General features: G+C 39.6%; 1 protein-coding gene and 1 pseudogene across 2 annotated transcripts; both read left to right on the top strand.

Moving 5' to 3' along the window:
* Positions 1–49,973: 49,973 nt before the first annotated feature.
* On the top strand, positions 49,974–187,145 carry ALDH1A2 (aldehyde dehydrogenase 1 family member A2). 2 transcript variants are annotated; one of them, XM_004056256.5, is made up of 13 exons: positions 49,974–50,590; positions 101,981–102,085; positions 102,264–102,404; positions 105,479–105,608; positions 121,047–121,108; positions 123,120–123,248; positions 123,375–123,488; positions 152,196–152,298; positions 153,952–154,136; positions 155,859–156,023; positions 156,723–156,880; positions 157,173–157,247; positions 162,730–164,590. In XM_004056256.5, the coding sequence occupies exons 1-13, from the start codon at positions 50,474–50,476 to the stop codon at positions 162,800–162,802; spliced, it is 1,557 nt and encodes a 518-aa protein (XP_004056304.1). In that variant the 5' UTR covers positions 49,974–50,473; the 3' UTR covers positions 162,803–164,590. The 2 variants fall into 2 exon arrangements, with proteins under 2 accessions (XP_004056304.1, XP_055219108.1); XM_055363133.2 differs by lacking the exon at positions 162,730–164,590 and adding an exon at positions 186,867–187,145 and having other exon boundaries at positions 50,214–50,590.
* LOC101141978 (calponin-2-like) lies at positions 135,350–136,280 on the top strand (annotated as a pseudogene).
* Positions 187,146–266,063: the final 78,918 nt, after the last annotated feature.

Raw genomic sequence — 266,063 nt, 5'->3', positions numbered from 1 at the left:
CAGAGAAGCCAAATTACTCTTGGAATCTTGGAAAACATGGATTACAATGGAGGGAATGGCTGCCTTAACAACTCACTGTTATTACTGAACTGCTCCTTCCATCCACAGACAGGTTCCCTTCAAGAAAGGACTTGCTTCCCATTCCACTCTCAGGGATTCTGTCTCCAGGTTCCAGACCCTACTGAACTTGATGACTCCATCTGGTGGCTCTATTTCATACTCCCTTTTCCTCAGCCAGGTTTTCACCTTTGAGTCCATCTGCTTTGGGATTGATATTTCTTTAGATGGTTCCTAGTTCTCAACCTGACTTTCACTCCTGGCTTCTGTCCTTCAGATAACTCTTGGAAATTGTCCCCATCCATTCTGACATCTAGCCCAGCAACCAGAATCTTTATGTGTCAGAAACCCTAGCACCCTCACTCCTATCACTCTGTTCCAGAAAAGATTCAGACAGTAACCTGATTGATGTACCTATTTCTACTGTGGGGATCTATCTATGGAAGGAACCAGAACATTGTGTTCTTTGGTCATGACTCCATCACCTGAGTGGTGCTGGAGACCATTTCCTTTCTCGTGAGAGAGAGAAGAGTATAGGGTTGAGTTCAAAAACCCCCAAATTAGAGGGCTTGGGTTTCTATTAGTATTTCTCTTTCAATACTTAATAGCTATGAACCTTGAGCAAGCTATTAACTGCTTTGCGCCTCAGTTTCCTTACAGGACATATGAATATAATAATAGTTCATACCTCATGGGACTCTTCTGAGGAGTAAATGAATTATTTCATATAACACAGTCCATATGACAAACAGGAAGGACATAATACCTGTGACTCTTCTTTGTCTATACTTTTTCTAGATTCCAAGCAACCCCTTTTCTTTATGACAGCACCATGACCTCAGACATTTCACAATACTATGGAGTGGGTTATAGTTTCAGAGTAACACCCCCTTGATCTGATGTGGAAGTAGATTAGATCAGACTAGAGTAGATAGAATGTTATTGTGGAGCAGCACAATCGTATTGTGTAACATCTCCAAGACATACTGCCTAGCAGCTGTCTTATCAAGGGACAACAGCCACTTCTTACTGAGCAATTTTTTATGTGTCAAGTACTGCGCAAATTGCTTTATGAATATTGTTTTGTAATCTTTTATGTGATGGTCAATCAGGTGTGGCCCCAAGAGGAGATACAGGAGAGGCTCAGGTAAGAAAACAAAGTTTATTATACTCACAGATCCTAGAGACAAGAGGCACGGCAGGCCATGCTACCCCACAAAGTGCTACATATAAGGGAAAGACACTAGGGTGGTCGGGAGGCAGGTGACAGCAGCAAGGAGAGGGTTTAGGTCTTTTTTTTTTTTTTTGAGATGAGTTCCTGCTCTGTCACCCAGGCTGGAGTGCAGTGGCATGATCAAAGTTCACTGCAGTGTCCAACTCCTGGGTTCAAGCAATCCTCTCACCTCAGCCTCCCTCATAGTTGGGATTACAGTCACGAGCCACCACACCCTGCCAATTTTTAATTTTTTGTAGAGACCTTATGGAGGCAAGGTCTCACTACATTGCCCAGGCTGCTCTCAAACTCCTGGGCTCAAGTGATCCTCCCACCTTGGCCTCCCAAAGTGTTGGGATTACAGGGGTGAGCCACCACAGCCCTAAATAAAGGTTTAGGACTGTTTTGAGATTTCCAAAGGAAAGGAAAGTCGGGACAGGGTGTACAGTTTAGCATTGGTTATTTTGATAATTTCAGTGGGCTTTAGGCTATACGGATGGTTGTGAGTTGCCTGGCACCTGGTCTTGGGATGATTAAGGCAGAGAAATCTTGCTTCTTGGGGTGTGTGGACCAGATAGAGAAGGTATGGCTCTGGATTGGTTAGTATATCAAAGACATGCTCCTACGTGAGCCATTTGTTAATCTTTAAGAATTGTCTAGCCCTGGGGGAGCAGTCTCTGCTCAGCTAGAAAGGTTTTCTTAAGATACCAAAAAGTCATAAATATGGAAAATCAAAAAAAATTTACAATACAAATATTACCACACATAATCTTGGCAATATCTTTGTAATGAAAGATTTTGTTATTGCAATTCTAAAGATAAGAAAACTAGACTTCCGGGCATTAGGACATTTGCCTGGGTGGCAGTAACTGGAGGAGTCCTGATTTGAATCGAGGTCTTCCTGGTTCTATGTTGGGAAAAGCTGAGTGTTGGGAGAAGCTGAGGCAGGGCTTGCATGTCTGACATAATGTAAAAGAGTCTTGGAACACATCTGGGGTCCAGGGTCTAAAACGCTTTGTGGCCTTTGGAACACCAAACTCTGTGCTAAAGGGTGGAAGGCTGCCCTGACACACCGTAATCTAAGCCCAGGGCATAAAACCCCTCGTGGCTTGGATAGAATCCAGGGCTCGTGACTCTGGAATGTGTCTAGACTTGCTGGCTCCTTGCTCCTTGCTCTCCCAGGATTGCTTGTATCTTGAGTTAAAAGAACCTGCTCTCCACTATCTCAAGTAGCAGAGCATATGCTAAACCATCACAGCTGTAAATCATGTGCTTAATGCAACGCTCCCTTTCAACCCCACATTCTCACCACCTGTTTCTTTGTTTGATCACCAATAAATAGTCTGAGCTTCCAGAACTCGGGGCTTTGCAGCCTCCACACTCGTGATGGCCCGCTGGTCCCACTTTCTCTCTCAAACTGTCTTTTCTTATTTCTTTAATTCTGCCGGACTTCGTCACCCCCACGACCTGGTGTTGGGTCCAATCACCCCAACAGTTCTACAGCTCATACTTTTCTCCAGAATGTTCTATTTTTTTTGCACAAAATTTAGAGTGACCCTTTCCTTAAACTGTCTACATATTGTAGGGGTACCTTTTTATAGACTCCTAAAATAATGACATAGACCTCGTTGTCCATTATCAAGTTAAACCAGATATCTGGAATTTCCTGGGACAGCCCTGGTTGTATCTTTTCACATTATGCTGTCCTGCACTTTGTTTATTTATTTTACTTCTGTTGTTTGTTGTTATTTTGGCCCCAATTCTGAGTCAATTAACTATATTTTTCCATCTTAACATCCCTCTGGCTGAAGACCAACTTACCAGTCTTCCTAGGAACTGAACTGATCCTGGGGTTGAACCTCAGGTAGCAGTCAATTATTATATTGATTAGAGGAATTGGCGGGTACAGATTGGGGGCATCATCCTCATGCCCACCTCTGTGGCATCCATGATGATCCATTTCCAGTCCCTTCCCTGGCTCTACTCAATTTCTTGCTGGGGGAACTGTACCCCAAGCTCTGTTCTTGGCCTCTCTCTTGCTCATTCTCTCACGTTTCTTTTCAAGCCCGAGCTCTAGCCTCTGGTTTGCCTCACACAAGTGTTCTGCTTGGGGGTTCTAGGTCCTGAGATGAACTGAAGACCTCGAATGGTAGCTTCTGTATCACAGGCTGTACCCCACATTTTTCCCTGCAAACTTTCTTGTCTTCTTACCTTCTCCATCTCTTGTTGACATAACCTATTCTCTTGGTCTCCCAGGTTTGAAATCTTGGAGTCAGCTTTAATGTAGCCCTGTCCTTAGACTGCAAATTTAGCCCTCTACCGTAATACCTCTTAGATTTACACTGTCTTTTCCTGTCTTACTGATACAGCCCTAAACCTTTTTATTACATGTGTTAAGTATGAAAATAACCTGTCAACTCCAGGGTTTATTAACCTGGGAACTAAACACCCTCTATAAGGTCCACAGATGAGCTTTAGTGGGACTATAAAATCCCTGAAAATATTTTTTAAATTCTTGTGTGTTTGTGTACATACACGTATTTCTTGTGTCAAATAATACTTTCCATCAGCCTCTTAAAGGGGCTTGTATCAGTTTCTTAGTACCACCATAACAATCACTAAAAATTTAATGGTTTAAAACAACATAAATTTTTTCTCCTACAGTTCTGGAGGACAGAAGTCTAAAATCAAAGCTTTGGGAGGGCTTCACTCCTTCTGGAGGCTTCCATTTCTTTGCCTTTCCCAGCTTCCAGATACCACCAGCATTTGTCGGCCTGTGGTCCCCTCCTTGCACTAGTCCAGCCCTCGCTTATGTCGTTACATTGCCTACTCACTCTGACCTCCTGTCTCTCTCTGATAAAGACCCTTGTGATTACATTGGCCCCACTCAGGTAATCCAGGATAGTCTCCCCATCTTGAGATCCCTAACATTTGCAAAGTCCCCTTTGCCACGTACCGTAACACTAATGGGTTCCAGGAATTAGAATGTGAATGTCTTTGGGAGGCCATTATTCAATCTACCTCAGCAGTCAGTGCCCCAAATATGTTGCGAGCCACTGGCTTAACTGGTTTCTTTAACAATCCAGAAAATTATTTCTCTAATGTCACTCTTATCCCGGCATTCTCCTGCTACATTTACAATGTCTTCTCTTACCTATCAGATCAATCCACTCTCTGCACCAAGCATTAAGGGCCATCAGCCAATGAGACCCACTTTATCTCTCCAATGTCATCCCCAACATTCCCCAGCTGGGACATTCTAAGTCATTCCCCTGAAAATGCATTGTCACTCTTAACTCTACACCTGTTCACACTGTTGCCCTGCCAAGAATGCTCTCTTATCTCACTCCTCTCCACCAGTGTAATTTCCTCCCTTTTATCAAAGACTTTCTTCTGCGTAATTTATCATTCATAATGTTTTCCTTTATGAAGTCTTAGGGTTATTACTGACTGGTACTATAATCACTTATTATTTTGAATCATCCTCTTGCTGAGGGTGAGTCAATACTCTGAGGAAAAAAGCTTCTTATACAGTCCTTGGAACACCTAAAGGATCTTACGAATGGATAATTCCTTTTCGTCTGTTTCATCTTTTCTCAGAAAACAATTATCTACGTCAAAACACATTGTGTCCTTCATTCTGGCCCTTCCTCCACCATCTGATAATAGCTGTTCTGAAATACGGTCCACCATGTGACCTGCACAAAGAAAAAAAACGTTGAATGGGACAAAAATTTTTTAAAGTATTCAACTAAAAATATTAACTTTATTTCAACTCTTGATATTTAAAAGCCTGAAAGATATTTTGCAGGTATTTTCCCTCATAAAAGACTGAAAATGGCATAACTTAGAAGGCTTTAGAAAGTGAGATTAGGACTGCGTGTGGTGGCTCACACGTGTAATCCCAGCACTTTGGGAGTCCAAGACAGGTGGATTGCTTGAGCTCAGGAGTTCCAGACCAACCTGGGCAACATGGCAAAACCCTGTTCTCTGCCAAAAATACAAAAATTAGCCAGGCATGGTGGTATGCACCTATGGTCCCAGCTACTTGGGAGGCTGAGGTGGGAGGATTGCTGGAGCCTAGGAAGTTGAGGCTGAAGTGAGTGTGATTGTGCCACTGCACTCCAGGCTCAGCAATAAAGCGAGATCCTGTCTCAATAAGTAAGTAAGTAAGTAAGTAAGTAAGTAAGTAAGTAAGTAAATAAATAAATAAATAGATAAATAAAGTGAGATTATTTAGCCTATGGTACAGACGGAAAGTGCTGTTTATTTATAGTGAGCTGGAAATACACTCCATCTGTCTTTTCCGCTTCCCATCAATTGGGGATGGGCTTGGCAAACATGCCTCAACAACTTCTCATGAGTTTCTCTTTAGAATCCTGGGGAAAGTCTGTGATTAATAATAGGATCCTTCTACGCTCACCTTCTCCATTTGCTTCTCCCTTTGGCCCCAATTGCAAATTGTCTTATTGTCTCTCTTCTGGGAACCGAATTTCTTTTGTGACTCTATTTTCAATGGTTCATTCTTTTATATCTCCTTTCCTACCTGCATCTCTGGGACAAGAGAAAGAGACCAACTTACCTGAGTCCTCACTGTTTGCTCAACCCTCATTCCTTTGAATTCCAAACTCTTTGGCCACATTGTCCTTCACCTTTTCTAATTTCTGTCATGCTGTGGTCACGGTCCTTATATGAATGTCCCAAGAGCACCTCAACTCATTCATATAGGAGTTCACCCTCCTTCCTGTAAAGCCTTTTCTTCCTCCTGTATCCCCATCTCCCTAAATGGCATCACCATGACACAGTCATTTCATCCAGACATATCTTTAAACTCTTCTCTCTCCTGCAACCCTCGTATGCAATCCATTAACATGTTCTCTCAATCCTCCATTATTCTTCTAGAATGTTTCTCTTCTCTTCAGCCCCACTGCCACAGATATAATCTGGGCTCTCGGACTGTCTTGCATGATTTAGTACAAAGTTTCCTAATGAACCCTCTGGTCTTGTTCTGCTCCAGCCTGTCCTCCACACTGTTGGAAGACTGACTCACCAAAGTGCAGACTGGATCATAAAAGTCTTCTGTTGTCATCCTCCCTGCCCACTCCCCTCAGCTCAGTTGTGAGTTTGTGTCTCAGTTGAGAGATTAGGTCAAGTAGGACAGAGTGGAGTCTATGGGTGACTTTTCTTGGGAACCTTTCCCAATCCTTTCCAAGTAGAATACACCACTTCCTCCATTGTACCTCCTCCCACACGTACACTGTATATTCTCCTACCATAGCACTCACAATACTACAATACTCTATTTGTTCACATGGCTGTCTCTGCCTTCTAGAAGAAAACCTCTTGAAAGCAAGGACTACATAGAAAATAGTGTCTATGCCCTGTCCTACATCCCATGCTGACTTCTGAGCTTTTCTGCAACTGCAGATGATAGTTACAGAGCATGCAGATGATAGTTACAGAGATAGTTACACCTTCCTAGCTTAAGTGTGGGTCCACCTGCTTTGCTGGTTGAGGGCTTTCTCCAATGCCATGGGAACTTACTCTGCGCAGCTGCAGAGCAACTCAGAAGTGCCAAGAATGTATTGCTTCCAGGACAAATCTCAACCAATGAGAGACAGAAATCTGTGGGAAAATACTGCAGCTTCTTGGCCCTTGTTAAGACCATTTTGAGGCATGATTTCTTAGAGGATAACCAGAGGAACTGAGCCCCAGTTGTCCACAACAACACACTCATTAATGCATCGTTTGCTAGCTTTTATCCCTTCCCTCTCTTGATTTCCCCACTCCTCCTCCTGTGCTTCCTGGGAGCACCTCCTGAATAAACTAACTACACCCTAACACTTGTCTCAATATCTAAGTTAGTGGAGATTCCAAGCTAAGACAGACAATTTCTTATTCATCTTTTGGTACATTTTAAATGCTTAATAATAGTTGATCTATAGACAAAGGAATACAGTAATGAGGGGTGTAATGATTCCAGAAGCCAGATGGCAAGTTGTCTTAGAGTCAGGGCTGGTGAGCTGGGTTGGAACAGTGGGAAGTCAACAGAACTGCCCAAAATTTAACAAGTAGTCAGAAAGAGGCTAGGGACAGAGACTGTACAGAAGACAGTTCGGGCAAAAATCTGAAAAATGAACCAATAGACAAATTAGTTGGATAGTTGAAGATTAGTATGAACCACAGGGTTCTATTTAGACTGGAAGGGGTGGGGATCACTGTTGGAATGATTTCTTTGAGCAACAAGGCAGAGCAGGGCACAGTGTGAGACAAGGTCTCTTGTTTATAACTGATGCTACATGCATTCCACAGCTTACAACCTCAACCTTCATGAATTGCTCCACTCATCTTTCTAGGCTCATATCTCATCATTTCTCCTAAGAACCATGCTCTCAGTCCCTGTACATCTATAGTTAAACGTATGGTATCTAACTATGTTCTATTATCTCAAGCTTCCACTCTTTTGCAACATGTGATTTCCTTGGCTTAGAAGAGACTTCCCCAACTCAATCAACCTAGCTAACTTACAATTGTCCTTCAAAGCTCAGCTCTAATATTATCTCTTCCAGAAAGTTTTTCCTGTTCTCTTCCCCACTATCTCACAAAACTAGGCAATGCTCTTCTTGCACACATAGTACCTGTGTACAGAGCCGAGTGTGCCCTGATTGTGGTCTGCTTCTCTGTCTCCTTCACTAAACTGTTCTCTTTCTTGGGAACTTCACACAAAATCTAACACATTTGGAATGTTTAACACAGAGGATTCTGGATAAATGGCAGTAGCAGTGGCAGGATAGCTTTTGTCTTCCTAAATCACCACATAAAAATAGAGAGTGGGCCAGGCGTGGTGGCTCATGCCTGTAATCCCAGCACTATGGGAGGCCAAGGTGGGTGGATCACTTGAGGTCAGGAGTTCAAGACCAGCCTGACCAACATGGTGAAACCTTGTCTCTACTAAAAATACAAAAATTAGCTAGGCGGGATGGTGCATGCCTATAATCCCAGATACTTGGGAGGCTGAGGCAGGAGAATTCCTTGAACCGGGAGGCAGAGGTTGCAGTGAGTTGAGATTGTACTACTGCACTCCAGCTTGGGCAGCAGAGTGAGACTCTGTCTGAAACAAACAAACAAACAAACAAACAAACAAACACAGAGTGCCTAGCCAGCAAAACCAAAAACTCATGATCAACAGTTATAACAAAACTGAGTGACAACATCTCCCCCGACCCCCAAAATATAAACAGGTGGAATAAGCCACTAACTGCTACAAAGCTTGAGTCTTATGTGCTTCTGTCAGGGAGGAAGCAGAAAGAAGCAAGAAGGCATCAAAACTTGAAAAGAGAAAAACCCTGAATCAGTCAACAGATATCCAACAGAAAACATGGGAGAAGAGGGATATGAAGCCAGCAGCTAACACTGGGAAAGTTCAGATCATCTCTAATAATAGGTGAGTGCAGGGGGCCCATGGTGAGGGCCTAGGGGACAGGGGAAGTCCAGCCCCTCATAAACTCTCCAAACTGACCCATCAGGGCTCCCTTCCCGTTTAAGTTCTGACTCCAGGAGAAAGTGCTAGGAGTGGAATCAAAATAGAGATGAAGGTTCGGATAAAAATGAGTGGGAGGAACAGAACCAAAATATCCCAGAATGCAAGCCTTTAAATATTTTTTAACACTACCTGAAAACAGCAAGAAGGAGCTTTGTGAAGTTTAAAGAGCTAACTGAACTTCCTTCTTCTAAATGTTCATGAAAAGAAAGTTGGCCAATCAAATTCACATAAAAATTAATAACAGAAAACTACCGAGGTCAAATTCTATACAAAATTTGTATAAGAAAATGAGATACCCATTTATTAGAAAGGGGGAGATAGCAACTTGACAACGGAGGAAATAATGTAATTGTGGAGGTAAGGAGTAATGCATACTTGAGCCAGTGATATAGGGTCAGAATTGAAAAACTGGAAATGTAAGAGGCATTGGAGAAATATAATTTCTAGGATCTAAGAGAAGGACTATATTTGGAAGACTAAGTGGATTTTAAATCTCTCTCAGGTAGGTAATGTGTGATAGGAAGGGTTGTAGTGTTGTCTAGAGAATTTTCCTTTTCTCTTTGAGATAAGGCCTTGCTTTGTCACCCATGCAACCTCAGCCTCCCAAGCAGCTGGAAATACAGGTGCGGGCCACCATGCCCGGCTAATTTTTTAAAAAATGTTTGTAGAGATGGAGTCTCTGTTTGTTGCTCAGGCTGGTCTTGAACCCCTGGGCTCATGTGATCCTACTGCCTTGACCTCCCAAAGGGCTGAGGTTACAGGCATGAACCATTGCACCTGACATAGAGAAGTTTCTATGTGCCAGGTACTTGCCTTAAACATGTAATTAATATTTTGAAATTCAAATGCAATAAAAATGGTATAGTATATGTAAATAATAATAGATGTATTTATTGATATATGTAAATTTTCTATTCTAATAAATTTTAAATTATTGTAAGATTATTGCAAAAATAATACATAAACATATTAAAGTACTTAATTCATTAATTCAGTTAATTTTCACAACAGCCTTAGGAAGTAGATGCTACCATTCTCTCTACTTTATGGATTATAAATCTAAGGGTAAGGAAGTTAATTCATTTGCCCATAGTCACCCAGAAAACAAGTTGAAGAGCTGGATTTGAACGCAGGTAGTTTTACTACAGAGTCCAAAGAATGACATCTGGAACAATTAATTAATAGTTCTGTGATCTCTGGCAATTGTAGTGCTAAGTCTCACTTTTCTCATTATTTTTATAAAGTGGGAATAAGAATCCATACATTTTGTGGAAATAATGAAATGAGAAATTGCAGGAAAAGCAGTGCTCACAATCTGTTTGTTTAGGTCTCCCTGCCAGACTCAGAAAAAAAGTTCTGCAGACCCCTGGTGTTCCTTTGCCTGATACCTCTTCCCCTCTCTTTTTCATCTATTTAAAGTCTACCTGCCCTTCCACATTATTTTCTTAAAGCTTCCTTGACTACACAAGCACTAAATTATTTATTTCTCAGAAAATACAGATCTTAGAGTTTGTGAAGAATTTAGAACCAAATACTTTGATACTTCTGTATATTAATCCCTTTTTCTGCATGATTCAAACTTATCAGAGCAGTGCCATATATTGAGCACAACATGATAAATAGAGCCAGGTTTCACACGTGCTCTGTAATGAATGCACAGTCCTGCTGCTAATCAGCTATCTGATTGTGATCATGTACCAAATAAGTTTCAGTTTCTTCATCAATAAAGTTAGAATAAAAACCAATGCCTTGATGCAAATAAGTTTTATAAAGTATAAATTGATATGCAAATGTCAGGTCATGACTAAATGCTGATAACTTATCAAAAATGTTAAAAATGAGGCTGGGAGCGGTGGCTCATGCCTGTAATCCCAGCACTTTGGGAGGCTGAAGGGGGGTGGATTGCTTGAGCCCAGCATTTTGAGACCAAACTGGGCATGGTGAAACTTCATCTCTCCAAAAAAATAAATAAATAAATAAATTAGCCAGCCATAATGGCACACGACTATAGTCCCAGGTACTCAGGAGGTTGAGGTGAGAGGGTCACATGGGCCCAGGAGGTTGGGGCTGCAGTGAGCCGGGATTGTGCCACTGCACTCCAGGCTGGGTGATCAAGCAAGACCCTGTTTCAAAACAAAACAAAACAAAAAACTAAAAACGTTTGTTAGTGAAAAAGATGAAAGAAGGATCTCTGAAAATTGTCTCCTCTGTAAAAGCAAGATGAACAGTGGCAAAGATGGTCAGAATCAGCTTCTTTCAGGACTCTAAAAATTAACAAGATTTGCAGCAATTCAGGTAAGCATTTATTTAAGAAAAATGGACAAATCTCAGTAAGAGCAGGAGGCTTTGTGGCATTTTAATTTGGATGATTTTCATCCCCCTTAACAGCTGTGTGATAGTCTTAAAAACCAACAGTCCACAATGATGGTAAAAAGCAGCACCTGGTGGCCACTAGAGATGGGAGAATGGGGTTCTTCAAAATCCCATTCCCAGAAAATTGTTATTTGATTTTTTCTGTGGTTTTCTGGCTAACTTTGATGCTCTTTACAAGCAAGAAATAAAGATAAAAGTGGAGTTATAACTTTTAGGGTGAATGTTAAAGGCACGCCACCAACAAACATACAGAGCCCCTAGGCAAAGACTGGGAGACTTACTGGTTCCAGGCATCTCTAAGGAAGTTTATTTCCAAACAATGGCTGGCCTCTAAGATAACTAAGCAGAGACTTCAGGTGGCCATACACAACAAATAATATGGACTTTACAGAATTAGTTCAGAAAGGTTATCAAACAAAAAATAAATATTGACGAGGGGAGATAATCTGGTTTCCAGAATTTTCACATTATGTTATTTTAAATGTCCAGTTTGCAACAAAAAATTATTGAACATGAAAAAAAAAAATCAAGAAAGTATGGCATATAAATGGGGGATAGAAAAGGAACTAATAGAAACTTTTCCTTAAGGAAGCCCAAACATTAGCCTTACCGGTCCAAGACTTTGAATCAGCTATTTAAAATATATCCAAAGGACTAAAAGGCAACAATGTCTAAAGAACTAAAAGAAAATGCGAAATGACATCTTACCAAATAGAGAATATTGATGAATATAGGAATGATAAAAAGAAACCAAATAGAAATTCTGGAGTTACAAATTACAATAACTGAAATGAAAAATTTACCTGGAAGAATCAACAGCATATTTGAGCAGATGGACAAGGCAGTGAACTCAGAGATAAATCAATTGAGATTATCCAGTGTGAGCAACAGAAAGAAAAAAAATGAAGAAAAATGAACAAAGCCTCAGAAACCAGTGGACACAATCAAGCATACCAACATACACATAACAGGAAGTCAAGGAGAGAAGGAGAAAAAGGGGCAGAGAGAATATTTAAATAAATAATGTCTATAAACTTCTCAAATTTGTTGAAAACTATTAATATATGCATCAGAGAAGTTCAACAAAGTCCAAGTAGGATAAACTCAAAGAGATCCACATCTAGACACATAATTAAACTGTCAAAAGACAAAGACAAAGAAAGCAGCAAGACACAAGTGACTCATGGTGTCCAAGTGAGTCTCAAAAAGATTGATGGCTGATTTCTCATCAGAAACCAGGGAGGCCAAAAGGCAATGGAATGACATATTGAAAATTCTAAAAGAAAAAAAAATCTCTATCAACTAAGAATTCTTTATCTGGCAAAAATATCCTTCAAAAATGAAGAAAAAATTAAGATATATCCAGATAAACAAAAACTGAGAATTTGTTGTTAGAAGTTATGCCCTACAAGATACACTAAAGGGAATCTTGAATACTAAAATGGACAGATACTAGATAGTAATATCAATCCACATGAAGAAATAAGAAACGTTTATAAAGTCAACTAAATAGGAAAATATAAAAGGCAGTATAGATATATTTTTTGTTTGTAACTCATTTTTTTCCTATCTGGTTTTTAAAGGCAGCTGCATAAATCAATAATTACAAATCCATGTTAATGGGCATATAACATATGCATATGTAATTTCTGTGACAATAACAGCACAAAAAAGAGAGAAGAGAATAAAGCTATACATGAACAAAATTTTTTGTTTGCTAATAAAATTATATTGGTATTAATCTGAACATTATTGTTATAAATTATGATGTTAATTGTAATCCCTAGGACAATCACTAAAAAATAATTTTAAAATATAGCATGAGGGAATTAAAATGGTACAATGAAAAATATCTACTTAACACAAAAGTAGGAAGTAATGGAGGGATAAAGAAAGAAAAGAAGGCATAAGACATACAGAAAACAAATAGCAAAATGGCAGACATGAATCTTATCAGTAATTACATTAAAGGTAAATAGATTAAGCAGTCCAATCAGAAGGCAGAGATTGGCAGAATAAATTAAAATAAAACATGAACCGTGTGCTGTCTACAGGAGATATACTTTAGATTCAAAGTCACAGATAGGTTGAAAGTAAAAGAATGAAAAAAGATACACCATGCAAATAGTAATAAAAACAGAGCTGAAGCAACTATACTAACATCAGATGCAATGCACTGAATGTTTATGTTCCCTTCAAATTCATATGTTGAAATCCTAACCCCGAAGGTGATGGTATCAAGAGGTGGGGCCTCTGAGAGTTATTAGAGCATGAGGGTAGCATCTTCATGAATGCAATCAATGCCCTTATAAAAGAGACAACAGAAAGAAACCCCTCACCTTTTCCACTATGTGAAGACCCAACAAGAAGTCAGTTTTCCATTTTCAAACCAAGAAGTAGACTCTCTGCAGACACTGAATCTGCTGGTGCCTTGATCTTGGACTTCCCAGCCTCTAGAACTGTGAGAAATAGATTTCTATTGTTTATATGCTACCTAGTTTTGAAATTTGCAGATACTAGGATGAAATCACTTTTTTGTTAGAGCCCCCCGCAAAAAAACAAAGCCAGGAGAGCATGAAGGGGGAGAATTAATGCTTGCATGTCTAAGGTAAAGTCTGTTTCAACAACTTTATACAATGACCCCACAAAAAATTATTTCTTTAGGGCTGTGGAAATTTAGATAAGATGCTCTCAAAAGAACACCTGCCCAGTAACAGCATCTCCACTAATGAACTGACACCAAACTCTGCATTTGAGTATTCAAAAGCAATAAACTGTGTTTCCAAGCAGTTTATGTGAACTTCCCTTTTTGCTAATCAAAGTTTTTCTTTACTCTCCCCTCTTCAGACATATATGGGCTTGGCATAGCTGTGCATCTTATAATCCTCATTCTAATTCTCAAATAAATTCAACATATTTGTAGACATTTTTCTCTGGTGTTTTTTGTTTGTTTGGTTGTTTTTTTTGGTTCACACAGTCTAGGACAATATATTATAGTGGTCTAAAAGGACTAAGACATTAGAGAAATTAGACTTTAAGGAAAACTTGTTGCTGGAGATAAAGAAGGATACTTTACAATGATGAAATTATCAATCCATCAATAAGACATAACAAGTATAAGCACATATGTATTTAGCAGTAGAGTCCCAAAATGAATTAAGAAAAACTGACAGAATTCAAGAGAGAGATACACATTTCAACAATAATATTTGAGGATATCAGTACCTCACCTTCAATAATGGATATAACAACTAGACAGAAATCACCAAGGAAATAAAAGACTTAAACAACACTATGAACTAACTAGAACTAACGAACATCTATAGAACACTCAACCTAACAACAGACTACGTGTTCTTTTCAACTGGACATGGAACATTGTACAGGATAGACACTATCTCACGTCACAAAACAAGTCAGAATAAATTTAAAATGACTGAAAGCACACAACAAAATATGCTCATCAAACACATTGGAATGAAATTAGAAATCAGTAATATAAAATATTTGGGGAATTCACAAAAATTGTGGATCAAACATACTTCTTTTTAAAATTTGCAACTTTTATTTTAGATCAAGGGGGAATAAGTCTAGGTTTGTTACAGGGGCGTATTGCATGTTGCTGAGGTTTGGGGCATGGATGATCCTGAACTCAGGTAGAGAGCATAGTGCCTGATAGGTAGTTTTTAGCCAATTTCCCCCTTCTTCCCTTCCCCCAATAGTCTCCAGTGTCTATTTCTCCCATCTTTATGTCCATGTGTACTCAATATTTAGCTCCATTTATAAGTGAGAACATGCAATAGTTGGATCTTCAACAAAGCTGACAAAAATGAGTGATGGGGAAAGGACTCTGTATTCAATAAATGGTGCTGGGATAAGTGGCTAGCCATATGCAGAAGAATGAATCAGGACCCCTACCTTTCACCATACACGAAAAATAAGTCAAAATGAATTAAAAATTTAAATATAAGACCTTAAATTATAAAAATCCTAGAAGAAAACCTAGGAAATACCCTTCTCAATATCATCCTTGGCAAAGAATTTATGCTTAAGTCCCCAAAAGCAGTTACAACAAAAACAAAAATTGACAAATGAGACCTAATTAAACTAAGGAGCTCTGCACAGCAAAAGAAACTATAGGCAGAGTAAACAGACAACCTACAGAACGAGAGAGAATATTCACAAACTATGCATCTAACAAAGGTCTAATATCCAGAATCTATAAGCAACTTAAATAAATCAACAAGGAAAAAAACAAATAATCCTACTTTTAAAAATGGTCAAAGGACATGGACAGACACTTTTCAAAAGAAGACAGACAAGTGGCAACAAAACACATTTAAAAAATGGACATCGATACTAGTCATCAGAGAAGTGAAAATCAAAACCACAATGAGATACCATCTCTCATACCGGTCAGAATGACTATTATTAAAAAGTCAAAAAAAAAAAACCAGATGCTGGCGAGGCTATGGAGAAAAGGGAATGCTTATACACTGTTGGTGGTAATGTAAATTAGTTCAGTCACTGTGGAAACTAGTTTGGAGATTTCTCAAAGAACTAAAAACAGAACTACCACTGGATCCAGGAATCCCAGTGCTGGGTATATATACAAAGGAAAATAAATTGTCTACCAAAAAGACATGCACATGTATGTTCATCACAGAGCTATTCACAATAAATAGCAAAGACATGAAATAAACCTCGGTGGATGAAGAAAATGCAATACACACACACACACACACACACACACACACCATGTATGTGTATATTTATATATACACATACACATACCATGGATACCATGGAATACAACACAACCATAAAAAAGACCAAAATCATGTCTGTTGCAGCAACATATATGCAGCTGGCAGCTATTATCCTAAACAATACACTTCTCAATAATCAATGGGTCAAAGAAGAAATCACAGGGATGTTGGAAAACACTTTGAGATGAAGGAAAACCAAAACACAACATTAAACTTATGGAATGCAGTGAAAACAGAGGAACTTATAATTACAAATATCAACATTTAAAAAGGAGAAAGCCTTCAAATGAATAATTTAACTTTCCATCTTAAGAAATTAGAAAAAGAAGATCAAACCAAACATGAAACAAATGCAAGGAAGGAAATAATAAAGATTAGAGCAAAATAAATGAAATGGAGAATAGCAAAACTAGAGAAAATCTATGAAACCCAAAGTTGGTTCTTGGAAAAAAAATCAATAAAATTGACAAACCATTAAGAAGAATGACCAAGAGAAAGAATCAAATTACTAAAATCAGGATGAAAATATTATTACTGATCTCACAGAAATAAAAGTATTTTAATATTATGATCAGTCGTGTGCCAATTAATTAGGTAACTTAAATAAAATGAACAAATTCCTGGAATGACACAAACTACCAAAACTTATTCATAAAGAAATAGTAAATTTGAATAGATCTGTAACAAATAGAGATTGAGTTAGGAAAAAACAAACAAAACAAAACAAAACAAAACAAAACCTCCCACTAAGAACCAGATAGCTTCATTAGTGAATTCTACAAAGCATTTAAGGAAGATTAACACCAATCTTTCACCAACTCTTCTAAAAAATAAAAGAGGAGGGAAGATTTCTCAAGTCATTTTATGACACCAATATTATCCTGATACCAAAACCACACAAAGACATCAAGAAAAAAAAAAACTATGGACTAATATCCCTTAGGAATATAGACACAAAACTCCTCAACAAGTGCTAGCATGTTAAGTCCAGAAACATATGAAAAGGATTTATCTCAGGAATACAAGGTAGCTTAAAATATTAAAATCAATCAATGTAAAGAACCATGCTAATAGAATAAAAGATCCAAAAAGCTCAATATTATCTCAGTAGAGGCAGAAAAAGCATTTGATAAAATCTAACATAATAAAAATCTTTGACATTTTATAATAAAAGCACTCAACAAACAAGGAACAGAAGGGACAGTTATCAATTTGATAAAGGACATCCCTGAAAAACCCACAGCTAACATCATACTTAATGGTGAAAGACTACTTAGTTTTTCCTTCTAAGTTCAGGAATAAGACAAAATGTCTACTCTTGCCACTTCTATTCAACAGTGTACTGGACAGTCTAGCCAGAATAACCAGGCAAGAAAAAGAAATAAAAGGCATCCAGATTGTAAAAGAAAAAGCAAAACTCTCTTTATTCACAGATAATATGATCTTGTACATGGAAAAGTTAATGGATTATGCACTGAAAAAATCTATTAAAACAAATTCAGCAAGTATAAAGAATGTAAGATCAACATTAAAAATCAGTTGTGGCCAGGCAAGGTGGCTCACGCCTGTAATCCCAGCACTTTGGGAGGCCGAGGCAGGCAGATCACGAGGTCGGGAGATCGAGACCATCCTGGCTAACACGGTGAAACCTGGTCTCTACTAAAAATACAAAAAAAAGTAGTTGGGCGTGGTGGCGGGCACCTGTAGTCCCAGCTACTCAGGAGACTGAGGCAGGAGAATGATGTGAACCTGGGAGGTGGAGCTTGCAGTGAGCCAAGATGGTACCACTGCACTCCAGCCTGGGCAACAGAGTGACACTCCGTCTCGAAAAAACAAAAAAATCGGTTGTATTTCTGTATATAAACTATGAACAATTTGATGATGAAAAAGAATTCAATTTACAATAGCATCAAAATAATTAAGTGCTTGGGAATAAATTTAACAAGCAAGCTCAAGACTTGCATACTGAAAACAACAAAACACCATTAAAACAAACTAAAGACCCAGATAAATAGGAGAAACATTCTACGTTCATAAATTAAAAGATATAACATTAAGATGGCAATACTCCCTGAATTGATCTACAGATTCAGCACAATCCCTATCAATATCCAGGTTTTTTTGAACAAAATTTACAAGCCAATTCTAAAATTCACATGATAATGCAAGTGACCCAAAATAGGCAACACCATTTTGAAAAAGAACAAAGTTGGAGGACTCGCATTTCTAAACTTCAAAACTTATTTCAAATCTACAGTAATCAAGATAGCATGGGATAAAGATAGATAAATGGGGGCTAAGGATAAGGATAAGATACATAAATCAGTGGAAAAGAATTGAGATTCTAGAAATAAGCACATATATCATGGCCAATTGATTTTTAACAAGGATGTAAAGACGATTGAATGGAGGAAAGAACAGGCTTTTCAACAAATGGTGCTGAGACAATCGGATATCCACATGCAAAAAATGAAGTTAGATTCCTACCTCACTTTGCATACAAAATGAGTGATAGACCTTAATATAAGACCTAAAACTATAATAATCTTGGAAGAGAACATAGGTGTAAATCTTCCTGACCTTGGATTTTGGACAATGATTTCTGTGATATAATAGCAAAAGCACAATAGACAAAAGAAAAATAGATAAATGTCACCAAAATTAAAAGTTTTTTGTATCAAAGAACACTATCAAGAAAGTGAAAAGACAACTCACAGAATGAGAGAAAATACTTGAAAATGTTATATCTAATAAGGATTTAATATCCAGAATATATAAATAACTCTTACAAATCATCATTAAAAAGGTAACCCAATTTAAGAGTCTGCAAAGTATTTGAACAGATCTTTCTCTAAGGAAAATATACAAATGGCTAATCAATGAAAAGGTGCTCAACATCATTGTTAGAGAAATGCAAATCAAGACCACAATGAGTTGTCATTTTACTAGCATTAAGAGGATGATATAGTTTGGCTGTGTCCCTACCTAAATCTCATCTTAAATTGTAGTTCCCATAATCCCCATGTGTTATGGGAGGGACTCAGTGGGAGGTAATTGAATCACGGGGGGCAGTTACCCTCATGCTGCTGTTCTTGTGATAATGAGGGAGTTCTCACAAGATCTGATGGTTTTATAAGGGGCTTTTCCTCCTTTTTCTTGGCACTTCTCCTTGCTGCCGCCATGTGAAGAATGATGCGTTTGCTTCCCCTTCCATTGTGATTATAAGTTTCCTGAGGCCTCCCCAGCCCTGCAGTACTGTGGGCCAATTAAGTCTCTTTCCTTTCTAAATCACCCAGTCTCGGGTATGTCTTTATTAGCAACTTGAGAATGAACTAATACAGATGGCTATAATCACAAAAATGGGTAATAATAAGTGTTAACAAAGATATGGGGAAATTGGAGCCTTCAAACATTGCTGGTGGAAGCCAAATGATGCAGCCCTTTTGGAAAACAGTCTGGAAATTCCTCAATAACTTAAACATAGAGTTACCATATGACCTGACCATTCCGCATCCAGGTCTGTACCCAAAACAATTGAAAGTATACATCCACACACAAATTTGTACACAAATATTTAAAGGAACATTATTCATAATAGCTGAAAAGTGGAAACAACCCAAATGCCCATCAATGGAAAATGGATAAACAAAATGTGGTATAGTCATACAAAAAAAAGTATTCAGCAATAACGGATGGATGAACCTCAAAAACATTAAGCGAAGTGAAAGAAACCAGTCACAAAAAGCCACATGTTGTATGATTCCATTGATATGAAATATCTATAATAGGTAAATCCATAGAGACAGGAAGCAGATCAGGGGACAGGGAAGAGGAATGTGAGTTGATTCTAATGTGTACACATTTCTTTTAAGAGTGATGAAAATGTTTGGAAATTAAGGAGTGGTGACAGTTGCACAATTTTGGGAATATACTAAAAATAACTACATTCTATACTTTAAAAGAGTGAACTTTATGTTATGTGAATTATATCTCAGTTTAAAAAAAAATACTTGTTGATGGATGGCTTAGATCACCCATTACTAATTAATTCATTTCCAAATATGTGTCCCTGAATGTCCAAAGGCACCTTGAATGTCTCTGTTCCAATGGAAAAAGTGCCTGTTGTATAGCCTGCCTTTAGAATATCTCTGAGATCAGAACCTCCCTCCCCTCTCTCTGTGAGTTTCAAGTCAATGTCTGCTCAGATGTGCAACCAAGGTAAGCCCAAAATGAATACAGAGTAATTGGACTGGCTGCTATGGGAACACTGATTGCCCAGGGTCAGATATAGGTGGGGAGAAACACATTAAGCGCTTGGTTTGGGAGTGTGCTGCAAGTCCAGTACACACCTGTGGCTCCAGCAGTCAGGAAACCTTGTCCCAGAGGCACCTTCCTGTCAGAGCAGGGCAGGAGACAACAAGCCAAAACAAAGTCCAAAACATCGCTTTACTAAGGAAGGCTAGAAGCCAGAACAATCAAAGAAAAAACACTTAGGTAAATACAGAACATGAGGGAAGGACCTGAAATGAGGGATGTGGACAGATGTACTAAAAACCAAATGTTATTTACCACGGGAAAAGTACAAAGAACACTAAGTTTAGAGTGGAGAACCTCTCTTACTATTAATTTTGAGTAGTCTTAGGCAGTCCACACTGAGCCTCAGTTTTTTCATTCTGAATTGGAGAGGCTGGATTAAATGATCCCTGAGAATTCTTTTAGACTTTCATTACTAAATTACAGGGCATAGACATGAGAGCTAGACAGCTTGGGTTCAGGTTGTGACTCTTCCACTTACTTACATGTGTGACCTTGGAAAAGTCACTTAACTTATCTGTGCCTCAGTTTCTTATCTATAAAATGGTAATGGTTATAACACCTATAATTGTTGTGAAGAATAATTAAATAAATCTAGGTAAAGCACTTAAAATAATGCCTGGCACACAGTACGTACTGGGCACATATTAGGTATTGTTAATTACCTTCTGCAGTTCTACAGGATTACCCTGCCAGAATTAAAGTAGCACTGAGGACAACTCACCTTCTAGTGTGTTTCTTTCTGAGGCGTACTGCAAAGAAGGTATATGAAAGATAAAGGGGAAATCTCTGTTCCCAAAGCACCATGCTGAGAGAGGACCCTACATCCTTGCATGGAGGAAGAGAAGTCAGGGATTCATTATTTGACTTGGAGAAATATCTTAAATCGGTGTAATTTTTTTTTTTTGAGACAGAGTCTTGCCCTATCACCCAGGCTGGAGTGCAGTGGGGCAATCTTGGCTCACTGACAGCTCCGCCCCCTGGTTCACACCATTCTCCTGCCTCAGCCTCCCGAGTAGCTGGGACTACAGGAGCCCACCACTACACCTGGCTAATTTTTTGTATTTTTAGTAGAGACAGGGTTTCACCATGTTAGCCAGGATGGTCTCGATCTCCTGACCTCATGATCTGCCTGCCTCGGCCTCCCTAAGTGCTGGGATTACAGGCATGAGCCACCACACCCGGCCAAATCAGTGTCATTTTGCTAATAGTTCTATGATGTTGCCTAATTATTTTAAGAAGCCAATTACCAATAGACAGAAAATTTGATTATAGTAGGAAACATGCTAAGTGAAATGAGGTATGAAAAAAAGGTCTCATTTCAGGGCCTAAGAGTTAAAAAAGAGAAAGATGTCTTTGTATATGGAAAATGAGGGAATCATATCCAGCCTTTTTGATCATAGCCTCAATGTTCTTGAATTGGCCCTGATTTTGTTAGTTATGTCATTTCTGACCATGGTTTGAGATCTGAGTCCTACATTCGGTTTGAGATCTGAGTCCTACATTCTGGCTTCTTCCACAAAATGGTGAACTGTTCTATTCATGAACATATCAAAAGGAATAGAAGCCCTTGTTATAAAGATATTATGATATCCTTCTTGGATTGAGAAACAGAAAGATCTCAATGACATTATTATAAACCTCAGAATTAAGAAGAAAATAGAAGAGGCTTAAGAAGGAAACAAATGTATCCTATGTCTAGAATACTGTCTTTAGGAATAAATTTTGCTTAGGAAGAAAAGAACGTATTATTTGAAAGGACTTGACTTGCATCCAGTCTTTTTGGGGACTGATGTGATACAATTTGGGTACCTTCTCTAAGAAAAAGAATACAAAATTAATGCCCCAAAGTGTTTAACTTTGATGGGGTCCAATTGATCAGTCTTTTCCTTTATGGTGTTGTATATCTTGTTTAAGAACTCCTTCTCAAACTTTGAGGTCATTCCTCTATACAATCTTCTTAGATTTTATAATTTTGATCATTAGGTTTTTAATCATCTAGTATTGATTTTTATGTCTGGTATAGGATAGGAGTTGAATTTCGTTTTTCCCCATCTGGACAGTAATTGTTTCAGCCTCATTTGTTTTCCCACTGCTCTGCAGTGCCCCTCTGTCATTCTTCACGTAGAGGTGTTTCTGTGCTCTATAGTCATTTCCAGTTGTCTGTTTCTTTATCCCTAAACAAATACTACACCAACTCAATTACTATGGCTTTATAATAAATCTTGACTTGTTGTCAAGCAAGTCCTCCCATCTTGTTCATCCTCAAGAGTATCTTTGACTTCCTGGGTGCTTTGCATCTCCGGATACATTTTTAGAATCAGCCCCTCAAGTTCCACATAAATACTTACTGGGATTTTTATTGGAATTTCAAGAATATGTTAACCATGTGGGGCAAATTAGCATCTTTACAGTATTGTCTTCCAAAGCATGAACATAAAATATCTCTCATTTAAATGTCTACTTTAAAATCCTTCAATAAAGTCTTATAAATCTTCCTGAAGTGGTCCTATGGAATTTTTACTTAAATTATTCTTAGTCATTTGATATTTTCAGATAACTAATGGTATCATTTTAAGCATTTTTAATTTTCTATTTGTTGCTAATCTATGGAAATATAGTTGATTTTGTATCTATCAACCTTATTAAGTCTAATATTTTAATCATAGGTTCTTTTGGATTTTATGTGCCCAAACATAATACCTATGAATAAGTAACTTTCAAACCCTTGTACATTTTATTTCTTTTTCTTGATTAGTGTACTGCTAGGCCCACAGAAGCCACCTTTTTTTGCTAATCGTCTTAAAGAGAAAGCTTTAACTATTTCACCATTAAGTATAATGTTGGCTCTAGGTACTTTTTAAAAAATAGATACACTTTTTAAGATTAAGAAAATTTCCTTTTATTCCTCATTTGCTAAATTTTTATGATGAATGGATGTTAACATTTATTAAACACTTTGTGCAGCTACTGAGATCGTCATATGATTTTTCTTTAATAAGTTAAGATGATAACTTTCATTATACCATTTACTAATTTTAAGTTAGACTTACATTCTCAGGAAAGCTCAACTCATAATTCTTTGAATATACTGCTATATTAAGTTTGCTAATATTGTATCTAGAATTTTTGAAACTATATTCATTGGTGAAATTGCCCTGTAATTTTGCACTTTTGTAATATGGTTTGGGGATTTTGGCATTAAATTTACAAGCTCAGAAAATGAGTCTTTGTCATTTTCTGGAAGAGTCTTTTCCTTGAATGTTATGCAGCATTAGCCATGGGCCTGGAGTTTTCTTTGAAATCATTTTTCTTAACTACTCATTTAATTTCTTTAGTGGCCTAGCAACGTTCAGATTTCTATTTCTTCTTAAGTCAGTTTTGGCAATTTGTGGGGTTTTTTAAAGATATTTATCCACTTTATCTACATTTTCAAATGTATTGCAATAAAGTCATGTATAACATATTCTGACTCTTTAAAACCTGCAGCAACTGGAGAGATAAAATTTTTATTATTCCTGGTATTAGTTATTTGCATCTTCTCTCTTTTTTCTTAATTAATTGCATTAATGGTTTGTCAATTTTATTCATCTTTTCAAAGATTAATCTTTTGTTTTTGCTGACTCTATTGTATGTTTATTTTCTATTTCATTAATGTCTGCTCCAATCTATACTATTTATTTCCTTCTATTTTATTTGGGTTTAATTTGTATACATTTAAAATATTTCTTAAGAAAGATGCTCTCTATATAGTTCCAGAGCCTCTCCGTTTCCTGGTAGCTTCACTGGGTGGGTTCCTCACATGGTCTTTCTAGCAGGAGAACTGCACATTTTAAATGGAGTCTCAGAGCTTCAAAAGATGGAAAAGCAGAAGTTTCCAGGCCTTATTTAAACTTGCTCCCAGAGCTGGCACAGCGTCACTTACACTGCATTTTCTTGAATATAGAATCAGAAAGCCAGGGCAGATGCAAAGGGAGGGGAATAGCTCTACCTCTCAATGAAATGAGTGGTAGCTCATTTGTGATTACCTTCAGTTTATCACATTTCTCATGCATGTATTTTGCTGCACATGTACATGTTATTCTCTTGTGTATATACTCATACTCAATATATCCAATGATAAGGTATTTGTTTATTTAACTCTATTAAATTAGACTAAACTATTCTCCAAAGTGTTGTATTAATTTATACCATTAATAATGTTTCAGTTCCTATTGATCAACATCCTTACCAACACTTGATAGGATCAGTCTTTTTTCATTTCAGCCTTTTGGGTGAATATGTAGTAGTTTGACTGTGGTTTCAGTTTACATTTCCCTGATTACTAATGAGGCTGATTCTCTTCCCATACGTTAATTAGCGATTTGGGTTTCCTTTTTTGTGAAACGTCTTTTCAAGTCTGTGACTCAATTTTTGTTAGATGGTCTGTCTTTACATTTATTTGTATAAGTTCTTGATACATCTGGATATGAGCTTTTACCAGTTATGTATGTTCTAAATATCATCTTTTTATTTTGTGGCTTACCGATGCACTGTCTTCATTGTGTCTCTTCTGATGAAAAGTTCTTGGTGCTAGTGTATTTCCATTTATTCATCTTTATAATTAATGCTTTTTGCCCACATTTAAATAGTCTTTCCCAACCCTAATATCATGAAAATGAGAAGATTTTTTATATTATCTTCTCATACCTTATTGATTTAACTTACACATTTAAATCTGCAAACAACCTGGAGTTAATTTCATGTGTAATGTGAGATATTTTTCATCCCATGTGGATATCTATTTGACTTAGCACTGTGTATTGAAGAAAGTGTTGTTTCCCTCATTGCTTTGTCATAAACCAAATGTCCATACAGTTATTGATCTGTTATGGTTAGACCATTCTCTTCCATTCTTATGTTGGCATATCCTTGTATCAAGACCACAATGCCTTCATCCTGTAGTTTTAAGTAAGTCTTGATAACTGGTACAATAAGAATTTAATGTCGTAAATTTCTTTGTAGGTACAGTTTTAGTTCATCCAAAATTTTTTATAACACGTATTTTTAGTTATAGGTTAGTTCTATTATTTACTATTTTTCATTATGATTTTATTTGATCCATGAGTTGTGTAGAGGGGTATTTCAAATATTAAAATGTAGGAAATTTTTAAAGTTATTTTTGTGTTAATTGCAGAGATTCATTACTCTCTGGTCAAAAAGCATGATCATAATATATCTCATTTAAATTTGTTAAAGCATCAATGTGTATTCTCCAAATAACCTACTGATTTTTTTTTTCTGGATCTATCAATCTGAGAAATTGAGAGTTGTAAGAGAGTTGTGTCAAAATCTCTCACCGTGATGGTGGCTTTATCTATTTATCTTCATGGTTTTGTTAATTTTTACTGCATGTGCATTGAAGCCTTACTTGTACATATAATTTTGGAAATATTATTTTCCCGATGAAATGAACTATTTGTTGGTTAAGGTATTTTACTCTGGCTTTTTTTTAAAAGTCCGTTTTGTGTGACATTCTTCTCAGCTAAAATCCCAGCTTCCCTTTGATATTTCTCTGACCTTTTTTGACAATTTAAAAAATAATGATTATCTTTCCACAATTCTTGGAAAATTCTCAGCCAATATTGCCTCTTTCCAGCTCTCTCTCTTATCCTTTTATGAAATGCCAATCAAACATGTGTTAGTCCTTCACTTTCTAAGCCCGTCTTTTTATCCCTTTCACACACTGCATCTTTTTGACTCTCTAAACTACAGTCAGGAAATTTTCTTTGATTCTATCTTCAAGTTTACTAATTCTCTCTTGATCTATGTCTAATCTATTATTTAAACATCAAATATTGAATTTTTATTTTCAATTATTATATTTCTTTTCCAAAATTTTATTTGATTTTTTTTCTGCTTGGTTATATATATATAATAGTATTTTTAATTAGTAGTATTTTTAATAGGTAGCACGTTTTAATTAGTATGTTTTTTTATATATATGAAACCAAGGTATGTATGTATGTGTGTGTGTATATACACTTATACCTACCTATAGGTATATATATACACAGATACATACACACACACCTACCTATTCCATGCAACTGGAATGTGTGTGTGTGTTTATATGCACACTCAGAAAATATTATATACATAGTATCATATATATATGCCATTCACCACATAACAATGTTTTGGTCAACAGTGAACCATATATACAATGATAATCCCTTATATTTTGGTATGTTTTCTTTTCATTTTCATTTGTTTAATTTCCATGTGTTTGTGTATTTTTTGAGTTTCCTTGTTATTGATTCTAGTTTTATTCCAATGTGGTCAGAAAAGATACTTGATATAATTTGTACTTTTATGGCAATTTGTTGATCTTGTCTTGTGGCCTAAGGTACGGTCTATTCTGGAGAATGTTCCGTGTGCTGATGAGAAGAATATGTATTCTGCAGCAGTTGAGTGAAATGTTCTATGAACATTTGTTAGAACTACTGGGTGTAGTGTGTAGTTTATCTCCAATATTTCTTTGTTGATTTTCTGTCTGGATGATCTGTCCATTACTGAGACTGGGGTGTTGAAGTCACCTACTAATATTGTATCATAGCCTATCTCTCTTTTTAGATTTATTAGCGTTTGCTTTATACAATTGGGGCCTCCTGTGTTGAGGGCATATGTATTTATACTTGTTATACCCTCTTGCTGAATTGACCCTTTATCATTATATAGTAACCTTCCTGTGTTTCTTTTGGTAGCCTTTGATTTGTAGCCTATTTTATCTGATATAAGTATAGCTACTTCTGCTCATTTTTTGGTTTCCAGTTGCATGGAATATCTTTTTCTGCCCTGTAACTTTCAGTCTATGCATGCCTTTCTAGATGAAGTGAGTTTCCTGTGGACAGCATATAGTTGGGTTTTGTTTCCACATTAACTGTGTCTTTTAACTGGAGAATTGATAAGCAAAGACTTACTTACTATTGCCATTTTGTTGCTTGTTTTCTGGTGGTTTTGCAGCTCCTCTTTTTCTTTGTTTCTTACTCTCTTCTTCTGTGGTTAAGCAATTTTCTCTGGTAGTATGTTTTAATTTATTCCTTTATTATTTCCAGTGAATCTATTACATGTTTTTGCATTGTGGTTACCATGATGCTTACAAACCCATGTACTTTCGTATTGCCTACACACAAGGATATCCTCCCACATGTATACACTATAACCATCAAAATCAGGACATTAACACCAATACATTACTACTGTCTAATCCTCAGGCCCCATTCAAATTTCACCACTTGTCTCAATAATGAATTTTATAACAAAAGAAGCCATTCTAGAATCACGTGATACATCGAATTGTCACGCTTTCTTAGTCTCCTTCAAATGGGAACAGTTTCTTAGTCCTTTCTGGCGTTTCTTGATCTTGACACTTTTTAACATTACAAGCCAATTATTTTGTAGAATGTCTCTCAATTTGTGTTTGTCTGATGCCTTTTCATGGTTCAATTCAGCAAGGACACAATAAATGAGGCAAGATTCTCAGGCTAAGGGTGGAAAGTGAGCTCAAGAACACAGGTGGAAAGACGAGCCCCAGTCCCAAAGAATGGTTTTCTTAGGAGATGAAAGCTATAAATAAGATTTTAAAAATAAATGTTGAGACTGATTACAGGGAAGTTAGAGGAGCTTGTGTCCCGTGGCCTCATTCTTCATGGCCAAGCTTCCTGAAAGACAACTCTGCCTCCACTTCCTCTTCACCCATGCACTCCCGCCCCCACCAATTTAAAGAAGCAATTCTCTCTTTAAAGGTCACCAAGGAATTTATGATTGTAAAATTCCATAGCCTTTTCTCGGTATTCATCCTTCTTGACCTTCCTGCAATAACCACATTATTTTTTTTCTTTAAACAGCTATATTGAGATAAGATTGAGATAACATATTTTTTCTTTAAACAGCTATATTGAGATAAGATTCACATATTATCCAGTTTATCAAGTAAAGTGTACAATTTAATGCCTTTTAGTATACCTATAGAATTGTGCATTCATCACCACAATCTATTTTAGAACACTTCATGGAAACACTGCTGTCCTTAGCTTCCAGTCCCCAATTCCTCCACCTGCTCCCCAGCCCTTCCCAACCACTAATCTACTTTCTGTCTCTATGGAACATTTTATACAAAGGAATCGTATAATATGTGGTCTTTTGTGACTGGTTTCTTTGACTTAACATAATGTTTTCAAGCCTCATTCATATTGCAGTATGTATCAATCCTTCATCTTTTTATGGCTAAATAATATTCCATTGTATAGCTATACCATATTTGTTTATCCAGTCATCACTCAATGGACATCTGAGTTGTTTTCACTTTTTGGCTATTGCAAACCGTGATATTTCTGTTCATGTTAAAATTATTCCTTCTTTTGGTGTTGACGCCATTGTATGTCATCTCACTTTAATGATTTTCTGACAACTTTTGAGGAAAGAAAGAAAGAATGAATGAAAACTAGCTGACCAGCCTGATATTCAGAAATCTGCATAATATGGATTCATTTTTCTCTTATCTCTGTTACATATTCCCTTAATTAGAGGCAAACCATATTCAGTGATTTGAAGTGTCTGAATTTTTAGATGTTTTTTCCATTTGCCATTCTTGCCAAAGATATCTTTTCATCTTTCATGGACTAAAATATCATACCAAATATTTGAGACCTATTTCAAATGCTACCAATAACTTTTCCATAATCCTTCTAAACTAACTTTTACTAAATGTTTATGTTCTTTGTTTCTGCTACTGCTGTACTCTCTTTCCTACCAAACAGTTAGTCCTTGAGGGCATGGATTATGTCTTCCCTTTGTGTGTCTAAAGCCCCTTGCAAAGTTGATCTATTTGAAATAGGGACCCAATAAATACTTCGAAACTTCTAGGGGAAATCGTATAAATTGACTCAATGTTTCAAAAGAATATCTAGATAATTGGGGGAAAGCTATTTGGGGATTCTGACTTATACAGAATCTGAAACTTCAGTTTTCTTTAAGTTAAGGCACGACCACAGAAAAGATGATTATTGTCTTCTGAATAATTCCTATTATATTCCATTTGAGGTAATGACTCATTGTTTTAAATATACTGTGACTCAACACTAATTCTAAGTCAGTATCTATATACATGAAGCAAATGGTGAGTGACTTAAAAAAATAATTGATTCACTAGACTTAGGGGCACATAATTTCCAAAATGGTATTTTTATTGAAAATAAACAACAGCAACAACAAACCAATACAGCTACATACAGCAGGTAATGTAAAGTCAGGGAGTTCTATAGTCAACTGAATGGAACTACCACCAAGGTCATGCATGATATGCCTGGGTTTGTGGCAGAGAAAGATTTCTAAGACTGATTTTAAAATAGTAAAAAATGCATCATTATTCATCCACAAAAGATCGCTAACTATAACACCACTTATGAGGTATTCTGGCCTATAAAATTTGAACATAAATCTCTAATCAAGACTCTAGATCAAACACCCATTTTACATGAAATACAGAAGATAGAGGAACAATTGAAACAAAACTGTAAGTAATCAGCTAAATCCTGAATGTAAACATTCCATAACACAAATAACGTTTTTGTTTTTGAACAAATCAATGTTATAAAGAAAATAACAAGAGATTGAGGAGTATTTCAAATCAAAAAAACTTACAAGAGGTATAACAATAAATGCAATATGTGAACCTTGTTTGGATTCGAATTCCAAAACATTGACTATAGAAAGACACCTTTAAGACAACAGAGAACATTTGCATATGGACTGGGTTATAGATTATATTAAGGAATTCCTTTTAATTATTTTAGATGAAATAATGTTCTGGTGGTAAGTTGGAGATACATACTAAAGTTTTAACATGAGACATAGCTTAATTTTTAGAATTTACTTTAAAATACTGCAGAAAAAGCCCAGGCGTGGTGGCTCACGCCTGTAATCTCAGCACTTTGGGAGGCTGAGGCGGGTGGATCACGAGGTCAGGAGTTCAAGACCAGCCTGGCCAACATGGTGAAACCCCATCTCTGCTAAAACTACAAAAATTAGCCAGGCATGGTGGCAGGTGCCTGTAATCCCAGCTACTGGGGAGGCTGAGGCAGGAGAATCGCTTGAACCCGGGCAGCAGAGGTTGCAGTGAGCCGAGATCATGCCACTGCACTCTAGACTGGGTGACAGAGAGAGACTCTGTCTCAAAAAAAAAAAAAAATACTGTAGAAAAACAGTGAAGAGAGGTAAAATGCATTTGGTAAACTGTTGACAAGTGTTAAAGCTGGGTAATGGGTACACTGGGATTTATTATAATTTCACTCTTCTTTTGAGTGTGTTTGAAATTTACCATAATATAAAGTTTTCTTTAAAAAAAGATTACTAGTATGAGAAATTTGGATTTAAGTGAAATATGCCAAGTACTTACTATGGGTGAGATCCTGTGCTAGGTGTAACATTTTTATACATGATACTTTACATAATTTTCAGTATAATCCTGGGAGGGAGATATTTCTCTCCCCATTTTATATATGAGGAAGCCAAGGCTCAGAGAGATTAAAGAATTTACGTGGGGTCACAGAGTTGGTCAACAGTGGAATTAGAATGCAGTCCGCCCCAATGACTCTAAATCCAAAGCTCACAGCTACATCACAGCTATTTCATAATTTTATCAATAATCTGAACATGATTTTAGCCAGATAAATTAAACTCATTATTTTCTTATGTTATTACAGGGAGATAGATCAGAAAAGAGGAAATGAAAAAATTGAGGGATGCACTTCTTTCTATAAGTGGATAAAAATCTTACAAAGAATAAAAAAGTGAAAAAGTAGCAAGTATTACTGATCAAAAGGGACATCAACTTTTGGAAAGGAAAATGTTTTAAGGTAAATAGTAGGACAAGAATGTGTGAAGTTGGTGAATTTTGGGGAAACTTAGAGGAAATCAGATAAGATCATTTTGAAGATTGCTGATAATGAACTGCACTACCCCGTTGCCCTAGTTACACAGCCTCTCCTTACATTATTAATATGTTAGTGAGAAAAGCCACTTGCAAATTAGGTAAAACTTTACTAGGGGCCAACCAACATGTTATCAAGCTACCTCCACCTTGGGAAAGGTCTAGGGAGGGGTTTCAGAAGATTTATGCTGTAGACAAAAGATGAGGTCAAAAGAAGATGTACTTGGTTTGTAAATAAAACGAACAATACCATACCAGCAAGTCTGAGAATGATTTGGTTGCGCGGTTCTGCCAGACCTTCCACTAATGCAGTCATAATCACTTTAAATAAGCTTAGTATTTGTGAATCCACCTTATCCCATAGGCTAAAAATAGACCACTGCTGCATGGGAAGCAATTCCAGCATTGGAACACTTTCTCCTGGTATACCCTTTGAATTAAGTTAGGTTATCAATAGCTGATAAAAGTTCCTTTGTGTAACTTTAGGCCATTAATAACTAATAACCAGTGTTAGTCTCCTGCCTTAATTGCTAACCCTGCTGATGGCTGCTACCAAGGAGAGTCAAGCCCCCAAAGGTGTTACGACAGGCAGAGGTCTGAGTAATAGAATGATTAGAGTCAGCTGATTAAGCCCACCGCAGGAGTTTGTACCATTATATAAACTTTCTTGCACATGTCAGAGCTGACAGATGGAGAAGATATGAATCAAGGCTTTCCTTGCTCTGTCATCCCATTCTTAGCCATTCCTTCCAATCTTCTTCCTTTTCTTTCTGTTCAGGTACTCTAATGACTGCCTTGAAAGAGTCAACTTATAGACATTTTCAAGTTAAATGATCAGAACCCTATGAAGTGAAACCATAGGCTGGGCGTGGTGGCTCGTGTCTGTAATCCCAACACTTTAGGAAGCTGAAATGGGAGGAATGCTTGAGGCCAGGAGTTTGAGACCAGCTTGGGAACATAGCAATCATCCTGTCTTTGCAATTCTTCTTTAAATTAGCTGGGCATGGTGATGCATTCCTGTAGTCCCAGCCATTCGGGAGGCTGAGATGGGAGGATCACTTGAGCCCAGGAGTTCAAGGTTACTAGGAGCTATGATTGCATCACTACACTCCAGCCTGAGCAACAGAGCAAGACCCTAAAAATAAAATAAAACCGCAGAAAACATACTGATTACCTTTGGTATTTTCCAGCAGATCCACTTTCTGGGTCCCCCCTGGTTATACGTTGCATATATGCATATAGGACAATGACAAGTTGCACAGGTGTCCTTCAGGGCTGGCTCTACTTTTCACTTATCTTCCCCTAGAACTCAGCAATCCAGCCAAAAAGACAAGAGGATTTTACGGGTCACCATATTTCAACCAGGTGTCTATGCAAATCTCCTCCTGCCACAGACAATATCCTTGGGTGATCCTAGGAAATTATATAACATTAGTGAAAGATCACAGCTCCCACCCAGTAGACACATCAAGATAAAATAGGCTAAATAGACATGTCTGGACTGAATTGTGCCCTTCCCTTCACCTTAGTTCATGTGTTGAAATCCTAACCCCTCTATCTCAGAATGTAACTGTGTTTGGAGACAAGACTTTTAAAGGAGTGATTGAATTAAAATGAGGCCCTTAGGGTCGCCCTAATCCAATCTGACTGGTCTCCTTATAAGAAGAAGAAATCTCGGCATACAGAGAAATACCAGGGATGTACATGACCAGAGCAAAGGCCACGTGAAGAGGCACAAGATGGCAGCCATCTGCAAGCCAATGAAATAAGCCTCAAAAGCAGCCAACCTAGCCAACACCTTGATCTTGGACTTCTAGCATGCAGAATTATGAGAAAATAAATTTCTGTTGTTAAGCTGTCCAGACTATGGTATTTTGTTATGGAAGCCCTAGCAAATTAGTACAAGTCATCACTTATTTTGCCTAGTGACCATGATGATCAAAGAGAGAAAGAGAGTCTTCAAGTATTCAAGCATCAGACAATGGGAACCCTTAAATCTTGATTGGAAAATTAGGCTATAAAAGAAAAAAAACACTTACATATATATATATCCACACATACATATACACATAAATGTGTGGTATTAAATTGCCATACTGATTCCGTAATTATTTCTTTATTTAATTTAATTTTATTTATTATTATTATTTGAGACAGAGTCTCGCTTTGTCGCCCAGGCTGGAGTGCAGTGGTGCAATCTCCACTCACTGCAACCTCCACCTCCTGGGTTCAAGAGATTCTCCTGTGTCAGCCACCCAATTAGTTGGGATTACAGGTGCCCACCACCATGCCTGGCTAATTTTTGTATTTTTAGTAGAGACAGGGTTTCACCATGTTGGCTGGGCTGGTCTGGAACTCCTGATCTCAGATGATCTGCCTGCCTCGGCCTCCCAAAGTGCTGGGATTACAGGTGTGAGCCCCCGTGCCCAGCCCATAATTATTTATTTACTGCTGTTAGTTCTCTGGAATTGTGGTAATAACAACAACAACAACAATAATAATGTCTAATGCTTAAATCACATTTACTATGTGCCAACTACTATATCCACTTATTTAACCTAAAAGAGAGAGACAGAGAGAAATAGGCACTAGTATTATCCACATTTAAAAAGCAAAGGAACTAAAGCATAGGGAGGTTAAATAATTGCTCCAGGTCACAGAACTAACAAGTGGCAGAGTTAGAATCTGAGCCCAAATACTTGGTTCCGGAATCTGGGTTGTTAAGCATCACGACACCCTGCCAAGTTTTCACGACCTAGTAGAGAAGGATTGAGATCTGGGGTAGACCCTTGCACAGGACTAGCGAAAGCCTGCCCATATTAAAAGAATTAGCAGTTAAGATCTGAACAGTCACCCAACCGTTAGAATATGATTAGTCAGTATGTCACTTTGTGGATAAAAAACAAATGCAATGATTATAACTGTGCAGTTTGCCTTTAATTACTGTCTCTGTAAAGCTATGGCCTAAATCCACCACATTTTCTGGCATATAGCAAAAAGAATTCTGAATTGGAAAGTCAAAATATCTAGCCTCAAGGCCCTGATTTATCATTATGAGCCACTTAACCTTGAGGATGTCACTTAACTTAGATTGGGGAAGGTTGTCTTAACTGTAAAATGAAAATAAAAAATAAGACTGTGGACTTGATGTGAGGATTGAGTAAGATAATGAGTAAGATTCTAGTAGAGAGAAATTGCTCAATAAATTCCAGAAAAGTTGAATAAAACATCCTACTAAGATGAAAAAGAATGCATGACAATGAATTAATATTTTATTGCCAAGGATTCTTAAATTTAGAGATGAGTCTAATATTTGGTAGGAAGAATAAAACATAAATGAGGTGGAGGAAAAATTTAAATCATTTTCTTTTTGGCCTGCATCACTTTCCTAAATATCCCTTAGATGTTTGCACTCTACCATGTATACCAGACAATTGGTAGCAATTAAAGAGTCCTGCTCTAGGTGGTGAAGGCTATCATACAATTAACACTACTTTATGCAACTAAATCATTTGTGTTAATAAATACATGGTTATTCCTTCAGTATTTACAGTCATCTTTGGTGTCAAATAGTATGCAGTAATGTCAAAGGCATGTGAACCAGAACAGCTCCATCTTGAATAGGAGCTGGGTAAAATAAGGCTGAAACCTACTGGGCTGCATTCCCAGACGGTTAAGGCATTCTAAATCACAGGTTAAGATAGGAGGTCAGCACAAAACACAGGTCATAAAGACCTTGCTGGTAAAACAGGTTGCAGTAAAGGAGCCAGCCAAAACCCACCAAAACCAAGATGGCTACGAGAGTGACCTCTGGTCGTCCTCGCTACTGCCCTCCCACCAGCACCACGACAGTTTACAAATACCATCACAATGTCAGGAACTTACCCTATATGGTCTAAAAAGGGGAGGCATAAATAATCCACTGCTTGTTTAGCATATCATCAAAAAATAACCATAAAAATGAACAACCAGCAGCCCTCGGGGCTGCTTTGTCTATAGAGTAGCCAGTCTTTTATTCATTTACTTTCTTAATAAACCTGCTTTCACTTTGCACTGCAGACTTGCCCTGAATTCTTTCTTGCGTGAGATCCAAGAACCTTCTCTTGGGGTCTGAATCGGGACCCCTGTCCTGTAACAGTGTTAACTATACTATAGAACCCCAGGACTAAGGTTCCCTCTGAACCCGGATGCTGATGAGCTAGATGAAGCAGAAAGTCTAGATAATGAGAATGACATCATGACCTTCAAACGTGGAGAGAAGAAAAGGAGAAAGAAACCGATTAAGAGGAGCAGGATTTTTGCCACTGGACATCACTAGGGAGGAATGAGGGCATCAATAGACAATAGACTCTGAAAGTCTAGGATCTGGATATAAGGGAGCAGAAGAAAAGGATGATTCTCCACAGTGGGGAGAGGTACAGAATCAGCTCAAGCATTTTGCCTCTTACTTTTTGGTTACATGAAAGTAAAAGAGTTCCAAAACAAAACTGAAATTAAGAAAATATTCCTTAAAAATGGAAATTGCTTTCCTGCCCTACCATCCCTCCTGCATGGCCTGGATAACTCTGACAGCCTCCTCGTGGTTTTCCCAGCCCCTAAGCAGCCCTTCCCCCACCACCTATTTCCATATTGCACCAGGTCTGTCTTTCTCATTTGCAATTCGTAGGCCATTCCCTGATAAAAAAACAAACAAACAAACAAACAAAAAACACCTTCACTGGTTCCTCAATGTTTCTTAGTTTTAATTTATAAAGAAAAAAAATTATTTCTCCCAGCAAGCAACTCCTTGACATGACTTGTATCTGTTATCTTATTACTGTGTAAAAAATTACCCCCATAGTTAGTGGCTTCAAACAGCCATAGTCACTTATTATCTCTCATGTTTACTGTGGGTAGACATTAGGGCAGAATACAGCAGGGCTGACTTGTTACTGCTCTGCGATGTCTGAAGCCCTGCAAGAAGACCTCACCTCTAGATGAAGGAATGTAAGCTCCATACTGTGGGATGGAATGTGTATCCATGAGGCCATCTTTGGAAAATACAGTCTGTTACATTACTTACTTACCAGCCTACCTTTTAAGCATCATTTCCATCTATTCTTTACCGTTCATTCTACTCTCTTTCCATATGGATCTTCTCGTTGTTTTTTTTTTCTTTGAACATGATAAACTTTTCCAAGTTTCTGTTCCCTTGTATATGCGGCTTCCTTCACCCTGTTAACACCCAAGTGAAAACCTTCTTATGCTTCAAGTTCAAATTCAATTGTAGCTTCTCTGTAGGGCCTCTTCCTGGCCCAGAGGTTAACTATGCCCTCCCCTAGGCTCCTATCTATGTTATGGATATCTCCATCATACCGTGTTATCTCTTAGAATTCTTATCCTCACCAGACTGTGGGCAACTTAAAGGGAAGGACCAGGCCTTGTTCATTTTTCTACGAATTCCCGTTATTCTCTCCTGAATGCCAAATATTTAATACAGTGCTTTATACAGGTACTGCTCATTAAATGTGTGTTGAATGGCTGAACAAAATTTTAAGGCAATCTTTGGAAAAATATAATTTCAAGGGCAAGTTGAGATTCTTGGTCTCCTATTACAAATGTTTTTTCACTGCTACTGTTATCTGAAATACTTTATTCTTTTAGACCTTATATTAATACTTAAGACAGAGTGGGGGGAAAGGCTGGAGAGAACAAATACTGAGCCCAGCAAAACAGTTTTCAGTCAAAGTATGGATGACAACCGCAGAGACATTTCTATGGCTCTAGGGAAGAAAGGGCTGAGCACAGGAGACTCTGGGGGAAGAAGAGGCGAGGCCACTCATGAGGGGAGATAGAAAGCAAAAAGGGAAGGCTGGAAGCACCAGGGATAAGTACTGCTGGGCTCACAAATTTGCCCTTAGGCAGATCTTGTTCATCTTCAGCTGTCTCTGGACAAACAGAAGCTGGATGCAAGAGTACCCCAGGCTCTGCTTGATCCTGGTTCCTCAGTGGCCACACAGTCCAGGATTTTCCTCCCCTCTCCTTCCTATTTTCCTTCCCACTGCTCAAGAGTTGCAGCTGTTGTGGCCCCATAGGGCTGAAGGAGTGGGAGGGAGGCACTCCACTGCCGGGATCCCACACTCCCAGGAGCCCCAGGGTGAATCTCAGATGGGGCTCTGTCACAGACACCAGTGAGATGATAAGGTCTGCAGTTTCATCCACAGCTATTCTGCCTTCCAGTCTCTCCATTCGGATTCTGGCCCTTATTTTCTGGAATTCTGTAACTGATATGTCTCCCAGGATCTGAGTTTCCTCATCTGTCATAAAAGGTGATGGGCTCCATCAGTGCTTCCCCAAATTGCCTGAGCAAAGTGATCCCCTGGGGGATTTCAAGTCATTAAAGACACGGAATCCTGGGCCCTTCCTTGGAGACTGATCCAGCAGGCCCAGGAGGAACCTGGGGATCTCTTTCATTTGCGAGTGATGACATAAGTTTGGGAAAGCCTGGAAAAGATGACCTCTAAGTCCCTGGTTAGACTTGATCGAATCAGCTGCTTTCAAATTTTCTCTTTTGGCACCATAAAGGGTGGACTGAAGTCAGTCAAGTCCAGAAGCAGTAAGAACAAATTATTCCAATAGTCCAGACATCCTTTTCTCCTATCAGTGGCTCAGAGCATTCTTGTTTCTCTTATCCCACAGGAACTGATCTGGTGCCATTTAACTTTAACTGAAATTCATTCTCATCAGTACATAACTTTGCAGAGCTGCATATGCTACTCAAGAGATGCAGAGGACCACAGCCAAGGCAGTAGTATTGGAGAGAAGGGACTCCATAGGGGGAATGATAGTGAAACAGAAGATGCAGGACTTGATAAGGAGAGGGTTAACAGAGACCACTTTTCTTGCAGGGTGTTATAGCCACTGCAGTGTGAGTGAGTACCTTCAGGCGTATCACAACCCTTTCTTTTTCATCACCTTCTTCCTCTTCCTATAGTTCTAGGAATTTCTCCCATGCCTAAGGATCCTTTGATTTCATGCACAGACCTTTTGGAACTTTTTCTGCTTTTACCTAGCTGTTTACAATGTTGAATGACAGTGACTTACACATCACACTTCTCTAGGACTTGCTACCGTCTAACACCTGTAATACTACAGTGTAAACAGGAGACAGAGAGAGCATGTGAACTGATTTGCTCTAGCTCCCCCTTCTGCCTAAACAAATTTCTTAGCTTGTTATCTGGGCTGGCTTATGTCCTAGGTTTTCCTCCACAGGTGTGCCACACTGTAGCCAAACTTTTCTTTTCCAAAATTTGACCCAGTCTTCCAACCAATACACTAGTCTTGCCTATGCCCCTTCCTCTCTATCATGCAGGTCCAGGTAAATGCCTTCTGATCCCCATGGGGACATACCACTTTCTCTTTTGGCTCTCCATAGCACTGCACATCTATTTAGGGCAAAGACCATCATTGTGTTCCCTGCTGGCCTGCACAGAGAGCTCCTTGATGTGAAACAATGGTTTATGCATCTTTATACTTCGCATTCTCTAACAGTGCTGTGGTTGTTTTTGTTGGATGATGAAGATGTAATGTAATAATAATTTCTCACTTATCCTACACCTTCTTTAGCTCAACTGTGCCCTGATTCTTTATTCCACAGTTTTGTGAATAGCTTTGCAACATAGATATTTTCCTTTCATAGTTAAAAAAAAGATCCTCTAATATAAGCTTTTGCATATTCTTATGGAAATATGCTGATATTAACATTGACATTTTATATTGGGAAATGACAATTTCTCTTGGGAAGTTGGGGATGTTTACAGTGGTTCAACATACTGAGTAAGAGAATAACTAGGAATTGAGTTTTGGTTTCCTGGGTCCTGATCCAGTGTCAATTATTTAATAAGGTAAACAAACAAAAAATTATTGAGATACAGAAAAATCAATAACATTGATACAGCCTGTTAACAATACATGAAAACCACTTAAAAATGAAGATCCAATTAATGTGCTGAGTTCAAATTCAAACATGTTTCTGGAACTACTTTGCATATCTTTTCAGAGAGAACTTAAAAAATATTGTTGGCCCTCCTTATCCATGGATTCTGCATCTGTGGATTCAGCCAACCTTGAATGGAAAATATTCTGCAGAACAAAAAAGGATGGTTGTGTCTGTCTTGTCTTGTCTTGTCTTTTCTTTTTTCTTTTCTTGAGACAGGATCTCACTCCGTTGCCCAGGCTGGAGGTGCAGTGGCACACTCACGGCTCATCGCAGCCTCAACCTCCTGGGCCCAAGTGATCCTCCCACCTCAGGCTCCCTGGTAGTTGGGATTGCAGGCATACCCACTATGCTTGGCTAATTTGTGTATTTTTGGTAGAGACAGGGTTTGCCATGTTGCCCAGGCTGGTGTCTGTTTTTTCTTGTCATTATTCCCTAAACAATATAGTAAAACAACTCTTTACATAGCACTTACATTGGGTTAGGTATTATAAGGAATCTAAAGATGATTTCAAGTATACAGGAGGATGTGCAAAGGTTTTATGCAAATACTATGCTAATTTCTATCAGGGACTTGAGCATCCATGAATTTTGGTATCACTGGTCCTGGAACCAGTCCCCTATGGATACCTAGGGACAACTGTATGCAGGAAGGTTATTATAGGACAGTCAACAAAGGAAAACAGTGCAAACTGATTATTTCTGAAAAGGTACACGGAATCAGGATACAGAGAAACATCAGTCTCTTGAGCCTACAATGAAAAGCAACTCCTTTTATCTAGGCCTACTCCTAATATTTGTGGGAAAAAAAAACAAATGGAGACGCAGAAACCAGACATTTAAATATTTTACCATCTTAAACTACACTTAAAAACTGTTAAATATAATGTCCTCTTCTGCTTTGACAAATAGAGCTTCATGTTGGCAAAATGTTTAAATATGTAAAGCTATACTTTTTACTTGACGGAAAACAAAATATCAAGACTGCTGAATTTAATTATGACTGTGTATGTCCTATTGTTCTGCTGATGTGCCAGCAATGTTAGGGTAAGTAACAAAATAAACATATACGTAACTCATAAATTACATATTTATTTGATAAAATGCAATTGTTGCATTTATTTAATCAAATCACAATATTGTTATAATCAAGGTTTTCACATAGTTTGATGATATTGACAGTAATACTTTAAAGGATCTTTAAAAAATGAATTATATTTGAAGTATACAAATATGAATATATTTTCATCAGCAATGTGAATTAATTAAAAATAGAAACATTATATTATTTCTCTTATAGTTTTTAAAGTTATTTTTTCTAAAATATTTAAAATTTTTATTAAAATTAAAAGGCAAAATAGAAATGAAAATTAATGATTATCAAACTTTTAAATACAATTATTAAAATCTGTTATTTATTCAGTTTTTTAAAATGTAAGTATTTCTTTTAAACATTTTTATAAGAATAGAACTATTAGCAATTCTAGAGTTTAATGTGTAACCCAGTTGCCAATGTAAAAGGTCAAATTCATACGTTATGCCTAGATCTACATATATAAAAATGTAAGAATATTTTATTGTTTAATATTGCAGAATATTCTTCAGTCACCACACAGAGCTATTGAGAAGACCATGTTAATTTGAGACTACCCCAGAAACCATCAACTAAAACACAAAGAGAAGCAAGAAAATCTAGACACTCAGCATGGCATCTCTGAGAAACAGTTCTCCCACTCTGGAAGAATTGGGTACATTCATGCTATCTGAGAGGAAGGACGTGATAAGTTCATTAATGTGTCTTTCACCTTCGTACTCGCACTGCTCAAATGGTGACACCCCACACTCTAATGATGCCAGCTGCTTGACACACTGATCTTCCCAGTATTCCCTGCAAAGGATGCTGTCTTTCTTTTTCTGAACACAGGACCAGAGATGAGGAAGAGCACTTCCTTGGGACCTCAACAGTGTTAGTTATGACACTGATTGTTTAGGGTTAGAGATGATGCACACATCTGAAACAGCCTGTGTCAGATCGCAAGTGACAGAGGGTCCCATGTATTCCTTATTAAATTTGCTTTTTGTGTATTTATAACTGCAGGGCCCTTTATGGCATGAGTACCAGGGCGGATACACTTCCTACTCAGGTGCTACTACTTATACCTTCCTCTGCCAGTCCCCCTGAGCATACCAGGTGCCATGATTTTTGTCTTTTGTTTTCATTTCCTGTGCTCCTTACTTCTAGTGAGAGCAGCATGGGGAAGATTTACTGACATGTGTACTTTTTTTTTTTTATAGATAGATACTGAAAAGGGTAAAACACAGTTAAAAGACAGTAAATCTAATCTTGTGGGCATAGGTGTATTTGTAAAGTTTATTATGACAATCAAATTGCAAATTTCTTCAGCCATAAGAAGAATTTATGTTTTCTTTTTCATAACCCCAGGGTATCTAGCCAGTGCTAAGCACATAAGAGGCCCTCAATATCAAACACATGAATATAGCAGTAATTCATATTTTAGAATGTTTGATAAAGTGCACTTGACACAAGGATATTGGCACTTTGCATCTGTATAATGCACGGCAAGAAATGTAGTCTTTTTATAATCCAAGTGTCACCTTGAACGTAAGGAGTGTAAAAATCAACAACAACAAACTTTTCATGCCTCAGTAGAGTAGCACATACACGACCTCAAATCCTCTTTCTGTCACATTGCAGACATCAAGCCAAAGTGACTTGTTCAACTCCTGTTTTGATGTCGAAGATATCACATACTTTGAAAATGATTTCTGATTATTTTCCCCATAGTCTTGCCATCTTTAAAAATAGTTTTTCAAGTGAATTCTAGCTCTCACCCACCTTTCCTGAAGTGGGTGGCTTTTTATAATTAATAAAAATGACTATTTCTTTATAACCAGAGAAATAAAATGCCAGAATTTTAATAACTGATTATATTACATAAATTCATTTTAGATCTCTGAATTATCTAGATTCCAAAAATCACTGACCATAGAACATTAAATTATTGAAAGTATGTCTGGACATATCTTTAAATCATGAAATCAAGTGAGTTTTGGAGTGATCCTAAGGTATACTGAACATTTTGTTTAGTTTGTGATATTAATTTTCTCATTTAGTTTTTTTCTCAAGCATTTGTTATGAAAAACACAAGTTAGGAAAAACTCCATAATCTGGAGTGACCATCTAGATTTGTACATTTTTATACTAAAAAATGTCTTCAGATGTGTTTTTTTTTTTCTTTGCAATTTTGAATTTCATATTCCTCTACAAGGGCAGGTTTCTCTGGACAGCATATTGACTTTCCTATCTTGGCAGGTCCGTAAAACTCCTTAAGAGCAGTACTCAGTACTCAATACTCAATAGAGCAGTACTCAATAGTACTCAGAAATGTTAAAACGGAAAATTCAAGCTATTTAAGTTATAGAACAGACTCCTTTCTTCAGAGCAGAAAAGTTTCAGTCATTTCAACTGGCAGGCAGATGTTGCCCTAGTGCTGCCTCCATATTCATTAGCCCATAATGAATCTATTAATTGAATATGTAAGTTTGGCTAATTAGATGTAAGACATTACTTCAGATTTAAAGGGTAATAATAAAAAATTTAAACTGCAACACCAGATCAAGCATTTAAGAGTTGATAAATGTGAACTGGAAAGTGCACAATTCCAATATAAATTAGCTAATTGCCTCTGTTAATTTAGGTGAAATACATTAGCAGAAAGGTCAATCCATTTGAGGCTGGATGTGTTTTTCAAATACTAAATTAAAAACAGCAAATCAAAGAGCACTACGAAGTGGGAAGGCACAGAATCCATTTGCCCAATCCAGAGGTTTAGAGTGGATTCAAGTAATCCCACATGGTTAACCTTCTGGGGGTTAAATAGTGGTTCTCAAACCAGGCTGTGCCTTACTAGACATCAGAAAGTTTGTTTAAAATATCAATCCCTTAGGCTCCCTCTTAAACTAATTGAAATCTCTGGAGGCGCGACCAGGCATCCGTATTTTGTAAAGCTCCCTAAATTACAATGGGAACCTGGTTTGAAAACCACCGGTCTATTCCATGACTGTCTGATCCCCTGACTAAACAACAGTAGGTGGCAACACCTCTCTACAGTAGGTGTGTATGCACTAGAGACATGACATAGTGTTATATATAATGCTCTTAATGGAAAAAAAATAAGCTGCCCTTGTTTTCACCTCTATTATCTCTTCTGGCTAGGTCTATACCAAAGGGTATTATACTTGAGATCATATAACTCGAATTTGGGAAGTGGGAGGTAATCTCAGCTCCAAGTATTTGCTTTTGGAAATTCCAGTTTTACAAATTGCTAATTTGGTAGATACCATCAGTTACCTTTACACTAAAAAATGTCAAAGAAGTTCTTTGTTGGGCTATGTTCTGGCAAATGTTCTCTTCATCTTTTGTGTCACATGTTCTTCGGGGCACTTAGAAGATTATAAATGCCCATGGGAGGCCCCCCCAAAAATATTTGTGCGTGGGTTGTGTGTGGGTTGTGAATGGGCTGTCCCCTTTTAGACATCCTCTTTCACTCTCATTCTACACTGGATATTCTGACTTCTTTCCTGTCTCATATGATCTGTGAATATTTTCACAGATTTGGTTACTGTCATTCCACCCTCACTGTGAATTTGAGGGTAGGGATGTGCCACAAACTTCCGTTGTGTTCTTCATAGACTCTTTGTCAATGCTTGGCACATAGTATATGCTCAATGAATATTTGTTCAATTGAACTTAGATGACTGACAGAGAAAAAAAATCCAGGTTTAGGAACTGCAGTCAGGAAAACACAGATGCTCTGAAAGTGGGATTATACAGCCTGAAGCAAGACCCCTCCTTGCCATTTGGTGGTAGATGTCCAAATTGCGTACCTATTCCAGCCCTAAATGCCTCCCAGTTTTACTCTATGCCTTTCACACAGCAAACCGTTTGGTTGAGACAAAAGAGGCTGCCATGCCTCCTCTGTTGTCAGGACATCTAAAGTGTTCCTCGTTATCTTTTCAGTGGCCCATTTCAGCATGTAAAAAGAGAGAGACAGTTCACTTAGCCTCATTTTCTAATGAATATAAATACAGATCCCTGCCCCGAATAGTGCCAAAGTTCATGTGAGGATTCCTTATGTCCAAAGATCCTGTGAGTTGAGTGGCTGTATAAGCGCAGATGCACTTGGGGAGGAAGCTTAGGAATCGGAGGGTCGTATTAACATACGTATCAGTATGTTTTGCATCAGTATTAGGCTGATGCAAAAGTAATTGAGGCCTTTGCCACTACTTTTAAATGGCAAAACTCGCAATTACTTTTGCACCAACCTAATAATAACAGGAGTTATTTGTAGAATTGACGGATTTTAGAAGGGTAAAAGGAAAAAGGAAAGCTAAGAAATGTGAAATAAAGAAAAAAGCAGAGAACTTAGTTACACGCCAAGTACTTAACTGAGCGAGAAGAGAAATAAAATCTGGAATCTGTCTATTAATAATTCTTCCTCACCCACATGATAAAAACAGTAGCTTCCAATCTGAGACACACTCATGCAACTTCCTCTGTGACAGAGTGCTCTGAACACTATGTGAGTGGGACCATAGTGTTCTCAGTATTGCACTTTCTACGGTAAATTTGGCTAAGAAACACTTTTGTTCTTTTCCTGTAAGTCAAAAGAAGGTCCTCCTAAACTAACTAAAATCTAAAATTTGTCTGACTCTAGGAGATTTTTTTTCTCCAGACAAATTCAAATTAAATGATAACATCTCTTAAGGATTTCTCACCAGTATCAGATAGAAATACACTGAATCCAAGCTATTTGAATGGACAATACTCACTTGCACATACACACCATCAGCTGCAGGGGGCGCCAATGCCTTTTCCCTCAGGCCCTTCAGAAAAGGCGGTGTAGCTGGAATTTTAATTTCTTCCTGTCTGTTAAGTGTGATTATTGATGAAGTACTGCGCTCATCCCAGTACCCAAATTGAAGCTTCTCGAACATATACGAAATGGAACTGGGCTTTACAACAAAGGCAAATCTAGTTCCCATGTTTAAAATAGTCTCCTGGGGTCCCTGAAAAGTAGAGGGTATATTTTAAAAGAAAAGAACTGTGTTTTGTATCAAAACATAGTTTTTTGAGTCATAACCAATTAGGACTCTACTCCCTGCAACTCCAAATACCTCTTCTCATAGAATATAGTGACCAGAGGCCACATAAAGAAATGAGGAACTTAATATCTAGAGAATTTTTATGGTTAATAAATACCACAGTCTCAGCCTCTTTTCTTCTGGATGTTAGAAGGAAAAGGATAATTAAATGAGAGTTTAGATCTCACATAAAAAGTTAATATACAGGTTAAATAAAAATATAAGTGGATTTATTTTATAGAAGTTTTCATAATGGGTCCCAAATACTTCATTAAGCATTTCTGGATAAAAATATGTAAAGCTCTTTATAAGCTTTTGTTAATAAATTAAATACCATTTCTCTATAAATATATTTTGCATTAAGCTTTCCTGTTAGAGTTTTCAGGAAACATTTCAAATAAAGTGGCCAGGCATATCCCATTTGAGATGAATGAGATCATTAGGAAACACTTATATCTGAAATAAGCACTGAGATCATTCTGCATACAACCTAAGGGCCCTAATTTTTTAAATATTTCAAACAATGTGCCTCTTTCAAATCATTAGATGTAGAGACATTTAAGGAACTGATTCAATTAGCCCAGAAGAGGGGAATGCTATAATGTGTGATTTATTTTTGAAGATAAATTAAAATGTAAGTGTATCTGTTAGGAAAGGTAGGCTGTCATCATGGTCAGTAATGGGAACAGGAAAGCAATTAAGCAGGGCCACCTGAGGCTGAAATAGCCCCTAAACATAGAAACTTGACATTCAAGCTGGACATTCGGTTACTGTCAAAATCAAGTGCATCTTCTTTGAGAGGGATCTTTGAGCTGCATTTAGTTCCCTTCATTGATTTCTAAAAACTAGTTCTCAACTTAACAAATACTTTCCTCCCCTTAACTGCAACTAACAAGAAACCTAAATTGTTTTGGTTTCATAACTTAAAGCCAAACTTCACATAAAGCTGATGCCTTAAAATTACAGCTTTGCATTCTATTATTTAGGTGAGGAAATATGAGGCAAGAATTTATTTTTCTCCTCTGCAACTCCAGGATATTGGCTCCACCAGGCCTAATAAATTGTTTTCATAAGGAAATAAATACAGCATGCTGCTGCTTAGGTTCCCTTATGCAAGGGGTTTCAAACAAGATGTATCCTAAGCAATAAATAATTACAGAATGGGGGGGGTGGGAGGAGAAACACTGTAAAGGTGGGAAAAAAACAGTTTCTTAGCCAAATTGGGGGGAAAAGGCTGAAATTCAAATTGTTAGAAATCTGAAGGTAGTTGACTGTCTTTTTATTTTTAGAGACAGGGTCTCACTCCATCACCCAGGCTGGAGTGCAGTAGCATGATCATAGCTCACCATAACCTTGAACTCCTGCTTCAAGCGATTCTCCTCCTTCAGCCTCCTGAGTAGCTAGGGCTATAGGAATGCACCACCACGCCTGGATACTTTTTTTTTTTTTTGGTAGAGGCAGGGTCTTGCTATGTTGTCCAGACTGGTCTTGAACTCCTAGCCTCAAGCAATCCTCCCACCTTGGCCTAATTACGGGTGTAAACCACCACATCTGGCCAAAGACTGTCTTCTTAACTATTGCGAAATCTGTAGAGGATATGAGAAAACACTAAAACAAGATGATAAAAGAAAGAGAAGAGGAAATAAGAATGTGAGAAGAGGTGTTAAGGCAGCCTTGAAAGTAATAGCCATGTAAATCTTACAAACTGAAACCAAGAAGATGAACACCAAAGAAGCATTTATAATTCACTGTTCTTTTCTGCTAAATCTTGTCCCTACCTTGATTTAAAAAGCTTGAACAACAGCCGGGCATGGTGGCTCATGCCTGTAATCCCAGCACTTTGGGAGTCCGAGGAGGGTGGATCAGTTAAGGTCAAGAGTTCGAGACCAGTCTGGCCAACATGGTGAAACTCCATCTCCACTAAAAATACAAAAATTAGCTAGGCATGGTGGTGGGTGCCTGTAATCCTAGCTATTCAGGAGGCAGAAGCAGGAGAATCGCTTGAACCCAGGAGGCAGAGGTTGCAGTGAGCCGTGATCATGCCATTGCACTCCAGCCTTGGTGACAGTCTCAAAAAAAAAAAAGGGGGGGCTTGAACAAAAAGTGGCTGCTGTCACGAGCTGAATATAGACAAAATATATATATTTTTTGGCCAGATACAGTGGCTGACACCTGTAATCCCAGCACTTTGGGAGGCCGAGGTGGGTGAATCATGAGGTCAGGCATTCGAGATCAGCCTGGCTGACATAGTGAAATCCTGTCTCTACTAAAAACACAAAAAATTAGCTGGGCGTGGTGGCAGATGCCTGTAATCCCAGCTACTCGGGAGGCTGAGGCAGCAGAATCGGTTGAACCTGGGAGGCGGAGGTTGCAGTGAGCCGAGATCACACCATTGCACTCCAGCCTGGATGACAGTGCGAGACTCTGTCTCAAAAAAAAAAAAAAAAAAAAAAACAAAAAAAAACACCGATGGGGAAAAGCAAAACGAAATTTAAGATCAAGAGGAGAAAATGTTCTTTAATCAGGGAGTGAAGGAAGTTACTTTCACTTACGGTGGAAGTTGTCAAAAGTGCTCTGTCTTTTGCTCAAATCAACCAACAAAAATTCTTATTAAATAGTTATTATGTGTTCTACGCTGTTTTAGGAACTGAGGAAGGCACAAGGGAAACAGGCTGGAGTGCAAGATCTCCTCTCACTACAACCTCCGCCTCCTGGGTTCAAGCGATTCTCCTGCCTTAGCCTCCCGAGTAGTTAGAATTACACGCACCTGCCACCAGGCCCAGCTAATTTTTGTATTTTTAGTAGAGATGGGGTTTCACCATGTTGGTTAGGCTGGTCTTGAACTCCTGACCTCAAGTGATCCACCCGCCTCGGCCTCCCAAACTGCTGGGATTACAGGCGTGAGGCACCGTGCCCAGCCTCTATACCTTTTCTATAGTGTTCTTTTTGCTCTTGTTGAAGCCTCCCTTCTCCTTTAAGACCCAGTCAAAGGTCAACTTTCCCAGGGAGTAGGCGTCCTCCTTGGCGGAGCACTCAACTCATGTTGTTATGGCTCTTTTTCATGTTTTCCCCACAGCCTCTCATAACTAGTGATAAGTTTTTCCACAGGTATCACTGTTCCCCCTTGCTGGAACCTTCTCTTTCTCCCCAATGAACTCTAAGATTTTACTTTTTTATTTCTCAATTGTATCTCTAACCTTCTAAGGCTTTGATAAAAGTATATCTTATGAGCATACACTGTTATTAAGTCATAATTTTTGGCCATAGAAATTCCCTGAGTAGAGATCCCTCAACAGCCCAAGCTAAGGTTTGTAGTTTCTCCATGAAAACAATTCACCCAGGTCACTTTGGGTTCTGAGAGGCTGGAACTTATTTCTATAAACCTAATACTAAAATGAAATATTTTTGTCTGTTTTCACTATTGCTTAGCATCTGAGCGCTGAGCATTAGGCAGTTTTAGTTACTGAAAGTATCTAAGGAAAGATGTTTTCTGGCTGATGCTTAATGTTTTCTTAACGCCCAAGAAATGGGACTCCAGCGGCTCTAAAAATGGCATTTAAGATGAGAATCAGGCCGGGCGCAGTGGCTCATGCCTATAATCCCAGCACTTTGGGAGGCTGAGGTGGTAAGGTCACTTGAGCCCAGTTCAAGATCACAGTGAGCTGTGATGGTGCCACTGCATTCCAGCCTGAGTGAAGGAGTGAGACCCTGTCTCTTCAAACAAAACAAAAAGATGAGAATCAAAGTGTTGCTTGGTAGTGTAGCAAAACCGTTTATCAACACTGTAGGCCCCTGTCAAGCTTACATTTGGAGTGAGGAGTAAGGAAGGGAAGGGACTTATGCAGGTCTTTCCATGCGGCCTTGATTTAGTCCACGGAGTCCAAAGCCCATTCTGAGGCAGGGTCTCTAGGTTCTTGGTTTACACCTGCAGGCTGATCCACAGACTAGAGGGCAGCTTGTTAGACTTTGGAAACACTTAGTTTAGGGGGGAGATGGAAACTCAATCCCAAAGGGACAGTAAAATGAGCCTAAGGTCTGGCGGGACGATAGGTCTTAGCGTGTAAGGAACAACAGAAAAACAAAATAGTGTTTCTGTGGGTGTGCTGGGTGAGGAGGGGAAACAGCCGGAAGAGAGGATCCGAGAAGAACTAAAGGAGCCCACGAAGCATGCAGCTCCTCGGAGGAGCCGGGGATGATCACGGCCCATATCCTCCCGCCACAGCGCAAGCCGCCCGGGCGGTCCCGGCCGGCAGAGGGCAGCAACTGGGCGGGCGACGCCTGGCAAGGGCCGCCCCGCGCTGACCCGCTCGCAGGGATCCTCATTCTGAGCGCGAGGCGAGGGGGGACTCGCACCCACCGCCACCTCTCCCTGACCCTCTGGCCACCATGCACCTCGGCCGGGCTGAGGGGAGTCGGGGGGTCGGGGGAGAGGGCGTAGCTGCCGAGAGCCTGGCGCCCCTGCCCGGAGGAGGACAACGGAGGACGCCCTCCCGGGTCTCCGGAAAGGAAGGGGGACGGGGTTCGGTGGGCCCTGGGACAGGGATGGGAGGGAACGTGGGCGACCTGGGAGCCGCCCTCCGCAGCCTCGACTTTCCCGGCCTCTCTCTACTCCGAAGCAGCACCTGGCCGCTCCGGTCCCCGCCAGCCCCTGCCAGCTCAGCTTCCGGGGGGCCACGACCCCCACTCGACTTCGGCCGCTGTGCGCCTCCCGCCGACTCTGACCCAGGGACCCGGAGACCAAGTCCGGCTGGCCGAGGCCCACGGGCCGCGGCGCAAGTTCACGCTCCCACCGTCGAGGACTGTGGAGGCGGCGTGGGCTGGTCCCTGCGGCCGGGGGGCGGGAGCGCCGGGCGGACTTGACCGTGGGCGCCAAGCGTCCCGGCCGCGCGGCGCGGGCTTTATGTAAATGGCGGCTGCGCCGGGCGTCCTAGGTAGGATGGACCAGCCCCCCGCGCCTCGGCCCTCACGTCCAATAAGAAGAGCCCCAGCTTGACACCTGCCTATATACAGGCGAGCGCGCCCCCGGGCCGCGGACCGCGCGCACAGCCCGCACTGTCCCACGCCGCGGGCTAGGGATACCCGGCCCGCCACCATGACTTCCAGCAAGATAGAGATGCCCGGCGAGGTGAAGGCCGACCCCGCCGCCCTCATGGCGTCCCTGCACCTCCTGCCGTCGCCCACGCCCAATCTCGAAATCAAGTACACCAAGGTAAGCGGCCGCCCAGCGCCCGTCATCCACGGAGACTTTCTAGAACCTTCTTCGGTCTCCCCGATCTCTTCAGCGGGTGAGGGCGGCGGGACGGGGCCGGGGTCGTCGGGGCCAGCCTGTCATCCCTGCGCAGCAGAGGGACCCCCTGCCTGTCTTCGGGACTGGGGCGTTTGAAGCCCCGCCGTGGTCTGAGGACGCCCTGGGGACTTGCCCAAACCCGAAGCGCAGCGCTGAGGGGCGGCCGTCAACGGCTCCCGTCCTGGACTCAGGCTGGTTTCTGTGCGATTCTCGCGGTCCCGATTGCCGCGGGGAAGGCGTCGGAACCGCTTAGTATCCTCAGATGGAGGCCGGGGTTCCCCGTCAGCTTGGCCACGCAGCCTGGCCGTCGCCTCTCGGTCCTCCGCCTTCCGGGCCCCTCGGTTGCTGGTCCCAATCAGGTCCTCCACAGCCCGGAGGGTGCTGAGGGGCTTTCCCGTAAGAAATTGTCAAGACACCAGCGCTCTGGCCGGTTTGACAAATTTCACGGAAACCTGACTGATAAGTACAGTAACTCCAACGTCAGCGTTTCATGTGAATTTTGTAGGCAGTGTCAGTTTCCCTGGGAAACTTAAAAAGTTTTAATATTTGTTAGCATGTTCGGTTTTGAACTGAAGAACTTACTTTTTTTTTTATAACGAACGTTGACATCTTGTGTTTGCCAAGCAGGATTTTTGTTGTTGCATCGCCTAAAAAAGAATATGCGTCTTCTACCTAATATAAAATGAATTTACTTTCCACAAATTCGACATAGGAAAAAAAAATGATCGATTACAAACGTAGGGGTATTGTAATGTTACAACATTTTGAGGGAGGTGGTGAGAGAGAGATGGGATTCAAAACCACGTTTCTTGGAGTTCATTTTGTAGTTCTCTGGTTTGATTTTCTAGTCCTTTCGGTACATTTCTACACCTAACTTCTCCCAATTAACGCAAACGCATAGACGCACATGCATATGGTTAAAGGTTGATTAAAGATGTATTCCATCGTGCTTTTTTACAACATAAATTTTGTAGAGAAGTAAATTGTTTGCATCTGGCTTAGTGGTTGAACGAGATATACAAGAAACAACATCAGAATATTGAGATTTTACTTGCATTGAGTTTTAGGTTACAAATCAGGGCGATTTGTGTTTTGAATGTCGATTTAGATGGATTTAATGTACCTGCTAGCTTTTTTAGATGGTGTGACAAATTTTTCAAAGCCGTTTTAATGAGAGGTCGTTAATGGTTATAACCTTTTAGGCATTGTTTGCATAACAATAGTGCCAATGTGTGGCACTTGTCTGGGTTTAGGAACGAGCAGGGAAAGCATGCAGCTTAGAAGTTTTGTTTTATGAGGGTCTCTAACCTCTTCAGGCTCTTTTTAAAGGTCTTAAAATGGAAGATCTATACAGGAGAAAACACCTAACCCTCAGATTTGGGAAGGTTTGATTTTAGTCTTATTTTTGATGGGATTTTTCTAACAGCCTCTGAAAGAAATTTTAGGTATGCAATAGGTACGTTTTTCAGAATTTAATTTGGAAGCTCTTCCAGTTCTCTTACTCCCTAACTACCCACTCTCTCTTTTCTCTCTTGTTCTCCCCCAGTAGGAAAGACAACTGATTTATAGCTAATTGGAGCCTTTAATGTGGAGTCTTTTAGCTCGGGGAACTTTTATCCAGTATCCACTTTCCCACTTAATACAAAGAAAAACAATCAGAAATGAAATAATGGATTGTAACTTGATTCTTTAATTTGTGGGGAGGAGGTACCTTATTTTTGCCTTGACAAACAACCCTCATAAACACTGAGTAACACTAATCTAAAGGCGAGCTCTTTCCACAAAAACTTGTAAAATCAAGTATCTGTGAGCATTCCCAGCAGTTTTCCTCCTCAGCTCTTTAGTGAGACTTCTAAATTTTCTAAGACAAGCATAGTGGACAAGCAGTATTTTTTTTTAAACGTGAAGAGCAGAAGCTGCTCTTTTGGTATCCCAGGGTAATGATTTTTTTACTTAAAGGAAAAATAAGATTAATAGTGAGTTTTTTAAAAACGAACATGACCAGAAGTGAGGGAAATTATATTAGCAATTTCAAACAGAAGAGTGAACAAGATAGAATGGACAGTCCTTTAGCATAGTGATACCATATTCGATAGGGGATTTTAAAAGGGTAATGGCTACAGAAGTATTACACTTTAGGGCGTGTTAAATATCACATTTGAAAGAAGCACAATATTTGCATCAGAAAATGACGCTTACTATAAGACAATATGTTATTGTTTTTTGTCTTGCTAAACATCTTTAGTGAAGGGTATGACTTTCTGTATGATTTTTCAGTGTGATATTGGGACCCACATAAAGTCACTACTTAAAATAAATGACCAGACTTTGAGAATTTCAAGTAATGTGCACTTAGAAAACGTTGTACTTGTGATCTTGTATTTTTCTGTATTTTTGCTCCAACTTCCTCCTCCTTCTAGAAGTATTTCACATTTTTAATAAAGGGAATGGGGGAGATGACCAGAATTAAAAGTTACTGCCTTTGCCTGCTAGAGGTCCAGTGGAAATGCTCCAGAATTAAAGTTCATTCCCTAAGGATGTTGAAAGGGCTAAAGTCATGGTTTTGTATGGACTTTTAGGCAGTTACATTCCATTTTTTAAAATACGCTTACCACTCTGAAATTCTAGTATCCATATTATACCAATGATCAATGGCAATACCATTTTTGGAACATGTCTATTTGTATTTCCCTAATACAGCAAGCTGGACCCCAAGTTTTAAAAGTGATCCCTTATGAAGGAATGTGCTTTTTAAAACAGATGGTGTTAGTCAAGGAGGAGTGAAAACTAACATGAAGTATTGAGGGGACCAATTTGGTACCAAGAGAATGCGCTCTCCTTTGCTTGTATCCTAAGAAGACTGCATTCTGATTGCCTTGAGCGATGTGTTTATGAATTTAAAATTTTCTGAGTTGTCTATTTTATTAGTCTGACTTTTATAATTTTGTGTAGCTGATATTATAGGAATACACACATTACAAAATCAAGGCTCAGCACTTTACTGACCGCCCCTGACTGCAGGGGATATCTCTTAACAGATTCCCAGGTCTTTGGAAACTTGTCCTCTGTATTCCACTTCCACCTTCTTACTTGGCTCTATCTTCTCTTCTGGCTGTACCTGTCTCTCCTTTCCTTCCTCCCTCCCCCAGATCGTTGTGCTGTCTTTCTCTTGGTCACTTTTTCAGTGAGAGTTTATGCCCATAACTAACAGTAACAAAGAGTTATGTTTTTTTTTCTGCATCTGATATTATATGGAGCTGAAACACAGGGAGGAAGGGGGTATTTATCACATAATGACCTGCTAAAATAGAAGAGGCAAAAAGGCAATCAACTTAAAACTCAGAGCTAATGTGCATTGTGAGACTAGATTTGTCTTTTTATTTATTCATTTAAACTTCTGTTTTCTGGGGTCGATTTCAGTTAAATTCAAAAGGCATTTGAGTGGCCATGTTCCTAACAAGGGTGCTTTTCACTGTGTTAGACTGGAAACATCTGCCTTCTGGGAGATTAGGGTCTTATTAAAAAGTTTGTGTGCCAAAAATTGGTTGTTAGTACAGCAGTAGTTCAGTTGATCAATGGAATAATAATGATGATTATAATTATAATGCCACTTACATTTTTATAGGGCCTAATGGTTTGCCTAGCAGTTTCATATATATCTTGTTTGATCCTGCAAAACCTTTTGAAGGAGAGAGAGTAGAAATAAATAGAATAATTCATAAGAAAGTCATTGGCCTTGACTTTAAAAAAATTGATAGTTTTTATCACCATACACTTTTTCTAACGGTCTGTGGCACGTTGTTTTTTCGTCGTTTTGTTAAGTTTTTTTTTTTTCTTTTGGAGGGAAGGAGTTTAAATCTTTATTTTTTTGTGTTGCTTCTCTCGCAACCATGGAGAAAATATGAACTAGTCTACCCCTCTTAAGAAGGAGCTATCTTTTGTGACTTTTGATTCTAATACTTTAAATGGCTATTTTTGATTTTTCTATGAGATTTTTTTTTTAATCTGGGGCAAGATTCTTGCCTATGCCAGGAATAATTTCTTAAAAGATAGGTGTGGATCTAGATCCTTCCAAACCTTTACTCAAGATTGTCTGTTTTGGTCATAAATTGTCAGTCAAACTACATGTTAATAGAGGACTTCAGGGTTTTTTTAAAAATATTTTTTCATAACTATGTGGCTTTTTGGTGTTCGTATCATCTCCATTTAACACAGGGAAGCTGGACAATTTCATCACAGGACTTGAATTAGATAATTCTCCTGGGGTCCTGCCCTGATCCCTTCCACTACATGGGCCTATGTTACCATGTGGAATTATCATTTGCTGAGGGACTCCTCGTTCTTTATTTCTATAAAATGATGAATGATAGTTTTTCTATTTCAGAGTAGAGGATTCTCTGAGGAGACTGTTTTGTGAGGTCTGACTTCCTCATAGCCAGGCTTAAGAAAGGCAAATCATGCATAGTTAGTTCTCTGTTGCATCAATGAAGCACAATGATTTAACGATGACAAAATCAGTAAATATCCCAAGTCCCATCACCCAGAGTTATCAGTTCTGAGTCTTTCTTAGTTGGACAATAAAATACAAATACTGATTGGAGTTTTTGTCTCTTTAGTTACCTTAGTGACAGTATCAGGGGTCAGCAAACTGTGGACTGTCTGCTTGGTTTTATAAATAAAGTTTTATTGGAACACAACTGCACTCATTCAGTTATATACTGTCTGTGGCAGCTTTCTGACTATAATGGCAGAGCCACAGAAACCATATAGCCCACATTTTAGAAAAAACTTGCATGCCCTTCCTTCATTTGGAAAAAGAGAGACTCTGAGTTAAAATAGGCCTTTGATCAAATCCTGGTCAGAAAGGTACTTATCAGCTATGTGGACAGTTACATTTATTTGACACATAGTGCCTGATATGATGCCAGGTCCTAGGGATGCAACAGCACAAAAAAAAAAAAAAAGATATGTGTGGCATCTTAAAGAGTTTCTTCACTGAGTTTCAATTTCTGCATTTGTCATCATTGAGATAATAGTATCTACTTTATGGGGTTAAAAGGACTAAATGAAAAGTGTGTTAAAGTAAGTGGCATATAATGATAGCCAAAATTCTATTGCATTTTTGCAAAGTGATGACTATATATATATATTTAGAGATCTGAATTAATGGAAACCAATTTTAAGGAAGATCAGAATTATGTGATCAAATGGCCAGGCGCAGTGGCTCATGTAATCCCAGCACTTTGGGAGGCTGAGGCGGGTGGATCACCTGAAGCCAGGAGTTTGACACCAACCTGGCCAATCATGGTGAAACCCCATCTCTACTAAAAATACAAAATTAGCTGTGTGGTGGTACACGCCTGTAATTCCAGCTTCTTGGAAGGCTGAGGCAGGAGAATCACTTGAACCCAGGAGGCAGAGGTTGCAATAAGCTCAGATCACGCCATTGCACTCCAGCCTGGGCGACAAGAGTGAAACTTCATCTCAAAAAAATTATATGATCAACAAAGTTTTATAAAACAGGTCTGTTTTATGTATTCTTTTAATTATTTTTATTACATTTATTATGTGCATTACTCATAAGAGTTCAATATTCTGGGTAGCTATGGAATCCTCCTTATATATTTACACTGTGTTTTTACCAAATGGGATTCCTGTGAGGGTTTTCCACCAAGGTCTTGTCTTTACTAAAAAAGTTACTAAAGCATTTTCTCTGACAGTATTTTAATGATAAAATTAGATATCTTGACATTTGTGCCAAAATATAGCATGAATATGCTTCAATATGCCCGATTAGCTGAGCCTAAACTCCAGGTTGCAAATAGACGTTTCTGGTATTTTAAGTAGTTAGGATAAAAATACTGACAGGATATTGATACATAAATGTGGGAAGTATGCAGCATACAAGGACATTCTCAGAAGGTAGATACTTTTTGACAGTGGGAAGGTATCTTACTTTATATAATTTAAAAACGAAGAAACTTTTACTAGTCCTGACTGTCCAAGATAACATATGGAATTTTGAGAGCATTTTCCAGGAGCAGTCACCTTCCAGAAAGTAAAAGCACCAGGAAGTGGCTATTTTGAAAGCCCTCCTAGCATTTCTTTAATTTCTTTATTGACTGTGACAGGTAATTTCAAAGCCATTCATTTCCCCCCAAACACCAAATCTAATTCACGTAGAGGTGTTTGTTGTAATGTCACCTGGGTTAATTTTTAATTGCCTTTAATTGTATCTTTGAGATCTATTTCATTTAACCTTTTAAATATATGAGATTATGCACATTGGGAATTACTTATCACTGGTATTTCTCTATTGTCTGCCTTTAAGATTGAGTTATGTTTAAATTGTTTTCCTTCAAAATCTTAGAGCTTATTTACAGCATGTTTATTTACAACAAGTCTCTGTTGGATCACATGATGAAAACACTTCCAGGCTTTGAAAATTCCAGTTGGAATAATAATTGGGTGATTTCACCACCTAGACTTCTGCTGGACTCTAAACAACACTTCCCTGGGGCTAAACGTGGGGATTAATTGACCTCTGTAGAATGTGGTTAAAAATTAGTATGTCTGCGTGTGAACTTTCTAATTTTTATTATAGAATTAAGCCTTTCTTTTACTCCAGTTCAGCTCTGTTACCTCCAGAAGTAGTTACCTGCTCTGTTTCCCTTCCTCATCACTATCTGACCTTTGGAGAGCCAAAGTAGTGTTTCTTTATCACTACAACTCTGGAAAGAGAAAACCTTTTGTTTAGGTCAAACTGGAAACACCTGTTTCTTATCTAGAAGAATTTAGCATATCACGAATCTGAAAACTCTTACCAATCTTGATTATACATTTTTCAAAATATTAAAAAGTTATATTTTAATATATTTTATTTTACATTATTTTCATCCATCTATTCATTGGACTTCCAATTTCAAGTCCAGTGACTCTTAGGTTTTTTTTTTTTTGAATATCATTTCTAGTGATTCCTTAAAGATTAAACAGTCAGAAAGTGGTATAGGTTGTGTGACTCTTCCCACAAGAAGAATGGAATTACCTCCCAGTAAATGAATCTGGCGAAATATTGTGAGTTTAGGAAACGCACTAATTATTTAGCAAGCCCACGAGATATGCAAAAATAACCTACTTCCCCTTTTCCCCACCTGTCACTCCTAACACTCATATATCAGATTTCCAGACTGAGATGTGTGTGATAGTGGCACGATTTCAGGTGGGAAGTAGGAGGGGAAGGCTTTGCCTGGGAAGGTGAAATTATGAAATGCCTATATGAATTTATAGAGAACAACTGAAAGTCTTATTTCTCTAGGTGTGAAAATTGGACTTGCTGACAGAATCCTTTTTGGGAGAAGATGAAGAATCAGTGTGAGACTGTTTGGTTAAAATCCCCAATAAAACTGAAACTGGTGAATTCTGCCTTATCTATGTTTTACAGTTTGATAATATAATTGTATTATTTAATTTTATTATAAAATTTAATTTTAATTTTTATTATCTCAGGGTCATTTTTATTTTTGGCTGTAGCCAGAGCTACTCTTGTGCTTCCCTGAATTTATGTATTCATTTGTGTATTTAACATTTATTAAGGCCTTTTGTGTATAAAGCATTGTGAGTCACTCTGGCAGAGAAAGATATATAGGTGTGGCCCCTGCTCTGAAGAGGCGGTAGAGGATTCCCATTTGGGTGTGGAGTGGGGTGATGCACACAGTAGCTATTGTTCATGATAGAAGATGCTAAATGTTTGAGATGAATGAGGATTCAGAAGATAAAGAGATGTTTCCAGCTCAGCAGAAGAACAGCACACTATTGCCAGACATATTTGACAGAAAATGAATAGCTTTAATCATACAGAAAAGTAAAGCAGTAATATAACAAATGTGTGTACCTGTACCTAGATTTGTTAGTTCTTAATGTTTTGCAGTATTTGCTTCTAATTTTTTAAAAGGAATAAATTGAAGCCCCCATTTCTTTCTCTTTCTCTTCCTTTGTCAGAGGCATTTATCTTCCCTATAGGTATATGTATCCATAAATAATATATGCTGCTGTTTTGCATGGTAACATCTTTTATATAAATGTTTTATATATATGTACCATATATATATATCCTTCTGTAATTTGATTAGCTTGTTAAACATATGTTCAGTATTCATCCATGTTGTTGGATGTACTTATAATTAATTCATTGTAATTGTTGCAGAGTATTCCATTCTTTGAATATATCCTAATTTTTAGTTTCCGCTCTTGACATTTGTGATACATCCAGCATTTTGTTATTGCAGTAATGCTGCATTGGACATTCCTGAACATGTCTCCTCATATACCTGGTGAGAGAGCATCTAGGATGTATACCTAAAAGTGATATTGCTGGCTCATGGAGTATATGTATCTACAACTTAATTAGGGATTGCCAAATTTCTGTCCAACATGGTTATACTAGTTTCCACCACCAGTATATTCCCAGTATGTACACCTCCAGTATATCCCACCAGCAGTGTGTCAGAGTTCCCATTAGTCTACATTTTCACCTATACTTCAGATTCTCATACTTATTAAATTTTGCTAACCTGGTAAGTGTGAAATGGCATCTCATTGCTACTTTGATTTGTGTTTCCTTGATTTCTTGTGAGATTGAGCATCGTTTCATGTTGGCCATTTGGTTTTCCTCCTTTGGCTAATTTATCATTTGCTCATTTTTCTATGTTGTGTATTTACTGATTTGTTGTCAGTTTTTATAAATGTATTCAGGATTATAATTTTTATCAGTTATTTACTATGCAAACATTTTCTTTCCTCTTGTAACTTTCCCTCTTCTTTCTTTTTCTTGTGTAACTGTCATACAGTTTTAAATGCAAAGGAAGAAGGATTTTTCCTTTAGAGTCCTGTTTCAGAAATCCATTCTTATTCCAGATTTTTCAAGGCATTCTTTTTGTAGTCTTCTGAAAGTTTATTTTTGCTTTTTGCATTTCTGTCTTTACCTCCTAGAATTGGTAATTGCTTATGCATGGGGACAATAATAAAGACAAATGATGTAGCATTGGAAAGTCGAACAATATTGATGTTTAAATAATTTTTAAAAATTGTATTCCTTGAAGTCTTGGAATCAGATTAGGAAGTCTAGAATGTGTGGTCTTCTCTGTAATGGGAAAATAGGAGAAACTGGTTCTACTTTGATTGATGGTTTTAATACATACTAGTTTCCCTAAACTAAGAACAGTGCTGTGTTCCACAAACTTACCTCTAGGCGGCCACTGTATAAAACTCTAGGGTAACATGATTATTATAACTTATTCATGTCAAGACTTAATTTCCCTACCTTTCTTACATTATCTAGAACAGAATAAGTACCTAAATGTTAGCTGTGGTTGTACTCTTGCTCATGTGCGCTCGCGCTGTGTCTCTCACACACATAAAACACTCATTTTTGAAGGGTCAAGATAAATTGATGAATTATTTACTCTGTGCTGCTGATAGATTTGGAGAAAACATGGATAGGTAGCAAATAATTTAAAAAGAATTTCTAAAAGAAAGACCTTTTTTTGAATAACTCTACATTATTCAAGAATAATATACTTCATCCTGTTAGTGAAGAGAATTTAAATTATTCCTAAGCACCAGGTCTGAAAATAACATTACTTCTTATTTTGTTAACATTTTAACTTAAGTTCTAAACCCAAAGCTGGTGTATATATTTACCTTTGTGTTTGAATTTCATCAGTGATTTGGTTCATACATGTGTATCTCTAATTTTAAAGAAAATATTGTGGAAGTGTGAAATTCTCCAACCTTAAAACTAAAACTACCCCTTTTGTGTATATACTTACATATAATACCTGACAATTTTGGCTACACACTTATTTATTGATAATGTATATTCTCTGAGCATTCATATTACTTATTTGCACTTCTCAGTGGTACAATTTTTGCATGGTATTATATTTTTCTGTGTAACTCCCTACTTCTAAACTGTACTAGATTATAAACTCTTATTTATCATGGTGTTTCTGAAGTACCTAGCTCAATGTCTAACAATGTAGAAACTTCAAGAATGTTTTCTTAGTGAATACTTGTTATATTTTAATAGCTACGGCTTTTATTATTAATACTACAATATTCAAAGTACTTTTCACATATGATTACACTAAATTCTTGGGGCAACACTACGATGTGGATATTATATTAATATCTTCATTTTATAAGTGAGAAAATCAAGCTTATTAAAGTTAGTTTTTTCAGGCTGAATAGCAATAGTGGGTGGCAATTCCAGGACTCAATACTCCTCCTTCCCTACTCGTAACAATAAGGACAAACATAATAACCACTACAAAGACAATACAATTTGGACTATTAACCTAAAGCCTTGCTGAGTGTTTTATAGGAAACCCCAAGCCCAGTTCCTGAACTACAAATCCCATATTTCATTCAGATCCTAGGTCTAATTCCACTCAGTATTGTCCACAGCTATCATAAGCAACAATTCCAACCAGACAAAAATGGGAGTATGAATTAAAAAAAAAAAAGGGAGAGAATTGATACAATTCGACACTTTAGGTATACATCACTTGGGAATATGTGATTATTTAGGTTATGATAAAGAACGATGTTTTTCTATCCTCATTGGTTGTGTAGTCACACACTGCCCTTAATAACACCTGTTTATTTGATCTGTTTTGTTTGCATTCAAACAGTGTTTTCCTTTTTTATGGCTGTTAAGATTGACTTGGGAGTGAGGATGTGTGAGGCTATTGAGGATAATATATTTTACATTCTTTCTAATGCTTTCTGTGCCCCAGTGGGCCATCATTTTGTGTAACTGGGCTATAATTTCTGTGAGAGAGATGCTTGCCAGAAAGAGTTGGGTGGGTATGTTCCATCTTGTCTCTTATGAGCAATCATCTTACTAAGGCTTAATTACTATCAGATCCCTCTGTTACCTGTAATCTCAGTGGGGAGGCAGAATAGAGGAATTCATGCAGTACTCAAACTTTTAGTTTCAGCAACACAAAGGGGTGGCATGTGGGGTGCACAATTAATGTTTCATTATAAATGATTGAAAAATCCTCTCTAAAGAAGCTGCTGAAAGGTTGTGTCCTTTAAGCCAGATCTTGCAATCTCCAGATTTCTCTGACTTCACTTTTAGAGAGAACAGATCTTTTTTACTTCCCAAACTTACGCCTTTTCTCTCCTTTTTTATTCCTCCCCTTTTGTGCTTCTCTTCTGCTTCCCTTGGTGTTTCTCTTAGGACAGGCACTTGATGACTCTTATTTCTTGTTTAGACTCATTTACCTGTTTTCATGAAATGGTTAGTTATGCCTGGGAACCTTTGTAGTTGGCTGTCCCAGCTGTTGGCCTAAATGGTCCTTTGGGAGACCAGAAGCAATGAACCTGGAATAACCACGTTTGACTTCTGGGAGCCCTCCTGAGAATTTAGTAATTACTTAATGGATTGAATTGGCGACATATACTATTCCAGATAACAGCCTGGGTTGCATTAAATTAACCTTCACAAATGGGTATTTATTGGTGTACTCTTAAAAGACTACACGTGTTGGCTGTAATTGCTCTTCCACGTTTCTCCATGCTGATAGGTATTTGTACTGAGTGAAAAATTTCTGAGATTAAAGCCTGGGTGGTAGTTGTAGCCATTTAGTGATGTGTGTCATTGTGTTCAGCACATTGAGCATAAATCCTGTCTTGTAAACAGCAGGGAGACTAATGAGGTTTGCCCACATTCTGGTATCATTACCAGGAATTCCAACAGAGAAAAAGAGAGGGCGTAGAAAAGAAGTACACAAAACAGTGATTTTTGGAACTCTTGATGATCTGATTTAAGGAGAAAGATTATTGCTCAGCATTTAGTATAGGCATGTATGCACAAATAGGGGTACATAAAGTACACTTAGCCAAAAAACAAACCAAACATTTTGCTTTCACTGAATGCTTGCAAAGTCACTAACTTATTGCTACAGAGATGAGGGTCTTATTTATGAGTGTCTGTAATTTTGAGTGGTGTAAAGGGGACAACTGTTGAAATAATGCAGCTGTTAAAATGATAGCATGCTTTTTGCTTTTTTGAAACACTTCATAATTTCAGTGAACTAAAATGCCACACCAATTTTAGTTTTACAATTTTTGGAGTATTTCTGCTGTCATTTTCAGTAATAGGCACACATGACTTCAGAACACAAAAATCTCTGAGAAGAAGCATTTTAAATGTGGCATTTTAGGTTTATTTCAAACTTTATTATTACTGTTAAGTACTGTGTGTTTTATAATGTCACTCCAAGGGATCCAATTACTGTTTAATTTGTAGACTAATTTTTTTCTTGGACTTAAATTTTTATGAGAGCCGATATCATGGCTGCCTTGACACAGAGTGTGGTCCATACATCTTCGTGTTTGATGAATGAATAAATGAATACATACTAGACAATAAATTGTCTGATTTCATTTGCAGAGTCATAAATAGTTAAAATGCCAGGACTAGAAAGTGAATTCCAAGGTAAAGTGTTTTGAAACAAATTTCTTTCATGTGCTTCCTTTAAAGAAGGTATACACACATCCACTTTGGAAAACTCTTCTGCTTCATTCCCACGCATTTACCCCTTCCTTTGAAATGGAAACCTTTCAGAGTACCTTGCAGAGCAATGAACAAGGCAATGGACAGGGCATTAGAAGACCCATGTTCTGACCCCAGCTCTGTCACTTATGTATGTTCACTTAACAGTTTCTTGGATATGCAGGCATTGAATAAATACTTATTGAATTAGCGAATGAACAAAATAACTTGATCATTTATTATCTACTGTATAATGGGACCTGGAAATATGAAAATGCTTTGTGATACTGGGTACGCCACTTAAATTTCCTGGTAACAGGAAGCAGAGGTTGCAGTGAGCCGAGATTGCGCCACTGCACTGCAGCCTGGGCGACAGAGCAAGACTCCCTCTCAAAAAATAAAAAATAAATCCTGGTAACAGCTTTATTACTTATAAAATGAGAGACCAGAATGAGATGCTTATTAATTAATCCACCTACTTTTTAAAAGTGTTGGATTAGAAAAGCTGTAAGATTTCTTTACCCCACCCTGACTAATTAGAACTCTACTTTCCTGGGCCCAGAACTTGGGATTATGGGCATCTGAAAGACAATACTGAACTGCTTGCATATTTAGTTGTGGTCTTTTTAGGGCCGAAAATTTGCACTTAAACAATTTTGTTGAAAATAGTGTCTCAACAACGTACCCATAGTTACCAAAGAGTAGTCCACAGAAATCCCTGTTAATGATTCTCGTTATATAAATGAGTGGCTAGCAGTGTCATAAAGATCCAGCGGAAATCAAAATGTTTCATATTTGCTAAGGACTTACCATACTAGAAATTAGAGCAATGACTCCCAAGAGACTTCCTCCTCTGAGTCTTGGTGAAAATTGATTTTAATACTTTGTAATAGTAGTAGGCAGAACATATTTGTTGTCATTTCTCCTCCAGACCATTTGAGCAGCTTTCCTGCCAAGCTAAGCTCATGAAAACCATGGAGGGTGAGGAACCGTGGTGGCAAGGGAACTTGTCAGAAGCTTACAGCTTTTCACTTGAGTCTAATAGAGACTTAGCACTTTGCAGGTCAGTGCCACTGCTATTTGTCTCTGACCTAAGAGATCTGGAGTTCTTCACATCAAAACCACATCTTGCTGAGCAGAGATCAAACGTAGGAAGGTACAAATTCTGCCAGTGATTTATCATGCCAGGGAGAGTGATCAGGCCATATGGGGCCACTGCAAATGAAGTTGACATTCTGGCAGTTTCTCATATAGGCCTCTCATGTAGTTATGGCTAGTTTTTTTTGTAGAGGAATTCCGGGTCAAGTGGCAGCTTTCAGTGGTATTTCTTAGCAGAACTGACCTCCAACATGAGGTTTATTTCAAAATGAAGTCCTAGCAAGAGTTTTCTAACGTTGTATTTAAATGGCAAATAGGGATCTTGACCAAATTTGAGCTTTTCATTTGTCTCCTTTCCTCTTTTTTTCTTTTCTGGGAAGTTGCCTATCTAAAAAAATAAAAAGAGAAAATGAAGATGTACAAAAATTTCTCACAATGTTAGATGTGATTTTAAAATGAACTCTATAAATTATGCACAATTAGGCTTATTAGTTTATCATCACAGTTTATTAAGTCAAGGTCCTTTAGGAATGACTTACTGCAAATAATATTATCTAGTTCCTGGGGTAAGAGGAAGCATCACATTTAAGGAATAATTTAATTCTTTAAATACGATTATTTGCTAAGATCTGAGTCAAGTGCAAACCTTTTCATTTGACAGAAAAAAATTCAATAATTCTTCTTTAATTGTTTATATCAACAGATATGTAAAAATGACTGTGCTACATAAAATTCAGCTTTTTGTTTACTGTCACAAGCAAATGTTTAGTCTCCTGTGGAGAAATCACTCATTTATTGGTTCAAAGGCTTCTTCAACCTTAGGATATGCATTGGGGTGTTCGAGCCCTTCCTTGCACAGATGTTTGCTTTGCAGCATAAATGAAAGATGATATTCACATTTAAACATAGTGGTTTGAGACATTAACTTCTAATTCAACTGAAGATGCTAGTTGCTACTTTTGGTTTTACTTTTTTTGTGATGAGAAAAATTTCCTTAGTTGAAATAGGCTTTAGTGACTAGAACTAGGTCTTAACCCGTGTATCAAATTCACTTGATTTGTTGAATTATCACTTTATCTGTTAATAAGCTGGAAATTAATATTCCGGTTGATGAAGTACTTTGCCTCTGCAGGGAGCAAGTCTAAGTGCAATAATGAAATGGAATTTGTCTTAGGTTTCACTTACCATTCTTGGAACACATACAACATCCATGAAAACATGGTAGGATTGTCAGATAAAATACATGATTTTTAGTGAAATTTGAAGATTAAGTAAATAATGAATTAGTTTTTTTAGTATCAGTATACCCTATGATTTCCCATACTTAAACTGAAATTTTATTTACTGTTTTTCTGAAATTCATATTTAATTATATTTTTATTTGCTAAAACGGGCAGCTCTAAACTGTTAGAGAAATCATTGGTGATTTTTATCTGTGACCAGTTAATAAACATCATTTTAATGTAAAATTAACTGGCATTAAAAGCAAAAACCAAGGAATTCTTTAAAACTGGTGCACTGGAATAATGAAGAGCACAGTAGAAAGACTTTTTTTTTAACCCTAGCAATACTATTGAATAAATAGGGAAACTAAGCCCATTGTAAAAACAGCTTAATCTCCTAAATGAATTGCTCCAACCTTCTAATTCAAAATCATACAAACAAAAACATTGAGATAAGCTGGGTGCTTTTTCAAATGGGGACCCCCGTGGCTTTGAAAATAAACACTTCAGCCCCCTTCCCCCTCAAGACCCACACTCACACCCACTAGCCTTTCTGAAGTCTTCCATTTGCAAATGAACAGGCTGAATTCTGAGAAAGACAGAAGACTAATTGAACCTAGGGAAGATAGGCAGAGGAACATTTGTTTCCAAACAGAAGACAAAAAGAAATCATGTTACATTCTCAGTTTTCAAGACAGCGGGGTACATAAAAGCCATTTCTCTTGAGTTTTCTTCTCTCAAAGTACATTTCCCACACCGCTGTTCAGACCCTCTCAGGGCCAGGTAGCCTTACCATGTTTGATCCAGCCTGCATTAGCCTGTCTCCATGGCAGTGTCAGAAGTGGGTAGCGATCAGACATTTGGGGAGACCAGTTAATGTGTTGAATGGCCTTCACCATCTTTACCTCTTTCCCCACCCTATCTGTCTCTGCTGGTTTGGCAAAGGGGTCTTAGTAGCAACAGAGAATAAGTGAACGAATACTCAAACAGAACAAGGAGTGACTAACTTTTTAAGAGTACTCATAAATTGCCTTGAATTGATTGCTTATATTCAGAATGAGAATGAATAAAAAGTCTCAGTGCATACTATGTTAGGCTTTTCAGTAATTCAATATCTTATTTAATCCTTACAACCACTCAATAAAGTGGTTTTTATTATCTTATTGTACAAATGAGAAAATTGAGCCACAGAAAGTTTAAATGACACATCTAAGTCACACCATCTAGCAATCTTTGTACACGTAGGAATATGACCCATTAAGAAATCATGTGAGAGGAATAGAGGCACAACTGGATCTTAGGACACCTTCATCAAATTTTTGTGGTTAAAGAAGATTTGGTATATTCCTAACATGGAAAACTCTTCAGCAGTGAAAAGAACCAAACCACAAGATACATTCAACAACATGGATAAATTGTAAAATACGCTGAGTGAAAGAACAGAAAAGGGTACTTACTATGTGATTCCATTCATATGAAATTCTAGAAAAGGCAAAATAATCTATAGTGGCAGAAAGCAGATCAGTGGTGGTTTGGAATGTGAGGGTCAGGGTGGGTAAGAGGGAGGGATTACAAAGGGAAACAAGGAAATTCGTGGGGTGGCGTGGGGAATGGATATATTCATTATCTTGACTGTGGGGATGGGTGTACATATGCTAAAACTCATCAGATACATACATCTTATTATTATACCTTAACAAAGTATTAAGATTTTAAACATTTAAAAAATAGAGTCCAAGAAGACCTTCATGAGACTCAGCTCAGGTGTTAGTCATACGTGTCATTTGATTAAGGGAGACTGGGAAAATTGGACATTTTAGATCTGTTGTGGGAGTATCCTGCTGTAACCCATGGAATCCTGAGTCAAATAGAACACTAGGTCTGCATCATAGGTCCCTGTAATTCCCCTGGACCCTTTAATCTGAATGACCCAAAATAACACTGAATATCTCAAGCAGCATCATTCTGGGAAAGGGGCAGATCCCCCATCCATACTTCCCTTCTCAATTCATTTGGATCCAGCCTTGTCCATCAAAGGCTGACCAAACTGTCCTCTGGGGAACACGACTAGTGACCTTTTGTCTCTGTAGTCTCATCAGTGTCCTTTCACTTTCAGAAGCAGACCTTGAGGTTAGATGGATATGTGAGAAGCTAGGTGGATCTTGGCTACCTAACTGTTAAAGTCCTAAGTTATTTCCATTTACAACATTAACACAGTTTGTGTAATCATTGAACATTAGTACAATGTGTTGGGCATAGAACACTTACTTTAAAATACCCAGCTGCTTACTCTGGCACAATCACTTTCTATTAGTATTTTAAAGCTGTTTTTAAAATGTTACCTTTAGTTTTACTTTTTTTTTGACCTTGTACTGTCTGAATACTTGAGCAGTCTATTTAGCAGCCTTTTCTAGTGAAGACTTCTCCTTTTTCCTGACTTTCAGCTTAGGACTCAGCATAAGTGGGGTTCAGGGTCTGCAATATTGGGTCCATTATTTAAAACTGTTAATTGATTTAAAATTATAATTGATAAATTAGTCCTTCTCAAAGCAAGCTTTCTAAAACCATGCTTTTTGCTAGTAAAAGATTACACTTCTTGAACAAAGCCCATGTCCCTATAATATCAAAACATTGACTTTAAAGTGAAAAATGCAATCAATCATCTAGGTGTTTTTTCTATACAATGCCATTTGGGTGTTTTTTTCACTTTTTAGCCAGATGTTTTGGCGTGAAGCAAAGCGAATGAATAATGGAAGTCAACAGAACCACTCTTGTTCTAACTATATAACCATTTCAGGAAGAAGTTTTTTCCCCCTCTCTAAATGATCTGAGCACTTGCCTTATTGTTTTACTCTGTATAGGTAGACTCTTAATTAGAAGTAAAATAAGGTGGGGCTATTTTTTTCAAAGTTAAAAATATTACCTTTGATTATAATGTTTAAAGGACACCAGCCTTACAGAGTGCCATACTGAGATGATCATCAATACAGTTTTTTAAATGTTCTATAGGTAAATGATAGTGCTGCCATTTTTTTGGTTGTTCTTAAATCTCTTTAAAGTAGAAACAGTGGGACAATCATGTAAAAGGAGATAACTACCATTAAGTCCTCAAACTACTTCCTTATATTGTTTAACTAAACTTTTTCATATAAATCAATCTGGATATTGATTTGCTGTCTGGTACTCTCTTATGAGGAATGAAAACAGTTTAATGGCAAGTTGAGTAAAATTTAACTCTCCAAGGTACAATCTACTGCAGAGTTTTAATACAAATCATTTGAAGCATTTACTATTAAAAAAACAAAACGTTTTATTACTGAAATAAAACATGGCAGCTTTATGTCAAAGATTCACTGAGGATAGGAAATTATTTACACCTAACTCCTATCAATACCTGCTGCTTTGAGAATTCCTCAGGCTTTAGATTCCCCAATTAGAAAATCCATGGCAGCCTGCCTATATAGTTATGGCCATGTTGCTGTGGGCTGACAAGTGCGATAAGCCTAGTTTGTCCTCTCTTGTTTTCCTGTTGCAAAAGTGGCCAAGCAAGGCAGGCTGTATGGCTAGTAAGTTTCACTGTTTTGAATCTTTATCCAGCTAACTGTTGAGATGTATACAGCAACTTAAAGCAACTTTTAGAAGAATCTGATGCTGTTGACAGCCAATCTTAATTTCTTATCCCAGCCCCACTTCTTTTTCTAGAAACATGATTTACTATATCCTTTGAGCACCTACTGCATTTTAAGTGCTGTTAAGATGTGGGGGAAACCAAATGAAGCCAGCAGACCTTTCTTCAAGAACTTAGGGAAGAGAGAAACTCCCATTTTAAGCAGCTATACTTCAGGCACATTTCACATTTTATCTCACTAATTGTGCAATAGCTCTGTAAGGCAGACAGGTCTTATTTCTGTTTTTACAGAGGAGGAAACAAAGCTCAGAGAGTTTAATAGCTTGCTCAGGATTTACGCAAGTGGCAAAAGGCAGACTGGCGTTAAAATGGAGATCTTTCAACTCTACCTCCCCCATTCTAGGTTGTTCTATGAGGAAGATGAAGGAATACATAAAAGATTAATCACCTCAATCTTTAACGAATTTCTTGATTTTTCTTTACTTTGTTTTACATACATAGATATGACCCTTGTAACATTTAACCATCAAGCTTGAGTAAATTAAGCAACTCTACACCTGTCTTGGGGGAACAGACTTGCTTGTTACCTTGCTATCCTGATGATCTCTTTTGAAAAGTAAAATTGTATAAACCAGCGGAGTCACTTTTAATTGGCTTTTAAAAAGCCGAACTTTATGATCTTTACTGTTTTAACACAGGAATACAACCATCTGCACCATTCACATGTCAGACTACCTTCCTTGGAGACCGTGAGATATCTATTCCTTTGTGGTTTGGGAAGGGACATTTCTTATTGGCAGAAAGCCTTTGTTGCAGGGAGTATTGTCCTTATTAGAGTTCTTAAAAGCATTCTACTAGGAAGGTGAAATTGCTGAGATAAGAAAATATATGACATTTCCTGCCGTGGTGCCCAGAATCTAAGACGCTTTGAAATATTGACAAAAGGAAATTGTACTTACAGATTTTTTTCAAATGCATGTGTGGAGTGTCTCTAATAAAGTACCATTATGAATTTTTATTTTAATTCCCTTAGGTGGAAGAAGAAATTGTGGGCCAAACAGCAGTGACCATATTCTTTTTTAATTATACTTTAAGTTCTAGGGTACATGTGCAGAACATGCATTTTTGTTACATAGGTATACACGTACCATACTTAGCCCCCCATCCCCTGACAGGTCCGGGTGTGTGGTGTTCCCCATCCTGTGTCCACGTGTTCTCATTGTTCAGTTCCTGCTTACGAGTGAGAATATGCGGTGTTTGGTTTTCTGTTCTTGTGTTAGTTTGCTGAGATTGATGGTTTCCAGCTTCATCCATGTCCCTGCAAAGGACATGAACTCATCCTTTTTTATGGCTGCATAGTATTCCATGGTGTATATGTTTCACATTTTCTTTATCCAGTCTATCATTGATGGACATTTGGGTTGGTTCCAAGTCTTTGCTATTGTGAATAGTGCTGCAATAAACATACGTGTGCATGTGTCTTTATAGTAGCATGATTTATAATCCTTTGGGTATATACCTAGTAATGGGATCACTGGGTGAAATGGTATTTCTAGTTCTAGATCCTTGAGGAGTTGACACACTGTCTCCCACAATGGTTGAACTAATTTACACTCCAACCAACAGTGTAAAAGCGCTCCTGTTTCTCCACATCCTCTCCAGCATCTATTGTTTCTTGACTTTTTAATGATTGCCGTTCTAACTGGTGTGAGATAGTATCTCTTTGTGGCTTTGATTTGCATTTCTCTAATGACCAGTGATGAGCATTTTTTCATATGTTTGTTGGCTGCATAAATGTCTTCTTTCGAGAAGTGTCTGTGCATATGCTTTGCCCACTTTTTAATGGGGTTGTTTTTTTCTTGTAGATTTGTTGAAGTTGTTTGTAGATTCTGGATATTAGCCCTTTGAGCAGTGACTATTTTATAAAGACTTTGGCATTTGATGTGCTTTTCTTTTTCAGTCTGGGATACCGAGATTCTACAGAGAAGGGAACATATGAAAAAGGACTCACTTTGTTGCCATGAAATTGTAACCAGCTCCTAAATCAGTTAGCTTGGCCATTCCCTTTTCCCTCTGCTCATCCAAAACCAGCCCTCCTCTGGGAAGTAATTATGATAAGGATTGGTTTTGAGGTCCTCTTCCTGAATCCTCAAATTTAGTCCTGTTGGTTGTAAGAGCACAAAGCTATTCCTTAATATGCCTAGGAAAATAATTTTCTATTTGAGGATTGTAATAGTCTGGTTGTTGACTGTCCTCTGGCAGAAGTTTCTGCTTCTGCACCTGGGAAGACTGCAGACAGTGTCCCAGGACCTCATCTCTAAGTAGTGTTTCATTAGGAATATAAATCAACAGTTTCCCTAACATATTTTGCTTTCGGGAAAGAAAATGAAAAATTATTTTACTGGCACCTGTGTTGATTGTGCTGAAGTAAAACGACTCAAACAAAATTCCTTGTGCTGAACAGTGTCTAAGAAGCATCATGATACAGGAATAGAAAACCAAACACTGCATGTTCTCACTCATAAATGGGAGTTGAACAATGAGAACCCATGGACACAGGGGAGGGGAACATCACACACTGGGGCATGTTGGTGGGTGGGGGACAGGAGAGGGAGAGCATTAGGACAAATACCTAATGTACACAGGATTTAAAACCTAGATGACAGGTTGATAGGTGCAGCAAACCACCATGGCACATGTATACCCTATGTAACAAACGCACACATTCTGTACATGTATCCCAGAACTTAAAATAAATTAAAAAGAAGCATCATGATAGAGATGCAGCAAGGATCGCTCGGATCTGGTCAGCCATCAAGTCCTCTTTTCAAATAGACATCAGCAAAAATTAAATTTAGAAAAAGCACTGAGGTGGGAATCAGGATATGGGGGGTTCATTCTTTATTCTGCCACAAACCGGGGGTATGTGGCCTTGGTCAAGCCGTTGGACTTCTTTTGACAAGTTTATTTATCTAACACTTGGATTTGCAGAGATTATATCTAAGACCCTGTACAGCTCTGTGAATCTGTCTCTTCCTAACCAAAGGAGCCTCTACTATGTTTAGACCGAGAAAAAGATTCTCATTCATTAGAGCATTTTAAAATAGTGCTTTAATAGGACTTGGCTGTTAAAGTATGATCTTGGTGTACTGAATAATTTCACAACAGGAAACTAAAACCGTTTTTTGGCAGGGAGGGAGGGTTTCCAGCTGTTCTTGATGATGACTTGGCATAGGTTTAAAAATGTTTGTTGTAGGACTCTTTTCCACCTGAATCTCACCATTTCAAATGATGTCTTTGTAGTGTATTCATTGTGTGTTAAAATATTAGACATAATTGGAAAAGAAGGCAGTCACATTTGAGAATGCAGAGGGCGTACTCTGCAGCAGTCATGGAGATTCTGTTATTCAAATGGCTATGAAATGTTAACATACACTCTTTAGAGAAGGAACAAATCAAACCTATGTTATCACAGAACTTCTGATAAACTTTCTTATTGAGCGCCCACTGGTGGCCACATGTGTTCTATATCCACTAACCCAGATGTACAGAATATTAGAACTCAAGGGTTGTAAGGGATGGCAATAGATTTAATAACAGATGACATCTTCCATTAGATTGATAGTAGCTTTCTGAAGTGCCGTATTGAAAAGTATTCAGAAAAGTCTAGCTGGAAAGTGTCATGATTCATTATTAATGTCTGTCAAGAGCCTGGAAACAAGATTTGTATCATAAGTGCCATGGTTAGCCTTCCTTCAGTCACCAAGTCTGGTACCCTCATAGACAAAGAAATTGAGGGCTAGAGAAGCTGAGTGACTTGCCACATACTTAGCATGAAACCAGGACTAAAACACAAGCAACTTCACCTCTTCCTTTTCCTCCTCCTCCTGTGCTGTAGAAGAAAATAAGACTTTTATAATTTTATCCCCTTATAAATAAGCCCCTAATGCACAGTCAGTTTAAATGACAAACTATAAAATGACATCATTGATAGTGGCCAGGTGAGAAGACTGCAATTCAATTTGGCCTTTCAGACTACAGGTCACTCAGGAGAACTCCAGTGTTATGATCCAGTGCCCCAGAGAAAAGCAGTTCCTTGTGAACCACCTTCGTTTGCAAGGGCTTTAGCAGGATACCAGTGGCACTGCATCCTTTTTAGTAAATACGTCCATAGTCTTGGTGACCACAGTGTCTTTATCTAGAATCATGTTCTGGATGAAAACTATTTGTCTTAACTTCAATTCAGACAAGAAAAATGTAGGAAGCCTACAATGTAAATGAGATGGTATTCACTGTAGATTGAGAGACAGCTTTTCTGGGACATGAGATGAAAGTGATTCTAGGATTTCAAGAAACTTGACTCCTGGAATCCAAAACATACATTGTTTTGCTTTTAGCTGGAAGAAACAATGTACGTTTTTAATTCATACTTGCTTCTTATGTAATATCAATACTTATGAAACATTTATTGAGTATCTACTATTTTACTGTTCCTTGTGTAGATGTAGGTTATACAGAAGTAAAGATGACATGGTGGCATAGTATTTGTTCTTAAGGAGCAAGCAGTCCAGTGGGAGGTTTAGGTAAAGTATTACAGGACAGTATGATAGGTAGGTATATGTCAGAGGACCTGCAGTTAGCTCTGTATGAAGGGATTTAGGAAGGCTTTACCAAGAGGTCGTATTTGAACTCAGTTTTGAAAGATGACTAAGATTTTACTGTCCTGTCAATTAAAGAAGGGAGGAAACAGTATGTTCAAATATCCTGACTCATAAAAGTTCATCTCATGTTTAGAAATTGGTAGTTTTAATATAGGATTTGAGAGGGGGTTGGGACTTCTACAGTCTGAATGTTTGTGTCTCGCCAAAAATCATATGTTCAAATCCTAATACAGTAGTCCCTCCACCCCATTCATGGTTTTGCTTTCCACAGTCAGGTGAGTACAGTATAGTAAAATATTTTGAGAGACATCACGTTTACATAACTTACTACGACATGGTGTTGCAGTTCACTTCATTACTAGTTGTTAATCTCTTACTGTTCCTATTTACAAACTAAACTTGATCCTAGGTATGTATGTATAGGAGAAAAACATAGTATGTATTACTGTACCAGTAGTTTGTTACCATCTGCGGTTTCAGGCATCCACTGGGAGTCTTGGAACATATCCCCCATGGACAAAGGAGGACTGCTATACAAAGGTGATAGTATTAGGAGATGAGAACTTTGGGAATTGATTAGGTCATGAGGGCAGAGCCCTCATGAGTGGGATTAGTGTCCTTGTAAAAGAGGCCTGAGAGAGCTAGCTTGTCCATTCTACCATGTGAGGAAACGGCAAGAGTGCACCATCTATGAACCAAAAAGTGGGCCCTCACCAGACACTGAATCTGCCAGTGCCTTGATCTAGAAATTCCCGGCTTCCAGGACTATGAGAAATAAGTTTCTGTTGTTTGTAAGCCACAAAGTTTATGGTATTTTGTTATAGAAGCTTGAATGAACTAAGCGAGGGAGAGACTTAGATCCACAGATTTTAAGTTATCATGCTCCTCATTTTATGGCGCATGTAACACACTGATCTGTGCAACTTCTCTGGTTTCCCCCACAGGTTCTCACTCCAATCTATATTTGGATATGGACATATTATTGATGGAAAACACAGTGTTATTTTTTCTCTATATGTTTTATTTACATAAATGGTGGTGTTGTATAAATGTTATGCAGGCATAGATACTTGGTGATGAGTGTCCAGAGATGAGACTGGAGAGATTGTTTGGGATCAGATTATAAAGGAATCTAACCCTTTGGAAAGAAACACATTTGATTAATTTATTTTGAAATGGTACAGATGGCCACTTGAAGGTCATGCGGCATGAAGGAAGTTGCTCCAGGGCACCACCCTGTTTCACATACTAGTATCTAGGACTGAGGTTAAGGTGCTAGACTATTTAGATTTTGAATCCTCCTCTACTGTGTTCGTAACTGGGGGGAAGTTTATTTTAGTTTTTGTGCCTGACTTTCCTAATCTATAAACAGGACAAACATGACTGCCTACTTCATATGGTGGATGTGAAGATTAAATGAGTTAATATGTGTAAAAAGTGTCTAGAGCCCGTAAATAGTAAGCACGCAAATGTTAACATTTATTATTATTCTCTTGCTCAATTTGGTTTTCAATTCTGACTTTATAGTAAGTTTCTTATTTATATTATCTCTACTACCTTTGGCCCAATAGAATATAGATCTTTAATTTAAAGTTACATCTTAGCAGAGGAGAGGGGGAACAACCATAGATGTTGAGAGGAAAGGTTCAAGTTTTTTGCCCTGTCAATTATTTGTGGTGTGAAGTTGGATTTACATCGTAAACTTTAGCTTATTCCTCTAGACAGGAAATAATGCCTACATCGTAGATTTGTTATCTAGATGAAATGAAATGGTGAAAGTTCACAGTATGTAGTGGGCCCCTCATAACGTTAGTTGTATCTGAATTACTTATTGAATGTGTGTTATCCATGTACTTTGGGTTAGAGGAAATTCCGCTCCCTAGATTATCTGTCTGCAGGTTGTTTTGTGATTCATGGTATAGTTGGACCTGAGTAAACGTGTTCTATTAGCACAGCTCTTGAGAAAGAATGCACTTATCAAACAATTCTGCCTCTTTAGCTGTGGATTCAGAGAGCCAGTGCTTTCTCTGATGAAGGCCACTTCGTCAGAATATGCAGAGAGGTGTTCTGTTGGCTTCTGTCAGGCAGGTGTGGTTGCTTTGGCTGGAATTCTTTAAGACACACAAATTGCCTCTCTGATATTTTATACAATCAGAATATAAAATATATTATCTTTGGAGCATATTTATAGTAGGTATTCACTAAATGCTTGTGAATGTTGTTCCCAAATTTTATTATTAGAACCGTGACTGTGTTGATTTCCCCCACCAAGGTACTGAACACTTATTTCAAGGGCAGGGGGCTGATTATTATTTATTTTTTCATATCTTCCAATGCCTAGCACAGTGCCTACCATATAATAGGTGACTAAGAAATGATTGCAAATAAAGGAAGAATTAATGACTTCTAGGGAGCTAGGACAAACATGCCAACTTCCTCTCCTTTTGCATGTGACTCCCCTCCCTTTTGGTTCTCTTCTTTTCTCTTTTCAGCTCCTCCCTTCCTCTTAATAATCAATGTTGTGAGTCACTTAACTAGCCCTAACTCACCTTTTTAGAAGACAATATTTCTTTCTTCACAGAAATGAAAGGTGACATGTCTCTATTATACAGAAATGGCCTCAGCAACTTCTGGAAAAACTCTAGTGGTTAATCAGTCACTTTTTATTTAAATATATATGCTCAATGCTGAATTACATTGTAAAACTCCCAAGCTGATTTATGGTCTCAGCCTGCCTTAATTAACATCGATTCCAGGGGGATAGTAAATGGGAATGGCCTTCACAATTGAGGTTGAACAATGAACTCTCTGGGTGTTGTCCAATTTGTAACATGATTTACATGGAAGCAAGCCCTTCCTTTCCCGGGGTTATCCCTTTTTCATCTGGTGTTTAGGACGGGTTATATATAATCCATAGATAGGAACATTTGCTGTCAAATACTTTTGCTGATTTAGAGCTAGACCACAGAATGGTCACTATTAATAAAGAAGGAGAAAAAAACTAATCTGAGACTTTGCAGGGATTCCAGGTTTTTGCTATGTGTCATCGCTTGTCCAGTCTGTGGCGGTTTTATGAAGTGGCCATAATGAAAGTCAGATTAAATGCACAGGATATATACATTTAATCAACAGCCATTGGAGTCTGTGGTGCTGGAAGAGTTATAAGAGCCCCATGAATGCAAATTTATTGCAAAAGAATTCAAGGGGTGGGGGAATGAATGTCTGCTGAATGGTACTACCTGACACAGGACACCAAAAAACTTTCCAGAGTGAATGATTTAAGTGTAAGGTTTGGCTTGTAAAGCTGCCAGCTGCTTGGTTTCAAAACTTGAAACATTTCCAAAACATTGGATGAGGCACTTTATATGTGCACTAGAGTAAATACTCTGGTTTTACTGCCAATTTAAATGTGCTCAGTTTACAGTAATGAGCTTGTATAGGCATTACCTTGTTTATAGAAAGTGGAACAGGAAGAAATGAACATTAACCATTACCAGTAGCAATTCCCATTGCCTTCTACCACAATATTGATGGCAAGTTTAATTTCTTCCAATTTGGGACTGTGTCACAACTGACATTGGTGTGTATTTGGCTTTAATGTCATGTTGCTTCAGCAGAGGAACACATGCTGTGATTCAGCTTGCCTCTGTCAAGGCTGATCAGACCAGTTAGTTGTTTCTTACTGTTTTTCCTAAAACAGATGTCAAGAGACAGATATGGGAATTCTGGGACAGTAGAATAGGTAGGTACCCTGATTACACATAACTGGGTCTGTTTTAGCCAAGTCTGTTTTCTACAAATGGATCACTCATGGGAGCCATTTATTTTCCCTTAAAAATTATTTGGGTGTGTTTTTATGCTGTACATGAAAGCAGTGGCCTCTGTCTCTTGGGATGACTGGCACAGAAATATCCTTATCCCTGGGATAAGTATATTTGACTCCTTGGATCATCTACTAGAGATAGGAAGATACTTAGACTGAAAGACATAATTTACTTGGCCTGGAGAAGAAAGAAAATACAGAAATTTAAGGAGACTCCAGCAAATACAATGCCTAGAAGAGAGAAGACACTGAGTAAATACTGTTGAAAGAGATAAGAAAGGAAGGGAAGGAAGTAGGGAGGGAGGGGAAGAGGGTGTTAGTAGGAAGAGACCAGGGAAACCCATAGCTTAAGAGAAATATCCCATGATTTCAGAGATGTAGATTTCAAGAGGCAGGAAGATAGAGAAAAAAAGAAGGGGAAGGCCTCACGGGGGAAAACTGAGTTTAGCAGATGTTAGCAAACTTGGACAGAGACACATTAATCTCAAGGGAGATAGATTACGATGTGTGTTACTAAAAAAACACAAAGTGTATCTTTTTGAGTTCAACTGATATCAAAGTCCTTTTTATACATTGTCTAGGTGGATCAAAGACTGCTGGTTGCCAGGGACCTCTTATCTTTATTTCTGCTTTAATTTGCATGGCTTACTAGAACCTTTTGGCCTAAGTACACATATAGGGATGATGCTACCCAAGGAATTGCACACTTCCAGACAGTACAATTTCTTCTGCATTGTGTGGGATACTAGCTAAATGCAGAAATTGACCAAAACCAAAAGCATAATCTAGGTCTGCAAATAGAATTATGATGCACAAGAATGTGAATATCACATTTATTTCTTCATGTCATGGGCTGTCCGTGTTTTCAGGCTGGTCTTGCTTTAATGGTTTTTCTAACAATACTTTCTTGATGAAAAAAAATAAAGCTAGTTATTCAACATTGAATAGTTTAAGTATTGAATGCCTAAATTTTGAAGTTTCATGGGAGATGAGTTCCACTTCTTTCTCTTAGCCCTGTCAGTATTTATTTTCCTTGGCTTTTAAAAGTCTCTTCTTGCTGTTTCCTCTACAGTATTTTTCACTCCATTTTATAACTGTCCTTCCTAAATGTGTGGTTAATTTATAACATACCTTAAAAATTCTTTCTCTTTTCTCATAATTCTTTTTTTCTCTTTTCTAAGGTCTTCTTTCTATGACTCTGTCGACTACCTATATGAGTTTTCTGATTTATTTACTCTCATTCTTTGTGATTTGGGGGCCTTGGTGCTTGAATACATATTCTACTTACTTTGAGGACAGTGCTGTGGTAGAGGCTGTTGTTAAGAATCCAAGGGGCACCTTCATCATTTGAGCTTTTGGTAGAAGGGGAGAAAAGCTAAATGTCCATTTCTTTCTTCTTTGTTACACTTCTTAAACCAGGGTATCAGATAATCTTCTGAGAGGAGCTAAAGTTAAAGAAGGGCTGATCAGGTCAGCTGAATAATTCTACTGAGGATAGAGTTTCTTTCTTGTACTTTCCCCATTCCCTACTCCAGGTCTTCTTCCTAATTATTTCTTATTTCCCCAAAGTGTTTTTCTAACATGTCAGCCACACAGATTTCTCTTTTCTCTGAAGCAAACTCCTTCACTGCTTATCTGTACTATCCATCTTGGCACTAAATCACAGTGTCTTACGTTATTTAACTTTCCTTAGAGTAATCTTGTCATTGAAGCATTGTTATAAGCTCCAGAGTACACGTCTTCTGTGGATTTTCAGTCGTACTTACAATTTCATGCTCAGAAGAGGCCTTTAGTAAATATTTTGCAATGTCTTCTGTGAAGTCAAATTTCTGCTCAGGTATTCTTTTCCTTCTTAGTTCCAACTGGTGCTGTTCATGTTATGTCAATCTGTTTCACCGGAGGATGTGGGAGGGAGTTGCGCAGGTCCCTTAATTTTAAAAAGTGGTTGCATTTCAACTAAGAGCCATAACTCTTCTTTAGACATTTCTTTAGACTATTATTTTTAAATTTATGTATTTTAAAAGGTTAATAGTTGCTGCCAAAAGTTGCTGCCCAGTGTCTTTCTGTCATTATGCATCTAGATCTTGGATAAATATGTGTATGAACATGAATATGTGTTTGTGTGTATATGTGTGTGCATAATTAAATTTTATTTTCCAGTAATGTGTTGATAGTGTATTGATTATATATTGATCTTGTATCCTGGGACTTTGTGCTAAATTTGTACTTCTAGCAATTTTTGTAGATTTTTTAGGAATTTCTACATGGACAGTAATGTCATCTAAAAATATAGTATTACTTCTTTTATTTTAAAACTTTGGCCTCCTATTTATTTCATATTATAATAGCAAATGTTATTACACTATTAAATAGAAGTAGTAAGAGCTATCCTTGCATACATTATTTTTTAATGTATTGATTAATTAAAAGAACAGTGATCTAGAAATTGATAGGGAGCTAAAGGAAAATGCAAAAGCTGGGTTTACTCTAGAGGTGAATGCCAATACCAGTTCTGGGACTAGTAAAATAAATCTATGTCCAGCATCAGCAAAATGCACATTTTTCTCAAGCTCTCACAAAGCATTCAGCAAGATAGACCACATTCTGGGGTATAAATCACACTTTAACGAGTTTAAAAAAGTAGAAATTATGCAAAAAAGATATTCTCAGATTACAGTGGAGTTAAACTAAAACAGAAAGATAGCTGGAAAAACCAAAAATATTTGGAAATTAAAGAACACACTTCTGAATAACACATGAGTTAAAGAGTAAGTCTCAAGAGAGATTAAGAAATATTTTGAACTAAATGGAAATACAACTTAAAAAATTTGTGGGATGCTGCTAAAGCAGTATTTAGATAGAAGTGTATCACACTGAATGCATATATTTAAAAATAAGAAATAGTCTAAGCTTTTTTAGGAAACTAGAAAAAGAAGAGTAATATAAACAGAAACAAATAACAAAAATTATAGCACAGATCGATTAAATTGAAAACGAAAACAATAAAGACAATAAAACTGTAGACTGGTTCTTTGAAAAAAATTAATAAAATTGCTAAACATGTAGCCTGGCTAACTAAAAGAAAAAGAGAAGACACAAATTACTAATATCAGAAATGAAAGAGGGACTATTGCTACTACTGCCACGGACAGTAGAAGAATAATACAGAAATATTATACACAACTCTTTGCCCACAAATTTGATAATTTAGGTGAAATGGGCCAATTCATTGAAAGATGCATTCTACCAAAACTCAAAGAGAAATATGTATGAATAGGCCTGTATCTATTCAAGAAATTGAATCAATAATTAATAACCTTTCAAAAAAGAAAGCGCTAAGTCCAGATGGTTTCACTGGTGACTTCTACCAAACAAACATACCAGTTATCTACAGTCTCTTCCAGAAAGTTGAAGCAGAGGGAGCACTAACTCATTTTATGAGGCCATCGTTACCCTAGTATCAAAACCAGATAAAGAGATTACAAGAATGGAATACTACAAACTATTAACTCTCATGAACATAGATGCAAAAATCCACAACAAAATATTAGCCAATTGAGTCCACCAATGTATAAAAAGAATTATACACCATAACCAAGCAGGATTTATTTCAGGCATACAAGGCTGTTTTGGCATTCAAAATTCAATTAATGTAGTCTGTCTTATCAATGGGCTGACAAAAAAAAAATCAGGAGATCATGTCTGTACCTGCAGAAAGAGTATTTGACAAAATTCAACACCCATTCATCATATAAAGAAGAAGGAAGACTCTCAGAAAATTATGAATAGAGGAGAATCTCCTCAACCTGATGAAAAACATCTACATAAAACCTATAGCTAACATAATATTTAATGGTGAGAAACTAGTTGCTTTCCCACTTTGACTGGGATCAAGACAGGCTACCCCCTCTTGCTGCTGCTATTCAAGATTATACTAGAAGTTCTAGTTAATGCAGTAAGAAAAGAAAATGTATACAGACTGGGAAGGAAAAAATGTCTTTTTTCATAGATTACATAATTTTCTATGTAGAAAATCCTTAAGAATCAATCCCCCTCCAAAAAAGAAAAAAGCATCTCCTAGAACTGACGGGATTACTATAAGTTTGCAGGATTCTATGTTAATCTACAGAAGTCATTTGATTTCTTATATACTGGTGATGAACATTTGGAATTTGAAATTAAAAACACAGTATCATTTACATTACCACTGAAATGCTTAGGAATAAATATAATAAAATATGTACATTTATAAGGGAAACCACAAAACTTCGATGAAAGAAATCAAAGGAGATGTAAATAAATGGAGAGATACACTATCGATAGGAAGCCTCAATATTATTAAGATGTCATTTCTTCCCAAGTTAATGTGTAGATTCAATGCAATCCCAATCAAAATCCTAGTAAGTTATTTTGTAGATATTAACAAACTAATTATAAAGTTTATATGGAAAGGCAAAAGACCTAGAATAGCCAACACAATATTGAAGGAAAAGAACAAAAGACGAGGACTGATATTATCCAATTTGAAGAGTTACTGTAAAGCTACAGTAATTAACATAGTATGGTACTGGCAAAAAAAAAATACAGAAAAATAAGTGAAATAGAGAAGAGAACCAAGAAATACATTCACACAAATATAGTCAACTGATCCCTGATAAAGGAGCAAAAGCACATAGTGGAGAAAGGATTGTCTTTTCAACAAATCATGCTGGAAAAACTAGATATTCACATGTAAAAAAAAAAAAAAAAAAAAAAAAAAGAGTCCTAACACTGAACTTACACCTTCCACAAAAATTGACTCACAATTTAATATTGAGTTAATTGAGAAATCTTTTTTTGGTATAAAATAATTTATGACAAACTTCTGGAGAAGAGTGATTAGATTTAGTGTTGTAAGTTCATTGTATTGTTTTGGGGGAGGTTTAAGATATTGATTAATTTTAAAGGTGAAGTTGTTAAATATGCATGATAAAATACCATGAATAAACAAAAAAATACAGTGTGCAACTTCCAAACCAATAGAAGGCAGTAACTGCGTTATAAAATGAGCAACAATAACAACATACTTTAATCAACTAGAACTAAGAGGCAAGAAAGGAGAAAATAGAAGGTAAAATAAAGCATGTCAAATAGAAAGCATCAAGTCCTGATATAACAGAATATATAACACTAAATATAATCCCAATACATACAAATGCATTTTTTATTTGCACATATTTATGGGGGTAAATGAGATGTTGTGTTACATGAATATAATGTGGTAATCAAGTCTGGATATTTAAGGTGTCCATCACTTAAGTACAATACATTTTTGTTAAGTATAGTCATCCTAAGCTACTATCAAACAATGAATTTATTCCTTCTATCTTACTATAGGTATCCTTTAACCTACCTCTCTTCATCCTCTCCCCTCACCCCCACTCACCTGTCCCAGTGTCTCTGATCTCTTTTACATTACCTTTATGTGTTCATATTTTTTAGATCCCACATATGAGAACATGCAATATTTGTCTTCTTATGCCTGGCTTATTTTACTTGTAATGACTTCCAGTCCCATCTACGTTGCTGCAAATGACATGATTCATTTCTTTTCTATGGCTAAATAATATTCCGTTGGGTACGCACGTGTGTGTGTGTGTGTTGAGGGGCACTTTGGTTGATTCTGTATCTTTGCTATTGTGAATAGTGCTACAATAAATATGCTAGTGCAGGTATCCCTTTGATATATTGATTTCTTTTCCTTTGGATAGATAACCAATAGTGAGATTGCTTGATCAAATCGTAGTTCTATTTTCAGTTTTTTGAGAAATCCACATATACTGTTTTCCATAGTGGTTGTATTAGTTTACATTCCCACCAACTATATACAAGACTTTCCTTTTCTCCACATCCTTGCTGGCATCTGTTATTTTTGTCTTTTTTTAAATTATACTTTAAGTTTTAGGGTACATGTGCACAACATGCAGGTTTGTTACGTATGTGTACATGTGCCATGTTGGTGTGCTGCACCCATTAACTCCTCATTTAACATTAAGTATATCTCCTAATGCTATCCCTACCCCCTTCCCCCACCCCACACCAGGCCCCGGTGTGTGATGTTCCCCTTCCTGTGTCCATGTGTTCTCATTGTTCAGTTCCCACCTATGAGTGAGAACATGTGGTGTTTGGTTTTTCGTCCTTGCAATAGTTTGCTGAGAATGATGATTTCCAGCTTCATCCATGTCCCTACAAAGGACATGAATTCATCCTTTTTTATGGCTGCATAGTATTCCATGGCGTATATGTGCCACATTTTCTTAATCCAGTCTATCATTGTTGGACATTTGGGTTGGTTCCAAGTCTTTGCTATTGTGAATAGTGCCGCGATAAACATACGTGTGCATGTGTCTTTATAGCAGCATGTTTTATAATCCTTTGGGTATATACCCAGTAATGGGGTAGCTGGGTCAAATGGTATTTCTAGTTCTAGATCCCTGAGGAATCGCCACACTGACTTCCACAATGGTTGAACTAGTTTACAGTCCCACCAACAGTGTAAAAGTGTTCCTATTTTTCCACATCCTCTCCAGCACCTGTTGTTTCCTGACTTTTTAATCATCGCCATTCTAACTGGTGTGAGATGGTATCTCATTGTGGTTTTGATTTGCATTTCTCTGATGACCAGTGGTGATGAACATTTTTTCAGGTGTCTGTTGGCTGCATAAATGTCTTCTTTTGAGAAGTGTCTGTTCATTCTTTGCCCACTTTTTGATGGGGTTTTTTTTTCTTGTAAATTTAAGTTCTTTGTAGATTCTGGATATTAGCCCTGTGTCAGATGGGTAGATTGAAAAAATTTTCTCCCATTCTGTAGGTTGCCTGTTCACTCTGATGATAGTTTCTTTTGCTGTGCAGAAGCTCTTTAGTTTAATTAGATCCCATTTGTCTATTTTGGCTTTTGTTGCCATTGCTTTTGGTGTTTTAGTCATGAAGTCTTTGCCCATGCCTATGCCTGAATGGTATTGCCTTGCCTGTTCACTCTGATGATAGTTTCTTTTGCTGTGCAGAAGCTCTTTAGTTTAATTAGATCCCATTTGTCTATTTTGGCTTTTGTTGCCATTGCTTTTGGTGTTTTAGTCATGAAGTCTTTGCCCATGCCTATGCCTGAATGGTATTGCCTAGGTTTTCTTCTAGGGTTTTGATGGTTTTAGGTCTAACATTTAAGTCTTTAATCCATCTTGAGTTAATTTTTGTACAAGGTGTAAGGGAGGGATCCAGTGTCAGCTTTCTACATGTGACTAGCCAGTTTTCCCAGCACTGTTTATTAAATAGGGAATCCTTTCACCATTTCTTGTTTTCGTCAGGTTTGTCAAAGATCAGATGGTTGTAGATGTGTGGTGTTATTTCTGAGGCCTCTGTTGTGTTCCATTGGTCTGTGTATCTGTGCTAGTACCAGTACCAGGCTGTTTTGGTTATTGTAGCCTTGAAGTCAGGTAGCATGATGCCTCCAGCTTTGTTCTTTTTGCTTAGGATCGTCGTGGCTTTGCGGGCTCTTTTTTGGTTCCATATGAACTTTAGTTTTTTCCAGTTCTTTGAAGAAAGTCATTGGTAGCTTGATGGGGATGGCATTGAATCTATAAATTACCTTGGGCAGTATGGCCATTTTCACGATATTGATTCTTCCTATCCATGAGCATGGAATGTTCTTCCATCTGTTTGTGTCCTCTTTTATTTTGTTGAGCAGTGGTTTGTAGTTCTTCTTGAAGAGGTCCTTCACATCCCTTGTAAATTGGATTCCTAGGTATTTTACTTTTTTTCTAGCAATTATGAATGGAAGTTCACTAATGATTTGGCTCTCTGTCCGTTATTGGTGTATAGGAATGTTTGTGATTTTTGCACATTGATTTTGTATCCTGAGACTATGCTGAAGTTGCCTATTAAGGAGATTTTGGGCTGACACAATGGGGTTTTCTAAATATACAATCATGTCACCTGCAAACAGGGACAATTTGACTTCCTCTTTTCCTAATTAGATACCCTTTATTTCTTTCTCTTCTCTGATTGCCCTGACCAGAACTTCCAATACTATGCTGAAGAGGAGTGGTGAGGGAGGGCATCCTTCTCTTGTGCCAGTTTTCAAAGGGAATGCTTCCAGTTTTTGCCCATTCAGTATGATATTGGCTGTGAGTTTGTCATAAATAGCTCTTATTATTTTGAGATACATTCTATCAATACCTAGTTTATTGAGAGTTTTTAACATGAAGGGCTGTTGAATTTTGTTGAAGGCCTTTTCTGCATCTATTGAGATAATCATGTGGTTTTTGTCCTTGGTTCTGTTTATGCGATGGATTATATTTATCAGTTTGCATATGTTGAACCAGCCTTGCATCCCAGGGAAGAAGCCAACTTGATTGTGTTGGATAAGCTTTTTGATGTGCTGCTGGATTCAGTTTGCCAGTATTTTATTGAGGATTTTCATAGCAGTGTTCATCAGGGATATTGGTCTAAAATTCTCTTTTTTTGTTGTGTCTCTGCCAGACTTTGGTATCAGGATGATGCTGGCCTCATAAAATGAGTTAGGGAGGATTCCCTCTTTTTCTGTTGGTTGGAAGAGTTTCAGAAGGAATGGTACCAGATCTTCTTTGCTGTTTGTACCTCTGTTAGAATTGGGCTGTGATTCCATCTGGTCCTGGACTTTTTTGGTTGGTAGGCTATTATTGCCTCAATTTCAGAACTGATTATTGGTCTATTCAGAGATTCAACTTCTTCCTGGTTTATTCTTGGGAGGGTGTATGTGTCCAGGAATTTATCCATTTCTTCTAGATTTTCTAGTTTATTTGCATAGAGGTGTTTATAGTATTCTCTGATGGTAGTTTGTATTTCTTTGGAATCGGTGGCGATATTCCCTTTATCATTTTTATTTGATTTTTCTCTCTTTTTTATTAGTCTTGCTAGCAGTATATCTGTTTTGTTGATCTTTTCAAAAAACCAGCTCCTGGATTCATTGATTTTTTTTTTTTTAGGGGATTTTTATGTCTCTATCTCCTTCAGTTCTGCTCTCATCTTAGTTATTTCTTGCCTTCTGCTAGCTTTTGAATTTGTTTGCTGTTGCTTCTCTAGTTCTTTTAATTGTGATGTTAGGGTGTTGAGTTTAGATCTTTCCTGCTTTCCCTTGTGGGCATTTACTGCTATAAATTTCCCTCTACACACTGCTTTAAATGTGTCCCAGAGATTCTGGTACGTTGTGTGTTTGTTCTCATTGGTTTCAAAGAACATCTTTATTTCTGCCTTCATTTCGTTATTTACCCAGTAGTCATTCAGGAGCAGGTTGTTCAGTTTCCATGTAGTTGTGCGGTTTTGAGTGAGTTTCCTACCCTGAGTTGTAATTTGATTGCATTGTGGTCTGAGAGACAGTTTGTTGTGATTTCTGTTCTTTTACATTTGCTGAGGAGTGTTTTACTTCGAATTATGTGGTCAGTTTTAGAGTAAGTGCGATGTGGTGCTGAGAAGAATGTATATTGTGTTGATTTGGGGTAGAGAGTCTTAATAGACTTGGTCCACTTGGTGCAGTGCTGAGTTCAAGTCCTGGATATCCTTGTTAACCTTCTTTCTTGTAGATCTATCTAATATTGACAGTGGGGTGTTAAAGTCTCCCATTAATATTGTGTGGGAGTCTAAGTCTCTTTGTAGGTCTCTAAGGACTTGCTTTATGAGTCTGGGTGCTCCTGTATTGGGTGCATATGTGTTTAGGATAGTTAGCTCTTCTTGTTGAATTGATCCCTATACCATTATGTAATGGCTTTTTTTGTCTCTTTTGATCTTTGTTGGTTTAAAGTCTGTTTCATCAGACTGGGATTGCAACCCCTGCTTTTGTTTTTGCTTTCCATTTGCTCGGTAGATATTCCTCCATCCCTTTATTTTGAGCCTGTGTGTGTCTCTGCAGTTGAGATCAGTGTCTTGAATACAGCATACTGATGGGTCTTGACTCTATCCAATTTAGCAGTCTGTATCTTTTAATTAGGGCATTTAGTCCATTTACATTTAAGGTTAATATTGTTATGTGTGAATTTGATCCTGTCATTATGATGTTAGTTGGTTATTTTGCCTGTTAATTGATGCAGTTTCTTCATAGCATGGATGGTCTTTACAATTTCGCATGTTTTTGCAGTGGTTGGTACCAGTTGTTCCTTTCCATGTTTAGTGGTTCTTTCAGGAGCTCTTGCAAGGCAGGCCTGGTGGTGACAAAATCTCTCAGCATTTGCTTGTTTGTGAAGTATTTTATTTCTCCTTCACTTATGAAGCTTAGTTTGGCTGGATGGGAAATTCTAGGTTGAAAATTCTTTTCTTTAAGAATGTTGAATATTGGCCCCCACTCTCTTCTGGCTTTTAGAGTTTCTGCCAAGGGATCTGCTGTTAGTTTGATGGGCTTCCATTTGTGGGTAACCTTAACTTTCTCTCTGGCTGCCCTTAACATTTTTTCCTTCATTTCAACCTTGGTGAATCTGGCGATTATGTGTCTTGGGGTTGCTCTTCTTGAGGAATATCTTTGTGGTGGTCTCTGTATTTCCTGAATTTGAATGCTGGCCTGCCTTGCTAGGTTGGGGAAGTTCTCCTTGATAATATCCTGAGGAGTGTTTTCTAACTTGGTTCCATTGTCCCCATCACTTTCAGGTACACCAATCAAACATAGAGTTGGTCTTTTCACATCGTCCCATATTTCTTGGAGGCTTTGTTTCTTTCTTTTCACTCTTTTTTCTCTAATCTTATCTTCTCGCTTTATTTCATTAATTTGATCTTCAATCACTGATAGCCTTTCTTCTACTTGATTGAATCAGCTATTGAAGCTTGTATGTGCATTACGAAGTTCTGGTGCCATGGTTTTCAGCTCCATCAGGTCATTTAAGGTCTTCTCTACACTGTTTATTCTAGTTAGCCATTCATCTAACCTTTTTTCAAGGTTTTTAGATTTCTTGTGATGGGTTAGAACATGCTCCTTTAGCTCAGAGAAGTTTGTTATTACCGACCTTCTGAAGCCCACTTCTGTCAACTCATCAAACTCATTCACCGTGCAGTTTTGTTCCGTTGCTGGTGAGGAGCTGTGATCCTTTGGAGAAGAAGAGGTGCTCTGGTTTTTGGAATTTTCACCTTTTCTGCTCAGGTTTCTCTTCTCCCCATCTTTGTGGTTTTATCTACCTTTGGTCTTTGATATTGGTGACCTACAAATGGGGTTTTGGTGTGGATGTCCTTTTTGTTGATGTTGATGCTATTCCTTTCTGTTGGTTAGTTTTCCTTCTAACAGTCAGGCCCCTCAGCTGCAGGTCTGTTGGAGTTTGCTGTAGGTCCACTGTTTGCCTGGGTATCACCAGCAGAGGCTGCAGAAGAGCAAATAATGCAGAACAGCAAATATTGCTGCCTAATCCTTCTTCTGGAATCTTCATCTCAGAGGGGCACCTGTCTGTATGAGGTGTCTGTAGGCCCCTACTGGGAGGGTCTCCCAGTCAGCCTACATGGGTGTCAGGGACCCACTTGAGGAGGCAGTTTGTCCATTCTCATAGCTCACACACTGTGCTGGGAGAACCACTGCTGTCTTCAGAGCTGTCCCTGTCTTCAGGGACGTTTAAGTCTGCAGAAGTTGTCTGCTGCCTTTTGTTCAGCTATGCCCTGCCCACAGAGGTGGAGTCTAGAGAGGCAGTAGGGCTTGCTGAGCTGTGGTGGGCTCCACCCAGTTCAATCTTCCTGGCCACTTTGTTTACCTACTCAAGCCTCAGCAATGGCAGACACCCCTCCCCCGACCAGGCTGCAGCCTCGGAGGTCAATCTCAGACTGCTGCACTAGCAGTGAGCAAGGCTCAGTGGGCATGGGACCCGCCGAACCTGGCATGGGAGGGAATACGTTGGTCTGCTGGTTGCTAAGACTGTTGGAATAGCACAGTATTTGGGCAAGAGTGTACTGTTCCTCCAGGTACAATCTGTCATGGCTTCCCTTTGCTAGGAAAGGGAAATCTCCTGACCCCTTGTGCTTCCTGGGTGAGGCGATGCCCTGCCCTGCTTCGGCTCACCCTCTGTGGGCTGCACCCAGTGTCGAACCAGTCCCAGTGAAATGAACCGGGTACCTCAGTTGGAAATGCAGAAATCACCTGCCTTCTGTGTTCACCTTGCTGGGAGCCGCAGACCAGAGCTCTTCCTATTTGGCCATCTTGGAAGCATACCGATAGGAGTGGGATGTTGATGTTATCAAATGCTTTTTCTGCATCTATTGAGATGATTATATGGTTTTGGTCCTTCATTCTGTAGATTTTCAGTGTATCATGTTTGCTGATTTGTGTATGTTGAACCATCCTTGCATTCCTGGTAAAAATCCTACTTTATCATAGTGTGTTATCTTTTCAATGTGCTGTTGATTTAGGTTTGTTAGTATTTTGTTGAAGATTTTTGTGTCTATTTCATCAGGGATATTGGCTTGTAGTTTTCTTATTTTGTTGTTGTATCCTTGTCTGATTTTGGTATTAGGGTGATGCTAGCCTTATAGAATGATTTAGAGAGAATTCCCTTGATATGGTTTGGATGTATGTCCCCTCCAAATCTTATGTGGCAATGTGATCCCCAATGTTGGCGGTGGAGCCTGGTGGGAGGTGTTTGTGTCATGGGACTGGATCTGTCAGTAGTGGCTTGGTGCACTCTCTGAGGTAATGAGTGAGTTCTTGCTCTGTTAGTTCACATGAGAGCTAGTTGTTTAAAGAAGTCTGGCATTTCCTCTTTTCTCTCTTGCTCCCTCTGTCACCATGTAACACACCTGCTTCCCCTTCACATTCTGCCATGATTGTAAGCTTCCTGTGGCCTCACTAAGAGCAGATGCTGGCACCCTACTTCTCATATGGCCTGCAGAATCATAAGCCAAGATAAATTCTTTTTAAATTATCTATCCTCAGGTATTCCTTTACGGCAATACAAAACAGGCTAACACATTCCTCCTCTTTGATTTTTTTGAATAGTTTCAGGAGGATTGATGTTAGTTATTCTTTGTATGTTTGGTAGAATTTGGCTGGATTCTTGTCTTGGGCTTTTCTTTATTGAGAACCTTGTTATTACTGATTCAATATTGCTTCTTGTTATTGAGCTGTTCAGGTTTTCTGTTTCTTCCTGATTCAATCTTGGTAGCTTATATGTTTCCAGGAATGTATCCATCTCCCCTAGGTTTTTCAGTTTGTCAGTGTATAGTTCTTCAGAGATTACTGTGGTATCCATTGTAATGTCTCCATTTTCAATTTTCAATTCTGATTTTGTTTGATTCTTCTCCTTTTTAGGTTAGTCTAGGTAGCAGTTTATCAATTTTGTTTATCTCTTCAAAGAACCAGCTTTTTGTTTTGTTGATCCTGTTGTATTCTTTTTAGTCTCTGTTTCATTTAGTTACATCTGATCTTTATTATTTATTTTCTTCTGCTAATTTGGGGTTTGGTTTCTTCGTGTTTTTCTAGTTTCTCAAGGTACATTGATAAAGATTATTAATTTATAATCTTTCTACTTTTTTTAGATGTAGGCATTAATTGCTATAAAATTTCCTCTTAGCACTGCTTTTGTTATTCCCAAGAGTTTTGGTATGTTGTTTCTCTTTTCATTTGTTTCAAGAAGTTTTAAAATTTCTATTTTTATTTGTTGACAGAGTGGTCATTCAGGAGCATGTTGTTTAATTTCCATGTATTTGTATAGTTTCCAGAGTTGTTCTTGGTATTGATTTATAGTTTTATTCCTTTGTTGTCTGAGGAGATACTTGATATGATTTTTTAAAAATTGCTGAGATTTATTTTGTGGTCCAACATATGGTCTGTTCTGGAGAATATTCCATGTGCTGATGAAAAGGATGTATAGTCTGCAGTAGTTGGATAGAATGTTAGGTCTATTGGGTGTAAAGTCTAGTTTAAATCCAGTGCTTTTTGGTTGATTTTCTGCCTAGATGATCTGTCTAGTGCTGACAGTGAGGGTGTTGAAGTCCCCCACTATTGTATTGTAGTCTGTCTATTTAGATCTAGTAATATTTGCTTTATGAATCTGGGTGCTCCAGTGTTTGATACATATATATTTAGATTTTATATTCTCTTGTTGAATTGATTCCCTCATATTATATAATGACCTTCTTTGCCTTTTTTTTTTTTAACTGGTCTTGGCTTAAAATCTATTTTTATCTGATATAAATACAGCTACTCCTGCTCACATTTGGTTTCCATGTGAGTGGAATATCTTTTTTCACTTTTTTTCATCCCTTAACTTTCAGTCTACATGTGTCTTTACTGGTAAAGTGAGTTTCTTCTAGGCAGTATAAAATTGGATCATTTTTTAAAAATCCATTCAGCCATTATATCTCTTTTCTGGTTGTTTTGTGTATTCTTTGCCTCTTTTTTTTTTCTTCTTATTGTTTACACTGTAGTTTGGATTCCTGTAGTGGTACCATTTGAGTCTTTTCCTCCTTTGTGTGATTGCTTTACAAATGAGTTTTATACTTCCATATTTCAAAGTTAATATTTTGAGCATTTTTTTGGAGATGGAATTTTGCTTTTGTTGCCCAGGCTGGAGTGCAATGGTGCAATCTCAGCTCACTGCAACCTCCACCTCCCAGGTTCAAGCGATTCTCCTGTCTCAGCCTTCCCAGTAGCTGAGATTACAGGCATGTGCCCCCACGCCTGGCTAATTTTGTATTTTTAGTAGAGAGGAGGTTTCTCCATGATTTGGTCAGGCTGGTCTTGAGCTACCAACCTCAGGTGCTCCTCCCACCTCCGCCTCCCAAAATGCTGGGATTACAAGCATGCACCACCCTGCCCAGCCCTATTTTGAGCATTTCTTGTAGGGTCAGTCTAGTGGTAATGAATTCCTTCAGTCTTTGCTTATCTGGGAATCAGTCTATTTTGCCTTCATTTGTGAAGGATAATTTTGCTAGAGATAATATTCTGGGTTGGCAGTTCCTTTTTTTATTTTTCCCAGCACTTTGAATATACCATCTCATTGTCTTCTGGCCTGTAAGGTTTCTGTTGAGAAATCTGCTGTTAGTTTGATGGGGTTTCCTTTATAGGTGACTAGATGCTTTTCTGTTGCTGTTTTTAGGATTTTCTCTTTATCATTGACTTTAGACAGTCTGATAACAATATGCTGTGTAGAAAACCTTTTCATATTGTATCTGCCTGAGAATCATTAAGCATCCTGTATCTGCATGTGTTAAATATTGCTAGACTTGGCAAGTTTTCATCTTTGTTTCTTGTTTCTTGATTATACTAATAATTTGTAAATTTGGTCACTTTAAAATTGTCCCAAGTGTCACAAAGGCTTTGCTTATATTCTTTAAATTCTCTGTTCTTTATTTCGTTTTACTGGATTATTTCAAAAGACCTGTCTTGAAGATTAGAAATTCTTTATTTTGCCTGGTTCTAAGATTTTAAATGCATTTTTTCCCTTCAGTGAATTATTCTATTCCAGATTTCTGTTTGTTTCTTTAAAAAAATATTTATCTCTTCGGTAAGTTTCTCATTTATTTCCTGAATTATTTTTCTGATTTTTTATGTTCAGAATTCACTTGTATCTCACTAAGATTCTTGAAAGTCAATATTTTGAATTCTTTATCTGGGATTTTGAAATTTTCTGATTAAGATCTGTTGATGTAGTATTGTGTTCCTTTGGAGGTGTCATTTTTCTTCGCTTTTTCATGTTTTCTCTGTCCTTATGTTGATATCTGCACATCTGGTATAACAGTTGGTTCTTCCTATTTTTGAATTTACTTTCATAGGGGAGGACTTTTTCCTGAAGGTGTATCTATGGTGTTGGTTGGATGAGGCATTTTGGCTTTGATTCTGGGTGGATGCAGTGGTGTAGTCTCTATATGATTTCTTTGGCAGTAAACAACATCAGTGATATCTGTGATTTCCTTGGTAAGTTATAGTGTGGTTATTAGCAGAGGCTGTGGTGAAGTTGTGCTGAGGACTGGGATGCCAGGTAGGCCAGTCTTTATGCCCCAGTGGTTGCAGTGGTGGGTTGAGTGTGCCTGTCTTTGTGCCTCAGTGTGGAATACCCTGGCACCTGTGTTGGAGCAGGCTGATTCTTGGCCTTCAGGTGGCTTTCCCACCTGGAGGTAGTGGCAGCAGTGGATCAGGTGGTTGGATGTGTTCTCGGGTCCCTAGGCAGCTTGTATTGCATGGCAATGGCAGTAGCAGTAGTAGGGTGATCCTCTGCATCCTGAGTAGTGTGCATGGGTATTGGGAGTGGCTGTGATGGGCTGGACAGGCAAGTCTCCAGGCCCGGGGTAGCACTTGCAGGTAGATTTCAGCTTATGTGGTAGTGGCTGGAAAGTTAGGCCCAACCTCAGTACCCTGTGCAGAATGTTCAGGTACCCAAGGTGGTAGATTGGGTTGGGCAATCTCCAGGACCTCAATCTATGTGCTCTGTCTCGGGAATGGGGAACAAAGCGAGGCCAGATAGGGTTTTGTTCAGCCCCCACAGTGGTGAGAGGAGGCACCAGCTGTGATGGGCAGGGGCAGGGCAATTCTTAGGCCCTAGGCAGAGTGCTTGAGTGAGGGGCAGTAGCAGCTGCATTGAGGCCCTGCCACTGGAGAGGATGTGGCCATCATCAGTGGCCACAGCCTGGACCGGCAGGTGGGGAATTGTGCCTCTTTCATGCCCCAGTTTTAGTGAGGCTTGATCCCCTACCCTGGTGGCGGTAGCCTGCACCTAACTCATCCCCCTGCACCAGCTGCAGCAACCCCGCCCAGCTCACCACCAATTCCAGCAGCAACTTGTGTCTCCATCTTAGATCTCAGCAACACATGTCTACCAGCACTGGGTGCTTCAGGTCATGTCTCACTGGCTTCTTAGCCTTGGCTACAGAAGCACTCTTAGCTTGCCCTGCTGTCCCAGCAGTAATAGCCTGAGTTTCCTTAATGCCTCAGTCCTGGAACTGCTGGGCCCCAGGACAGCACGAAGTTTGTCAAAGGCTAGGTTTGGAAATGATGCCTTGCTGTAGCTGCTTAGGTCTCAGAAAGGATGTGGGGCCCAGTGTTAAGTTCTCTCCTAGGAGCAGTTCCGTTTCATGGTCTCCTGGCAGCTCCCTGTGTTAGTTTCAGGGCTTGGGAGGATTGAGGGCTTTTCAAGTGGCCAGAATTGCACAGTTCCACAGTGGGGATGTTGGCTGCTGGAAGTCTCCCACTCACCCATTTCCCACTTTGGGAAATCACTCCTGGCTCCCAGCTGATCCCAGTCAGGGAGGATGCAAGAGGCAACCTCTTTTCTTACTTTTGGTGCTTCCTGTCCCTTCTTTGTTGAATTCCAGTGTTCTCTTGGATAATGTATTTGAAGTGTGACTGTCTATATACTGTTCTGGTTTTTCTAAGTGGAGGAGTCAGTCATATAAAATGCTTCTAGTGAACCCTCCCCAACTCAAAAAGTTAATAGAAATATATTAAACTTGCTAGTTAAAATGCAGATTTTCATATTAAATAAAATCTAACCATATATCACTTACAGAGACACATCAAAATAATAAAGATATAGTTGAGATCAGAAAGACAGGAAAAGATAAATGAGACAAATACTGGATAAAGGCTTGGGTAGCTATGCTACTATTAAACAAAATAGGCTCTAAAATAGGAAGCTTTATTAGTAATAAAGAGCATCACTTCATATTGATAAGTGGTTTACCAGAGAGATCTAATGGTTACGAACTTATATTCACTAATAAAATACCCCGAAAATTATAAAGGTAGAAATTTAGAGTTAAGGAATATGTTGATAAATCCACCACCAAGGTGGGAAATTTCAGCATGGCTTTCTCAGTGATCATAGTACAAACATAAAACATTAATGACAATCAAGATGATCCTAATGCATTTTACAAAATTGATACAATAAACACATACAGAAACCTGCATCAAATAAATACATTTGATCAAGAAAATGAAAGAAAATATCTAAGAATAAATAAATTAAAAATACAGGTTAGTGGTTACCTCTAGTGGCAGGGTGGGTCAAGCTGGAGGATGGGATTATGAAGAAACACACAGGTAGCTTCAGTAATACTAATAATGTTCCAGTACTTGAATGATGTGTTCATGGTATATTTTAATATGGTAGATCTTAACTTGCATTTATATTACATATGTTTTTACCGCATCTATTAAATATAAGAAAATTTTGTTCCTCACATATTCTCCTCGTTCTTCAGTGTGTTTCAGATTTGTTCTTGATGTGGGAGGTACTGTATTTCTGACCATATCAGGAAAGATGTTAGAAAGTGATTCACGTCAATACCATTTGACCTGGCAATCCCATTACTGGGTATACACCCAAAGGAATATAAATCATTATATTATAAAGATACATGCACACATATGTTCATTGCAGCACTATTCACAATAGCGAAGATGTGGAATCAACCCAAATACCCATCAATGGATAAAGAAAATGTGGTACATATACACCGTGGAATACTATGCAGCCATACAAAGGAATGAGATCATATCCTTGACAGGTACATGGATGGAGCTGGAAGCCATTATCCTCAGCAAACTAACACAGGAACAGAAAACCAAACACCACATGTTCTCACTTATAAGTGGGAGCTGCACAATGAGAACACATGGATTCAAGGAAGGGAATAACACATGGTGGGGCCTGTTGGAGGGGGTGGGCGGAGGGAGAGCATCAGGATAAAAAAGCTAATGCATGTGGGGCTTAAACCTAGGTGATGTGATGAAAGGTGCAGCAAACCACCATGGCACATGTTTACCTGCATAACAAACCTGCATGTCCTGCACATGTATCCCAGAACTTAAATAACATTTAAAAAATAATAATAAAAAAGAAAGTGATTCATGTCCTCTCTCAGCAGACATTCCATTCTGGTTAATGTTAGCTAAGTGCCTATAATTCTGTCTTTTTAATACCAACAACAACCTATAATATGTCAGTGGGCAGTTAGTTCTTCACAACCACAATGGGAAGAAAGGGATATGAACTAATCCCTCCAACCTCTGAGAAACCTAGATTAGATAGGTGCCTTCTTTTATGGACCATCTGTTCTTTTTACCTTTGGTTACAGCATCACAGAATTACATGATTTTAATGAGTCAGTATTTGTATATTTTCCAAATGAAGAAACTGAGCAACAGTCAAGTAACTTAGGGTCAGATATACTTTCTACTTTCAAAGACCTCTGTAGTAAAGCCCACATTTTTCCTCATACTAATTCTGAAATTCAGTAAACTACAAAGCAAAATATTCTGGTTTCTTATACTGAGATTAACATGGCTTTAACTTAAAATGATTTGGCATCATTGGGCCATGTTTTAAGACAGAGCTTGAGTGGCTTATTTTATTTTCCACAAAGTCACATTTAAAGAAGCTTTTGTGAAGATGTTGAATCCTCGTTTCTTCGTTTAACAAATTTGTTTGGGGCATTTAAAATATGAAAGGTAGGCACCGAAAGATGACACTGACTTTTAAACTTTTTTTTTTTGCTTTCCATTTTGAAATAATTTCAGATTTACAAAAATAAAGTTCAAAAATAGTGCAAAAATTTCTGTATACACTTCATGCAGATTCCCCAAATGATCTTACAATTATAAAAATTATAAAAATCAGGAAATTAACATTGATAAAATATTATCATCTAACCTAAAAATCTTATTCAAATTTCACCAATTGTCCCAATAATATGTATTTTTTTTCCTGGCCCAGCAGAGAATCCATGGTTACGTGATGCATTTAATTTTTATGTCTTATTAGTGACCTTTAATTTGGAACAGTTTTTTAATTTTACTAGCCTCTCATGACCTTGGCACTTTAAGTAAGTTTGGGACAATTATTTTGTGGAATATGCTTTAGTTTGGATTTGCCTATTGTATCCTCATGTTTGAATTTAGGTTATGCCTTTTTGAGTAAGATTACCACAGAACTGATCTTGTGTCTTTCTCAGCATATCAGCTGCACATGATATCAATTTGTCCCATTGCTGGTGACATCAGCTTTAATCATTTGATTAAGGTGGTGTCTGCCAAGTTTCTCCAACGTAAAGTTACTATTTTTTCTTTTGTAATTAATAAGTATCTTGAGGGGAGATATTTTGAAACTACATGAATATCCATCATACATTTTTCATTGCATATTTGCCCACCAATTTTACTATCTAGTGATGATTTTTACCTGAAGCAGTTATTACTATGTTATTTTACAAAGAATAATCATCTAATCCCATCATTTCTTCACATCTAGTAGTTGGAATTCTACTGTGAAGAAGAGCGCCTCCTTATCCCACATTTATTTATTCATTTAAAAATGTATATCATTATGAACTTTTGGATGTCTTTTTCATTCTATGGGTCATAATCTATTACCAGCATTATTTATTTTTTGTTTAAATTATTCCAGTATTGTCCATTGGTAGCCTCTTCATGATGACTTCTGTATCTTTTTATTATGTTCCTATCCATTTTTAAGTATTTACTTGATTTCAGGCACCACAATGTTCCAGGCTCATCTTGTACTTTCCCTGCTACAGTTCTGAAATAAACCATTTCTCCAAGGAGCCCTGGTCAGGGAATAATGCTATGGACAGGATTCAAAACTTTTGACATTGCCTAGAGAGCTGCAGACATTCAAGTACTGACCATGAAGATATTTGTTATTCCATGTACCAACAAAGTTGTCCATATAATTTTTTAAGTGTCATTTTATAAGACTAGGTCTACAAAAATAATAATGTAGTAAAATTAAAATTTTAATTTTGGCACACCAGGAAAAATAGCCATCACATTTACCATCTGGTTTTAATGTATTCATTTTATTTTTATTTTTATTAATAATTTACAGAAGTAAGAATAAAGAGATGGTAAAAAACAGCAAAATAAGAATTTAAGCATAGCAAACCACATTTTTATTTCATATTTTCCTGATTTTGGAGGTAATGTAACCTGAAATTGGCAATGCCTTTGAATGCAAATAACTGGTCATGAGCTGTCGTATATGAACCTAGAACATTATCATCTCGTAAATACTGGCTCCAGATTTTAAATAGATCTCTAGTAGGTTATAGCTCATCATTATCTCTGGTTCTTCCTGCATATGCATTATTATCACAGTGTAATGCTATGGAAAAATTTGAGGGTTCATGATTTTGTAGAAAAGAAGTTGGCCATGTTTTTGTTTCACAATTACAAAAATATTTTCATTTTTACTTTTATAAATGTCAATCAGATTGAGCAACCAAATGAACTTTTAAAATTTCTACATAATGTCTGTCTTTCCCAGTCACCTTTACATATATACCTACCTTCAGCATTTGTCCATTTATGAATATCAAGTAAATTTTTATCAACAAATACTATAAAAGATAAAATAATTGTCATATGTCCTTTTACCAAAGCAGGATGGTCCAGGTTCTTGTGCAAAATATTAAATGATGAAGTCCTTCCTATTAAATAATTAATGGGTTAGAATATTATGTTTCCTTTTTGTCTTTGTAAATATATTGTTTACTCTGATTCTGAAGTCTGACAGAATTTATCTGAAGGACTCATAGCCCAAGATTTTGCTTCTATGGTCAGTTTTACCTCATCATTAGAATCTCAAGTGCTCTGTCTCTGCCTTCATTTTCTCACTCATCTAATTATTGTGAAATATCTTTCTCTTAATTTTATTCTTTATCCCATTATGGGCAGAAAATTAAGAATTCCATATTCTTAACTGTGTTCAATGGAAGCTGAAAAGAATATGGCAAAGATGGCATCTCTCGACTTCTTTTATAACTTTTTGAAAGATGTATTACACAACACAATTAGAAAACTGAAGGATGATACAGTGGTGACATTCATTTCTAGGCAATTTTGTAATTTTTTTTGTTTCCTTATTTTAGTTTTTTAGTGCAATTAGAAATAATTGATGAGTGATGATGAAGTAGTTTCTAGCATGATGAAGTAGCAAAATACTTTAAAATACAGGAAATATAAGATCACTAAAATATCATAATGTATCTTAGATCCTATAATGCATCTTAGATTTATAAAATGATCAAAAGACTAAGTGATGAAGAAAATGAGTTTAACTTACTAAAAATAAGTATTTTTTCCTTTTGATTTTTGGAAAACCTGTAAGAAACAAAAGTCATGAAATATCAGTCTTTACAAATAATTAAAACTGCTGCACAGAGAAACCTAAAAACTGAACTTGGGGCCGGGTGCAGTGGCTCACGCCTGTAATCCCAGCACTTTGGCAGGCAGGCAGATCACCTGAGGTCAGGGGTTCGTGACCAGCCTGGCCAACAAGGTGAAACCCCGTCTCTACTAAAAATACAAAAATTAGCTGGGCGTGGTGGTGGGTGACCTGTAATCCCTGCTACTCGGGAGGCTGAGGCAGCAGAATCACTTGAACCCGGGCGGCAGAGGTTGCATTGAGCTGAGATTGAGTGCCACTGCACTCTAGCCTGGGTGACAGAGCAAGGCTCTGTCTTAAAAACAAAACAAAACTAGGATCAGTGGGCCTTGGTGATACTGCAAAGGTTAAAAAGTTTGATTCAGTCACATGGTGACTAAAAGGATAGGGACATTGGTAAGACCACTTTTTCCCTAAACCTGATAATACCCAAGAAGTGGATCCTTAATGAAACTAACTTTTTAATTTTCTCCTTTTGTTACCTGGACTTTATACTGTGTTCAAAGGAGCATGAAAATGTAATGAGCAATCAGCTGTGAGCAAATTTATTAAATAGAGTGAATGAAAAAAGAACCAGACCAATAATTTAAGAATTCTAACTAGCTCAGGCTTGGACATTAACTAGTTGTTTCTTTGGGCTGACTAATCCTGGAAATTATGTGTATTGGAAAGAACACATTGTTGAGTCAGCCACAACAAGAACCTGCTTCTTTGGACTCAAGCTCCCTGCTTCTCAATTTTCTCATGTTTAATAGAGAGAAAACCCTGCTTCATGGGGTTATTGTAAGTACTAAATAAACTACTAGAGACTGTCAGACTCTGGAGGGCTGGAACTCTCTTAACCATCTTTGTTTCTCCTGTGACTAGAAGTTATCTGAGTATTTATTGGGTAAATTTTGTTACACATGTTTATGAACTGTGTATTATAAACTGTAAAATGTACAATTACAAGGTCATTTTGTTTGTATCAATACAGCTGTGTTAAGTGCTCTACAAATTTAAGGTATTTTCCTTTATCTTAAAAATCCTTTGGGAAAAGAAAGTTATAGTTTGATCAGTGCCTCCTTCTACATGGGCTCATAGTTTTTATCAAATCAAGGAAAACATGTAAAAGGAAAGCTTTGGGACATTTTCTAGAATTTGATATTTACCAAGTGTAGATTTATATTTATTAAGCCTCATCTCTGATTATTTTTTAAATGGCAGGCACTAAATCATTATCATTGTTTTTGTCCTAAATTAGATGACTGACTGGTTCATAAGTTCAGAAATTTCATTGTGGTGCTGTAAATTTTATAGAGTAAAACATCTTTGTATGTCCTCTAAGATTACATGGTTTAAAAATATTAGTTTAGGTTTCTCACTCAATAAGAATTTATTTTCTTGCCTTTTTTTTTCCCTTGTCCTTTAACTCATTTATTACAAATCTTATGAGAAATTGACTTGAATAATTTCCCAAATCTTCAGTCTCTTTGCCATTTTAATCTCAATTTCATACATAGGGAGACCAAGCCTTTTAAGAAATCCTGGGGTGATCATTTGAAAGTTATACCCCACTTGCTAACTCCCCGTCCCCATCTTTTTTGGCTCTGCAATATAGCCTATTCAGCAAAGGGAAATAAACCTAACTTGGATTTACACATATAACTTGTTTAACTAACTAGTTAGTTTGGTTAGAGTCATTGTTCAGGACCTGAGTATAAATTAGGTGAATGCTTATTGCAGCACCATTCAAGTTTCCTTGAGAAGTCACTTAGGCCTGTGGCAGAGAAAGTAGGATCTAAGGCTTGATGACTGTAAGTTTGATCTGCTATTTAATCCTCATGGATACTGGCCAGAGCTTGGGCTATCGATAACTCTTGCCTTAGCATCAGTGTATGATTGTATGTATGTGAGACACTCTATCCTTATTTGTATCTTTAGTTAGTTGACAGGTTCATGAAAGGTAAGAACTGTAGTTAGCCTTTGGATGATGTTAAAGCAAAAATATAGAGGAAATTCCTAAATTGGCGTTGAGTCTAGAAGGGTCTCTTAAAACACTTCAAATTGTATACTTTTATTATACAACAAGTGTTATTACCATAGTAGTTCCGTAACACTTGGCCATTGACTGGCTGCTTATCACCTGTGTCACAGATCCCATTCTGTTATCTACTCCCTTAGATCTTTATAAACAACGAGTGGCAGAACTCAGAGAGTGGGAGAGTGTTCCCTGTCTATAATCCAGCCACAGGAGAACAGGTGTGTGAAGTTCAAGAAGCAGACAAGGTATGTCTTTTGTAGATAAAAGATTGCCTATGAAATAACTGCCTTCAAACAACAGAGCAGCAAACATATGCTCTCAGTACACCACTACATGCTCATGCTTCACTTTTTTCATGACAGTGGATGGTTCTTCCTTTATCTGGAGTGTTTTTCTTCAGTTGTGCCTCTTCCTCTCTAACAGGCAGATATAGACAAAGCAGTGCAGGCAGCCCGCCTGGCTTTCTCTCTTGGTTCAGTGTGGAGAAGGATGGATGCTTCAGAAAGAGGACGTCTGTTGGATAAGCTTGCAGACTTGGTGGAACGGGACAGGGCAGTTCTTGCAGTAAGTAACCTAAGAAAACATTAAGTCTTTAACCCACATTTGCCATTCTGCTGAAATTTACATTCCTCGGCTGTATTTTATTTTATTTTTATTTATTTTATTTTTCGAGACGGAGTCTAGCTCTGTCGCCCAGGCTGGAGTGCAGTGGCACGATCTCAGCTCACTGCAACGTCTGCCTCCCAGGTTCAAGCGATTCTCCTGCCTCAGCCTCCTCAGTAGCTGGGATTACATGCACGTGCCACCACACCTGGCTAATTTTTGTATTTTTAGTAGAGACGGGGTTTCACTATGTTGGTCAGGCTGGTCTTGAGCTCCTAAAAGGGTACTTTGAAGCAGACCTGGGGAAAAAGCAAAGGAATAGGTAATACATATGAAAAATGAGACATGTTTGGATTTGGGGATCAGATGGAGAAGGAGAAATGGAGGATCAGCTGAATATCTTTTCTCACTGAATTTTGAAGAGAAAACTGGAGCTTTCCGTGACTGGTAAGTACCTTCCTTTCTAAAACTCCCCCTCCCCATGACAAATTAAAAACAGTCAAACAACGAGAGAGTCACCATGCTGCTTGCAGAAAACGAGTATCAAATGATTCTTATGAGAATGAAATAGAACAAGTTTTTACCTCCCCAGAGTTAACCTCTCTTGAGTAAAAAGAATCCTTCAGAACCAGAGGGGATGGTACGGACCTCTCATACACTTCTGCTCCATTTGTCCTGTCATTCTGTGAGCCAGTAGAAAGGAGAGACAGCAGGAGATAGCAACTTCCTTTCACTAAAACAATGATTTTCCTCACATAACGAACTTCTCCTGCCCTAATGGGTTTTGTTGTTGTTGCTGTGTTTAAAATAAAAGTCAATTTCTTAGAGAATATAAACTTTTTGGAAACTGGAACCATTTAGGAATGTACGCACTATACACTTGGGATCTCCACCTGGTATCAATGAATATTTAGGGTTTCCTTGTTCAGTCAGGGCATTCAAGCCATGAGTACTATATCCTTCCCCCTACTTGGGAAAATAGGTCACTATTGGGCTTGCTTCTGGGGAAGGAATCATTTTTTCCCTTTCTCAGTGTCCCTCCTACCATAGTTCTTCCCTTCTACCATCCCCCTCAGGAATCTGTTCATAGTATGGGAACAAAATGATTCCTTTATGGAAATGGTTTGGGATTCTAGCTATATATAACATTTATGTGTATATAAAACATTTTCTAATCTGGCACTCTTGGGAATACTCTTCTAATGAGTTGTTTATACATACTGTGAAAAAGGTGTTTCATGGTGAAGAAATTCCTCCTTGCAGACTCACAAGACACTGGGCATATTAAAGGCTCAGGAAAAGCCTACTAAATGCTTCTCAAGCTTATTTGAGTCTCATCACCATTTTTCTAGCTAACATACCAATATCATGCAAAACCAAGTTTTTTGGGACACATTACTTGTCATTTCACTGGATTATTATTTTCTTGAGAATTAAACTTGTATTTTACCTTTTTTTGGTAATCCTAGCATGGTTCTTAGCACATAAATGGCAAATGAGGGCACATAGGTTGTCAATAAATGACTGTTTAATTGAGCTAAAGATATATGATATCTATAGCATTGGATTAACACTGTACTAGAAGATGATTAATTAATTTCTCCAGTTATATTTTCATATAATAAAACTCAAATGCCTTTCTTTTTCTTCTCTGTGTCTCACTGATCAGGTCTCTTTTCCTGCCACACCTAAATGAGATTCCTGTTTTAAACACTCTCAAGCTATGAGAAAAGTGAGTTTTAGTAAGAGGTAGCCTCTGGAAGAAAGGGGAGCTCCTGACTGGAAAACTGAAGTTAATACTGCATCCAAAGTAAACACAATTGAAAATAGACCTAGAGCTGGCAATTGTCAGTGGATTTGACTGGTGTCAGCAGCTTACAGGGACCATTTAGGCAGCCCAAATTCTGGTTATTGACACTATTCACTCTAAGCTGTGCAGATTTTGGTGCAATGCTAGCTGTATAGAGAATGTAATGCCTATCTTGTAAACATATACATGTTCTAAAAAGTACTAGGAAATAGTTTGATTCCCTTTTTTAAGGGTGAGCCAATATACAGTGATAAGTAACATGGTATTTTTAAATAAGCTTCATTTTATACACATGCTAAGTAGATAAATTGCACTGGAAGTCATAGTATTTTCATCTCACTGATTGGAGAATATTTTAATTTTAGCTTTGTCAGAGATCAAATAATTTTCACACCAGTATGTCTTATAAAATATACTTGTAGGAAAAAAAGAAAATTACAAACATGTTTATTTCATTTGTCGAACTTGTAACACCTTTAATATTTCTCAAGTCAAAATACTCTTCTCATTTCAGCGTGTTCATTGTTTTTGTTACAGACTTAGCCAGTTCAGGAACATGTCGTTAAAATAATAATGTTTATAATGTAAAGCAGTTCAATATTGCTATTTTTATTAAATGGAGCAGATATTTCACTCTTAATAGGTAATGGTTGTTAATGTAAATGTTTACAAAAAACCAGCCTTTAAGTTGTTAACATCTGGGCTTCCCTAGAGGAGATCTTGTTTATTTGGTGGTAATAAATAAACTTGCTGTGCACCATGGATATTCCATTTCTCAGCAGGGGTCTTGGCAGCTGTGGAGAACACTTTCTATTCTCATCAGTTGCATAAAGAGCCCATGTTTCTGCTCCTCTTTATGGATTCAGATTACTGGTGTAGACGCCAAAAAATCCCCAATGAGCTCTGATCATTAATATAACGGAAGCTGTTTTGACAAGCAGAACATTTCTTTATCATTAGTTAAAGAAATATTGTGTTAATGTATTTGGATAGTGGTTACTGGAAGCACAGGAATATGCACATATATACTCATTGTGGTTTTTACTAGGAACTAAACCAAACTGACAGTACTAGAAATCTTTTTATTTGAGAATTCATAGTTGACCAGGTATGCAACTCCAGATGCATTTGTATTCTCTCTCTTCCTTTTTTCTTCTGCTCTAGAAATTACTGTATCGCTGGAAAGTTCTGGGGACTTAATATCTCTCCATTTCTCTTCCAACAGACCATGGAATCCCTAAATGGTGGCAAACCATTCCTGCAAGCTTTTTATGTGGATTTGCAGGGCGTCATCAAAACCCTTCGATATTACGCAGGCTGGGCTGATAAAATTCATGGGATGACCATTCCTGTAGGTATGTGAAATCTGAGTACGTTGAAAAGGAAAACGTGAGACCACCAGAAATGCGCTTTGGCCACCAAACACAAACGGCAGTCACACAGAATACAGATATGAGCACACTCACAGCAGTTAGAACTGAGTGAAGAACCAACCAAATTACGTCACTGACTCTGACAACATCCCTTTTTCTATAGATAGAAATATATAAGTATAGGGGCATGTCACTTAATACATCATTCATCCAAGGAAGAGGTATGTATTTGTCAGCTGGTAAGTGGTCAGCATTGTGCTAGATTAGGTGCTGGGGTAGGTATGAAGGGGCATTATTGGGTGGAGGGAAGTCATGGAAAATTCCAACAAGGTTAAGACTTGCTCCTTGCCCTCCTGAAACATATAAGATCTACTCTTTGGAAGGAAATATTCTAAGTGTTACCAGTTGTGTCTGAGGGGTGAGATTATGGCTGATTTTCAGTTTCTTTTTTATATTTTTCTCTACTTTTCTATATTTCTCGAGCGGCCATGAATTACTTTCATAATCTATACAAACAACACTAATCCTAACCCCTTTTTATTATTAAGATTCAGGTTACATGACAGAATCAACAATACAAAAAACTTAAAGGCCCCTATAGGAGTGTTATAATTGGGTGCTAAGTTGTGTGCTTTTACCTGTCAGTGCTGTAGCCCTTTAAATGAGAGGGAAAGTATGCAAGACTAAAGCAACTAAAGCAGTCAGTGAAGAGATGTTTATCTGTGCTTGAATACTAGTGATAGCTAATACCAATTGAGTGCTTTCACAGCACCCCCAAGAGAAAGGCATTGTTGTAAACATATTCAGTTTACAAAAGTGGAAAGAGGTCTGGCGCAGTAAAATTAGTTTTCCTAATTCACAGAGTAAATAAGTTTTAGAGCTAAAACTTTGACGTTAGAACCTAGGCTTGTAACCACTTCATTAGAGAATTAAAAATAGATCATAGGAGGAAGAGATATCCTTATAGGAAAGGGATGGACTGAAAGAGATAGGGAGTGGTGAATAGACATAAGGAAAGGAAATGCACATTTATTGAGTGGATACTAGATGCCACTTAGCACTGTGCCAGGTGCTCTACCTGTGTTCTCCAGAAGGCAGTCTGCTTTCCATGGAGAGTGCATGGTAGCAGGATTGGAAAGTAATGCTCAGGACTTTGAAGTGTCTCTTTTGGACCTTCTTAGCCAGGCTGAGCAGTACTGATTTACTAAAAAACGGAGTGGTTTGGCTGATAGTGTGGATGGCTGGGAATAGTTCTTCTCCAATTTAATGTGCTCATGAATCACTGAGGGTCTTTTTCAAGTGCAGTTTTTGACTGAATAGGTCTGGGGTGGGGCCTGAGACTCTGCATGTCTAACCAGCTTCTGGTCCTCTGCATTGAGTAGCAAGGAGAGGATGCAGCAGAACCAAGTTAGGTGGCTGTTGTGATGCCTCATGTAGGTGTGGTATGACAAGGGAAGAATAATTTACAGTGAGAATGGAGATGATTTAGAGACAAGACTTGCAAGGATTATTTTGTAAATTGCCCCTACAAATGATGATGACATGTGGAATGTTAGTCTTTAGAAAATGGGTTTCTGACTGTAGGGGCTCTTCCCTTCCATCTAGAGGTTTTTCCCTTGTTCAACTGACTGAGAAGGGTGGAGAAGATTGCCCTTGGGGAAAGTCAGAATCTTAGTTCAGTTCTGACTCTAAGGATATTACAGAACAGCTATTTTCCAGCATCACTTGCAAGATGTGGGGATGGCCTAAGTGAGGTAGAAAGTCACTATTCGTTATGAGCATACCTATTAGAGGGGCTGAGAATTAAAACCTTTGTCAACAGTGGGACACTTGTCAGTCTTTTTAGGCGGGCCTGGCCTGTATCAGTACAGAAAGGTAAATTTACAAGCTCACAGTCCCTAGTTGTTGGTTTTTTTGGTCCCCACTCCACCTGTCATTTCATTATTAAAACAACAAATATGTTTCAGGTGTTTAAATATCTTTTCAAACTATTTACAAAGCTCTGAGGAAGATTGTGAAACAGAAGGCAATGCACATAGATCTCTATTTGGCCTAACGGTATCTTGGTTTTCTTTTACTTCCTCAGGAGGGAAGATCCTGATTAGATAAAGCTAAATATTGATTGACATCCCTGATAATGTTTGAAGCTTTAATGTAACTTGATCTGGCAATAGAGGTGGTTGGCCCATAAGCCTCACTGTTTTCATCTGATGCGTTTTGGAGATCCTGTGGATGCTTATCTACGAGTTATAAATACAGGGCATAGAAAAGGCTCTCATAGGGCTCTCACAGTAGTCTTTCCCAACTTTACTCATTAACTGTTGTTCAGCCAGTGAAGGAAAAAAATGATGAATTCTCTTAAACTCTAGGTAACTTTTTTTTCCCAAAAAGTTTTTCTGAAAGTGCATTTAGAGTCATATTAGGATGAGGTACCCTCCCTGCCATCAGGCCTGTTGGCAGAATTCTCAGGAGGCTGAAGTTTGGGTCATAAGAGCTCTCTCCATGGTGTCTCAAACAGATGAGGGAAGGATGGAGGTAGAGGTTAACTTGGCAGCTTTCCTCTCTGTTCCAGTTTTAGATACATTTGGGCTTGCCTAGAGGCCACTTAGAATTCAGCCAACAATGTCTTTAGCTAGTCTAGTGCTTAGTGAATGTAGCTGGACTAAATCAGGGGAGTCATAGGGGAAGATCACAGAAAGGGATATCGTAATCATAATTATTCACTTGTTCTCAAAGTTGTTCAGTAAATTAATCCATTTGTATTTGTCTTTTGTAACTCCATAATTTAACATCAGCTTCATTTTGTCTCTGCATACTTGGCTTTTTTTTTTTTTTCATAGTGAAGTCTGGAATACAGAAAGTCCGTTAGTCTTTAACCATGAGATCTTTATTGTGCTAAATGCATTTTCCTACAAAACAACCTAATTTTATGTTTGGAATTATAAAGAAATAATGTACTTTATATTTGCATAGAATTTTAAAGTATAAAATACTCTTTTATGTACAATATCTATGTGATTCTGTGTGTGATCTGATGAGATAGTCTGGATTTTAAATGGTATTTTACCCATTTTACATCTAAGAAAATAAGACTGCAAGGGTTTAGTGTCTTGAAGAAGGTCACATGGCTAGTAAGTGGGAGACGTGAGATTCAAACTTAAGTGTTTTTCTGCCTAAGCCATGATAAATTCTCTTCTTATGGAGATTGGTTCAGCAAGGCAGAAAGGTGGCCCTGATGAAGTCTTTACCCCAGTGCAGATTTTTATACTAATATGATGAAGTCTTTACCCCACTGCAGATTTTTATACTAATATATGGTTTATTCTCATCATTCATAGTAGTTACGTTTTATAAAGTTGTCACGAACACTGAATTAGCAAATACAGAACTATTGCTCCTAGGGGAGATACAAGATTAGGTTCCTATGAGCTTCTGATCACAACATTCTTGTCTGCTGATCAGAGAATGGCCCTGATTTATGTGTTTCTGTTGAAAGATCCTTTGTTTAATATATATTGTTGATTTATGAACACTGAACTCATTGCCAACCAGACAAAAGTACTATAACTGATGCCTGAATGAAGCTTGTCTGACACATGTATTTTCTCTGTAAGGCACATTACAGCATTCTTGCAGTTAGGAACACTAGACAGCACTCAACACTATGCTTAGGGGCCATTTTAAACAGCAAAATTGTGAACAAAAGGCACAAAAATATGAAAAATGTGGCACTAAACAGACCACAAAAAAGGACACTTTTTTTTTTTTTTTAACAATATGAGAGCTGAAGCAAGAAGGCAGAGTGTCACCTTGTTCAACCCCAGCTGAGAATTTGTGCATCAGATGACTCAAAATTTTCCCTGCTTTGGGGAAATGCAAATTAAAACCACAGTTGAACCACCTCACTACTGCAAAAAAAATGTCCATAATTTAAAAATAAAAATAATAGATGTTAGCTTGGATGTGGTGAGAGGGAACACTTTTACACTGCTGGTTGGGAATGTAAACTAGTACAATCACTACAGAAAACAGTATGGAGATTCCTTAAAGAACTAAAAGTGGAACTACCATGTGGTCCAGCAATCCCACTACTGGGTGTACCTACCCAGGGAAGATAATTCATTATATGAAAAAGACACATGCACATGCATGTCTATAGCAGTACAGTTTGAAACTGCAAAAATATGGTACCAACTTAACTGCACGTCAGCCAACGAGTGGATAAAGAAGGTGTGGTAAATATGCACCATGGAATACTACTCTGACATAAAACAGAATGAAATAATGGTCTTCGCAACATCTTGAATGGAGCTGGAGGCCATTATTCTAAGTGAAGTAACTCAGGAATGGAAAACCAAATACCTTATATTCTCACTTCTAAGTAAGTGCTAAGCTATGAGGATGCAAAGGCATAAGAATGTTATAATGGACTTTGGGGAAGGATGGGAGTGGGGTGAGTGATAAAAGACTACATATTGGGTACAGTGTACACTACCCAGGTGACAGATGCACCAAAATCTTGGAAACCACTGCTAAAGAACTTATCCATGTAACCAGACACCACCTGTACTCCCAAAACTATTGAAATAAAAAAAAAATCCCTGCTTTGGATATACATGCCCATAAATGACTCTGAGAACACTCCGTACTTATTTTTGGGTTACAAATAAATTTTAGGTAGTAGGCAAGTTCTTAAATATGGAATCCACAAATAATGAAAATCGACTGTATCCAGAGCATACTTTTCTCAAGATAGCATTTATGAGGCTTAAATGCTGTGGAACACTTGAGGGTGGGGATCTCCCTGCCTAGATCCTAATCATATGGGTAAAGGGGGCTTTCATAGTGAGTGTCAGAGATAATAACACAGTTCTGTTTGGTCACCCATAAAAAAAGAACCTGAAAATGGGGTTTTTTGTTGTTAAATTTTTAGATGTAAGACTGCTTTGCAACATTGAATTATACTCCATGGTTCATCCAGCATAACATCTCTAACACTAAACAACCAAGAAGAATGGGAAGAAATATGCCATTATGTCTTTCACTCATTCCCATTTGGGAAGGCTGGGGAAAGGTATCATGTAATTGGAAGGGATTTTCTTTTACCTCCTTTCTGTGGCATCAACTTTGATCTCTTATTCCTTCAGCCATTTCTTCATACATTCATTTATTCAACAGATTTTTTTAGCATCTGCTATGTTTCAGCTCCTGTATTAGGCATTGGGGTCACAAAGGCAAATAACTAAGATGTTTATAGGACAGTAAGAAAAACAAGTAGCGAAGCAACTGCAATATAGTGTGATCTATTTAGATATGGAAGCATGAAATTTGGTGGGACACCATAGGAGAGACATCTCCTAGTATTAAGGCCTCCTGGAGAGGGTGGTGGGATGTCTAAGTGATAACCTGAAGGACAAGTTAAGTGAACATGGAGTCAGGGACATTACAGGCAGTGGGAGTAGCTGGCACAAAGTATGAGGGAGGAGAGTGCCATGAGTTAGTGGATCTAAAAGTATAAGCAGATATGAAAGACAGTAGAGCCCCGAGTCTGGGTCAGCCATGCTGCAAGTTTATTCTGTAGGCAATAGTGAGTCACCAAATTAAATAGGTGAGTGCCTTGATCAAAATTACATTTTAGGAATTGCATCAAATCTGTATATTGCTTTGGAAAGTATGGTCATTTTAACAATATTGAATCTTCTAATCCATGAACATGGGGTGTTTTTCCATTTGTGTCATCGGTGATTTTTTTCATTAGTATTTTGTACTTCTGCTTGTAGAGATCTTTCACCTCCTTAACTAAATATTCTTAGGTATTTTGGGGGGGCTATTGTAAATAAAATGAACGTAAGTGCTGTTCAATGGATGACTGGATAAAATATGTATATGTACACACACACACAAATCATGGGATACTACACAGCCATAAAAATTATGAAATCATTTCTTTTGCAGCAACATGGATGGGGTTGGAGGCCATTATACTGAAATAAGTGAAATAACCCGGAAACAGAAACTAATTCCACATGCTTTCACTTATAAGTGAGAGCTAAGCTGTAGGTAAACATGGACATACGGAGAGACCTAATAGACATTGGGAGCCTTCAAAAGGAGGGAGAGTGAGAGGGGGCTGAGGATTGAAAACTACCTGTTGGGTACCACGTTGACTGTTCTGGTGATGGGCGCACTAGAAGCCCAAGGCTCATAGTTATGCAATATATCCATGTAACAAATCTGCACATAAACGCCTTGAATCTATTTGAAAAATTGCATTTTAGAAAGAGCACTTTGACTGCAAATGGATAATCAGTTACAGACAGCAAATACTTGTTTAATTTCTCCCCATAAAGGGTAGATTGCACTTTGACTACAAATGGATAATCATTTAGAGAGAGCAACTACCTGCTTCATTTCTCCCCGTAAAGGGTAGCCTTCAACTAGAATACTTGGGAAGGAGACAAAAGGGTTATCTCATGACCACTTTTGAGCAATGAAAAAGTGGGTGGCTGCTTCTCTCTCTGAATTGGAAATTTCTCCCACCACTCTTCATTCTGTTTCACCCAAGGCCCACAGCTGGATGTTATTGCACAATTATGCAATACTAGTTTGATTCACAAGAGTCTTGATGTTGTTTCCTTTAAAACACTATCCATTATTTCCTGCCATGGTACCCAATGGAGCCATTGTCTCTGACCATAAATCCTATGCTTTGACCCTTTTACGATGGCAGTGCCTAATTATGATGATAAATAATAATCATTACTATGACCTATGGAACACTTTTTACCTGTTACATTATCGCTAATGTTATAGCAGCCCTAAAGAAAAGTATTGTTTTCTCCATTTTGAGTATTTTTAACCTGTATTCAAATCCTCTTCTCCTCTCACGTCTACAACCTCTTTGTGATGAAGGAAGGATCAACGCTTGTTTTTCATTTACTTAGGGAGAAATGGAAGTTAATTTGTATTGCCTTAGATTTTTCTCTGTAGCAAGTGTTGATTTTACTGATTTTATGTAAGCAGAAAAAAAGTCCATGTTTTAAGCTGAATTCTGATATTAAAATGGACTTACGATATATTAGCATATAGAAAAGGTTAAAAACTACCCAGGTCATATATAATTTTCCATTTCACCCTCTTCCAGTTTAACCTGTTAAAGAATAGGATACAAATACACAAAGATATTGATTCAGATCCTAAGATTTTGCCTTGAATCAGCTTGATCTGGTTTACTGTCATTAACAAATGCATAGGGTGAAATCTGAAGTATTCTTGTTCCATCAGAATAAGAGTGAGGGGTGATTTGCTCTGCCCACCTAACAACAACCAGAGCTTGCTCGTTAGTGGGACCTGAATTGATTGTGACAGGAGGTCATGAAGTCAGCTTCACAAGGAACCTTTTTAAGAAGTTGAAGCTGAAAAGGGCCTCAGGGATCCCTAAGGCTGATCTCCTGATTTTACAGAGAAGGTCCAGAGAAGTAAACTAACTTTTGTTACGATCATGTAGTGGAATAGTCGTAGAGCTAAGCTATCTTCATGACAGACTCAGGAACATAATCTAACTTCTTAGAAACTACCAGCAGACTTCTGGGAAGAAAAGCATCAGTACACTTCATACTAACATACAGTTTCAGCGTTTGTATAGGCATTTATAGAGTTTATCATCATAGTTACAAAACGTTGGGTGAGGTCTGTTCAACGTCAACATGATGGGAATCTGCTACAGTACATACACATAATGGAATAGTTCAATGTAATCATCTCATTTTTTAATACTGTGGTCATCAAAGGATTGCCAGCTCCTTGAAAGGTAATTCTGTCTACAAATTAGGGATTGGAAGATGACCTTCATTCACTGAATTGTGTTACAGATTTTTATGCTATTGAATGAAATCATTTTCATTGTTACTAGGTATATAAAATTTGCTACAGTTCTTGTAGTGTTCTTAGTGTTATAATTGGAAGCTATTTGACATCCATATTTGACAAATTTCTCAATTTCTGGCACATTTCAGATTCTTCTGATTTTATCACTATTTACAGATTCCTTAGTCATACTCACTCTAGTTTATATCAATATATAGGATGTGCCAATGCGAGATATTTTTATGAGACTAAGAATTCCATCAGTTTCTTTCAGGCAACTGTAAGATCTGATTTAAGAAGTAGTGTTTGCCTTGAATGAATTATCCAAATAATTAAATTTTTTAATTAAATATTTCTCTGTCTTCTGTGTAGTTTGATAAGGCCCCATCAAAAAACATAGAACAGTGGCTCAGTAGTTCACAAATATACTAGAGGCTTATTGTACTGTTGATCTCTAGGAACAAGGGCTTTTCTTAATATAATTATAGAAATGGCTCAATGCACACATACTCAGTAAAATTTAATTCACAGCTCAGCCAAATTCATAGCATAATGAAGTATTTAATTGTAAGATTTTTATATTTTCCGTAAGTTGTAAACTACTCTTTGGTCATTAAAAGCACCCAGGTATCAAAACTCATCAGAAGAGTTACCTCTGACTGGGTCTTAAAATAACCCCCCTTTAAGAGCAATATCTGTTAGTCTGCGTTTTACCTTCTGAGTGAAAGGGAAAAGAGACAGAGATCAAAAGTGCTACACATGTGACTTAGTATTTGTTTTGATCTCTCATCTCTTCTTTAGTTTAGTTTTCTCCATCATAGTTGTGTTCTCACCTATTGACCTACAATGTGGTATCCAGAACATTTTCTGGTGTCCTCATCAAATGCAGTCCTTTTTTATGCTAAGTCTGAGCGCTCTCTGTAATCCCTCATATTTGCTAAGAAGATCCAAAACCATTCATACCCTATAATGGAGTATCTGAATTTGGGTGGAGACTGTTTTTATATCAGGCTGTTGAGCTTACAGCACAAAGGTAGAGAAATGAAGGAAACAACCTTTTAAGTCATCCTGCCATACTGAGAGAGCATTGTTAGCATAAAAGATGGAAAATTGGCTTTAATTTTTTTCTAGGCAGAGAAGAGCACTCATTATGTATCATCTGAGGTATAGATGAGAGGGAGAATTAACACTCTGTCTCCACTTTGAGTTGGCTCTGCCTAGATGAAAGGGAGAGAGGCGCTCAGTCCTGGGCTCACCTGTTCCAGGGAATGTTTCTCTGTAGTGTTCCCTTTATAACAAGTTTCCATGTGTTCTGTGTTCATATTACAAAAGAGTTGTCATTGGGGTTTTTTCTTTGTTTATTTTTACCCCATTTGTGATTGTTCTTGACATTATACTCTAATTCTGTGATTTGTGATTATCCACCTAAATCCAACACCTTCCTCACAAGAGTCATTAATATGTTTTTATGGGTAAAGAACTTGAAGTCTGAAGACCCAGATCCAAGTCCAGGAGCCTTAACCAGTGGTAGGTACCACTTTGGACTTAACCTCTCTGTGCCATATTTTCTCTGTTTATAAGATGCTGATAATGATAGTTGCTATATTTTTTTCAGAGAGTTTTGAGTGTAAAATGAGATAAGGATGTGAAAATTATAAGGCTCTACGGAAATTCTAATAGTGTTTTCGTTTTATTTTAAACAATTTTGAAGTATTAAAAATACAGATCAGATTCTCCTACACTATATACTCCTTTCAGGAAAATTAGTAGAGTTATTAGAGAGACAAAAAATAAATAAAAATGAAGGCAGACAACTGTGAAGCAACCATAGGGCATCATAATACACGTGGACTCCCCTTTACACTCCTGATCTTGCTACTCAGAGTGTGGTCTATGGATCAGAAGCATGAGCCTCAGCTGGGAGCATGTAGAAATGCAGACTCTCTGGTCTCATCCTAGACCTGTTGATTCAGAATCTGTATATTCACAAGATCTCCAGTTGCTTATTGTGTACATTCAAGTTTGAGAATCACCATATAGCATCCCATGTAGCACTGGTAGCATTCAAGATGATTCTATACAGTAAGCAAGTAAACTTTTTTAATTTTAATTACTTGGTTTGAAGAATATTAGAAGAAAATATTACCAGCCCATGAAACCTGTTATTTTAGATTTTAGATTTTCCTTAAGGCTAACAGGTAGCTATTTACATATTTCTAACAGGTGAGTTTATTTAACAGAAATTAAGTAAATGATAGAGCAAATGATACTTGGAAATGGCAAAAATTATGAAGGTGGTTTTATAACTGGTCTTATGGTAACCCTGATTTAGAAGTTCAGTGGGATTCATAGTAGGGTCTTAGTAGCTGTGAATGACTTCTGGGGTGCTGTTAGCCCTAGCTGAAGGTGCCCACAGAAGGCTTAGCTCTTGTGTTTGTCAGGCACCCCAGATCAGACTAGGGGTGTCATCTTTCACCATCCACATGAAAATGCAAACTGAGATTACAAGGTCTAGGGCCCTGTATTTTATTTTAGTTCTGGATTACCTGTGCAGGTTTGTTACACCAGTAAACGTGTGCCATGGTGGTTTGCTGCACCTGTCAACCCATCACCTAGGTATTAAGCCCAGCATGCATTAGTTATTTATCTTGATGTTCTGCCTTCCCCCACCCCTCCCCAGAAAGGTGCCAGTGTCTGTTGTTCCCCTTCCTGTGTCCATGTGTGTTCAGCTCCCCCAATACATGAAAATATGTGATGTTCGGTTTTCTGTTCCTGTGTTAGTTCCTGTGTTAATGGCTTCCAGCTCCATCTATTGTCCCTGCAAAGGTCGTAATCCCATTCCTTTTTATGGCTGCATAGTATTCCTTGATGTATATGTACCACATTCTCTTTATCCAGTCTATCATTGATGGGGATTTGGGTTGATTCCATGTCTTTGCTATTGTGAATAGTGCTGCAATGAACATACACATGCATGTATCTTTATAACAGAATGATTTATATTCCTTTGGGTATATACTCAGTAATGGGATTGCTGGGTAAAATGGTATTTCTGGTTCTAGGTCTTTGAGGAATTGCCACACTGTCTTCCACAATGGTTGAACTAATTTACATTCCCACCAACAGTGGGAATGTAAACAAAGTGGGAAACAGGAACAGTGTTCCTTTTTTCCACACCTTTGCCAGCATCTGTCGTTTCTTGACTTTTTAATAATTGCCATTCTGAGTGGTGTGAGATGGTTTCTCATTGTGGTTTAGATTGCATTTCTCTAATGATCATTGATGATGAGCTTTTTTTCATGTTTTTTGGCTGCATGACTGTCTTCTTTTGAGAAGTGTCTGTTCATGTCCTTTTGCCCACTTTTTAATGGGGTTATTTTTTTCTTCTAAATTTGTTTAAATTCCTTGTAGATTATGGATATTAGACCTTTGTCAGATGCATAGATTGCAAAAAATTTCTCCCATTCTGTAGGCTGTTCACTCTGATAGTTCCTTTTGCTGTGCAGAAGTTCTTTTGTTTAATTAGATCCAAATTGTCAATTTTTGCTTTTGTTGCGATTGCTTTTGACATCTTGCCTGTGCCCATGTCCTGAATGGTACTGCCTAGATTTTCTTGTAGAGTTTTTATAGTTTTGGGTTTTGCACTTAAGTCTTTAATTCATCTTGAGGTAATTTTTGTATAAGATGAAAGGAAGGGGTCCAGTTTCAATTTTCTGCATATTGCTAGCTAGTTTTCCCAGCACCATTTATTATATAGGGAATCCTTTCCCCATTGTTTGTTTTTGTCAGGTTTGTCGAAGATCAGATGGTTGTAGATGTGTGGTCTTATTTCTGATTTCTCTATTCTGTTCCATTGGTCTATGTGTCTGTTTTTGTACCAGTACCATGTTGTTTTGGTTACTGTAGCCTTGTAGTATAGTTTGAAGTCAGGTAGCATGATGCCTCCAGCTTTGTTCTTTTTGCTTAAGATTGTCTTGGCTATATGGGCTCTTTAGGTTCCATATGAAATTTGAAGTTATTTTTTCTAATTCTGTGAAGAATGTCAGTGGTAGTTTAATGACAATAGCATTGAATTTTTAAATTACTTTGGGCATTTTAGCCATTTTCATGGTATTGATTCTTCCTATCCATGAGCATGGAATGTTTTTCCATTTGTTTGTATCCTCTCTGATTTCCCTGATTAGTGGTTTTTAGTTCTCCTTGAAGAGGTCCTTCACTTCCTTTATTAGCTGTATTTCTTAGGTACTTTATTCTGTTTGTAGCAATTATCAATGGGAGTTTATTCATGATTTAGCTCTCTGCTTGTCTATTGTTGGTGTATAGGAATGATTGTGATTTTTGCACATTGATTCTGTATCCTGAGACTTAGTTGAAGTTGCTTATCAGCTTAAGAAGCTTTCGTGCTGAGACAATGGGGTTTTCTAGATATAGGACTATGTCATCTGCAAACAGAGACAGTTTTACTTCCTCTCTTCCTATTTGAATGCCCTTTATTTCTTTCTCTTGCCTGAGAAAGAACTGGCCAGAACTTCCAATACTATGTTGAATAGGAGTGGTGAAAGAGGGCATCCTTGTCTTGTGCTAGTTTTCAAGGGGAATGCTTCCATCTTTTGCCTGTTCAGTATGATATTGGCTGTGAGTTTGCCATAAATGACTCTTAATTATTTTGAGGTATGTTCCATCAATGCCTCTACTTTATTGAGAGTTTTTAACGTGAAGGAATGTTGAATTTTATTGAAAGTAGGCTCCTTTCTTTGTCCCTTCAACTCAGTGCTCTTTTGGGAAGAGTTCAAGCACAAAAATAGCCTTTATTTTTTAATTTACTACTTAGACTAACTGTAGGGACTAGAAGATTCTGTCTCTCCCTGTGTTAGCCTGTAGCTAAATGTTTTTCAAATATATGAACAGTTTATCCAAGAGAGTTTTAATTCCTCATAACTCAAGTTTCTTTTGAGACACAATTATGGAGTCAAACTCAATTCCTCATGAGGTCAGACTTTTAAGATTTTTGTCTACATTTTTTTCCCTTTCACTTTTTTCGGTAACTTGTGATATTATTTAAGTAAAACAACTAAATTTCTAAGCATCATAAAATGTGTAGGGGGAAATGGTTTATGAATTGCCATGCAGTGCTTGTGTAGTTGCCTTGCGAGTTTTTTTTTTCTGAACCATTCCAGGTTCCTACATGTGCTGCTAAAATAAACACGTGTGCTCTTCTGTTCATCTTCCAATTTTTTTCCTCAGCCCCATTTGCACTCTATCTTGACATTACTCTCTGATTCTGTGGTCTGTGACTATCCACCTGAACCCATCACCTTAACCAACTTAGAGAGTTCAGTTGCAGAAGATTTTCTTGTAAATGAAACTCTAGCCTATTGATCAGTGGTGTTGCTCCTCATGAAAAACCTTTTCAGAGATTTATAAATTGAAGAAGCATGGTAATTTGTAGTCTTGTAAAGAATGATATCCAGAAGATTCTTTAGTTATCTGCATACAAAACTAAATAGTTAATTTGATGTTTAAAGTATTACTCAGACTTCATACTGTCATCCTATGGACAGTTGCAACATCTTCACTATTTTTTCTTGTAATAGATATTTTAAAATAATTTCATACAGTTGCAGAATCCAGCCTACTTCTGAATTTCTTCCATTTAAAATATACATAAAACAAAGTCAAGAGATAAGTAGCAGACTGGGGAAAAATCTTTGCAATATTATGACAGAGGCCTAATTTCCTTAATATCCATAGAGCTCTTCAAATGGCTAAAAAGAATAACCCAATAGAAAAATAGCAAACAATATAAGCATGAAAAGATGTTCACTCTATCATTAAACATAAATCAAAACAAGTTGCAGCTTTCCAGCTATCAGATTAGCTGAAATGAAAATGTTGGAAAAACCTCTGTTAAAGAGTAGGAAAAATAGCATGTTGTTGAAATTATGAATTGTTAAACTTTTCTGAAGGGTGATTTGGCAATATTTTTGAAAATCTGAAATGTACATACACTTAGATCAAGAAATTCCACAGATATGAAAAGATATGTATGTAATGATAGTCTTTGCAGCATTATTTATAATAGCCTAAACTGAAAGTGACTTCTGTGTCCCTTAGGAGGGTTTACAGTAGTAACATTGTTTATTGAGCCCATGGAATAACCTGCAGCCACTAAAAAGACGTCCTAGCTTTATAGGAAAAAAAAAAGGAGGGGGGGGAAACAAAATATAAAAGACTGAATAATATCCCGTTTGTATAAAAAAAAGAGAGGAGGATAAAAGGATCCTATAAATACTTGTATAAAAGTTCCTTGAAAAGAGGAAACAGATAATTATGGAAAGAGGGGGTAGAGATCAGAGATCCAGAGGATAGAGAGTGACACTGGGAGAGTAAGAGAGAGAGAGAGAGGCCAATACTTTAATTTAATTATTTAAAAAATAAATAATTTTGAATATGTCAAAACAATTTTGTGTGATAAATGTGATTTAGGTGTGTTGAGAGACAGTGATAAACAATCTGATTCATATCGCTTCTCTTTTCCCAACCCACACAGTCCTCCTGTCCCCACCTCATTTCCACCCATAATAGTTATGCTTTCATGAATATTAGCTGAGTGTTTTCACTTGCCTTAGGGGACCGCTTTTGAGAGAGAAAACAAGTATCAGTGAAGTGGCCTAAGGGCCGGCAGTGGAGGGAAAAATAAAGACTTTGCCCAGTATTTAAAATGAAAAGCTATCTGCTAAAAATGAGCCATTCTTTGGTAATTTTAATTAGCCATTTAAAATAATTCAGATAAAAGCAATGACATTTTCCTAAAGATGAATTTGGTTTGGACTTCCTGTATAATTATTTCAGTTGCCTATTACTCCTGTAAGGAAAACAAGGTTATTAAGTTTTTCTCAAGCTCTTTTTCTTTTAGCCCCTGGGACATTCTCATTTCTATGTCTAGTTTGGGGGCAGACGCTTTGGATTATTGATGGAGTTCTTTTTAGAAATGGACTTTTACCTTCTTTAAATAGCCCTGGACATGCCTATGTCTCATCACTACCCAGGAAGTACATTTTGACACCTGGATTGAGTTATGAAATATATCTTTTACTCCTCACTTTTTCCAGTTGCCGAGCATTTTAAATTTGCCCAATAGCATTTTAGTTAGTTTAATACTTCAGAAAGTTATTTAAAGGTTTGTTGACTCAGTTTTTAAATCAAACAACTGTTCTACATGTTATTTTAACATAAAATTCAGTTTTTACATATTTTTCAGCTGTCCCCTCTGCCACCCTGAGGACTTCTCGTATCATAAATTTGTCCTTCATTTTGCCTTAGAGATCCTTTCCTCAGTACTGCATTTGGGTGTCTGAGAGGTATATCCAGAAATATGCTATGTCCAGTGTTAGGCTTCTACCAGCTTTCATGCACGGTTGAGTAGGATGTTTTTTCAAGTTTATTTCTGGGTTTTTTTTTTTTTTTTTTTTTTTTGCAGCCACCAAAGTTCTCCCTTTGCATTTTTTTTCCTAATCTAAACTTTCTGGGAGTGACCATGCTTTTTTCTTTCAGATGGAGACTATTTTACCTTTACAAGACATGAACCCATTGGAGTGTGCGGACAGATCATCCCAGTGAGTGTATCTCCTCGCACCTCGTATTTATTTTCATTTGACCCAGTTCTCTTAAAGACACATAAAACATGGTCCTCAGCGATGTGTGTTTTCCATTACTGGAGGAAAAAAACTGAGCTCATGTTGTTGACATATCTTTAACAGCCTCCCTGCAAATGCTTATTTGAACAGGTTAATAGGGTTTCAGCTCCGTTACCAGGAGTTGAATTCTCAAGTCATGGAATTCTCATAATTAAAATAAGCAAAGCACAGTGTATTAATAACCTGCCCTTGGTTATTATGTCCATTCTGCTTATGGAAAATTAATGCTTTGTTATAGTTGTTTATTTTTTAGAACTGTGACTCACCATCCTTCCAGGCATATTATTTTATATGATCTTTTAATCCCATTCTTTCCCACTGTTTCTTTTCTCAAGAATCTAGATAGAAGATGCTACAGAAGACACAGCAGTACAGTTAACGTCACAGTCATAATTGAAACCATGCCGAGCTGTTATGTGTCTTGTAAAGAGAAATAGATGTAGTGCTTAGTGTTTGGATTGGAACATTAAACATTGTCCCTTTGTTCCTCTCTGTCTCTCATACACACCCTTGGTACAATACAAAACCTGACCGTAGCTTTTAACAGTACTAGCTAATAGTTCTGGCAGGGATTTCAAGGGGATGCTCAAAGTAAACTCTTATAGTATAGACAAGAAGTTTTCTTTTTTCAAAGTATAGTAGTATAACTCAAGATAATCTTTGGCATTGGGAACCAAAGATGTGGGGAAGATATAATATTTGTTTGAATAATTGATGGATGCCAGGTTACTGTGAAATTTATTAGAGAATGCCAAGGGAAAATGAGAGGTTTGATTTAAGTTCTCTTGCTCCTAAAGGCCCTGAGGAAATCCTACTTGGACCAGCTCTGGGATGAGGTCTGTCGCCTTCCTCGTAGGATTCAAACTTACTTTTCTTGCCCTTGCCCAGACTCTCAACGCTGCAGCTTCACTGACAGGACAAGAGCTGCTTGTCAGCCAGCTCTGGCTCAATTACTGCACTTTAAGATTTATACACTGTAGATGGAATTAAAACATTACGGTGGACTCCTAAGTTTATAAACAACTAAGGGGAAAAGAAATTGGGTGTTTGGTGAAGACAAGACACTTGTATATTTTTGCAAGCTTGCCAGAGCCAGTGAGAAGCCTTGAAGGATGGCAGCTGAGATGCTTCAGGCAGAAACACATTGTGGTCAAGGGCTGAAGCCAGGGGATGAGGATTTCTGTTTTCTTTCTTAATGAAATTATCAATGACACCTGATAGTACTGAGGCTCATGCCTGAGCTTATGACAATACAAGCTTACTATCCTTTTAAAATCAGTTGAAACCATTTTAGACCCCAACCTCATCTACTCATGTAAATGTACTGTAGTTTCCAATAGCTTCTTTTACAGTGGAAAAGAGACAAATGAAAATTTTTGCATACTCATCAGTATATGCAGTTTATTTTTTGTAATCATATATGTTTGTGACAATGCATGTATCTAAAGAAAAAGTACTACCTTGAAATACACATTGACTTAACTACAACTAAGTTAGAATTTTCTAGTTTTTCCATGTTGAAGAGCTTTCATACCAGTGTGAAAATTGTGATGTAAAAATCTCAGATGCAAGAAAAGTTTTCACACACGAGAACTTATTGGAACCAAAGCCTAATTAAAAAAAAACATAAAAACAACAGTGACAAAAAAAAAAAAAACAAGGAAGTAACAAAACTCCCTTTTCACAGTGGGATTTCTTTTGGTGGGTAGTTGGAATATAGTAATTGGTTGGTCAGAGAGAAAAGGAGAGATTTCCAGGGTCAGTGCTATTCTATTCTTAATGAAGTAATTGAAAATCTAAACATCTGTACTTTGTAGTGGACAAGATTTATGTCGAGGACTAGTTTGAGAAATATGAGAAGTCACAGCTTGAAAACAAAGTAGTGGAAGAATATTTTTCCATCTATCAACTTTGAGTTTTTTCCTTTCAGTGGAACTTCCCCCTGCTGATGTTTGCCTGGAAAATAGCTCCAGCTTTGTGCTGTGGCAATACAGTAGTTATTAAGCCAGCAGAGCAAACACCACTCAGTGCACTCTACATGGGAGCCCTCATCAAGGAGGTAAGAGAAACGGACTTCGGGAGTGCTTCTGACTCCCCTTACAGCTGGAGCCTACTAGAGCATATCTCATTTAACATGATGCATCAGCTTTCATCAGCCACGTTTCCTCCTGTTCTGTTTTCTTAGGCTGGCTTTCCTCCCGGGGTCATCAATATTTTGCCGGGATACGGGCCAACGGCTGGGGCAGCAATAGCTTCTCACATTGGCATAGACAAGATTGCATTCACAGGGTCTACTGAGGTAGGTATCTGAAAAACCAGGGCTTGAGGAACAGTCTTGCAAATGAGTTGAGGGGTTACAAAAACAATAAAACTAGTACCCACAGGCTAGACACCAAAAGGGCAGTGAGTACCCAAGCCCACAAAGGATAACACTGGTGTCATAGAACACTGGTGGATGTGAAAGCAAAGGCACACAGGGACCATTTGACCTCACAGATCTCTGAGCATTTTTGTGATACCATCTGTGTAAGAACTATCCCAGAATGTGGGGTTCTAGACACTTTGTTGAATAGCGGCAGAAGCAAGTTAAGAAGCTGGAAATGTAAACTAGTCTCTGGTAAGGATAAGAATGGAGACACAAGCTTTCCCTTCTCATTGTTTGGACAGGTCCTGTAGGTGCGATTGGCAACTCACTATACCCCATGAACCTTAAGAGATGATATAGAGCAGGGCTCAGCACATTTTTCTTCTGTATAGGGCCAGATAGTAAATGTAAATTTTGGAGGCAACGTGGTCTCTGTTGCAACTACTCAGCCATGCCATAGTGTCACCAAACAGTCATAGATAATATTGAGTGTGGCTATGTGCCAATTAAAGTTTATTTATAGACATGGAAATTGGAATTTTTACATAATTTTTATGGATTACAAATGCTAATCTTTTTATTGTTTCTAGACATTTAAACATGCAAAAACTGTTTTTAGCTTGTAGGCCATACCAAAACAGCAGGGTACATTTGACCCATGGGCCATAGTTTACAGATCCCTGTTACAGAGTCGCAAGTCAGCTTAAGAAGATTTATAAATGTTACTCAAATATCTTTGATCCAGGTAAGAGATGATAGGAAAGTCTGATTCATTGTTTCAAGTAGAACCTCACAGATGATATCATCATTGAACAAGGATGTCTGCAGGTCTAGAACAGTGCTATCTAATAGAATGAGAGCAACATTTGTCATTTAAAATAGGCTAGTAGCCACATTAAAAAATAAGTGAAATTAGTGTTAATAACTTTAATCCAGTATTTTCAAAATATTTCAACATATAATCACTATAAGTTATTAATACAATATTTTGCATTCTTTTTCGTATGCATTCTTTGAAATATGGTATGTATTTTACATTGACAGCACATCTCTTCAGACTAGCCACATTTCATGTTCTCCATTGCCATGCGTGCTACCGTATTGGACAGCACAGATCTAGACACGTTTTATCAGTTGATACAGAGTTAATTATACTTGGTTAAACTGACTCACAGTAGTAAATTTAATAAAAGATTTATTAATAAACTTGAATATTAATTCAGTTAGATTACTGAGTTTTGTGTTTGTCAAGAGTTAACCTTGTTTGTTTCCAAATATTTTATTCTAGTTGTATTTGTTATTGTAATTTTGCAGTTTAATGAAATATTTAAACCAAAATGTGAGTATGAAAGGGAATTATTATTCTAAAGTTTAATGCTTTGAAAATATTTGCTGAAGGCTAGATGCTAAGAAAAACTAAAGAATGCAATCAATTTAAGACAACTGTAAAAGACTGGGGAAAAATATAAACCTAGATAGAATGGGCACCTGGAATTGCTTTGCACATGTTCTTAAGTCCTTACTTCACTTTAAAGAAATTGAAACCAGAAATCATAAATAATAATTTAGGGGTGTGATTTAATCAGAAGAGACAGGTGGACCCATGATTAAGTAAAGTTCTTGGTTCTATATCAAAAGACTGGAGAATGAATATACATATTTTTAAAACTAAAATGAAATATTTAAAGTATCTTTTTCTGCTTTAACCTTTTTCTGTTGACCAACCAATGGTCCTGATTGAGTCAGTCAAGAGGCTTCTATTGTGTAATTTTTTTTTTTTTTTGAGATGGAGTTTCACTCTTTTGCCCAGGCTGGATTGAAGTGGCACAATCTTGGCTCACAGCAACCTCCGCCCCCCAGGTTCAAGCGATTCTCCTGCCTCAGCCTCCCAAGTAGCTGGGATTATAGGCACCCACCACCATGCCCGGCTAATTTTCATATTTTTAGTAGAGACAGGGGTTTTGCCATGTTGGCCAAGCTGGTCTCAAACTCCTGTCCTCAGGTAATTCACCTGCCTTGGCCTCCCAAAGTGCTAGGATTACAGTCATAAGCCACGGTGTCCGGCCTATTGTGTAACTCTTTAAATTAAAAATGACAGCATAATATGTCAAACAAGAGATAACACCTTGTCATGTTAGTACCTACCTCTCCGGCATTGATTTTTAGCAGCTGCATAGAATACTCTTGCATCAGTATATCATCACTTAATCCTGTATTAATGTACACTTGAGGGTGGTTTTTCCACTTATTTTTCCTATTAAACAGACTACTGAAATAAAAACCTTTGGAGACCCAAGAAAAATTTCACTTGTAAATCTGTAACTGTATACACATATGTATATATGTATACACACACGTATATATGTACATATTAGATGCTCAGTTGGATATGGTTCTAGAAGTGGAATTGCAAAATAAAAACATATTTACAACTTGCTTTCCAAGAAGGCCTTAGAGTAATGGTTTCATTTACAAGAGGTTAGGTATGTTAATTTTTTGTTTGTAGTAGAATTTGAAAATATGTTTGTTCTTTGCTTTTTAATTTTTTTAGAACAGTTGTTTGCCATGTGCAGATTTTAAATTCTCATGTAGTCTTCTCCTTTAGTCTTTCTCTGACAGCTTCTGGATTTCCTGTCATTTTTGAAGAAACCCCTTTATACAAACGGCCCTTAATATTTTCTTTCAGTACTTTTATGGTTTTGTTGTTTAAATCTTTAATCTGGTTGGAATTTATTTTCATGTATAATGAAAGGTGAGGGTTGTTTGTTTATAAATGAATGTTTAGTTACTTCAAAACAATTTATTTAACAGTCTACCCCTTTGCAACTCATCTGAATATGACATTACATGATACATTTCCATATATGCAGGTTGGAGCAAAAGCAATTTGATTAATGGCAAAAACTGCAATGACTTTTGCACCAAACTGTACAGGAAATTTCTGTTTTAGAGCTCATAATTTTTTCTGTTCTTTCACTAATACCAGACTGCCTTAATTACTAGGTTTTATAAGATGCGTTACTATAATGTAGGCAACATACCCTCTTATTTGGTTTTTCAAAGCTCATTTATTCTTTCAGAAGAAATTTCAAACCGATTTTCTAAGTACCTTATGTTACTCTAAAAAACTTTCATTGGAATTTTGTTTGGCATAACATTACATGTCCATATTAAAATGAGGAAAAATGCTATCTTTACCATATTGACTCCTCATCTAGGAATATGATATAATATGATATAAATCTCTTCAATTCTTTGTTGTAATGTTCATCACTGATGTCATCATATAGGTGTTAGGAATTTCTTGATAAATTAACTTCTAGCATTTAATGTTTTCTTCCAAGATATTTCAGTCTAAAAACGAGTAACATTTTTGAGATGGAGTCTTGCCCTGTCACCCAGGCTGGAGCGCAATGGCGTGATCTCGGCTCCCTGAAACCTCTGCCTCCCGGGTTCAAGTGATTCATAGCTGGGACTACTGCACCACCATGCCTGGCTAATTTTTTTATCTTAAGTAGAGATGGGGTTTCACCGTGTTGGCTAGGCTGGTCTTGAACTCCTGACCTCATGATCCACCAGCCTCAGCCTCCCAAAATGCTGGGATTACAGGTGTGAGCCACTGCGCCCGGCAAATAAGTCACAATATCAGGTAGTGGAAGTTAAATTGAATAAATGGAATCTCCTCTTTCAGGCCAGACAAGAAGCCACATAGTGAGTCCATAAAACCATAAGTGCTTATTGCAAGGCAGCTTGGGTTCAGATCTGTTTTGCCACTGAAGATCTTTTAACTTTTTAAATGACTTTACTGAAGTATAATTTACATACAATAAAATGCACCCATTTAAGTACCATGTATATACACCTCTGTAACCATCCAAATCAAGATGTAGATTGTTTCCATGCCTTAGAAAGATTTCTCATGCCTCTTTGCAGGTAACACCCTTGGCTTCTGGCAACCACTGATTTTTTTTTTTAATTAATTTTGCCTATTCTAGAATTTCATATAAATGGAATAATATCTACTCTTCGTGTTTTCATTTTTGTTGTTCAACATTCAATGTATTAATGATATGGTCGGGTCTAAAATCCCCCATTTTGATTTGTTTTCTCTTTGTCCATATTTTCCCTCTTTGTCTGCCTTCTTTTGGATGAATTAGATAATTTTACCACACTTTTTATTCTATTTTGCATTATTAGCTGTACCTCTTTTTAAAGTGTTTGCTTTAGTGTGTACAATACGCACCTCAATCACAGTCTACCATTAAATACTATTATGTTACTTCATATACAATGTGGTAACCATATAGCAGCATTGTTCCAATCTCATCCTTTGTGTTATTGTTGCCCTATAATTTACTTATACATATGTTATATGCCCCACAATACATTGCTGCTGTTTTTGTTTTAAAATTTGTTTTTTGAATAAGAATACAAAATTATTGTCTGTCTGTTTACTCACATACTTGCTATTCCTGGCCTCCTTCCTTGTTTGTGTTGTAGGCCCATTTCCTTCTGGTATCATTTTCCTTATCTGTAACAATCTTTAACGTTTCTTGTAGTGCAGGTCTACTAGTGATGACTTCTCTCAGCTTTTGTTTGTCTAAAAAATGGCTTCATTTTGTCTTCACTTTTTTTTTTGAGGGGTCAGTCTCACTGTCGCTCAGGCTCACTGCAAGCTCCGCCTCCCAGGTTTGCGCCATTCTCCTGCCTCAGCCTTCCGAGTAGCTGGGACTACAGGCACCCGCTACCATGCCTGGTTAATTTTTTTGTATTTTTAGTAGAGACGGGGTTCCACCATGTTAGCCAGGATGGTCTGGATCTCCTGACCTCGTGATCCGCCCGCCTCGGCCTCCCAAAGTGCTGGGATTACAGGCATGAGCCACTGCACCCGACCTGTCTTCACTTTTTAATAACTAACGTTTTTTTCTGGATATAAAATTCTAATGTGACAGTTTGTGTTTTATTTTACTTTCAAGACTTCAAAGATATCATTCTGGCATGTGTCTCACTTTACTGTTTCTGATGAGATACAGCAATCATTGTTATCTTTATTTTATGGTAAGTAATGTTTCTTTTCCCCCAGACTGCTTTTGAGAGAGTTTCTTTTTGTCAGTTTTCAGCAATTTGATTGTGATGTGCTTTTGTGGATTTTGTTGGTGCGTTAAAATTTCTGTATATCTGTGAGTTTATAGTTTTCGTCAAACTGGGAAACATTTTGACCATTATTTTTTCAAATCTTTTTTTTTGCTTTCTACTTCCCCCTTCTGTTTACAGATATGTTAGGTCATTTGTCATTATCCCGTGGGTCACTGGGACTCTTTTATTTCCAGCATTTTTTTCCTTTTGCTTCCGGCTAGGTAACTTTCATTGTCATCTTTGACGTTCGTGTATTCTTCTGTAATGCTTAATCTGCTTCAGAGATTTTTGTTAAGTTCTAGAAATTCCATGATTTTTTAAATATATTTTCTTCCTCGCTACACCCCTTTATTCCTTTAAATTTGTGTAGACATCTATTTTACAATCCTTGTCTGTGGCCGGGCGTGGTGGCCCACACCTGGAATCCTAGTACTCTGGGAGGCTGAGGCAGGTGGGATCACCTGAGGTCAGGAATCCAAGACCAACCCGGCCAACATAGTGAAACCCTATCTCTAGCCAGGCGTGGTGTTGCACACCTGTAGTCTCAGCTACTCAGGAGTTTGAGGCAGGAGAATTCCTTGAACCCAGGAGGCAGAGGTTGCAGTGAGCCAAGATGACACCACTGTACCCCAGCCTGGGCGACGGGAGTGAGACTCCATCTAATAATAATAATAAATATAATAATGAAATCCTTGTCTGTTACTTTTAACTTCTCTGTTGTTTCTGAATTTGACTGGAGTTTTTCCTGTCTATGGGTGCTTTTTTTTTTTTTTTTTTTGGCTTTTCTGTTAATTTTGAAAGGATACTGGACATTGTGACCATTATATTGCTGAACATAGAGATTTTGTTGTTTTTCTTTAAAGAATGTCAAACTTTTTTTTTTCTAAAAGGTAGTTAAGTTACTTGAGGTTCAGCTTCTCTCTTTTGGAACTTACTTTTAAGCTTTGTTAAGACTAGTTTATTTTTATTAATAAGCTGAAATCCTTCTGAGGTTTCTGTTGAATGTCCCCAGTGTTCAAGATCTTTCTTATCTGTCTGGTCAGAATTCAGACCATCATATTCTGCTTTGGTCTCCTCATACCATACTGCAATCTGGAAAGTTTCGGCACAAAAGGATTTCCTTTATTTGTTTTCCTTTTCTGTAGATTCATAGTCCCATAGTGCCTGATATCCAATGTTTGAATAAAACAATTTCATATACTTTTCTAGTTGTTTATAATGGTAAAACAAGTCCAGTGTCGGTTACTCCATTACAATTAGAAGCAGAAGTCTCTCTGGCACCTTTTGATTAATTTTGATATTGTTTGATTTTCTTTAGGTTTCATGCACATCACCTTTACAGTTAATGAGGTTACTATTTTATTTACTTTAGTTGGTCAAACCAAAGTATTAGGAATACAACCATAAGGACATACTGGATTTGGAAAAGCCCTTGATTTAATTAATTAATATTGAATATTTAAGCAGTACTTTACTCTCATAAGTAACTCCTTTTTCATCTTTGAGTGAGCTGATTTGCTTATCAGTTTAGTCTTGATTTTATAAGTTTTTCTGGTCATATATGAAGATTTGTGGGGAGGACATTCTCTTTGGAGTCTATCCCTTAGGCCTTCTCAGTACCTCAAGTAGTATCTTATGTATAGTAAACATACATTGTAAATACTTGTTGCTACATGAAGGAGGAAAGACTGAATTTGGTAAATAAAAACTTAATCTCAGAGCTAGAAGGTGAGTTATCAGTAGAACCCTTCCCTTCTTTAAAATGCCACCATAAGCATAGGGTTTACTATTTTTTGCTTCATAGCTATATAATTATGGACCAGCCACTTGGTTTTGTAGAAAATTGGTTTGATAATAGCATACATACCTGTTTCTCAGGGTCATGGGAATTAAATGCAATATGAGTTTGGGAAATTTTAAGCAGTAAGCAAATGTTAGTTTGTAATATGACATCAGCATCTCAAGAAGGGAGCGAGCTCTAGGGATTGGGTGGTCTATCAAGGTTTCAAGAGAAAGAGGGATTTGAGGGTCTGTAGGATATAGATAAGTAGAGTGAATTGGGAAGAAAGGGCAGTGTTAGTCAACAACTTGAAGCAGGAGAACACAAAGTCTTAGTGGAATAACGGAATTTGGAAGGGACTGGGGAGAAACGTTGGGAGTCAGATGAACTGGGAAATAATATGCACATCAAGGCATTGGAAATAATTCTGGGTCAAAAAATTGTGGCCAACATGTAGAAGATACCACAGACAAAGATATCACAAGAAAACTATATACCAACATCTTATGAGTGTAGATGGAAAAATCCTCAACAAAATACTAGCAAACAAAATCCAGAAATATATAAAAATGATTATATACCATGACCAAGTGGGATTTATCCCAGGAATGCAAGGTTGGTTTTATATATGTAAAAAATCAATGTAATACTCCATAAAGGACAAAAACCAAGTGATCATCACAGAAGAAACGTGACAAAATCTAGTACCACACAGAAACATGTACAAAAATGTTCACAGCAGCATTATTCCTAATTGCCAAAAAGTGGAAACAACTCAAATGTCCATTAAGTGATAAGCTGATTAACAAAAAGTAGTCTATCCATACAATGGAATACTATTCACCCATAAAAAGGAGTGAGGTATTTATACATGCTGCAGCCTAAATGAGCCTTGAAAACACTATACCAAATGAAAGAATCCAGTTACAAAAGACTGTATCATGTGACTGTATGAAATGTCCAGAATAGGCAAATCTATAAACAGAAAGTTGATTAGTGGTTGCAAAGGACTGGGAGAATGGATAGTGACTGCTGATGGAATATGAAGTATCTTTTTGGGGTATTTATGTCCTCAGATAGAAGTAATGGTTGTGATGGATGCACAACTCTGTTAATATACTAAAATCCACTGAATTGTACACATCAAAAGAGTGGATTTTATGGTATATGAGTTATATCTCAAGCTGGGAAAAATCAATTAAAAGTATTAAAGGCTTTACATTTTTGATATTAATAGCCAACATTGATTTAGCACTTACTTTGTGTCAAGTACCTACTAAATGCTTTGAATACGTTATTACAACAACCCTACAGCATTGAGGGAGGTGTGGCTAAGAGGGGTTAAATTACCTGCCCAGGGTTACATGCTAGTAAGTTGTAGGGCTGAGAGTCACACCCAGGGCCTATATTCCATATTACAGTGGTACACTGCCTCCCAGGCTAAGGGACTATACACCCTCCCATAGGAGAGAGCCATTAAAATTTGGAGTGACATATTAATGGAGGTACTTAGGAAGGATAATTTCTCAGTGCAGCATGCTTAGGTCATAGACACATTGTAACTCCTTTTTTTTTTCCTAAAATTCACTTCAAAATTGCATCTTTAGCCTCTTTAAATTCCATTTGTTACAATACAGGGTTTCCATTTGACACTGTCTGATATAGGACATGAAAGTTTAAAACTTAAGTTGTTTCCAGTCAATTCCACAAACATTTATCAAGCACTTACATGTCTAGCACTATGCTAGATCTTGGAGAGGCAAAGGTGTTGTTTTATGTGATTCAGTCTAGCCCAAGAGATAATCTGTGAATATGTAACTGTTAGAGTGTGGTGTGTTATGGGAGCATGGAGAGAAGAGGAAAGTTCTCTGCATCATTACCTAAAAATGTCATGATTTTCAAGATGATAAGATCAAGGACAAAACTAAAGTTCTGTCATTTAATATAATTTTCAAATGTATCTGTATCTAGGAGAAATGTCATTAGTTGAAGATATTTACATTTGAATGAAAAGCTACTTTATTCAAAGATAAAAGTATTTTAAGAAAAAGATAATTCTCCATCTTAATTCCACAGTTGTTAATAGTCACAACTGGCAAGAATTTAAGACTGTCCTCCTTTTCTCTTACCACTAATCTCTTTGGAGAAAATGGAACTGTAGTTTCATGGGAACCAAAATACAAAAAGAACTTCGAGGAAAGGAATGCTAGCTGTGAGGACCCTTGTAAGTCCTCAAGGACTCACAATGTGTAATTTGATATTGGCAGATAATCAACAAATAGTGGTATCATTTATTCTCAACATCATTTCTTATGCCAGATATTAAAGAATCAGCACTTTGTAAAAGCTCGATACATATTTTGCTGGAAGGTAGGATGGGATATTAGGTTTCACTGTTTCCTTTCAATAGCAAATGCAGTTTTGTTGTCATTCCTGCAATTGTACTTCTAACAGTCATTTAAACACCAGAGCTGCAGATTTTATGTGAATTCAGTGTCTATCCTTAGAAGTCTCTTTAATAGGATGTGAAAAACCTTATAGAGATGGGGAAATAAAAACAAACAACACAGCCCTAAGAACCTAAATCATACCAGATGGGACATGTTGAGAAGGGTAGTGTGTGTCTGATTTCCTAGGGTCATTAACTCTTGGTAGGTGAGCCAACACTGAATACGACATGCTCAGTGACTGCTAAACATGTAGCCTCAGTGTTCTAGCGAGAGTAGTTAATAGGGGGTACCAAAGTGTGTAAAAGCTGGAGAAAATATTAGGTTTTCCTCAACAGTGATTTCCCATGAATCATCTTTTTACACTTCAGGTTATATTATTCTAAACCACATTTAGGGCAAGTAATGTCCATCTACAAAACTATGCAGATGGCTTGTCATAAGCAAAGATAATTCCCAAGCTGAACAGTAAATGATCAATCTGATTAAGCTAATTATCAACAAAGACCAACCCATACAATTTAACATTACTTTAGGATTTTTACAGCATTAATGTAGTTCAGCCTGAGTTAATTTCTCTTCATCCTTTACTTAGAGTCTCTTAAAAGAAAACAAAGTACTCCTCAGTGCTTTCTTAAAATGAAAGTTTGACAGAATAGTATATCACAGCTCTATAGTTCGCCTCTCTCTAAACCAACTAAAGGAAATCATCACTTTTTCAGTAAGTTTTGAACATAGTTTTCAAATCATACTAAAGGAATCAAGATTAAATATGTCAGTCATATCAGAAAACTAGACAATTTAAACATCTATTATACTTGAGTGGATTCATTCACATTACATGTTATTATTTAATCTTTCCAGGCCTCAGATATCCCAACTGTAGATTAGAGATGATTGTACCTACCTCATGGATTGTGAGGATGAAAGATGATTTGAATGTGTTCCCCAGAAAGTGTGTGTTTGTTATTTAATCTACAATGCAATAGTGTTGAGAGATGGGCACTAGTGAGGGGTGTTTAGGTGGGTACTAACCTGTTAACCCACATTAATAGATTAATGCCATTATAAAAGGGCTTGAGATTGCACATTGAATCTCGTGCTGTCTTGTCGTCTCTTGCTCTTCCATCTTTCACCATGGGATGACACCACAGGAAGTCCTTCACCACATGTGGGTCTCTCAACCTTGGACTTCCCAGCCTCTCGAACTGTAAGATATAAATTTCCTTTCTCTATTTGGTATCCAGTCTGGGACATTATAGCTAAACTGAATGGACTAAGAAAAGCTAGTATATCTAGAGTGTTTAGCAGTGGATCTAATTCTTAGTAAAATGTCAGTAAATATTAACCGTCATTGTTTTCTATTTATTTTTAAAATGAAGTTTACGGGACAATTAATGCTTGGGGAAGTGTGATATAATAGATGAGGCACTGGATTTGATCCACAAATCATGGATCAAATTCCAGCTTTCCTGCTGTGTGACTTTTGGCGAATTGTTTAGTCTGTCCTTTCATGTCTTCTTCCATTAGTAAGGCCTATGAATCACTCCTTACAGGCTCATTTGAAGATTGAAATAATGTATTTGAAAGTTCCAAGCATATTGCTTGGCATATTAACTATTAGGTGAATCTGAAACTTCCATTTGCAAATAATATATTTGTCAATAACTACATTCTGCTCTCCTCTGGCAGCTTTACTCTCCTTTCGTTTATTTTGTAGCTTTTGTAAATATTTTACAAATATTTTTGGCTACCAGTCAGTGTTTGTGTGTGTGTGTGTGTGTGTGTGTTTGCTCTTCTATTTCACTTCTTGGAAGACTGCCTTGGTGCTTGCTTGGATAAAATGATTATGAATCCTTTTTCTTTTTTGGTAAAATAGTGTACTAGATTTAGAATACAGTGCAGGAACCCAGGAGCTGGTTTTTTGAAAAGATAAACAAGATAGACCACTAGCCAGACTAATAAAGAAAAAAAGAGAAAAGAATCAAATAGACACAATAAGAAACGATAAAGGGGTTATCACCACGGATCCCACAGAAATACAAACTACCATCAGACAATACTGTAAGACTAAACCAGGAAGAAGTTGAATCCCTGAACAGACCAACACTAGGCTCTGAAATTGAGGCAATAATTAATAGCCTACCAACCAAACAAAAAGCCCAGGACCAGACGGATTCACAGCTGAATTCTACCAGAGGTACAAAGAAGAGCTGGTACCATTCCTTCTGAAACAACTCCAAACAATAGAAAAAGAGGGACTCCTCCCTAACTCATTTTATGAGGCCAGCATCATCCTGATACCAAAACCTGGCAGAGACACAACAAAAAAAGAAAATTTCAGGCCAATATCCCTGATGAACAATCCAGCAGCCCATCAAAAAGCTTATCCACCCCTGTCCCGTGTGGCCGCATCCCGCAGCCTGCCAGCCATGAGTTCCACGCAGTTCAACAAGGGCCTCTAGTATGGGCTGTCAGCCGAGGTCAAGAACTGGCTCCTGCCCAAATATGACCCCCAGAAGGAGGCAGAGCTCTGCAGCTGGATCAAGGGACTCACCGGCATCTCCATTGACCCTAACTTCCAGAAGAGCCTGAAGGATGGGATTATCTTATGCATACTCATGAACAAGCTGCAGCCGGCCTCAGTCCCCAAGATCAACCACTCCATGCAGAAGTGGCACCAGCTGGAAAACCTCTCCAACTTCATCAAGGCTATAGTCAGCTATGACATGAACCCCATGGACCTGTTCGAGGCCAACAACCTGTTTGAGAGTGGGAACATGAGGCACATGCAGGTGTCTCTTTTTGCCCTAGCAGGGAAGGTCAAGACTAAGAAGCCGCAGAGCGGGGTGGACATTGGCATCAAGTACTCAGAGAAGCAGGAGCAGAACTTCAGTGACGCCGCCATGAAGGCCGGCCAGTGCGTCATCGGGCTGCAAATGGGCACCAACAAATGTGCCAGCCAGTTGGGCATGACCGTGTATGGCGTGAGGAGGCATCTCTGTGACCCCAAGAATCACATCCTGCCCCGCCATGGACCACTCGACCATTAGCCTCCAGATGGGTACAAATAAGTGTGCCAGCCAGGTGAGCATGACAGCTCCTGGGACGCAGCAGCACATCTATGACACCAAGCTGGGAACTGACAAGTGCGAAAATTCCTCCATGTCCCTGCAGATGGGCTACACCCAGGGTACCAACCATAGTAGCCAGGTCTTTGGCCTGGGCCAGCATATATGTGACCCCAAGTACTGCCTGCCAGGCACAGTGGCCGATGGGGCTCCCTTGGGTGCTGGCAACTGCCTGGGCCCAGGAGAGGTCCCTGAATATCCCCCTTACTACCAGGAGGAGGCTGGCTACTGAGGCTCCCAGCACACACTCTCCCCACATTATCTCCCTGTCTGGGTTTTTGGGTTTTTCTGTGTTTTCATCTTTTTTTTTCTTTCTTAACCTGTTCAGTGCTGCCAATCACCCGAGGGTCTGTGAGTGGCAACGTGGAATCAGGCAGCAGGGCTTTCTTCCCCCTTGCCTTGGTCCTTCGCAGGACTGAGCCACCAGGCTGTGGAGGAGAAGGGGTCAAGGCCATATCCCAATATGTGTACGGTGAGGGTCCCTGCTGGCACGTCCAAGCTGTCAGCAGAGCTGTGCCGGGGAGAAGAGACCTGGGCTTGGAGGGAACCAGTACCCGGAGGTTTCCAGTTGCCTTGCCTCTTCCCACTTTCGTCAGCCGATCAGTTTGTGGTTTCTATACCCGCAAAAGTTTCAGGATGCATTAACAAAAGAAAAATACTTTTTTTTTTCCTGAGGAATGGGGTGGGGACAGTGGAGAGGGTGCTGGGAAATGAGTCCCCTGGGAAAGGGGGCCTGTCTATGATGCTAAATATCTCAGGCTCCCAAGTGGCTGGATTTCCCTAGGACCCTCAGACCAACAGACCAGCCTCAGGGCCCAGTGGGGAAAGTGAGGCCTGTACAAGGAAGTGGATGCTGAGTGGTTGGGCCTAATCCCCCCAACTCCCCACACCACCACCACTGTGGCCTCAGTAGGGTTTTTTTTTTTTTTTAGTAGTTGTTGCCCAGTCTGGAGTGCAGTGGCATGATCTTGGCTCACTGCACCTTCGCCTCCACCTCCTGAGCTCAAGGGATTCTCCTGCCTCAGCCCCCCAAGTAGCTGGGATTACAGACATGTGCTACCATGCTTGGCTACTTTTGTATTTTTAGTAGAGACGAGGTTTCACCATGTTAGCCAGGCTGGTCTCAAACTCTTGGCCTCAGGTAATCCACGCACCTTGGCCTCCCTAAGTGCTGAGATTACAGGCGTGAGCCACCGTGCCCGGCCCCTTAGTAGGTTTTAAGGAGCCCCAGCCCTTCTCCCCTTCTGGGCCTGACCAGCTATACTGCTCCATCTCCCCCGGCCACATGCCCCTCCAAGTACTGCACAGGGACACCCACCCAGGGGCCCTGCTCCATGAGATAATGTGAAATACGACTGTGGACCAAACACAATAAAACCTCTGTCTGTAAGGAAAAAAAAAATCTTACCCACCACAATCTAGTCGGCTTTATCCCTGTTATGTAAGGCTGGTTCAACATATGCAGATCAATAAATGTAATATATCACAAACAGAACCAATGACAAAAACCACATGATTATCTCAGCAGATACAGAAAAGGCCTTCAATAAAACTCAATACCCCTTCATGCTAAAAATCCAATAAACTAGGTATTGATGGACCATATCTCAATTAGAGCTATTTAAGACAAACCCACAGCCAATATCATACTGAATGGACAAAAGCTGGAAGCATTCCCTTTGAAAACTGGCACAAGAAAAGGATGCCCTCGCTCACCACTCCTATTCAGCATAGTATTGGAAGTTCTGGTCAGGGCAATCAGGCAAGAGAAAGAAAGAAAAAGGGTATTCAATTAGGAAGAGAGGAAGTCAAATTGTCTCTGTTTGCAGATGACATGATTGTATATTTAGAATACCCCATAGTCTCAGCCCAAAATCTCCTTAAGCTGATAAGAAACTTGAGCAAAGTCTCAGGATACACAATCAATGTGCAAAAATCACAAGCATTCCTATACACCAATAATAGACAAACAGAGAACCAAGTCATGAGTGAACTCCCATTCACAATGACTACAAAGAGAATAAAATACTCAGGAATAAAACTTAGAAGAGATTGGAAGGACCTCTTCAAGGAGAACTATAAACCACTGCTCAACGAAATGAGAGGACACAATGAATGGAAAAACATTCCATACTCATGGTATCACAAAAATGGCCATACTGCCCAAAGTAATTTATAAATTCAATGCTATCCCGATCAAGCTACCATTGACTTTCTTCATAGAATTAGAAAAAACGACTTTAAATTTCATATGGAATCAAAAAAGACCCTGTATAGCCAAGACAGTCGTAAGCAAAAAGAACAAAGCTGGAGGCATCATGCTACCCGACTTCAAACTTTACTACAAGGTTACAGTAACAAAAACGGCATGGTACTGGTACAAACACAGATACACATAGACCAATGGAACAGAACAGAGGCCTCAGAAATAACACCATACATCTACAACCATCTGATCTTTGACAAACCTAACAAAAATCCAAGCAATAGGGAAAGGATTCCCTATTTAATTAATGGTGTTGGGAAAACTGGCTAGCCATATCCAGAAAACAGTAACTGGACCCCTTACTTACACCTTATACAAAAATTAACTAAAGATGGATTAAAGACTTAAACGTAAGAACTAAAACCATAAAAATCCTAGACAAAAACCTAGGCAATACCATTCAGGACATAGGCATGGGCAAGGACTTCATGACTAGAACACCAAAAGCAATGGCAACAAAAGCCAAAATTGACAAATGGGATCTAATTAAACTAAAGAGCTTGTGCACAGCAAAAGAAACTATCATCAGAGTGAACAGGCAACCTACAGAGTGGGAGAAAGTTTTTGCAATCTACTCATCTGACAAAGGGCTAATATCCAGACTCTACAAGGAACTTAAACAAGTTTACAAGAAAAAAAAAAAACATCAAAAAGTGGGCAAAGGATATGAACACACACTTCGCAAAAGAAGACGTGGCCATTAAACATGAAAAAAAGCTCATCATTACTGGTCACTAGAGAAGTGCAAATCAAAACCACATTGAGATACCATCTCAAACCAGTTAGAATGGCAATCATTAAAAAGTCAGGAAACAACAGATGCTGGAGAGGATTTGGAGAAATAGGAATACTTTTACACTGTTGATGGGAGTATAAATTAGTTCAACCATTGTGGAAGACGGTGGCAATTCCTCAAGGATCTAGAACTAGAAATACCATTTGGCCCAACAATCGCATTACTGGGTATATACCCAAAGGATTATAAGTCATTCTACCGTAAAGACACATGCACTTGTATGTTTATTGCAGCACTATTCACAATAGCAAAGACTTGGAACCAACCCAGTTGCCCATCAATGATAGACTGGATAAAGAAAATGTGGCACATATACACCATGGAATACCATGCAGCCATAAAAAAGGATGAGTTCATGTCCTTTACAGGGACCTGGATGAAGCTGGAAACCATCATTCTCAGCAAACTAACACAAACAGAAAACCAAACACCATATGTTCTCACTCATAAGTGGGAGCTGAACAATGAGGATGCATGGACACAGGGAGGGGAACATCACACACCGGGGCCTGTCGGGCTAGGGGAGGGATAACATTAGGAGAAATAGCTAATGTAGATGATGGGTTGATGGGTGCAGCAAACCACCATGGCACATGTAAAAAACCTCCACGTTCTGCACATGTACCCCAGAATTCAAAGTATAATTTTAAAAAATACAGTGCTGGAAGAAGATGCCTGGTACCTATTAAGGAACTCACTTATGATTTCTTGCTGTGGCCCAGAGTGGTGGCCACTCCTTCAAACTGAGTTTGCCAGAAGGGAATTCTGGTGTAGGGAGAAATTTCTTTGCAGAAAAATGTTACGTAGTTTCCTTTGTTTTTCAGTAGTTGTGCAAAGACCACCTCATCTACAGTGGTGAGGTTGGAGGTGCTTATTAAAACACAGGTTTCTGGACTCCATTCATCATTTTCTAAGTTAGAATTTTGGAAACAGATCCAAGAATTCCCATTTTAATAAGTTTACACAGTGATTCTTATATTCATTGACATTTAAGAATCACTAGTTTACATATAATTTGAATAGTTGGGTCCAGAAGATGTTTCCAGGCCCATTTGAGAAAAAAACCCAGAGTTCTGAGTTTGTTAACCTGTGCTAGAATAAAGCACTTGTGTAAACTGAAAGATAGCACTCATATTGTTTGCTATGTCTGTAGTTGGATTCCATCAATTATATCTCTCCTGACCACCTTAAGGAAAAAAAAAATGAATTCACAATCAACTTAGCAAAGCAAGGAGATGGTCTAGTATATTCCCTCTACCCATAAATTAACCAAGAAACAAAAAATTGCCAGTATTAAAAGTTTGCAGACATTTCTAAAAGTTCACACATACTATAAAACTATACAGTTGGCAATATAGTAAACATCTGACTGAAGACGGGTACATATTGGCATGTGAGCAAAGTTCTTTGATTGTATTTCTCAGAAAGAAGCTCTGGCTCATACAGTGCAGCTGTAAAGAAGACATTTCTATAAGCCACACTGCATAAACAAGTAGTACTATTGCTACTCCTGTGCCACTTGAATCTATTTGTAGTCAGTTTCCCCTCACTCCTGCTCTTCATATATTGGAGCAGCCCTTGAACCCACAGAGCCACTAACAAACTTTCTAGCTGTAAGAGAGAGATGACTTTGATAATCTTAGAACTAAGAGTTCTCTTTCATTCCAAAAGCATTTTTAATTTCCCACTGTGTACCAAGCATTGGTGTGTATAAAGATGCCCTTAAGTCACTCCATGTTTTACCAATGAAGCCATCGAGGCTTACCTAGCAAACAGCAAATAGGGCTGATTGTTGGTAAAATCACCTGAGTTTTTCTCTATTCCTTCTCTTATTTGTTCTGTGCTCCAGCCCTGGTCCCTGATTTTGTAGGTTTAGCAAAGCTAAACACCTCCAGTGACCCCAGGACCATTATGTTCCCCCTGCATAAGTTGTTCAGGGGAACCTGAGCAATCAGCTGAGGAATTCATAGGAAATTTTATCTTCCATATTTGGCTGGTGAGATTTTCTTCTTAAGCAATTTTTGGTGATTTGGCTCTTATCTGCTTAAAGCGATATTCCTTAGGGAAGGCCCATGACTAATTTCAGTTGTAACTATTATAACTGTTGGCTTCTAAGCATGGAAATTAACCACCATTTCCCAGCTAATTGATTCAATTATTTGTTTACCAGTATGGAAGTAATGAGTGAATCAACACGGTATGTCAAGAGATTTCCCTAAAATAGCTTGCTTTAATTTAACAACCTCTCTTTTGAGCACTAACTGTAGAGTGGACATCTCTACCCGGGTATCCATCACATACCAAAATCCAAACTTCTTAGGGTAACAGACTGATTTATGACCAGACCCCTGCCTTTCTCACCACCTTCATTTCATACACTTGCCCATTGTACACTTGCCTTACTAGACTGTTTGCAAAACCCGAAATGAGACGTGCCTTTCACAGTTCTGTGACTTGACACATGCCATTTCTTCTACCGGAAATGAACTTTCTTCCCTTATCTAGCCAGGGAGGCCTTAGCTCAATATTTTTTTCTAACTTCTATGCATATAAATAACTGATCAACTCTATAGTGACTATGATGCTTTATTCTTAAGATTTGTAATCTCAAATATTGCCTCCTTTTCACCCCAGTCATCAGACTTTATTTTATTGGCCTCTGATCTGTTTTTCACCACCTTTTGCTTAAAGATTTTTTTAATTCACTCTTTTCCCTGTTTGGCTCTAATTATTTCAAAATAATAAATGTATTTCTAATACATTTTACTTTGATTACAACCATTATATCAGGTGTTAAGTCATCAGGTAGATTGAATGTAATTTTCCTGCCAGTAGTCTGCAAAGGACAACAAAGAGATATATGGCATAATTTCTGTAATGAAGTAATATTTTTGTTTAATGTACCTTTATTAACAGCTTTATTGTGATATAATTGATATACAATAGATTTCACATATTTAAAGTGTACAATTTGATAAGTCTTGGCCATGTGTATCCATCTACCTGTGAAACCATCAGTAGACTTCACAATGAATATGTCCCTCACCCTCACATGTTTCCTAGTGCTCCTTTGTAATCTCTCTGTCTTATCTCTGTCTCCACCCCCCACCCCCGCATTCCCAGGCTTTCTGGCACTATAGATTATTTGCATTTTCTAGAATTTTATATAAATGGCAACATATAGTATATACTCTTTTGTCTAGCTATTTTTACTCAGCACAGTTATTTTGAGATCTGTCTATGTCGTGCGTATCAATTCGTTCTTTTTTATTGCCAAGTAGTAGTCCATTTATGGGTATATAGTTTAACTATTGAATTCAAAAAATCTGAAATCTGGAATGCTCCCAAAACCTGAAACTTTTTGAGCACCAACATCATGCTCAAAGGAAATGCTCATTGGAGCATTTTGGATTTTGGATTTCCAGATCGGGGTGCTCAACTGGTAAGTATAATGCATATATTCCAAAATCTGAAAAAATATCCCAAATCCAAAACACTTCTGGTTCCACACATTTTGATAAGGGATGTTCAACCTGTATCAGGTTTAATAGCCGTTCAGCGAATGATGAACATTTGGATTTATCCATTTGTTGTATGTTTGTTTATCCATTCAGCCATTGATGAACATTTGGATTGTTTTCAGATTGGGACTAATAAAAGCTTCTATGAACATTCATGTACAAATATTTGTATGGACATATATGTCCTTTTCTCTTAGGTAAATACCTAGGAATGGAATGGCTGGATTGTGTGGTAGGGCAGGAAACTGCCAAACTGTTTTCCAAATCGGTTGTACCATCTTACATTCCTACCAGCAATGTTTAAGACTTTGAACTCCTTTACATCCCCACCAACATTTGATGTGGTTAGTCTTTTACATTTTAGCCACTCAAATAGGTATATAGCATTGTCTCAATGTGGTTTTAATTTCCAATTCTCTACCATTGAGTGTCTTTTCATTTGTGTATTTGCCACAGTGTATCTTCTCTGGTGAAGTATCTTTAAATCTTTGCACATTTTGGAGACAAGCGTTGTTTTCCTCATTGTTGAATTATGAAAACTGTTAGTATATTCTGGATAAAAGTCCTTTGTGCTTTGCAAATATTTTCTCCCAGTGTCTCTTAAAGTTTTTAATTTTGATGTCCAGTTTATTAATATTTTCTTTTATGGATCAGGCTTTTGGTATGGTATCTAAGAAATCTTTGCATAACATAAGATCACAAAGACTTTCTCATATGCTTTTTTTCTAGAAATTTTATAGTTTTGTGTTTTACATTTAGGCCTATGATCTACTTCAACTTTTGTGTATGTTGAGAGGTAAGGATCCAAGTGCTAGATAGATGGATAATGACAATAGTTCCTGCACCATTTCTTGAAAAGACTGCCCTGCCTTCACTGAATTGCCTTTGTGATGCTTGCTTTTTTCAAGCATAAATTTTCCATATTTATATGGGTCTATTTCTTTTTTTTTTTTTTTTTTTTTTTTTTTTGAGATGGAGTCTCGCTCTGTCACCCAGGCTGGAGTGCAGTGGCGCAATCTCGGCTCACTGCAAACTCTGCCTCCCGGGTTCATGCCATTCTCCTGCCTCAGCCTCCCAAGTAGCTGGAACTACAGGCGCCTGCCACCTTGCCCAGCTAATGTTTTGTATTTTTAGTAGAGATGGGGTTTCACCATGTTAGCCAGGATGGTCTTGATATCCTGACCTCGTGATCCACCAGCCTTGGCCTCCCAAAGTTACAGGCATGAGCCACTGCGCCCAGCCCTATATGGGTCTATTTCTGTACTCTCTGTTCTGTTTCAGTAATCTGTGTGACTGTTACATCACAAGTATCACATTATTTTGACTATTGTAGCTTTATAACAACAGGAATTTTTTTATCTTCACAAATAAAACATTAACAACTACCTATGCAATCTTCCAATACTGAGATATTCAATAGGGAACTGAGAGAGAGAGACAGAAGGGAGAATTTGGGAAAGAGAATAGGGTGGAAGGTGGGTCTTTGAATTGTTTTGCTTTTAGGAATACTTAAAATATTAAGTAGCCTATTACAGTGTGAATAGAGCAAGTTTCAGCTAAATTTTCTGACAGAATGTACATTTGATTCTTCTCTCTCTGTAGAGAGGCTTACATTCATTTGGAGGGGAACTAATCCCGTGACTTCTAGGTTATCTCTTAGTTTCTTCTCTGGAATGACATTATTGGCAAACACTAGAGGACTTAAGGGAAAACGGCATTTGTCTAGAATATAAAAGCCAATTTGTAATTTCCATATTAGTAGTGGTGGATGGAGAATTTTCACAGGCAAATCAAACGATCACATAATCCCCAAACCCCTTTTCAGCTGTAGTTATTTACTTCTTTATCCATTTATTCTAACTTTGCAGGCTACCTGAGAAGTTGTATAGATTCTTCCAGAGTGAACATGTCACTTAAATATGGATTAGAACATGGCTTCTGCTGTGATTACCTTAGGGAGATGGGACCTATTGGTACATTACAAAGTCTCTGGAACAGTTAACAAGAAGAACCTTATTTGAGGTGGCTGCTTTCCATTTTACTAAAGCAAAGGGCCTTTAGAAAGCCAACAACTTTACTCAGATTAAAGATGGGATTAATTTCTCCTTACGCAGCTAAATACATAAGCAGTGCATGTAAATATTTAATAAATATAAAAGAGCTCTTATAAACATAAGTCAATAAACAACTTCAATAAAGTACAGGAGAACAATATGCATTTTGCTTGGTATAGTGTTTTCTTTACTCAGTTAGGTTAACAAACAATGATCTCATCATTAGCAACAAGATAGTGGAGAGACCATCAAAGCAAACTACAGGAGAGTCCAGATTGATTCATGCCAAACAAATGTTTGTAGCTAACAGCTGTATTATCACTCATTCTAATTTACGCAGCTGGGGTTCTTTTATTTCCTAAGTGAGATAAATGTCATGTTGCATGATACAAGCACCATCTCTACTGCTTGAGTCATGAATCAGGTCAGCTCTCTCCTAGTTAGCTTCACCCCTCATTTTAGGTTGGGGGAAGTGGCTTGCTACAGTTTTAGCTATAAACAGCTAATAGGCCTTTTTCTAAGGTTGTGTGAGTCCATTTGTGAATCATTCAGTATTTTATTAAAAAATACCAGTTTGAATGTCACGAAAATATTGAAAAAACCAGTTTCATGTGGAAAAACCTTTGGTTGTGTAGGTTTTAAACTATTAGCATAAAACATCTCTTTTTAAAAAATGCTTAAAACTTGAAGACTGAAGAATAAGAAAAAGTATGGTATAGTCTGTGCCTGCTGGATGAGATTCCATGATTTATCCTCTAACTATGCTAAGTCAAAGATTCTGCAGTTAGCTTTCTCCCCAAAACTCAGGCTGAGTTTGAGCAGGTCCTAAGGTGCTGATCCCTTTAGCTCACCTAGTTAATGGGACATAGAGTACTTTTGACTTGACTACTCCATGCTTTTTCCTATCAAAGCAGACCAAGACAATCAAAACCTTGATTTTTAAAGCTTATCTGAAATAGAGAGTCTTATGTAACAAAAGGATGGCTAAGTGTACAAGGCAGTTGAACATGTTAGTGGTAGATGATGCATTTAACTGTCAAAATGCTACTCACAGCAAAGGGGAACCAATTCCCAGGAGAAGGTCTGGAGAAGAGGAGGGAGAAGAGCCTGAGGCTTGGTGTGCACATTCTGAGACCAGTCCTGGCTCTGCCACTCAGTGGGTGCCTGTTTGCAAGTCATTTCTTGACCTCTGTGAGTCTTGTCTTTTTTTCCAATCATAAAATAGGATAATAATTCCTGCCTCCCAGTTTTGTCATGAAGATTAAATAAAATAATGTTTGTTTGTGAAAACAAGTAGACAGAATAGGTGCTCAATCAACAATAACATTAGCTGGACACGATGGCTCACGCCCATAATTCTAGCACTTTGGGAGATCAAGACCAGAAGATTGTGTGAGCCCAGGAGTTCAAAACCAGCCTGGGCAAGATGGCAAGCCCCAGTCTTTGCAAAAAAATAAAAAATAAATTAGCCGGGCTTGGTAGTGTGCACCTGTAGCCCCAGTTATTCAAGGGGCTGAATGGCGGGATTGCTTGAGCCAAGGAGTTGAAGGATGCAGTGAGCCGCGATCACACCACTGCTCTCAAGCAATTTTCGTATTCTGGCTTATTGACTTAACAAATTATTGAAAGTTTGTCTGGTCCCTGGTGGCTCACGCCTGTCATCCCAGTGCTTTCAAGGCCTAGGCAGGAGGACCCCTTGAGGCCAAGAGTTTGAGACCAGCCTGGTCAACACAGTGAGACCCTGTCTGTACCAATTTTTTTTTTTAATTAGCCAGGCATGATGGCAAGTGCCTGTAGTCCCAGCTACTCAGGCTGAGTTGGGAGGATTGCTTGAACTCAGAATTTCAAGGATGCAGTGAGCCATAATCATATCACTACAGTTCAACCTTGGCAAGAGAGTGAGACCCTGTCTTAAAAGAAAATCTGTGTACATACGCATATTTTTTTAAAAGTCAGTCATTGTAGTCGGGGAGACAGCTGTTAAACAAGCACAATGTGAGAGTTACGTACATAGCACTGTGAGATCAGAGAAGGAACACCAAACCCTGTAGGGAGGGTAGGGAAGGAAAGCTACCTTCTCAGAGGAGGTGAAAGAGTTATCTCTGTAAAAATGAGTTTATCAAGTAAGCAAGGGGTGAAAAGGCACTGCAGGTAGATGGAGCAGCTTATGCAAAGACACACAGGCATGTTCCAGAAAGGGCAAGTGGTTTTGTGTGCCTAGAGTCGTGGGTGTGTGGTGGTGGGAATGGTGGGAAAGAAGGCTGGAAACATAGTGGTTATGCTGGCCTTCATAATCTAAATTTCACAGATAAAGGTTTAAACTGCTGTTACCACTTAAAGGAACTGCTTAGATGCCTTGGTCCTGTTTGCTTCTGGTGGAAATCTGGACAGATTAATTTGGCCTGTTATTTCTGGGTACTTCAGAAAGACAAACACCCAATCCCCATATTTTTGGCATTTCTATTCCCAACACAGTTGGAACCATGAAGCATAACAATGAAAATTAAGAAAGGAGAAGAGGGAAGAAGCAGAGAGTAAATCTGTTTGGGATTTATGAAAAGATATTACAAGATGCAGGCATCTTTGACTAGTTTACTGGGATCTCTAGTAGAGATTTTTCTATTTTTAAAAAGGTGTTATATCACTGAGAAAAATCTACCTTGATATGTGTAATAAAATAGCTCTGAGTGGGAACTCACCTGAGTGATTAATTAATAAAAAGAAAAATTTTACCCAACTTTAGAAACTGTGTTCAGGGAGCAACTGCCCTGACATGAAAAGCCTTTTGTGTTCCTTTTTGTCCTTTATAACAAATTATTTTCCTTGCAAAGCCCCAAATTGCTTTCCCCTACATTGCCGCATTGCTGTGAACATGATTCCAGTACACTGTGGCTCTTCCAGGGATACTCCTGATATCAATCTTGAGGCCTATTCAAACGAGGATGGGAGTCAGAGTTGAACTGTGCCAACATTCCTGCTGAGAATTAGCCCAGTTTCATTATGTGTGGAGGAGCCCCCAGTTCACTGCCCTTGCATGTTTGGGGTACACAGAGCTGAGAGGCTCTGCAGGGAGTGCAAAGTTAAGGAACTGCATGATAGGAACACTATCACTTACTCTTTCATAAGGAGCTCTGGGCAGGGAAACTAAAAAAAAGATGAGGTTTTTCTATCATTCAGTGCAGCTGTGGTGTTCTACTTGTAACAAGCTACTTCTGCTCCATAAGGCAAGAAAAACACAAGAATTGTGAACAGACTCTCAGAATGAGCAGGGTCCCCAGGAGTCCTGTCTGTCTTTTTTAACTCCTTCAATTAACTGGAGTACTAAGGGAGAGATTTGTTGCTTGGCCTGTGCCTTCATTCTACAGATACAGAAACTGAGACCCAGGAGGAGAAGTGGCTTTCCCAAATTGAAGATTCATTAGATGCCAGAGTTTGTAGTACCAGGTCTTCTGACTCCTGTGGGCCAAACTGTAGTCCATAAGCCTAAATATGGTTATAATTAGCCAGGTTGTCAGCAGTGGGGCAGGAGGTATCACACGAGTACGTTGTAAAATCTTTTCTGCTTGGAAGAAAAGGTGATGGCGAACTAAAAATTTGATCTTTGTGCCTTTATCCTATTTAATCTATATTACATCATATACAGGATTTAATTTCTCAAACTGTATGTTTACCTGTTTTATCTTACAAATTGCCAATTTCATCAGAATAGGACTTGGTATCATCAAGTACATCTCTATTAACTTGACTTGTAACCACTTGGAAAACGTGTGCACCCTTGCAGCCTCCTTTATCTTGCCGTGCACTCCCACCTTCTGGTCATGTCAGGAGGGGCAGTATCCCTGAGGAACCACACTTAAACTTTTCCATTTTAGAAAGATTGGTCAATCCTAGGCCTTTGTTTTATGCGTAATTCGTTCATTCTTATACTTTCTAATCCCACAGGCTTTGACTTCAGAAACCTTTGGTTTATAACAAAGTACTGAGGAACTATAATTTAATCTGTTCAGATCTAATATTAAATGAGACCCAGATTTTTTTTTCTAGTGGACTGCAAAGCCACATTTATTGAACATCTACTAGGTTTACATGGGAGTCCTTTTAGCTGTGAATTCCTTATTGGTAAGGGACTATGCCCAACAGTGTACCTGGCACATAGTAGGAGAACTATGAATATGTGTTGAATGAAGGACATTGGTGAAAACCAGAGTTGCTTAAGAGTGTCCTGTCCTGAGGCCACTCCAGATGGAAGTGGTTCTCCCATAGCCTAACATATCCCGTTCTTTCTTGAACTATAACTCGACTTTCTTCCAAAGATGAAGGGGAAAGGTATCATTCATCTGAGATTTGCCTTGTGGTGTTTACCACAAATTTGGTTTCTAAGGAAAGGCTGGTAAAGCATTGATGCAGGGAAAATTATTCTTAGGTATTCTTCTCTGATGATCATAGACTGAAACTTTTGCTTTTGTATAGTTACTGTAGTCATGAAAATAATCACTGGCCGACATTTCTAGTGGCAAAAAAATATCAACCTCTAGAATGGTCTGATGAATATCAGGGAGTAGGGCTAACAGAAATGTAATGCCAGCTGGGCCAGCAGTGTCTGCCAACCCCAAATATTTACTCAGCATCTTACTATGTGTAAAACTCATGATTTTTCCTGGCTTTTGCTTGTTTCTTGAATGTAATCCTGAAGGCAGAATCTAAGTTTTGTAACTGATGATTTATGAACATTATTTTTGTCTACAAGAGATGATATTCCTACCTACTTTGAAATCAGCTTGGAGTGCAGGGATAAGATTTTGATGGTATGTGGCACACATTAGTGCTCAGTAAATGTAGAAAAGAGAACAGAAAAATGACAGAATGCTGGGAGGAAGGAAGGGAGAAGGAGAAGGAGTAATCCCAGGCCTGGGCTCTGGCATCAGCCTGCAGATAGTCCAGCAGGTTCTGTCATGAACCAGCTGGGGAGCCTGGTGACATTCACTACTTCTAACTCAAGTTTGCTCATCTCTAAAATGAGATAAAACCTACTGTGTAGGGTTTTTGAGAGGCTTGAATGACATAATGCTTATAAGTATCTAACATAGACTACTCAGTAAATACTGGTTTAATTTAATGCATAATATGTTTGTGAATTCCAGTAATTGTCTTGTTGAGAAAGCAGTTACCTGTTTATCTTCCTTGACTTTAAACTGAGTCCACATCAGTTAATTTGGATTCCCCCCAGAGTGGAGCGAGCAAGCACACTGACATTCTCAGAAGAGCAGACAGTCACAGATGACAGCATCCTCGGGGAACACCCCTCCCTGAGTGCTGGCAGTAAGTCAGAGGATTGCTGTTTCCCCAGTTGCCCTTCAGTGTGAGTTCCCCCTTACCAGTCATAATTTTCAGCATTCCCAGAACAGAGGGCCAGATTCTTCTTCCCTTTGTGTCTGCCTGTTTTCTTCTCAGAGGAGCATGTCTGTGTGAGAACAGGGCCTTTACTGAGACCAGGTCTTCCTGAGGCCTTTGCGTGGAAGTGGAAGAGACACAACATGGCAAGGGCGGGGGAAGGGCAGTCTGGCAGGTTGGCCACAGCTCACCCATCAAACTTCAGGGCCAGGTGTTAGCATTTTCCAACACCTTGGTAAGTCATGTTTTCAGCAAATCAAGAAACTCTAGTTCTGCATCTTTGAGAGACATCACTTTTTCCCCCTAAAGTTAGCTTTTCTCAGGATGGGGATACATTTTCAAAATCTTTTTTAGGAGGAGGCAGAGTTACAGTTAATGAGTGATGTTGGAGACTGAGGGGAAGTTGGAGTTTCCCCGGTGTTTTTCTGAAGGAGTTAACAGCATAGGCAGTTTGGGAGATCTACGGGAGACCTGCTTTGGAAGGTCCAGCTGTCTCCTTTACATCACCCCCATTTCTGTCCATTGAACGTGGAAGAAAAGGGAGGCCCCGGCTTCTCACACTTGCTCATGGTTAGCATGTCTGCACACTTACTGTGTGCCAGGCTGGGTTCTAAGTGCCATATATGGTACACCACTTAATCCTCAAAATATAATTCTGAAGTACATAGTATTTTTATCCCCCCTACAGAGGAGGATCCAAGGCTCAGATAGTAAATACATTTCTTAGGCTCAAACAGTTACTAAGTGACAGAACTGGTTAAAAAAAAAAAATCCAGGCAGTCTGGCTCCAGAGCCTTTTCTCCTAGCCGGGGTTCTCCGCTGCCTGCGAAGTCCTTAGTCCCACTGGAGGATCTCAACAAGGGACTGCAGGAGTTGAAAGTAAATGTAGCGTTTCTCTTCCCCAGGCTTTTTAAATGTTTAATTTTCAGGAAAATTTCAGGAACAAATAACATTTTTTCATCTCAACAAGACCAAATTGCCTCTATGGACTATATGGCGGCTCTGCTCTGCATTTTCCATAAAGTGATATGTGCTCTCCAGTGGAGTCGCACCCTGTTGTAGGTTAGGTTCCCAGGGAGCATTCACGGAGTTGGAGTTTATTAGCTTGCAGGATTTTGCTAGGGATCCCTGCTGAAGGGGAGTGGCCCTGGGGAAGTGGAACTGCAACACAGGCCTGACACAGCCTCTGCCAGTCACTTGGGTCATCATGGAGTATATACCGTCCCTCAGAGCCCAGTCCTATGCTGGGCTGAAAGGGTAGGACCTTTATACAAACCCTGCCACCACCAGTGGGTGGATATGGGCCACTTGGAAGAGGGCTTCTCCTTGGGCAAGGGATCTCTTTTCAGCTGAGGTGGACCCTGAAGGAGGTGACAGCTGCAGGCTGTCTCCCAACAGCATTCCCCATCACTGAGGTAGAGTTCTGCCTTGAGCAGGGGCTCTAAGTGGTGGATCTTTGCTTCCATTATGACACTTTCATTTTCATTGCCAATGTGAGTCTACTCATTGGCAAGTGCTTTCTCCTAACTCAGCCTCTTGTTTACTTGGATTCAAGATAAACGGCATTTACAAGATTGCACAAAAAGAGAGATTCTCAACTGTCTGGTATCCTTTTACTGTAGCTCTAGGCACAGGCAAAGGTGTAATATTGATAGTCTCTTTGGAGCATGTAATAAAAATCATGCCTGGCATTTTAGGAGATACATGAACAATTTGTTTTCTCCTCATGATATTTTTCAGGTGGCACCAGTTGGCTTTTTTCTGGAGCCAGAGTCCAAAGCTAAAGGCCACAGTGCAGTGATTGAAATCTCCAGTTACATTTTTCTTGCCAGTTGTCTTTAGAGAAATCTTTCAGTGATTAAGATTCCAGATTTAACTCCCTTTTCCTTAGTCCTTCCATCATGAAACTAAAGCTGTCTTCCAGTTCACTCCAGCATGGACATTAAACTGTACCCCACTAACTTACATCTTGTACACCCAAGCTGATGACAAGAGCTGGGTTGGCTTGCCTTTTAGGGTTTGTTACTGTTGCATCCCATTGGTGCCCTGAGCTGGCATTGGCCAGTGACTGTCTCACCTGCAGGATTTGCAAAACCTGTCTCCATTTCCCTTCTTTCAGGTTGGAAAGCTTATCCAAGAAGCAGCTGGAAGAAGTAATTTGAAGAGAGTAACTCTGGAACTTGGAGGCAAAAGTCCTAATATTATTTTTGCTGATGCTGATTGTAAGTCAACTACAGGTCCCATACATGAACCAGCACACACCCTTTGGTACTTTCTTTTGTATCTCCACTTTCGATAGGACACTAGCAAAAGATATTTGAAGCTAAGGGCAATCAAAAAGATCTCCTCTAAGGAGAAAATGGTTTAATAATGGGGAAAGAGCACTTTTCAGTTGACGACTGAACCAGTTGTTTTCTAGACACTAATGAGCCATTTTGAATCTGTGATGTTGTAGAATAGGGGGATGAGATGAAGGCTTGGTCAGTGGCATATGGTTCAACAGCAATGGTCTCAGCTGCTGAGCACCTGAAGGATAGTCTCTCTGCCTAGATTCAATAAATCTGTAACTTTTCAACTGTGCCTGGTGGCTGGTAGACCATTTTAAATAAATCCGACTTCACCAGCCCTGCCAGCATTTTCCAAACCCACGGCCCCTTCTCTGTTTAGTCAATTCCAGCCCCTTTCTGTTGCTCCCATGACTTTCAGTTAGGATGACAGCACACGTGGGTCGGTTCGGTATGAGTAGTCCTAAAGCTGGGATGATTCCACTTGCCAGTAGGACCTTACAGAGGCTTAGAGCAGTAACTGAGAAACCCCATGTCTCTAGGAAGGATGCCACCTAGGCCATTCTGCACAGGTGTGACCTTTCTGTTTGAAAAGCTCTCCAGGTAAGGAAATCCCACCATCTCATTCAGTGATTCTTTTTTTTTTCCTTCACTTTTTGCCAGGCAGAGCTGCTTTCCCAGTCTCACCACCAGAGAGATCAGAAAACCAAAAGCAGATTGTTTGAATTTCAGCCCCAGCTTGGAATTTGCAGAGTTCAGCTTTAGCTTTATATTAGTTGTCAAGAAAATCAGAAACCTTATGCCTGTTCCTCTTGAGGAGTAGGAACTCCATCTCCCTAACATTGACTGATACATTTATTCAGTCAGTCGGTCATTTAGCAACTAATGCACGTCAGATTAAGCTGTTTTGAGGTGTAAGATATAAGGGATGAATATGAAAGAGTTATCATAGGATTTTACACAAGTCCATGTCAATCTAGGGGAAATTTAGTGTCTTCAAAAGACGACCCATTGGTGTTACGGTTTAATCCCCCAAATAGCAAACATACAGCCCCAAGGCCCTGTAGATTAGGAGTTGTAAATTGGCCAAATACAAAATATAGACATGTTTACCTGTCTAAACATTACACTATGTTCAAAACAAGAACTGCACACTAAAATATTGATTTCTGTGAAAATTGAGAAGATCTGGCAACCTGGGGCTCATATTTATGCATGGCAATGATTAAATATAGTGGCTTTCCTTCTTAGCCTCTCCATTACATTGCTTTACCACCTGGCAGACTCATACCTTTACCTTATCTCCCAAGCCCTGTGGTATATTGGGGTTTGAGACTCCTGTTATGCACGAGGTTCAGTACCTCTGTTTGCAGAATAAGAAAGAGACCCAAAGAAGTGAAGTTGTTCAAGTTCACATAGCATGTCAGGGTGTAGTTAGAACTAAGTTGCATTCCCAATCCAGGGCTATTCATGGTTATGTCGTGCAGTGAGCACACTATACCTAGGGCTTTGGAGAGGGGAGGGAGGTGGCTTCATAGACAGGCCCCTCCCCAGGCAAAGCAGTGAGAACATGGCTGTTTCCTCTTGTAGTGGACTATGCTGTGGAGCAGGCCCACCAGGGTGTGTTCTTCAATCAAGGTCAGTGCTGCACTGCAGGCTCTCGCATCTTCGTGGAGGAGTCCATCTATGAGGAGTTTGTGAGAAGAAGCGTGGAGCGGGCCAAGAGGCGCATAGTGGGGAGTCCCTTTGACCCCACCACTGAGCAGGGTCCCCAGGTAGAAAAATCATAACCATTCCCTTTGTTTACTTAATCCTTGACTGGCACAGAACTGTGTACACTCTAGTAGGACCCAACAAAGCAACATCTTCCTTTTCAGCTGACTCCTTTATTCTCCACCGTGTCTTCGTGGCTGGAAATGGAGCCAGAGAGGGATTGCTTATTTCTTATGCTTCTCTTTCCCTTTCTAAGTTTTATCTCTGAAAAACTATGGGATTACCATTACTTTAAGAATATTCTGGCCGGGCGCAGTGGCTCACGCCTGTAATCTCAGCTTTTAGGGAGGCCAAGGCAGGTGGATCATGAGGTCAGGAGATCAAGACCATCCTGGCTAATATGGTGAAACCCTGTCTCTACTAAAAATACAAAAAAAAAAAATTAGCCGGGTGAGGTGGCGGGTACCTGTAATCCCAGCTACTCGGCAGGCTGAGGTAGGAGAATGGCGTGAACCTGGGAGATGGAGCTTACAGACTGTGCCACTGCACTCCACCAGCCTGGGGGAAAGAGCAAGACTCCATCTCAAAAAAAAAAAAAAAAAAAAAAAAAAGAATATTCTGACCTTTGGGACTAAGCTGGAGTCTCTCAGTTCTAAAGAAAGCCATGAGTATGACAAGATGGGTCTTAACACTAGAACCCAGTCCCAGTCCTTCCAATCACTGAACTTTAGGACATCCCTACAGATGCCACAGTCAAGGAGGGTAGATATCTTTCTTTCCTAGAGCCATCTATCCTTTTACGAACTGCCAAGGAGTCTCTCCAGCAGCCTGAACCAGTCCGGACAGATCACTTGTAGCTTGTGAATGTGTAGGAAGTGAAGGGCTGGCTCACTTCCCTTTTGCTGTCTGGTTATTTCTTAATCTGAAGGCCTCGTGTACTTTAGTGGGGTGGGGAGGGCCACAAAGTCTCTCCTGAACAGCCTCCTCTGCAGGTTCACCATAATCATCAAGGCATATTTCTAAAGGGAATTCTGGTTTTAATCTGTAGACAGGTCCTGAGAATTTTTAGAAGGAACCTGGACCAGCTCTTATATGGGTCACTAAAGCATGGGTTTAGGGATTATTCAAGAGAAGATTGATGTTCTGGCTGAGCCATTCAAACTTGGGTAAATGTAGGTTTTTGTGTTATTTACCATAATAAGTAAATGATAACTCCGTCAGTTTTTTGGGGGAAGACTGACCTTATTTTTTTTGGACTAGGAAGCTCATCCTTCACTCTTTACTGTTAATATTTTCCTCTAAAGTTCCTCTAAAAGTGTAATAGGAATTCCTTTAAAAACAAACCACAATAAGATTGGGTATGTAGCACTATCTAAAAAGGCTGTGTGCTAATTTTTGCCTCTTTTTACTATCAATACAACTTGCTAAGTTACTCATTTAATTATAAAAGTCAATTTTCCCTCATATGAACATTGAATAGTAAATTAGCCAGTGTCTCCATCATTTTGAAACATTTTTCTAAATGTTCACCTGGTACTTCTGATTAGGCAATATCATCAGAGCAGTACATTTATTGGAATCGTCGATATATTAGGATTAACCATACAAAATTGCCAGTTTTTTGTAGGTCAAAAATTGGTAAGTAACAGCAGTTTTATATGATCTGACTGGGTGTAGTTAAACTTTGAAAAAAAAAACCCTAAAATGAAAGATTCTCAAGAACATACTTATTTCCATTTTCATAGAAGGTTGTATTTGGAGTCATTAAGTCTTGTCTCCCACAGATTGATAAGAAACAGTACAACAAGATCTTGGAACTCATCCAGAGTGGTGTGGCCGAGGGCGCCAAGCTGGAATGTGGAGGCAAAGGACTGGGCCGAAAGGGGTTTTTCATTGAGCCCACAGTGTTTTCCAACGTCACTGATGATATGCGGATTGCCAAGGAGGAGGTATCAAATACGCTGTTCTTACAAAAGCCACATCTTTCTTGGGATCATTTCTAGAGCATTTCTAGTGGATGGTATTAGAGTTTTAGCTCTTTATATTTTACATATATTCATTTTGCAACAGTAATGAACATGGCTATGAAAATTCCAGTTTCAAGAAGAAAAGTAAACCAAAAGACAAGCAAGCTATGCTATGTGCTTATGATTATTATTAGCCAACAGAACAATCAGAATAGCCTACCATTGGCCTCAACAATACACTGGCAATAGTTCAGCTCTCCTAAATGTGGGTCACTAGGATGTTAACCAGGAGAGAGAATCCACTGAAGCATCTTTACATCTGTGCAAGAGAGGGACCAGGAGCAAATCAGCCCACAGTCCAGAGCATTCAGTTCTGGAGCAGTGTTTGCAGGATCACGGAGGATGCCACTTGCTCTTCTGTACCTAAAGAAGACACCCCTAGTATACACAGTGGAATCAAGTGATGCTGGAGAGGTTGGGGAAGTTGGGGAGGTTAAACACTAATGTCAGACTCTTCTTGCATAATCTTATCCTAGGAAAGGTTGGGAGATTTTACAGTTTGGTACTGCTAAACTTAAATGTCATTTAAGTAATCAAGGCAGAGTAAACTTGCATTGAAATGTGGCAAGCAGGTAAAGGAATGACAGAGCAACCATGTTGAGTCATATTATCTTTTTGCAGATCTTTGGCCCTGTTCAGGAAATTTTGAGATTTAAGACGATGGATGAAGTTATCGAAAGAGCCAATAACTCAGACTTTGGACTTGTAGCAGCTGTCTTTACTAATGACATCAACAAGGCCCTCACAGTGTCTTCTGCAATGCAAGCTGGGACTGTTTGGTAAGATCAGAGTCAGTCTTGTAACAAATTCCACTGGTGGTATAGGGACCAGGGTGAAATAAACAAGTATCTTCTTGGAAGGATGGGGAATACCAAAAGCAACCAAAGTTCACCAGAAAAGGGGTACACTCCTTACTGCTTAGATCCAAAAATCAAAGTAGATTTTAAATTACAAATTTTTCCTCTGGAGGAAAGGAATTTAAAAATAAAACTTCTAAAAGAAATACCATGCCAGTCAGATTATGTGGTCAGACTTCACATGAACTCACAGTACTATGTTTTCTTCTTTCAGGATCAATTGTTACAATGCCTTAAATGCCCAGAGCCCCTTTGGGGGATTCAAGATGTCTGGAAATGGGAGAGAAATGTAAGTCTTAAAGTTGCTGATGCCTGCAGAGAAACAGATTGCAAACATCAGCACAGAGCAGTACTTAAAAAATAGTTTAATTATCTTACACTCATCCATACATTCAACAAGCATTTTGTGGAGCACATGCTACTATAAGCTAAGTTCTATTACATGTTATAGAGATGAATAAAACACAGTTCCATTTCCCAAAGTGAGAATGGAAAAAATTAATGTACCATTAATTCCCTGTAATAAAGGCTATGATAGAAGTATGTTAAACATTTTGTCAGTACAGAGAAAAATCACTTAATTTTGACTGCTCGGGTCCTAGAAGACTTCACAAAGGAAGTAACCGTTTTTCCTGGGAGGAAGTAACATCCAGGAAAAGAACCCACTTTCCCTCCTTTTGAAAGAAACTGATCTGTATTTGCCAAATGCTGTGACTCACAGAGGAAACATGTTTCATGCCCGTTCCCTCAGCCATTACTGAATGCCTATTTTTTTGAGCAAGTGCCTAGTTCACAATCTAACAAGTATTGAGCATAAATATGTACAAAGCACTGTGCTTGGTCTGTGGAGGAAGATGCAGGTCCTTAAGGCATTTAATATGTTTTGGGGTAAATAAAACTAATAACATTGAAAGAATCAGAGGAATCGCAGAAAAGACTGTAAACCAACGGAGGAGCTCAGGGATAGGGAAGATCATTGTGAGCTGGAAAAATCTGGGAAACCTTTAGATATGATCTGCTACAGGGATTTGTGTCAGCCTTTCAAGAAGAGGAATGCTTGGATAGAGAAGGGGGAATATATTTTCAAGGTTGTCGGGCAAAGCAGGGTAGCAGTGGGGGAGAGTGAGTAAAGGTATTGCGGGAAAAATAACTGTAGTGTTTGTGGGAGAAATGCAGTGAACCAACAAGACTAGAGCAGAGGATTTACATACTTCAGATAGTTTCACTGGTAATTTCAAGCTCCCAAGCAAAACTATAAAGTAGGTATAGCTTGGAGATTAGAGCAGTTTCTAGAATCACACTGCTCGGATTTGAATCCTGCCTCTATTACTACCTGTGCAACCTTGGACAAATTACTTAATCTAAGCCTCAGTTGCCTCATCTCTAAGATGGGAATAATTATAGTATCTACCTCAGGGTTGTTGTGAGGATTAAGTGTAAGGATTAAGTATGCAAACATCCAACAGAATGCCTGGCAAGCCTTCAGAAAATGTTAGCTGCAATCATCATTATTCATCAAGCAGATTAGTGTTATATAGATGATTCCTCTTTTTCTTAACCTGCAACTTTGGCGGAAGTTTCCCTAAATTCCAGCTGGTGTCACCAACTTCTGTTCTGACAGCCAGAACCTATAACCAATCTGGATCATATTTGTTCAGTTCTTAGTATTCCTTCAGCTTTTACGGAGTCTTCATGTACTCCAGGTATCTCTTCATTTGCTTTTGACCTTCACCTTCCACTTTTCAAGGTGCATTCCGCTTCTTATTTCATTTCCTTCCTCTATGTCTGTGCTCTCCCAGTCTCTGAAATGCTGGGGGCAGCCAGCCACTGGCTCTGGGAATGCTGCTTGCATGGATTGTTTTGTTACAGATCATTAACAGGGTGAATCATGAGCATAAAATATACTACTTTCAATAAATGATCGCTGGTTGATGGAGCCTAATCCCAGGCTAACCCATTTTCCTTCATTGTGGGCACACTTGTTACATTAGCTGAGTCTAGTCTATTCCCATCAGAAATGTTCTCCTTGCCCAGAAAGGTGGTCCAGGAGACAGTTTGGCTCTATCTGAACCTCATATAACAGTGCTCAAGAGACTGAAGAACCATTTCTCTCTACTTGTCTTCCAGGCCCTATGGTGACTGGACCTTCTCAGTGCAGTTAAAAAATAATTAGGAAATGCTGTTCTTTGATGAGACCCACTGCATCTTGTCTAGATTGCATGTTTGTTTGTTTGTTTGTCTCTACTTACCCCCAAAACATGTTTTCTCTTTCTTAAATGACCCTGAGTGACAGAAAATGCTTCAGATAAAAGAACCTGCTCTGTCTTGGTCCCCAACTCTTCCACCTCATTCGATACAGCCTCAGAAACTCCACTTGATCCTCCATCTAGACAGAATTGTTTATCTCATGGCCTGCAAACTCCATGCAGCTTTGGTCCCTGACACCTCCCTGTCTATCCCTAAGAGGAAAAGAGACGTGAAGTGGCACTTCCAGAAACATCTGGAAACTCCCAGGAGGGCTGACCTAGCCCATGAGGTCTCCCCACAGAGAGCTGTGGGGAGGGCTGCCCTCTCCAGGTTATCTGATGGGCTGCCCTCTTAATTCCCAGGCTCAGAGACGAGCTTTTCTCAGGTCCTCCTGCCCACCTATTTCTGCCTGTTTCACTTTTCCTGTCCTTTTTCTTACTTCCTTATCAAACTCCCCTGAGATGAGGGGTGGCAAAACACAAGCCATAAAATGTCACAAACTGAGGAGATGGAAAGAATTCTGTGAACCTCAGCATTTTAAAAACTCAGGACACTGGCTTTGAAAATGGGAAGCATTGTTAGATACTCTAAATCAGAGCTTGTCAAATTTATGTGTGTGTGTGTGCATGCGTGTACACGCATGCATACAGAGAAGTCACCTCCAGTCTGGGTGATGGTTTTGTTAAGCATGCATACCTAGGGACCCACTCTCAGAGATTCTGAGTTAGTTGATCTGCGATAGGACCCAGGAACTGCGTTTTTAACAAGCTTCCAGAGTGACTCCAGTATACATCACTGCCCAGGACCCACAGAGAAGCACCTCCGTTCCAGCAGGGTTTTACATTGCATCACACACCCAAACACTGGGATCCACCAGTCACCCTTGAAAGCAACCTGCCTTCCGGTGACCTGCTCCCACCCACCCTCTCAGTCCTGACCACCTGCAAGCTCCTCTGATGCTGATGGTCTGGAGACCTTACTCTGCTCCGAGAAATGCTGCTGCAAGTCAAGTAAAAGAGCAGGAAAATATATACCCTAAACAGAAACTCTTGTTTTATGAGCAAGTCCGAGTGAGTCCTAAAATGGCTGGCCAAGAGCTACCAATACTGACAGGTTACCTTAAAGCCTCTAGGTGTGCCAAGTTTGATTTATCTTAGGGACTAGAACCTAGTCTTCTAAATGTGATTTTGCCTTGATGTTTCGTCCTGCTGTGAAGGTAACCATACAGAGAGATTGGGCTGCATCAGTAATGATATGCATACCTTCTGTGCATCAGTGAGCTTCTTCCCTGTTAACTGTATGTGCCACAAAATTTAACTGGAGTAAATAAATATGAGACAGAAATCCTGGAACAAGATGGTGAAATTGCTTAAGAATCCAAACTTCAGGGCTCAATGACCTTTGAGCATGTTTCCCAAAGTGTGACCCACATGACCATCTGTCTCACAGTCTCCTGGTCCCTCCGTAGAGCTTCTGAAACTGAATCTTTGTGGGGTGGGGGTAGTGTTCAAGAATCAAAAGTTGAAGCAAGCTCTTTGGGTGATACTTATGTATACTGAGGTTCAGGAACTGCTGGAGAGATGACTGGGCACCAAGAGGATGACAGTGACTCAGCTGGCATCCCTTAGCTGCTTCATGGCAGAGCTGAGTAGGCACTCCTGTCTCTGACCCCAGCTCCAGTGCTCTTTATCTCCTCCATGCCTCCTGAGTCGTGCTGCTCTAAGACTGCTTACTGGCTTTCCTTCATGTCCTGGGCCCAGAGCAGTTCTTTTGGTAGCAGATTTGAGTCCACTTCCCCCGTGCACAGATCACTGCTCAGGACCCAGAGAGGAGCAGCTTTGCTCCAGCAGGGTTTTCCATTGCATTACACACCCAAACAGTAGGATCCAACAGTCACACTTGAAAGCAACCATAATCGCGAGGTTTCTGACTCTGTAGACTTCCTTACATTTCTCACAACCTAGTTAGAGAGTCACATGGGGGTGAAGTGTGGCTCGGGACCTGCCCCAAAAAGTGCGTGCAGAAGCCAGGAAACAAAGGAGTAAATTCACTTCAAATGGGATGCACATGGTGTCCATGATGAAGAGACACATTCAGAATTGCCCAAGGACAGGAAAATGACCAGAGAGAGCCAGAGCTGAGCTGGTAATAAAGAGACTCCGAGACTGAGTGGAGTTAATGAGGGAAGCATGCAATGAGTGGGGCAATTTCAGTTGGTTTCTCTCATTCTTCTAAGCGAAATGAACTATACGGACAGGAGAACAGCCTGCTTGCCCCAGTCTCTCCTTCACTGCCCTCTGTTGTCCCTGTCAACTCAGGTGCCCGTGGTGCTCAGAGGAGGTGCTGGCAAAGCCACTGGAGCCTTATGTAGGCCATGGGGGCTCCTAAAAGGAACCTGAATGAATCATTTACAGCAGGTCTCTCTTGTAAAGCCCAGCCACAGTAACTCGTACACTGACTGTTTCAAAAGACAGCCTTTCTTAATCATTTAATTGTTTCATATTCAAATATATCTCCTAATTGTTTTTATTTTTTCCTGATCTAGAAGCTATGACAACAGGGTAGAACTTGGGAAGAGGGAATAGGAAGCTCGCCCTTCCTCCTTCCCTCTCTACTTTCCTTCCTTCCTTGGTCATCAGGTACCTTCTTTGTGCCTGCTGTTGTAGGCTATACCCTATGTTTGGTGGAAGGCAAAAAGAAAAATCAATAGGATACAACTCAGTAGGGAAGACAGAGATATTCAAGCCCCTTGTCCTCCCAGTGTGATAAGTGTGGTGGTTGAGGTGTGAACAAGGGGCTCTGTGAACAGAGAGGACGAAAGAGGAGCTCCTCCTGAGGCTGTTGGGAAAAGCATCACTGAAGAGTGACTTTCAGAAGAAGAGAAGAAAAAGAGGAGAACATCCTTGATTTTATAATGAAATAGATAAAAGGAAAAAAGGCATTTAAACAAGGCAAAAAGAACAGGAGAATAGAGAAGAGATGTGGAGGAGGAGCACTGTAGTAAGCACACAGAAGGACAGGAACACTTAGACATGCAACCCACTCCCACCCTCCGTCTTGGGGGAGGAAAGCACACTACTGTCCCAAAGAACTAATACTGAACCAGTGCTGCCTTGTGGAGAGAGGCATGGCCAAGGCGTTCAGAGACCTGGGCCTGGTCCCACTGCTGCCCACAGCACTCAGCTTCTGAGCACAGCCTGGGGTCATCTGTGTGCCCTCTGGCCAAGGCTGACGGTAGTTCTCTGAGTAATTGAGAGTCATTGCCTGTCTGTGCAGTATTGTGAAAACAAGTCACCTTTTAACTTTAAAACTCCTTTAAAAAACTTTAAAAACTACTCATGAGATGACAGTTTCTCTGACCCTCAGAGGAAGGCTGGGCTGCGCATACGTGGGGAATTTTTACATGAACATCCCAGGACTTGCTGTTCGCAGGTGACAAACTGCACCTACCCAGGACTCCCGCTGCACTCACATGCAGCTCCCTGGACTTCTGGTATCTGACCCTGCCCATTTCTGTGTTTCAGGGGAGAATTTGGCTTGCGGGAGTACTCAGAGGTTAAGACTGTGACAGTAAAGATCCCCCAGAAGAACTCCTAAGGAGGCCAAGAAGGAAGATGAAGCCCAGCCTGCACGTCTGTCCCTCTCTGCTTTCTCTGTAGGGCCCAGCTCTCAGGAATACAAAGTTGAGCCACAGTCCTTACGTAAAGATTGAAAAGATAACATGTAGGCCAGGCAGGTCACAATGCACAACTAAAGCAAACCAGCTGGGTACAGTTTCTTGGCACTTTGTAAGGGGCCACCTTAATCATACCAAATATCGGGGAAAGTGGGATAAAGAGAAGAGGAGGAGGTAGCAGACACATCCAGTATCTCCTTCTGGAGCACAGGATGAAATAAGGGAGCTGTATTATTTCATGCTTTTGTCACAGAGAACTTTCCTCTTAAGGAAAGGTGACCTTTCTACTGTCTTCATTTTCCTCCTTCCAGGCCCTCCTCGCTCACCCACCCCTCCCTCTCTTCCAAGGAGATCTCAGCTGAGCTCATTCTGGGGCAGATGTTTGGGCCGGGAACAATTTTCCAAGGTTGTAAAGCCAAATTATCATTTCATGTTATCCATTTCTTCAAAGCAAAACATGAAATGGTTTTAGCTAGAGTCAGACCAGAATGAAAATGCCAGGAGCTGGTACACTACAGATGTAATAAGAACCTGGGATATTCCTGACCCAGTCTGGTTTTCTTTTACCCATAAATAACATGAATGAAAAAAGATTGGGACAATAGAGACTGGAAGTCATCATGTGCAGTTCACCGCTTCTGAGCTTGCTGCAGTTTTGGGGTGTGTGTGTATTAGATTCCTTCTCAGTTATTCTGGAATAAGGCAAGGAGTGGGTTGTTTTTCATAGCTAGATAAGATCTTTTCCAAAGTTTTTCTTAGAACCAACCAAAAAACAATCCGAGTAGGCCCAAGAATTTGATAATGCTGGATGCCTTGCAGACATCATTCAGTTTCTAATATTGGGCAACAATTATTATTAAATGAATTAATTATTTCTGTAGTTGGAATCTGTACCTTCTGAACCTCTACACCAATACCTGCTGCAGGTGCTGCAGGTGTGATTTTGGTCTATCACACTGTACCCTACATCTATCGTAATGTGCCCTGTAGCTATTGGCAGTGACCTTGGAAAATCTGGCCAAGCCTAGGGGTTTCCTTTTCCATTTGCCAAGTTCCATTGTGCCAGGACTGCCGTGCTCCACTGAGCTCCTATGTCACACCCCATTCCTGCCCCTCACTGAGCAGGCCATGGCCTACAGCTTGGGGGGAGTAAAGCAGGCCCGCCTCCCTTTCTTCCCAACCACATACTCCTCTTCTGCTTTCCAGTGACTCCACCAGTTTGATGTGGGAAGTGTTAGCTTCCTTTCCTTCTTCCATCCCTTCTTCCATCTTTCCAGCTGTCAAATCCAATCCAGTCTCTAACCTAGATGCAGATCATTTATTTAAAAGTACCAAACATAACCCAGAGTATGTGGAATATGGGCAACATATATATAGCCTTCTGTATTTAACGATCTTCTGCTTCCTAACCGTACCAGTTTTCTATTTATAACTCTTATCTATCCATGATGTTTTAAAGTCTCCACTTGCTGTTATTTACAAACGACAGTGCATTCAGCAGCCCAGTGCCGTGAGCCCTGACAGATGCCGTATTTCTCAGTGCTTCCATGTGAATGCTGCCCTCCTGTAGCATGTGTCCAAGTGGACATAGCCACTAACCAACTAGTTACCTTTGGACTGCAACAAAAAATGTGAAAATGAAGATTTATTTCTTTTAATTTACTTAAAAAGAAACCTCTGTGCTAGCAATAAAGCATTTATATTGTGTACTCCTTGGGATTGTTTGGCTGTGTCTGTAAGTCTTTGTGTCATACTGAATCTATTTGGGTCCTTCCTCAGCTGCTGGGTTTTTCAGCTGTGTTGCTCTCTTGGGTAACTGAGCAGAAGCCTGCAAGGGTATTTTTACAGAATTCATTAAGGTAACTGGTAAATGGTATTAAGGTAAACAAAAACCTTATTTTCTGATGCTATTTAAAATCTGTGTGCATGTGTAGTTTAGCTGGCATGTAAGTATAACCATGTATGAAATATATGAAATAACAAGTTTCCTTTAGAATAGCCTCCATGAAAACTAAAATGCAGAGGAGTCTGTAGGGTCTGTTTTCACAAACGTGGACTGCCCGCCGTGAGCTCACATTGCTGATGGCATTTCACAGTAGCTTTATTTTTACTTACCAAAGTGAAATGAAGTCAGAGGCTGATAACCTGATGGAATATTTTTGCAGCTGTAAAAAGAAATCTGTAAATGGTGACTGTACTACTACCAAGATTGAGCTTGTTTTCTCTCAGTGTGTTCTCAGAGTTGCGCTTTTGAGGAGTGGTTCCCACCCTTTAGAACCGCACAGCTCCCCACCTTTCCTTCCAGCCCTTGGAATCTCCACCCAAGTTCCGATCAAGTGAGACAAAAGCTAAACCTAATGACTTAGCCCCAAAGCAGATCTCGCTTGGGGGACAAGAAGCATTGCTGTGGACTGGGGTTCACTGCTCTTTTTGCCAGTAGCTTATTTTTCAGAGGAACAGAAGGAGCATGGGAGAATGCAGCCCCTGCAGCACCAGATGGAACTGAAATATAAGATGCAGGACTCCCTGAGAATCCACCTCATGTTCTGTCCAGTGAGCCATCAGGAAAAAAATGAGAAAGGCCTGGACGTGAAGTAATCATTTGAAAGTCTTTTAGAAAGGTGCCATTGTTGCACGTATAGATAGCAGGAATCTGGAGTCAGATAGACATGCGAAAACATTTCTGATAAGAGGAATAACCTACAAAGGCTGAGAGGAGAAGCCAAGCTCGGCATATTTATGTGACAGTGAAGAGATGGGCTGGCAAGAGCAGACACTGCGTGCTGGCAACTGGTCAGACTACAGAGGGTCTTAGGTCAGCCAGAGCTGTTCCCTAGTAATGTAATAGAAAACAGAGACACTCGTGGGCTTTGAGTTGGAGTGTAATGGAAGCAGTGGTTGGAGTATACTGGTCTGGAGCAAAGTGGATGAAAAGAGACTGATTACAGAGTTTGTGTGCCATAAAACTATGGATGGCATAATGCTATGGGGGATGGAGAGGAAGGAAACAAATCAATGGAGAAGTTACTGGAACTTAAGGAATGAATATGATAGAATGGAAAAAGTTTATTAACCAGGGAAGGTAGGAAAATGGTAATGCCCCTGCCAAAGAAGCTACAACATGAAATGCAGTTGTGGGGAGAGATCTTGACTTCAGGCTTTTGACACGTGAATTGTGGGGTTATGAAGGCACATCCAGATAGAAATCTCAAGGAGGCAATTGCAGATGGGAGATTCGGACTTGGCTCAGGTGGACCAGATTCTCGCATGAACATAAAAGTGATGGCTGCAGATCCAGAGAGGGTGAAAATAAAACCAAAACCAAGGCCAGGGAGAAAAAGCACAGTGAAAGAAATGGAGGCTGTAGTCAGAGAAATAGGAGGGAAGCTCTACAGGTGTTAACACCCCAGAAACAAGGGAGAGAAGTCAAGGAGCACAGGCAGCAAAGGGTTGAGAAGTAGAGTGTGGTGTGTGGAGCCCGTGCATTAGGGGCTTTTGATCTCTGTCTTGATGAAGTAGAAGCTGATGGTGTTCATTAGCTGGGAGGGGTGATGGCAGTGCCCTGCTCTAAGCTGTGAGCCATGTAGCCTCCCCCGTGCCTGATGACAGCCCCTGCAGTGGCAGGCCCTCATCCTGAGCCGTCCCACAGATTCCCCCACCACCAACCAGGACATATGGAATGCCTGCTCTCTTTTGCTCTCCACCCGATGCTCTTGCTCACCCAGAACTCAGATAGAGAGGGCAGGAGCTCACGGTTGATAACGGCCTCATGAGTTAAAAGAAATGAGAGCTTAGAGTAGCTGGGGTAGGAGGAAACTGGTCTCAGAATACATGTTAAAGAGTGAGTAGATTTAGAAAGGTGTGAAAAGGAGGAATACAAGATGGCTAGGGAAAAAAAATCTCAATGCAAACTTTGCTAGTTCTGTACTGGCAACATTCTTGGCAGGGAAGGAGAGAAGGGGCAGCCAAAACAGAAATGCCCACTGCCGCTTATATGTATTTATATAGTCATTTATTTGTTTTTAGTTTTTCTTTTGGTTGACTAATAATTCAGAAATATTAAAATCGGTCACAAGAATGCTTAAAAGGTAAGAACAAAAATAAAAACAAAGTCCCACGAATTAAAAATTAGAGTTTTAAAAAAATGAAGATGGGAAACTAATGAAATCAGAATGGGGCTAGAAAAATACATATGACACAGTCTTACCACGCTGCTTCTGTGGCCCTGCTGCCTCATGAGGGAATGCTGACACTGCATACCCGGTGGTCCTAAGAAATGAACCTCCTTTCCACCCTCCCTCTCCCCCTTCTTCCTTCCCTCCCTCCACAAATGTTTATTCTGCTAGTCACTGGCACGGGTGCTGGGGATACAAAGCAAGCCACACATGGCTACTACCCTTGTAAATCACACAGTCTAAGGTCACTCATAACCAATAGTCAGCAGGTTCCCTTGCCATCTCACTCTACCTCCTTCCCACGCACAGACACTGGAGGTATGGAAGGGTAACGTGGTACCTTTCCCAGGTCTGCTTAGTGGGTAATCCAGAGTGACAACTTTGCCTGGGGCGTCAGCAGATTAGCGGTGTGGCAGAGTGAAATTTCAGCACGTTGCATCAGAGGGTGAGAAGTGTAATCAGAAGTCCTCACTCAGCGTCTCTAAGCAATCATTTACAAGGTGTATGTCTTAACTTCCACGGGCCTCCACTTCCTCCTCTGTAGGATCAAGAGGATCATTCCTGTGCTACCTGCTTCACAGAGGTGTGTGGGGATTAAGCAACATGGTGGATGATATTTCTTCAGTTGGTCTGAGACATGATATACACACGCAACTCCAAACAACTACAGAAAGCAAAAAGCAGACTGCTCTTTGACATTTGCTAATCAGTCTGCAGGACATCAGAATTCACTTCTCACCCAGCGTTGAGGCCTTCATATAGACCCTGACTCTAGGATAGTTTCCTACGGGTTTCCAGTGGGGCTTCCTTGCCTGGAGGCCAGAACTCATCTGAATACCTCAAGCCAGCTAGGGGCCAGAGGGATGCATGCAGCTGTGACTTTCTTCCAAGTTTCAGTCTCCTGTACATTCAACACATTGTTCAGACCCTCTGTAGAGTGATAATCTGACCCGTAGCCCTGACCACACTGTCTGTGCCACCCAGAATGTCTTATACAGCAACTGCTCATCCGTGGGACCAGCGGGGAGTGAGAGCATGGGAAAGTCCACTCTGGAATGGCGTGAAGCCCTCTTCCTAAACAGGTACACTGCCTAATTTTCACTTGGTTATTGGCCAGCATAAAAGGATGACCAGCTTGCCATTTAGCCTTTAATGTGAAACTGCTGGGATAATGTTTCCTTTGGCCATTTATCTATGTAGCAAGGAGGAACCTGAAACCAGCACAGCCTGCCCCCGTTCCTGCTGGAGCATGCACACCTCTTAATGGTTTCAAGGTCTTTTGGGCTTGCTTTTTTGTTGTTGTTTCTCTAGAGCAGTCCCTGTCCTTCTCCTCAAGAAATAGATGTTATCAAGTCTGTTGAGTTGCCCAATTTCTTCTACAACATAGTTTCCCCAGTGTCTTTTCAGGAAGGTACCTCTGGTTTCCTATTTTACAGTCTAGGCAGGATAAAATCAAACTAACTCAAGCAATCCTAAGCTGGAAAGAGGAGAGACCCCTCCTACCCCACCTGCAGCCATATGTGGGGATTCTAGGACCCTGTGAAGACCTCTTTCTCTCTAATCCCAGGCAGTTACATCCATTTTATGAACCAATAATGTAGTGCCTTTCTCCAGTTTCTCTTGGTTGGAAATTTAAAGTGACAGCTTTCAAGACCACCACTGGGGGTAGATGAGTAGCAAGGAACAAGAACCTATAGTGCTCTCTGGCTGGCCAGAGCTTGCACACCCAGGGGGAAGGTCTGTTTGTTAAACAGTGGAGGCCTCAGTCTCCATTTCCCGAGTTAGGTTCATTCATAAACAACACAGGATTCGTATAAAATGGAATAAAATCCAGATGCCACTTGTTAATACAATTAGTTCATGCTCCCTGGTGGCCCTGGGGGAGGGTGATGCCCACAAACATTCTCAGAGCCTGCAACAAGTCTGCTTCCAGCCCTGAGTTATGTGTGCCAAGGCGGGTGGGGACAGGGGCTTGTAAGGCCAACGGTGGGGAACGGGTGTGTGTGTGTGTGAAGGGGATGTCTACCCCTCACATGTCTAGTCTTTGAAGCTTTGATCTGACATGCTCTAATTCCAGAAAGGGAAGCTTGTTGGTAACATCAAGACCTCCTCCAACGGGTAAAGGAAAAGAATTCCAAAGTGCTCCATCACTTACCAGCTGTATGTCGTTGGAAAATTAATTACCCTTCCAAATCCTCTATTTTCTCACCTGTAAAATGGGGCGATAAAATTACCTACCTACACTGTTGTCATGAGGGTAGAACAAGAATGCGTATAAAGTACTTAACAGCTCCCATTGTAAGAGCTTAAACAAATGACAGCAATTAAAGAAAATGAATAAATAAATCAGTATTTACTGGAGGCTGTAGTCCCAAAGAGGTTGTAAATCTCACATTTCCTTGGGATCCGTTTCTATATGGAAGCCAGGCAGGAGGACACCTACATTAAGGTAGACTCAGATGGTGGGACTGGAGCCAGTAATTAGGAATGCCAGGATGATGGAAGGATAAAGACCATTTAAAAATTACATTTCTGTGCCCAGTAAGCTCTGCTCCCCCTGCAGAATCACCAAGAGCCAGAGATTTTTTTTTTTTTTTTTTGACACAGAAAATGTTGGGCTGGCTCTCGTTTAAATGAAGAGATAGCAAGAACAGGCGATGGATAAATTGGTGCAGCCGGCAAATAAATACTAACTTAGAGGAGAGCTTTGCCAATTCGTGCTAAATAAATGTTAGCTGTATTAAGATTATTATTATTATCGTGGTCACCAAGCTCGAGGAACATAGTGGCTTTTGGCCTGGGAGAGAAATGACTTGCCTGGTTTGAATATTTAAATGGAACCACAGCAGTCCTCAGGGGGTGATGAGAATGGCTCCGTAAGAACAACATTCTGCAAAGGCCTCTCCTCTACCCAAAGCTGCAGGAGGAACAGAGCTGTCCTGGCCAGATGCTGAAAGCAGGAGCCCTCTCCCAAGCAGGGGCTGAACTCAAGTCAGCTCCGCCTAAAGGACAGCAGAGAGAAAACTGGAAAATGCTCAGAACAATTCTTCTGTTGCTTGTTTGTTCTGTTTTGTTCCCACAAGAAACTGTTATTCTTGCGAACTAGATACCAGGCTGGCCCACAAGACCAACTGATAACCTTTTAAAAATCTAGGAAAATAAACCCACGCTGGAAACCCACCCAATCCTGAGGTCTGAGCTTGGGGCGTGATGACCCAGGATTCTGACTTGGCTTTTTTTTCCCCCCTTTTCTTCTCTAAGATAACAAGTAATGCAAAACGCCACATACATATTGGAAACACTTGTCATTTTTTTCCACTCACCCTCAGCAATATCAAGGACTGTAATAAATAAGCCTGTCAGGAATTCTTGTCAGGAAACTAAACCACAGTTTTTAGTCTTGCCTATTCAACACATTGTTCAGAAATGTTTTGGTAACCTTTAAAGCCCTACTCCAGGAGAGAGGTTCCCATACCCTCCAATTCAATTCTTTCCTATTTTGAAGGTCATCGACACTTTGGGAGATGTGCTTATTTACGTGGGTTTGAGTCATCCATCCAGGTCTTCCGCTGAGGAGGCAGGAAGGCACAATGCTTGTGAGGAAAAAGTGTTCCACAGAGCCACCAAATTGTGTGGTCCCAGCCCTCCTGAGAGGAAAGGAAAGCCTGCGGGGTGTTGGCCACAGCTGCCTGCCAGGGAAGGCTCACCGGTACGTGGGGCTCAACTCACAGTGGATCAGGGGTGAGATGATCTCAAGTGATGAGCACAGGGGCCTAGCTCCATGAGAAGGCTGTGTACAACCATGAAGGAGGCAAGTTTGTCCCCAGTGCCCCAACCTGCCAGATATGGTCCTCTCATCCCTGTCTAAACCTGCTCATAGCTGGGACTTGAACAGGTATTTGTACACTCATGTTCATGATAGCCAAAAGTGTCCATCAATGAATGAGTAAACAAAATATGGTATGCATATATATGTATAATTGCATATATGCATAATTTCTTGTATATTCATTTTCTTTTAGTGAGTCTCAAGCTATTCTTTCTTCTGATCAAAACTGAAATTTCTCTGAATGGTCCCCTTGGCCACCCACCTAATGCTGACATGGCTAAAACCATGCTTTTGGTGCTCAGGGCTACACACACCAGACACACACACACACACCCCACACGTGCACACACACCACACATGCACCACATATACATATCCCCCCACACACCCAACACACACAACGCATACCCCACACACACACCCACATACCCCACACACACACCCACACACCCCAAACACACCAACACACAACCACACACCCCACACATCACACACGCACACACACCACACACACATATCCCCCCCACACACCCCACACACATTCACCACACACACAATTGTTTTTATATATGTATATATACACAATTGTATATTATGTATATATTATACTATGTAACATATTAACATACAAATTTTTTCAGCCTTAAAAATGAAGGAAATCCTGTCACATGCGACAACAAGAAAGAACTTTTAAGACATGTTACGTGAAACAAGGCTGTCACAAAAAGACAAATATTATATAATTTCACTTATATATATGAGGCTCCGTTTATATAAGATGCCACTTGTATGAGGTGCCTAGAATAGTCAAATTCATAGAGACAGGAAATAGAATGGCAGCAGCCAGGGGCAAGTGGGAGAGGGAATAAATGTTAGTGTTATTAATGAATATGGAGTTTCACATGGGGAAGATGAAAAAGTTCTAGAGATAGATGACGGTCACAGCAGTGTGAATGTGCTAAATGCCACAGAACTGTGCACTGAAAAATTGTTAAAATGGTAAATGTTATGTATATTGTACCACCTTAAATGTTTTAAACCTGCTCATAAAAAGATTTGAAAAATTCATAAACTCAGGGTATATGGCTGATATGACTTAAAGTAATATGTCTCTCATGCATTTTAGTAGGAGAGAAACCTTAAATCAAGGCTCCTTGTCCCAGTCTGTATAGTAGGGACTGCAAGGAAATGAAAAATAGAGAATCTCTTATTGACCATCCCTTTCTTTGACACATATCTTGCTTTCCTCCCTCTACAGGAACAGAAATCATGAGGGATCAGGCACATTCGTGCTAAAATACAGCTTTCCATGCTGGGTTCTCTCCAATTCTAACAGGCTATTTTCTCTTCTTTAACTTATGTTTGGTCACTGCTACTGTTCTTTCTTCTGATCAAAACTGAAACTGCCCTGAATGGTTCTTTTTGTTCCCCACCCAATTCTGAAATGGCTAAAACCATATTCCCGGTGCTCAGAGCTACAACATTTTCAGTGTTACCAGGAACTGTTTTCCAAAAAGACAATTCTATATTCCTATCATTTAAAATATAGATTCAAACAGAAAAGAAATATTTAGGTAGGGATTATATATAGAATTTTGAGAAGTAAAAGGGGCCTTTGAGGTTTGTCTTAGTCCATTTTGTGTTGCTATAAACAGAATACCAAAGACTGGTGAGTTACAAACAATAGAAGTTTATTTGGCTCACTATTCTCAAGGCTGGGAAGTCCAAGGGCATGGCACTGGCATCTGGTGAGGGCTTTCATGCCACATCATCTCATGGCAGAAGGCAGAAGGGCAAGAGAGGCCAAGAGCAAGGCAGCAAGAGAGGGCTAAACTTGCTTTTAAAACAAACCCACTCCCATGATAACATTAATGCATTCATGAGGGCAGAGCCCTCAACACTTAATTGCCTCTTAAAGATCTCACTTCTCAACACTGTTGTTTTGGGGATTCCATTTTCAACACATGAACTTTGAGGGACACATGCAAACCATACCTGGGGACCTTTCAGATTATTCAGTCTAATATCCTCACTTTACGGATGTAAAAAATGAGCCAAAAATGACTTCCACGGGATAAACCTTTAAATCCAGGTCTTGGGACTTAAGTCCAGTGCCTTTTCTCCTCTGCCTCCTGGGGTAGAATTTTGGGAAAACTGCTATCCTACTGAACCACCTGTATTACTTTACAGAAGTAAAACACAGTTGCTAATTGCACATGGCTCCAGAAAGCTTCATGAAGTGTCTTTTAATAGAGTACATTAACCCATTAGTACCCATTAAACACATCATCACTCCATTTACCAGATTAGCTTGAAGAAAGCAGGGTTTGAAAGGCAGAGGACCTGGGGCAAGAAGTAGGATTGAAATAAAAGGATGCTCGGGGCTGCAGTGAGGTTAGAGTGAGGGTTTTCATAGTTTGGAAATCTGGCATTGAATACCTGAATTTTACTTGCTATTCTGTTTCTCAGCAACTATATGACTTGGCTTAGTCAGTGCTCCTCTCACAGCTCAGTTTTCTTAGCTGTAAAATACAGGGGTCCTGAGCAGGGAGGGAATAGTTGTCCTTCAGGTTAGTGGTTCTTGAACCTGGCATCAGAATCACTTTGGAGAACTGATTTAAAATGGCTGCCCCATTTCTTCTCTGAATGTTCTGATTGAAATGGACTGCAGTAGGCCCAGAAATCTTTATTTGTTGTTCGTCTTATTTTTAATGTAAATTAGTTATTTTAAAATTGCTAACTGCATGCATTAGGTTAAAAATTCTAAAATAAGTAAATAAAAGTATATATATGGGAAGATTTCCTTCCAATGCCTTATCCTTGTGTCTCTGTCCTCAGAAACAAATATGATTATCTGTTTCTTGGTATCTTTCCAAATACATCACATACATGTTTAACATAAAGCACCAGTGCTTGTGCTACAGCTGGTCAATGCCAGCTACAGCTGGCATTAGGAGGCCCTCTAGGGTCTCCTCATCTCAGAGATGGAGAGCTGAGGCTTTGGGTTTTGGGAAATGACAGCACATCATGTATGCAGTGCTCTTAGTTCTGTGCTTGGCATGTCCTACAGGCCTAGCTTATGTTACCTGTTGTCATCTTGCTGAAGACCTGTGCCATTCTGGGACTGGAGGGCTGTGGCTCCATTCACCTCCAGACCCTCTCTCCTCCTGCAGGGGGAAAGCAGAATTCTTTTTCTGGCATGGAACCATGCCAGGAAGGGCTTCTGCCAAGCCCAGAGCCTGCTCGCAGAGGCTTGGGGTTGCTGGATGAATGGCTCTGGGGACCCCCAGGGTGCTGCCTCAGAAGGGGAGCCTGTCAAGATAAATGTGCCTCTCTGCTGGCCCCTCTGGGAAGATGCAAGCCTTGCCCTGTGTATTGCCTCTTTCCTTACTCCCTCTGTCCTTTGCAGCATCAAAAATTCAAACAAAAAGGCAGTTTTCCAAAGTTGACTGATTTCATACCTGAAAGACTGCCCCATAAAAGGAGCTGGGAATTCTAGAGAGTAAAGGCCCTTCATTCCTGACATTTGAGTCAGTAATGGCCATAAAGATCTTCTATTAATGGTCCCAGCAACCCTTCATTTCCATATACTCCTAACCCTTAGCTAATAAATAACACAATGAAGCTTCACCAGGGGTCTGGTTTTGGACAAATTATCTTTTCAACACTTGGATCAGTTTTCTTCATAGCTTGGTTGTTTCCTGTTTCTTAGCATCCAGTTGGCTTGCCCTGGAGCTGGACATGAGTGCGGGCTTTGTGTGCAACCATATGAAGAATTCCTTTGCATTTCTTAAAATTCAATGTTCTTCACTCTAGCGCTCCCAGAGGGGTAGCTCGATATGGTGGGAGGGCTCTTGACTAGAAGTCCAGGCACCTGGGTTCTGATCCCAGCTGTGTGCTGACTCCACGCCCTTGAACAAGCGATTTAAGCTTCAGAATTAGCTTCCTCTTCTCAACATCCTTTGCATTTGTGAAATGTCTTTATGTTACATGGTTCCACTGAAAGCCCACGACTGCCCTGGGTGAAAGATATGATTAATCCCTGTTTTGCTGATGGCAGCTGAGATTTGAGAGACTATCAGAAGTAGCAGTACAGAAACTAGAATCTAATCTTCTTCCAGACCTTGGGGTAGGGCGTCAGTAGAGGTGATGAAGCCCCTAGTCTCCAGCCCCTGCCGAACCAATCCTCACTATCCACTCCTTCCTCTTTCAACTCCAGTTTACCCATTAGGAATTATTCCCACTCTGCTCACTGGTGTCTACATCCACACTTCCCCAGATCCCTTTTGTCATTCCTTCATTCATACTTTCAGCAAGGATGAACTGTCCCATGCTCAGTATTGGGCATTGCAATACATTGCGAGACTAACTAGTGAACAGGAAGTACTGGTCCTTGGGAGCTCCCAGCCTATGTGGGAGACAGAAACAAATAAATCACTATAATATCATCTATAATATAGTATCACTATTATATCATATGATAAGTATAGGAAGAAGAAAACCTGCAATGGGAAGGCAGAGGAAGAAAGTGATACATTTTGATGGGGAGAAGGAGCTAGGGGGAGTTTTAGAGAAACTTTTGTAGAAACTCTGATATTTAAGTTTGTTAATACCTCTCTGCTTCTAAAAAGTACATTAGAAGGATGGATGGAGGGAAGCGGTCAGAAAATGAGAGATTATTTATTATGTAGCCTACAATGTATCAGGAACTTTTTATTTGCTCAGTGGCACACAGCTAGGTGGTTCAGAAGCATGTTCAAAGCTCAGAATCTTACTTAACCCTGTACTGACTCCCTCTATGATGGTAGCTTCTAGAAAACAATGTAGACAGAAGTAACAAAAGACAACAGAAAGTACATGGAATCAACTTCAAGGGGAAGATATCTATCCATCAACCAAGGTAGATCCATGAGTGTGGATAAGAAAAGCAGTGAGGTACTTGTAGGGCCTTGAAGACTGATTCAGAAAGGGAAGGAAGGGGACTAGGAGTCTTTTCTGAAAACAAATGGAAATGATGACTGTACTGCTCTCCTCTGAACTTCTGAATGGGATCTACAAGGAGGTGGCTGAGGCATAATCTGGAAGACAGGCTCTTGAAGATAACTCAATACCAGGATTTACTTATTTGCTCTATGATCTTAAGACTGATTTCTAATGTGGCTTCTCTAGTGTAGCAAGCTGGCCAGTGGACTGAAAGCTGCTCTGCTGGAATCCACAAGGAGTAGTAATGGTGACAAAGAGGGAACCCATTACAAGGTAGGGTAGGTTTACAGGATCTAGCCACACAGCTCTGAACCCAGGATCAGGGTGGGGGAAGTATAGTGGTGGAAAGATATACCCAAGGACCCTGAAGAAAACAGATCCTTCCACAGCCACTGACATCAGGCAAGTAGAACTCTGGCTGCTAGAGACAGGACCTTTCATTTCATCAATTCCTAGCACCTCCATATGCCTGGCTGTGATACAGTACTGTGAACAAGACTTGGCTCGTGTCTCCAAGCGGCTTGTGGCTTCATTTGTACTGACTGGGCTTGCTTCCCTATTGCCACGGCAAATGGCATTGATGGAAATTAGATGAGAACTTACTGGTTGAATTAAAGAGTTTATATTCTTAATCTATTAAAAAATGATCTGAGGTTTAAAACATAATCCTTGCATTTGGTCAAGTGGGACCATTAGCCTGGATAAAGGTCAAGAGTGGTAGTAAGACTGGGTCTGAAGTCAGACAAGCAGGCTTCAGATTCTGGCTCTGCCATTTATGTGGGACTTGGGATAAGGTGCTTATCTTTTGCAACTCATTTTCCTCTGCTATAAAACTGAGAGGGAGAGTAATAGTGCTATGTTGACAATGTATTCCAACACCTAGAACATGGTATTCAGTTCATAAGTGGTATTTTTAAAAGTATGCTCACAACAGATATGAGAAAATATATGCAATGCATTAACAAACAAATTATCAGGATCCAGAGTGTATAAAGAGCTTCTAGAAATTAAGAAGAAAAAGACAAGCCAAAAGAAAATTGGGCAAAGAATATGAATAGGTAATTCAAAGAAAAATGAATATAAGCAGCCAGTTAACATGATAAAAGTTTCTTATCCTTACTAGTAATCACAGCAGGGCAGATTCACAATCGTGAGATGCCATTAATACTTTTTAAATATACTTTCATAAAGCTCTACCATAGAATAAACTTCATTTATTGACTCTTTTCCATGTACCAGGAAGAGAGAGAATGATTAGTTTCAAACGTAACTGTTAAGAGAAGAAGGCCTGTTGCAGAAAAATATATAAAGCATGATACCATGTAGGTTAAAAATGCATAGAAACGGGGTAGCCAACATGGCTGACTAGAAGCAGCTAGTGTGCACAGCTCTCAGGAAGAGGAACAAAAGGGGAGAGTAAGTACAGCATCTTCAACTGAAACATCCAGGTGCACACAGTGGGACTAATCAAGGAAAAAACCCAACCCATGGAGAACGGACAAAAGCAAGGCAGGATGACGGCCCACCCAAGAGCAACACAGAGCCAGGGGAATTTTCCCTGCCCAGGGAAGCAGTAAGTTAATGTGTGATCCGGGGAACTCTTGATTTTCACAAGGATCTTTGCAACCCTCAGGTCAGGAGATCCCCCTCGTGAACCCACTCCACCAGGGCCTTCAGTCTGACACACAGAGCTACGTGGAGTCTTGGGAGAGCATCCACCCAGGCACACACAGAGACCCAGGAGCCTTAGATACCTGAGCTTTCCAGGCTTCCCAGCAAAAGTAGCTAGCTTCATCTCTGGCAAAGTGGGAGGTTAGACCCTGGCACATATCCCTAGGAAAGGGGCTGAATCCAGGGGGCTGAGCAGCAATAGTCTGCAGGCCTCACTTCCACAGCACCTCACAGGGTAAGACCCATGGGCTTGGAATTCTAGCCTGCCACTGGTAACAGTGTTGTACCTCCCTGAGACAGAGCTCTCAGGGGGAGAGGTGGACCACCACCTTTGCTGTTTGGGCGACTTAGCCTTCCAGCCTTCAGGCTTTGGAGAGTCCAAGCCAACTGAGGATGGAAGCAGGCTACCAGCACAGCACAGCTGCTCTACGAAAACATGGCCAGACTGCTTTTATAAGCAGGTCCCCAATACCATTCCTCCTCACTGGGCAAGACCTTCCAACCAGATCTCCAGCCACCTCCTATAGGTATGTTCAGGCCAGCAACAGGTTCACAGCTCCCTAGGATGGATCCCCCAGAGGGAGGGGCAGGCCACCAACCCAAGGAAACTAAGAACCACATTAAAACAATATAGGAGCTGAAAGATGAAATAGCCGGTATAAAAAAGAACCTAACAGATCTGACAGAGCTGAATAACACAATATAATAATTTCACAACGCAGTCACAAGTATTAACAACAGAATAAACCAAGCTGAGGAAACAATCTCAGAACTTGAAGACTGGCTCTCTAAGACATTCAGACAAAACTAAAGAAAAAAGAATAAGAAATGAACAAAACCTATGAGAAGTATGGGATTATGTAAAGAAGTCAAATCTATAAATCATTGGCATTACTGAAAGGGAGGGGGAGAAAGCAAACAATTCAGAAAACACATTTCAGAATATTGTTCATGAAAACTTCCCTAACCTTGTGACAGAGGCCAAAAAATTCAGGAAATACAGAGAACCCCTGCAAGATTCTATACAAGATTCTACACAAGACCATCTACACAAGAAGACCAACCTCAATCATCCCCATGATTAAGAAGACACATAATCATCAGATTTTCCAAAGTCAAAACGAAAGAAAGAATGTAAACGGCAGCTAGAGAGAAAGGGCAGGTCACCTACAAAGGGAACCCTATCAGGCTAACAGTGGACATCTAAGCAGAAACTCTACAAAGTCAGAAGAGATTAGGGGCCTATATTCAACATTCTTAAAGAAAACAATCTTCAGCTAAGAATTTCATATCCAGCCAAACTAAGCTTCCTAAGCAAAGGAGAAATAAGATCCTTTCAGATAAGTAAATGTTGAGGGAGTTTATTACCACCAGACCTGACTTACAAAAGATATTGAAAGGGGCACAAAATACAGAAAGGAAAGACTGCGCCAACTAATACAAAAACACACTTAAATACACAGACCAGTGACACTATAAAGCAACCACACAAAAAAGCCAGCAGAATAACCAACTAACAACACAATGACAGGGCCAAACCCACACATACTAATATTAACCTTGAATATAAACAGGCTAAATGCCTCACCTAAAAGGCACAGAGTGGCAAACTGGATAAAAAAGCAGGACCCGATGGTACGCTGTCTTCAAGAAATCCATCTTACATGTAATGACATCCACAGGCTCAAAATAAAGGATAGAAGAAAATCTGCTAAGGAAATGGAAAACCAAAAAAGCATGGGTTGCAATCCTAATTGCAGACAAAACTGACTTTAAACCAAAAAGATCAAAAAAGACAAAGAAGGGCATCACATAACAGTGAAGATTCAACAAGGTGACCCAACTATCCTAAATATACAGGCACCTAACACAGGAACACCCAGATCTACATAAATCAAGTTCTTAGAGACCTACAAAGAGACATAGACTTTCACAGAATAAGAGTGGGAGACTTCAACACTTCTCTGACAGATAAGTGACAGATCATTCAGGAGATCATTAGACAGATCATCAAGGCATAAAATTAACAAAGATATTCAATACCTGAACTCAACATTGGACCAAATGGATCTGATAGACATCTGCAGAACTCTCTACCCAAAAATAACAGAGTATACATTCTTCTCATTGCCACATGGCACATACTCTAAAATTGACCACATAGTTAGACATGAAACAACCCTCAGCAAACACAAAAAACCTGAAATTATACCAAACATACTCCTGGACCGTGGTGCAATAAAAAAATGAAGTCGAGACAGAACAATCACTCAAAATCATGCAATTACATGGAAATTAAACAACATGTTCTTGAATGACTTTTGGATAAACAATGAAATTCAGGCAGAAATCTAGAAGTTCTTTGAAACTAATGAGAACAAAGATATAATATATCAGAATCTTTGGGAAACTACTAAGTCAGTGTTAAGAGGGAAATTCATCACATTAAATGCCCACATCAAAAAGTTAGAAAGATCACAAATTAACAACTTAACATTACAACTGAAAGAATTTGAGAAGCAAGAGCAATCAACCCCAAAGCTAGCAGAAGACAAGAAATAACCAAAACCAGAGCTAAATTGAAGGAAATCAAGATGCACACACACAAAAAAATTCAAGTGACCAATTAATCTGAGAGTTGGTTTTTTGAAAAAATTAATAAGATAGATCACCATGATATAGTTTGGATTTATGTCCCTGCTCAAATCTCACAAAGAATTGTAATCCCCAGTGTTGGAGGAAAGGTCTGGTGGGAGGTTACTGGATCATGGGGTCAGATTTCCCCCTTGTTGTTTTCATGATTCTGAGTTGAGTTCTTACAAGATCTGGTTGTTTAAAAGTGTATTGCACCTCCCCCTTCACTCCCTTCCTCCTGCTCTGGCCATGTAAAACGTGCCTGCTGCTCCTTTAACATCTGTCATGATTGTAAGTTGCCTGAATCCTCTCCAGCAATGCTTCCTGTACAGCCTGCAAAACCATGAGCCAATGAAACCTCTTTTTTAAATAAATTACCCAGTCGCTGGTATTTCTTTATAGCAGTGTGAGAACAGATGAATACAGACTGCTAGCTAGATTAATAAAGCAGAAAAAAGAGAGCAAAATAAACCCAATTAGAAATGATGAAGGAAATGGTACCACTGACCCCACAGAAATAAAAATAACTATCAGAAACTATTATGACCACCTCTGTGCACAAACTAGAAAACCTAGAAGAGATGGACAAATTCCTTGACACATATGCCCTCCCAAGACTGAACGAGAACCAGGAAGAAACTGATTCCCTGAACAGGCCAATAATGAGCTCTCAAAGTGAATCAGTAAGATTCACTTTGGTTGGTAGCCTACCAACCAAAAAAAGCCCAGGACATGATGGATTCAGAGATGAATTCTACCAGAGGTTCAAAGAAGAGCTGGTGTCATTCCTACTGAAACTATTCCAAAAAGCTGAGGAGGAGGGACTCTTCCATAACTCATTCCATGAGACCAGCATCATCCTGATACCAAAACCTGGCAAAGACAAAACAAAAACAAACAAACAAAGGAAACTTCAGGCCAATACCCTTGAGGAACATCTATATAAAAATCCTCAACAAAATACTTACAACCCAAATCCAGCAGCACATAAAAAAGCTAAGCAACCATAATCAAGCAGGCTTCATCCCTGGCATGCAAGATTGTTTTAACATATGCAAATCAATAAATGTAATTCATCACATAAACAGAACTAAAGACAAAAACCACATGATTATCTCAATAGATGCTGAAAAGGCTTTTGATAAAATTCGACGCCCATTTGTATTAACAACTCTCAATAAACTAGACATTGAAGGAACATATGTCAAAATACTAAGAACCATCTATGACAAACTCACAGCCATTATCATACTGGATGGGCAAAAGCTGGAAGCATTCCCGTTGAACACTGGCACAAGAAAAGGATGCCCTCTCTCAATCCACTCCTATTCAACATCGTATTGGACGTCCTAGCCAGAGCAATCAGGCGAGAGAAAGAAATAAAGGTATCCAAATAGGAAGAGAGGAAATCAAACTATCCCTGTATGCAGAAGACATGATTCTATACCTAGAAAACCCCATAGTCTTGGCCTTTGGCTGATAAACAGTTTTGGCTGACAAAAAAAGCTCCTGTAGCTGATAAACAACTTCAGCAAAGTTTCGGGATACAAAATCAGTATACAAAAATCACTAACATTCCTATAAACCAGTAACAGCCAAGACATGAGCCAAATCAGGAAGGCAATCCCATTCACAATTGCCACAAAAAATAATAAAATACCTAGGAATACAACTAACCATGGATGTGAAAGATCTCTACAATAAGAATTACAGAACATTGCTCAAAGAAATCAGAGAAGACACAAACAAATGGAAAACATCCCATGCTTACAGATAGGAAGAATCAATATTATTAAAATGGCCATACTGCCCAAAGCAATCCATAAATTCAATGTTATTCCTGTCAAACTACAATTGACATTCTTCACAGAACTAGAAAAAGCTATTTTAAAATTTATATGGAACCAAAAAAGAGCCCAAATAGCCAAGGCAATCCTAGGCAAAAAGAACAAAGATGGAGGCATCACATTACCCAACTTAAAACTATAATACAGGGCTACAGTAACCAAAACAGCATGGTACTGGTTAAAAAAAAAAAAAAAAACAGGCAAAAAGACCAATGGAATAGAATAGAGAGCCCAAAAATAAGGCCACACACCTACAACCATCTGATCTTTGACAAAGCTGACAAAAACAAGCAATGGAGAAAAGACACCCTATTCAATAAATGGTGCTGGGATAACTGGCTAGCCATATGCAGAAGATTGAAGCTTCCTTATACCATATATAAAAATCAACTCAAGACAGATTAAAGACTTAAATGTAAAACCCAAAACTATAAAAACCCTGGCAACAACCTAGGCAATACCATCTTGGACACAGGAATGGGCAAAGATTTCATGACAAAGACACCAAAAGCAATCACAACAAAAGCAAAAATTAGATCATTAGAGAAAGGCAAATCAATTATAGTTTTAAGTCAGGTAATGTGATGCCTCCAGCTTTGTTCTGGAGATACCACAATAAAATACCATTTCACGCCAGTCAGAATGACTATTATTAAAAAGTCAAAAAATAACAGATGCTAGCAAGGTTGCAGAGAAAAGGAACACTTACACACTGTTGGTGGGAATGTAAAGTAGTTCGAGCATTGTGGAAAGCCGTGTGGTGATTCCTCAAAGAGTTAAAAGCATTCAACCCTGAGTTAAATGCTGAAAGAATTAAAACCATGTTAAATTCCTCAAAGAGTTAAAACCATTCAACGCTGCCTATTACTGGGTTTGTACTCAGAAAAATATAACTTATTCTACCATAAAGACACATGCATGTGAATGTTCACTGCAGTGCTATTCACAATAGCAAAGACATGGAATCAAATGCCCATCAATGACAGATTAGGTAAAGAAACACCATGGAATGCTATACAGGCACAAAAAAGAATAAGATAATGTCTTTTGTGGGAACATGGATGGAGCTCGAGGTTATTATCCTCAGCAAACTAGCACAGGAACAGAAAATCAAATGCCAAATGTTCTCACTTACAAGTGGGAGTTAAATGATGAGAACTTACAAACACAAAGAAGGAAACAACAGACACTGGAGTCCACTGGAGGGTGGAGGCTGGGAGGAGGGAGAGGAGGAGAAGAGATAACTATTGGGTACCGGGCTTAATATCTGGGTGATGAAATAATCTGTGCAACAACCCCCGCCCATCACATGCATTCACCTCTGTAACAAACCATCACATGTACTCCTGAACCAAAAATAAAACTTTTAAAAAAATGCCACAAACATATGAGATATGTTTATGATGTTCATATGTTATTGTAACTATATAGAGAAAGACTTGGAAGGATTAATACCAAATAGGTATCATATTAGCTTTACCCAGAAAACTTCAATTTCTTATAAGAATGTATTCACAGATTAGTTTAAATGGGTAAGTTAAGTGATAAAGTGTATATTATAATTATCTTAACATGGGATGTGGTTAAAACTTCCAGCTCTAAACTCAGACACCCTGGGTGAATACCATGGCTCCACCACTTATTCATTGCATAAGCTTACCCAAGTCATCTAACCTCTCTTTACCTTAGTTTCCTCATCCTTAAAATGAACGTAATAGTAGTACTAGCCAAGGGGAGTTGTTGTGAGGAGTCAATACAAGTACACAACTTAGTGCCTCAGTAATGTAGGTTTTACTGTCATTACCCTCCTTCCTCCCATAGATCAGCAAAAACCATGCCATACTGGAGTTGGAAAGGTTCACACTAAACCCAGTGTCATTCTACTGATGAGGAAACTAAGGTCAGAGAGATTCAACGACTTGTCCAAGGGAAATAGTAAGCTTTAGACTCCAAGTCCCAATTCTGGTTCCCAAGTCTTAATGCTGTAGTAATAAAAAATCAGTCTTTCCAAGGCATAAAAACCATGCAGACGAGGCTTCATTTCTGTAAAAAGTTAACAGTTCTTTCCTTACACATATCTCACCAGACTTCCTTAGGAGAAGCACAACTGCAATAAAAGCCTTACTCATGGCCTGAATATTTTGCTTGAGGGCAGAGGGAAAATCAGTTCTGGTCATGGTGACTCTCTTATTTCCAATTAATGCTCCAAGGAAATACATCACTAACAACTAACATTTGTATTTCAAAGCATTTTATCTCATTTGGTCCCCAAAACTTGGTGAGGCAGGATGCATGATTATTCCCAAGCTGCAGAGAAATGAACAGAGACTCAAAGAGTTTAAGTAGTTTGCCCAAAAGTTTTAGAGAAGATTTAGCTTTCTACTAATTTTTAAGTAGCAACTCTAAAATTTAAAAAATAGGGAATTTTAAAAGTTTGGACTATTGTTTTTGTTGTTTTTTGCAGAACTGGGATATAAGCAGGTTCAAACATGCTTTATGAGTATATATATGTGTATGGTAACCACACACATCTCAGATATTCCATAATAGAATTATTTTCAGTTACTTTACCTTACTGACTTAACATTAACCCTATGTTTGTTTCAGAAAAAACAGTTACTCTTCCTATATAAAAATGTTTTCATTCAAAATATACTAAACGTGAAAAGCATCATGGTGACACTGATTATAATTTCCAACTTTTATAATTTTATACTAGTTTTGGGTGGCAAATAAATATAACTTGATAAATATAGCTACATTTCCTTTTAAGAAGAGTTTCAAAAACTCATTGAAACAGAGAGAGAGCTATGTGAGGGGCCCCCTTCACGGGGTGCCCATCTGTAGATAGGTCCAGAAGTAACTGGAGATGACATAGAAATATTAAAGAAAAATACTCCTCTCCATGGGAGTCAGTGCTCGTTCCCTCTAGAAAGAGGTGTCTGGAAACAAAAATGCTCAGCTCTCAAATGCTGAGCGAGTATCTGTATAAATGTGGTGGTTTATCACACTCCCTCCCATCAGACCCATGCCCATCTGCGAGTTTATGTGAATTACAGGCAAGCCCTTAACTCTCTCTACCCAACAAAGGCAAATCAAGGGAGGTTGGTTAGAGTTGATAGGAGTGCCCAACCAGGCATAAGCTACTGGATATAAATGAGAAGAAGGGGCTCCAAAAACAAACGAGAAGATTCAGAGTGAAAAGTCCCATGTCTTGAAGACTAAGTTCCTCCTTGAGCTTCCCCCTAAAAAATGCCTTGGCCTGGGAAGAGGGTCATGTGGGAAAAAGGAACCTGAGGAGGAGGACTGTTCTGGCTGGCGAGTATTTTAATAAACTTCTACTTTTGGCTACAGGTGTAAGTAGTGAAGTGCAAAATGCAAACAGCACAACAAAGACATGCAAATGCTCTATGTGCTTTGCTAGTGCAGCCCACCCAGAAGCGCCCTGCTCAGGAAGTTGCTTGGAAGGTGATGGGTGGAGCCTGGGCTCCCCAGCTCAGCCAACTTTCAGACTCCCCAGTACCTCCTGGCAGACTTCAGATAATCAAATTCTCACAACAGTATCTGAGCATTTTTGCTATTGTGGTACAGACCTATCATCTCTTAAATGCAGCTGGGAGAGTGCTCGTGGCCTATCTTCCTTTCACTCCATCGAAGGGTCCGTAGCAACGGTAAGCACACTCACCAGTATACAGGACTAACATTCCACGTCTGTCCCCTAACTTTGAAATTCTTTATTGATGAGGCCAGGCCAGCAGATGTCAGGAATACATTTTTGTATGCTACAAAAAAAAATTTTTTTAATCTCTACCCTAAGAAATAACCAGGATAAATTTGTCCTCATAAGCAGCGAATGCCACTAAGAAGAAAATTCATGCTTGTTCATGAAATGAATGTTTTGTGGCGCTGATGGAGAATCCACACATTGTTGTCATGGCTTGGCCCCCAGTACTAGAATCATGTCTGTTCATCAGAGCAGCCATCACAGACACATTGTTAGGGAAAAAAAGGGGAAGAAAAAGGTATAGATGGCCTAGAAGAAAAATTGTTCTTAATGAGGCCACTGAAGGAATCTCAATTCCTTTAGGAAGTAGTAAACACGCTGTTAGGAGAATGCTTACCAAGTTAGCAGTGAAAGCTACAACATCTCCAGCAAAGAAACTGGCCAGGTGTCCTGTTGATGGTAGACTGTGCTACCAACGTACCCGACATGAGGGGAAGTGGTGGGGAATGTGAGGGAGCCCCCTAGCTACTAACATGAGGGATGAGAAGATTTCATACACCTCAGATTTCAGACACTTGAGACTGGGAGTAACTTACAAGAAAGAAGGGAGAGATGGAGGAAGGGAAGAAAAGAAACTTACAAGAAAGAAGGGAAAGATGGAGGAAGGAAAGAAAAGAAGAAAGGGAGGAAAATGAGCAAAAGGAAGGAAGGAAGGAACAGAGAGGGTAAGGGAGTGAGGGAGTCAGTCGATGGAGTCTTCCCAGAGAGAAACAAGAGAACCGTGAGCTCTTCTCAGCGGCAGAAGGAACTGGTGTGATCCTATGGGCAAGTTGAGCCCAGGGTGGTGACCAAATAAAGGGAATGAATCCTCATAAACACTGTTCTTGACATCTGCCAAAGGGAAAGGTAGAATGTGAGCTGGCCACATGGACACTGCCTTAGCCTTGAACATGGCACAGGAAAGAGCTTCTTTTGAAACTGCTGAATTTTTGAGATTGAGGAGAAACTGGAGACCCTAAAAAGAGAAAATACACAGTGACAGTTTTCCCCATCAGGATTAAGGAAACACGTGTAAGACGCACAATTGTTTGCTTTGGTCAGGGGTTTTATCTCTCGTTCCAGGTTCAACCATGTGTGGCTGAAAAATGGAGGGTCACAGGATGGGTGTGTTATCCCCATCCCAGGTTTCAGAGCCAGCACAGGGAACATCTCGATGGCAGGAGAGCATACACAACATCTCGATGGCAGGAGAGCAGACACAACCTCTCGCGGCTTTGTTGCCTCATCTGTAAACACAGGAATGGATGAAGGGCTTGCCAAGGTTCGTTTTCATTTTGAAGAACTAATGATTCTAAAATTCATCTCTATACAATTCTAGATATAGGAAATATCTGGGTTAAGCGTGAAATATTTGATTTGTTGAGGTTTTGAAATGATTTCCACCATTGGGTGCAAATCTTTTAACTTAGTATTCTATCTCTCAATAGCAGCAGTTTTGTCTGCAGTTATGTAGTTAACTGTAACATAGTTACATAGCTAATTGATTATTGTGTTTTTCTTTGGAGCAATTTATTTTATCACAAGAAATCAAGGAACTAAAAAAGGAGAGATACAAATCTCTCTCTATCTACTCTAACTTAATACTAAAATAAAGAAGATTTCAGATATTTTTTCCAAACCTGAATTATTTTCTTTATCTGGAGGGAAATCATAAATTCAGTTCGAATGATGTTTGAAAACCTTTTTACCAGAGGTACAAAGGGGAGCTGGCACCATTCCTTCTGAAACTATTCCAAACAATGGAAAAAGAGAGAATCCCCTCTAACTCATTTTATGAGGCCACCATCATCCTGATACCAAAACCTGGCATAGACACAACAAAAAAAGAAAATTTCAGGTCAATTTCCCTGATGAACATAGATACGAATATCCTCAATAAAATACTGGCAAACCGAATCCAGCAGCACATCAAAAAGCTTTATCCACCACATCAAGTCGTCTTCACCCCTGGGATGCAAGGCTGGTTCAACATATGCAAACCAATAAACATAATCCATCACATAAACAGAACCAATGACAAAAAACACATGATTATCTCAATAGATGCAGCAAAGGTCTTCTATAGAATTCAACACCCATGTATGCTAAAAAACTAAATAAACTAGGTATCGATGGAATGTATCTCAAAATAATAAGAGCTATTTATGACAAACACACAACCAATATCACATGGAATGGGCAAAAACTGGAAGCATTCCCTTTCAAAACCAGCACAAGACAAGGATACCCTCTCTCACCACTCCTATTCAACATAGTATTGGAAGTTCTGGCCAGGGCAATCAGGCAAGAGAAATAAATAAACCATACTCAAACAGGAAGAGAGGAAGTCAAATTGTCTCTGTTTGCAGATGACATGATTGCATATTTAGAAAACCCATCGTTTCAGCCCAAAACCTCCTTAAGCTGATAAGCAACTTCAGCAGTCTCAGGATACAAAAATCAATGTGCAAAAATCACAAGCATTCCTATACACCAATAATAGACAAACAAAGAGCCAAATCATGAGTGAACTCCCATTCACAACTGCTACAAAAAAAAAATACCTAGGAATCCAACTTATAAGGGATGCGAAAGACCTCTTCAAGGAGAACTACCAACCACTGCTCAAGGAAATAAGAGGACACAAACCAATGGAAAACATTCCTTGCTCACAGATATGAAGAATAAATACTGTGAAAATGGCCATACTGCCCAAAGTAATTTATAAATTTAATGCTATCCCCATCAAGCTACCAAAGACTTTCTTCACAGAATTAGAAAAAACTATTTTAAATTTCATATGGAACAAAAAAGGGCCCGCATAGCCAAGACAATCCTAAGCAAGAAGAACAAAGCCGGAGGCATCACACTACCTGACTTCAAACCATACTACAAGGCTACAGTAACCAAAACAGCATGGTACTGCTACCAAAACAGATATATAGACCAATGGAACAGAACAGAGGCCTCAGAAATAACACCACACTTCTACAACCATCTGATCTTTGACAAACCTGACAAAAACAAGCAATGGGGAAAGGATTCCCTATTTAATAAATGGTGTTAAGAAAACTGGCTAGCCATATGCAGAAAACTGAAACTGGACCCCTTCCCTTACACCTTATGCAAAACTTCACTCAAGATGGATTAAAGACTTAAATGTTAGACCTAAAACCACAAAAACCCTAGAAGAAAACCTAGACAATATCGTTCAGGACATAGACATGGGCAAAGACTTCATGACTAAAACACCAAAAGCAATGGCAACAGAAGCCAAAATTGACAAATGGGATCTAACTAAACTAAAACACTTCTGCACAGCAAAATAAGCTATCATCAGAGTAAACCAGCAACCTACAGAATGGGAGAAAATTTTTGCAATCTATCCATCTGACAAAGGGCTAATATCCAGAATCTACAAAGAACTTAAACCAATTTATAAGAAAAAAACAACCCCATCAAAAAGTGGGCGAAGGATAAGAGCAGACGGTTCTCAAAAGAAACATTTTTGCTGCCAATAAACATATGAAAAAAGGCTCATCATCACCCATCATTAGCGAAATGCAAATCAAAACCACAATGAGATAGCATCTCATGCCAGTTTGAATGGTGATCATTAAAAAGTCAGGAAGCAACAAATGCTAGAGAGGATGTGGAGAAATAGGAATGCTTTTACACTGTTGGTGGGAGTATAAATTAGTTCAACCATTGTGGAAAACAGTGTGGTGATTTCTCAGGGATCTAGAACCAGAAATACTATTTGATCCAGTAATCCCATTACTGGGTATATACCCAAAGGATTATAAATCATTCTACTATAAAGACACATACACACGTGTGTTTATTGCAGCACTGTTCACAACAGCAAAGACTTGGAACCAACCCAAATGCCCATCAATGATAGACTGGATAAAGAAAATGTGGCACATATACACCATGGAATACTATGCAGCCATAAAAAGGATGAGTTCATGTCCTTTGCAGGGACATGGATGAAGCTGGAAACCATTATTCTCAGCAAACTAACAAAAGAACAGAAAACCAAACGCCTCATGTTCTCACTCATAAGTGGGAGTTGAACAATGAGGACACATGGACACATGGAGGGGAACATCACACACCAGGGCCTGTTGGAAGGTTGGGGGATAGGGGAGGGATAGCATTAGGAGAAATACCTAATGTAGATGACGGGTTGATTGGTGCAGCAAACCACCATGGCACGTGTATACCTATGTAACAAACCTGCATGTTCTGCACGTGTATCCCAGAAGTTAAAGTATAATAATAATTTAAAAACCATTTTTCCTATTTATGAGGATGAAAGAATTTAAATATTTAAAGTATTTCTTAAAATTTAGTATATAACTGATAGCAATGAAGTCCAAAATGCTTAATGATTCATATTAAAGGAAGCAATTTGCTGTCCAGTGGTCACCTGCTGCCTTCGACAGGGGCCATCTCCCCATAACTTGATACATTTCTGCTTGATCCAGCTTTCAAAATAAAAGAGTACAGCAATCAATGGATGTCCTAAGGTAACTGTACCACGTTCACCTTGAGGAGCTTTCTCCCCCTGTGAGTGACTTTATCTGTCAGTCAGGCCTCCAACCCACAGCTCAGAGAATAGGCTGAGGTATCCAGTTTCTGCTGACCTTATGGAAAGGGGCCTTCCATTGAGATGCATTGGGCCATCTCTGCACCAGATGAAGAGGACACTCTAGCTTGAAAGTCTTGGTACTCCCCACCCTGATCTGAGGAAAGCTTCAGGATTCATGAGAGCAGAGCCTGATGAGGAGCGGTTTCACTTAGGCCATTCCACTTCTCTTGCACAAATCAATAACTCCAGAGTAAACTGACAAATCACTTACATGTGAAGAGGCTGTTGAGTGCCCACAAAAGCCAAACTCTGGCTCTCTGATTGGCAAACAGATTTTCATTTAGCCTGTCACTTTCCCCATAGAACACGAGCAGGCAGGGCGTTGCCACACACATTTTAGGTCTCTGGACAGAGGTGCCACTTAAGGAATTACGAATGCGCTACCCTAAGTTATACCAGTGCAAGGTGATGGATAAGAAGGAGGTGGACCTCAAACCCATCTGTATATCAGAACCACCTGGGGCTTTGCAAAACTGCAGATTTCCAGTGTCTTTCCAGAGACACTAAATCAGGGTATATATCTGGGCTGGGGTCTGAGGGTAGCACTTTTGAAAATCTGTAAGCCAATTGCCCTACGCTGTTCCTTGGGATTGTGTTTGGGAACCACTGACCAGATAACTGTTTTAGGTATAGTAACTTCCCAGAAAATATACTGGTTTCATCTAGAACTCTAGCTAAGCCTAATAAATATTTCTAAAAAGAGACTGTGGAAATTATTAATTTTAACTTGGCTGAAGTTATTGCTGTTACTTTTAACTACATACAATTTAATCCTCATTTGTAATCAGACTAGTAAAAACAGTTAAATATGTTTATATTTTTTAGTTATTATATATGTTGGGTAACAGGGAAAATCAGAATAGAATATATATAAATGAATATTAGTCAACTGGAACAATTAACATGTCTACAACATTTGCAGTCTCTACACCTAATACAGTGTATCTCTGAAACAGCTGTGGTTAACCCACTGAACCGGAGTGGGTTTTCATGAAAAAACAATGGAAACATGCCTGTGCACACAATTTGTATTGTTTCTTTTTGATGGAAAGAATAGCTCCAAGTCTTGCTGCTTTGGATAATAGGGTGTCGTCAACAACGTTCCAATTCTTTTTGTTAAGCCAATGAGAAGAACAGAGTAAGGGGGGTATGGAGGTTCATTCCCCTGGATTAATGTGCTGGCAGAGATTTTGCTCGACCCTTGTGCTGAACCAAAATCTTTTCCAAGGTTCTTAAGGGTTCAGTAAACGTGTTTGTTTGAATAAAAACTTCAACTAAAAAAATACAAATAAAAACATTGCTTGCTTTAAGATATTTTACATGCCACACAGTTCCTCAACTCAGGAAGAATGAGAAATAGCCACATCACATCATGAGGTGAAGAATATGGTTTCTGTGGTTGTTGGAAAATGCATGAAAATTTTTAAGAGGACACAGCCAGTGAACTGAACAAAGAAAAGAAGAACCATCTTGTATACAGCTCAATTCCAAATTTAGAGATTCATTCATTCTTTCAACAACCCCCATCAAGCGACTTCTGTGCACTAGACACTAATACTAGAGATTTATAGAAGACTAACACACATCTAAGAACCCTGAGGGAAAATGACAGGTAATATGTAATTATAAGATTACTTGAAAATTCAAATACAGTACACTCTTATAGTACAGAATATATGAGGATGGAGGATTTGTGAGTTGGACTTTGCGGGATGCATAGGAGTTCACTAGGTAAGAAAGGGAAGGACATCTTCTCCACCTCCCAAATATGAAAAGCACGGTGCTGAGAGAGAAAATGTCCTGCATGGAGAATGGCCAGTGGTTCAGTGTGGCTGGAACACAGAAATGTGAGAAGTAATTCACCTACAGTTTTAAATCTTAGCAGGGTCCAGGCCATGAAAGGTAGTTACTCATGCTCAGAAATTAAAGGTTCATCTTCAAGCGGTAGGGTAGTCTTTGGGGAATAAGATTTCTGCTGACAGGATGGAGGATGAGCTGGAAAAAGATGAGACTGGAGGCCTCTTTGACAAAGACATCTATGACGAAGCCCAAGTGAATGGTGATGTGCACCTGACCCAAGACAGCAACAGAGGGGAAAGAGAAAAGTCAGATGTGAGAGCTCCTTGCAGAATGCATTTGAAAGAATGAATTTGAGTGGATAAAGATGTCCAAATGGACATCAGGCTACTATGTTAATAGGAAAAATTCTGACCCAAGGATTGCTATTTCAGCATCCTGTTTCTCCTTCTCTCTCCTTGCCACCATATGCCCTTGTTTTCTTAGATCCTTTCCTTGTTCTCTTGCTGCTACTTCTTTTTACATTTTATCCATTGAGACTTGAAATGTCATCATTACCATTTAAGTAAGCCACCATCACCATTACCCCATGAATTGCAAGAGCTGAGGCCAAAAACAGAAGCTCAGGAGGCAGGAGGTGGGTCCCTGTTGTACAGCATAAGAATAACAGAACCGCTTGCATATTGCTTCACAGCGTCCACAGTTTTTTACATCTGTGCTTCACTTTCCAACTTGTCTGTAGGAAAGGCAAATTTTATTATTCCCATTTCAGGGAAGAAGGAACTGAGGTGGGTTCATAGCACACTCTCAGGCAAGCAGTGTCGAGTAGCCCATATACTTGCTGTCCCAATAATCCCAGACTGGTTTCCTCCCTCTGCTTCTAGGACCTTAGGCTGTTACCCAGACACTTGAAGAGTCAATTTCCTTCTCTGAAAATGAGGACAATAAAAGTATCTGCCTCCTGGGATCATTGCACATGCTGAAAGAAATCATGCATATAAAGTGCTTAGCATAGACTTGAAGTCTCTATAAATGTTAGCCATTGCATTTATAGGTCTTCTAGCTCCAAAGTCCCAGCTCATTCTACTGTATCACAGTGTTCCTTGCTCCTGGGAGAGGAGACATTTTTTTCAGAAGGCTGTAGTTTGCCGTACAGGCCACTGAATGGATTTCTGCCTGCTGACAAAAGAAAAAAAATGCCAAAAATGAAGCATGAATATTTCACTGGCCTGGTGTGTCATTCAATAGCCACAACTTATGCCCTGAAGTTATTTAAAATACAAAGTAGGCCGGGAAAGGTGGCTCACGCCTGTAATCCCAGCACTTTGAGAGGCCGACGCAGGCGGATCACAAGGTCAGGAGATCAACACCATCCTGGCTAACATGGTGAAACCCCATCTTGACTAAAAATACAAAAAATTAGCCAGGTGTGGTGGCATGCACCTGTAGTCCCAGCTACTTGTGTGGCTGAGGCAGGAGAATTGCTTGAACCTGGGAGGCAGAGGTTGCAGTGAGCCAAGACCGTGCCACTGCACTCCAGCCTGGGCAGCTAAGCGAGACTCCATCTCAAAAAAAAAAGAAAAAGAAAAAGAAAATACAAAGTAGATAGGTAGGTAGTGTCGATGGAGAGATATGCTAATTTTTAAAGATCCACTCCCAGCCCCAATGAAACCTCCTATACTTGGACCAAGTTTAAGTCTGATAGGGTGAAATGTTGACATGGCTATGTGTCTTACAAGGACACCCGCTACTGGGCTTGGGTGGAGTTTTTGGCTTGCATTTCTTGGCAGTTTCAAGTAGAAATTACAATCGGAAGTATCAGGGTGTTTCTGAGATCCTGGCAATGCTGGGTATCTGCATTGGTAACAAAGGCAAGGAGCCAAGCAGTGTGTCCTCCAAGCAGCCACTCACTGACTGGAAGACTTTCTCAAGAAAAACATATTTCCAGTTCCCACATCAGGATCTACTTCTACCTCCTGAGTATTTTCTACACACTTCTCTCCAGTGCTGATGCTCTATAATGAACAATGTGAAGGTGGTGGGGCATGGGGAGGAGGGCAAAAGGATGGGCATGTTATTTGGGGGCATGATGGGGATGGATATCTTAGGGAAAACAATTGAAGAAGAAAGGAGGAGGGCTTCCACTCTGCCTGGCTGGATGGAATAAATGTTTGAGCAGCATTCTGTCCAGCTGGGGAAAGGCCAAGACTAATTTAACCTTTGGTCAAATGGTTGGGAGTTAGCTAGTTTCCTTTTTCCTCTTACATCACTCCCAGAGATTCAGACAAAAATAACATGGTCCCGATTACATGACATTATGGGCTCTGAAAATACACCGGGGAGGATAGTGTTGAAACCCCTCAGAGGCAAATTAATCCTAGCAAAGCAACAGCTGTAAGATTGATACAAACAGGAGAAACAACAGCATATTCATTCCAGGTTTGCTTAAAAGTTTATTTTAATCCAAGCAATTTTTTTAAAAGGGTTAAAATCACTAATTGGGAGGGTTTCTGTTACTTAAAAATGGAGCTTTATGAAATACTTATCAATCCTCTATATGCTGTTGTCCACTGGCATACTTTTGGATTTAATTCCCAGATTCTCTTTTATATCCTTATTGTTTAAAGCAGAAATAAATGCAGTGGTGAGAAAGAGTTTGCCTCTGCTGAATCAGAGCTTCCACACCAGGCCTGCATCGGGGAAGTGAAGGTGTGGGAGTCGCCTCTGTCCTGGGCTGCTTGCCCAAATCTGGCAGGCAGGAGCTGGGCACCTGCCCCTCCTCCCTGAGCTGATCCTGTCCAGAGCGGACACTTGAGTGTTTCCTGAAAGCACAGCTTGCAGCCCCTGGAGGACAATCTGCAGAACTTGTATGCACCATTTACACTCAAAAATCAAAATATTTCCTCTCCCCGGGACACAGCAGCCCCCTCCACACCCGCCCACTTTGCAATCGGGCATTACTTGGAGACCCAGTATGAACCCTAGAATAGAAATCTCACAGCTGGAGCAGAACTTAACCAAAAGGAACACACTTTAGGACAAGAGGAAATTGATCATAATGGTTACAGGCATGGTCTCTGTACTCAGGCTGCCTGAATCCAAAGCCAGCTCAGCCCATTGCTGTTTGTGTGACCTTGGGCAATTGCCCCTCTGTGCCTCAGTACCCTTGCATGGGAAATAGAATAAGAACAGCATCCACACCACAAGTTAGTTGGGAGGATGAATGATACTGTTTGGAAGGTACACAGGCCTAACAAATAACAAGAACAAAACAATCAAGCTGCTCTCCTTGTCAGAACCACAGTGGTCTTGGAGGTCTTAGCAAACTTACTCTAGAAATTCGGTGGTGGCTGATGGCCTCAAGTAATCTTTGGGACTGGGCTAATTTCTAACTCTTCCATCATAAACGTAAAGACTCTCAGGACAGCAGCCATGTAATCAATGAAGAGTCCCAATGCCAAGTCAGATGAGCAAGCAGAAGAGATCCATGTTTTTCTCTTGGGAACAGAGAAAGTGGTTTGGGCTCTGCTTGGATGGGGGCTAGGGGTTAGTTGCGAGGGAAGAGGGAACAAGCTTATTAACACATAGAAGGCAGATGAGCCATTTGAAAGGAACGTTGAAGCTTGGGAAACACTGCTTCCACGCATCCATCTATCCATTAAGTCATTCAACAGATCTCCATTTAATCTGTGCCTGGTGAATACTGTGCTAAGGTCTATTCATACAGAATGAGCATTGGATAAAGCTTACAGAATAATAGCAGAGATACATTTAAAATTTAATCACATGAATATTTAACTTAAAGTTGTGTGGTTTTTATGTATTATTTTAAATAATAGAGAACTATGATAGGAAATAATGGGGGCACAGAAATGATCCCAGGGGATTGAGCAGCTGGAGGTTTGAACCTGTTCCTCATAGTGCCTCCTGGACAGGTCAACAGCCTCATTTCACCAGCTCTGGTCCTTCTTGACTCTGGCCTTGTAAACTGTTACCCCTTCTGCCTCGGCAACAACTACCCCCAACCCCACCAATGCCCACTTTCACCTTGGGAATAGGCATTAGATTAGCACTCCACTTTTATTAACATTCTCTCCATGCAGAAACCCAGGCATGGGTGGGAAGTGGTTGTTTGTCCAGTCACACGTCTGGTTGGGACTAGAACTAGGACTCCTGAGTCTGGGATAGTTGCTCCTCCCCTGTACCCTGTGACTCAGAGCTCATATGATGACCCCTCTGGCTGACTTCTTTCCCAAGAAATAATGATGAGAGGCAAATGTATCTTACACAAACATCTCCTAGAGAAATTCATTTTGGGGCAGCCCTACTGTTAGGGGGAAACTTGGTCCTTTCTTGGAGACCCCTGATGTGTTCTGAGGTCCCTCCAGGATCCCATCATATAAAAATAACAATACAATGAAATAAAATTAAACAAAGTGAAATAAGCCATTACAGGGCATGCTGGAGATAACATCTTCAGAAGGATCACTTGCTTTGGCTCAGTTTGGTGTGGTCTGTATTCTGAATGGCCTGGCTTTCAGGTCCCTCTATCAACAAAGGAACATATTCTGGGCATTTCTGACTCATCTGTAGACCTTTTGCTAGCACAGCACATAACTAGCGGGACTTCAACCCAGGTCTTTTGAGTCCAAGCCCAGTGCTTTTCAACTCCAGCATGTGCAGTTAGTAACAAATTCTGTTTGGGATGCATGGAGGTTGCAGAAATGCTGAATGTTTCAAATGGTGATTTCCCATGGGTGGAAGGAGCAAGGCAGATGGTCACTAATTTATTCAACAAACATTCGCTGAATGCCAGCAAGTCAGGCCTTGTGGATTTCCTGGTGAACAAGAGAAATTCAAGTCCCACCCTCATGGACCTAATAATTGTTCAGGAAATTCACATAATAAATGCATAACTACTCAGATAATGATTAATTACAACAGTGCTGTATGTTGTGAGGGTTTATACAGTGAGTTCTGACCTAGATAAGAGGGAAGGCCTAATAGAACTCAGGATCTGTCCTTCCAAATCAAAGCTTTTCTCAGTCCTACCCATCTCAGAGAACAGCACTGCCCCTTCCCCTTCATATAAAGTAGGGGCCAATGACCAGGGAATCCTCACACCTGCTCATTCCTTATTGCCAGCCTTGATCAGATCCCCTTAGCTATGCTCCCAGGTATCTTTGGAATTTTGTACCTCTCTTCATGTTCACTGCCACTATCTCCACTAGCACATGTCTCGAATGCACCACTGTAGTACCCGCTACCAGGGTGGCTGCCACCCACTTTGCACTCCACTGTACACAATGCAGCGCAGTGATATTCTGAAAAGAAAACCCGGCTATGTCACCCTTTACCCCTCATCCTCTACTTCCCTGCCCTTTGACATTCTCAGCCCCATCCCACACTTAAAACCTCCATGTCTTCTCTTTGCTTTCAGAATCAAAGCACAATTCTAGAGGATAACTACAAAATCCTGGGTATCCTGCCCTTTCCTCTCTCTGCAACTCATTCTGAACATAGCCCGCACTCTGTCTATTCCAGCCACCCCAGCCCTCTTTCCAGCTCGAATATATGTTTTGTGACCCTTCCATGGGCTGTTCCAGTGCTTGGGATGCTCCTATGTGTCCCTGCTTGCCTGAAGCAGCTTTCCCAGACCTCCCCGACTAGGTCCAATTCCCCCTTTTATGGTTCTTTATAGCACATGTACCTTGCATATTTGGAGCTTATCACAGCTTCATTCTTATGTTTACCAACTTTATTGTCTGCTTCCCCTACCCCAGAAATAAGCTCCATAAGGACAGGTACATGTTTGTTTTGACTTATCCTTAATCCCCAACATCTGGCTCAGGGCCTGGTACACAGTAAATAAGGAAAGAAAGAGCAAGAAAGAGAACTCCCTGATGAAGTTTGAGCTAAGAAGTGAAAGACAAGAGGCATTCAGTTAGAGTCTGGGGAAGAAGCAATATTCCAGTCTAAAGGAAAAGCATGCCCATGGAGAGAACAATTGATATGAACATGAACCCTCTCTCACTTTATAGGGAGAAACAAGAAGCATCAGAGAAAACTATATGGAGGCAGTGCCTTCCATCCTGAACAGGTCAGACAGATGGGGTTTCAGTGAACGTGGGGACAGAGTGGAGATGAGGGGCTGTTTATAATGAACACGGTCAGAAAGTAGGCAAATATATATACATTGTATGCCATATATACGGCATATTTTATATAGCATTGAAAGGCCAGAGTTTCTTCACAAGGTCAGGGTCATGTAAATTTTTTAAAGGCTTCCTTCATGAACTAGACTACGGCATTCTTAGAAAAATATTAAATTTGTACAGTGGCACATTCCCCTAGGTAACTCAAAAGGAAACTAGTGACAGGCATCCCCCAGAGAACAGAGACCAAATTTCAGATGAAGCAACCATAGTTACTGGCTGTGAGGTAGAGCTGCTCACTGCCCCTCTGAGAGAGAAGCAGCAGAGGAATAGCCCATTAGCATCTGTGAATATCCAGGGAGGCACAGTGGGCAGGACCAGGGCTCTGGTTTGTGGTTAAGGGGGTGAGGGTCCTGAGGAGTGGGGGCTGGGCTTTGGATGTTGGGAGTTGAAAGAGGGGCCTGAAAGTGGGTCACAAAGAAGCTTGGGGAGGGAGCAAGGGTTGAAGGGGTGGGGACCATCCATTCAAAGACCAATGTGAAGCCCTACAACCCAACCCTCACTTCTGCCCATGGGGCAAGTTAGCCTGTTAAGTTAGAACTCCTTGTTCTTCCATTGGGTACAGTTTTGGGATGTTCCCTTGAACCTTCAGGAAAACAACTGCTCACATCTAATTTTCACGCAGCATGTGAACTGTGTGCGGCAAGCAGACATGGTGGTCAGGAGGTATTGGAGCTACTAGGAGATTTCCAAGGATCCCTGATTCCCCAGTATAATCACCTTGGGTTACATCCTGCAATTATTATGGAGGGTGAAGACTGCAGACCAGCAGGGGACCCTGGAAGCTGAGCAGACTATATGGCCCCTTCCTTTGATATTTCCCTTTCTTCGGCAGGTTCTAAGGGAGAATCGCTGTGCCACAGAAAGGAGGGACCTGTTCCAGGTTAGAGGCGCTAAGGCCATGTAGCAGAAGGGAATTTTGTGTTCGTAAGATAGAAAGATGACCAGATGGCTCAGACAGAGTAAGTGGGGGAATTGCAGGGTGGGGCTCCAAAGGTTATGGAGATCAATCAGGTGGCTGTTTCAGTCCACTGGACTCCATTCAAGGTTAATGAGAAGCCATCAGCAGGGTCTAAGCAGTGAAAGCCACAATCTGATCTGCATTTTCAGATCATCTTGGCTCTGAGTGAAGAATGGATTATAGGGAGCATGAACAGGCACAGGGAGGCCAACAGGAAGTTGTCGTTGTACCCAGGTGAGAGGAGATGATGCCTGAGCTGGGAGGTGGCAGAGGACGTGGAGAGAGGAAGCAGCTTCCTCTTCCATCGCCCAGCAGTGATAAATCATCATGGCAGCTGGGAGGAGTAGCTTTCTGACTTGCACAAACTGGATAGTGTGTGGCGCCACTGTCTGGGCTCTGGGACACTGGAGGAGGATCAGATACAAGGCGAAGGGGAGCTGTCAGGTCCCATACTCTTTGGTGGAAACCATTTATGTGGCTATTCCTCAAGAGAATCCCACAAGCAGCTTCCTGGTGACAGCGGTCCCCAGTGATCTTAGTGACTCCCCTCCTCTGCACAGCCTCATGTGGAAGTGGGTGCCCGTGGGACTCATGGCTGCTCTTTTGCCTGTGAAAGGTATGGTTCTCATTTCCTCCTCGGCAGGCCCTCTGAAGTGGCATGTTTGGGAATGTGGCATAATGGCCCTTCCTCATCCCTCTCATGTTTATCTTTGCCTGTGGATCCCCCTCCCCAACAGGATGGTGACCATGTCGGTTTCAGCAAAATACACTTGCCAAGTACCTGGCTTGGGGGTCAGGGCTGGGCTTAGTTCTCTACCATTGCTCAAAAGCCAACAGAAGACTAAGTCCTCCTTCCTTAAAACGTTTAGGTCTCTGTGACTTCAGGTACATTCTGGGGATGGGCCTTCTGGGATGATAAAGAATAGGATGAATAGTTAAGGGCATTATATTCAAATTGTCTAACGAATGCCAAATAAGAACCAGCTTACTTTGTTGTGGTTTTTTTGTTGTTTTGTTGTTGTTGTTGTTGTTTTGAGACGGAGACTCACTCTGTCACCAGGCTGGAGTGCAGTGGCGATCTTGGCTCACTGCAACCTCCGTCCCCCAGGTTTAAGCAATTTTCCTGCCTGAGCTTCCTGAGTAGCTGGGACTACAGGAATGCGCCACCATGCCCTGCTATTTTTTGTACTTTTAGTAGAGATGTGGTTTCACCATGTTAGCCAGGATGGTCTCAATCTCTTGACCTAGTGATCTGCCTGCCTCAGTCTCCCAAAGTGCTGGGATTACAGGTATGAGTCAACGCACTCGACCTGTTGTACTTTTTTGACCCAGAGCCTGAGCACTTTGTCTTTTGCTATTTCACATTTCCACACGCAGGTTGCACCTTCTCTCCGAGGCCTCCCCATTCTACTTTAGCAGCTTCATCCATGCCCTTCCTTCATCTTCCCTTGGCATCTTTTGGGTTTCAGGTCTCAGTGGCCGCCTCCCTGACTTCCAGATCCATCCTCCCCTTCCTCCAGCCCACTCGTCCCCCCCCCACAGTCCACCCCTCCCAGCCCTCTCCCCTCCCCTCCACGCTTTCCTTCTCCCCTGTCACCATTTGTTCTCTATCACCCTCCTTTCTGGCTGGCTGATGTTGGAAACATTTCAGGAATTTTTAATTGAAAATACCATGAGAACTGTTATCACCTCAGTTTCACCAGGGAGAGAACCCGCGGCTCAGGGATGATGATGGGTCACTCCCAGGGCGGGTGGAGTTTAATATCTCACCCAGGTTAACCGGGCAGCTGGGCTCCACAAACCTGGGCCCCGGGTGGAATGTGAGAATGAGGTACAGTGTGATGGGAAAGAGGGTGTGTTGAACAACCAAAAATTCCTATACAGGCTGAGCGAGTGGGAGAGAAGTCCAGCAAAAGGAATCCATTAAAAAGAATAAAACAAATAATTCTACCACCACCCCCCTCTAACTGCCCACCACAGAAATGACTGTGAGGGAAAACAGGTGCCACGTGAAACTGGAAGAAGGCTCCAGGGTCTTTGTCCTCCCTGCCTGGAGTCACCGGTGCCCTCCCTCTGTTCTCGCAGCTGTCCCAGCCCCTGACTCTCTGCAGCCTGGGTCAGACGAGCTCACCCTCCTTTGATCTCCTCCCCTGTGAGGTCACCAGCTCCCCCACCACCACCCCAGGTCCCACATCAGCCTTCACATCTGCCAGGATCACAAAAACAAGGAGGCCAAGGCCAAGGAAGGCAACACTGGCCACGGCAGGGAATGGGCTGGCCCAGCTCTTACATAACTCTATGCCAGAATCAAAGAATCCTGTTTGCAATCCCTGTGGAACAGGGCAGGCCGGCAGGGATGCTGGGTCAGTAGGGAGAGCTGGTGATGCTGTGGCTCCTCACTCCACGCTAGCATCCTCGATTAGAGCCGAGGGCTGTGGCTCGAGAATCCTAGGCTACCGGAACTGGAAGGAGCCCGAGCCCGGCCTCTCCTTCCTGGGTCCTCACCCAGTGTCCTGGATTCCGAGGAGGTGTTGGATAAGCAAGCCCTCCAACCAACCCCCTTCAGCCAGGGTAGCTCCATCTTTATCTTTTTCCTAGAATGAGTTCTTATGCAAGATGTTGAGACAGGATTACACTGCTGAAAAAATAAAAGTAGCAAAAATTTGAAATCTATCGATCCAGTCCAAGCCTTTCATGTCCATGCATACACTTAGGCCCAGAGAATTTCAGTGATGAGCCAAAATAATACAGCAATAACTGTGTAGTAAGCCCAACCTTGGATCTCCTGCCCTCAGCTGATCTCTGCTGTGACTGAAAATCATGCAGGAGGAGCAAGGCCACAGCCTGGGCAAGGCTGATGGGAGGGAATTCGCTCACCTCCAGCCTCCCAGACGGACCCTCTGAACTGCAGTGACTTGAGGTAGGAATGAAGGCCCAGAAGGCCTATTTAATTTCCCAGAGGTTTAAAGCTAGGGCTTTTTAGGTCTAGAGCCATCAGTATCACTTTTGAGATGAAGCATCATTGATATTTCCCTCTGAGCTGCTGGGATTGACAAAGCCACTTATACCACCACATAGATTATCTGTACCTGTAAGGTGAGCAACCTTATTCCCAGAGCCAAGAATCCTGGAAAGCATTAAAAAAAAAAGAAAAAAAAAGGGAGAAAGGGAAAAAGAGAGAGAGAGAGAGAGAGATGGGGAGGGGGAGAAGTAAGTAAGGAGAGGGAAGGAAAAAAAATTGCCTAACGGGCCATATGACCCTCTTATTCCTGAACAATCATCTCAAAAATGAGAGGTAACCAGATGCATTTAGCTGGCTCTCACTGTAGGCCAAAGCTAAATTCTGAGCTCTCGTGTGGTATTTTCATCTGATAATTTTCTAAAAGGAAATATAGAAACAGAGAAAATGAAAACCCAGGAAGAAGACATAAAGCTGAGAGGGTGCTATGGAAGATGTCGGGAAAGGCCAAACATCTGGGAAGGGAGATGGCAGGACCCAGGGTGTTGGTGAAGACACTGCCAGCATGTGACTGGAAAGGGTGAACGCTCCTCCCCAGGGCTGGGGCCAACCCAGGGCAGCCTTCACCTCCCTCTCCCGGAGTCGGTCCTCACCCGGCCCAAGCATGAGCAACTCTGCTAGCACATGGTGTTTTCTTTTTCCTGAAATAAAATATCATCACCTGATCTTAGCTAAGTAACTGTGAACTTGTAAAAGTCCGTTTGTTGTTCCCCAGAGACCCATTCAAGTGGTTTTTCAGATGAATTTGTTCATGCAAACACTTTGCAAGGTTTCTCTGTTTCTCACAACTCCCTTACACAATCCTGCCACAGGTGAGTAAACGAAGGCTCATAAAAGGAGTGACATGAGTGGCAGAAACCTCTGCTGGTCCTTCCTTCCAACCTTGGACATTGCGGGCATTTTCCAAATCTAGAATGCTTGCAGAACTCACACACTGGATGTTTCCAGCTCAACCCAGACCGTCAAACCCAGGTGTCTATTTAGTTTGGCCAGGAAACAGCATCCTGTTGATAACCATTAAGTACTTTTACGGCTTGTTAGGAGCTAGTACATTTCAGTTCAGAAAACCAAGAGTTCAGCAGACTGAGTGAGGCCGAGTTCTAAGGAGTCTAGAGTATTTTGAGAAATACATTTGGGGTTTAGTTTTCATTCTACTAACTAATGAAATGTGTTGTTCTGGCTCCTTCTCTGTCTCCCTTGAGATTTGGTCCTGCACAAGTATACAAGGTGTGTTAATTATTTAATTACTCAACTAGTATTAATTATAATAACATTTAACATTCTATAGTATAAAACATTATATATCATGCAATATCTTATGTAACCATATCTCTAATATTTACTTATAAATATATTAATAAATACTACCATCATTAATAACCCTCTTATGCCTGAAGAATTATCTCAAAAATGGGGAGGTAACCAGATGCGTTTAGCTGGCTCTCACTGTAGGTCAACGCTAAATTCTGAGCTCTAGTGGGGTATTTTCATCTGATAATTTTCTGAAAGGAGATAAAAACAGAAAATGACAACCCAGGAAGACAAAGCTGAAAGGATGCTGTGGAAGAAGATGTCAGGAAAAGCCAAACATCTGGGAAGGGAGATGATTAAATAGTCATTATAATAAATATTAAGCAAATATCCAGCACTACGTGTAAAGCAGGGTTCCTGGTGCTGCAGGCATGTGTTGGGGTGGGGAGTCACCAAGCTCAATGAGAGCCTCTAAGATGGGCATTAGGCAGGAGGAAAGCGTGCAGCCACCACTGCCCTGTCTTGATGATTGAGCTGGAACTGCCCCAGGGAGACTGCTTCCAAGGCCTGTGCCACCAGTGTGATGATGTGAAGGACTCTTGTGGATAAATGGTGAAATTTTTTTAGAGTTACAGAACTGGCCAGAAGGACACCTCCCTTCCTCACCTCCATCCCCTCCCCGCCCATTTCTACTCTGTAAAAGATTATGATCCTTTTCCTTTCGGACACAGTCTTAACTTCAGTGATTTTCAACCAAGTGCTGGAGCAGGGACAGAGAAGGAAAAACACCGCTGCTGAGAAGCGGGTGGATTAGAAAGGAGGACACTTGCTTCTAAGGGATGAGTTGTCCCAGGGCAAGGGAGGATGTCAGTGAGCAAAGAGTCAGGAATTTCTCGAGGTAGGAAGTTAGGATCAGCCTAGGCTGGGGTCTAAGCTGAGGAGGACAGTTCAAGGAGCTGTGGAGGGAACATACTCACAAGAGAATGGAAGACTGCTGCCCTGGAAACCCAGGGGCTCTGGATACATCCTATGTCTGCTTCTAACTTCCCCTGTAATGTAGGAATAGTCATTTCTCCCTGGCCTCGTGTTCCTTGGTGAAATGTAAGACTTTATTCTTTGGACTGGGCTCCTTCCTACTCTAAATTCTGAGATCCTTTTTAGACCCTAGCGAAAAAGGATAACAATGTCTCGGCTTAGGAAGGAGGAGAGACACACTGCAAAACTCTGGCTCAACAACAGATTTGGGTAACAAAGAAAGAGCTGATTTGGAAGCAAGAGAAATGGGTTCTGGCCCCACCACGGCCCTGTATTCGGTCTGAACTTGGGCAAATCAACTTACCCCTTTGAGTCTCTGTTTACTCATCTGAAAAGTTAGAAAAGTGATCTCTAAACATTTTGCAACTATTTTCAACAATTTTTCAAAGCAAGAGAATTACTTTTTACTAATTACTCATATATGACAGAAAAAATAGAACTTTCCCGGTTGAAGTGATGGGGAAGTTTCGAGAATCCTCTCCACTGATAGTGCTGCCTCAACTCAAAGACAACAGCCAAGTTACCTTCAAGCAGTTTGGAAACATAGACAGAACCTGGGTCTAGCCCTGTGACTTTAGTGAGTGATTTCACTTTTCTTGGGTCTCCCTTCCTTCATCTAACATGGCGATAAGAATTCCTGTTCTAATGAGTGCCTGGTGACTAGAGTGAAAATGAGACAAGGTATGTGAAAGGGTTTTTCAAACTCTCCAGTGCTGTATAAATGTACACAGTCAATTCAGGCCTGTTTTCAACCTCTTAATCATTTCTGCTGGTCTAGAAACCAAGTCCTCTCAAAAGCAGTCCCAAAGTACATGGCTATGAAATGAAAAAGATGAAAAATACAAGCAACATATCACTTCTTTGTCCATTCTGCTCCAGCCCAAAGCATGTTATAAGGCAGATAGCCCCAGAAAACAGCGGCAGCACCTGCCAGGTTGGTACATGAGGCCTAGAGCAGCCATGGTTAGGGCTACACAAAGATAGAAGACAGGACTCTTTTGCCCACACACTTACCCATGCAGGGGTCAATGAACAGTGCAGACAAAAAAGACACTCCTGCAGGAGGAAAAGGCTTATCTGGGCTGGGGCAAGTGAGTAAACCTTCCAAAAAGAGGTCAGGTAGCTGGCCGAGCACGATGGCTCACACCTGTTATCCCAGCACTTTGGAAGGCCAAGGCAGGTGGATCACCTGAGGTCGGGAGCTCGAGCACCATCTCTACTAAAAAAATACAAAAACTAGATGGGCGTGGTGGTGGGCGCCTGTAATCTCAGCTACTTGGGAGGCTGAGGCAGGAAAATCACTTGAACCCAGGAGATGGAGGTTGCAGTGAGCTGAGATTGCACTATCGGACTCCAGCCTAGGCGACAAGAGTGAAACTCTGTCTCGAAAAAAAAAAAGTAAGGTAGCTGTGTCTCGCTTTAAAAGTTCCTTTTATAAGCACTTCTGTTTGGCATTCCTGTGTCCCCTGACCCATATACCCCAGCTGGTTACCCTAGCAGCTCTGCGCTGGAAACAGTTTCCAGAAAAAGAGATGAGATTCCCCAGGGTCTGCCTCCTTGCCTTCCTGCCCAGACCCCCTTATTTGCCTTCCTGGTCTTTATCCACTGTGTTCCTTGTGCTGCCCCTCACTCATCATGTGTACTGGTTATGACTGAGCTCAAGCTTGTAGGACTCCCAGAATGGGAGGAGGTGGGTTTGGCTTAGCCTGCTCTTTGCCGCCCTCACTCTTTTACTCCCCTTGCTTCAAACAGGCTCCTGCTGGCTTTAATTAAGCCTGTGGAGCCTCCCCGAGGGCTGGCCCTCATGAAATGAGGTGACCCAACTCACCAGGGCTGCTCCCCAGAGGCCCCTCAGCTCCAGGCTTATCACAACAATTTCTGCTTCACATTTTCCACAGAACATTGCAACCTCAACAGGAAAACATTGTCTGCAAGTGCAGGAGCCAGCCAGGGCACTGGGTCTCAAACAAGAAGGCTCCAGATGCTCTTGTTGCCCAAAGGGCTCAGCTGTTGGAGAGATTGCCAGTGAGGAACTTAGCTTTTCAATATCAAGGAAAATGGCTCCTGGGCAGAGTCATAAAAAGCCAAGTCCCACAGTCAGCAGAGCTTTGCAACTGGGCCACTACTTTTTCACGGCTGTTTAAGAATGAATCCATGATGTTCAGCTATATGGGAGTCCCAATCACTTACTCAGTGAAGCCTGTACTTTCAAATCAGGAATTGAAGACCCTCACCAATTTTCTTCCCTCCTCTGTTCCAGAGTTTTAACCTAACACTCTTGTGGAGATTCTCAGGTCTTGCAAAAGGAAGCAACTGGGGAGTGCAGTTTAGCGGTTTTATCAGTCAGAACAGGATACGTTATGCTGTAGTAACAAATAGCCCCACAATCTAAGCAGCTTAACATGCAAAAGTTTATGTTCCATACATGCTCTTTGTCCCATATGGGTTGGTGGGGCCACTGTTTTACATAGACATTCAGGAACTCAGGCTAACAGAAGCTCTGCTCTTTTGTGATGGGATCATATGGAATATACGCAGTCTCTGTAGGCATCATAACGGGAAAGAATGGGGGATTGGGCATGCGAATGCCACTGCCTCTGCCATGGTATTTAAGAATACAAACACTGGAGTCAGAATAATTTCACCACTCAATAATTGTGGACCTTGGTCCACTTAACCTCTCTGATTTTTTTTTAAATAAGGTATAATATACACACCTTAACCCTCTTTAGTGCACAGTTTTGTGAGTTTTGACAAATACATACAGTTGTATAACTACCATCACAATTCAGATATAGAAAGATTCTATATCCTCAATGATTCTTCATGCCCTATTGTAGTGGACTTCTCCCCACTCCTCAGCCCCTGGCAACCACTGATTTGTTTCCTGTCCTTAAACCACTGATCTACTTCCATTAATGGAATCATATAATATGTATCATTTGTCTGGCTCAGCATAATACACCTGAGATCCATCCATTTTGTGGTATTAGTAGTATATTCCTTTGACTGACTCAGGAAGTCGTGTTCCTTTGCATGGACTTACCACAATTTGCCTACTCGTTCATCAGTTGAAGGAAATTAGGTTTCAGTTTTTGGCAATTAACTATAAAGCTGCTATAAACATTTGTGTACAGGCTACTGTATCATTTCACTTGGATAAATATCCATGAGAAATATTTCTGGGTAGCATAAGTATGCATTTAACATTTTAAGAAATTGCCAAACTGTCTTCCAAAGTGGCTGAACCACTTTATATTTCTATCAGAAACGTATGAGAATTTCAGTTACCCGGCATCTTTGCCAGAAGTAGTTTTTGTCATTGTTGTTAGCCTCTCTGATAGTAGGTGATTGTATCACATCATAGTTTTAACTTCCATTTCCCAGATGATTTATGATGTTGAGCATCTTTTTATATACTTATTGCCACCTGTATATCTGGTAGGTAAAATATCTGTCAAATCTTTCCCCCAACTTTATTATTTTTTAATTATTAACTTTTGTGAATTCTTTGTGTGGATTTAAGTCCTTTAATCAGACATACGACTTGCCAATATTTTCTACCAATCCATGACTTGACACAATCTTCTGACAGTGTCTTTCAAAGAGCAAAAGTTTATTTTGATTAAGTCAAATTTATCATTTTTTTCTTAGCTGGATTATGCTTCTTGGTGTTGTATCTAGAAAATTCAAGTTAGCAAAGATTTTCCCCTAATTTTTCTTCTAAAAGTTTTATAGTTTTAGCTGTTACATTGTCCATTATCAACTGTGAGTTAATTTTTATGTCACAAGATATGGATCTAGCTTCATTATTTATGTGGTTATTAGTTTGTACAGTACCATTTATTTGAAACATTAAATTGCCTTTTCCCTTTTAAATTGCCTTTGCACCCTTAAAAAATCAATTTATGTAAATGTATGGGTCTATTTTGTTTTATTGGTCTATATGTCTGTTCCTCCATCAATACCATAATATCTTGATTATTGTAACTTTATAAAATGTCTTGAAATCAGTTTAAAGTAAATATTCAACTTTATTTCTCTTTTAAAAAAATTGTTGTGGCTATTCTAGTTCCTTTGCCTTTCCGTAAAAAATATTGAATAAACTTGTTTATTTCCACACACAAAAAAATTTACTGATATAGATTTTGATGCAAATTACATGAAGCCTATAGATCTATCTGGAGTAAATGATCATCTTAACAATAGGGAGTTTTCTAATCCATGAACATCCTGTATCTCTCCATTTATTTGGATAGTCTTTGATTTCTTTTATCAGCATTTTAGTTTTTTGTGTGTTTTGTAGCTTTTTGCATGCTTGTACATACAGATATTACATATATTTTGTAAGATTTACATCTATATATTTTATGTATTTTAGTGATATTACAAACTCACTTATTAGTCTCCTGGTTTTTAAAAGTTTCTGTAGCATCTTCTAAACAAATTATTATATTTTCTGAAAATACAGTTTTCTATCTGTTTAACTTCTTATCTTATTGCACCTTCAGTAGAATTTGAATAAGAGTGTTCAAAGCAGACATATCTACCTTATTTTTAATAAGCATTCAGTCTTTCACCCTTAAAGTCAGATGTTAGCTATTGGTTTTCCATAGACAGCTTTTATCAGAGGGAGGAAATTATTTTTGATTCCTAGTTTATTGGTAGTTTTTATAATAAATTATGTATTTGTCAATTTTTGGGGTCTATGGAGATGATTATATGGTCTTTTTTACCCTGTTAATAATTACGTTGATTTTTGGATTACCTTGCATTCCTGAAATAAACCTCAGTTTTAAAATATTAAGAATTTTACATCCATGTTAATGAGAGTAATGTAGTTCTGTAATGTCTTTTTTTTAGTTTTCATATCAGAGTAATCGTGGTCTCATATATTGAATTGGAAAATGCTCCCTCCTCTTCAATTTTCTCAAAAAACTTATATAGAATTTGTACTAGTTTTTTCCTATATGTTTAGTGGAATTCCACAGTAAATCCATCTGGGCTTTGATGTGTTTGTTTTTGTGGTAGGAAGGTTTAGAACTACAAATTCCATTTCTTTTACATACGTAGATCTTCAAGTTTTCTATTTCTTCTTAAGTAAGCTTTGGTTATAGTGTTCTTCAAGGAATTTGTCCATTTTATCAGTTTTCAAATATATTGGCATAATTTTGTTCAAAATATTTTATTATTGTTTAATGTCATTGGACCTTGAAGTTATCATGCCATATTTATTCCTAGTAATCTTAATTTGTGTTACCATTTTTTTTCTTTTAATTAGTCTGGGTAAGGGTTTGTTACTTTTATTGATCTTCTCAAAGAACCAACTTTCGTTTCATTGGTTTCCTCTATGTTTTTTCTCTTTTCTATTTCATTGATTTCTCCTCTTATCTTTATTATTGTTTGCCCTTTTTCTCCCTGGTTTTCTAGTATGGAAGCTTAGGTCATTTATTTGAGGTATTTTTTTCTAATATATGAATAATAGCTTATAATATTAGCATACAAATTTCCCTCTAAGCACTGATTTAGCTACATCCCACGAATTTTGATATGCTGTGTTTTCATTTCCATACAGTTGAAATGCTAATTTCTCTTTTAATTTCTTCTTTCATCTATGGACCCATGGATTATTCAGGAGTGTGTTATTTATAGTTTCCAAATATTTAGGGATTTTTTCAGATATTTGTTATTTCTGATTAGTTTCATTGGAATCAGAGAACAAACTCTGTAGAATTGTAATCCTTTAAAATTTATTGAAATTTGTTTAATGGCCCAGATTGCAGTCTCTCTTGGTAAAAGTTCCACGTGCACTTAAGAAGAATGTATTTTCTGCTGTTGTTGGGCTGTTGTAGTGACATGTGAGGAGGCAGAAAATGTACAAATGAGCCTAAGCCTGGCAAAGCATTAAGTAATGAAATAATGAAAGAATTTTCTAAACTATAATAAATTATGAACATCAAATTCTCTGTTGTAATTCAGGAAAATGACCAAGAATTTTGTTTCTGTTTTCTTAAGAAAGGCATAAAGGATTTGGAATTGTAGCTATAATAGACTGAGCATTCCTAGATATTATCTCATTTAATCCACATAAGCCTTTCAAGGATACAAACTTCTCTCCAAATTTTATTGATGAGAATATTCAGACTTGTAGAACTTAAATAATATTTCCAAGTCTACAGAAGTTCCAAGTTAGTGCTCCTAACTACAGTGCTATAGTACTTGGGGTATAGGGAGAGTACAGAATTTTGAGTCATAAGTATATTCTTGGGAAAGTCACCTCACCTCTCTCTGATCTGTACAATGAGAAAGATGCTCTTCCTAACTCTTAGGATTACAGTGGGGCTCAAATAAGATGAGTCATAATAAAATAATTTGAAAGCTGTAAAGCTAATTATAAAGTCATTGTCATCACTATCCTAACAACAATCTCAGAGAAGGACATATGATGAAGGAAGCTGGGCTGGATGTGAACAAACAAAAATATTGGTTCTCAACTCTACAAAGTTGAAGGCTAGGGAAAAACAGTCTGTAAAATCATGAAATGTGTGAATCCAAAATTCTAAAGTTAACAATATCTTTTGAAGCTTGAAAGAGACAAATTAGTGCAGGTAAAATAAACTATTACTTTACTAGTAGATGATAAAAATGTATGTAATATATTACCCCAGAAGTGTAGAGTACTTGCTGAAAACACAACTGGATTCAAAAAAAGTTTAGATTAATTTACATGTAATACTTAAATAATTATTAGGAGATGCTATGATTCTTTGATACAAACCCTTACGATTTCAAGATTAGAATCAAGGAAACCACCCCCGCACTGCTCCCTCCAAAAAAAAACCCTCTTAGTACCTTTGCTAGAAATGGGAATCTGGGCAGCGCCTACTCTGGAAGGGTTAGATTAGGCCTGAATCAACCCACCAATGCAGAGTAGGTCCAAGAAAATCATATTTGCAAAGGTTGTATTGACTGTCAGCATCTGTCATAGGACCCCCATGACAACATTAATGATAGAAATTTGAATTTTAATTATGATCACAAGAGAAGAGTAAGAGGTAAGACCACTATACTCCCCACACTAAGTGGGATCTGGGTAGAACCCCCAATTTCCCAAAGAATGATCTGTGGGTAAATTGTTGGTCTCATATTACACTACTCTTTAGCCACCCAGTTATGAGGCCACACTGGAGACTTTATCATCTCCCAGTGTGAAATGCTCCACCTCTAAATTCTCAAACCCATGCATCTCAGTGTCTGAACACAACATGCTCACTTTGGACCATCAGTCCTTCACCTTCTTCATGACAACAGCTTCTTGACTCCTCCACTTCTCCCTGTCTATCAGTCTCCTCCTGGCTCTATTTCTTCCTCTCTCAGTCTAGATTCTTCTTACCAGCAACTTCAACTTTTTTTCTTTTATACCTCCTCCTTATGTACTCCTTCCTGAAAACTTCCAACTTTGGGTTACCCCAACCAGCCTGAACCTGGGTTTCTAAGTGATGCTAGAAAAAATTCCATTACCTTGGATGGAAATCACTCCTCACTGGCTGCCTCTAAAGTAGCATGAGCCTTCCCTTCTGCTCAGCAAACCTCCTCATCTCCTGGGTAATGCTCTGTCCCACTCCCACTGTAGCCAGTGAAAATCTTCACTGCTCTCCTCCAACCCCCTGCCAACCCTTACCCCTCTTGCTTGGTGAATGACTTTGACCCTACTCTCAGGTAGCCTCCCTTGACTCCCAGCTAGAAGCTGTCTGCATCCAACACCACCCTTACCTCTTTCTTGTTGATCTCAAAGGAGGCAATGTCCCTCTGACATCCAAGGCTAATCCCTCTGCCTGAGTCCCATAGCACAAACCCTCCGTTTTTCTCCAGGTACTTGCTCCACTAATTAGTCCCTCTTTTTTCTTTCCTGCCACCTATTTTTATTCAACCTCACCCCCTTCACTGTCTCCATCCTCTTACCCCATAAACAACTTTCTATCTTAAAATTAAACAAGCAGCCTCTCTTCATTCCCAGACATCTTTTAACTACTGTGGAAATTCATATCCCTTCACAGCAAATATTTTTGCTTTTGTTCCCCACACTCACTGTTTCTGCAATTTTAACCTTCTTTTCACTTCTCAGTACTTTGATGACATAGAAAGATGATTGTTCAGAGAGTCACAAGATCTGGTCTCTTGTGTCACTAAGGCTAGTCTACAGTTGTGGGACCTTGAGAAGTCATCTCAAGACCTGGTCTTCCACTTTCTCATCCATGAAATCAAGCATTTGCTTTATACTAGGCATTGATCAAAGGGCTTTGACACATATCAATTAATTTAATCCTCCTAACAGTTCTATGTGGAAGGCGCTTATTATTCCCATCTTACTCTGATGCACAAAGGGGTTGAAAAACTTGTCCAAGGTCACACAGCTAGTAAGTACAGAAACATATTTTAAATCCATGAACCTAGCTCCTCCAGCATCCATGCAATTTGTGTGGAGGGGCGGTGGGGTATGGTCTTTCTCTGTCACCCAGGCTGGAGTGCAGTGGCGCTATCATGACTTACTGCAGCCTCAGCCTCCCAGGCTCAAGTGATCCTCCCACCTCAGCCTCCTGAGTAGCTGGTACTACAGGAGCACACCACCACACCCAGCTAATTTTTTGTAGTTTCTGTAGAGACTGGGTTTTGTTATGTTGCCCACACTGGTCTCGAACTTACAAGCTCAAGTGACCCTCCTGCTTTGGCCTCCTAGGGTACTGGGATTACAGGCGTGAGCCACCACACCCAGCCTACTCATGCTCTTAACCTCTCTCCTCAATGGCCACTGTCCACTTCCTTTTCTGTTCTCCACAATTCCAGACTGAATCCCAAGAAGTACCACCTCAGCTGGTGTTCAAGTTCTCTGCTGCTTCACTGCAGAGCAGTGGACTTACCTACTCTTCTCTTGAAGCTTCTTACTCCAGGTAAGAAGCTCCTGGAAGGTATTATCACTCTTGAAGCTCTGCTCTCTCCCAGTGAAATGGAGATGTACTTTCTCTCCTGTGAGAATCCAGGAGGTCAGGGACAGTACTGCAGTGAGCAGGAACTGAACTAAGTCATCAACAAGCAGCGAGACCTATGTGGCAAGGCTCAGTGACTTAGACCAACTGTTTAATCCCCCAATCCCCAAGTAATGAAGATAACCTACTTGCCCTGCCTGTCTCTTAGGGCTGGGAGAAAATCCAGGAGAGAATAGACAGAAGAGCATAGGGAATCAACAGAAACCAGTATTTTTTTTTTTAATAAATTATCTCTTCTTTCTTGATCCTGAGTGGAAAACATTTTGGAAACAGACCACCAACAGGGTTTTTGTAAAATTTCTGCCTAGAATATTTCAAAACAAAGTTTGCAATCTTCAGGCATCATGCTGCCTGAAGACAGAGGGATCAACCAAACGACCTCTTGGGGTCCTTTGCAGTAAGTGGCCCCTCTGAACTCAAGGAGCAAGGGCTGGGGAACAAGACACAGTGTAAAGGAAATCTTGTTCACACCTGTCTGGCTTGGGGACAGTCTGCTAAAAGGTGGGACCACACTGGGGAAGTCAGGAAATGGCTTGAAGTTTTCTTCTTTTCCATCCGTTTTGTATCCTGGCTCCATGTGTTGGTGGAGCAGGTGCTCAGATTTCACAAATAAGGTCTGGAGAGGCAGGAAGCTCAGTGGCTGTGTGCGCCATTTTCTTCCTTTGCTTGCCCACATCTTACAAATCTCTTTCATCCTTTTCCTTTCTGGTTTCTTACCTTCTTGCCTCTGGCACTGTAAAATCTTGGCAGGCCCTGAAGCCAAGTTTATTTGGGTTGAATAAACAGTTAGATTCTGTTAGTATTATTCAGTTAGATTTCTTGTTTCTGCCCTGAATTGGAGGAAGGGGAGCTACAATGCGAATCTGGCCACTTGGGAAGACATTACATAATTCTGCTATTCCTCCAGGAAGAGTTCTTATTAATAACCCTTATTTATAATAAATCAGCAAGATGTTGAGGAAAATCAGAAGGTCGCCTCATACAAGAAAGCTGAGTTGCCAGGCGCAGTGGCTCATACCTGTAATCCCAACACTTTGGGAGACCAAGATGGAAGGATCGTTTGAGTTCAGGAATTAAAGACCAGCCTGGGCAACATGGGAGACTCCATCTCTACAAAAAATCTAAAACATTAGCCAGGAATGGTGGTGCCTGCCTATAGTCCCAGCTCCCTGGGAAACTGAGGTGGGAGAACCACCTGGAGAACCATCCGGAGGCTAAGGATGCAGAAAGCCATGATTCAGCCTTAGCACTCCAACCTGGGTAAAGGGCAAGCCCCTGTATCAAAAACAAAAACAAAATGAAAGAAAGAAAGGGAAAGAAAGAAAGAAAGAAAGAAAGGGAAAGAAAGAAAGAAAGAAAGAAAGAAAGAAAGAAAGAAAGAAAGAAAGAAAGAAAGAAAGAAAGTTGAGCCAATTGAATGAAATGAGCCCAAGATCCAAATTTGGAGCAGAACACTTCTCTCCTTTTGCCCAGCCAGTTCTTTTGAGCAGCCACCCTGGACTACTTCCTTTGTCCCTTTTTCTGAACAGAAAAGCTGCGTTTGAAAAGGGTCACTTTGACCTGCTTGATTATTGCAGCTACAAAATAACACTCATATTTCTTTTAAAATGCTCACCAAAGAAGTGACTTGGGTGGTCCCTCTGGGGACGTACTTGCTTATTACTCATATTTGGTTTAAAAAATCATCATTTAAATAATTTTACAATTAACAGTGTTTATTAATCAAAGACTCAAAGTGTTAAAGATACATCCAGGGATGATCCCACGTACTGGTTTCCAACTGTGCCTTGGGACACCAAAGACTGTTTTGAGTATATAGATCCTAGGTGGTTTTGCTTCTCTTTGAACATTTGTGATGATGGAATAAAAAGTAAAGAAGTTGAAGGAAGCCTAAAAGAGATGGTGTGTGTGTGTGTGTGTGGATGTACTGGGTAGCTCCATTGAACAGATGACTTATCCACTACGCAGAGAAAAAATTCCAAAAACACAGCAGGATCACAGGTGAGATATCATACAAAATACTAGAGAAGACAAAATAATCTGCATGCCTCTCTCCATCCCCATCCCTTCACCCTCTTGAGCTTCTTCATCTCATGACCGGGAAATCATCCAAGAAACAGTAGATTAAATACCCAATATATAGATTTGTCAGAAAGGAAAAACCTCTCCACAATTCTTGCCAGAGTCTAACAACCCACACTATCTAAAGAATTTTCAGTAGAACTGATCTGCTGTAAAGTTCGCTAGTCCCAATTCTGTTTTCAAGGTAAAGGCTGAGTACCTGTTTCCCAAATATTTATGTTACATCAGATAATGGACTATAGACAGAAGCCTAATAACCAAAGTGAAGAATTTTGAGCCATTAAAAAGTATAATCCCAGTTAGGAAATTGTCGTTTAAGGGTGAGGGTGGCCTGGTTAAAGTCTTCTTAACCAGTGAGGGAGGAAATGGAAAGGCCAAGTCCAGAGTTCTAGTTTGAGTTCTTCTACAAGCTAACGCACCGAAAAGTCGCTGGGGACTCAGTTAATTTCCTCGACAGCAAAGACAGACAGAGGAGGCTTGGACCTGATGGTCTCTAAGGTCTCCTCCTCTTCTAACATTCTACAGTTCCAGAAAGTCTTCAAGGCCTACAGATATTGTTGTTTTTATGTGGAAAAAACAATGAGAGCAATTGATTGTTATTGTATTGGTTCAATCTCCAGAGCTTTTTAAGAGCCTTTAAAAAGTTCTGTCATCTACTTGGCTAAGGAAACAGACAAATGGCATCCCCTGACCCTCTGCTCCAATTTAGTCCCATCTGTCGCAAGAGTCTTCTGTGGAGACCTCTATTAATGTCTCCTTGATTTGTCCAATAATAATGATGGTAATGATAATGATAATGTAATTATCCCAGTTTATTGATGTCAAGTGCATGTTGATTACAAATGGAACAGGAAGTATTTACTCGCCTCCTGCTTCTCCAAGCTGGTTGTGAAATCAGAGCTCAGCTTTGGAGCAAGCATGAAGCCTGCACCTTTCATAATTGTGATGGGATCCAGATGTGGCTCCATCCCACGAAGGCAAGTGATGAAAGCAGTAAATGGGTCCCATGCACATATGCTCTGCCCAGGTGGGGTCCACCCCCAGCTCCCTCTCTATGAGACAATCCTGTTCTGCATTTCCTCCAATTAACTCTGATGATGTAAAAGGTTAAAATACATCCCACATGGCAGCTTGCACATAGTAGGTGCTTGGTTTATATTAATTCATTTATATTCCAGTGAGGGCAGAGCATCCCGCTGAAAGTCATCTGAAGGCAGCTGAATATGTGGTACGCTTGGGGTGACGCTGGGTGACACAGAAATGTATTGATATAAGAATGAGCCATTATCGGGAAGCAGAAGCCAACACCACAGTGAAGGAGGGGTCTTTCGGAAGAACCGTTGCAGAGTGCGGAGGATTGACCTGCAGGAATCCATGGTGAAAAGAACATGAACCTGTCTGAGTTGGACAGTCAAAGAATACCTCATCCTCGAAGCCAGGAGGTCAGAGTGTCAGGAAGGGAAAGGCGTTCTTGTCACAGTGCTCAAAGGTGTTTCTTGGTATCCACAGTCCTGCAGTTCTTACTCTCCCATTATATCCATTTGTGGGTGTGGTGGGATGGGCTTTCTGTTACTCTCTTTTATTTTCCTCACCATTCACCATCCCTTTCTCTTTACCCCACCCAACCCTCGAAAATTACCAAGCAGATTTATGCAATGTTGAGCTCATTATTTAAAAAAAATTTTGTTTCCTCACCTGAATAGAATAAGAAAAAGCTGTGTTTTTGTGAGGTTTATGGACAGGCAGATCCTTCATTAAATTTTTATGAGCACACATCCTTCATGATAATGGAGACAAGTGGGTATTAACACAGTGTAGGAACAAGCACTCCTAGAGAGTAATTAACAAAATAATTACTTTTTTAAACCTAAAAAAGTATGACATTTAAACAGTCTCTTTACTTACCAATCACAGAGGACCAATTGTTATATAACTTAAAAGTGGTATACTTTGAAAACCACACTCTATTGGGATCTGAATATTTTTTAATTGCAATTTTCACTTTTTCCTCAAATGTCCTAGAGTATTTTTACATTGTATGTGTAAACTGCATATGATTTTCATTTTTTAATACAAAACTATGGGGTTTGTTTGTTTTAGAGACAGAGTCTTGCTCTGTCACCCAGACTGGACTACAGTGGCGTGATCAGAGCCTACTGTAACCTCGAGCTCCTGGACTCAAGTGATCTTCCTGCCTTAGCCTCCTGAGCAGCTAGAACTACAGGTGCACACCACCAACCTGGTTAACTTTATTTTTATTTTTGTAGAGACAGGGTCTCAATATGCTTTTCAGGCTGGTCCTGAACTCCTGGCCTCAAGCAATCTTCCCATCTTGGTCTCCCAAAGCACTAGGATTACAAGCATGAGCCACCACGCCCAGGCTTTAATGTAAAACTCTGTGTTTTGAAGGTTAATTGCAACGTGTAGGTTACTAGCAGGAAATGAAATGATTCATACACAGTAACTGAATATCCTGAACAATTGTAGCTGATTTGGTCAAGAGCCAATTTAAAAAATTTTTAAGCTTCAAAATTAAAAAAAAAAAACCCTTTTTAAAAAAATGAATCCAGGAGCTGTTTTTTTTGAAAATATCAACAAAATAGACCACTAGCCAGGCTAATAAATACAAGAGAGAAGATCAAATAGACGCAATAAAAAAATGATAAAGGGGATATCACCACCGATCCCACAGAAATACAAACTACCATCAGAGAATACTATAAACACCTCTACGCAAATACACTGGAAAATCTAGAAGAAATGGATAAATTCCTGGACACATACACCCTCCCAAGACTAAACCAGGAAGAATTTGAATCCCTGAATAGACCAATCACAGGCTCTGAAATTGAGGCAATAATTAATAGCCTACCAACCAAAAAAAAGTCCAGGACCAGACGGATTCACAGCTGAATTCTACCAAAGGTACAAAGAGGAGCTAGTAGCATTCCTTCTGAAACTATTCCAAACAACAGAAAAAGAGGGAATGCTAACTCATTTTATGAGGCCAGCATCATCCTAATACCAAAACCTGGCAGAGACACAAGAAAAAAAGAAGAAAATTTTAGGCCAATATCCCTGATGAACATCAATGCGAAAATTCTCAATAAAATACTGGCAAACCCAATCCAGCAGCACATCAAAAAGCTTATCCACCATGATCAAGTCAGCTTCACCCCTGGGATGCAAGGCTGGCTCAACATACACAAATCAATAAACGTTATCCATGACATAAACAGAACCAATGATGAAATCCACATGATTATCTCAATAGATACAGAAAAGGCCTTCAACAAAATTCAACAGCCCTTCATGCTAAAAACTGTCAATAAACTAAGTATCGATGGAATGTATCTCAAAATAATAAGAGCTATTTATGACAAACCCACAGCCAATATCATACTGAATGGGCAAAAACTGGAAGCATTCCCTTTGAAAACTGCCACAAGACAAGGATGCCCTCTCTCACCACTCCTATTCAACACAGTATTGGAAATTCTGTCCAGGGCAATCAGGCAAGAGGAAGAAATAAAGGGTATTGAAATAGGAAGAGAGGAAGTCAAATTGTCTCTGTTTGCAGATGACATGATTGTATATTTAGAAAACCCCATCATCTCAGCCCAAAATCTCCTTAAGCTGATAAGCAACTTCAGCGAAGTCTCATGATACAAAATCAATGTGCAAAAATCACAAGCATTCCTATACACCAATAGTAGACAAACCAGGAGCCAAGTCATGAGTGAACTCCCATTCACAATTGCTACAAAGAGAATAAAATACCCAGGGATACATCTTACAAGGGTTGTGAAGGACTTCTTCAAGGAGAACTACAAACTACTGCTCAAGGAAATAAGAGAGGAAACAAACAAACAAACGGAAAGACATTCCATGCTGATGGATAGGAAGAATAAATATTATGAAAATGGCCATACTGCCCAAAGTAATTTGTAGATTCAATGCTATCCCCATCAAGCTACCATTGACTTTCACAGAATTGGAAAAAACTACTTTAAATTTTATATGGAACCAAAAAAGAGCCGGCACAGCCAAAACAATCCTAAGCAAAAAGAACAAAGCTGGAGGTGTCATGCTACTTGACTTCAAACTATACTACAAGGCTACAGTAACCAAAACAGCATGGTACTGCTACCAAAACAGATATATAGACCAATGGAACAGAATAGAGGCCTCAGAAATAACACCACACATCTACAACCATCTGATCTTTGACAAACCTGACAAAAACAAGCAATGGGGAAAGGATTCTCTATTTAATAAATGGTGTTGGGAAAACTGGCTAGCCATAGGCAGAAAACTGAAACTGGATCCCTACCTTACACCTTATACAAAAATTAACTCAAGATGGATTAAAGACTTAAATGTAAGACCTAAAACCATAAAAACCCTAGAAGAAAACCTAGGCAATACCATTCAGGACATAGGCATGGGCAAAGACTTCATGACTAAAACACCAAAAGCAATGGCAACAAAAGCTACAATTGACAAATGAGATCTAATTAAACTAACGAGATTCCGCGCAGCAAAAGAAACTATCATCAGAGTGAACAGGCAGCCTACAGAATGTGAGAAAATTTTTGCAATCTATCCATCTAACAAAGGGCTAATATCCAGAATCTACAAAGAACTTAAACACATTTACAAGAAAACAACAAACAACCCCATCAAAGAGTGGGCAAAGGATATGAACAGACACTTCTCAAAAGAAGACATTTATGCAGCCAGCAGACATATGAAAAAATGTTTATCATCACTGGTCATTAGAGAAATGCAAATCAAAACCACAATGAGATGCCAGTTAGAATGACAATCATTAAAAAGTCAAGAAACAACAGATACTGAAGAGGATGTGGAGAAATAGGAACGCTTTTACACTGTTGGTGGGAGTGTATATTAGTTCAACCATTGTGGAAGACAGTGTGGTGATTCCTCAAGGATCTAGAACCAGAAATACCATTTGACCCAGCTATCCCATTACTGGGTATATACCCAAAGGATTATAAATCATTCTACCACAGAGACTCATGCACACGTATGTTTATTGTGGCACTGTTCACAACAGCAAAGACTTGGAACCAACTCAAATGCCCATCAATGATAGACTGGATAAAGAAAATGTGGCACATATACACCATGGAATACCATGCAACCATAAAAAAGGACGAGTTCATGTCCTTTGCAGGGACATGGATGAAGCTGGAGACCATCATTCTCAGCAAACTAACTCAAGATCAGAAAACCAAACACATGTTCTCACTCACAGGTGGGAACTGAACAATGAGAACACATGGACACAGGGTGGGGAACATCACACACTGGGGCCTGTCAGGGGGGGTGGGGGTAGGGAGCTAGGGAAGGGACAGCATTAGGAGAAACACCTAAGGTAAATGACCGGTTGATGGGTGCAGCAAACCACCATGGCACCTGTATACCTATGTAACAAACCTGCACATACTGCACTTGTACCCCAGTACTTAAAGTATTAAAAAAATAAATAAAAATAAACTTTTTCCCATTACACAAATAAGCACGTTCATTGTACAAGATTTAGAAGGTGCACGCAAATCAAAGAAAATAAAAACAAATCCATAACCTCATCCTTTATATTTTTTCAAGAATATTTAATAATAAAGTGACGCAATGGAGAATGAAAGGAGCCCTAAGGTATCAGCCTCCTGGACAACAGCCATAAATGGGGCTGTCCTGGGAAAACTGGCACATCTGTGTATCCTATTCGTTGAATACATACTATGTCCCCAAATTGTTATTGTTGTGGGGAAATCTTCAGTGAGCAAAAATGTAAAAATTGCTATTCTCATGGAGCTTATATTCTCATCTTAACAATGACCAGGGTTAACATGGGGGCATGTACTGTTCTAGTCATATAAATGAACATATTTTTTCTTTCTTCAAGTAAAGACATTGTGTTTTCATCCTTTTATGAGAAACTTTTAAATGTACTATATGCTTTCCTGACTTTTTATAGAGAGTGCCTTCAATGTCATTTTGCATTTTCTAAGGAGGTAAACTGGTATATTAGAAAGGGGAGTAAACCAAGAGATGTTGCCCAGAATTCATGCCCATTCTTCTAGCATCTGGCCATGAGATTTTGGCCTAATAAATCTTTCTCTGGTCTCAGCTTCTTCATCTGCAAAATTAGGTCAGGATGATCTCCAAAATACTTCAAAGTTTTAAATCTGTGATTGCATAGTTCTATGATTTCCTTCTAATTAATATATGTCAAATTTGGACAAGTGTGTAAAATCCTGTGATTTTTCTGAGAAAAATAAGAAGACAGAAAACACTTCTGCATTAAGATATACTTTAGGCCGGGCGCGGTGGCTCACGCCTGTAATCCCAGCACTTTGGGAGGCCAAGGTGGGTGGATCATGAGGTCAGGAGATCGAGACCATCCTGGCTAACACAGTGAAACCCCGTCTCTACTAAAAATACAAAAAATTAGCCGGGCGTGGTAGTGGGCGCCTGTAGTCCCAGCTACTCGGGAGGCTGAGGCAGGAGAATGGCGTGAACCCGGGAGGTGGAGCTTGCAGTGAGCCGAGATCGCGCCACTGCACTCCAGCCTGGGTGACAAAGCAAGACTCCGTCTCAAAAAAAAAAAAAAAAAGATATACTTTATACTGATGAATATAATACTTGTATGATGGAAATGTTAATATTTTGAATATATTTATGTGATAAATATATTTTAGGGAAGCTTTGTTTCCCAAAATATTTGTTGAATGCTTGAATGAAAATATATTTCTTAAGTTATCCAATAGGGTACTTTTTTAAGTAAAATGATCAAGTTTCAGATGATTGCAACTCCTGAATTCTGAAGACAGGCAGTTCTGTTCTCCAAAGTAAGCACAAGATACGTTTCCGCCTATGGGAGCATTGCAGGGTTCTTATATTGTCTTTGCTTACGGTGTTTTAATCTCAACAGTAGTGAACATGTTCCTTTCTTCTGAGTCTTCACAGAGGAAACATAAAATTCCATGTGCTATTTCTCAGTGTTTTTGGCCTATTACTTATATATTGCAAAAATGAAGAGACGCTGGATTCCATGCAGTTCAGCAGGTTGTACCTCCATTAATAACATTACAAATATCTTGTAAATTCAATGAGCAAATTTACAGCTATTTATCAATAAGCTTTCCTTTACATTCAATGAAAAATACTTTTATAATGACTATATTTTATAGCACTAAATTGATTTTAAACCTCTAAAGAACAATCAAAATAACCATATGCGTATATCTTAATCTTCCAAGAATTTATATTTCCAGTCAACAATGAAAATAAATGGTTTTCTGTAGCAGTGTGGTAACTACTCATTTTTAAAAATGCTATAATTTTGCCTGGTTCTTAGCCTGTTATATAATGTGTTTATCAGGAGTTCATTGATAGTCTGCCATCAGGGTGTTTGAGGCCTGGAATTCTCTAGTGAAAGGCTGTCAGTCTCTGCAGGGGCCTTGCAGGTAACCGGAGGAGGGAGGTGGAGATCCAGGGAATGTAGGTACCACGTAATAAGGGCAGCCTTACCTTGCAGAAATCAGGGCCTCAGGGCACCAGATCTTCTGAAAAGCCAGAGACATGGGTTATAATCATGTGGAAATTTTAAACATCAACTAATTTTTAAAATACACTGTACAATCTACTCCCCACCCAGCCACCCCCAAATTCTGTGGTCCAGGATCTGCCAGTGGCTTCCAGGAGATGATCATTATCCTCAAGCGCCTAGCAAAGGGTGAAACCAGGCCAGCAGCCATCAACACAAATGGAAGGTCGTAATACTATTTAATAGCTGTGTAGGAAGGTGTGATGGTTAATACTGAGTGCCAAGTTGATTTGATTGAAGGATGCAAAGTATTGTTCCTGAGTGTGTCTGTGAGGGTGTTGCCAAAGGAGATTAACATTTGAGTCAGTGGACTGGGAGAGGCAGACCCACCCTCAGTCTGGGTGGGCACCGCCTAATCAGCTGCCAGTGCAGCAAATAAAACAGGCAGAAGAACATGGAATTAGCAGACTTGCTAAATCTTCCGGCCTTCATCTTTCTCCCGTACTGGATGTTTGCTGTTCTCGAACATCAGACTCCAAGTTCTTCAGCTTTTGGACTCTTGGACTTACACCAGTGGTTGGCCAGGGGCTCTCCAGCCTTCAGCCACAGACTGAAGGCTGTGCTGTCGGCTTCCCTACTTGTGAAGTTTTGGGACTCGGACTGGCTTCCTGGCTCCTCAGCTTGCAGATGGCCTACTGTGGGACTTCACCTTGTGATCGTGTGAGTCAACTCTCCCAATAAACTCCCCTTCATATATACATCTATCCTATTAGTTCTGTCCATTTAGAGAACCTTGACTAGTACAGGAGGGTCAGGCTCATAGATGGTACATGGAGAATTGAGAGAGGAAGAAACATGAGGAAGAAACATGTTTGTAGTTACCCTGGACTTGGGGCTTGAAGAGAAGAAGGACCCAAAATGATGGTGAGAGAAGGGCATTTGCTCTGTTTTCTGAGATGAATGATACTCAAACTTGAAGGTGGGTTACTGCAGAAGGGGCATCTCTCCCCCGGCAACGGCTTTACTGCAGGGCAGTGGTGTGGGGTAAAGGCAGAATTTGGCTTTTCAGTTAAAGGGGAGGAGGATGGAGATGACTGATGAATGAGTCCCACTCTTGCAATGAAAGGAGGTAGTCTGCAGCCTGTGAAAGTGAGGGACTTCTGGCACCTCCCTAGGGAGACTTCTAGAACCAGTTAAATACTTGGTATGGAGGTGGGGGGAGGTGCGGGGGTGGAGGTAGGGGTGCCAAGAAAGCAGGAAATAAATACCAAGAGACCTTTGTAATCATTTTGGAAGCTCTGTGACTTTTCCCATGCTTATTACTCCTGTTACCACCTCTGTTCATGTTCTTGAAAAACCCATAAAGAGAAGCGAGCACTTATGCTTATTTTGAAGGCCAACAAAAGGAAGCCGAAAACTCTGAGAACTCTGGGTAACTCTTCCACTGGGCTTGGGAAGTGGCATCAATGAAAAGGGAGTCTGGAGATTCGAGAAATTTGGGAATGGGGAGGGCTGGGTTAAGAGCCAAGCTGGGAGGGGAGGGAGGTCAGAGCCCAGGCCTGAGCTGGCAGAAGGCGGGAATGGAGGCCCCCACAGGAGACCATCACTCCCCTCTCATGGTTCCAGACAAAATACAGGATGCCGAGGTAAGTTTCAATTTCAAACAACAGCAATTTTTGGTATAAGTATGTTTGGTATAAGTATATCCCATGCACTATTTGGGATATACTTATACTAAGAAATAATCTGTTGTTCCTCTGAAATTCAAATATAATTAGGAATCCTATATTTTTATTTGCTAACTCTGGCACCCTTGTTCACATTTTTTTTGCCAGTCCTTCAATCTCATTGCACCACAGTGTGATCAGGGGCTGCATCAGTCCCACACAGGAGAGGAGGATGGCTCAGAAAGCAGCCAGCTGTATTTGAAATGAATTCCTACCAGAGATCTGCAGGCCCCAGGACAGAATCCTTACCTAGTCAAAGAAGTGCTATATGGGAGAAGAATGCTTCCAACCTTGGAGTCACTCTTTGACTCACTTCCTAGACTGGCAATCCTCAGCAAGTTGTATGGTACCACTGATACAGTTTTCTCATCTGTAAAATGGAGAAAATGATACCTCCTACTTTGCAAATGTTAAATGGCATTCCAAGCACAGTGCCAAGATAAATTGCTTGATAACATGATAGGGATAGTTTCTACTATTCTGTTCATAGGGTACACTTCTTTTTAGGGCACACTACCTTGGGTAATGCTCAACGAATGAAAATCAGTCCCAGTGCTTTCCACTGGATATTCTAAGGAGTGTTTTGAACTAATCTTGTTCCCTTGAAGTTCCTGGAGTTTGTCAGCAGATGTAAGTAGTATGGAGTAAGTTCATACCTCTCAAAAAGCACTATAATTTAGGACCTGCTTGGTCATTTCCCTAAAACAGAGCCAAGAAAGCACCTAACTCCTCACCCCACATAGACCAGGGAGAGACTCAAAGCATCACTGAGTCTGATAGTTGTAACACCTCTAGCAAAGAAGTGCAGACATTCTTCTGGCTAAATCTAAATCTAAGCTGGGAGGGCATGTAGCCTGCTTCCTCCCTACATTCCTCTAATAAACTCAGATTCCCCAAGATTAAGTGTGTTGCCAAAGAATTTCAAGGCACATGAAGGTGAAGCTTGGCATTTGCAAAGGAGAAATTACTGTTAGCTTTACTAAAAATTTGATGTTGCTTAAATCTGTTCATCTTCATCTGGACTACTGTGTTACAAAAACACACAAATTATCAGAGTTTTAGCTTCATTTCTTTGGCTCTGATTTTAGTGGGAACAAAGAGAAGTTCATCTGGAGATGGAGGGCAGGCAGCTACAGGCAGGGTGATGATGGCAGTCATCAAGGATGCTCAGACTTGTGTTCTTGTGTTCCATCCGCAGCATACTAAGGAAACCAAAGCTGCTGCCAACCTTTCTTCCACTCTCATGTTAGGAGGGAGTTGACTGAGTGATCATCAAAAATGCAGAAAGAACAGAAGCCCAATAATACCAGTACTTTATTTCTCTCTAGAAGACCATGTCACAGAGTAGTAGTGTTGCAGAAAAAGACCCCATGAGGCCTATTCCTGACTTTGTTCTGTGAGCCCTCAGAAAAACCCCAATTTCTCAGAGCTCTTCATCCCTCATGTGTAAAATGAGACTCCAAGTAATCTCCATTGTGCCTACCACAATGGTTGTGGTGAGGATCAAATGAGATAATGTGAAACGCTGATATGCCCCAGAACTCCACCCTCAACCCTGCTTTTTTAATATGTATTCTCTGTATGTCAACTTGTCACCATTATGAATGATGGGCTGCTAAATGACTGATCAATTGTATTTCCCACTGCCTAATGGATGTTCCAGTATCTTATGGCTGGTAAATTAAAAACTGAACCCATTCAGAACTGCCTCTCATGCTCATGATGCATCAAGACTGAGCGAGGGTCTTGAACTGTCCCCCCACACCAAGAGTCCTACATTTCCCACACCAGATTTCTCCAGGCTCTCAAGGAACAACATGGACACTTGTTACCTTAAAGACATCCAGAATCTTGGATAGTGCAGGGGCATCATCCATCAGCTCTTGTAAGTGTGTAGACAGTGCATCTCCACATACACCAACCACAACCGGCTCATTCTCAGCAAGGCTCCTTACAACAACAACCAAAAAACCCCAGAATCCTGTGAAAGCAATACCTGGACTTGGAGGATGGACCTGAAATTCTGTCTCTTGTTTCATGAAAAAAAAAAAACAATCTCTGGATTTAAGGACAACCAATAAAAAAACTGGCAGGTTGACTAAAACTGCATGTGTTCTCCTACTCTAATATATTCTATTCCTTGTGATGAGGAACAAAGCTGATGCTGAACACAGAAATCTCGTAGGTGCTTGGATTCTGACTCTCTAAGTGGTGTAAGCAGGACTACACTGAGGAATGACTGTAAGATGTAAGATGAGGCAAGGATTCTGTTTAATCCCCTGTGGAACTCCCAGCATTGATGGCAATGTCAAGAACATAGTAGGTGGTGAGAAAATATTTTTGAACGAATAAATGAGGGTAATGTTTTCAAACTGGACCACTAGGTTCACGAGAACACTGCAGATTTGATGTTCACAAATGTTACATTCCATCTTGAGATTCATAGCCAGGATGGTGTTATTCTCATGGGCTGTATAACTTTTTTGCCCACTTGGCAAATTACTTCTCAAACTCCTACATAAACTCGTAATTCTACTGTTGGACTGTTTTCAAGGTTAAAATTCCCGCATTGTGAGCCTTGTAGCTTTCATGTCTTAATGTTTATTTTCTGTATTTTATGAGGAGCCATTTCAAAGATAATGGTAACCAGTGATTCTTTGCCTCCTCAGAAGATAATTAGAGCCAACAGACAAATTGAATCTTGGCATTTGAATTAACAGCAGGAGATAAATACATCCCGAAATGTTTGAATGTTAAATTGTAAGGTGAGTTGCTTTATCTGCAGCCCTTGACAAAACATAGACTCTGTTATCATTGTTACAGGGTAACTGGGTATAAACTGTTGGCTGAAGAAAGGATGCAGAGATACAGCAAGGAAGGCAAATACATAGCAAGCATAATGCCACTGCTTCTTCCACACCCACAGCAGTCATCACTAATTGATTGCAGCACTCTTCTCACTATGGTCAGGCAATTCTTATTAACACAGCGTTTCCAGTAGCCATTAACAATCAATCAGAGTGGCATGTGAGATTTAGCCATTTAACAGATATTTATTGAGTGCTGGCTATATGCCTGGTACTGGGGATTTACAATGAATGAAACAGGCAAAAATGTCTATCCTCCTAGAACTTGTATTACTATAGGGGGCAGGGTCAGTAATTAAGATAAATAAGTTAAATATTTAGTAGTATATTAGATGGTAACAAGTACAGTGGAAGAAAGTAAATCAGGAAAGGGGGATAGAGATTGTTGGGAAGAGAGAGGTTATACTGTTAAATAAGTAGCTAAGTGTATTATCTTTTTCTGAGTAATGAATCATCCCAGAGTTTAGTGGTTTAAAACAACACTGTGATTTCACAATTTCTGTGGATCATGAATTAAGGAGCAGCTTAGCTGGATGGTCCTGGGTTGAGTCCTTCCTGAGGCTGCAGTCAAGAAGTCAGCTGGGGCTACAGTCATCTGAAGGCCTGACTGTGGATGGAGACTCAACTTCTAAGACATCTTACTCTCATGGTTATTGGGAGGAGACCTCAGTTCCTTATCACATCATGGGCCTCTCCATAGAACTGCTTGTATCTCCTCACAACATGGCAGCTGGCTTCCCCCACAATTAGTGACCCAAGAGGGCAAAGAGGAAGCAACGGCATATTTTGTGACCGAGCATTAGAAGTCATATTCTGTTTTATCTGCCACTTTTCACTGGCTACACATATCAATCCTGTTCAGTGTGGGAGGGTACTATGCCCTAGCATGATGTCAGGAGGCAGCTATCATTGGAGCCATCTTGGAGACTGGCAATCACACCAGGGATGGAGATGAGAGATTGTGTTTGAAGATAACTGGGGAAGAAACCTCTAGGCAGTGAGAATGACAAACATAAGTACCCTGAAGCCAGTGTTTGCGTGGTGTATTTAAGAACTAGCAAGCAGGCCAGGATGTCTGGAATGGAAGTGAAGATTTGTAGGAGATGAAATCAGAGTCACAACAAAGAGCCAGATCATGGAGACATTGTAGCTACTATAAGGACTTTGGGTTTTAACCCAATGTTTCAGTTACCTTTACTGCATAACAAACCACCCCAAAATTTAATGTTTATGACAGCCATTTTACCGTGCTTATGGATTCTGTGAGTCAGGAATTCAAACAAGGCATAGTAAGGATGGCTTGTCTCTGTTCCATGATGTTTCCACAACGTTTGGGGCCTCAACTGAGAAGACTCAAAGGCTGAGGGATGATGGTTAGTGATTAAAATTTTTGGAGACACCTTCTCTCACATGGCTGTAGTTTACTCTGGCTGTTGTATAGGACCTCAGCTGTAATTCTCAGCTACAGCATCTACACATGGCCTCTTTCTATGACCTGAGCTTCCTCACAGCATGGTACTTCGACTTCTTGGATGGAGGCTCAGGGAGCCAAAGGCAAATGTCTTCATAGAACCAGGTAGAAGCTATGTTGCCTTGTCTTGCATGATCTAGCCTTGAAAGTTACTTTTATCACTTTTGCCATAGTTGTGAGGCTGTCCAGATTAAAGAGACAGAATACAAATCGCATTTATCTAAAGTCATATTATAAGAAGAGCACGTGGGCTAGGAAATATCATTGCAATTGTCTTTTGGAAAATTCAATCTGCCACTCTGTGCAATGGAAAACCACTGCATTATTTTGAGCAGAGCAGTAACATGATCTAACTCACATTTAAACAGGACCTTTCTGATTGCTATGTTGAGAATAGACTGAAAGGGAACAAGGGTAGAAGCAGGAAGACAAATTAAGAAGCTATTATAATAATCCAGACAAGAGGTGATGAGAGCTTGAATGAAGGAGCAGCAGTGAGTGTGGTGAAGGTGAAACGGGCAAGACTAGGGTCAAATTAAGCTTTTTTTTTTTTTTTTTTTTTTTGCAGGGTGTTGTTGAATTGCAAACAGGAACTCAGTTTCAGACATGTGAAGCTTGTTGGATGCCAGCTGATATTATTACTATTTAGAGCTAAAGAAAGAAAAACAAGTTGGAGATATAAATGCTAAAACATACAGATATTGAGAACTATGAAATGGAATGAAATCCCAGAGACTGTGGCTACACAAGAGAGGAATTCCAGAAATTGAGCTTTAAAACACCCAATATTAGGATGTCACGGAGATGAGAAGGTACTGACTCAGAGACTGAAGCAGAATGGCCAGGAGATGAGGGAATGTAGTGCACTGGCAGCCAGTGAAGAGAGTTTTACAGTGAGATAGGAGTGATCAACTTGTTAGCTAATGACTCACCAAGGAAGATAAGAACTGAGAATTCCCCATTGGCTCTGTCAACATGGAGACCACTGATTATTTTGATAATACAATTTTAATGCAGTGGTGGTGTGAATGCTTGATTGGAGGGAATTCAAGAGAGACGGGAGGAGGGAAACTGGAGATAGCAAGTATACTCATGTTGTTTGAGAAATATGAGGCATTGGTCATAAAGGGAAAGAGAGAAGTAGCCAGAGAGGGAAATGGTGTCAGGAGAAATGCCGATTTGCCATCCAGGTTGTCACACACAAAGAGTGGTTGTACAGAAAAAGGTCAGGGCACAGGCTGTCTCTCGCACGTGCTCATTTTAAACCCTGGCCTCACCTCTTACTACTTGTGTGAACTTGGGCAAGTCCTTTACCCTCTCTGTGCCCTGGTGCTTGGCTTCTTTACCTTCCACATGGAGATAAAAATGGTACCTCTTCATTTGTACCTCTTCAATGGTAAAGCGTGGATAAGTTGCCATGCATAGTATGTGGAATAGTTTTTGGCCTACGGTGGACACTCAACTAAGTGGTAGTTAAGTTTGTTCATGAGGAAAATGATGATGATGTGATGCACCCAGCCACATTTCCAGACCTCTTAGAAGCACCCGGCACACCAAAGAAGACAAGTTTTCCTACTGATATATAAGCTGCTGTCACAGTCATCATTCCCCACACTGCATGGGTTTGACCTAGATATGAGCTAGAAACTGAGCCCAGTGATGACCCAACAAGGAAGATGAGTCCAGGTGGCAGGTTTCAGCAACTCTGCAGGTCCTGCTCAATGCTGACATACACAGCTTTTTTGGATCAGGGACTGCTTGAGGGACAATAGTTTTGTGGCAGAACATTTTGTTTGTATCTCCTCATTTCCTGAGGATCCTCTCTGGAACAAGGGATTTGACTTTCTTCTGTCTTAGCTGGTGTAGTAGATGCTCATTGTAAGATTCAAAAACATTCCAGCTTACAAAACATATCCAGCTTACAATTGTAACTGATGGCCTTTAGCAAGTATAGATTCCTCAAGTGAAAGGGCATTGACGCAGAGAAGAATCAACCATTTTCATCAAAACTTTTTAAAACTGCCTGAAGGATTCTTAAAATTTTTATTGGATTCCTATTGAATTCATATTAGAAAACTGTAAATTTTGCAATAGTTATTTTTAAACAAATTATTTCCCACATTCATTTCCTCACCTGGTTTTCTCACTTCACTAAAGACAAACTTTTCCTTTTTTTTTTTTTTTTTTTTTGAGACAGAGTCTCGCTCTGTCGCCAGGCTGGAGTGCAGTGGTGCAATCTTGGCTCATTGCAACCTCTGCCTCCCCGATTTAAGCAATTCTCCTGCCTCAGCCTCCTGAGTAGCTGGGACTACATGCGTGCACCACCACATCCAGCTAATTTTTGTATTTTTAGTAGAGACGGGGTTTCACCATTTTGGCCTGGATGGTCTCAATCTCTTGGCCTCGTGATCTGCCCGCCTCAGCCTCCCAAAGTGCTGGGATTACAGGTGTGAGCCACTGCGCCTGGCCAAAATAAACTTTTTTAAAAGATGAAATGTACATTCACTGATTTACTAATTTTTTTTTTTTTTTTTTTTTTTTTTTTTTGGGACGGAGACTCGCTCTGTTACCCAGGCTGGAGTGCAGTGGCACAATCTCGGCTCACTGCAACCTCTGCCTCCTGGGTTCAAGCAATTCTCTTGCCTCAGCCTCCTGAGTAGCTGGGACTACAGGCACCCGCCACCATGCCCGACTAATTTTTGTATTTTTGGTAGAAACAGGGTTTCACTATATTGGCCAGGCTGGTCTGAAACTCCTGATCTTGTGATCCACCCCCCTCAGCCGCCCAAAGTGCTGGGATTACAGGAGTGAGCCACCGGACCCAGATGATTTACTGATTTTTAAAAATCTCCACGGATATGGAGTAGCCATATAATTTGCTACTCAAACTCAGACCCTTTAAATTAAAAGGGGACATTTGTAATAATATGTAGTCACAATAGACATAAACTGGGTTTGTCCTGAGTAAACCAGAGCCTATCTGTGGGAAGTCAGGATTCTTAGAACTTCCTAATTATACATAACTTTCAGGAGAAAAAGGGGCTTCCCACAGAGCTAAATTAAATATTGAATTGAAGTGAACTAAACTAAGGCTTAGTGGATTTAGGACCTCAAGATCATTAAAAACTCCTTTCAGAAATCATTGAAAATACCTTTTGCTAATATCCGCCACTCTGATATTGTTCCAAGAATCCTTAACAAGTAGTCAGGCATTAGGTGTTTTAAATCAGGAGTAGCAGCCCACCATTCAGTAGTGGGATCTCCCCCACAGAACTGGTCCTCAGGGCCCCTGTCCCTCTAAACATGAACAACATCCTCATTCTGGGCATGAATTCAGAGTCATCACTAACCCTCATAGGTACTCACCTAACAAGAATGGATTACCAGGACTTTGTCCCCTTCTGGGAACTAAGTACTCCTTATGAACAAAAAGGAAGTAAGCAAAAGTGTGTGCCTCCATTTCGAGACCGTTTTCACTTCAATGTGTTTACTGCTGAGATTAATTGCATTCTCTCTTTCAACCTCCTGGACAAAATGGGCAAAGCCTGGATTACAATATGAACCTTTGGAGGTACAAACAACCTCATCCTGATCAAAGATGCCCTTCCCCTTGTCACCATTATGATCCTACTCAAATAGTGACATGGCTCCAATGTGTACAGAGGCTGATGTGGGGACATCTGCTCCATCATAATGTCATTGTGATTTACTCACTGCTCCTGGCCACACCTAAGCCTGGTCTAGGCTGGCTTGGGCTCATTGGATTTAGCATTTCCTTTCAGGCCAATGCAGAGGAACTTAGCTTGAGAGCTCAGAGACAGAGATGTCAATGTGAAATAGGAAACAGGACAGACTACTAATAATATTGGATCAGGAAACTCCAAGATAATTAAGGTTGTCCGCTGATTCCTGAAGTCCACTGGACACTATTCACACCTCATTTCTCACTTCTCTGTTGTGACAGCCCAACATAGTTGAGATCCTCAGGAAAGAAAACAAATTCACTTGATCCTTGCTGAGGCTTCAACATTTCAACCACTGAAAACTTTCTTCAAATCTTTTCTTATTTGAGTTTACCTTGTAACTTCTCCAGACAACCATCTAAAATAATGTTCTTCAAAGTTGTGGTTCATAAACTACCTACATTAGAATTTCCTGAACTACTTGTTGAAAAATGCAAATTCTAGGATCCTTCTGAATGAGAGTCTCTGGCAGCGGTGCTAAGAAATATATTTCAAACAAACTTTCTGAATGATTCGGACACACAGTAACATTGAAGCACCGCTAATCCAGAGCTAGCGCAGTGATTCTCAACCTTGGCTGCACATTATAGTCACCTGAAGAACTTCTAAAAGTTCCAAAAGCCTCAGACCAATCAAATAAAAATACCTACGGACCGAATTCATCTTGTGAAAGCTTCCCAGGTGATCCCAATGTACAGTCAAGGTTGAAAACCTCTGCAATAGAACCCTGATTCTCAGAAGGTGAGGCGGCTGCTCTGTCACAAGAGGATGACATTTAGGAACTGGACTGTGGTCAAGGACAACTCCCCTGCATAACTGTGGGAACTGGGAGGTCTAGGCCAGTGCCACTGTAAGTGTGGTCTACAGACCACTGCCAGTCCATGAGTTATTTCTTTAATGACCCTCAAGGAGCTTGTGCAATCATGTAAAATAATCATTCATTAAGGGTTTGTTGTTCTTGTTGTTGTTGTAGCAAGACTTCCTTATAAAGTCAACAGTACATTGATATAACTTCTGATGCAAGCTCCTTATCTCATCATAGATCAACAACAAATAATTGTGGCTGGGCACTTTGAGCAGCACTGGTCTAGACCAGCTGCCCAGGCATGGGGATAGCACCTCAAGGGTCCCCACAGCAATGAAGTCCAGCCACTGATTCCTGGAGCAGCTGAGGCCAACCTGGAACTCAGCCCTCACAGGGGACAGCACGCCCATTCTAGAATGCTGATACACTGCTCACAGGACAATGGGCTCAACACCAAGAAGGGCTCAGTGGGACCTTTCAGGGAACCCAAACACAAAGTGACAGCCTTGACAGAAGCCCTTTGGCCCCAAACTTGGTGCCCCTGAATTCGTCATCCAGTGTGGACAATATCGAGTTGGCAAAACTACCTGACCAAAGGCCAGAGTAACCCATGAGTGGGTTCAGGCCCTCAGAGTACAGAGAACACGCCATAGTCATGACTCTCTCAGCTACGAGAGAGAGAAAATCAACCAAATCTCACCTATCTCACTTAAAACAGACAGAGAATTTATGAGTTCATCTCAGGCTTTTCTCATTTAGTGGCAACTACAGCCACTGGCAGAGGTGGGCTGACACTCCCTCAGCTTAGCAACTGCAGCAGAATGACAGCTATGCCTCTTTCCCCATAGTTACAGCAGAAGTGCAAAGACTGCCCCCTTCCTGAGCCAGACTGGGTTATGCCCCCATCTTTAAAACAATCACTGTAATTTTGATTGGACATATCTAGGTCATGTAACCACCACTAGACAGGAAGTGTGCTAAATCCCAAATGAATTACATGAATTGTGAGCAGGTGAAGGGTGGATCACAAAAGGAAAACTGATGAGCTCTCAGCAATAGAAGGCAGAAGGGATTCTGGGCAGGCAAAGACAACAGCTGCCCCCTACAAGAGCCTCTCAGAATGGCCAACTGTGTATGCTATAATACAAAGAAGCCTGAACTCGTACCTGCCAGCACCACCATGCCTCCACCCCGGCCAGCACATCTGTCTGTAGAGACATGTGGAGGCACCCAAGTCAATAACCAACCCAATAAATCACAGCACCTACTTCTCTTCCTTATTTGCTTTGGATACGTCATCTAAAGTACACTTTTTAAGGGATTTATTCCTCTTATTGGTTCTCCCAAACCCAGCAAAACAATCTAATTTCTTTTCATCTGTTCATTTACTAATTTATTCATGTTTCATTCAACAAACATTTGGTAAGTGTTGATGATGCTGATAGTTGGAGATACCCAGACAGATAAGGCATATTACCCACTTTCAAAACTTGGCTGCATTAGTTACATCCCTATCGATGCAATTTTCTTTTCTTTTTGAGTTTCTCTCTCTTTTCAGGCCTGGAACAGAAACTGGGAGAAAAAAGGTGAAAGCTTCATAGGGGATCTCTATCCTGAAAATGAGAAAGATCTTGTCACTAGATTCTCTTCAGCCAAAAATGAAATAATCCACCTCTATGCTGTTCAGGAAAATCCCTTCCCATAAGCTTTCCAGGGAAAAATGTAAGCTGGATCTGGATATAAGGATTCCTCCTCAGTACTGCTTAACCAAATGTGTTTTTTACAACTGCCTCCTAAAAAATGCTTTAGAAATTGCACTGAAAACGGTTCACATTCTTGGACAAAATACAGCCTTTTCAATTGTAGACTCATGAAGGATTTAGGGACAAAGATTCCATCTACGACCTTTGAATTTCTATATTTGAGTTGAGATGCCACAAAAAAATAGCTGTGGAGTTACCTAGCGAGCAGGGAGATTGAAAAGTAAGGGTGGTCCCACCTCCTACCCATCTGCAACGGATGGTGGCATGAGAAGTTGGGGTGAGGCATTGCTGGGACCAGAACTCACTCCTTTCTATTTATGAATTTGGCTGTAGATAGGGAACTGCATCAGAAAAAGGATTCCTGGGAATCCTGGGAGAGTTAGCGCCTCCATTCCCACAGTAACTCAGCTGGAAATGACTTGAGTCAAAGCCAGTGTCCTGGGCTATGTGGGCAACACGTTTACCCCCGTAGATAGATGTTTGTGCCCACTGGCTCAAGACTGTTTCATTTCATGCCTGCCATTCCAGCATAATTGTTAAAGGCAACTTTCATTGTCAGAAGAATTCCAATTTGGACAATATATCATATTGCTACACAGAGGACTTTGCACCAAGTCCTAAAACCCCCTTTATCACCAGCCTCCAGCATGAACTTCCCCAAGGCAAGCAAGGTGGCATGGATATGTCTGCATCTACCCCAGCATTCTAGCACCAAGCCTGCCATATGTAAATTAGGCACTCAGAAGCTGCAGGTTGGACAAATGAATGAATGCATGAGTTTAGTTTGGAATATGGTAACTGACAAAAAAAAAATGCACTCACTTTACAGCATGCCTTTCACTGAACTTGCATATTTAGGGGTTCTTCTTGTCACTTCTGCCTACCCTCCAAAGTTCTCCTAAAGAGAGATTGTGATGCCAGAAGGCCAGGACATCACCTGGGGTGAGATGTGCTGGACTCATAAGCAGCAGCAGTGATCCGACCAGAATGTGCGCAAGGCAGAGGTGAAACTGCTGCTCTGATGGCTTGGCACTTTGGAGGTGGAGCCCCTTCTTTTGGGTGGATACTAGTTACAGGCAGCTGAGGAAAATATTCTCTGGATTCTAGAGCAAGTAGTTTTGTAAAGGGTGTGTATGTGTGGGGAGTGGGAGGCAGGAGGTGGGAGCTTGTGCAGATGTAAGGGAAAACCAGAGAGAAAATTACTGTAAAAAATATCTTTGTTAAGTAGCAAAACCAGCAGCTGGACCAGATTAGCTGTTCCCTTCTCTTTCCTATTTTTGGACTTGCAAAGAAAATGTGCAAAATAATTCCCGTTTTGGAGAAAAGTAGAGAAGAAAGTTGGGGGGTAGGTTGGGGGGAGATGAGGCTGTGGACCAGGACAGAGAAGCTGATGAGGGACTTCATGGCTGGGGGCTCCACTCTTCCCCTGGAGACTGGGGACATCAACACTGCTCTCTCTTCCTCCCCAGGGAATGTTGGGGACTGGGTCTCTGCTCAGTGGCCAAGCAAAGCCTTAGGGACAAGTGCCAAACCTGTGATTCTCACAGGGCGAAAGCTGAGGCCAGGCACAGACCAGACAGCAGAAGGAGCTTAACCTGCAGGCCATAGCTGAGGTGCTGGTGGGCAAGAGCAACCCTCCAGCCCCCTTGCCATTCCAGTCTCCTTTCCCTGCCAGCAAGTGTGCACTGTTCTGCTCTGATCCTGACTGTTGTCAAAATCTCTCAGGAAAAGCTCCAAGGGAATTTACTCCTGCTTGGTGTTAATGACTGCAAAGAAGGAGCATGGGCTTACCTGACATGGAGGTATCTCTAATGGCCACATGGCATATGTCATGTGGCAAACGTGAAAAGCATTTTGGAGGTTATAAAGCCTCAGAACTCCCACACTTCTGGTGGGAATATAAATTGGTATATACACTGGAAAGCTGTCGGCAGTATTTACTAAAACTCGATGTATGCACACCCTATGATGCAGCAATTCCACTCCTAGGTATATGACTAAGAGAATTATACTCACCAATTACCCACAGCAGAGTGTTCATAATGGCTCCAAATCAAAAACCACCCAAATCCCCATCAGTAGTAGACTGGACACATAATCACTACTATATTCACATAACAAGAATGTATCACCTACAGATACCAGCAGCATTGTGGCTGAATCTCACATATGCAAGTGAGCCAAGGAAGCCAGACCGAAACAAGGATCAAGGGTCTCACTCCATTTTTATAAAGTACAGAACGAGTGAAGCCAGGGAATCCCTGAAGCTGGAATGAGGATCCCCCTTGCAAGGGGATCTTGACTGGAAGAAAGCACAGGGACTTGCTGGGGAGCTGCTTGCAATCTTGGTGCTAGTTACAAAGGTGTGTAGAGTTTGTAAAGCTTCAAAGGGCTGTTCTCTTATATGTGCACTTTTTGAATATTTGTTATATTTCAACTGAAAAAGTCTGAATGTCACCAAACAGGCCTACACTTTTACCATACGAATAGCTGGGCTTCAACTGGGCCCTAGGTAGAAAGTTGCCTTCTACTGAGCTGAAACTCAGCCCCTGGTTCTACCCTCTGCAGGCCACAGATATGTGGGTCCCTTTTGTACCACATCCCCTCATGCTCGTTTCTGGGCTGAGCATACCCCATTCTCAATTCCCCTCGAAGGCACACAGTCTTTGTTCTAGAACTGCCAGATGTAGAGATGACTCCCCTCTGTAAGAGAGGCCTCAAATGGACTCTTGTCAGCTGATTGAAGCTTTTGTTTGTTTTTATTTTCCTTCATTTCTCATTTGAGACGCTGCTCCAACTTCCAGCCCTCTGCCAAAGGTGGGGATGCTTTGACCAGCCAAGAAGAAGTGGACTTCAGTACCATCTCAATTCCTTTGCGTAAAGAGAAGCCCTAGAGGGACTGGCCCACAACCCACAGCCAATCTCCAAGGCAGGGTCTGGAAACTAATTCATGGGGGAGGAGTTCTGACCACTTTCAGTACTTCCCCTGGGGCATGCGCTGTCTTACCTCATTGAAACCATTAATGGGCCAGTGCCTCTTCAGTTTCCCATAGATTCAAGGAAGCAAAATTCCTGGACCAGAAGCGTCTTTTCACAGGAATGTTATGAACATGGAACAGGAAAGGGTGCACAGAGCTTAGTGTGACTGCCCTGAGGACTGGGACGGCAGCCATACTTGGTTAAGCCCATTTGTTTCCCAGAAAAGGGAAAAATAACTATTTCCCTGGGAAGTGTCAGAGAGGTCTTTGTCTCTTGTAATGGTTTCCATGCTCACCATCTTAGGTGCCTTCTTCTGCTAATCTGAATGATTGGATTTCTGAAGTAATAAGAAAAAGTGAGTTCTCATGGCCCATTCTGTGTTAGGCTCAGCCACAAAGTCACTTAAAACATATTTATGCTAACATGGACTTTAAAAAAAAAAAAGACAAACCAGTCTATTTATATAGAAGTCTAGTTAGCAAGAAGAATGAAAACACAGCTATGGCATGTCAATAAAAACACATTTTCCTAGCCAGTTAGGGCAAGGCCTCTCAGTAGAAATTCCACTTTGCTGACTCTTGATTAAAGATTTTGCCTTATAACCTTCACTGACTGTTTAGACGGAACCAGCTATGTAAGCTGCAGTGCCCAATGCACACTGAAAATGTGTGACTTTTTTTTCCAAATATTGTTATGATCACAAGACAGTGACAGCAAGACACCAAGCTGGGGGACTGTGTGTCTGTACAGATTGTATGCAGTCCGTGTAGCTGGCTCTGGGTTCAGGAAGCCTGTGAGAAAGTTCCTTTAAGATTGGGAAAAAGTCAAGCATGTTGATAATAATTGAGGGCCTGGCCAATGCATAAAAAGGGAAAAAAAAGTAAGAAGATTGGAAGTGAAGAGATAATGTCATTATTTGCAGCTATTATGACATAGCTGGAAAAACTCAACAGAACCAACAGAATAATACTAATGGAGCTAACATGAAAGTTCAGCAAGTTTGCCAGATACAATATCGAACCATAGAAGAACATAAAGAAGTTAAAAGGGTGGAGATGGAGCATGGACGGGTAAGGAGGACTTCTTTGGAGTAGCTGCCATCTTGTTAGTCAGAGTGGTAGTGGTAGAGGAGAGTTCTACCTCTTTGCATCCCACCAAGAGAGGGCCTCAGTGTACACCTTGGATGCTTTGTATCCCCTGGAGTTTAGGATACCCATACAATGGGTCTGCACCGGTATGACAGATCCCTCGACAAAGGGCTGAGTGCCTGAGGCTGCAAGGCCAAGAGGGAATGGGAGGCTCACTGCCGTCCGTTCTGACAGTGGGTCTTAGCCAATGAATGGTGGGAGACAGAGGTGGAAATCTGGATAGGAGTGTTTTGCTCGGGGTAATTTAAAAGGGTTTCAGCTCAAGACCACTGGAACAAAGGGGTACTTTACAAAGAGAGTTCTGTGTAGAGTGGATCCTGATTTGGAGCCAGAGGAGATACGCTGCTCATTTAAGTCTGGAGTTTTAAATGTTCTGTTAACAAGTAAGGCTGTAGAGTCAGAAAGCCAGGACTTCATCCCTAGCTCTGCCACTTGTCTGCTCTGTAAATTTGTACAAATCCCTTAACTGCTCTAAGAGTTTCTCTATGGATTTAATATTATTCTCACAATAATACCCACCTACCAGGATTATGGTGAAAAATCATGATGTAATGATAACCTACAATAACCACTGCATGTGTTTTGTAATCACAAAGCCTCTTTATTTTGGGGTCCCACTACTTCTTTAAATTTGTTCTGTGGGGCTAGTTATTTTCTGCTCTTGGATCATATTTAGGACAAGTCTCACGGGCTTTACGGTCCCTTTCAGGTAATAAAAGCAGTCTCAGCTCAATAATTCATATTCTCAGTCCAGTAAAAAAACTGAATTTCATACTTTGTTCACAGTTTCAGCTTCTGCATGTTCATTCACAGCTTGGCCCTGGAGCTGGGTGGCTGCTGCTGCAGTGGCCCAGGTGGTGACTTTGAGTTCTTGAGCTCTGCTTCTGCCTCCCCAATCTTGTTAATTATGGCTTCCAACCCCCCTAGGATCACAGGGTGGGAGACAGCAGGGAAAGGCGGCATGAAAGTTCTTGCTCGGCTGACACCATGGAGGACTAGAAGTGGGGCTCTTTGGTCTCAGCAGTTCTCATGGGGACAATTTGGGGGTTCTTCAGAGACATCCCCTCTCTCCTGCCTCACCACTGTGAAAAGCATCTAAAGTCTCTCCATTAAGGATAACACATGCTACAAGGTTTTTACATGTGTGTAAATAACCTTTATTAAGGCAGCTTACCTTCTACTCTGGGTTCTAAGCAGTTATTCCGTAAAAAATCATAAATAAATAAAGGCTTTTTCTAGTAGCTTGAGATATCATGCATTTTCTGTTGCTTAGTCTATTAATGAGACAATTTATATTTATAGAATTCTGATGTTAAACCAGCCTCAGAGTTTTTGGATAAGCTACATAATCATAGTGTATTTTTCAAAATTCAACATCTGATTTAGTAAGCTAAAATTTTTGCTTTGATTTTCACATTTATGTTCATAAGTGAAATATGCCTATAATTTCCTTTATCTGGTTTTGTAATCAATATTATATTAACTTCATAAAATAAGTGGTGCAAATTTTTCTTTGTGTCTGTTTTCTGGCACAGCTTATTTTTTATTCAGACCTTTAAAATTATTTTGATATATAATTATCACAATTTAGTTAATATAATTGATCTTAACTTAAACAATTTATTTAATGTATTTTCTGTGTGTCCTCTTCAATTTCTTTTATTAGTGTTCTACTTTCCTGATACAGATATTGCACTTCTTTGGTTAAATTGATTCCTAGGTCTTTTCTGTTTTTCATAGCTATTGTAAATAAAATGCCTTTTTGATTGCTTTTTCAGATTACTTGATGTTGGTGTATACAAATGCTACTAATTTTTAATAGTGATTTTATATTCTACAACTTTTCCAAATTCATTTATCAGTTCCAGCAGTTTTTTAGTATAGTCTTTAGATTTTTCAATATATAAGATTATACAGTTTATAAACAAGGAAAATTTGACTTCTTCCTTTCCAGCTTGGATGCCCCTTATTTCTTTCTCTTGTCTAATTGCTCTGGCCAGGACTTCCAGCACTATGTTAAATAAGAATGGTGAAAGTGGTCATTCTTTCCAGGTCTTAGAGGAAAGGCCTTCAATTTCTCCCCATTCAGTATGATGTTAGCTGTGGGTTTGTCACATATGGCCTTTATTATTTTCAGCTACGTTTTTTCTATACCCAGTTTGATGAAGGGACACTGAATTTTATTGTCTGCTTTTATAGTACTTCCTGAAATGATTCATGGTTTTTATTCTTGGTTCTGTTAATGTGATGAATCATGTTTATTGATTTGCCTATGTTGAACCATCCTTCCGTCCCTGGGATAAATTCCACTTGACCATAGAGAGTGAACTTTTTACTGTGTTATTGAATTTGATTTGCTAGTATTTTGTTGAAGATTTTTGCATCTATGTTGATCAGTGATATTGGCCTGTAGTTTTCTTTTCTTGTTGTGTCCTTGTCTGGTTTGGGTATTTTTCAGGGTAATGCTGGCCACTAGTAATGAGTTTGGAAGCATTTCTTCCTCTTCAATTTTTTTTTGAAGAGTTTGAGTAGAATTGGCATTAGCTGTTTTTTAAATATTTAGTAGAAGTCAGCAGTGAAGCCACAAGGTCCCAGGCTTTTGATGGGAGAATTTTTATTATGGCTTCAATCTTGTTATTGGTTATTAGTTTGTTGAGTTTTCTTATGTCTTCATGATTCAATCTTGGTAGGTTATATGTTTCTAGTAATTTATCCACTTCTTCTGAGTTTTCTAATTTGTTGGCATCTAGTTGTTCATAATAGGGTCTAATGATTCTTTGTATTGCTGTGCTCTTAGTTGTCTGTCTCCTTTTCTTGTTTCTGATTTGGGTCTTTGCTCTTTTTTCCTTAGTCTAGCCCACGTTTGTCAATGTTGTTTATCATCTTTTAAAAAAACCAACTTCTTGTTTTATTAATCTTCTGTATTATTTGTCTCGATTTTATTTATTTCTGCTCAGTTATCTTTTTCCCTCTAATTTTGAGTTGGTTTACTGTTGCTTTTCTTGTTTTTTGAGGTGCATCATTAAATTCTTTATTTGAAGTCTTTCTACTTTTTTTTGATATAGGCATTTATTGATACAAGCTTCCCACTGAGTACTGCTTTTTCTGTATCCCATAGATTTTGGTATATTGTATGTCCATTTCTATTTGTTTCGAGACATGTTTAAATTTCCTTCTTAATTTCTTCATTGTGCAGGAGCATGTTTAATTTCCATGTGTTCGTGTGGTTTCTGAGATTCCTCTTGTTATTGATTTCTAGTTTTATTTCATTGTGGTCAGAAAAGATAATTGGTATGATTTCTGCTTTTTTGAATGTGTTGAGATTTGTTTTGTGGCTTAAAATGTTGCCTATTCTGAAGAATATTCCATGTACTTATGAAAAGAACGTATATTCTGCAGCATTTGGGGGAAATGTTCTATAAATGTCAGTTTGGCCTACTAATTCTAGTATATAGTTTAACTTCAATGCTTCTCTGTCGATTTTCTGTCTGAATAATCTGTTCATTACTAGGGGGCGGTCTTAAAGTCCCCTACTATTACTGCATTGCGGCCTCCCTCTCTCTTTAGATCTATTAATATTTTCTTCATATACTTGGGAGCTGTGGTGTTGGATGAATGGAGATATTTATAATTGTTATATCCTCTTGCTGAATTGACCTCTTTATCATTATATAGTGACCGTGTCTCTTTTTATAGGCTTTGACTTGTAGTCTATTTTATCTCATATAGGTACAGCTAGTGCTGTTTTTTTTGGGGGGGGTTGGGTTCCACTTACAAGAAATATCCTTTTCCATACCTTCACTTTTAGTCTATGTGTGTCTTTATAGGTGAAGTGGGTTTCTTGTAGGCAGAACATAGTTGGGTCTCCTTTTATTTTTATCCATTCAGCCACTCTATGCCTTTGACTTGGAGAATTGAGTCAATTTACATTCAGAGTTATTAGAAGTAGGGATTTACTACTGCCATTTTGTTGCTTGTTTTCTGGTTGCTTTCTAAGTCCTCTCCATTTCCTACTTTCTTACTGTCTTCCTTTTGTTAAGTGATTTTTTTCTCATAGTATGTTTTAATTATTTGCTTTTTATTTCTAGTCAATCTATTATAGGTTTCTGCATTGTGGTTACCATGAGGTGTATTACAAGAAACATCTTATGTATATAACAAGTTGTTTTAAAGAAATGACAGCCTTTCTTAGATCACAAAGAATAGACACAAAGAAAAATATTTTTAAAAATACATTTTAATTCTATCTTCCCCACACTTTGATTTTATGATGGCTCAGTTTACATATTTTTATATTACCAATCTCTTAACAGGTTGCTGTAATTATTATTGTCTTTGATAGATTTGTCTTTGGAGATTCATACTAAAGTTATGAGTGCATTGCACAGCGCAATTACAGCATTTGAGTATTCTGGGACTGTCTGTGTACTTAGTTTTACAAGTTAATTTTATGCCTTCAAATGTCTTCCTTTGCACATCACTACTTTTTCTTTCAGATAGAAGAACTCCCTTTAGCATTTCTTATAAGATGGGTCGGATGGTAAATTCTCTCAGTTTTTGCTCATCTGGGAAAGAGTTTATCTCTCCATCGTATTTTAAATATAACTCTGCTGGACACAGTCTTCTTGGATAACAATTATTTTTCATCACTTTGAAAATGTCATTCTACTCCCTCCTGGCCTATATAGCTTCATTTCTTTTCTTTTTCTTTTCTTTTTTTTTTTTTTTTTTTTTTTGAGTTGGAGTTTCACTCTTGTTGCCCAGGCTAGAGTGCAATGGTGCAGTCTCGGCTCACTGCAACCTCCACGTCCTGGATTCAAGCAATTCTCCTGCTTCAGTCTTCAGGGTAGCTGGGATTACAGGCGCCCACCACAATTTCTGGCTAATTTTTTGTATTTTTAGTAGAGACAGGGTTTCACCATGTTTGCCAGGCTGATCTTGAGCTCCTGGCCTCAGGTGATCCACCCAGCTTGGCCTCCCAAAGTGCTGGGATTACAGGCATGAACCACCACACGCGGCGTAGTTTTTTTTGAGAAGTCTGTAGCCAGTTGAATTGGAGCATCTTTACATGTTATTTGCATGTTTTCTCTAGCTGCTTTTAGGATCCTCTCTTTGTCCTTGACCTTTGAGAGTTTGATTATTATATTCTTTGGGGTAGTCTTTTTTGGGTCAAATCTGTTTGATGTTCTCTGACCTTCCATTTAAGTCTTCCTCAAACTTTGGAAAGTCTTCTGTTATTATTTTTTGGAATCAGCTTTTTACCCCTTGCCCTTGCTCAGCTGCCTCTTGAACACCAAAAATTCTTAAATTTGATCTTTTGTGGTAATTTTCTATATCTTGTATGCATTCTTCATTCTTTATCATTCTTTTTTCATTTTTCTCCTCCAACTATGTATTTTAGAGTTGATTCTTTCCTCTACTTCATCTGTTCTGCTGCTGAGAGCCTCTAATTAAGTTTTCAGTTCTGTAAATGCATTTATCAGTTCTAGGATTTCTGTTTGTTTGTAAAGATTATTTCAATCACTTTGCTAAATTCTCTGATAAATTTCTGAATTGCCTTTCTTTGTTATCTTGGAAATCACTCAGTTTTCTTAAAACTGTGATCTTGAATTCTTGGTCAGAGAGTCTATATATCACCGTCTTGTTAGGGTCAGTCCCTGGTTACTTGCTTTGTCTATTTGGGGAGATAATCATTCCCTGTTTGCTTTTGTTTCTTGTAGATGGACATCTACGTATTTGCTTGAAAGTTATTTATTCCAGTCTTCGCTGTGTGGCTTGCTTTTTATTGAATATATCTGCTTTGTTGCTATGTTACTTTATTGCTATGTTACTATCTCCTTTTCAGCTCTAGGAGGCACCTTAAGCCCAAGTTTGCCTCAGCTCTAGTAAACAACTGAAGTGTTGCCCATCCTGAATGGAAGAGGTCCCAAAGAAGATATCTTAGCAGTGTGAGAAGGCTGGCTAGGGGTTCATGCCCAGGACACCTGTGGAATGTACCTTGTACAGCATAGTGTTGTACAACCATATGGATTTGGCATCTTATTTGGCTGAGTTACAGAGCAGAGTTTCCAGGGCGAGGGATGGTAGTCCCAGCCCTTCCCTTTGTCTCTGCCTGTCCTCAGGGATATTTCCCCCTTCTGGCACTTGTGATGCTTCCTGTGGATTAGGGCAGGACAGGTCGCCTGCTCTCCTGGCAAGGAACTCAAGATGATGGGGGAACTAGTTGTCCACCCAGATCTCATTTTCTCCAGTGTACAAAGCATGAGTTGGGGAGAAATTTTCTGCATGGTACTGGGCAGAACAGGGGGAGAGGTATCACAGATGTGAAAATTCAATTCTCTTACCATCTGCTTGAGGTTTTTTCACTTCTTTGCAGCCCTGGAGACTTTCCCATCCTCCTATTTGAGTTCTGAGATATTGCTGGTGATAATCTTGGTACTGTGTATTTATTTTTGATTTTCTGGGTGCAGAGGAGGGGGCTGGGAAGTGAACTAAGCTCGTTTCTACACCACCATTGTGGAACTCTCTAAAAAATTTATTTAAGATTAGAATTAGCTGTCTCTTGAGAGTTTGGTAGAATTCACCTGTAAAACTATCTGGTCATAGTATCTCTGTGGGAAGAAAGATATTTAAATCATATTTTAATCTGTTTAATACTTAATAGGTAATTCCAGTTCTCTATATTTTTCCAGGGTTGATTTTGGCATTTTTGTATTTACTTAGGTATTTATTTATTAAGTTTTCAAATATGTAAGCACATAGCTTTTCATAATACCTTTTTAAGTAACGGCTTTATTGAAATGTAATTCACATGCCATGATACTTACCCTTTTAAGGTGTACATTTTCTATTGCTATTCACAAAGGCATGCAACCATCACCATTATCTAATTTCAGAACACTTTTTTATCATTCCAGAAAGAAATTCCGTGCTTATTAGTCACTCTCCATTGTCTCCTGCCCACCCCATAACCCAGCCCCTGAAAACCACTAATCTACTTTCCTTCTTTATAGATTTGCCTATTTCAGACATTTCATGTAAATGGAATCATGCAATATGTGACCTTTTGTGTGTCTTCTCTTATTTACCATATGTTTCCAGGTTTCATCCATGTTGTGCATGTGTTACTTCATTCCTTTATGTGGTGTGTAATAGCCTATCATGTGGATATACTATATTTTGTTTATCCACTCATCAGTTGATAGGCATTTGGTTTACTTCCATTTTTTGCTATTATGAATAAAACTGCTACCAACATAATTATGGGTAAACAATTGCTGAGCTTCCTGGGTGCACCCTGCTGCCTCAGCCATCACACACACACACAAACACACACACACACACACACACACCTTTCCTATGATCACAGAACCAAAGGGCAAAAATGTCAGGCAGAACAGAAAACTCCTAGGTCTCTAACACAGGGCTACTGGTCATGTGTGTTCCGATTAGAGGGGAACCAACCACTCCTGGTTTTATCAGCCTTGGGTCTTTTCATGCAAGATTTCATTTGAATAAAGGGTTCCAGAGTGTTGAAAATTTGGGAAATCATCAATAATCCAATTCTATTATATTTGAGAAAGTTGAGATCCAGAAGAGTTAAGTCGTTTCTTCAAAATCATACATATAATTTGTTCAAAGTCATACATTTAATGAGTGACAAACTCAGGATTGGAAATTATTTCTGCTTCGTCAGTCTAATGGTCTGCCCACTTCACTGAAATAAACAAAATCAAAATTAAAGACTGTCAACAAAACTCAATAGTTATTTCTGATTTGTGCCAAAATTTGGGCATATTAGAGTCTGTGGGGATTTCTCTCGCAGAAAGATAAAACATCAAAGAAGACTGGAAATATGAATACTATCAAAGTTTTAACAGTGCCAGAAGCACGTAAAACAAAACAAAAACCACCACAGTTCCTCTATCATGTAACGTTGGCCATCTTTATTCCAAAGAAAGCCTGATAGATGCATTTTGTGTTGACGGCTGCATCCTGTGAGAGCTTGGAAGTCCATCTGAAGCAAATGATGATTTCTGCAGTGTTTGTTATGAGTATAGCTATTGTCTCTCTCCACATCTGTGGCTGTGCTCCTGCATCTGCTGAACTGGGGCCAGGGTCTGTGCTCTTGACTGTAATATCCTCTTTAGGCTGCTGCGCCTGCTGCAGATTGTATTTTTATTGTGCTTTTTCACGTAGATGGCCCAGTGCCAGCCATACCCAAGGAAGTCTTGGGGAGCAGAAAGTAGGCAGGGGTGCTCTGGGAAGCCCGGAGGTGAAAGATGAGAAGTCCCCATGGGACACTGCCTCTGCAGAGGTGCTTCCTTCCCTCCCTCTGCCATACACCTTCCTTTCCCCTTGTTGCAGTTTCTCTCTTTCTCAGAGACTCTACCTTCTCCCAGCTGTTGTATTGCCCTGAAAAAGGTGCATTCATTCTACTAATGCACTCAACCTCCTCCCTTATTAAACAGGTGGGGCCTTGGGCTCTAAGCAAGCAGCTGGAGCTGCAGCCTCACACCACTCGGAAGCAGGACTTGCTTCAGCTCAGTCACACCTCACTTCCTAGTTTGAATGAACAGGGGCATTTGGGGAGGTATGTGTAAAAACATAAAATTGTGTTTGGGGCACAAATGGCACAAATCAGCAACGATTTTCTTCTGAACATAGACAGGCAGGCTTAAAGGAACTAAGAGTCTAGTTAAATAAAATATAGCTGTTCATTCAACAGACTATTATACCACTAATAAGGACTGCATTTTTGAAGAATTTTAAAGATGTGGGAAAACACTTATATATAATACCAGGTGAAAAACTCAGATACAGAATTGTAGGGGACTATGACCCCCAGTGTATAAAAATATGTGTGGGTGTGTAATGTGTATAATTTTTCTCTTTGTATATATGCTCGGGGAAAAAAGCTAGAAGAAACACCAAAATATTAACAGTGAGCTTTTTTCTGAGTTATAAATAAGACTATGCGTATTTTTTTCCTTATGACTTTAGGTATGTTCCACCTAATAAAGAACATTCATTTCTTACAGTCATAAAGTTACTTTAAAATGATGAAATTAGAAGCAACAGAATATTAGAGCTGAAGTGATTATAGAGATGAGTCTAATCTCCTCACATCCAAAAAGTGAAAACAGAGACCGAGCTGAGTGAATTGACCAAAGTTCATTTTGTAACTTAAGCTGGGTCCTAGAACTTCCGGCTTTTGAGTCAGTGTTTGTCCTCCAAGTTGCTCCTTGAACATCATTTTTTAAGTTACTGATAAGTGTGTTCATTGCTACTATACAAAAGTGCAGTTCATTGTTGTACATTGATTTTGTGTCCCACAAATTAGCTGAACTCACTTATTAGTTCTAGGAGTCTTTATTTCTTTAGTAGATTCATTGGGATTACCTAAAAAGGCAACCAAGTCATCTGCAAATAGGGACAATTTTATTTCTTTCCTAATGATTTGAATGCCTTTTCTTGCCTTACTGCACTGGCTAGAACTTCCAGTACCATGTTAAATAAGAATGGTGAGAGTTACCCTTTTTGCCCTGTTCTGATCTTAGAGGGAAATCATTCAGACTTTCATTATTAAATATAATGTTAACTGTGGGTTCTTACAGGTGCTCTTTATTTGGTTGAGAACATTACTTCTATTCATATTTTTCTGAGAGTTTATCATGAATGAGGGTTGAATTTTATTCAAATGCTTTCTCTGCATCAATTGACATAATCATGTAATTTTTCTTTGATAGCCTATAATTAAACTAGATCACACTGACTGATTTTCCAATATTGAGCCAGGCTTGCATCCTTAGAATAAACCCCACTTGGACATGTTATATAGCTCTCTTTATATATATTGTTCAATTCTATTTGCTAAAATCCTAAGGGTTTCTGTGTCTATAGCCATGAGAATGGCCTGTTGTTTCATTTTTTTTTAAACTATCTTTGTCTGGTTTTGATATCTGGACAATCCTGGTTGTATAGAATCAACTGGGAAGCATTACTTCCTCTTGGTTTTTTTTTTTTTTTTTTTTTTTTTGGGGAAGAGATTGTGCAGAACTGGTGTTTATTTTCCAACTATTTGGCAGAATTCCCTAGTGGAATTATTTGGACCTGGAGACTTCTTTTTGGAGAAGTTTTAAAAATCACAAACTCAATTTCCTTAATAGCTATAGAGCTATTCACATTATCTATCTACTGTTGGGTGAGTTGTGGTAGTTCGTGCTTTTCTGAAATTGGCCGATTTCATCGAATTTTATGAATTTATGTGAGTAGAGTTTTTTGTAATAGTCTCTTTTGATGTCTTTGAGGTCTATAGTGATATCCCCGGTTTCATTCCTTTTGTTAGTAATTTGTGTTTTCTTTAATCTTTTCTTTGCTAATTTTGTTAGAGGTTGGTCAATTTTATTGATCTCTTCAAAGAACTCATTCTTTCATTGATTTTTCTCTGTTGTTTTCCTCTTTTCAGTTGTATTGATTTCTGCTCTTTATCATTTATTTTCTTCTACTTGTTTTGGGTTTATTTTGCCCTTTTTCAGGTTGTTAAGATCAAGGTTTAGATTATTGAGACTTTTTCAAATTTATTTAGTGCTATAAATTTCTAAGCATTGCTTTAGCTATGTCCCACAAATTTAATATGTTGCATTTTTATTTTAATTTAGTTCAATGTATTTTTATTTCCCTTTAGACTTCTTCTTTGACCCATGGATTATTTAGCAGTGCGTTATTAACATCCAGGGATTTGGAGATTTTTAAATTATCTTTTTGTTACTGATTTCTACTTCAGTGTCATTGTGGTCAGAGAATATACACTGTATGATTTTTTTTCTTTTAAATTTTTTGAGGTTTGTCTTATTGCCTAAGATATGATCTATCACGGTATAGGTTCACTGGGCGCTTAAAAATGTGTATTCCACTTCAGTTGAGTACAGTGTTCTATAAATGTTGATTAGCTTCTGTCAGCAATCATGTTGAGTTTTTCTATGTTCTTGCTAATTTTCTGCCTAGTTGTTCTATTAATTGCTGAGAGAGGAATGAAGTATTCAACAGTAATGGTGAATTTGTCAACTTCTCCTTTCAGCTCCGTCATTTTACAGCTCTGTGTTTGGTGCATACCCACTTAAGACCAGTGTATCTTCTTGGTGAATTCTGTTTTTATTATTAAATAATGCCTCTCTCTGCTCTGATAATTTTGTTTTGAAGTCTATCCAACATTTATATAGCCACCCATTTCCTTTTGATTGAAGTTTGCATGATATACCTTCCTCTATCCTTTTAATTTCAATCTACCTATATTTAAAGTAAGCTTCTTATAGATGGCCTATAGTTTGGCCTTATTTTTAATTCACTCTTGGAAGTATTATAAAAGGATATTTAGAATCACAACAGGCATTATAATTTTTGCTTCAGCTGTCAAACATAATTTAGAAAACTCAAGGAGAGGTAATATTGTATTTACTTATATTTTTACTATTTTGATGTTCCAGGTTTATTTTTAAATTGTTTATTTTCTATTTAGAAAACTTCATTTAGCCATTCTTTTGGGGTATGTCTGATGGTGAGAAATTTTTACCATCATTTTTTAAATCTTTCATTCTCCTTTCCAACATATGCCCAGAAAGCTCCAAATCAGAAATTCTGAAGATCCCAGTCAGATCTTAACACCATAATTGGGCTTCCATGATTCTATACTGCTTCTGAAATTGTCAGGGAGTACCTCAGACATGCCTATATGTCCTTTAGAACTTTCTGTAATCACTTTCATTCTAGAATTCCAATTTTTGTTTTAATCAGATATATTTAATCAGAAACATCTTGTGAAAAGTTTGGATTCTAAACTAGATCTTAATATGTAAAATAGTTATTTGAATAAAGCAACTGTCTATGAAGCATTGTCTGAAAATGATCCTCCCTTTGGAATTCCTGGGTTCCTCTTGGCTCCCTGGGACACCCATTAAATCCTGAGTTCATATATGCAAAGCATTTCAAAGAGGACCTGACATCTAGTAGGCACCCACAGAGTTAGCAATTATTAGAGGGACAGTGTGTTATGCTGGGTGGGAATGTAAGTTTGAGTCAGACTTTCTGGGTCTGAGGGCTAACTCTTGCTTTTTAGTTCCATATAAATCCTGGTCCCACTGAGAGGTGAAGCCAGCTGGCCTTCTTGGTCAGGTGGGGACTTGGAGAACTTTTCTGCCTAGCTAAAGGATTGTAAACACACCAACCAGCGCTCTGCGTCTAGCTAAAGGTTTGTAAACACACCAATCAGCACTCTGTAAAAACGGACCAATCAGCACTCTGTAAAATGGACCAATCAATGCTCTGTAAAATGGACCAATCAGCAGGATGTGGGCGGGGCCAAATAAGGGAATAAAAGTTGGCCACCAGGTCCAGCTCATTAAACCCACTGGCATAGGCTTCAAGGTAGTGGAAGCTTTGTTCTTTGGGTCTTCACAGTAAGTCTTGCTGCTGCTGACTCTTTGGGTGTGCACTACCTTTAAGAGCTGTAATGCTCACTGCGAAGGTCTGTGGCTTCACTCCTGAAGTCAAGCAAGACCACAAACCCACCAGAAGGAAGGAACTCCCGGCACACCATCTTTAAGAACTGTAACACTCACAGCAGGGTCCATGGCTTCATTCTTGAAGTCAGCGAGACCAAGAACCCACAGGAAGGAACCAATTCCAGACACACCACTAATGAGTTGTAGGAACTTGGGAGAGTCATTTAATCTCTCTGTGCCTTGGTTTTCTCCTTTACAAAACGTTACATAGTAAGAACCTAATAAGTGTGAGGTCTCACTGTTGTACTAGCCATTCACACTTTCCCTCCCTTACCAGACCTTAGGCTCTCAGGGCAGGAGCCACAGCTTACTGCGGTATGAGCCTTCTAGCCTGCAGTGGCTGCATTTCCCACAGCACACACGCCATAGTTTTTCGTGGGATAGCTGAGTGTTTCACAGAGCCAACCCGACAGCCCTCCACAGGACCGGCCTGCAATCCCAAAACTTCATCCTGAGAGCCGCAGCTCTGAAAGCCGTGTTTGCGGGAGAGTCTGAGAGCATCTTTCAGGTGCCACAAACTCATTTTAAGGTGAAGTAACCAAACACACCAGTGTCTAGGTAAGATCCCACTTCAGGTGTGGATAAAAGGAAGCCGCCTTGTTCTAGAAGAACTTGTGGGAATCACTACCCACAGTTCAGCCTTCCGCAGTCTTGAGGCGGCAGCACCACCTTTTGCCCCCTGCTGAGGCACGGAGACCACCTGCAGACATGGAGGTTGTGAAGTGGGGAGAAGCCTGCAATGTTTCCTGGGGGAATTATTCCTGGCGATGGGAGTCCCACCGTGGGGTCCCTTTTGCTTCCCTTGCAGGGTAGCAGAGAAGGGAGAGCGTGAAGAAAGGAACTCCTCTCATTCTCACTACAGACCCACCGCACCATGTAATCTCTCCTTCCCTTTGGAGGTGAAAACAACAAGAGCACAGGGAATATGTAGAGGACGTCACAGGATGTGCCCATCAGAGAGATGAGCTTTGGAGACTTCCAAGCAAGTAGACTTTGAATAGGGTCACAGGGCCCTGGGCTGTGAACCCAGCATCTCAGAATAGGCTTTACTTACACAGTGGTCCCCCAGTGAGGCTGTTCAGGAGCTGAGTATCACCAGTGCATGAGGAGGTAAGTTCAGGAATTTAAAATGTGTATTTAGAAAATTTAATGGCAGTTTGACTAACTTTATTCTTGAATCAAATAATAAAAAAAATTAGGACTTGTGGTTAAACCATTGTGAAAATTGGCTGCTAAGGTGCACAAGAGAACCTTCTGGATGATGGAAAAGCTCTGTATCTTGTTACTGTTTGAGGTTAGACAAGTATATGCATTTCTGAAGATTCTTTTTTGAATAGTACATTTAAGATCTGTGCATTTCACAGTATGTGAAGTATGCCTTAAAAAAAAAAAATCGTAAAAATATTGAAACCTGGCTGGCCACAGTGGTTCGCGCATGTAATCCCAGCACTTTGGGAGGTCAAGGTGGGCGGATCACTCAAAGCCAGGGAGTTCGAGACCGTTCTGGCCAACAGGGCGAAACCATGTCTCTACTAAAGTGAAAAAAAAAAAAAATTGAAACATTGTCCGTGATATGTATACTGAACTGTCCAGGGGTGAAGTGCACTAATGTCAGCAACTTACTTTGAGTTCATAAAAAAAAAAAAAAAAACAAAAACAAAAACAAAAAAAAAACTTGGATTAATGGATAGAAATACGGATCAATAAATAATAAAGCAAATATAACAAAATGCTAATGGTAGGATCCAGGTGGTGGGTATATTGGTGTTCACTGTACAAAGCAATTCTTTCGACTTTTTATATATTTTACAATGTTCACAGTAACACTGTTGGAGAAGATCAGGCCTTGTATTTTCTGTGTCTTTACTGTGTCTTTCTAATAAGTTTTATTGCATTTTTAAAAAGTAATGGTCTGTAAAAGCTTAGGGGAAAAACCTGGTTCTTGGACACGGATAGTTTGAAAAACAGTCTAGAACCCAACAGAAAAGCCTGAAGCCCAAAGTCTCCACAGAGCCCCCTGGCGCCCAGGGGCCTTCGTGCAACCTTTTTGATCTAATGGCAGATGTAAAAACGCTCTGTGAAAGTCAGTGAGGTTGGGGTCCCTTTCTCCACTGGCCTCAGGAGGAAAGGAGGGACAGGACATAGGTTAATGGAGTGGATCAAGTCCTGCCGTGATCAGAGGTAAAATTCCAGAGACCCTCTGACCAGATCTAAGAGTGGTTCCCCAATTTGGCTGTGAATCAAAAGTATCTCAGAGCTTTAAAAAAAAAAGTAGAGATTTCTGATCTAGTCCAGATATTCAAAATCAGAATCCCTAAGGGGCAGAACTCGGTAGTGTGTGTGGGGGTGTATGTGTAACAAATTGGCCTGGGGGTTCTCACACAGCTAGGCCACACTGGTGAGGTCTGAGAACCACTGCCAGAGAAAAGGTGACCAGCGTAGGTCAGAACTTCATTTTGCTTTAATTTTAAATGAGATCAGAGGTTCTCAAATGGGAGGGTGCATCAGAAAAACACAAAGAGATTGTAAAAATACAGATTGCTTGGCCTCATCCCCAGAATTTGTTTCAGAAGGTGTAGCATGAGATCCAAAAGCCTGCAAGTCTAATAAAGTTCTCAGGCAATGCTGATGCTGCTGGCTGAGGGGTACACTTTGAGATCACTGCTTTTGTTCAATGGCTACAACTGAAATGGGCCTTTTTGCCAGATTCTCAACTGGAGGTCTAGGCCTGTGCTGTGCTGTTCAGTATAGGGGCCACTAGCCACATGTGGCTGTGTAACTTCCAAGTGAAATTAATTAAACTTGAATAAACTTTAACATTTAGTACTTCAGCCATGGTACCCACATTCCAGGTGCTCAGCATTCACTGGTGGCTGGTGGCTCCCCTAGTGGACAACATAGGTCAGAACATTTCCATCATCATAGAAGGTTCTGTTGGGGGGGCACCTTTGCTCATTTCTTGATGTATCATCACCCTTCCGTGTCGATCAGCCTTTTGCTTAGACACAAGATTTCACAAAACCAACCAAGCACGTCTATGGCTTTACACACAGAGGTTTCATTTTATTATTTAAAAGTTTTTTTCAGGACCTACTGTGGAAAACTACAGTGCTACGTGCTGTGTGAGCCACAAAGATCGATGGAACAATATCTTTACCTTCAAGTAAGCTTATAAACAACTTACGAAGACACCTGTATACTTTATACCTATTGAGATTTTACTAGAAAACTCTGCCCCACTAAGTGCCACCATTAAAACGTAGTAAAGCAATTACCAACCAATCAGAAATGGTTCCAGTCCCAAGCAGAAGGGCTGGTTACTCCCACAAATTAATAGAGTAATAGTGGCTAGCATCAACTGAGCCCTCACCGCGAGCCTGAATAGTGCGCTAAGCCTTTGAGATGAATGGGGATGGTATCAGTGCTCACCTCACAGCCCTGCACTTAAACATGTCACATGGAAGGCACTGGAAATCTCCAAAGTGTCAATCTGAGCACCTTTTCTAAAAAATGACCACCACTCAGGTCTTGTGGGGAGAGGTAGAAAAAGACAGGGAAGATCTATATTGTTATTCAGTTCCGAGAAAACTTTGAAATGTTCTGACTTTCCTTTGTCAATTTTACAAAAGTTTTCCTAATTTCCACTTAATCATCCACTCTTTTATTTGGCAGCATTCTCCTGAAACTTTGGTTTGAGGGCCACACAGGAGATTCAATGTGAAAACTCCCATAGTACTCCTTCCTCTCAGCTTCTACCTTAACTAGTTTGGGTTTGTTGTCATTCGAAACTAATTAAACAGAGGTTAATTTTCAGAATTGGCAGCTCTTAGGTAATTTTAGAAGCTCAATTTTACTTAAAAAAAAAACTCTATGTGTGGGCTTCACATTACAAAACTACATGCAGGGGGATCATTGGTTGTGGTAATAGAAACTCAGAGGGGAAGTAGGCATCAAAGGAATATAAATACATTAAATCTCTTTCTCACAGACACACAAAACAATTTTCTTTTCAAATGCCAAGAGAAGTAATGTAATGATCTGGATATTGCAGGTACCAAATTCCTGCTCTTGAAGAAAGGGATGGATGGAACATTTTTGTCTGAAAAATGACCACAAGGATCAAATCCCCTGGATAATTCCTCCTCTTCATTTCCCTTTGCCAGATCGTTTCATCCTGTTCTGAGTTTGCCAGGGAAAGCTTGAGTTTAAGAAAAAGCCTCTGCAAGGAGAAGACTGAATTAAGAGCAAGTCCACTGGGCCCTGCCATTCATTCTGATGAAAGATAGCCATAGAGGCCTCTCTTTACCCCAAGCAGGGCATACAATGGCCACTCTTTGGTTCAGCTTCCCAGCACATGAACCCCACTTTCTCAGCATGCTGAGGGTAGTCAGGCTCTGGCAGATAGACCTGCACTGGCTAAACGCCTGGACACTTAGAAATAAACCCAAAGGCCAATTTATTGCTTTCTACAGAAAGGTGGCCTGGTAAGCAACCAGTAACTGGTCCCTGGCTCTGAATACTCCTTCCTCATGTTTGAGTCCACTTAGGAGAACAAGTCGTGGGTTAGCAGGTGGCTCAATGAAGACGAGAAAAAGCAGCCAAGTCCAGTGTTTCCAAACTCTTAACTTTAATTGTGGAACTGTTTGTTCTATTCACAACTTACCCTGAAATGGCAGATATTTTGCCTGCCTGCCTCTACTTCCGCTCCCATACCTGTGCTAGACTTTGACCTCAAGCACTTCTTCCTGCTGGGTCCAAACCAAGTCTTAGAATCCTCCTCAAGGAGTGGGTGAGAAGGGAAATGGGAATTCAGAGACTTCCTGGAGAAGGGACACCTGAGCAGGGTCTGAGAGCACTAGCTACTTGGCCCATGGATTCCGGGCTGTGGTAACAGCATGCACAGAACTGAAGGGGAAAGAGAGCCCTAAAGGGCTGGAGTATTGGTGCTTGCAGGATGGTGAGCAAGGTGGCAGCCAGGTGAGCAAGGTCCACAGGGCTCAACATGATTACAAGTCATAAGGTGGGTTATCCTGGAGTGGCCCTTCTCATCCTACCCTGTTGCTTTCCAGATGGTTTAATCACAGAACATAACTTCTCCAGGACCTGGTCTGCAGGCTCCAGATGGGTGTGCACTGCAGATGCTTCTCCTATGTTCCCCCAGGCTTCCATGGGACGGGAAGGGATTGTCACGGTCGTTGTGTTTCCTGCTGCATGAAACTGGCTGGAAATGAAGATTCCTTCATTCCCTGTGTCACTCTGGAGATTGTGCCCCTGGATGCAATGGACCAGAGCTCAGGACACACCCAGTCCCTTCCCAGCATGACCTTCCTTGGGATGTGCCATGTGGCGTCCAGACATCACATGGCAGCGCCTGTGTGTGGGAGGAGAGCATTCATGCTCATGTCTAGACACTAGCCAGATGACGACACGAGCCTGCTCTTGGTCTCCTCATTGGCCAGCTGAGGATGAGGAGGAAAAGACAATGACAAGAATATTACAGAACCTGTGGGTTCCCTTAACAGCCTTGACCTTGAAGACTCTCTGCTGCTTATGTTCTCACTGGTTTTATTTTTGCTTGTTTATTCTCCCAACTTGTCTTGGAAATTCTCTTTCACGGCATATTTCACCCATTCTGATTTTCAAAACCATATTTAGCAATTATATTTCACACTTCATCAGATAGAAATGGTTCCACTGAACTTCATTCAAACCACCAACCCTCTCAGGTCCAAGTAATGCAACTCCACTTGGAATTCTGTCTACTGCCATGGGCAGGGATGGGAATCTTTGTGTAGTTTCTCCATTGTTATTTGGATAAAAATGACACACCTCCAAAGCTTAAGTCTGGCATCAATTTGAAAGTTAACCCAACACCAGCTTTTATTTGTGAAACATTTGATTTTACCTTTCTAGAATTCATTCACCAAATGGACTTCCTGAGGGTTTAAAACTGGCACCTTTCTTTTCTTTCATATTGTCCAGTCAGCACTTTTAAAATAGAAAAGCGGGAAGTACCAGTAGAAAAAAGATTAGGGCCCTCACTTTAAATAAACGACACAGCTTTATTACTTCCCATGGTTGTCTTCGTAATAACCTTGAGAGACCAAAAGCTTTTAGAGATTCACATTGTGCATGCCATACATCATCCTCAAGGCCATTTTGGCCTCTCAGATGATTGCAGAAAGATGAGTATATTGATCAATCTCATCCCTATTTTCAAATCTGTCTAAATGAAAATGAGAAACTGCATCCTTTTAGTTAGGAGATTTATGGTGATATTTCTATTCAGCCAAAGCACGAGTAACACTACAAAGACCTGTGATCACATGGAATGAGATGGTTAGATGACTCATCTACGGCTGTCAGAGGTTTATGGTGGCCAACTTCCCAGAATGGAGTGTATCTCAGTCCACATCTGGTGTAGGAAGTTTATTGAGAGTCTGGATTTTTTATGTATATGGCTTCCATTACCTGTTTTAACTAGGTGCTAACTTGATAAAACAAAAAACTTCAATGATAGGATTGTCTTTTTCTCATTTTTATGAACTTCTAAAAATGTTTTCAAGAGCCAAATTGTAGGAGACTTGTTTTTCTTTCTTTCCTTCCTTCCTTTCCTTTTTAAATTATGAGTCTGATTTTCTGGGTTTAAGGTTTGATCATTTTCTTCCATTGTAATGAAATGTTTAACGTATTTTAAAGTTCTTCAGCAGAAAAAGCAGAGGGTTAACAATGACAAATCAGACCAACTCCTTCTTACCACACAAGTTCAAGTTCCAGCTGTAGTTCCAAACAAGTTACAAAATTGACTTATGAAAATTATTTAGCTTCTTTGAAACTGGTTCCTTATTTGTAAACTAGGGATAATAAAAATCTGCCTTGCAAGATTGCTGTGAGGATCCAATGGGAAGATCTATCTGAACACCTTTGGTAAAATGTTGGTTATATTATGATCTCGGGTAACTCAGAAAAACATTAGCTATAAATTACTCCCTTTAGGTTCATTCATGCTACAGGATAGTCGTAAGCTAACTCTATCAGATTATATATTTTACACTATAGGTCAATGCCACTCTATCTCATTCATGCATTCAACTCTTGTTCCAATGCCATGAAATACCAGTTACTCAGTTTGACCACAAGAGGGCGCAAAGCCTTTTTCATTTTCTTTTTCTCAAGAGCTTGAGCCATTAGACAAAATTCTTATACTGTGATACCTACTAAAGCATTAAGTAAATATATCGAAATAAAAGTAAGCTGATGGTCCATGGTCTGTGTCTCTTTTAAAAATGGCTCAGAAGAAGACAGAAAATGTATCTCAACTCAAAAGAAAATGTATAAAAATGTGCATGTATATATGTGAGTATACATACATACCTTTTCTAACTCCGTCCACTAAGAAGACCTAGAAGTAATGACAACCCAATAGCAACAAGCACACCTAGCACCCAGATCTTGGTTTCTAAATACCATTCTCCAATAAAATAAGCCAGAACTCACTGGAGAAGTGGTTGATTCCAGAGCTGGGTCAGGTACAACGTAAGATAAGCTTGAAAAATAATGTAAATGCTTCAAAAAAAAAATGATGTCTACATGTCAGAACACAGGAACCAACTTGAAGGAACTCCCAATGACCAAAGCTGGAACAATCTGAGCAACAAAATACATAACAGTAATAAAATAAAATAACCATGAATCCAACTGATACAAATAAATAATTGAATAAGTAGAGAAGGGAGAAGAAACAGCTCTTCTGACAGTGTAATTCCAATGAATAAATGCAGAAGAGATAATGGAAATGGAAAATCACTTCTAGACAAACACAACAGTAATAGTTACTGTTAGCAAGAACTATCAGTGGTTGCTAAAATTAGCGGGTGAGAGTTTGATTAAAAAGTAGGACACTGGCACAGTTTCAAAAGATCTTCCTGTAAGACACTTATTAATTATAAAGGGAAAACAGTAGCTTCATAGTGGAAAAACATGGATGCTACCTTAACCAAGTAATCACTTAACATCACCAGTTGCAAGGCACACTAACATTATGTGCCTCCTGATGTGATACACTGAGAAGGACCCAGCAACACTTCCATGGTATTTTGCCAAATATACATAACCTCAGCCTAAATCATAAGAGTAATCCAAATTGAGGAAGACTGTGAAAAATAACCGAACAGTATTTTTCAAAGTAACACGAAAGACTGAGGAACTGTTAACACATTAGAGGAGATTAAGGATGCATGACAACTAACTGCAATGTCAGATCCTGGATTGAACCAGATAAAGGATGTTAGTTGGGAAATTCGTAAAATTTGAAGCTCTGAGACTGCAACGGTCTTCCAAGAAACTGTGCCTCAAACCAAGTAGTATTCAGCTGCTCCACCAACATGGAACCAAGGCCTCTTGGAACCAAGCTAGGTTTGATGTTCAACAGGTTTGCCCCTAGCAGGTTTGCATCAGCACAGATTTCTGGGTACCCATTCTGATGGTCCGCTCTGACTGGTTGAGCCCTTGCCATGATGATTGCTAAGCAGTTGAGCTATTACTCCTGGGTTTATCAAATAGGCCATACTAATTGTAAAATACCAAAGAGATACTGTGTTAAATCTAGTACCTCATGGTGATGCCATCTTTTCAAATATGGTCATATTAGTTGATTGATGTTATGTGGCTCACAAGTATTCCCAGAAGTGAGAGGGAAAAGCAGAATTACCAATTACACAGAATTGCCTGTCTCTAAATTAAAAATAGAATGATTGCTTGGTACCTGAAATAATTCCTTCTAGAGAGATGATCTTGAAATGTACTCTTAAATCATGTGTAAATCTTCGACTCCTGAATGTTTCATCTAATGTGATTTTGACTTGAATACCAGAAATGCCTACTTTTGAAGTATACAGTAGCTAGAACTTGCTATTTGATGAAAATTGTTTATAAATATATGACTCTTCAATTAACCTAACACTTCTGAAGGCCAAGATGGCTGTAAATATGTTTAATTTGGACCAGAATATTACTTGAGATCAGTCTCATGAAAACCTGTCTTTTTTTCCCCAGAAGCCACATTTCCTAGGCAAGTACGTCTTACAAACTTTAAAACAATAAAAGGAAAAACCCCAACTTTTTCAGGATTCCCAAATAACTAGGTACAAGAAAGATGGAAATTCCCTCCTCTTATACAAGAAAAAAATGTTGGAGCCTAATTTCTAAATATGCAGTGGATGTTGAATTTTACCAAGTGCCTATTCAATATTGATTGAAAGCATCAGTTTTGCTATTCTAAACTATTAATGTAACAGAGATTTGCTAATGTTGGAACATTTTTGCATTTCTGGGATAAAATCTACTTGGTTATATTATTCTCAATATTCTACTGGGTTAAATTTGCTAAAAATTTACTCAGGATTTTTAAAAATTATTCACATGTAAAGTTGTTTATATGAGCTACTTTTTCGATACAATAGTGGCACAGTTTGAGTTGGAAGCAGTGTGTGTGTCACATGTGCTTGTGTATTTTAATGCACTGAAACAGTTAAATGACCTGGCAGTCACTTACTCTTTAAAGGCTTTGTAAATCACTCTGGAAGCTAAGTCTCTGAACATTCAGGGGAGTAGCGCTAGCGTTATTTCAAAATCTTGTCAGACTAATTCTGATTTTTTTGGTCATAGAAGATTAATCAAGATTTCAACAAGTTGAATAAAAATTATACATACTTATCACATCTTTTAAAAGAACTCCCTTAAGGTCCACACTAATATGTACACTTGTTAGGGTGTCTTTGTTTGCTGCTGTTATTCATCACTTTCCAGCAGGATGTATTTCCTGGCTTGGTCAAAGACCCAGCTTCATTTACGTTTACTATTATATTTAGTCTGGCTTCCATTTTAGATCTTATTTAACCCAGTAGTTGTCCACAGTTTTAAAATTCAAGTGTATTTCTTGTTTTCCTCTCCATTGATGTTCAACAGGTTTGCCCCTAGCAGGTTTGCATCAGCACAGATTTCTGGGTACCCATTCTGCTGGGGTGGACAGTCTGTTCTGACTGGTGCAGCCCTTGCCATGATGATTGCTAAGCAGTTGAGCTATTACTCCTGGGCTTATCAAATAGGCCATAGTAATTGTAAAATATTTTTATTTTACAATTTTTATCTTACTCATTTCTGCTTTTAGTGCATTGTGGTCAATATGACCCGTGTCTTTATATGCCTGATTTTGAGCCTTTTAAATTTTTTGCATGTTTTGCTTTTTTTTCTTTTTCTTTTCTTCTTTTAGCTTTTCTTTCACTTTTAAAACACCATCTTTCTGAAAGTGTTTAGGAGTTTCCCTTTAATCCTTGGAGTTCTCACATCATCTCAAATCACTAATTCTTTCTTTATTACACACTCCTCTTGACTCACCCTGGCTCTGCTCCTCTATCTGGCGTTACCTCTACTGCTGTGCCCACACTAGGAAGCACACCTTCGCTCCTCACTGGGCAGGCACACAAAGATTCTTGTAGAAAAAGCTGTTTTTCTCCAAAGGCTCAGCCAAACACTCTAAAGGATGGGAGAGTAAGGATAGTGTTGGGTGAAGGCAGGGTATGAGTAGTTTGTTACTGGAAGCCTTCTGCCTTCAGGTCATGCCACTCCTGTTGCTGATCTGTGTAACTGCTGACTCTGTGTTTGTTTCTCTAGGCTGGGAAAAGCCAACCTTACCTGTACAGGAGCTTTCTCCTGTAACTGTTTTAAGACACTGTTGGGTTTTTTTTTCCCCTGCCATTAACATTATTCCATCTTCATTATTGCCTAAAAATTCAGTATCCGATGGTACTAATTTCTGTCTTCAAGCACTATTTATACTTTATTTTTTCTGTCACTTCAGAGCAGTTTTTGGGGAAAAAAAAACTCATCTTGAATTAGAAATCCAAGGTTCTGCACTTGCACACCTCAACTAGTTTTACTTTTTTCTTTTCTTCCTATCCCATTAAAAGCATTTATGTCAGATAATTTGGTCTTTACCTTTCCTTCTCTTTTTTTACTACTAGAGAATTTTACCCAGAATATAGATTCTCATCTGTGCCAGCTAACCCTTTGGCATGTTGATTTTTTTTTTTTTAAATAAAACCCTAGCTGGCTCATTCTGCAAACATTGACTGATGACCTATGTGACAGACATTCTGCTTGGGATCATTAACCCAGTTCTAAGACATAGCTTATAGCCAAACATATAGTTCCTCTGTGATTAAGTAACAATAAAACCGTGAATAATACACAATATTTCCTCCTTGTTGAAGACTATCACAGACTCCTAGGACATTTCTCAAGGTAAAATCCTCCCAAACTCTAGATCACATATGACTGTCACATCTGCCACAAAATGAGAGGCTGCCACAGATACCTGGGTAGAAATGATTATGAACATTGAGTAGCTGCCTAAATAACTAGAAAACTAGGATTGATTGATATACATTTGAGAATTTTTCCCCTACGCAATAAAAAATACAAAGGCTACTCCAATCCTGGGGGTTGCCCCAGAAGAGAGGAGCCTTTGGTCAGGTAGAAAACAAAGGAAACATATTCCTGATCTTGGATCTTAATTAGTTGCCTCTAAAGAAGGAGTTAATAGTTGCCACTGACACCAACAGTTGTCTAAGGTATGGAAAACTGTCCCAAAGTTCTTGGGCAGAGGAGTCTAAAATCTTGGGGAAACTTTGGGCCTGAGGACATCTCTAATTTGTTAGTGGGGTAGCAATTTCTATTTGGTCAGAGGGCTGTTGTTACTTGGAGGAGGTGCATGTTTGGCAGAACATCTTGGGTAGGAGGAAGGAGGGGCAATGAAAACAGCTGTGGGGAGACTGCACCAGAGAAGGAGAAAATGTTTTGAAACCACAAGCATCCTACTAACACTTCAAAGACCTCCTTCATGACAATAATACCCTTTGGACATGGAGTGGAAGAAGAGTTAAGCACTCCAAGGTTCAAGTTTCTTGCAAATTTAGAATTGGTGTCAAGAGAAGGGATTCCCCGTCACCCATCGTTTAACCTTATTTGACTCATCCTTCCCCATCTCATAGGGCTTGCGGTTGGAATTACCATTCTGTCATTCACCAAAATCTTAATTATCTTAAATGAACCTTGCAGAAAGGCTAGGAAATGGAAAACACTAATGATGTTCAAACTGAAAGTGGAATAGAAAATGTGGACAACTAACTTCATTGGAATGGCATCCCCCAAAATAAAGTCTTACGTGTATTTTCAGCCAAGTGCATTGTTGAAACCCAATCAAACTTGTAATTCGCTATCCAAGATCCAAGAGAATGCAATTCTATGACACGGAGTGGGTCATAGAGACTTCAGTAAGACCACATTAGGCTCCCTACATTGCACAAGGAAGAATGCTGTCATAAATGGGATAGAACTAATGAAGGCTCCACTTCATTTGTATGCGAGCAGAACTGGGCAACTATAATCCCAGAGATCAAGGCACAAAAATAATGACCACAAATGAAATGAAAGATCTAACACTAAAAGGAAACGGAAACAATGGGGGGATGATAGTTGTTTAGACTTGAAGAAACCCAGGCATGATTCCTTCATCCCCTTTCCAGGTGAGGAAAGATTGAACACAGGGAGCATTAGTGCTCAAATTTAGAGTTTCTCTGCTTAAAGGTGATATAAAGCCATTAACTTGCCTAAAGAAAGCAAGCTTTTTCTGTATTTTTAATATTGCTCTTTCATAAAATACAGGTATTTAAAATATAAAATCATTTGTCTTTAGTATTTGAAAATACTAAAAAATACTTTAATATTTTGATAATACCAAGGGTGGGAAGGAGGGATGGGTATTGAACCTTAGCTGACACAGGGGATAAGAACTAATTGCACAGTAGAGCTGCAGCCTTCAACCACAGATTCTGCGTGTCAGGTTAAGGTAGCTGACTACATTTTTGAGTTCATTTTCTTTGCAGGCTGGTTAATACGCCACGTCAGAGTTCAGCAGCATCCTTCAATGCCAGACCAAGGCATTCCCTCCCCCTTCCCTCCCCCACCTATTACTAACCACTACATTAAACATTTCTATATGAAGCCAACAGGCCCCTTTTCCTCAAGGCACAAGATTATACTTAAAGCCATGGCCCCGGGCAGGGCAGGGCAATGCAGTGGCCTTAGACATGAAACTAAAATCAGCATACTCTATCCAAGGGTTCCAACTTTGGCCCCATGCCTGGATGGGGAGGTCAGCCACTTACTAGCCATGTAAATTTGGACAAGTTACTTAGTCCCCTGTGAGTCTCTGTTTTCTATATGAAAATGGGAAATAGGAGATTAAAAGGGCAGGAGTGTAAAGCAAAAATCAATAGACTGCCTCATGGAAGATGCTCAGTTTAGACTGCCCTTTGTGCACCATCACCCCACCTCGGATGTTTATCCTCATACCTGATCTCTCTCCCTATCTTGCTGTCATGCAATGCAGTAGACCCTCCTCCACCCACCACACCCCACAGACATGCCTTTGTGGGACTGGTGGTATTTTGTCCCATTGGCAATGTTAGAGGTCTCAGCTCATCCCATTAATAAGCAGCCTGATGGCATTTCTTCATCAC

This window comes from Gorilla gorilla, chromosome 16 (genome assembly GCF_029281585.2).
Source record: "Gorilla gorilla gorilla isolate KB3781 chromosome 16, NHGRI_mGorGor1-v2.1_pri, whole genome shotgun sequence".
Taxonomy (NCBI): Eukaryota; Metazoa; Chordata; class Mammalia; order Primates; family Hominidae; genus Gorilla; species Gorilla gorilla.
This window is presented reverse-complemented; position numbering and strand designations above follow the sequence as displayed.

Coding starts and splice junctions, on each gene's coding strand:
- ALDH1A2 (XM_055363133.2), top strand. CDS start 50,474: ATGACTTCCAGCAAGATAGAGATGCCCGGCGAGGTGAAGGCCGACCCC. Junction 102,086..102,263: donor AAGTTCAAGAAGCAGACAAG/GTATGTCTTTTG, acceptor CCTCTCTAACAG/GCAGATATAGACAAAGCAGT. Junction 156,881..157,172: donor ATGCAAGCTGGGACTGTTTG/GTAAGATCAGAG, acceptor TTCTTCTTTCAG/GATCAATTGTTACAATGCCT.